The sequence below is a fragment of the Peromyscus leucopus genome, chromosome 12, assembly GCF_004664715.2.
Source record: "Peromyscus leucopus breed LL Stock chromosome 12, UCI_PerLeu_2.1, whole genome shotgun sequence".
NCBI lineage: Eukaryota > Metazoa > Chordata > Mammalia > Rodentia > Cricetidae > Peromyscus > Peromyscus leucopus.
Window position 1 is genome coordinate 47,343,285 of NC_051073.1, and position 288,358 is coordinate 47,631,642.

The window sequence follows — 288,358 nt, forward strand, 5'->3', positions numbered from 1 at the left end:
GATATTGATGATCCCATAAGGGCTTTTAAGAAGGAGAGAGTGGTAGTAGCTTCCTGGTCAAGTACAAGGGCAATCTGTTGCATCTTTTCTTTCTCCAGAGGAGTCAAGTCATGAAGGCAAATCTCAACAGAGACTGGCAAAGAAAGCAGGAAGTTTATAATCTGAGAAGTGAAACAATAACTTAAAATGAAGCTGTGGCTTCGAAGAAGTCAGAATATGAACGTAGGGCAGAAACATAGCATAACAAACTGGAGGATGAAGAATTCAAGAGGATATTTTGGATACCATATTTGTCATGCATCTTTCTGCGAAGTTTCTTCACTATATGTATGTGATTGCCAACAGGTAACTATAAAGGATTAATATTAATGCTAGTGACCAAATCACAGGGCTTCTTGTACACACACACAATTTTAGCCTTCCCTTCTTAGCATCTCCCTGGGCTGCTTCTAAGAGTTGGGGTGCTGAAAAAAAAAATCACTATATGTGCTGAGACAGACAATTACATAAAATCCCTGAGCAATAACCCTGATGAGAGGGTATAGTTAAACAATAGACGGTTATATAATATTTTTATTGGCAATATAATTTTCCTTTTGTGAGCTTTTGAAAATTTCATGCATGCTTAAAATGTTCCAAGTGTTTGATTTGCTAAGTAACTAAAATCAATATATGACCACACATTTCCACAAACCACACACCTAGTTTAATGTTTGCTCACTTACAATGATAATGACCTGGGCACGCACTTACTATGAAATATTTCCTGATGCAAAAAAAAAAGCCTATTTGGAGACTGGAGACATGGCTCAGCTGTAAGGATCATTTGTTGCTCCTGAAGAGGATATGGATTTGGTTCTCAGAACCCACACTGTGGTTCATAGCTATTGGGAACTCCATTTCCAGAGAATTGGACACCCTCTTATGAACTTCACAGACACTGAGGAAGTTCATGGTCATTATCTACACCTGGAGGAAAACAAAAATGCACATAAAATAAAATTTAAAAAAAAACCTAGAAAGCAAGCATAAAATCAAAACCAGAATGAGTATGCCCAGAAATGTACCTGTTCTGAGTGAAGGCTCTGAGACAAAAGCCTGGTGGCTTCAAATTCAGAATCCAGTGAATCAGAATCATAGTCTTTTTCCCATTGGAGAGGATTTATAAATCACCTAACCCAATGTGACTGATTTTAAAGAGAAAGGAAAGGAAATGTGATCAGTCTGAGTGGAGCTGAATAGTGAGTGGCTGTGTAAAAAGTCACAATCGCACTATGCCTCCCCAGGCAAGAAGGAGCCAGAGTGAGCTCCTCTAAGCTTTGGGAACATTCAGAAGGGTAATGTAGGTAATAATAGTGTTCAGGAATAGTTTCTCACCCTGAAAGACTTAATATGTCCTTTCTCCGTGTGGAGGACATGAATTTGAGTCTATTTTTAACTATGAACAAAAGAGACCCAGATTCTCTGTACAGTATCTCACCTTTATCTTCAACAAAAATAGCATCCAATATTAGAGGATTTTTTCTTATTCATTCTAGAAATAGATAATAACTATAGACAGGACTAGTATGCTTGGATGTATCCCTGAGGTGTACATTACATACCGTAGCATAAGTTGGTTTATTGGGCAGAAAACAATAGTGGCTGCCATGTGTCAAACAAATTTCTTCACTTCCATCACATAGTTTCACAACCAAAAGGAAGTATGAATTTATGAATAAATGATCATCACACATTCAGGATAGATTATTATCTTTTATTACTTCCTATTAACTGTAGAGAATCGTGTGTTCCATTATACCTTTTGTTGTGTAATTGTTTCCCTTGGATTTAACTAGTCCAGGCTCATAACACTTAGAAGCCTATGTTAGCAGACTTAGGAACTCATAAAGCTTACAAGACTCACAGGACTCCCTTCTCAAAGTGATGTAAGCAGTGGGCCATTAATGGGAGAAAGGAGTATTCTATGGAGCAGCTGCCTGTAACTCTTGGACTTTTGGAGTCCTCATGCCTGCTGGGTGGACTTTTAGATACTATAGCTGCCTGAGTGACTTATGTTCTGTCTTAGTTAGGGTGACTATTGCTATGATGGAACACCATGACTGAAACAACTTGGGGAGGTTTATTTTACTCACAGTTCTGTATAACAACTCATCATCGAAAGCAGTGAGGACAGGAACCTGGAGGCAGGAGCTGATGCAGAGGACACGGAGGGGTGATGCTTACTGGCTTGTTTCTCGTGGCTTGTTCAGCCTGTTTGATTATAGAACTCAGGACCACCAGCCCAGGGATTGGCCCAACCCACAATGGGCTGAGCCTTCCTCCATCAATCACTAATTAACAAAATGCCTTTCATGCTTGCCTGAAACCCTATCTTATGGAGGTGTTTTCTCAACTGGACTCTTTCCTCTCAGATGACTTTTAGTTTATGTCAAGATGACAAAGAACTATCCAGCGTATGTTCCCACAAGTAACCCCCACCCATGCTCCCCAAAGCAATACCTGTAAACTCACTGATACACCAAGCTAGACTTGGGTGAAATAATTTCCTTGGTCTGTTATCAGCAGCCTAGGTTGAGTAGATAGATGTTTATATATGTCCCCAGGGGAAAGTCATGCAACACCTTATCTCAGACAAGGATATAAGGTACTTTGGTCATCCCCACCCCCTCCTCACTACTTCGTATTTATATGCCTGCTCATGACAGCCCTCTTCCAATCCCCTGATGTCCTCTTTGCTGTCATTTTCTTTTCCTTCAGTTCCGTGTATGAAATAGTTTTATGGCATTGGAGACTGAAACTAGAGCTTTGCCCACAATAAACAACTTCTCTATTACGGACTGTATATCCAGCCCCACACCGTTACAGACAAAAACACATCTAAAAATGTATTTTCAGCATGTTCCCAAATGGTTTATGAAATCCCTACTAACAAACATCAGGATTCTGTTAATGACCCCGTAGGCAAGGTGAAACAATCCATAAATTTTCATTGGAATTTGATGGTAGTAAGCAGCGTGCTGTTAACTAGGAGAGGTAACAGTTAGTTAGTGCAGCTGTTCTCAAACATCAGTGTATGTCCAAATGGCCTCAAGAGCTAATAACAGTCCTAAGGGGCAGTACCAGTTGTGGTCTAGTACTCTTGGGGAGTTCTAGGATACTCAGATAATTCCGACACACGGAGTAGTTTGAGAACAGAGTCTTTGTTCTATTAATCTTTAGCCTTACCTGCCTATTGGGATCAGCCTTACCTGCCTATTGGTCTGCAGCCTTACTTGCCTATTGGGATCAGCCTTACCTGCCTATTGAGCTCAGCCGACAAGTTGTAAAAACGAATACTGATGTCTGTCTCACACCAGCAGGAAAGTGTTTTGTTCAGTCCTGTGAGGTTTGTGCTTCCGGAATTTAAATGTCCACCCAGTGAATCTGGTATGCAGCCAAGTTTATAGACTGCCATTAGGCAATGATAGCTAGGTTTGGTAAGAACATGTATACATTTTCAAGAAGATTGAAAGAACATTGTACAGAATCACCTGAAAGTGGATGACCACAAAGAGAAAAATCATGATTTTTCAACTTTATTTTTTTTTTTTATCCAAATTCAGTCTCATCTATAAATAGCCAGATATGAGAAGGATGAGAGGTGGGCTGGAAAGATGGCCCAATGGTTAAGAGTAGTCACTGCTCTTCTAGAGGACCTGAGTTTGGTTCCTAGCACCTACATAGTGTGCCTCACAGCTGCTTGTAACTCGAATGTCAAGGATCTGATACCTTCCTCTCTGAACTCTGTGAGCATTGCACTCACATGTGCACATCTGCACACACAGTTGCACATATACACATAATGAAAGATAAAAAATAAATCTGAAATGAAGACCAGTATTGTAAACCTACAGTTTAGCTTCTGCAAAGAGGGGCCATGATAATCACATTAAATTAAGTCTGTAACAGAGGGGTATGGTGTTGTCTTGAGCTATTCAGATTTCACTGATACATTGGGCCAAATTTACTGGGTGCTTGAAATGTGAAAATCCTGATACTAGATGCCACAGTAAGAAAATAGATAAGCAATACCAAATCCCCTGACAGTCAGGGGTCCATCATCTTCGAGAGTAAATGATACACAGCTGTAATTCCATGTCAGTAAGACAACAGAGGAAGAGACACAGAAATAGAATAGAATGGAATTTTGTAATAGAGAAAGAACCACTGTGGAAGGAATGACCAGATGAGCTTTCTGAATGAGGCCACATTTACTGTGAGACTGAAGAATGAGAAGAGTTTGAGAGGCAAACATGGGAGAGCCCAAAATTCTGAGAGAGAGCACATCGTGATGTAAAGCTGCACAGGTGGCATCATTCAAGGCATGGTCACAGAAGAGGTTACAAACCGAAAGATTGGAGTGTGAAGTCAGAGAGAAGCCAGTTAATAGACAAGTCAGTCGCTTCTGATTGGCTAAGACCTCTGATGCCACTTTGGGGAATTCATTAAATAACAGGGAACATGCTCAAAGATCGGGGCAGAGTCGTAGTATGATGGAAGTTCCGCTTCAGGACAATTCATTTTCTGGAAGGATAGAAAACAGACGAGTGTGAGAAGAATGCGCAAGTCCAGACACAGTGACCCTGGGATGGGACACTGACAGGAAAAGAGCTGAAGCTGTAAACCAGTAATGGGAAGGAGGGAAAATGCCAAGAGACAGGACTAACACTTTTCCAGTTGAAAGAGCAAAGCGGAGAGCAGTGCGCTGAGCACAAACAAAATGTCAACAGGAAGATGAAACCCAGGGGAGACAATGCCCGGAATTGTAGCCATATAGAAAACATGCAGCAAACATAGGTTTGGAGAGCAAAGAGGAAGCAAGGGCCAGAGTACCACGTCAGGCTTGGGTGCTCTTCCACTGTCTGCCCTCTTCATCATTCACCTAATGCCTCTGACTCGTTCCTAAATGATTAATTGTGAAAAAATATAAAAACATGCTATATTAAAAAGTCCTCAAAGGAAGGTCCAAAATGATTGAAGAGAAATGGCCATGTTCAGACCTTCCAGAGAAGAGCCAGGGCAACAAACTGTATTTCAAGAAAGATGACTAAGGGATGTTGGGTCACAGCAAGGAGATGACAGGCTTGGGATGAGGACACAGACAGGGCACCAAAGGGCAGTGCAACTGTGACTTTCTAGTTTCCCATCAAGAGCACTCTTCACTGCCAGAAACCAGCAAACAGAGAAGTCCCAGGAGTCTCCATCTTCTCGGTAGTGAGTGGCCCTAAGCAGAAGAGGATTCTGCAGTCCTCACAGGTGCAGAAACCAGTTTACATAGCTATTTGTGGCCCAAATGATTGTTTTACCTTGGCAAACAACAACAAAAACTAAAACCTCACATCGCTTACCCCTGGCCTCCAAAGCTCAAGTTGCTCCAGAACAGAACCATCTATATAGTGCCTTTCACTAGAGGGAAAGTGTAGATAACATGACCTGGGTTACTGACCTTGGTCATGGAAACTGATATGCTTACCCCTTGGGACTTATGGACCATTTGTCTCACCTCCTCACCCTAGAACTGTTCCTAGGCTGCAACCTCTAGAGATCCTGAGGCACAGCCCTCTATTGCCATCATCATTAGCATTGTCGGTAATTAGCACTGTAAGTCAGCAGCAGCGCTTATTTTCATGGGATCTATGTTGATATTCTCTGCAAAGTCACACTGTTATCTCCATGCACAAGTACAGTCTAGACCGTTGAGGTAAACACAGTCATCATTTACATTGGCTGTAGCTGAAGAAACCAATGAGAGGCTACACTTCTTTGACTCTCTGGATCTAATGCATCTGAAAAACGAATGCCCAGTGATTTCTTTAAATGAAGTTTTTTCCCCCTCCTGACAACTATGTCATGAAATCAGAGGATTTGACTGCCACACCAGAAAAATCGGTAGCAACATCAGAATAAAAGTGACTGAAAAATACAAGGAAGCATGACACCTCCAAAGGAACATTGTGAAACTCCCAAAAACAGAGCAAAACAGGCAGGAATCCTGCTAAATGCCTGAGGTAGAATTTAATAGAGTAATATTATAGATAGTCAGCAAAACACCAGAGTTTATAAATAAAACTTTAATGAAATGAGGGTAGCAATTCATGGTGTAATTGAGACATAATGAAAGGTTAACTCCTGGTCAGAGAAAGCCCAAAGTGAAAGCTTGGAGTCGAGCAGGAAAGGCAGAGGCTCTAAACCAGATCAGAGCAAGAACAAAAGTCTAAGTTTCAGGAAGGAACTCTTTAAACAGCCCAACTGAAAGAAATGAGAGGAACAGGAAGAGGGAGAGGTAAGGAGAGAGATGTCCTAATGTCCTTGCCTGAGGAGGGAGGTTCTAGATGCCTCGGCCACCACCTCCTGAGTGTGCCTGCCCTGGAGAGGTGGCTCCCCAAATGTGAGTTTTTGAAGATAAGCAATAGTGATAATATTTTAGCTACACTAAAAAAGAAAAAGAGAGAGAACACCAGTTTAGAAATGAAAAAGAAAATGACATTATTAGATACCACAACACTGTAAATAATTATATATTAACAAATTTTAAAAACTAGGGGACATGGATACATTTCTGAGAATCCAAGTAACATTAGCAAGATTATACATTTTCATCTCAGGGATGGAAGAAGGGTGTGTGTGTGTGTGTGTGTGTGTGTGTGTGTGTGTGTGTGTTTGTGTGATAAAATTGGATTAAAATCATCTCAACATCAGAACATACATTGAAGGAATGACAATTTCCTCAATAAATGGTACTGAGAAAAACTGGCTTATACAGAATTCAATCAGCCTTTCACATTTTACCATATATTTAAACTGACTCAAAAATGTATCAGTGATACTGAGACACTGTATGGGTAATTGTTTAACTAATATGCTGAAAGCACAGATAACAAAAGCAGACATAGACAAATGACAATATTATAAACAAAAAAGTGACTGCAAAGTCACTTTTTGAACAACCAACCTAGAATGTGGGAAGATAAACACTCACTAACTATTTACCTAATTAGGGATTGTCCTCTAAATATATAAGCAACTAAAGCCAATTACCAGCAAAATATATAAACACTATAAAACAGGCAATGATTTGAATAGATAATTCTCAAAAGAAGGCATATTTATGGTTTAAAAGTAGATGAAAAAGTACTCCATATCTCCAATCACCAGAGAGATGCAAATGAAAGCCACAGTGAGCTGTCATATTACCTCATTTACAATGTCTAGAATCAAGAAGATAAAACTTATCAAAGAAGTCAGGGGAATGGTGTAGAGAAAGAAGACCGCTCATGTGCTGTTGGAAGGAATGTAAATTAGTACAGACACTATGGTATATGCTATAGAGACTCTTTAACAACCTAGAGAGGGAATGAGAATGTAACTCAGAGACTTTGCTACCGATTGTAAATTCAAAGGAAATGAAGTCATATCCAAGAGATAGCCATTCCTCTATATCTGCTGCTGCAGTATTTACAATAGAAGAGATGTGGAATCAATTAAGGTACCCATTAATAAATGAACATATGAGGAGATACGTTACATATACACAGTACAGAACTATTCAGAAAGAATGAACTTTTGTCATTTTCAATAACATGGTAGGAGCTGTAAGATACCATATAAGTGAAATAAGCCAGGCACAAAAAGACACATTTTCTGTGCTCTCACTCACTCACTTATAGAAAAAGAGAATAGAACAGGGGTAAAGAGAAAATAGAAAGGGTATGAGTGCCAGGAAAGAAAAAGGTTAGATGGTGGGTACCAACTATCCAGTTACAGGAAGAGTTAATTCCAGTGTTCATTATCACAGTAAGATGATTATAGTCAGCTGAGTATAGTGGTGCACACCTTTGATCCCAGCACTCCTGAGGCAGAGGCAGTCAGATCTCTGTGAGTTCAAGGCCAGCCTGGTCTACATAGTGAGTTCTAGGACAGCCAGAGCTACATTATGAAACCCTGTCTCAAAAAAGCAAAATACAAACAAACAAAAATGATTACAGTCTAAAATTGTGTAACATACATAAAAATAACTATAAACAAAGCCAAATTTCTCCTAAAACATAGAAATGATTACTATTTGAGGAGATGAAAATGCTAGTTACCTGGATTTGATTATTATACACTGTATAAATGTACCAAACCATCATACTGCACTCCATAAATATATAAGCACATAAATACTTTGATTTGCAATAAGAGGAAATAAGCTGGGTGGTGGTGACGCATGCCTTTAATCCCAGAACTTGGGAGGCAGGGGCAGGTGGATTCTGTGAGTTCGAGGCCAGCCTGGTCTACAAATCAAGTTTGAGAACAGCCAAGGTTGTTACACAGAGAAACCCTGTCTTGAACAACAAATAAACAAACAAAAACCAGTTGAGATGGCTGGGAAGGTAGCTGGTATTTTCCTTGCAAGTGTAAAGATTGCATTTGACCTTGAAGTCTTTATGAAAAATGTCAGGTATGGGAGGCATATGCTCATAATCCTAGCAGCTGGGGAGACCAGCTTGGTAGCCAGCACTGGACAGCCAGGCTTATCTACTTGATGTGTTACTAGCCAATGTGATACCTTGTCTCTAGAGATTTGAAAATGTCAAGATTGTCCTCTGGCCATGCACTTATGTTTACCTACACACACGTATGTGAGCACACAAACACACCAATTGAAGCATACATTAACATACATTATAAAAACCTTAACTGGTTCCTGATTTAACCTGATGTTTAAAAGTTTGAGGAAATTAAAAATGAGAACAGTGGCTTGATAGTTGATATTAAGTATTCTTCATTTAAATATGAGCTGATGTTACTATGATCATTTTGAAAACATGAGGCTTTCCCCCCAGAAAAGTTGTACTAAAATATTTATGAGTGAAATTGTAAGAAACCTGATTTGCTTCTTATGAATATTTCACAAAGGAGTAAGAAATAAGCAAGCATGTCTGACTTTTGTAGTAAAAGCAGTTCTTCACAAGTGGAAAAGCAATACAACAAAAAATAAAAAAGGCAACAAAATAGTTGCTGTACAGGTATATGGTAAGATGTTGCCATGAGAGATGGCTGCATGGTGTGATGGCTATTCTTATTGTCAACTTAACTACAGCTGGAATGAACAATCCAGAGGCATACCTGTGAGATATCTTTTACTTGGTTTGAAGTAGGTGGATCCATTTCTAGTCTGGATCTTTGAGGCAGGAAAACACACCTTTCATCTGGGCCACATGTTCTGCTGGAAGCCTATATAGAGACACAAAAGAAGGAACCTTTTGTTCTTTGCCTATATGCCCTTGCTTTGATAGCATATCCATTTCTTCACTGGCATTAGAGCCTATTTCTTTAGGATTCCAGGATATGCTGAAGACCAGCTACGATATCCAACTATGTAGACTGAGCAACTACTGGATTCTTGGACTCTCCATTCACAGCCAGACATTGTTGCATTAGCTGGACTGCAGCCTATAAGTCATTCCAATAAATAGCCTTCAGATAGATAGAAAGAAAGATAGATAGATTGATAGATTCATTCAATAACTTCTGTTATTCTAGATAACTATGACTAATACACATGGTCTTCCTGTCATGACCCTCACTTTATTTTGAATTCACATGCCCTTTTCTCTGACATGACATTCCAATTGCACAATCTAGAATGCGTCTCCTATGCTATGACTCTGTTTATTCAGACCGCTTTGTTTTCTGTTCAATATGCTTTCAAACACATCAGCTTGTCTATTGTCTTGGTTCCATACTAAACAAATCAGGGATAGTATCTTATTTTCAGATATGTCCTCTGCATAAGAATGTTCTCTGTCACCAACTGGCAATCACAAAAATTACATGTTCTCCCTTGCTATCCTTCTTCATACAAGCTTCTGCTTTGGGGGGTATCTTAATTAATTTTGTATTGCTATGACAAAACACCAAGACCAAGGTGATACACACACACACACACTTGTGCTTAAGAATTGGAGTTCATGATGGTAGAGCAAAATCATGGTGGCAAAAGAAGAGATGAGAGCTCACATCCTGATCCACAGTCAGAAGGCAGAGTGCACACTGGGAATTGCAGGCTCATCCTAGTGACCCCACCTCCTCTAACAAGGTCACACCTCTTAATCCTTTCCAAAGAGTTCCAGCAACTGGGGACCAGGTATTCAAATGCACAAGCCTATTCAGGGGGTGGGGGTGGGGCTATTCTTATTCAAACTACCACAGAGTTTCTTGTTTTTGGTTTTTAGCTAATGATTATTCTACACTTGTGTGCCTCTCACTGATAGTGCTAACGATTATAAAACCAAAGCCAAAATAAAACAAAAGAGTTGCAATGGAGGTAAAGAACCAGAAGGTGAGTGCTGCTGGAGACAATGGATATCCATGAATAGGAAAAGCAAACAGGGTTCCTCAGTGTAATAAGAATAGCCACTCAATCCAGCAAGAATTGAAATAAGAGACACACATAGGTACGATACACCAAAAGTCACAGCATCCATCTATATCCATCAACCCATGAATGAGTAAGCAAAATGTTGTATTTAATATCCAATATCAGGGAACTCTGATATCAGTAATTATAGAAATAATGACAGACTAGGTGCATGAACTCTCAGGCAAAAGATTTAATTGGAAGAAAAAAGAGGTCAACAAAAGGGGGACAGCACTGGCTGTGGGAAATTAAGGCTACTCATCAGCAGAGCAATAAATAGGCCTTTTACCCTCTTATTACTCCAGGTATGTATGAGTGCTGATAACTCTCTGTTAATCATTTGAACGGTAATTTTAAGCAATCTCCTTCTTGGGTTTTAAAGAGATTTATCTGTGTCAGATACAGCTCAGCGGCCCTTTGCTCTTTGGCAACTTCATGATGGTACGCAGCAAAGGTGGGGCTTTTCTTCTGAGATAGAGTCTCAGTTACCTTCCTTACATTGTTGACAAGGAAGAGGCAGTGAGAATAGGTGATAGATTCAGGGAATGGAAAACTGATAATTTTCTCCCCGCTAAGAAGCCATAGTTCCATTGTGTGTCCATATATTAGAACATTATTCATCTTGAAAATGAGTGAAATTCTGATACATGAACAACATGGATGAACACTGGAGATACTATGCTAAGTGAAATATGCCAGACACAGAAGGATAAACATATGGCTCATGAGGCACCTAGAGCAGACATGATCACAGAATCACAGAATGGAACAGTATTATTTATTACCAGTTGCTGCAGAGAGAGGAGACTTAGAACCTTTTTGTTCAATGGGTTCAGAGTTTCAATTTAGGAAAAGAAGAATGTTCTGGAGGTGGACAGTGGTGATTATTTTATAATAATGTGGTCACACTAAGTCCCATTTTACAATGGGCAAAATTCTAAATTTTACGTTACATATATGTGTGTGTGTATATATACACCACATAGCACACATACATACACACACACACACACACACACACACACACACACACACACACACACATTCACCAAATAACTTGATGAGAGACTCACCCCTGTGGATTTCCACTTCAGTGGTCCCTGTAGACAGACCATTATTGGTAAAATGCCTCCAATCTTTTTGGCATGAAGAGAAGAGTACAGATTTTACAAATGAAAGTGAAAACGCCTGTGATTTCATCCTGTGGAGTTTCTTACTTTGCCTATGAAATTCCAAGGGTCTTGTGTTTGCTCCTCCACTGGGTCACTTATCACACGGAATGGCAATTTGGTCCTGTCTGTTACTGTATCCAATAATCGTTTTAAAGGCAAACTATGATTTAGTCAATCCCATTTCACTCAAGTTTAGCAAATTCACTGGCTGCATCAATTATCATTTAAGGACTGTGTCTTGTTCTGGGATGGGAAGACATTACACCAGAATGACGATTGATTGGGAGAACACTTTCTAGGAACAACACTAGAGGAGGTAAGGTATTATCTTCAACATGGAACAAAACCCAAGAAGTCATGCAAACAGCAAAGAGGAAGAGGCAGACCAGGAAGCAGAGGTTTGAACAGAATTAAGAGCTGTGTCTTTGTAAAGGAAGCCTTACTTTCTGTGCCTTCAGCCTCCAATTGCTCTTCTCTGGGATTCTGTCTAAATTTCAGGTTCCCAATGTGCATGATGGCTCCAGTGATCTTATAGCACCCAAACTTCTCATCAGGAAGAAATCCCAAGATGTCTATGGCTTTCTGTAAGAGGAGAAACAGATGGCTAGCTGTGTTTTCTTTTTTCCTGATGGTTCCAGGAGGCACCTCACCCTGCCTTGTGTCCACTACCCTGCACTAGACTATAGGCCGCAGGAATGAGAGACAGAACACCACAGGCCCAGACACAGCTGGGTTCAAAGCAATGCAAATCACTCCCCTTGGCGCTTGGCCACCAGCAGTCTGCTTAGTCCTTTAAAGGGGAATTAGAGAGGCTTAGGACTTGGCTTATTTAGTGTCCAGTAGTTTCAGAAGTTTCCATCAACACCCAGCTCCTCTCTTCTCCCTTCCAGCAACAGATCACTAACTGGCTAGAGGAGGCTGATCATTTTATCATTCATAGTCATGTCAGTCAGCACGGAATCTGCAGAGCTGATGATCTGTGATTCCACATGTCCTCCTGGTGTTCCTGCAGAGACCAGTGAAGGAATTAGGTTTTCATTCATTAATTGACTAATAATTTTCTAAGGCAGGGTCCTATGTAGCCAAGACTGCCTTCTGATTTATTGTGCAATGGAGGCTGGCTTTGAACTCCTTATCTTCCTCCCAGGTGTTGGGATTATAGTGCTGTGGCATTACACGTGGCTAAAGAAAGGAAGTGTTTAAGAAAATCCTTGTCACCACGGCACTGCTTCCTTAGGAAACCAACGTATGTGGTAAAATGTGATCCTCCACGTGCCAGGAGAAAATAAAATCATTCTGTCGGTTAATGAAGTGGATTAGCTTACTACTATTATTTTGCTAAATGAACATAGTATCAGCCTGCCTTCCAAATTTCTATCTCTGTACACATAGATGAATGCAGCCCTTAGACTATCACAAGAGTTCCTTTGTGCAGTTGACAGCAGTTAACCCAGAAATTCACAACTGATCAAAATGCAGAGAAGTGTCTGGGGCATGCTCAGTCATAGACAGGATGCCTACATCCTTCCCCAAGGCTCAGGAACCTCAGGAGAGAGGAAGCATGTAAGAGCCACATTTGGGGAGGGGTAACAGGGAAACAGTGTTTTATTGGATATGACAGTGTAGCTGCACTCATTAATCTGTAGCAGCTGTGGTTGCCAGCACAAAACCTGCACAAGATTAAGACAGTCACAATTCCAACACAGAGTGGGAGGGGCTCATCGCACACACACACACACACACACACACACACACACACACACACACACCCCACACATGCACAACTTTAACTGGGAGCTACTGGCTTATTTGCGAGGGAGACTCAGTTTTCTTTAAGGATGTAAGTCAACCACACCACACTGAATGATGCTCCCATCCCATGACTTTAGAGGTAGAACAAATTGAACTCAGAGATTAAAGACAAAAATATAAACAACAAAAGAAAACAGAGGATGGTGAAGTTGGAAAGGTGGAGGATAGCTGGGAGGGTTAGGGAGAGGAGTGAGGAGTAAATATGATTTTTTCTTTTTTTATTTAAGAAAATTTTCCACTCATTCTACATGTCAACCACAAATCCCCCTTTTATCCCACTTCCTGCTCCTCCTCAGCTTCTCCCCCCTAACTCAGCCTCCATCCCCTTCTCTAAAAGACTAAGTCCTCCCATGGGGGAGTCAGCAAAGCCTGGAACATTCATTTGAGGCAGGACAAGACCCTCCCCCCTGCATCAAGGCTGAGCATAGTATCCTAGTAAATACGATTTTTAAAAACTCTATATCCATGTATGAAATTCTCAAAGAATTAATAAAATATTATATTAAAAATTTAAATAATATATATCAAAAAACTGCAAAAAATCTCATATTATTTGCCTAGCAATTTCATTTCTGGGTTCCTCACATAAATTGAACCTTATAACAGAAAAAGTTCTTATAAAGATACTTATCAGAGGGAGTGAAGGAGACATTTCTTGATACTAAGAGGAGAATGTCCCAATAAGTGATAAATCAAACACCCAAGACAATATTGAGTGCCCACTTAAATGTTTATGAAGAGTTTGTGATGAAATTTGAAGTGCTTATAAGATAAAATTGAAAATACAAGCCGGGCGGTGGTGGCGCACGCCTTTAATCCAGCACTCGGGAGGCAGAGCCAGGCGGATCTCTGTGAGTTCGAGGCCAGCCTGGGCTACCAAGTGAGTTCCAGGAAAGGCGCAAAGCTACACAGAGAAACCCTGTCTCAAAAAAAAAAAAAATTGAAAATACAAAGTCTGTAAGACAGTATATGCAATATGATGATAAACGAAAGACCACTACCATTGATGATTCTGCAAAATAACATTACATTAACTGAGGTAGAAAGACTCACCCACTGTGTGTGGCACCACTCCCTGGTTGGGGAATCCTGCTTGTATAAAGATGGAAAGAATAAGCTGAGCAGTAGCATTCAGGCATGCATTTCTCTCTTCCTCTGGCCATGGCCATGATACGACCACCTGCTTCAATCTCCTGCCACTGCACCTTTCCTGCCATAATCAACAGGAACCTGGAACTGTGAGCTAAATAAACACCTTCTCCAATAAAAGTATAAATAAATAACTCAAATGGATAAAACCAGAGAAGTCTTTAAAGGCACATACCAAATAAGTGTTTGCCAGTGAGTTGAAATTTCTTTCTACTTTTCCACAGCTCCAACGCCACTCTTCTTGATTTTGTATTTTATATATATAAAATTAAGAATGTGTATAATATATAAATATATATATATATATATGTGTGTGTGTGTGTGTGTGTGTATGCACACACACACACACACACACACACACACACACACACACACGCGCGCGCGCGCGCGCGCGCGCAGTAAGTACTTTGATAGAAGTAGCCGCCCTCAGGGGAGCAAGCCCATGTCTCCAGTTCTCAAGATGAAGCCTGCACTGCACACTTCTGTTTCCGTCATCCTCACCAGGCCTTGCTTTGACAACCAAGCAAGCCTTCTGTTGACAGCAATTCTCCATCCAAGCTTCCCAGAGCAACTGCTCCGCAGAAGCAAACAGGAAAAGTCAAGGGGATTTGCAGACACCAGGAACTTGTCCGTAGTGTAAAACCATCCCTGAAATAGTTTAAAGAAAAGCTTAAGGCTTGAGAAAATTGACTGACTCCTAAAGTTTTCCAGAATGCTTGTGAGAAGCTGATGTAAAATTTATTATCTAGACCCAAAACTCCACAATGTTTTGACATCTACTAACTTGTCAGTCACATGTCAATGTGTCTGTGCTGGCTAGCTTGATGTCAACTTGACACAAGCTAGGGTCACTGGGAGAGGAGGGAGCCTCGACTGAAAAAATGCCTCCATGAGACCTGCTTCAAGGCAAGTCAGTAAGGCATTTTCTTATTTTGTTATCTATGTGGGTGGGCCCAGGCCATTGTGGGTGGGTCCACCACTGGACCAGTGGCACTGGGTCTATAAGACAGCAGGTTGAATAATCCAGGGAGAGTAAACCAGTAAGCAGTACCCCTCTGCACTTTTCTGTGGGCTCTGCATCAGTTCCTGCCTCTAGGTTCCTACCCTGTTTTGAGTTCCTGTCCTGACTTTCTTCGATGATGAGCAGTGATGTGGAAGCATAAGCCAATAAAACCGTTTACCCCAGGACGTTTGGTCACACTGTTTCATCAGAGCAAGAGAAGTTATTACTGTGACCACATCCCAAGAAATCGTTAGTCTGGCCAAATCCAAAAGAAGATTTAACTATGACAGTTTAAATTATTGTGCATTGGGCATAGGGAGTATAAAAAACAGATAATATATATTGGCTGAACTTTGCCATCAGGTAATTCTTGGCCTACATTCATGAGTAGTCTCCTTAACCTCTCATTGCCCAGCACTTGCTTGCTCCCCAAGAAGTTTTCTTGAGCTGGTTTTGCCTTTGTGTTGATCGCTAACTGAACTGGAGATCTGCTCTGTGGAAGACTGAAAGGCAGAAACAAAGATATCAAACTATGGGAATATGCATAGCAGCTGCCTGGAAACAAGCCAAATATCTACAAGGAGTTGAATGGGTTAATAAACTCTGACCACCCCCAACTCCCACCTGTGTATGTCCAAGTGTATGCATGTGTGTGTGTGTGTGTGTGTGTGTGTGTGTGCGCATGTGTGGGTATATACTTTCAACAAATATAGGAAGCAGCACAATAAGCATGATTCTCCAAATAACCAGGCTGACTAAAATCAGCCACACAAAAAGGAATGCAATATACCTGCATCACAAAGTTCTAGAAAATTCAATCCAGTACATAGTAACAGCAAGTATATTAGTGGTTAACTAAGGATTTGGGGTGAGACAGAAGGCTTCTGACAGGTGGGAAGGGGCAGTGGATATGTCTGTAACCAGAGCTGTAAAATGTTTTTACTGATATATAAATTTGCCAACATTTATGAATTTTATACCTCAAATACCTGCAGGTCATTTTAGGTCAACATCACTCAACAAAGTTCTTATATAAAACATAATAAGGAAACTAAGGTAACCCAGAGGAAATTACACAGAAGATAAATGTATTAGTTGTTATAGAAATATAATGCAAAAATTATGAAGTACATAACAGTTGTTTAAATCTCGTTTTTCAAGTTGACAAAATATGTATATATATATGCTCTACAAAATGATGCTTTCACATAAGTTCATATAGTAGAATAGCTCACCCCAGGTAATTAATATATCTACACATTACATTCCATTTTCTGCAGTAAGAAAAAAATCCATCCATTCTTTTAAGCAGTTTTCAAATATTTCAAAATTGTTATTCGCAATAATCATGCTGTGTCACAAATCTCCTGGTTCACAGAAGTGTTTTAGGCACCAAATTAGTGAGACTGATGTGGGGTTTGCCTGTGCCCTGCTTATTTCTCTGAGCATCAATTCCTCCAGGCTGTCCAATATTGTTGGAAATTCTTTTTAAGGGTGAATAGTAATTGTCCATATGCACATGCGCAGGTAGCACACTCTTCTACCACTTCATCCTTCACAAGCACTTGGATAGACTTAGTATCTCGAGCATGATGAATAACACTGCAAAGAACAGGGGGATTCAGTAATATCTTCAAGTTACTCATCTCACTTCCTTTGGATATATCCCCACAAGTCAGATTGCTTGATCATATGAAGTTATTTAGCAATTTCCCTTTGGATTTTGAAGAAACCTCCACAGCATCTTAGTGTCTATGCATCTCTACCAAGAGTGTTTAAATGCTACCTTAGCTCCACATCCTCACCAACAGGAGCTACCATGTTTTTGTTGATTGCCATCCTAACAGGTATGAAGTGATGCCCAAGGCAATTTTGATTTTTCACTTCCAAGAGCCAACAATACTGCTAGCATTTTTTTTATAAACCTATTCTGCATTTTTATGTCTTCTTTTGAGAAATATCTGATTTCTTTGTCCGCATTTTAATCAGTTCATTTTCTTACAATTATTTGAATTCCTTATACATTTTGGATATTAGTGCTTATCAAATGGATGGCTTGTGGTATCTCCTCCCAGCCTGTTGGTTGGTTCTTCATGGTGTAGTTTTGTACACCATAGCAAATTAATACTCAGAGCACTAGGCAAGATGCTGACCATTCCAAATGGCATAGATTTCTTGACCTCTCTCCTCTCCTCCTTGAGTTTTCATACTAATAGCAAAGTGTGTGCATTGAATAGAGAGAAGGGAACAGAGAGGGGAGAGTGAGCTAGAGATGGGGAGATGTAGAAATGTTTGGCAGCAGGAACCAACAGGTTTGAAATTGTTTTGCGATTATAGTTACATAATTTCTCCCTTCCCTTTCTTTCCTCCAGCCTTCCCATGTACACTGCTTGCTTACTGTCTTTCAAATTCATGGGCTATTTTTTAATGTGTTGTTACACATACACACACACTCACACACACTCACTCAAACACACACATACACTCACACACATTCTCTCTATGTGTGTGTCTCGGTGTCTCTCTGTCTCCCTCCCTCCTTCCCTCTCTCCCTTTCCCTTCCCTCCCTCCCTTCCTCCCCCACTTCTCCTAAGAACTAAAGGATTCTGAAGAAGCTATGCCCAAAGGACTGAGGAAGCGTTTCTTAGGTAGACCTGAAATAAACACTGGACTTCACTGAGAGCAAAGGCAGGAAGGGGCCTCCATGACTTTATAGAAGCTAAGTGGGGATGGAACCTGGGTGTCATATCACTTCACCTCATTTAGTGGTAACTAGCCTGTCTGCTGGGATTCTCTATACATTCATAGTAAGTATGTTCATACGTAGTATAGATACATCCTCACAGTTTAGAATATTTGAACATAATTTTCATATTGATAACATATGCTTTCTTATATGATTTTTCAGAATACTCTAACGCTTTTCCCTAGCAAACAGATGATCTTATTTTGAGGACACCCCCCCCCCGACACCCCCAATGATAATCGTGCTGAAAACAGGGAGACTGGTGTATCTATTTTGAACCACCAGATGTCAGACTTTGCAAAGCAATCTATCTGTGTAGCCCAAAGACTGAGATGAAGGGACTCAGGACAGGCACAACTATTCCAGAGTAGTTACATGGGTGTCAATGCTTCTACATATTAATTATCATAGATGCTCCATGAACGTTTCAGGTCATGACTGGTTTCTACATTAGATCCTGTGTGTCTGATGTCCCTGCACAGTGTAGAGATTCTTATCCAGAGTGCTAGGTTTGACAAGGCCTATCCAGGGGAGACCAAAACTCATCTTCCTCGGGTTTAGATGGGGAGAGTGAAGAGACTCATAGTTGCTATTTATATATCACCATTACACAGATGGTGAAAATAACTGTACAATAGTAACATTAACCATCTGATGAATGCACCTTAGAGTTGAGACCAAGCTGCCCAAGTTGTATCATATTAAACTAGCAGTTCCCAATCTGTGGGTTGAGACCCCTTTGGGGTCAAATGACCTTCCCCAGGGATTGCCTAGGACCATTGGAAAACATAGATATTTACATTATGATTCATAACAGTAGCAAAATTACTTTTATGAAGTAACAATAAAAATAATTTTATGGTTGGGGGTCACCACAACATGAGGAACTGTATTAAAAGGTCGCAACATTGGGAAGGTTGAGAAACACTGTATTAAATGTCTTATGATCTAAACACAATGAATGGGAGAGCTCTTCACATCAATTGGATACATGGATCTGCAGCCTCAGCTCACATCCAGGCATGTGCGTGCCTTGCTAGCCTCAGTGGCTTACCTCAAATGCAACCAAGTCCCTCGTCACCTCTTTGCAATAACTTTCCATAGATCTAAAATAAAATTCTGACTCAGTGTGTCATGGCATGTAATTGCCAAAACTTGGCCCCTGTGCACATCTGCCTTTTGTACTATATGACCCAAGGCCATAATTTATCTCAAACAGCTAACATATGGAGCCTTGTGTGCCCAGAATTTCCTCCTCCTGGATTTTCATTCTTGGAAAATTTGCCTATTCACGCATTCAGTCATGCATCTGAAAGAAAATATTGCCTTCTCTGAGAGAAATTTCCTGGCCATTCTAGCCAAAATATAACCATATAACCTCCCACAATCCTACCAAATCCCATTCTCCCTATCCCTTATCCACTCATTTTTCTTTATAGGTTCACCTCTCCCTATTTGCTTGTCTTCTTTTTAACCTGAGGATTTGATACATGAGTATACTGTATTTATATCATTCCTACCCCTTATCGGGCCCCCTCCAATTCCTCCTCCATTTTCACCTGTCTTCCGTGCTATAGTATAACCTCATGAGTGCCAGGACTGTCTGCCTATTCAGACTCTACCTTTCTGTGCTTCAGTAACAGTACCTGTTGTATACATAGCAGTCCTATATTAAATATTTGTTGAATGAATGCATGAAAATCAGATTGTCTTACGTTGTAATTTTTTTCCCTATTCTGCTCATGATACTGTAACTTTCCCCATCAAATCTTACAACTCAGGCCTGTTTGGGGTCATTACCTCTCCCATATGCCTGTTACATTTACTCATTGTCAGTGTTGCATCAGCTGGCTGGGGTGTTCTACTTACTAGAAATCTCAGCAGGCTAGGAGATGCTCTTCTAGTGCTGGTGCTTTGCAGCATTTGTGTTCTCAGTGTCTGACCACAGTGAACAGAAGCACTGGGGAGCAGTAACAAGTGGTACTCTCTAGTACTATAGGCTGTCTGTACGCTGATTCATTAGGTGAGTGGGCTGCTTAGATAGCCCAAGAGGAACAGACCAATCAGAACCTTGCCCCTTTAGCACCAATCACAGCAGTGCCCCTAGTATGCTGCCAAGGGCAGTACTCTGGTTCGGAAACAGTTGCAAGGTCCTTTCGACTATAGCAAGGATGATGATAGCAGAACACCTTGTCCAAATTGTTTCAAAAATCCTGGAAAAACCTGTACCATCAGGAGCAGGGCAATTAGCTTTGATAGTTGCATAGTTTTCCTGAGGCAATTGTGAAGTGTTCCAGATGGCTGGTGGTTTGCTTCAAGGGCAATCTGACTATTTGACTGACAGTCCTTTTTCTTCAAAGAACTGGGGTGGCAGGGGAAGTTGACCAATTGCTAATCAGGAAGTAAAATTGTTCCATTCTCCGAGGTCTTTATTTGTTTACAGGGAAATGAGCATGAGAATATGCTTACAATAGAAATGGAAAGATATTAACAGATTTTTGACAGTGCTCCATCTGTGCCGAATACCTCTCCAGTCCTTCTGGGAGAAGTAACTCCTCTTGTCTCTGTCACCAAGGTGGTCTACCCTTACATAAATTATCCATTTCCCCTCATTGCCACAGACATTAACTGTACAGTCCTTTCATTCTAGGACTTCTTCAGTAATTTCCCTTGAATGTTTCTGCCTCATATCACCTGTCCATTATACCAGATTAATTATCTCAACAGTGCTCTTAAGCACACAGCACCACACACACACATGCACACATACACACACACACCACACAGCACACACACACACATGCACACATCCACACATGCACACATACACACACACACACACAATTTATATTTCTTATCTACCTACTTTTTTGTTCCATATCTTCTGTTTTTTTGTTCTTTCTTCTCCTTCTTCCTTTTCTTTAACTTCTTTTTATTTCCATTTTAAATTTTTTTCTGAAGTGAAGTATAGTAGTGTATTACTGTAATCCCTGTACTTAGGAGGCTACATCAGGAAGAATTTAAGTTTAAGGCTAGTCTGACCTTCATAGCAAAACTGTCTCAAATAAGACCGATAAAACCCCCAAATAAATAAGTATTGATTTATCTCTCTCTTTTCCTCGCCCTACCTTCCTTGTTCACATTTAATGAGAAAATGCTTTAGTATTTTAACAAATACCAAGACTAGCAATTCTTTTATGGGTCAGTATTTTTGCCTCATAGACTAGCCAAATGTCAAAAGCATAGAGCAGGGTTACAGCTTAAGAAGGGAATCAGGCAAGTCAGTGTGTGGGCATTGTATGACTATGCCCGGAGACTCGGGAACCTTCTGGAGATTTCCTTGTAAGTTCTGCAGTGGCTCCCTGCCACTTATCCTTGGCACAAAATGTATTTGTGAAATTGGGTTTTAAAATCCAAATTCTTCCTCTGCCATGGGATTTCTAGTTATGCAAAGCTACTTAAAAAGCACTTTTTCCCAATAAGAAAAATAATCCCCGGTGAGAGAAATATGTGGTGGTAGGGAGGCCGTATGTAGCAGAAGAAGCAATAACCACAGCGAGTAAATTAGGTAGTGCCTGTCGACTTTGTTTGTTATAAACAGAAATACGGGATATTGTGCAGGAGGAAGCATTTTAAATCTGCAAAATGCAATAAAAATATAAAGCATTCCAATGACTCTGGAAGGCAGTCTTCCTATTGGGAAGGGAAAGAAATGAAAGATTATTAAATATTTTTTCTGAAACTGACCAAGTTAGAAACTTTTCAGACGATACACACGGGTAGTTTTAATTAGTGGTAAGGTTGGTTACATTTTTTTTTTTTTGATGATCCAATGATGTTAAGACAGGAAGGATGGCTCAGTGGATAAAGAGCTTGCTCTACAAACCTGAAGAACTGAATTTGAAATCCCAGAACCCACCTGAAGCTGGACACTGGCATGTGCATCTGTATTCTCAGAAATCCTCAAGATACACAGTAACAAACAACAAAAAGATACTGTTTCTCACACAAGGTAGAAGGAAGGACTGATACATGAGGTTGTCCTCTGATAGTCACACAATTCATGTGGCACACCACACACACACACACACACACACACACACACACACACACACCATATATCCACACAATTTTTTTTTAAATAAATAGTATTGTCTTCTTCAGTATAAAAGACTTTCTTTGGTATTCTGGAATTTGCTTCATACCTATGTCCTAAGAAATGAGGTTTTACCCTTGATTAAAAGTTAAATATACTATACCAATAGATGTCTAAATAGACATACCACAGAGATACTTGCATATCCATGTTTACTGAAGCACTATTCACAAGAGCCAAGATATAAACTAGTCCACATACTCACATAAGGTTGAGTAAATCAATAAGATATTATGCATACAATAGAGTTTTATTTAGTCATAAAGAAGAATGGACTTAAATCATTTGAAGGACAATTGGTGGGACTAAAGATAATGTTAAGTGAAATAAGTCATACTCATGAAGACAAATATCATGTTTATTCCTCCCACAAGTAAAAAGTAAATTTACAAATTATGATGGATGACATGAGATAATGATGTGATACAGAAACAGAAAAAAGACTATGTAGAGGGAGGAAGAATTCCAAACAGGTTGGAAAAGGGAGCAAGAGGGGATAATGGGAAAAATTTAAAAAGCCAGGCATATTGGAGCATGCCTATAATCCCAGCACTTGGGAAGCAGAGGCAGGAGGCACTCTGCCAGTTTGAGGCCAGCCTGGTCTATGTAAAGTTGTAGGTCAACCAAGGCTACGTGGTACCAAAAATAAAATAAGGAAAGAAGGAAGGAAGGGAGAGATGAAGAGATGAAGGGAAGGAAGGAGGAAAGGGGGAAGGAGGGAAGGAAGAAAACAAAATGAAGAAAGGAAGAAAGAGAAAAAGAGCTCTTGGACTTTCCCATATGCAGAACCCAGATTTAAAGTGTATAAAAGCAGAAAAGGGTCTGTGTGGAGGAAAACCAGTGGGAAGGTGGAGTAAGAGAGAGTGATGGGACAAATACGAGCAAATTGGAATGATAAACATGTATAAATACCATAAAGAAACCACAGTTTTTATGCTTACTAAAATTAATAAAAATAAAAATATGTAGATACTATGCAAAATTATTTTAATGCAGAATGAGAAGAATTGTCGCTTTTCAGAGATTTGGCTTCTCTCAATGCCTTCATGATTTACCCGAATGACTGCATTTCCCAATACCCTTGAGATGCATGAAAGAGAAGCTTAGTTGATTAGGTTTTTTATCAGGATTTTAATTTGCAAGTTCTCCATCTCCAGATCAGAATTTCCCCCATTCTGGCTTTGATAACCGGTATCCAAGCTTGCTTCCAAATTTGGATATAAAATATTATTTTGGAATGGAATTGCAAAGAAAACAGATGGATCAAAAGAGCTTGGCTTATATATATGATCCTATGAGTAAAACAGGAAAGGCTAGTTATTTGCAATTCTTCTGTTTTGATTGGCATCAGACTGGGTGAAAATAAGATGGCTATTTACCAACATAAATAAAAAGAATAGCACAGTTTAACCAGACTCACTTGATTCCATATCTTTCTCCATTATTAATTTCCTCTCTTCCTATATAATCCAGACCTAGGGATACTTGAAAATTTACTGCCTGATAAATAGCATGTAGACACTTGACAAATGAATTTGATTTATATTTTGTTCATGTTATTTCTAAGGGATCTAGAAGTTCACACCAAACAATGCATCTTTTCTGTGTTTCTCTTAACCTAAATTAAATACAAGCACAACCCAGTAGGCTGAAACAGGTCACCCACACAGAGTGAGCCTGAATGGCCCACTGTGACAACCACACTGCACCACAGTTTTCTTTTCTTTGTCCTCAAAGACCGATGTGGTGGGAATGAGTACATAGTCTATGGAATTCAAGTATATGTGTGTGCGTGTGTCTGTGTATGCACACAAATGCAGTTCTTATGTAATACAGTTCTTTCAGGTAAGCAAAAGGATTATGTAAACAACAATTTCCTCCAAGTGTTATGCATCATGGACTATGTTATCAGAAGACTCAAGGACTAGACCAAAGCTAGGAATATGCAGTAATAAACTCTAATGCATACAAAAGTAATTATGTGTAATGAATAACAGAATTCAATGATGCCAAAAGAAATCAATCAAATTCAAGAATGTGGTGATTGCAAAAGAAATTTTCTATAGCTTAAAACTAAACAATTGACTGTTTTCATATGGTTTTTGATTTGCAAAATAACAGAGAGCATGTAGCATCAAATTGAAAAGACAGAATTACAATGATGAGAGATCTAACAGCTCAATGTATAAAAATTGGTTTTTAATTCCATTCAATGTTACTTTGTTTTGCACACCAACTTCCATGGTGCAGTTATCTGTAAGAAGCCCACTAATCTGTTAGTAGACATAAACAAAGCCAGTTAATTAAAACATTAATGCAAGGGTCTGGAGAGATTGTTCAATGCTTAAGAGAGCTGGCTGCTCTTCCAGAGGATCTGGGTTCAATTCCCAGCACCCACATGACAGTTCACACCTGTCTGTAACTCCAGTTCCAGGGCTTCTTACACACCCACACAGACATATATGCAGGCAAAACAACAATGTTCAACAACAACAAAACATTGTCACTAGGTTAGAGTTGTTGCTCAATGGAGGCATTTGCCTACCATAGGGAGCTTCTAAGTTTGATTACACACACACACACACAGACACACACACACACACACACACACACACACAAAAGAAATAAATAAATGAAACGAGAGAGAGAGAGAGAGAGAGAAAAATGTTTAGCACGTTAAATGTGATTAGAGTTGAGGATGTGTACATCCAGTGTTTAGGATTAGATGTAGGAGTCAAGGCTAATAGAAACAGCCTTCTGTTTCTTCATACTTGGGGAACTCTGACATTGCCCAACCACTAAATAAATTCAGAAATGTCCAAAGTGACTGTGACAGTTAATCCTCATTGTCCATGTTATGGGATTAAGAACCACCACGGTAACAAATCTCTGTCTGTGTTTGTTTGGGATCATCTAGATTAAGTAAATTGAGGTGGGAAGGTTCACTGTAAATACAAACAGCACCATTCCATAAGTTGTGATGATCACCAGAATTCAGTGCTTCCAGACTGTGGCTACCACATCACATGACCAACTGCCTCCTACTCCTGCCTGCCATACCTTTCTTGTGGCAATGGATTATGTCCTTGAAGCTGTGACCCAAACTATTCTGTCCTTCCTTACACTGCTTTTGTTACATATTTTGTTGCAGCAATGACACTAATAACTAATACAATAGCCATTTCCAATACTGACGACTTGATGAGGGCTTGCTTCTAGAGGACAATACAGAGAGCCCAACCAACAGAGACCAGGACAATACAAGCATCTCTGAGAGCATGGCAAACATTTCCTAAATTTGTGTTTATCTGTTATAGGATTAGAGCACTTTGGTGGTCTTTCAAATGAGTAGAGGAAAGATGGAAAACAAGACTTCTCAATATTTTGTTAATTGTTCTGTGCTTCTCCCCGCCTTCTTACACTCTGTAAGTGGTTAGGCCAGAGTCTCCATGTCTCAGTCAATGAAGTCCCCTGACTTCTAGAAACGCACTTATTGGCTTTTTCTGAGCTTGCTCACAGCTGCTATGGTGACAAGATGTTGGATGCTGCTTTTGGTGTGGACAGTCATTGCAACACCAAATTCTCCTCTGTGATTTGAAATTCAGGAACATAGCTGGTTCTGATTGTCCATGTAAAGAAAGTTAAATCATTCTGATCAGACCCAACCCTCTTCTCAGAAGAGGCCCTGTGGATCACTTCCACCAGGAAGCCACGCTTTCACTTCTTCCTCTCCCTTTGATAACCAAGTACATTTGCTCATCCAGAACATGAAGGCCTGCTTTTATCTACGTACATGAAACTTCAGAAACCAGTCCACACTTATGTAACAGACTGCATTCAAACTAGATGCATTGCTCTAAGGTTCTAAAACTGTATGATCTCCTTTGAGCTAGTAGAAGCCAAAGACAAGTCAAATACATGAGGTGGCATCATCAATGCAAAGGCAGGCTGTGGGCTTGAGCACCTCACAGCCCCTTAGGTCTCTGCCTACTGACATTTGCCGGCCCGACTGATGCTCTTTTCATTCAAGTTAGCATCCAATAAAGTATCGCTGAGGTCCTTTCTCCCTTCCTCTCCACCCTCTTTTGATATTCCCCAAAGCCTCATCCTCCATCACTGTACCTATTATGCTGCATCCCCTCCATCTGACTGCCCAGAGCATCATTTTATGTATTCCTTATTATCTGTATTCCCAGGAACTACTACGATTAATTAGCTAGTGCTGTGAACTTTAAAGGTGATAATTGAGGAATATGAGGCCTCCAAGAAAGTGGTTGAGCCTAACATACATACTGTGATTCTAATGGTCTCACTAATGAAGGAGGCAGATTTCCTCCCATCACACCCATAGTTATCTCCCCACATAAAGCATCCCAAGAATTTTCCAAACAGCTTATTCACACTTAGCATTTATCCTGCATCTAGATAGAAAACGATTCTAAAAATGTCAAATTTCTTTAATTCTTGGTGAAATACAGGTAGGTATGTTTTTTGGTTGAAACTTTGTGCAGGAAAAAAAAAAAAGAGAGAAGCATAACACATGATTCCATGAAAGATATAGACCAAATCAATCTATATAAGGACAGATATTAGAATATACACTACTCTGATATTAGAGTCTCATGCATTGCCGTGGGTTTATTCACAATTTCATTGTCTGCAATTGAAATTAGATACACAAAAAAGGATTTGGTTCATTTAGAGTTACTAAAATACCATTGAAGCGCAAAAGATAAAATAGATTTGCCTGCTTGCTGTAATCATAAGATAGTAGTTTCTAGGCCTATTTCCTTGTTTTAAATATAAAGAGTAACTAACTAATTGTTGACATGTTGGGACTTTTAGGAATCATTTCATAATAATAGCTATAAACTAGCTTCTTTGTGTCATGCAGTATAGCATACGCTTGAGTAATAAGAGCAGACACATACAAGAGCCATTATCTGGGCCAGCCTGCAGTTCTGGCACTACAAATGGATTCTTTCACTCTGAAGCACAAACTAATTGTCCCCGTAACCATAGGAGACCTGTACAACATTGCCTGCATTTTATCTGGAAGGAAACAGAGGCATCAAGAGATGAGATAGCTGTGAAGCCATGCTCTCCTCACAATGCCTACGTGTCCTTTCATGACATAGAGAAAACATGGATCAGAAATTTTCCTTTTTTATTTTGTAGGACAGCTACTTACTGCGAAGCATCTCCTGAAGGGCACTATTGGCGACAGCAAAGATGTGAGGGGGAGCCTCGGATCTCTTCTTCCTGTGATAGGCAGCAATGACCTCTTTCTGATACACTGGAAGTCACTTGTAAGGGTTTATAGCCACACAGAAGAGTCCTGAATACGTCTGAGGAGAGATCAGAGTGGATTTCAGAAAATAGACTAGCTGCACTCACAGGTTTGTCAGGGCTTCCCCTGTCAGGTAAGGCTAGTGGAATATTTACTTATAAGAGAACATGGAAGAGGAAAGAATTGAATCCCTGTGAAGAAGGGACTTCTAACTGAAACAGACAGAACAAGGTTAGGCTACCATCAGGATCTGGGGTTACCTCTACAGCCCTAGGGTGTCTGCTAACTGCCAACACATTTGACACACAGCTTTTGAAGACAGTGAGAACACAAAAACCAGCCTGCAGGGATTTAAGTAACCAGCCATTAGGCATTTGAGGCTAGATGGAAACCTTGCCTCAGCAAATTAGGAACCTCATATTTAGGTCATAGAGAAGGAAATATTATTTCACTTGATCAATGGAATCATTTATGTCTTTCAAAAGGATATGTGATATTGTAGTTGATCAACAAATATTAATACTTTGATTAATGTGGGGACATTGCTACTATCAAAAAGTTCCCATCAGGCCAGCTTTTCTCAAAAGTTTTTTAAGGACTGTGTGTGTGTGTGTGTGTGTGTGTGTGTGTGTGTGTGTGTGTGTGTCTGTGTATATGTCTCTGTGTGTGAGATTGTGGTGGTTCTTTGGATAGACTCCAATGCCTTTCAAATGATAGAAAATTGTTCTGCTACTTAGCTACAAGCCCAGTCTCCCCTGGTGTTCTTTCTGGGATCCCTTCTCAGTTTGTAAAGTCCGAGAACAAACTATTGCCCCATTTCACCATGGATAGGGATGACTTCTTTCAAGGGATGACTTCACGTTCTTCATAATATTAATTCATTTCTTGCAGGTAGGACATTTTCATGTTGTCTTCAGTCCCTTCAATTTTCATATTTCAGGTGTCTTCTTATCACTTCAAACTTGAGTAGAGTATGTTTAACATTCTTTTCTTAGTGCCGATTCTACTTCGCCATCATACTTCATGACTGTCTTAGAACTTGCCCGCACATTGGCATTACTGTCTCTGCTAACATTCGCAAGTGTAGCCCCTGTGCCATGGGGGTAGGGAAACCTGTAGACAGGGAGGCACACAGTGAACTGAGAAAGTAAGACCTTTGATGCACAGTGGTAAGACAAACAGACATAAAAAACCCACCTCCAAATCAACCTTCTGCACCCACAATGCTCTGTGTGCTATTCTCCCTGGATTTATTTTTAAATCCATAATTGTAACCACACTGCAATCATAAATCATCGAAATTACTGTGGAAGATCCTGTAGTTTTGGAGAATGAGACAGTAGTTTTGGAAAATTTGTTCAGAATAGCATAACATATCTAGAGGCCTAATCAAATTGTTTTAGACACAATCAAGAAAAGGAAAACACATAGACTGGGAGAAAATATACAATATATCAGATAAAGAAATTGTACCCAGAAGGTAAAAGGAGCCCTTACAAGTCAACAATGAAAAGGCAATAAATAACTCAACTAAAAATGAGCAAAGAGTTTGAGAAATGTCTAACTTCAGAGAGGATATATAGATAGCCAATAAACACATGAGAAAAGATTTTTGACAGCATTAGTTATCAAGGAAATGCAAATATTATACCAATATTCTACTTTATGCACAGGGGAAGTTACTCAGAGGTTAACCCAGAGGTCCTAGGTTTGGGTTCACAGGACCCACACAAAAAGCTGGCCATGGTGGAGGAGTCCTGTGACCCCACCACAAGAAGGGCTCTCTGGACAGCCAGGACAGCAAATCAGCAATCTCCAGGTTCAGTGAGAAACCCTCTCTCAAAGAAATAACGCAGAGAGCAATAAAAGCAAACTCTTAATATTGACTTCAGATATCCAAGTATGTATATACGTACACTTACATACTTACATTTTCATACACATACATACTGTATATGTAATGTATATCTATGCATATATATATATATATACATTCTTTACTTCAACATGCAATAGAATTACTGTGACAAAAAGCTAATAACACTTGTTAGTGTGGATATAAGAAAATTGTAATATTGTACATTGCTTAATGGACAGTGATGCACCCACTTTGAATTTCTGTAGTTCTCAAAATAGTAAACATAGAGTTCCCATAAGACGCAATGACTCTACTCATAGAAACATACACAGACAAAATGAAAACACATGATCACATAAAACTTCCTTGTGCTTGCTATTATTCATAATGGCCAAAAACATGTAACTGATGTAAGTGAGCACTGATTCATGGGACCATAAGCAAGAAAAGTTATATTCATATAGTGGAATAAAAGGTATTTACATGCACCATGGCATCAATAAACTTCAAAATCAATATGCTGAATAAAAGTAGCCAGACACAAAGGAACATTCATTATATTCATATGCAGTGGCCATAAGAGACAAATTGACAGAGGCAGAAAGTAAGCCAATGCCTGAGACAGCAGAAAGGGAGAAGAGAAGTGATATCCAATGGACATGCTCAGGACATGGCAAATTGTCTAAAACTAGGTTCTTGTTGCCAGATTATTTAAATACATCAAAAATCATTACAACAAATGTTATTTTCTGTTTACAATTTTTAAGACAAAGTCCTCACTTTGTAGCCCAGGCTGTCTTTTACCTTCTGGCTCTCCTGCCTTGGCATCCCAAGTGTTTGGATTACAGGTATGTGCCACCATGCTTGGATGAAGTAAATACTGTAAACAATGAAGTATATGACACTTGGATGTTAGCTCAATAAAGCTGTTGTTGTTGTTGTTGTTTTAATGCTGGCATCCAACAGTGATGGGGAAGAGTGGGCATTCAGATCTGGTCTTTTCTTTTCTAATAGGCGCTGTTGCCTAGCTAAATGGCTTTAGTTTTAAGCTTTTGTTTTGAAAGTATTCAAACACAGAAACTGTAATTTGTAAACATCCACACAGTTATGCTGTGGATATCGCTCTGTATGAGTAAACACTGATTGGCCAGTAGCCAGACAGGAAGTATAGGCGGGACTAACAGAGAGGAGAATTGAGGGAACAGGAAGGCAGAGGGAGAGATTGCCTGGAGCCGCTGCCAGGACAAGGAAGATGTAAGGTACCAGTAAGCCATGAGCCACGTGGTAAAGTATAGATTAAATAGAAGAGTAAGAGCTAGACAATGATAGGCCTGAGCTAATGGCCAAGCAGTTTAAATAATGTAAGAGTCTGTGAGTTTATTTTATAAGTGGGCTAAGGGACTGGCGGGACTTGGCAGAAGTTGGAAAGAAATTCTCCAGCTACGTAGTTATGTACTAGATATATTAACTAATGTTTTCAAGATTATTTTCCCTAAGTACCTATCGTGTGTCTATCTACCTATAAAACTGTCATTTATCCATCATTCTATTTATTTAAATTTTTTGCTGAACTGTTTGTTGTAAATTATAATTATTATGGCTCATTTTTGTGGTACTGAAGGTGAGACCCAGGTGAAACTCAGGCATGCTAGACACACATTCTGCCACTAAGCCATATCCCCAATCAACTATCACGATTCCTGATCCTTAAATACCACAAATTCTTCCTAGAATAACAACATCCCTCATATATAGAGGCCATTTATTTTCATAGACTATTTTACCACATATAAAAATTTACAAAAGTTTCTGAATTTTAATACTTTTTAGTATCGACTTCACATTCATGTTTCTTTGGGTGTCATAAAAATGTCTTTTCAGTGATTCTTTTTGAAGGTGGAGTATTTTTATTTTACTTTTACTACTGAACATACAGCAAAGTCATGTAGAAGGGTACAAATTGCCACCTAACAACTGTCACTAATGAAGACCATTTTAAATTTGAATTTGGCCTTTCCTGGTTACTTATGATCCTGTCAATCTGGACCAATTTCCTTCCTTAATTTTTTTTCATTGGCTAAATCTACCTACAAGAATAATTTTTATATACAGCCATTGACTGTTGGGATAGCATATTAAATTATGGTTTTTAAAAGCAGTATCAAGAATTTTACAACCACAGAAGCAATGACTTGCCTTGTAAATTGTTTATATACAAATACAGCACAAGAGAGGCAACTAAATCTATTTTTTATAAGATGAGACGAGGCGGAGCTTTCTGATACAGTGACAGAATACTGTCATACTGAAAATTGGTGGCAAACAGTGGAGTCTGGAAAATGTTGCATTCTACTTACTGTTAACAATTTCATGAACAGAGACCAGTGACTTTTTCTGGCAGTCTTCAGGGGGCCAGAATGCAAATAGAAATGTGAGCACCAAAGGCTATATTGATGCATGGGTCCTTTTTGAGAATTGTACTAGAGGCTACCTACTTCACACTTTAGCAAATGACTTGGCTACGTGTTACCCATGACCTAAGACTTGGTGAATTGAATTTGCAAAGGTGATAAACAGACAAGGTTATCTAACTGATAAAATGTCCAGACAGCATTACGATTATACTATTGTTCTTACTAGTTGCTTTAGGTCAAGATCACTATGAGAACCAAAAAAAAAAAAAAAGAATGGAGTAAAAGACTGATAATTTGAGCTATGGCTGGAAAAGAAATATGTTTGAAGGTACTACCAAGAAGGATGCAGTTTGCTAAAGAGAATAGTGTCATTAGGAAGAATCCAAGTGTTTTCCATAAAAATAATAGAAAAGATACATTCACTGAATCGAGAATATCTGTTAAGACCCTACCAATAGCAGAAAGCAAAAAAAAAAAAAAAAAAAAAAAAAAAAAAAAAAAAAAAAAAAAAAAAAAAAGACACAAAGCAGTAAACCTACAAACCCATTTCAAAGACCATCCTTTGTAAAGAGAGGTCTAGGATACCTTGCTTGCATGACCTGGCTAGTGACTTTTTTTTTTTTTTTTTTTTTTTTTTTTTTTTTTTGTTTTTTGAGACAGGGTTTCTCTGTGTAGTTTTGGTGCCTGTCCTGGATCTCGCTCTGTAGACCAGGCTGGCCTCAAACTCACAGAGATCCACCTGGCTCTGCTTCCCAAGTGCTGGGATTAAAAGCATGCACCAGTGCCGCCCAGCTCTAGTGACTTATTTTAAGGTAATGTGGTTCTACATATACAGTTACCAGGACACTCAGAGATGGCTGCAAGCATTGTCCCACTGGGCCCATAGTTTTAGCTCCCATTAGTTATAGATTTTTATCAGCATCATGCAGAGCTACTTATGCAGCCATACGGAACACAAAATATAGCACTACTGAGGCTCCTGCCAAGATTTCATGGGGTAACCTGGGAAACCATGCAGTATGTGGCACGCTCAGAGTTCCTGGGAGTATTCCATGATGAGGTGGTTAATAATGAAGTTGTGTGAATGAAGTGGAAGCCTTCAGAAAGTTGGGGGTATGGAAGACATAAGGGAATTTATAGAAAATGGGCACAGTCTGCCTGAGAGGGCCAGTGTGAATTAGCCAACCAATCTATATGGGTGGGGCTGCCCAAGTGCTTGGGAATACACATTTTGCAACGAGGTAGCCTGTATGTCAGCTGTGAAGACTTAGGAGTCAATGTTTGCTCAATTAGGTTTCAGTCTTGCTTTGTTCTGATCATTACTTCACATGTCCTTCTTCCTCTCTTTTGGAACAGGAATGAGTACTGAAGTATTCTCATGTGAGAATAGCAATTTGTTGTTTAATCTCTAAAAGACTCCAGCTTCTTCTCTGGAACTCTGAACTTCTGTTTTTCATTTTGGATCCCATGGTAAGGTATTGAGTTTCCTTTTTCATATTTATCTTCTCACTTAGTTATCATGTCATTTGAAGATGATGGACAGCATGAGTGATATTAGCTCCATTTCATAGGTGAGGACACTGATACCTCAGTAAGGTGAAACAGTCTCTGCTCTAATTAGAGAGGGGGCTGTGAATGCAAGGGAACATACTGAAACTATGTCTGACCTCAAAGCTCCAGGGCAAACACTGGTTATCACACGGTTTTCATCTGGCCTGAGTTCAAAGCCATGAACTCTATTGTCTGCTAGCCCTAATGGATAAACAACTTTATGTGACTTTCATCTTTTTTGATGCCAGTTCATTTCTACGAGAAAAGGATTGTAGACAAAAAATAAATAAAAATTATGTGAATTGCAGTATTTAAGCAATTATTTGCAGAGCCAATTCCACTGAGTGAATCATTCATTTATCTCTAATACCTGGCCCTATTTTGCTATTCTCCCTGGCATGGCTATCACCGGTTTGTCTTCGTTACCTAACTACCTGTGACACGCCTCTGCATGTCCACATCTTACCTCAGGGATTGTTCAGTTGTTGTATTTGATTCGATGGATTATAATTAACTACACTGAAATCCAATCACACCAATGAAACCCAGTGACTGGAAACTGGGAACTGATCCAAGGCTGGTTGGTCTGCAATGGAAACACAGTGTCCTACATAACTGGCTTGAATTATAATTGGTCACATTAAAGTCTAATGTTGTCTAATTCTGAATACCAGAACAACATTCAGATTTTATGGTACACTGCTGACTAATTTTGGAATTAAGACCCACAGTAACCTGATGCTAGCTCTCACTGTAAATCTCACTTCCAAATTCCCAATTAGCTGAAGTTGGGCATGCAGCCTGGGTGTGTAAAAGGAGTGAGGAGTAGCATTTATTTAGAGATTTTAAATGGAGAAGTTGTTCTTCTTCTCTAGGCTAAATCACTGTAAGCCTCTAGCCTTCCCTGTAAATACCAAGAAACTAGGAATTTCAAGAACCTTTTCTGAGCATCTTTTCCTTACCATTGGCTGAGAGACCCTGCTGACCTGGAGAGCACCAGGTCTTGTTCCAATGTCAAGTTCCATTGAGAAAATCGGAGAGGCCCAGAGACAAGTTTTCATGCCCTGGTCTTTTCAACATCGTGTCCTTTCTTCTTCTTGATGGCATTAGAGCCTGCACACTGGATAGACTGTGGTCCCCTCTCTCTTCTGTATGTGCACTGGAAACTGAGAGGTTACAGAGGAAGGGGTTATGAGGCTGTTCCTGGGGTTCTATTGAAACAGCAGCTCCTGAAAGAGAACATGAGTGACTTAAGACCCAGCCCTTTGCTGCTGCCTAGCCATCCTAATTTTCCTTAAAGTACTGTTCCTACACAGAACCCTTCGAGCTCCTCGTCTGCTCACGGAGATTCACGGAGGCTGCTTGCACCCTCAGCAGTGAAGTTAGACAGAGAACTGATGGCTCCCTCTGACTTGTTAAATATCTTTATTGCCGCTTTGTGGTAGTGAAAGGGAACGATGGCAGAAGCAGTCACCGATCTCACCACCAAAGGCCATGTCTCGGAGAAGAAGCAGTTCTCAGGAAGACTACGGCTTCTCCAAGCTCTCACAGACCCATCCTGCTCAAATGGAGCCACTAAAAGGGCAGAAATCATGTTGAACTGAAAGAATTCACTGCAAAAATAGGCAAATTTGAACTTCCTACAGATGAGTATCCAGATGCAGGCACAGGATTTGTAAGCGTTTTAAAATTAACAATATTAGGAGATACTGGATTAGATAAAATGGCACATGGTAAAGAGAGCTCTGAAAGTTAGGCAGAGGAATTTAAAAATAGATAATCGAAAATGTCATGCCTCTCTGGGCAAGGGCATGTAGAGTGTTGTGTTGTAGAAAGTGGTTCCGTTGAGATATCTGAGTCCATTAGCACAGTGAGACGCTGCAGTCGGGGAGACAATTATGTGAATGCATTTGTGAGATGAATACGTTGTCCTCTCCTCTCTATGTATAACTTCCTGTGGCTTGCACTGAAGACGAGGAAATGTCTTTTTTTTAACTCATTCATTTTTAAAGACTTACAAAATATTTTTATGTGTATGAGTGTTCTCCTGCATGTGCCCTGTGTATGACTGGTGCCAGGAAAGGCCAGAAGAGGGTGTCAGAACCCCTGAAATTGGAGTTACAGCCAGTTGTGAGTTGCTATGTATGTGCTTGGGACTAAATTCAGGTCTTCTACAAAAGCAGCATCTGTTCCCTAATTGCTGGCCTATTTCTCCAGTCCCAGGACTATCTTTGCACATGTGTGTGCACAACTTAGCTATCTCTCCAGCCCAGGACTAGCTTTGCACATGTGTGTGCACAGCTGAGCTATCTCCCCAGCCTCGGATCTTTGCACATGTGTGTAGTGGGTAGCTGTTCCAGCTTTGACCTCGAAGCACTGTCCCTAGTGTGGCAACGAGTAACTGCCACACCTGCTTATGACTTGCCCCTGGGGCGTGGCCAAGACGAGACACCTTAAGACCCAAGATGCATATGTGCTTGCTCTCTTGGCTCTTGTGATCCTGGATGCTGGATTGCAGACCAAGTCAGAGTTCTCCAGAGAACCACACTGGACTGAACCTCATCTTTCCCAGATCTTGTAACTGACCCCTTATTGGCTGTAAGTTATCCCTGAAATAAACCTCTTTTAATTACCAGATAAACTACATGGAATTGCCTTGTTAATTGCCACTATACGTGTTTGTGTGTGTGTGTGTGTGTGTGTGTGTGTTGGTGCTCACATGTGTGTGCAGGTGCATTCACACATGTGTGCACACACATTTGAACTCTAGGAACTCGGTGTCATTACTTAGAGGCCAATGACCGTGTGTGTGTGTGTGTGTGTGTGTGTGTGTGTGTGTGTGTGACAGGATCTCTCTTTGTCCTGGGGATCATCAAGTAGGCTAGGTTGGCTGGCCAGTGAACTTCAAGTATCCAGTTTTCTCTGACTCCATAGCATTGAGTTTACAAATATATGCACCTTCTTTTCTTTCTTTCTTCCTTTCTTCCTTCCTTCTTTCCTCCCTTTCTTTTATTCTTTTTTTTTTTAACATGGACTGTGGGAATTAACCTCAGGTCCTTATGCTTGCACAGTCCTTAGTTACTGTTCTGTGATAACACGTCCAAGGCAGCTTATAAAAAAAGAATTGAATTTGAGCTTATAGTTTCTGAGGGTTAGAGTCCATGATAACAGAGCAAAGGCAAGAAGCAGCAGGTGGCAGCAGGCAACTGCAAGACAACTGAGAGTTTATGTCTTGATTTGCTAGTAGGAGGCAGAGAGACACAGATAGACAGACAGGCAGATAGGCAGACAGACAATGGGAATGGAGTAAGTCTTTTGACACCGCAAAACCCACCCCCAGTGACACACCTCCTCCAACTAGCACCACACCTCCTAATCATTCTCAAACAGTTTCACCAGCTTGGGACCAAGTATTCAAACATATGACCCCATGGGACCATTCTCATTCAAACCACCACGTACAGAAAGGACTTAATGACTAAGCTATCTCCTTAGCCCTAGATTGACCATTTCTATATTGACAATAAGCTCCCACTTTCTAATAACTACAAAGCCCAGATTCCTCTTGCCCATGATTCACAAGACATTTAGACAAGATCATGACTATGAAAAAGTTGTATGCAGGGAGAGACATTAGATATTCTTGTTTTTATATATCATTTAGCACAGGAATCAGCCAACCAGACCATCCTGTTCTAGAGTTTGAGCTTTCAGGGTCAAAGCTCCACATAAACCACCACTCTGTTTTTCAATAGCATGATTCAATTTCCAGTGTGTTTTAGTTACCTACTCAAGAAGAAAAAGACATGTGGTGGCCAGTCCTCCCATGGGAAAGGTAGTTGAAACATGAGATTTTCATGTCCTCATAGAGGAGAGGATCATGTTGATCAAAACTCAGTTAGTCTTGTTAATAACTTCCATCTGAGATATGGCACCATCCTGACTGACTACACGCCTATTATCCAAAGATAGAGGAGCTTTCCAATTCTTGGGATGTTTACTGCAAAATAAATAAATAAATAAATAATAAAGTTAAGTCTTGGGACAGATTGCACTTTACCACCTACTTTTAGGACTAGACTATGCAGTCATTTTAAGAATACAATATCTAGAGCCAGCAAGATGGTTCAGCCACTAAATTTATCCACAGACAATTCTGATGATTGAGTCTGATTACCAGACCCACACAATAGAAAGAGAAAGATGACTCTTGAAAGTTGTCCTCTGACCTCTACATGTATCAATGTACTACACACACACACACACACACACACACACACGAATAAATGAATATAATAATAAAAAGCAATATAATACCTACATTGAAAACTATTTTTATGCTAGTGTATATTCTGTGGTATCCCCCCTGCCCTCCTGTCAGATCTTATGGAGGCATTTTCTCAATTGAGGTTCCTTTCCTCACAGATGTGTCCAGGAGTTTGTGTAGATCTTGTCTAGTTGACAGTCATATCAACCATCCCAAGTACTATGGACATCGGAGACTGAAAAGGAAAGAGAAAAGGTGAGCATGTGCAGTGACAACTTCCAACTCACAATTCTGTGCAGAAACTTTAGACAGAATTATGATTTTTCCAAATGGGAGGGACTTTTATACATGATGTTCTTTCACAGGTTCACTCTTGCCTTCATCAATTCCTGGCAGTTCAATGGAAATATTCTCTCCCTGAGCTTGCTCACTTTCCTAGATTTAGGTATACTATCAATCTGGGTCTTTATGTAAATTCAATGCAAACCTGAAGGTTCACACTTGTAGTAGGACAGGCTCATAGAGTTGAGGAAATTGGCTCAAACCAGTTGCCAAGACATGCACATGACATATTTCCTTATGAGCCAACCTGAAGTCTGCCTGAGGGCCTAGCAACAGGTGCCGTCAGAGTTCCTGATCATGCCCAGGCAATGAGGGATGACTATGCAGTGCCATCAGATTGGGACACAGCTTGAGTGCTGGGAGGAGGTATATAAGGCCTTCCCCATTATTGAATAAATGAGTTTGCTGTTTGTCTTCAACTGACTCCTAGTATCTATGTCGTTGATGCAGTAGCTTCTCACCCCATCTCCTGGGGGAGCCGTTAGGATCCAGCAACATCTGGCACCTGAACATGGAGCTTCTGTGACTTTCTCTTTCCCAGTGATGATTCTGATCATCTCCCCCGCCTCTTCACTTGTGGTACCTGACAGCACCCCCAATATGGTATGTTTCAGTGTTGTGTTCTTTTGGTCCCTACAACAGGTAAATGTTGGAACTCTTATTTCTCTCCTTCTTTTATGTTGTCTGTCATGTTTGTCTGCCCATCCCATTAGGAAAGCACATTTTTTTTCTGTTTTGGTTCACTTGACATCTCCACAAAATGACTGACCCCCTAGGAAGTGGAACCAAGGCTCAGCGCCCAAAGGCCGCCATTGTCCAAAGACATCACGTGGGCAAACGGTCATGGCCTGAAAAACCACAGAAGTCCCCTACTAAGCACAAGACATAAGGGTCCAATACAAATTCCACTCTTGTTGACTGTCATCTTCTCTCTGATTGTTGTTGGCTTGCTGTTTTCCTCTAAAAGATGGGTAATCTTTTCATCACCCCTACCACTTCCATGACAGATATCTCCACAATATCTGATGAGGAGGAGACAGACAGTTTGGGCCCTGTGAAATCTGCCAAGGAGAACACAGCTGTTGTTTTGGGCCCCACAAAATCTGCCAAGGAGAAGGCAGCTGTCATTAAGTCATGCACTGCTCCCCCCTCTGCTCCACCACTTCAACTGACTCCCAGTGTCTGTGTCATTGATGCCACACCTTCTCACCACCCCCCACCCCCCAGGGAGCTGTTAGGATCCAGCAACACACTGACATTGTAGTATAAACCAAATGGTGTTCCCTGCATGCCAGATTGGTCATTTGTCACTAAGACTAACACATAAAAGAAATGAGAGAAGGATGTATTTTGGCTTGCTGTTTCAGAGATTTCAGTCCATGGTCTTTGCTTCCATTGATTCTGGACCTATGGTTAGGTAGAACATCATGACGTAGAGTACACAACAGAGCAAACTAGCTCACCTAATGACAGGAAGGAAGCAAAGACAGAGAGGACTTGGAAAGGTTTAGATGCAAGATTGACTTCTCAAACACACATCCCCTCCTTCAACTTGCATCCTTTAACCAGTCCTAACCTCTAACCATCTCCTAACAATGCAATCATGTTATGAACACATCAATGGATTAACCCACTAATGAAGGTATAGCCTTATAGTGCAATCAAATCTCAATGATTAGAGCCACAATGAGGACAAAAATGTTCAACGCATGGGTTAAATTTCATATCCGAAACCATAACACAGGTTAATCAGTGAAAATACTAACGGAATCATGAAAATGAGAATTAGTGATCAGACCAAAAAGAGAGAGAGAGAGAAAAGGATTGATTATGTCCTGAATAGTCTTCCTGTTGATAGTATCTACTGAGACTTACAGCCAGTCCCTACTTGTGATTTGTGTACAATTTCTTATAAGTTTCCAACCTTCTCCCCAACTTTAAATAATTTTGAATGCACTTCTGATACTTGCCATTAAAATACCTGTAACTAAAATGATTTGTCCCAGTCTTTGACAGATTATGGTTCTTATTTTCTCTCTTGAGATGGTTTAAAGACTATAAAAGTCAGCATGTTGTGTGGTGCACAGTTAAACCTCAGTCAGTGTTAACAGTGCTTTACTGTTCAGGAAGTGCTTGTGTAGTCTCTGCTCCCTGTGTCAAATTTAAGTGGGAGAATGGTTTTGCTTTGTAAATTGCTCAGGGAATGGGAGACACATAAAACTACACACAGAACATTTTCATGGGGAAGTTTTAGCCTGTTTTCTGTTATTATAATTAAATAATACAGGCTGGGAAAATTATATAATACAAGGGCTTATTTAGTTCATGGTTATGGAGACTGAGGAATCTAAGAGCAAAGTACCAGCCTCTCATAGTATCTCTTGAGGGCTTGCTGGTTCTTAAAATGGCAGAAAAGAGCTTATCAAAAGCCATCCCAAGTGAATCAGAGAGAGTCTACTTTTATAAGAAAGACATGCCTTCAATAAATCATTAATCTATGAATGAAATCTGCTGGTAAGGGCAGTACCCTCATCAGTCCGTCACTTTGGAAATATCTCTTCTCCAAATACCAGTAATGATTTAGGGATTTAGTTTCCAACACATGAACACTAGGGGACACTTTAAATCATAGCAGAAGACAACAAGAGAAAATGGCGAAATAATGGCCATATCTTGGCAGAAATATTTGGGGCAAGAGAACAATCTGTTTGAATAGTTATCTCTCCTGGGAGGTCCTACTCTCCCTAGTTCTCACCCCACTGGCTAGAGTACATCTCTCATTGAGCAATCTTATCTCTTTTAACCAGAAATAAACAATACATTTTTTGATTGGGGAAGGGTGCAGAGCTGTATGTAGCCTTTTTGTTTTAGTATTTAGTATCTTAACAATAAGCAGGAGCTGAATTGAGGGCTATTAAGTAAATTGTTAAGAGTTAAATTATTTTCATATTAGGAACCCCTATGAGTTTTTCAAGATGGCCTCGTTATAGTTGATTAGATTCCCTTGAGTTCTTCATCAAGGTACTTTATTATGTGTGTTTATTTTCAAACCTCCCATTGCTAGGAAACCATGATGCAAGTAATAAGAAAAATATTAATATTCCTCTGAGTAAACAAACACTGAACATCTATTTATTGACAAAGCCTCTTCTGTTATTAAAACTGAAGACAAAGTGCCTGGAAATGAGAATGTATTTCTCCAGATTTCTGCAGAGGAAGGAGAATTACCAAACACTTCAACAATTCTAAATAAGCTGGAGTGTATATTTCAAAGCAGCAAACAGAACATACTTGAATTATGATGCCTGATGAATGTAACAAGTCTAGGACATGCTGCATGATGCTCCTCATTAGGCACACTACACATGCAAGATTGGAGCCTTCCAATCATGCTACTGTATCATCCTGTTACCACCTTCACTCAGAAAGTATTACTGACTCAGAGCTCCTAAGTACTTCATGTTTATGCTCAAATCTACCACCCTTTGAGCAGCTATAAGATCTACATTGTATTTAGTTATAGAAGCTTAGACATCTATAGATGGAACCTACATGCAGGTTTATCTCTTTTTAAGAGGAATGCTAAAATATTGAAATGAATTATAAATCAAGAGCATGGTATGAACTATTGATTTCCTGAAAACCTCTTTTTAGTGGGTGATTATAGTGATATTTTATTTGTACTGAAATGTGATTTGTATGTTAATAAATAAAGTTGCCTGGGGGTCGGAGCTATTAGCAAGCCATAGTGAAAGCTGGGCGGCGGCGGTGGTGCACACCTTTAATCCCAGCGCTTGGTAGGCAGAGCTAGGTAGATCTCTGTGTGTTCAAGGATACAGCCAGCATTGGAGACACACGCCTTTAATCTCAATACCAACCATAGAAGACCTGGAGGTCTGTACAGACAGGTAGTGACCAGGAGGTCATGTGGTTGGGTTTACAACCAATGAGAAGACAGAACAGAAACTCTATAAAAAGGACAGACACAGGAATTAGCTCTCTTTCAGAGAGGTACAGCAACAGTGAAGAGTAAGGTTTTTAGCTCTTAGCAATTGCTCTAATCTCTTGGCTTTCATCTCTGTATTGGCTCTGTGTTTCTTATTTAATAAGATCGTTACTTCTACAGGTGATTAGTATTGGGATCCTAGATCTTCAGGCAATATAGTTGACACTCCCAAATTATGGTCCCCTTCCAAGCCCTCTTCCACTTCCTTACCTACTGTCATTTGGTCTTTTCCTCTGATGACCCATAGAAACTTTGCATCCTGCAGAAGCGTTTCCCAATGGGGACTTCCAGTCTGTACTACCATTCATGGCCCTGGAGCATCTGACTGTCTAGTTTCTGCTCTCTAGTTTCTGGGATTCCTCTACTTTTTCTTTTTCTTTCCCATGGCTCATTTGCTAACTAAAAGCCCACTCCAATTGTGATTGTGGATTATCAGTAACATATAGCTTCTGCATGATGTACTATGTCTTACACTTAGCACACCCTTAGTTAAAAACTCATCAATACCTCATGCTCAAAGTTGTATAAGAAGCAAAAATCTAGATGTGCAGTTCAGAATAAAATCAACTTGATTATATGAAGAAGACTGAACTGGCTAGGCAAAAATTATACAAGTAGTTTAAATTTGATGAAAATACATGTCAAGAAATCTGAACTATTTTATCCCAAGATCTATGAATCCTTGTAGTTTTGTAACTAAAATTTCTTTAAGATTTGAGATTCCAGCATGCTATGCTTTATAGAACATTATATTATGAGACAGTAAATAAATGGTTGGCTTACATTTACTAGGTAACAGCACTGGAGCCATACTTAAGGCATGGAGACTGTAAAGTCAAGTCCAGAAAAAAATTGCTGACAGAAGATATACAAAAGCAAATTGAAGAAAGCTCGAATTTAAGGCTACACTTCTTTTTTACTTTAATATTAAAGGAAAATATATTCTCCCACACAATACCAGATAATATCTCAGTCAGAGACTAAATATTAGCTAGAATAATATTCCTTGGACTTGTTGATGTGTCATCTGAATTAAGAGTAACACCCAATTTGTAACTGCTGATGTTCAGCACAAATATGCACATTAAATATATTTAGTGGCTCTAATGGTCATATAAAATATAAACTTATGCTATCATTTGTATCATTTTCATTGTTTTTGTAGCCTCTGAATTTTAAGATAGTACTCAGGATACTCATGTGAGTTTTAAATAAGTACTGACACCTTCACAGATACTCAGATATATGTCTGAAGTTAAATTAGAGTATTATGTAGTCAATTAAACTCAATGAACATGTATTTATATATTGATTGATTGTTTGATTTAGGTTTTGTGAGACAGTGTTTCTTCTCTATCTTTCTCCATCTTTAATTTTTAAGACAGGACCTCTCAGTGAGTCTGAAGTTATTAATTCACCAGCTGGACAACGAGCTACCACCTGCCTCTGCCCCTCCTGTGTTGAGGTTATTGGCATAGGCCACAGAGCTTAGATGTTTAATGTGGGTTCTGGAGGTCCAAATTCATGTCCTCACTCCTGCATTACAGGCATTTTACCAACTGAGTCATCTCCCTGACCCAACAGAAACAAGTTTTGAAGTTAGAAAGTCGGGCTTGTAACCATTATAACCTACAATTATTCTGGTAATTTTAATTTCTTCGACTTAGGTGTGAAAATTTAAAATGTGTTCTGTATAGCTAAGGGGACACATGGCTAGTCATCTCTCCCAACACCTATCAAATGTTCTGCTTCCTTGGACAAGTGGCTAACAAAGCGTTATCAAAGAAGAAACTATCCAGTCACAGTGTGGACTTCTAATCACTCTTCACAGGTTCAAAACATGAAAATCTCTCTCTGAGGCAAAGGACTTCCTGAAAAAAAGTTAGCAATAAATTTTGGGGATTAATGAAAAAAAGTGAAACTCTTTGAGGTACAGACGTCTGTTCACAGAACCACTTTTCACTGCATTGGGCTGGGTTTTCGTAACTGTTCTCCAATCCAAAACCAATTAATTCACCATTTTCTGCCATGGAAGAAAGGGAAAAAGGAAGGAAGGAAGGAAGGGAGGGAGGGAGGGAGGGAGGGGGGAGGGGGGGGGGGGGGGAGGGAGGAAGGAAAGAGGAAGGAGGAAGGAAGGAAAGAAGGAAGGAAGGAAGAAAGGAAGGAAGGAAGAGAAGAGAAGAGAGAGAAGAGAGAGAGAGAGAAGAAAGAAAGAAAGAAAAAAAAAAAAGAAAGAAAGAAAGAAAGAAAGAAAGAAAGAAAGAAAGAAAGAAAGAAAGAAAGAAAGAAGAAAGAGAAAAAGATAGTGGAGAGGCTCCTATCCTGAATTCTGTTTATTGTATAACTGCTTGGAGGGCAGAAATGGGCTATAAATAAATGCTGAAGCTAACAGTGAGTAGTGACAATTAATTAATCAGTTATACCAAAATGATCCAATATCAACCAAGTCCAACCAAAATGATCTTTGTTGATTGATTCCTACAGGGATGTTATTTAATGGAGTGCTTGAATGGCCAGTCAGCATTCACCTCATGGAAATATCAGACATTATGAGACTGAGAGAGAACCAGCCTCCAGACTGCTGTTGGTTTGTCTGGTGTGAACATAAAAGCCCCTACATTTGGCCACTTTAATGTGTGCTCAGAGCTAAGTAAAAGGGATGTGCTCTTACAAGAAGACATTTTAAAAGTGGCCAACTCAAATAAAGCAAAGACTTTGCCCTGAATTTCAATGAGCTCTAAGGACCCAAAATGTCCAGGTGCAAAGGAAACTAACTATAGTACTGTTCAGATGCCTGAGCGGCAGCTGTGAGGAGTCATGAAAATGTTTCCATTTCGGACTGATCAGGAAGAGAGATCTAGATCCACAAGACTCCAAAGGCAAATGAAAAAGAGAAGGGTATGTATGTATGTATGTATGTATGTATGTATAGAGACAGAGGTATATCTATCTACCTATCTATCTGTCTATCTATCTATCTATCTATCTATCTATCTATCTATCATCTATCTACCTACCTACCTATCTATCATCTATTTGTCTATCTACCTACTTATCTATCTATTTATCTATATATCTATCTAGTGATAGGAGTGGTGGAAATTTTGGTGAAGACATCTAACTAGAAAAACAAATTACAAAGAAAAGACAGGATAAATAAGACTCTGGTATACCTTATTGGCGTTTGGTAGTAGTAGGAGCTAGATGTGGCAGCTGGAGATTCAGATTTGCACTACAGTATCATTATTTCCACCCCTAGGTTGTAAGGTGGGTTAGCTTCTTCCCTGGGCTGAACATGGAATAAGGATTAAAATGGGGACTTGAATATTAAGTGAGTAATATTTTATTTAATCAGGTGAGAATTATATTCTGGGAACAGTTGCAACATCCAAATGATCACCACAAGTCATTTTATAGTTGAGCAAATGCTGTAATACACAGAGCCCAAATTCTGAAATCTTACTATGATAATTACAAAGACATTGTGCAGCCCTGACTCCAGACAGTTACGAAATCCCTTTAGAGCTGCAGAATTTCTGGTTTCCTTTCCAATACAGTTTACAGTCAGCGCCTTTCTTTCTTATTCCTTACCTAGACTAAAGGGTCGTATCATATAGTATGTCAGGATGTATCAGGGAGTTGCAGGAAGGAAAAAATGTTGTGTTCTACATAGAGTTGCCACCAATTTACAGAGAAGACTTTTGAATAATCCCACTTCCATAGGGCTTGTCTTTTCTTCCCATTTTTATTGTTGCCATTTGAGACCATTTATGAAAGATTTGTATGGATATAAACTAACAATTTTGCATTTTAGAGTATGCAATCCTGTCCTTCTTGGAAAAATTGGTTACTGAAGAAGTTTATGGTAATTAAATGAGAATTACTTGTGGAGCTGCATCATATATATCAAATATAAAGTATGTAATATTACTTACTACATTTTTAAGAATTATATACACTAATAAAGTTCACAAGTGCCTATCATTGCATCACAGGATTGTGGATTCTTCTAAGATAATTTTGCATGCCTATGTTTCTTCTTTTCTTTAAGAAATGTGAATTTTTATATGATATGTTATTTTACAATAAATCAGATCTTAATATTTCTCGGTATAAATTAGGATCAGAAATAAGTATATGTTTCTATAAGTAAACATGACATTATCTATATGTTGCCTATATTACTAAATTGCATAAAAATAGGCCAAACGTTCTAAAACATTGGGTTTGGGCCAGCTTTTATTCTCTCTCCACAACCCATAGTAGGTCTTGCATTCTTCCACTGTCTGCCTACTAGATTCCTGATTGTTTCACCCATTCAATGTACATTCCAGATAAATAATATGTAATTTTTTGATGTTTTTACCCATGATTATCTGTTCAGGTAAATATTCATACATTGCCAGGCATTGTTTAACAAAATAGAATCAATTATACATAGGCTTCTACATCTTGCTTTTTCTCACTCAGTAATAAATTAACTGCTACAACTCTAATTTATATTTTAATTGCTATGTGATATCTCATATTATAATATTATGATCATAATTACAAATGAACACAACTTATGGATCATAATTTGTTCAATAATTTTCCTCTGAAGCTTCTAGATTTTGTTGCCATTATGAAAAATGTTGGAATCAAATCCTTATATGTGAGCCATTACTCATGATTTTCTTTACTTGGGAAAATGTCCCAGGAATGTAATGTTAAATCAAAGGAAATAGGCATTTAAAATTTTAGGATACTAGATTACTTTCCAAAGAAGCAATAATAATTAACAACTTCATCAATCATTTCTGAAAGTGTTCTCTTTCTTGAATTAGTAATATTAAAAAAACTTCATTCTTTTCATATTTTATGTAATAATTAAATATGATTTCATACCTGACAGACCCACAGGTATGAAATCATATTTCATTATTACCTTAATTTTATTTCCCTATTAAATAATTTAAGCATCTTTTCAAATACCTATCAGTTATTGCTTCTCAAATGAGTTGGATTTTGTGGTTGTTTATTGAAACTTGCATTTCCTTTTGCAATTTGTAATTTTTCTTTGCACACTTTGCATAGCAATTTTCTTTCATTGTTGTTAGTTTACTCCAATCTACCATTTGCTTTTTGAATTGTTTATGGTAACATTTGTTTTATATTTCTATATAGTTGGCTATCTTTTCAGAAATGTTCATTTTGTTTAGAAAATCATGAAGGGTTGTGCATAGTGGGTATTTTTTTGATAGTTCTAGTATTGGTTCCCAAGCAGGAACAATAATAACAAAATTGTTGTGCAAGTTGATGAGTTGGGAAAAGAAACACCCAAAGTTATAGTAGTCTAAGTAGGATAGGAGTTGGGAGTTGGGGAGAAAGAAAGATAGTAGGCCAAAGATTCTCAGAAAACTTTTCTCCACACAGTACCAAAACGCAGGGAGAAATAATAGCCATCTCACAGGATCATTGAAGCAAAGTATTGGAGTCGTGGGAATGTACAGATATATAGCAGAACACAAAGATACATGGTAGCCTTGTAAAGAAACCGAGCTCATAACATCTACTTTTGACTTCCCTGGATCAGTCTTAAATGAAGAGGTGTTTTAGTGAATTGGTTGGGTGGGCTTCCCATCTCCTTAAAAGGGTCACAGGAAGCTCGTATACTGGACTGGGTTGCTTGACTGTTTCTTGGTGCATCCTTTGAATACTAACAGACGCTCAATATGGCTATTGGTGGGGACAGGACTCTTGATGCACAGAGACACCTTGACATGGTACCTATGTAATTTCCACAAAATATCTAGTGAACTATCCCAAACAATTCCATATTCCCAGTCCTTTGAATAAACCAGGAACCACTGTCCACCATATCTCTACTTATTAAGCATTTTGGAAGCCTACCTTGAGAGATTCAGGCTACATAGACCCCCAGAAAGTAGTACGGTGGCCCTCTCCTCCTCCTGTTGTTCATTAGCTCAGAATAGCTCACACCTCACTCCCTGTTGTACTATCCTCATCCCAGGAAGAAGGCCAGCCATGAACAGATTGTACAAGGAAGCAGATTTATCATTCTTGTCAACCACTTTCATCTCTAAGATATAATTAAGTTGCCCACTTTGAGCAGTTAAACTGACAGAGGTCCAGGAAAGCACAGTACTGACCTTGCCTCCACACTTAACAGCTCTGGGAAGTAACTGAGTAACCTGTCCTAAGTGGTTTGGCCCTCTATGAGAAGCAACTAAGTGCCCCTGCTGATCTTCTTGGAATTCCTAAAAGTTATTCAACAACCCACTCCCAGTAGCTCAGCTTCCTGGAGTCCTGAGAAGCAGGAAAAAGCAGCTGGGCAGCACTTCATATACAGGTTAATCTCCAGAAGCACTGTGTAGTCATCGGCAAAACCCTTTAACACTGACAGATGCCATATGTGGATCTCTTGGCATAACCTAGCTTCCACACCACCCTCCCTTACAGATGCAGCAGACATATACCCAAGTGTTACTATACCCAGCTTAGCCAACCAAGATGGTCCCATCCTCTGTGATCCACAGAAACTGACCTGAGCCCGCAGAAACAGGTGGATGCACCACATAGAATTCCGGTGATCTCACTCTGCCTAGAGAAGCTGTATTTCAGTTGTTGGTGCAATCTGCTATTATCTGTCTCTGTCATCAATAAGGCACTGGCAGACATTGCCAAATAGCTTAATAATTTCTAGGGATAGCCCACTAAATCTCTCATCTGGACCCAAGGCCAACACGGCATATATGATGGCCTAGTCACCTGCAGGGAGTCTTACTCAGAAAGCCACCTTGAAAATGAGGCAAGACCACAACTCACCAGATGCACATGGACCAACAGGGCAACACAGGAAACATAAATAAGAACATGAGTGCTTCAAAGTAATTTTCTATTAACTGACACCAAAAAAAAAAAAAAAAAAAAAAAAAAAAAAAAAAAAAAAAAAAAAAACAAAGGAAGTTGACAAATTTGCTAATGAAGAATTTGAAAGAATGATTTTAAGGAAGCTTAATGAAATACAAGAATGTAAATAAATAATTTCTGGTATGAATGAGAGAATCATTAAAAAAGAGATGGTGAAGTAGAACCAATAAAAATGTTAGGGGCAAAGAACTTAATACGTGTAATTTAAAGTACAGTTGAGAGCTTGTATGGTAAGACTGATCAGATGAAAGAAAGAATTTTGGTGCATGTATGGTGCTAAGGATGAATTCTGAACTTTACGCAGATTAACCAAGCACTTTATTATTGAACTAAACTCCCAGCTCAGAAGAATGGCTTCTTGGCTTTTCAGATTTGAATTAGCCTTTGAAATAATCTAGATGGGTGTTTGCATTTGTGTCTATGCATATACGCAAATGAGTGAGTGAGTGGTGTGTGTGTGTGTGTGTGTGTGTGTGTGTGTGTACATGTGTGTGCAAGTGAGTGCACTCTCCACATTATTCCTTGAGGCAGGGTCTTAACCTAAGCCTGGAATTGGTGGCTGCCAACAAGCCAGTAATCCTCCTATCTCTGCCCCTAACAGCACTGGGTTAAAACTCACATTAAGACCCTACCTGACTTATTACCTGGGTGCTGAGTGAAATTTTTTTTAAGTGAACTAAAAGGTATGCTGCCTATGGGACACCTATTTCACCAGTAAATACATAAATAGACTTTTAGTGAAAGGATGGAGAAAGATGTACCATAAAAATGGAAAGTACGAACAGCAGGTGTAGTGAGACTAGTCCTCTGAATCCTAGCCAGAGTTCCCAGCTTGCTGCAAGTCTCCATTGAACTGGTCTATGTGCCAGATTGTGGCAAAACAGGCTGCCCTTTCCGTGGTTGGGAGGCGTTTGCTGAGATCAGAAACGTCTCAATAAGCATTAGTATGAAACACGATTAACACGCAACTTTCCCAACATCTGGGCTTGTCTATGCCTTATGCTGACTGGGCCTCTACTCACCTCTTCTGCTCTAACACTGAATAGCACCCTGGGCCCACCCAGGTTTGCATCAGTTCTTCTGTAGACTTAAACCCATATAAAACAGGAGCTTGATAACCAGAAGTTGGTGACTATTGCAGTCATTCACCATTTCAAAATTAACCTCTAATAAAATCTTTTTACTCATTAAGAGGAACTTGTGCACATCATTCTTTAAATTGTCTGTGCTGACTCACTTCAAAGGTAGATGTTCGTCTTACATCACTCCTGGAGAGTCATAAACCAGCAGGGGTGGCTTTGATGATATCAGATAAAACAGACTTTATATAAAAACCTAGAAAAGGGACTAAGAATGTCCTGTATGATGACAAAGGGATTGATTTAACACAAGGAAATGACTGTCAGTATATATTCACTTAATGTCGGGGTGTCCGGTTATATAAAGCAAGCATTGTTAGATCTACAAAGACAAACTCTAGTGCAGTAATCGTTTGGGACTTCAATATCTTATTTTTATCAAGACAGAACATCCAGACAAAGATCAACAAAGAAACAATGAGGTTAAACCATGCTAGAAATCGAATGAAAACAGATATTTGTGGAACATTGGATCCACCAACGGCTTAAATACACATTCTTATCACCAGCACTTGGAACAATTGACACAGTTGACATTGGAAGCTGACCCAGCAGGACCATGGGTTCAAGGCCAGTCTAGGCTCCCCAGAAATGCACTGTCTCAAAACAAAAACACTTGAAAGTAACCTTCCATTCACTATCATGAAATAAATTTGGGCAGCATACTCTGTTTATAATCATAAGTTTTTTTTTTAATTCTTATACTTTATCTATATGAAAAGGGCAAATAATATGAAATAAACTATATACTTCTGTCTATAAATCTTTGTACACAACTATACTCAAGGTTATAAACAATGAAATTGCATGTCTAGAATCCCATGGGCTTGGCAGGTACAATCAAGACCCTGTATTATCTTTGTGAAAAAGAACCTCAGCTGGGCAGTACCTTTAATCCCTGCACTTGGGAGGCAAAGGCAGGAGGATCTCTGTGAGTTGGAGACCAGGCTGGTCTACAAAGTGAGTTCCAGGACAGCAAGGACTAAACAGAGAAACCCTCTCTTGAAAAAAAGAAAGAAAGAAAAAAGAACCTCAAAGCCACAAGGCACTGTATTGCCCCTATACTTCCTGGCTTCTTCACTCTTCCCCCTTCTATCACCTTCTAGGGAGCCTTCTCTGGCCACCTCATTTAAAAGTGGCAGCTTTAGAGCATGGAGAGATAGGTCAGTCCATGTAGTGTTTGCTGCACACAAGCATTAGGACCTGAGTTTGGCCCCTAGAACCTATGATAAAGCCAGGTGAGGTAGCATACACTTGTAATCCCAAAGCTGAGGAGATGGAGACAGGGGGATCCCTGGAGTTCATTGGCAAGCCCAATTCCCAGTGAGAGATAGTCACCCTCATTTCAAAAACCAATGTAGTTATTTCTGGTGAACAACACCCAAGGTTGTCTTCTGGTCTCCATATGCAGACACATATACATTGGCACACACATATACATCTGCACACACATGTGCACACGTGCACACGCGCACATATGCACATGCTAAAGTAAAAGAGCAGCCCCATTTCTTTGCTTTTCCCCACAGCTCTAATACCATGAAATGTACTAAACCCTCTTCTGCGATGTGTCTGCTTGTCTCTCCATAACCCCAATAACATTCAAGCTCCTTAAGTTAGGATTTCACCTATTTTGTTTTCCCAATCACCACCCATACTCCCAGGCCCCGGTACATGCTTCAGGTGTTTCTTAGATGAACCTCAGAGGCTACAATGCTTACGTACAAGTGGAATTTATCTGTATCCAAGCGGGAGTTTCTACAAACAGCCCTGCTCAGACAATGCCTAGGAACTCCAGGCATTAGCAAGCTGCAGGCTGAGAAAGGCATTTCGCTGTCTGCCTTCGGGCTTCCTTCCTTCCTTCACCACACTTCTTGCCTTGTAGCCAGTGTCTCCTGCCCTGCCTCGGTTGGTTACAGTTTCTCTGGTGCTTCAAAACCTGCACTTCCCTCTTCCCATCATTATTAAAGCATAGCTCCCTGGCGTCTATTACCCAAAGGCCCGGCACATTCTCTTCTACACTGATAAACGCATTGAAGCCTAGACAGCGGTGACTAACAATCCCTGTACCTACGGGAAAACAATTTGCATTTAAACAACTTTTGGTGTCTGAGTGCAAAAGAGAAAGAGTGGGGGGATCCTACGCAGACTCTAGGCCTGTGGCATTTGTAGAGAGCTCCCCGAGGCCAACTCATATTATAGCCCCCACTATTATCAAAAGACAATAACTAACAGAAGCTGGCAAGGATGTGAAGAAGGAGGAACTCATGCACGATAGACAGCAATATAAATTAGTAATCTCTGTGGAAAGCATTTTGGAATTTCCTTGAGAAACTGCAGATAGATCAACTCCATGATCCAGCAAGGTCACTACTTGGTACATATCCAGAAGAGAAGAAATCTACACTCCTATTTATTATGGTTCTATTATGGTTCACAGTAGTACCACTCAGCAGGATATGAAATCAAACTCAATTTCCACCAATGAATAAATGGATAAAGACTATCTGGCATGATGATGAACATGATGCCTTTTTATTCACCCATAAAGAAAGCATAAATCCTGCCACTGGATGGGCCTGGAGGACATTAAGTGAATTAAGTCAAACACAGAAAGATAAATCACATGTTCTTACCCACAGGTGGAAGCTAGCACTTAATCTCACAGACATTCAAAGTGCAGTTGTGGTGACCCCAAACCGGGGAGAGTGGAGGGAAAAGGGGGAGATGTCAGTCAACAAGAACTAGAGCCTTATCCCTAGATAGAGGGAAGAGTGTGTTCTGCAGCTCTATGGTATAATGAGATGAAGATGTTTAACAACAACTCATAAGTAGAATAAATTAATTTCAATGTACTCATGTAATATAGGAGAAACTTGATGTAGTAAATTGATATTATAAAGGAGTGGTTGTTTTAAGAAAGAATGGCCCCCATAGGTTCATATATTTGGATGGTAAGTCACTAGGGAGTGGCACTATTTGAAAGGATTAGAAGGATTTGGTGTGACTTTGTTGGAGGAAGTGTGTCCTTGGGAGTAGGCTTTGAGGTTTCAAAAGCCCATGCCAAGTCCAGAGTGTATCTGTCTATCTATCTATCTATCTATCTATCTATCTATCTATCTATCTATCTATCTCTCTCTCTCTCTCTCTCTCTCTCTCTCTCTCTCTCTCTCTCTCTCTCTCTCTCTCTCTGCCAATGGATAAGGATGTAACTATCAGCTACTGCTCCAGTGCCTGCCTGCAAACTACTGTGCTCATGACTATGACTCTGTAAGCATGTCCCCAGTTACATGCTCTCTCTGATAATAGCTGCCTTGATCACGGTGTCTTTCACAGCAATAGAACAGTGACTGAGACAAAGGGATTTACCAATAAGCCTTGTTTAGGGACTATTAAGTTAACAAAGAAGAATTTAGCCAAAGGAGCGTTGCCTCTAGTATAACTCGAAAATACTAGTGTAAGTGGGGGTGCAGTAAAGAAGCCACTGAAATGGCCACCTCACAGTTAGGGGGAAAGTTTTTATTGTAGGTAAGAGAGAGAGAGAGAACACCCAGAGGCATCTGGAAGAGTCCAGAGCAGAGAGAAAATGAAGCAGACTGCCTTCATTGTCAGGACTAAAAAAGCAGGATGTAGAAAAATCATGGGGTTTGGAAACATAATACTGGTTATAAGGACAAGAAGCTGAGGGGAAGGAAACCTGTGAACTGGAACAATCTGGGAGTTTAGGGTAGAGGAAGAGGTGAGAAGGACCAAGAGCCTAGTACCTAGGTGCCTGTGGATAGGGGCCTAAGGAGTCTGCAGGTTGCCATGAGCTTTGAAATGTAACCACAGGTACACACCAAGGGAAGTAGCCTTTCTGGCAGACAGAAACCAGTTTCACTGGCCTCTGAGAGCAAGCTTTGATCTATCTGCCAGCAATCCTTTGGGCCCCACTCCCCTCTTAAATGTTCAGCTGGAGCTGAGCCCAGGCTGTCATCATGGACATAGTCAGGGGACCTTCCCTTTTGGGGTGCTTGAAATTTTTATTTGGACCTGACAGATAACATGCAACAAGCTTGTTAGGATATGTGGGAGAAATTTTGTAACTCTAACAAAATTAAACTTTAAGCATGTTGAGACTATTTCTGTTAAGATTTTTTTCACTAAGATTGTTGCCAATTAGGCCCTATTCCCATATCAAAGGGATGGCCCTGAGTAACAGGCTGTAAGCTCATTAAGTCCTAGTCCACTATTAAGTCCTAGTTCTTATTAAGAAAAATCATAATTCTGTCAGGCAGTGTGACCCTGGGTAACAACTACTGGAAAAAAGCAACACTGGCCTACTTCAAACATAACTGTGACAGTATCTTTGCTGTGTAAACCTTCCACTTGACCAAAACAGTCAAACATGCAACTCTCGTCTCCATTTAAACTGTTTCAAGTGTGACTTGGGAGCTAGGACCTAAAAGAGATTTGGGGATGACTGTGTATGCCACATTTAAAGACTAAGGTCTGTATAACACGGTTTAAAACAAAACATATTTTCCTTTGGGGTTAACCAGAACTCAATGCATGCTATTAAAGGGCTTCTTCTTTGTTTCCAAAGTGTTTGGAGTGAATTGTTGGCAGTAGGGTGTGGTAACCTGTTGTACCAACGCACAAAGAAATGATAAAAGTTTGGGGTAATGTCACCCTCTCAGTACCCAATCTATACCCAAACCAAAATGACATTGTACTTCATAAATACGTACAAATGCAATGCACCAACAAAATTATGAATAAACAAATAAATATCACAGTTTACCAGAAGCTGTCCAGTGTGCCTATATTGACCAAATTCAACCACATCTATTATCTACCTACCTACCTATCTATCTATCTACCTATCTATCTATCATCTACCTATCAATCACCTACCTACCTATCTATCTATCTATCTATCTATCTATCTATCTATCTAGCAATCATCTATCTTTCTATCCCTTCACAGCATGGTGCTGTTACAAGTACCTGAGAATACAAACTTGCCACTTGTTTATATATATGCACTTACAATACTATGGATTCCTTTACTTGGTGTTCTAACCATATCTTGCTTAGCTCAGGGTTTCTTTTTTTCCCATCTGATCCCAGATATGTATAATATGCAAACAAATCAAGCATTTACTAATCATAAATCACAAAGAATTTTATTTTGAAACATTCCTTTAGTATACACACTATTTTATGAGATAGTAAAGATAAAGGCAAATTTATATACTAATGTATATGCTTGCTTAATTTTACATGAAAAATTAAGTCTTGGCTGAATATTTAAAACCACAGGATAAAGAACATCTTCAACATTTTTCAGAATGGATTGATATTTTGATTTTATAACTTTCAATGCTGTTTTGCATAAATACATAAAATAATATATTGATGGCCATTTCAGAAATTGTTAGGAATTCTGCCCTAATCCCAGCCAAAATTCATTTAACTTTTTTTCATGAACTCAATTAAGTGTTGCAGACAGAAAATTCTAAATTTAAACATTCTAACACAAGTTTAAGACATATTACTTTGAACTTAAATGATGAGGAAGTATGTCAAAATATTAAAAATCCTTTGCTTTCTGTGATTAAACCACTTCTGTAAGAAAGAAATTATTGTATGTATAATGAAGCACTGAAGTTCATAGCATACAACAGTCTTGAATTGGAGCCAAGGCATGTTGGGCAGTGTTGGTACTGAGTGATGTAACAGTATGGAAAGAGTGGAGAGAACATTTTATGTGTTTTTGTTTGTTTGTTTGTTTTGAGCTGAGGATCAAACCCAGGGCCTTACACTTGCTAGGCAAACACTCTACCACTGAGCTAAATCCCCAACCCATTTTATGTGTTCTTAACCAAGGCTTCAATGAAGTCACCTGATGCCACATAGGTGAGGGCTGCCAGACACACATGGATTCATTACACATTGGATTTTGAACTAAGTTTTGGTTGCTGCATATCAGGAACCTTTTAGTGTTGACTTTTTTTTCTTGTTTTATTTTGTCTTGTTTTGCAACCCCACATTCAACTACATGACCTGCTATGAGATTGTGACCCACAATCTAAGAATCAGGGATTTCGTTCATAATATCTCTGTCTGAAAGCATTGCTTGGGGAAAGAAGGGAAACTGGATAAGCATGAGATGCCGTTCCCCCAGAGGAGCAGACTGTGGGTGAGTAGAAATGTATTGAAATACTAATCACAAGTGAATTCCATGGACTCTAATTTCACACCATTATCCAAGTACCACAAGGATTTTGAGAGTGGAAAGAAGAAAAAGATTTTGAAGTATGAATTTTTTACTTGGAAATTACTTCCCAATATCCCTTGGTCATAGACTCTGTGCTGTAGAAGGAAACAGCCCCATCAAACAATCTCGTACCATCAGCCAAAATTAAGAGACCACTGATGAAGAGCAATTTATCAGCAATTAATCATCAGTAGCCTATTCCATGTGTAAGATGCAGTGCTCAGAATGAATGGGATGCTGCTAGCCTTCTGAGGGCAGATGAGGACAAGGGCTTGATGGTAATAAACTCTAACATGTTCCAGGTGCTCTAGCCCCTGTGGTTGATGATAATGATCAAATATTTTTCTTGAGTTATGTGACACAGTATGAAATATTTCTCCCCTGCTCCATATAGTCCCATGAAGCCTCTCTAAAGCCACCATCTGGAAAAAATGGGCATTATTAACCCTAATAACATCCAGAGAAAGATTCCCTAATGATTAATTAGGTTTATCTGGGAATAGCATAGCATTGCAATTTAAATACACACATTTCAGAATCTGGACATTTTCAAGGAAAGTTGAAGGGGAAATTTTTAAGACAAGATTGGGTTCACACAAATATTTTCAAATTACTTAAGCTATGAGAATCAATAAGGATGGCATCAGCCTAAGAGCAAACTGATAGAGGTTGGTAGACTGCCTCTCTAAGAGCTCCCATGTGCCCAGGCTACCACTGGTCTAGGTGCCATGCTTGAGAACCACCTCTCAAATCAAGTTGCGTCTTAACTTGCTCTTTGTACCACTGTAGTATGGTGATCTGTGGTTGGGGGGCAGAGGAAGAAATTTCAGCTCCTGCATTAGCAGTTGCATGTGAGGTTGTCAAGCCCATGTTGCTATTCAATACAAACAAGAGGGATTAAAGCCAACAACCTTTCTCCTGATTCCAGATATGTAGGAGTGTCATCTGGCAGTGTGGTTATAATTCATCCATGTTACTTATGCAGTGACCGAATGATGAATCGGTGTGCCCTGGCCCACACCCAAAGCCACTGGTCCAGAGTTATTGAGAGGATCGGTAGACATCCAAAGACATCATAGGAGAGTGATCTTCATGAGGTGCAGTTTTCCAATATTTTTGTACAAATGAATACAGCAGGCTAGGAAAGGCACACCCAAAGAACTGTTATGTAGAAAGGGAACAGGGTCCTAGTAGGTTTTATGGTTATGGCTGTTGAGATGAAACATGACTGTCTATTCACGTGTCAGATAATGCATTGTGGAAGACCTCAGAGGCACCAAAATATATCAGTGTCAAATTAAGGGATGAAAGTGAAGTACTTCCTCTTGGAGTAGTTTGACCAAAAGCAAGTGCAAATTTGAGTTCTCCACTTCTCTCCCTAAATCTTCTGTCTGTCTACACTTTGTGGTTTGGGGCCTATCCATGACTGTGTCTGCCTGTCTCTGCTGCTGCCTGTATGAATGTTGTCCCTAGAAAGGGCTTTGCAGTATATTTTTTTGCTGTGGGATGTTCTGTATGTCCTGTGGGAGCCCTTCTTGGGTTCTTTGTGGCGTTACCCAGCAGGTCCGCATAGAGGATGATTAGGACCATGGACCTGAGTGCAGGTGTCTGAGATGGTCTGCACTTGGCTGTGCTGGGGGATGGTCTGTATGTCAAGTTGTTCTGATTGATCAATAAATAAAACCTGATCGGCTGTGGCTAGGCAGGAAGGATAGGCGGGACTAACAGAGAGGAGAAATAAAAGGACAGGAAGGCAGAAGGACTGACTGCCAGATGCCGCCAGCACAAGAAGTATGTGAAGATGCTGGTAAGCCACGAGCCATGTGGCAAGGTATAGATTTCTAGAAATGGGTTACTTTAAGATATAAGAAAAGTTAGCAAGAAGCCTGCCACGGCCATACAGTTTGTATGCAATATAAGTCTCTGTGTTTGCTTGGTTGGGTCTGAGCGGCTGTGGGACTGGCGGGTGACAAGGATTTGTCCTGACTGTGGGCAAGGCAGGAAGACTGTAGCTACATTTTTTGAACAGTGCAGAAGTCGTAGCATGAGAAAAGAATGAGGGATTCTTTACAGAAATCTTTAACAGTTTTACAGGTAAAAAAAAGTTACTTACCTGGCCTCAACTGTCCTGGAATAGCAAACAGACACTATCAAGCTATATCTATCTGTATATTGTTTCCAATACCTATGGTGAATATTTGTTGTAGACAGTTGTTTCCAAACTGTTGGCTGCTTTCAGCAGATTACCACAACACACACATACGCCATAAAAGAGTGCATAATTTATGATTAAAGCTATGCATGAGCTTAAGTTGTAAAATCTGATTGCATGGGAAATCAATGAGGAGTGAAGTTGGTTTTATTCTCTTAAAGGCATAAACAGACTGAGTACACAGTAATAGTTGATTAAGTGCACTGTCTTAAATGATCCCAAGGTATATTACTAACTTGTCTGTGGGCCCAGAAAAAGTTCAGTCTCTTTGAATGAAAAAGATATTTTCATGAAATTGTATCGCTACAAGGTGGAATTGCAGACAGCTACTCTGCAACCAATTCCAAAGAGCACTCATGGTGCTTGTCCTAGAGAGCTTGACCCTCTAAGGATACCAAAAGCGGTCATAAAGATTGGATTCCTTCTGTACCTTAGCCCTGAAGAGGAGCTAGAGTGATCTAAAAAGCTGCCAAGGGTTATGACTGAGAGGAACCTGGACAGTGAAGAGTAGTTTGGAATTGTTTGAAGATGTCGTGTGTGAGAAAGTGGAGTTACATGCAGCCAGGGACCATCTATGAAACGCAAGACTGTGGTTGAACACTGCTCATAGTATCAGGAAAGATAACATGTTTATTTCTTTTCTTATATTTTAGGGTCTTTTTTGTTAATTTTGAGATTGTATTTTAAGTACAATATTTCTCCCTTCCCTTTGCTCCCTCCAAACTCTTCTATATATCTCTCTCTGCCTCAGATTCATGGCTCTGCTCCATCAACTGTTGTTGCACGTGTGCATGCGTGCTCTCTCTCTCTCTCTCTCTCTCTCTCTCTCTCTCTCTCTCTCTCTCTCTCTCTCTCACTCACACACACACACACACACACAAATATGTAAATACAACCTGTTAAGTCCATATAACATTGCTTGTATGTATGTTTTCAGAACTGACCATTTGGCACTGACCAACCAGTTGGGGCAGTTGGAGGCTCCTCCTCTGGAGAGGATTTCCTCTCCCATTCCTCGCTTTATTCTATTTCCTGTAGTGCTATGTATAGGGTTGAGGCCTCGTGAGCTTTTCCCCTTCATTTCTGCATGTTTGATGGTGTCCTCCTTGGTCAGCTCATGTTTGAGCAGTCATGCTGATGAGACTTTACAGGTATAGCTTTGGATGTTACTAGGAGACACCATCTCACGGCAAAGTTCCTGATCCTCTGGCACCTAAAATCATTCTGTCTCCTCTTTCACAAAGTTCCTTGAGCCTTACCTGTGAGAGTGTCTTGTAGATATAGTCATTGGAACTGTAGATATAGTCATTGGAACTGGGTACCACAACTCTGTTTAATAAATCAGCATAATCACTTAACAGTTTATCAATATTTGTCCATAATATGCACAGACAAATGTGGTCTCCAGCCCTCATCAGGGAATCCTCTTCTTCCAACAGACTGAGAGCACTACAGAAAACAACAACCAATCTTGTACTTCTTTCACATGTCAGCGGGGATTTCAACTTTTGCTTCAGCTTCATTTCAGGATCCAGACTGAGTGTTCCTCAAGGTTTGACTGATTGCCATGGCAGAGGGAAAGAGAAGGTGGAACACTGAATGCTCAGTTATGAGCTTCTGTCTGGAAGTAATGTGTATTGATGATGGTACTGAGTTGAATGGAATCCCCAAAAAGTAGAGCCCACCTAGAACCTTAGAATGTGATTGTTATTTAGGAATGGGGCCTTGACAGTTGTATATGGATAGGGGTTATGAGGTGATATCATATTTAGGATGGCACTGAAACCAATGACTGGGATATGATGGAGAGAGTACACAGAGACAAATGGTTAGCACATGCAGACAGGAGCAGAGACAGGAGTGTCCAGCTCAGCTGGACACGGGCACAGCCCCTGCTCCTATGCCTCCCTTACCATCATGGACTGCACCATGGACCGTGCGCTAAAACAAACCCTTCTTTAAGGGGCTTTTCTCAGGGTATTTTATCAGTACAACAGAAAAGTATCTACCACACCTTCCATTTGCCCAGTTCTGTGAAAGATCTTGAAGAAACAATATAGTGTTCCTTCTGATTTTACAAAATGATAATGCTGTAAGGAAGAGGCTCATATATTTTAAAAACCAAATGCAGGACACAATACACTGAGGCAGGGTGCCAGAAAATGATTTTGCTTCTGAATGGTGTTACTGCAGTGAGTATTTGGGAAGACATATCCAAGGTAACTAGTATGGGATTTACTGTGAGAATGAAACTTTTGAAGCAGATGAGAGAAACCAACGTTGGTACGGGGTGGGGAGAGGGGATAGGGAAGTGAGGGGTGCGGGAAGTGGGGGTGTAGGGGTGGCAGCAAGATGTGCACTCCTCAGAGGAGCTCCTAGGGACTGGGTTTTTGGCCAGTTCATTGCTCACTGCAAAAGTTAAACGGAGATGTAGCAGGACCTTTGCTTCAAGATGAAGGGTTTGGCCTTTAGTGGCTCAGCCACACTCTGGCTTGGAGCTACTCTTTAAAACCCACTTTCTAAGCACCTGCAGTCAAGTGCCACATAGAGGGCTGCACCAGGCCCCTGAAACACTGCTGTTAGAGGCTCCCGGATCTTTCTACTCACTGCTAAGGCCTGTCTGCAACAGTACCTGTTCCTTCCTGCAACTTTGCAATTCACTCCATTCTAAACTATTCACCACGCGTGGGACTACTTGTTTGCTTCGCCCTGAGCAGAGGATGAAATCATTTGCCAACTAAGTAAGACGGAAGAAAGAGAATGGACTGGTGGCCTCACAGAAGCCCACGAGGTGCTAACAGTTGGTGCCTGCAGAGTGCGCATGCTCCCTCCGGGTAGGTTCTGCTAGTAACCACCTCCACAATGACAGGCCAGGCCGGGATATGGCCCTTGGTGGCGGTGCTCCTATTGAGTTCTCTGTGCTGCGGTGAGTGACTCTGATCTCACAGTCGTGACTTGTGGGCTGCTCCCTGCCAGTCCCAGATGGCACCTGCCCAGATGCAGACCTGAGAGAGCTCCACCTGGATTGGACACCCTCTGCCTCCTCCCTCATCAAGATGAGAGAAGGGCTAGAGTGCGTCACCCTGTCCACACACCCCAGTGGTAACTGCAGTTCTGCAAACTTGAACTAGGCTGCGGAGGGGGATGGGGGGGGCATGGTTGGAGAAATGTGGGGTGCAAATGCAAAGAACCTCACCCTTACCTTCACATGGCTTAAGGGGTTGAAGAACAAAGGCCGGAGGACCCTGGCCTTTGTAATGAAGTAAATGCAGGTTTTAGTGAATTCTATCAAAAAGGACACTGGAGATAAGAAAGTTTAAGGTCAGACGTTGGGCCATGGCAGCCCTAAAAGGTTGGCTTGCCCGACCTCAGTCAGGAAGCCACTTAAATTAGAGAGTGATTAATAATGAAAAGCAGAGAAAGATTTAGTCTGTGTGGCCACATTTGGAAGAAGGATAAATACTGAGTTCCAAGCCTGTCTTCGCGGTCCTGACAGGAGGGTTAGGTTTATGTACAGGGCAGGAAGTACGCATAACTTAACAATCCCTGTCAAAGTTGAGGTGTGTTCTAGCCCATCCCCTGTCACTGCCAGCTCTGGAGCCGCTCTAGAGCTGCTCAGGCAAGGTGGCAACAAGCGTCAGACTTTTCCTTCTCCCGGTGTGAGACTTTGGAGGCATTTCAGTTTCTTGGGGTCCATTGTTTTGATAGTCTGATAATCAACTTGGGGGGCCGAATTATCCCTTCAAATATTTTCATTTCTGTCAGGCTAGTTATGTTTGATCACTTTTATTTTTGTGGTAATGGCTTAACACTAAAAATAATCTAGAGAACATCTTGTGACCTCAACACCTCAATAGCCACTTTTAATAAATTATGAATTGTTCGTTGAAACTTTCCTAGTTTATCTGGAAGAGGTAGTTTAAGTTGTACACATTTCATCAACTATTAATACATTAGCTTTAGTCAAAACACACATGCAGCATTGGGATTTGATGTCTTTTGACTCCTAATGGGTTTTGCCTCCTGCTGTGGTTTGCATGTGGTTAGTCTTCCAAGGGTTTATGTGAGGGAAGATTGTCCCCCAGTGTGGCCATGTTTTGAGGTGATGATGTGATGGAAGATTGTCCCCCAACGTTTAGAGGTGGTGAAACTTCAAAGATGAGGCCTATTAGGAAGTTGGGTGATGCCAGCACCCCACTTCTATCAAGTAAGGTGTCTTTCTTGAGTTTATGTACACACACACACACACACACACACACACACACACACACACACACTTGAACCACGGTCTGGCTGTGCTGCCAAAGTTGTGGGCCAGGCTCTCATAGCAGTTCTTACATGGAAGTGACTGGGTTTACTTCCTTGTAAGTTTTCTACTGTTATATTTTACTCAGGACTGCATTTTAAAATGAAAACGGGGTTTTGCTATTCATTTATATGTCTTTATGTTCTTTGCATGTTATATGATATATATGATATATATGTTTTCCACAAAAACATGTGAAAGAGTTCTAAAGACCTAAAGAAAATAAAGGATTAGTCACCTAAATCAAGTGGCTGATCACAGAGTGTAATAGTCAGTCCAAATTAGTTTTTAGTTTCATGGGAATCTGGGCTTAAGAATTGTTGATATACCTTTAGTTCAGTTAAAGCATGCACATAGTCAATGTTGCTAGCGTTAAGGGGAACTTGAGTATTTTCACTTACTTCTGTTGGTTTCTGAAGATTATAAGATTGCAAATTTGCTTGAGATGAAAGAACAAAACAGTATCTGCAGCTTTCTCTGTGCCAGGCACATTGATTTCTCTTTTAAGTTTTTTGAAGATAAAGAATGTCTTAAAGTGAACGCCATCTTTGTCTGGTAATAAGTTTGGAAATGGCGATCTTGTGAGAGTGGTTAAAAATAAATAAATTAGGTAAATGTAAATGGGAAAAGCATTTCTAAACAAGCTTTTCGTGTAACTTAGTTTTAAAGTTATGTAAAAGTTAATGAACTTCATACATCTGAGGTTTTTTCTAAGTAAATTAAATTTACATTTGCCCTTGGTGTTTCATAAAGGCCATTTCACACATTTAGATCTCACCTTTTCCCTATTTGAATTACTGTGTCTGCCCACTTCATTTTTTTTTATTTTTTATTATTGTTTTATATACACACACACAACACACAACACAACACAACACAACACAACACACACACACACACACATCCTGCTGAGTCCATTAGTGTTTATCATATGTGTGTGTCATATGGTCAGTTAGGGCTGACCTCGGGACATTGGATAGTCTATCAGGAGGCTTATCCCTGGAGAAGAACAATTCTTCCTCTCTTAGCAGCTGTGAATGCCTGCAGCTCTCTTCATCCAGGATTGGGGCCTTCTGAGATTTCCCTGATTCACCTTGGGATGGCAAGTTGTAGTGTCATTGTGTAGATCTTGTTTAGGTGACCACGTTCTTGCGATTTCTCAGGGGCCACTCCCTGTCATAGACAAAGACCCTCTTTGTTGCTATTCCACGGGCTCGTACAACCCCCGCCCCCATCTTTTGCGATGTTCTTTAAGCCTAAGGTGTAGGGGCTACTTCGCAGATTTTTCAACAGAGATGGGGGCTCCATGATCTGTTGCTCTCTTATATGCTTCTATCTTTTTGGAAAGATAATCTTTTTCTTTCACATTTTTCTATCACCTTGTCAAAATCTAGATCACCAAAACCTCTGATCCATTGAAAATGCAAAGAAACCCACAGTTTACCAAATAACCTATATTACCTTATAAAGTTATGATGGCATAACCTTATAAATAGATCAGTTATTACTTTAATTAATATTATTAATGTAATAACTGATCTACTTATAACTTCAAATGATAGTCTTGAACCTTTGTACAGGGTTAAGCATTGAGACCCATAAATTCAGATTCTCTATTTCACCATAACTACACCTAAAGTCCACAAAAATCAAAATAAAAAAAGACTTTATGGTTAAATTAAGATTTCTATGTGAGATTTGAAAGCTCAAAAACTTACAACCCTGGTCCATAAATTGTTGACAATCTCTAAGAATCTAGTAAACAGTCTAACATTGTTGCAATGTTACTGGCCATATCTCCTTACAAATGCATAAGGTATCATATATGAAATCATCTGCTACATCCCGATAGAATGTTTTTATTTTGAGGAGTGTAGCAGTTGATCACATACTTAGGCAGCATAGTGCCTCAATTAAATAAATAAATAAATAAATAAATAAATAAATAAATAAATAAATAAATAAAGGTCCAATGCAGTTTGTGATATTTCTGGATCCCACCTAAACACTGGCTGGCTCCTCTTACATTGCATTATCATATCCAAAGAAATTGTATCCAGAGTTGTAAATTCATCATTACAGGTACCAGTTGTTAGATTTTTCACTCATGAGTTGTGGTTATTAACTTAATGCATTAGTCAGAGGTATATTCCTAACCATTTGACATATAGATGACTCCATAGCTAACCCACCGTAGCCCAACAAGCTTCCCTAGATCCCCTTGGTAGTGTCAGATTCAGATAGCCTAAGAGCTCCAGAGTACTTATTAGCTAGTCAAAGCAACATTTCTGTAACTGTTAACTCTGTTAGCTGCACATGAAAAATAAATTCTTTCAAGAAAAAAACCAAAATGAATGGAAAACAGAAACCAAGCCCCACAGCACCAAGAGGTCTTACCATGTGTACCTGGAGTTTATGGTGGATATAGCCAAGTGCTTTCAAGATTAGGTTTGTAGCCTAGTCATCACCAGTCTGCATTTTTGGTATTGTTGCAGATTATACTTTACACTATGATCTTCAAACTTTGTCTTGTTGTCTGTCTAATCATTATAAAGCCAACTCACTCTTTCAAAAGAATGTTAGCTCAGTTCCATGAAGTGGGAGTCCCTTCACAGCCTGTGGGAGTAATAAAATAAAATTTTATGTTGACTGCACCACCGACCTGCCCTGAGACAGCCTTTCCTTCTGCCTCTTCATTGCTCAAATGTGGCCTTGCCCATAATATTGGCTGCCATCCTTTTCCTATAATGTGAGGCGAGAACAAACAAGACCAGGTTCAGTTTGACACTAAGGGATAATCAAAACACAACCACAAACTGGTTGGTCAGCAACACTTTTGAAGACAAATCTTGACCTAAGGGGGGAAATGTGAAAATCATTACACCAAATGAAGTCGTTTCAATCAAACACCACTAAAATGCAGCCAAGTAACCATAGTCGGGGAATACTCACAAGGTACTTTTTCCTGTAAGTGATTGCCAAGACCAATGCAATAATATAGATTTCCGTAACTTTAAACCTAATTTTGCCTACCAGCTGGTGGGGGATAGTCAGCTATGATTTTAATGCTGGTTTGATGTAATAACTGTGCCCGCTCACCAAGCAGTGCTTATCAGCACTTATGCATTATCACAAGTGCCACCGAGCTTTCTTACTGATTACCTCACCTAAATGCTCTTTCCCCAATGAAATCTCAATGTCTCCTATGTTCCTTGAACTTACCAGAGGCCACTCTAGCCTGTGCAGGTGAGTCATGGGTTACAATGCTCATCTTTGTTTATTCCCAAATGAGAGTTCCCTTGCTGGAGAATTGTCTTATATCTTTGTTGGATTATGACACCCCATCCATAATGACTGATGACTGCACACTGTCTTTCATGATGCCCCTGTGGTCCTGATGACTGCTTTCTTTCCTCGCTAATATCCTGCAATGATGAAACACAGTAATCAAGATCTCTATTATCTAAGTGCTTAATGTTCAGGTAGCATTTTCTGTTAGCATCCTCAGAGTGTTGGTTGCTGTTGCTATCATTACAGTGAAAATAACTACTTTCTGCTAGCTATCACACAGTCATATTCACATTGAATCAGACTTACACATGAAATAAAAATGTCACAAATGCAGACCATTAGTGTCAAAGCTTTTCTCATGTATAAAAATTATAAACCATGCACTGATTTTAAGATGAGAGTTCTGTCTTCAAGTGTGTTAGAAAGAACCACTGTGATACAACATTGAGGGATACATACTCTAGAAAGCCTTTATCGGTAACTGGTAATCATTTTGTTAGAGCATTAACATGACTAAATTCTTCTGAGTCACATAGTTCAGAATTTGTAGTATTTTATTGTACTTATTGTTAACCTAAAAATACAAACAGCACAGGCAGTTGGGCTCTTCTATGTTCTCTATCGAATATAAAATAAGAAATTATGTTTTTTAAAATATAAGGTGGATTCTGTGTGTATTTAATACATGGCTTCAAAAGAACATGTAGGAAGACATGGTAATAGTCTCAGAACACAAGTAATTACCATTGAGGGATCTGGGGGACTCAGTTTCTAATATAGACAGAGATAGAATGTTGTGGATTTGGACACTCATTTGCGCCAAAGTCTGACCTTGCTTTGGTTTCTCATATAATGAAACTGACGACGAGGAGCCATGTCTTGATAACCTTTACAGTTTCAGTGATCTGTTGTAAAAAAAAGTAACTTCTAATGCCCACTTTAGCCAATTAAAGACAAACTGAAGCCTACTGTAATGGTTTACAGAATACGGAACAAATGGTCATGTTCTTTCCCTGTATGTCCAATTAAACTTGGCTTAAAAGAACAGCAGTTTCTGAACCGGCATGATTAACTAGTAAGTGCAGCCTTAAATAATGTCAGTGCTGCATTTGTTAACTGCCTGTGAGGGTTTCTTTTAGAGACACAGTGTGTTGTGTGACTGGGAACTGTCCCCCACAGTCTCTTGTGTTGAACACTTTCTCCCTAGCTGGAGGAACTATTTAGGAAGCCCAGAGAACCTTTAGAAGATGAAATATTACTGAAGGAAAATATCACAAGGGGAAGGCTTGTGGTTTTGTAACCTGCCTCTACTTCCTGTTTGCATCCTGTTTCCGGGTTGTCAATCCAATGGGATTGGCTGGCCTCGTGCTCCTACTGCTGTGCCTTCCCTGCCGTGAGGGACTGCCCTCCTCCGAAACCGAAACCGAAAGCCAAAATGAACCTTTCCTCCATTAACTTGACTTGCCAGGGTATTTTATCACAGCAACAGAAATGAAACTGACAGTCTTGTTATCTAGCCTAGTCCATTCCTATAAGGACATTTTTAAAATTCTACTGCCAAAAAAAAAAAAAAAAAATGATGAGGCATTAGTATTCCCAGCTGCCCTCCAGACACTGTCAATCCTGACATGATAGATAGCCTTCTTCTCACTCTCCTGCTTCAGCTTGCTCCAGAAGAACCCTGTTCGATTGCTCAAGGGAATAACAGACTCTCTACCCCCTTTTCACATCCATCACTTAGGAGACCTGCTCCAGCGCCTTATTCTTCAGCCTTGTGTCCTAGATCTTGCCCTTGCCATTGACTGCTTCCCCTAAGCTTGCAGCTATTATCAAGTTTTACTTCATAATGAAAGATTAAACAGAAGTCCAAGAAGATTTAAAAACAACCTTGCATTTGTCCCTACTTTAGCACTTACTTGTTGGACTTCTCACTACGCCAGGGTTTCATTTATGTGTCTATGCAAATGCATAATTGTGTCTGCTTATGGCTGTGTGTAGAGGTCAGAGGTTAACCTCACCTTGGCTATTGTTCCTTGGATGCTATCCACTTTTTTTTGTTTGTTTGTTTGTGGGTTTTTCTCCAAAGAAATAACTCACAACTTGAATGTTTTGGAGAATGTAGTTGGATATCTATGCTTTGTCTGGGATTTCCTAATATTTGGGTGGCTGAAAAGTTAGAGAACTGGGAAAGGTGAGCAATGGATATCCCGAAGGCTAATTAGGTTAGCACATTTCCAAGAGCATGAAGAATGTTCCAGCTCATTACAGTAGATGCCACACTGTCCAGATTTCCAATATCACCCTCTGATGTTATTTAAGGAGAATTTCTTAGTTGTTTTCTCCTGTGATTTTCTCCCAGTATTCTAGAAAGGTCAGCCACTGTTTGCTCTAATCCTCCTTATTAAACCATGCCATAGAAAAGCAAATTGCTCAACACTGAACACCAGCAAGTGCCAGGCAGGGGACTTGTGCTTGAGTTTTCTTGAACACAGTCCAGATTGTATTCCAGTGTAGATCCTTACATTCAACTCATCAACATTCATACTCAACTCGATGGGTATCTATTAATAATTATACTCTTAGAGTAACATCTTATGCCCTTGATTTTATTTTTAGTTTATATAGAGGGAGGAAGTATTAAGGGTTAGCAAAGTTAATGTTTTGTGTTTGTTAACACTTTTATGTGTGGTGGGGGAAGTTCAGCAAATTATTTAGATGGAAGCCTTGATCAATGAATCATGTGGAAGACAACTGGCTTCTCCACATCTTTGTCATTTGAGTCAAATCATGAGCCTTATATATGGTAGGGCAGTCAGGAGTGGCTTATGCCACTTATGCCACAATGGCTTATGCCATTGAGAAGGACGAGGGGCAGTCCCTACTCAGCAGCATTGCTCCTGGTTTCTTCTTTCTTGGCCTTTTGAGTAGTTAATGGTCTACTGGAGGAAGAAATACCTGTAATCTACTTTTGCCAATTGTTCTGTAGATTCAGTGAAATGCCAGAGTAGGAAAATGCCAGTCAACTGTGTGTAATCCTTTGTGAGACTTACATACAAAAATGTCTCCTGCTTTCTTTTCTGCAATGGGAAATAGCACAGAGAATGCTTTTCTTTGACATTCTTTAAACTATTTCATCCTAGTGAGAAGACAGGACCTGATTGTTCAGACTCTGCTGTAAAGTACAATAGAACTGGCCACTTGTTACCGAGATGCAGTATCAGAAGTGATACACTTCACATTAGTTTAAGGAGTTCTGTCTAGAAGCATATTGAAGCTGAATGTGGTATTTAGGTAATTTTCAGTTAAAAATTTTCCCATTGAGATGGCAACATATTTATTACTTGACAGAAATAATTACTTCCAACTCTCCAAAGATATTGCCATACCTGTATGTTTCAATATAGTTGTTGCATTTATTACTAAAATGTATGGTGATGTATTCATGATTTCACTTAGAATGAATGAAGAAAACTTGTAGTTTTTTTCTTCCCACCACATTACCTTTGAAAATATTTGGTACTGTTTTTCACCTTTCCTGGTCTCTACCATTGTTATGCTGTTTGCTTCCGTGAATAATTGCAGCACTGTTACTTAAATATTTGTAATAGATCTCAGACTTGGTACTACAGAATTACAGAATTATATGAAATTATTTGTATTATCCCTTCCCAGGTTCAGCGCAGCTACTCTTTAAAAATATTAATTCTGTGACAGTCAGCTCTTGTGACAAGGTTGTTGTCATTCCGTGCTACGTTTCCAATATAGAAACAGAAGACATCAAAGGGTTAAAATTGAATTGGAAATTTGGAAACACGGTCATTCTCATCTTTGAAGGATCTGTAAACAAATACTCCAAAACTGATAACTTTCAAAGTGCGTGGATTTCCCCCTTAGCACTTATAAAAGGAAACGCTTCTTTGAAGCTGAATAAGAACGAGGCGAAAGAGGGAAACTATACATGTACAGTCAGAGAACCAAGAAGAGAAGGTAAACACACCGTGGAACTAAAATACCGCCGCGGTAAGTGACACACTTTAAATATGGTTTGTCTCTTTGTCTGTACATCTGGAATCTCGAATGACCTTGCAGATTAGTTATCCCCAGTGAAGATTACTATAAAGCAGATTTACCCCTGTATGCTTTGTACCTATAGAACATATCATTTCCTCTTTGAGGTAATGTCATGTAATATACGATGGTGCTGTCATCATAATCCACGTGGATGCCCGGCTGGGAAGGCAGCTCAGTCGAATAAGTGTCTCCAGCACATGTGAGGACTTGTGTTCAGATCTCTAGTGCCCCAGTACAGCCAGATACTGTAGCGTGTACCTATATCCCCAGAGCCAGTCCAGGAGTCAGGGTGGAGACAGGCCTAGCTCTAGAGCTTGTAGCCAGGTAGTCCAGCCCATTTGGGGGGCTCTAGGTTTACTGAATGACCTGGTCTCAAAAAAATAAGTTGAAAACTGACTGAGAAAGACACACAACATTATCCCATAGTTTCTACACATGTGCATACACATAAATAAATACTAAAATAAATAAATACACACATGCAGAAAAAAAAAGCAGAGGAGGGAGGGAAGATGATTCAGCAGCCAAGAGGATGCCGATGCCATGCTTGTGGTTGTCTCTATTTCCATAACCATGTACCAAAATAAACTCTCTCCGTTATAAATCCCTTGCCTCAGGTATTTGGTTACAGCAATGGAAAACAGACTAAGAAAATTGGGTTTCTATAAACACTTCCCTTATCTTGTCCTGTCATAACTGATCTTACTGGAAAGATGACAAATGGGCTGAGACACTGCGCTTTCAAAATAGTCACCTGCTACTCCCAACTACTGATATAATATCTGTGGTGGTTCAGTGTGAAACGACCCCTAGAGCTCATGTGTTTGGCCATTTGGCCCCCAGGTGGTAGGACGTTTCAGTTGGTTGCAGAAGTGCAGTCTAACTAATAAGAGAAAGGGAGGTCTCAAAAGCTGTGCCTCCTTTGGTTCTGGCCGCGCACTCTACCTTCTGGTGTGCTGCCTTCTAAGGCCCCACCTCCACCTGCTCTAAGCACCGCTCACTGCAGTCTCCATCACCTCGACTGCCTTTCCCGACACTGAACCAAAAGAAGACCCTCCCATCCCTTGTCATTTCTTCCAGTCAATTTGTCACAGAAGAAAGTAAATAATGCAACATTCTTTTCATCATTAAAACAATTGTTTCTATCTGATTTCCTCTTTTACTTTTTTCACAATGAAATTCACTCTGTGCATTTACTGTGTAGTTGTCAGGATTTTGGTCTAAAGACTCTTCTGTTTGGGCAATGGGTCCTGGGCTCACATACTCTGCATTTTGTTTTACCACCATCAAAACCACTTTCCTTCATATGCTTTCCTTTTGCTCTTCCTTTTTCCCCCAGCTTTTCCTTTTTTTCTCTCTTCTTTTTTATTTTTGTTATACTTTCTGGTATTTAAAACAATTTTTAAATTTAAATAAATTTTGATCATATTCTTCCCTTCCTCTCTTAAGTCCTTTTAGGTCCTCTCTTCCCCACCCACCCACCCACCCAGTCTTAAGTTCCTTCTCAAAAAACAAACAAAAACCCAATACAACAAAACCCCTCAAAACCAAGAAAACAAATAAAACTACACCCCAAAGAAAAAATTTAAATACCAAACTAGCCAAATATAAGCTGGTACACACACACATACACACACACACACACACACACACACACACACACACACACACATACACACCCCAAAACAAACAACTGTGGAGTCCATCATATGTTGGTCAACTACTTCTGAACATGAGACCTGTCCTGGGTTGATATACCCAGTGTCACTCTATTGAAAAAAAATGATTTTTTCTTTCCCAGCAGGTATAAATGACAGCACAGCTATTGACTTTTACCCTAGTGGATAGATTCTCTTTCATTTTTTTGAAAATATCACAAAATAAAATGTAATAAGTTAAAAGCAAATCTAGCATACTGAAGTTGGACAAGACAAAACAAGAGAAGGAAAAGAGCCCAAGAGAAGGCACAAGAGTCAGAGACCCACTAGGTCAGTCAAGAATCACGTAAAAGCACTAGCCTGGAAGCCATAATGTATACACCCAGGACCTGCCGTAGATCTGTGCAGCCTCTGTGAGTTCCTGAGAGCTTTGCTCAGGTTAATTCAGAGGGCCTTGTTTTCTTGGTTTCCTCAATCGTCTCTGGCTCCTACACTCCACCTCTTCCTCTGCAGGGTTCCCTGAGCTCTGAGAGGAGGGGTTTGATGAAGACATTCCACTTAGGGCTGGGTATTCTTAGTGTTTCTCAGTCATTTGAGATACCTATATTGAGAATTCTCTTTAGATATGAATCCTATTTTTGGGTTATTGATATCTTGATGTCTTGTTTCTTGAGTTCTTCATATATTTTGGATCTTAGCCCTCTCTCACATGTATAGTTCATAAAAATCCTTTCCCATTCTGTAGGCTGCTACTTTGTCCAAATGACAGTGTCCTTTGCAATGCAGAAGCTTCTCAGTGTCACAAGGTCCCATTTATTAATTGTTGATCTTAATGCCTGTGCTAATGGTGTTCTGTTCAGAAGCTCTTTTCCTGTAGCAATGAGTTCAAGGCTTTTTTCTAATTGTTTAGCCTTTGGATATTTTGCTTTGTTGTGTTAGCACCCATTTTTACAAAGGCTTGGCAAGTCCTACTCATGCTCCCTGTGCCAAGAGAAGAAAGAGAACCAGGTGATTTTAATTGTGGGCCAATTGGTTTGCATATTCTTGTCAATGTTCTTTCCCTTTGCCAAGATATGGGAAAAGTAGGGATGCAGCTTAACTGAACTGAATTCAGGCTATGTAATAGTGCCCAGATTCTCCACAAATGGGTTGGTGAACTGTGTAAAGCAATTGCCCTAGTTGAATCAGTCTCCTTGTCTTTATTTCTTGTTGTGCCAGCTGATTTCTATAAGCACATAGAAGGGACTTCTGATCTTAATGTCTTTTTTAAGCTTGATTTAGAATCTCCAGTCATGATGCTAATGTGAGAGTTGGCAGGGCTTGGAGAACTTCTGCTCTAGGTGGAAACAGAACAGTTCAATTTTAACAACTAGTTTTTTTTTTCTTTTCTAGCATTTTATTTTTTAATGTTTCAAAATCTCTATTATCACATTGGGATTGGGGGCTTCATTTGACGACGCATTTCTGCTTATAATTGGGAAGCAGATCTTAGTATTTAAACATCCTATACATCAGTATATCCTTCACATTCATGATCTTGGTGAGTTACTTCAAGAGTTCAACTTGCCTCTTCTTTAAAATTGATACTTGCATTTATGTGATCCACAGAATCAAATGAGTATCCAGTGAGATTCTGTGTTTGGAAGTTCTCTGAAAATCCACATGTGTTATAAACAATCCTTATTTTAGTTGAGTGTCTATTGTTTTATTTTGCAAGCATTTTTGACTAGAAATAAAACTCAATGAAGTACTCCTCTGAATAAAAGGTTAAATGGTGCAAGACTTTTGCTGGGCAATACATATTTGTTTCAAGAGCAGTATTTATGCATCCTGAAGCCTTAGGAGATTTTTGGCATTAGAGGCCTGCTGTGGTCAGTCTTATGTCAGTTTGACACAAGCTAGAGTCATTTGGAGGAGAGACTTTCAATTGATAAAATACCTCTGTAGTATTTTTCTGTGGACAAGTCTGCAGTGCATTTTCCTGGTTAATGATTGATGTGGCGAAGGCAAGCTCACTGAGGGCAGTGCCACCCCTGGGCAAGTAGTCCAAAATGGTGTATGAAAGCAAACAGAGCAAGCCAGGAGAAGCAAGCCATTACTAAACAGCATTCCTCCATGGACTCTGCTTCAGTGCCTGCCTCTAGGTTTTGCCCTGACTTCGTTGGTGATAGAGTGTGATATAAGATGTAAGATGAAATATACCCTTTTCTCTCCAAGATGCTTTTTGGTCATGGTGTTTCATAACAGCAATGAAAAACACCAAGACAAAGCCATTTTGACCATGGTGGTTTTTTTTTTTTTTTTTTTTTTTTTTGTCTTTGTTTTAAATGCAAGCATATATGAGCAGTAGAAATCACTCATTAGAAAGCAAATACTAGCAATCTCTCATTGCTTTTGCGTGTCAAGACTGACTGTAGAAACACTGCAAGACAGTTTTGTATGCCTTTCATACCAGTCCATGGTGTAGCACTGTGGAAAGCAGAGGACTTGTATCATAACGCCTTTCTCTATACTTCATCATTTCCTAGCTTGAGAAAAGAATGTCAATATATCAGGCCCCCAGTTTTTGACAGTAAATTGAGAATATCATGTGCACCACAGGAAAAATTGAATTATATGTAGCAGCTCTCTCCCTTGACAAAGCTTTATTGAGTAAAATGTACGAGATGCTAAGATGGACACTCTGGATTCAATGAAGACACAGATGTCACTTTTGATTTTACAGATGTCATTACAGTGAAAATAAGAAAAGTAGAATGACATAAAATTTATTTGAGCAAATGTTTGAGGTATGTTATGTCCCTGGTTCTTCTCAACAACTCTAAGATAAACCAGGCAGCTAGTGCGGACCTCAATGCCAGCACTCTGGAATCTAAGGCAGGGATGGAGTTCATGAGTCTGAAGCCAATCTGGGATAGAGGCTGTGACCTTGGAAAAACAATATGCACACAAACACAAAATCCCTTGAGGACATAGATGCAGATCTTATTATTTCTGTTTAACACACCAGGGAAGCAAAAAAGTTTTAAGATACTTTGACATGGTCAGCATCATAGCCAGATTTTTAACCTAGATTTCTCTTGATACAAAACTACTATGCTACGCTTTTTTTTTTTGTAAAAGAACTTTGTAAGCAACCAAACCAAATCTGAGTATAGCATGATAGCCACTGAATATCCCTGGCTTCATATCCATGGCTTTACTTATGTATATACCGTCAATTCTGACCCAAGTAGCAAATTTCAGAAATAAATAATTCACAAGTTTTAATTGAGCACCATTCTGTGTACTATAATGAAATCTTGTACCATTCAACTCCATCTTACCAAGAACATAATTCATTCATTTTTCTAAGATACTCACACTGCATGTACTTACTACTGGCCAAATAATCACTTCCTAGTCATCAGAAGAACTGACCTGGAATCTCAGTCCTTGTGTTTTGACTGTTCTGTTTTATCATTAGGTGTTATTAGTAATCTCTTACTTTGCATTAAACTGGGGGCTCAGGCTGTAGCCTGTGGTAAAGTGGAAGTTTTCAAGTACCCATGTGTACTCAAAAGTACATGTTGAGTTGATTAGGGTGATCCCCTTGCCTTTTCAAGTTGTTCTTTTTGTTGTTGTTGTTGTTCAAGAAGTAAGGTTCTGGGTGTTAATAATGCGTAAGCTCGGAAGCAAAAATTAAACACTTATTCACAGACCACATTCTCTTAATATTATTTCTTTGCCTTTCCAATAGTAAATAGTTTGCTCTTGCTTACTTAATGAAAAAAAAAGAAATAATAAAGGAAGGACATGACTGCTCCTAGGTATGGTGGAGGAGAAAAAATTAATGTAGACATGAGAGAGAGCATAGTCAGAGGCAAGAATATCTGGGAGACTCTGGAGTGAACATAATCGGGCTGAGCTGGGCCATGTGAGGAGAGAGGGAAGGGGAGAAGGAAGGGGCGCTGCAAACACCCCAGGCTGATGCTAAGACAAAGAGTTGCTGGTGCCTACATGGAGCTTCATCCCTATGTTCTAGTCTCTTTGGTATGGGAAGGTACTCTGCAGGCTATCAAAAGAGAAACATAGACACCAACCCAGCCACAGAACCTATGACCTACCATCTGTCCTGCCTGAAAAATATGCTAGGGCAATGATGGCACAGAATATAAGGAGTAGTAACTAATGTCTGACTTGACTTAAGGCCCACTCCATGAGAAGGAACCCATATTCAACACTGCTTGGGTAACCAAGAACTAGATAGCTCCAAGACCTTGGGTAAAAACCAAACACAACTGTCAAAACAACAACAAAAAAGCAACAAAATGATTCCTAATGATATTCTGCTATACTCATAGATCAGTGCCTTACCCAGTCATTGTCAGAGAGACTTTCTTCAGCAGCAGCAGTAGAGAACTACCACCTGACATTATGTGGAGAGAATCTAAATTGGAGGTCTCCACCAAATCCCTCCCCTCAGGGCTCAGGGAATCCCGTGGGAGAGAAGGCAGGAAAATTGTGAGAGCCAGAGGGGATGGAGGACACCAGGAGAACACAGCCTTCTAAATCAACTACACAGGGCACATATGAGCTCACAGAGACTGAAGCAGCAAGCACAGGGCCAACATAGGTCTGCACCAGGTCTTCTGTGTATATATTGCAATTTTCAGTTTAATATTTTTATTTTGGGACTCCTGACTATGAGAATGAGTGGGTCTCTGACTCTTTTGCCTGATCTTGGGACTCTTTTCCTCCTGTTCGGTTTCCATGTCCAATTTTGATGTGAAAGTTTTTGCTTCATCTTATTATATTTTTTTTGTCATATCTTGTTGCTATCTCTTAGGAGTCTGTTCTTTTCTAATGAGTGACAGAAAAGGTATAGATCTGAAGAGGAGGGGGAGGAGGAACAGGGAAGAGTAGAGGGAGGAGAAACTATACTCAGGATATATTGTATGAGAAAAGAATCTATCTTCAATAGTTAAAAAAAAAGATCCAACCTTTGCCTTCAACCGTTTACACATATTATCCCTAACAGTCAAAGCCATCTGCTAAGGAGTAGGTACAGCCAGTGTCTTTCCTGGCAGCAATTAAGGACAGTGACAAGCAGAGGTGCTCAACTGCTGTCTGTTATCACATGGATTGTGAGTCAGAACAGGTTTTCAGGCCTGGATGTGTGGTGAGAGCATTTTCTCAGCATCTGTACTGTGCTTCCACAGAATGAGGGTCAGGAGACTGAGGAGGTATACTCAAGTAACTAAAGCATTGGACATCCTAAATAAAATTTGTTGTTATATGAGCAAATAATATGTAAAATTTATTTTGTGTATAAATGTATATAAACTGTGGCTACAGCTTTTAATTATTTTAATCTTTCATCTGTATAACAAAAAATATATTTGAGACTGCTAATGCTCTTTAATTACAGTAAATACTAACTATGATTTTTGTTTTCTTTCCTTTCAGCTTCATGGTTTCCTTTAAGTGAAAATATTCTCATTATTATTTCCCCATTTCTGACTGTACTTTTCTTCTGGGCACAGTTTAGCATTTTAAGTAAGTGTTTACTTCCAGTTTTCATTTATACTTTAATGATAAAACTGTTATTTCTATGAGTATTAAAGTGAAATACTGTGTAATTCAGCTGCATTAGGAAGTCATGTTTTGATGAATGAGAATATGTACATGGTTTGAATAGTAATTGTCTTCATGAATTATATACTGTCCCTGACATATCGCTACTATTGGTTTTGTAAGATAATGTTTTGTGGTGTTTTAAAAAGATCTTTTTAAAGAGACTACTGTAAACACTATTTAGACCATCTAAAACTCCTGTATCACTGTCGTATTAACAAATGTAATTTTATTTGGTGAACAGATAGTCAGAGGCTACATTAGTGTGAAGACGGGATCCCATGCTCTGGGGCCCTGTGGTACCCCTCTTCATTTCTCTGGTTTTCTGTTTGTGTCATCATGCAGCCCTGTATCCCCTGCAGCAGCCAGGCGGAACTGTGCTCTGTGATCCTGCTTTGGCATCCATGTAGCCAAGTCTCTGAGGGTCAAACCTGATGCTGTGTCTTGTGTGTGTGTGTGTGTGTGTGTGTGTGTGTGTGTGTGTGTGTGTGTGTGTACAGTTCAGAATTGTCAACACAAGGTGATATAGTTTGAATGTGAAATGTGCTCGGTAGACTCATTCATGTATTTGAACACTTCGTCACCAGTTAAGGTGACGTTTTTTGTAGGTTGTGCACATTTATTTGGGATGTGGGGCTTCCCTGGACAAAGTAGACTGCGGCAGATGGTCATTGAGGTTCACAGGCCAGTCCAACTTGCTGATTAGTCTTTGCTTCCTGATCTGTCTAGACCTGAAGAAGTGGCCTCATGCTCCACTCGCAGCCGCTGAGAGCTGTTCCCACAGCCACCCTTCCCTGACAGGATGGGGTGTCCCCTCCAACCATGAGCCGGAAGGAGCCCTCCCTCCCATGCTTTGTGTCAGCCATCTGGTCACAGCAATAAGAAAAGGACACAAAGTGATTATATGCATTCCAACTGGGGGTGAGGGTTATGCTCAACTGTATTTACCAAATTTGAAATTTGGTAAAGGGAAGTGGCTAAATCACTGAAGTTCTGAGCTGACAGACTAAACTTTCAAACTTGTAAAATGTAAGCTCTGCTCATCCTCTGAGCCCCCTGACACGGCCACTGAAGGCCAGGAAACACCTCTCCAGGTCTCGAGGAAAGCGCGCTCATTAAATTTGCTCCCCAGCCTTTAGAGAGGTGAGCGCTGGTGAATCACTGCAGAGGAGGCCTGCTGGGTAGTGAGTGGATGACATTCTTTCCTAGGAAGGGTGAAGCTGTGTGTGTGACACGAAAACAGTGAGACATAAAAACAGACAGGACATGACTGGCGGTTTATTTGAAGAGCTTATTGATTGATTGATTGATTGATTTTAAAGTTTTTTCTTTCATTTTACATACCATTCCTAGCTACCCTCTCCCCTTCTCCCACCCCCACCACCTCCCTCCATCTCACCCCCCACCCACTCCTCAGAGAGAGAGGCCTCCCTTGAGGAGTCATAAAGTCTGGCATACCAAGTTGAGGCAGGACCAAGCCCCTCTGTCCGTGTCAAGGCTGACCAAGGTATCCTATCATAGGGAATGGGTTCCAAAAAGCCATTTCATGCACCCAGAACAAGTCCTTGTCCCACTGCAAGGGGCTCCCCAAACAGATTTAGCCACATAACTGTCACCCACATTCAGAGGGCCTAGTTGGGTCCCATGCATGTTCCCCAGCTGACAGACAGAGTCCATGAGCTCCCAGCAGCTTGAGTCAGCTGTCTCTGTGGTTTTCCTCCTCATGATCTTGAAGAGCTTTGCCCAGTGCCCGGGGCTCTGGAAATGCTTAGTGATTTCAGAAATGTTCCCAGGCTGTGTCTAAATGGGAAAAGACAGGAAGAAGGGCTGGCAGTGACAACTGTCGAGACACCAGCAATGTTCCTCTGTACATCTTCCCAGCTTCCCCTCTTGCTTTCTTAGTAACAGCCATTCTAACTGGGGTAAAATGGTATCTCCATGTCGATTTCATTTGAATTTCTCTGCTGTCTAAAGATGTTGAAGATTGTGCCGTATGTCTCTGGCCAATGGTATTTCATCTTTTGAGAACTGTTTATTTCATTAGCCCACTTAGTGTTTGGGATGTTTGACTTCTTAGTGTTTCATGACTGAGTTCCTTATACATGTGTATATATCATTTAGCAAAGGCTCTCTCCCACATCGTAGACTGACATCTCACTCGTTCGTTTCATTTGCTAAGCAGCAAGAATTTCTATTTCACACAGTCCTGTATTTTAATTCTTGGTTTTACTGCCTCAGTTAATGGATTTCCATCCAGAAAGCCTTCACTTATGCCTATGTCTTGAAATATTTTCCCTTAAAAGTTCCAGAGTTCCAGATTTTTATATCGTGGTCTCTGATCAAACACTATCGTACTGAATTTTTGTACTGAATGTGAGATACAGACTGTGTTTCATGCTTCTACACGTGGATATCCAGTTTTCCCGGCACCACTGGTTGTCGAGTCCTGTCTCCAATGCATGTTCCTGACACAGCTGTCAAAAATCAGGACGCCGCAGCTGTGTGTTTTTACTTCTGAATCCTGTATTCTATTTCATTCACCTACATGTCAGTTTTATTCAACTACCGCTCTATTTTTATCGCAGTGAATCTGAAGTATAAGTAGAAATCAACAGTGTTCTTTCTGGTCAAGATTTCTTTGACTCTCTGGGGTCTTTTGTGTTTCCTGTGAATTTAAATTGTTTTCTGCTTCTATGGGAAAAAAATCACTGGAATTTTGGTGAGAATTGCATTGAATCTGTAGACTGCCAGTTTTGCAATTAATTAAATTCTCCTGTTTCATGAGCATGAGAGGCCTTTCCATCATGCCATTTCTTTAATTTCTTCCTTCAGCGTTTTATATTTTCATTGGAGGTCTCTTTCATTTCCCTTTTTAGGTTTATTCTCAAATAGTCTTTAGGTTTATTCTCAAGGACTCCGCTATTGGTGGATTTGTTTTCTGATTTCTTTATCAACAAGTTATTTGTTGACATTTATGAAGGCTACTGATTTTTATATGATGGTTTTCCATCTTGTGGCTTTGTTGAAAGTGTTTATTTACTCCAAATACATTCTATAGGGTAGAGTCTATCGTATTTTCAGAATTATGTCATCTGAAAATGAAAATTTTGATTTCTTTCTTTCTTATCTGAATTCTTTTAGTTCCTTTCTCTTGTCCTTCTTCTCTAGCTAAGACTTCAAGACTAAATCTAGCTAATGCATCAACACTAAATAAAGAGTGCAGAAAGTGGCTGCCCCTGTCTTTTTGCTAACTTTAAGGGAAATGCTTTGAGTTCTCCAGTTAGGATGATGTTGGGCATATGTTTGACACGCAATAGCCTTTAGTTGACGAAGTATGCTTCTTCTTTTTTTTTTTGTCTTTTCTGTTTTCATGAAGGATATTGGGTTTTTTGTCATAAGTTTTTCTGAATCTATTGATATGTGCATGTGTTGCAGTCCTTGACACTGTTGATTGACTTGGGTTTGGTAAACCATACTTGCAACCCTGGAGAGCTGGAGATTTGATCATGGTGAAGACTCTATGATGTGTTGTCGAGTTTGTTTTGGTAATATATTATTGAGAAACTTCTGTGGTTTTGTTCATCATTGAGATTGACCTATAAATTTGACTTTATCTGGTTTGGTATCAGGATAAAACTAGCTCTGTAAACTGAGCTCAGCATTCCCCTTCCCTGTCTGCTTAATCAAATAATGTAAGGAGCGCTGATGTTATTTCTTTAAAGATCTGTTAGACTTCAAGAGGGAACTCTGTGTTTCTCTACCTGGCCTGATACTATGTAGAGCAGGTTGTCCTTGAACTCAGAGAACACCAGCCTCTGGCTGCAGAGGTCTGAGTTTAAAGGCTTGCCCCAACATACCCAGTTAGTTATAGGTATGTTTAAGTTGTTTATAACATATTTTTAAAAACCTTTTCCTTGTATCACTAGTTCTCATTTACACGCTGTTGATTTAATCATGATAAGTCATGTGTGTCTAGAAATTTATCCATTTCTTTGAGGTTTTAATTTTTTTGAAATATAGATTTTCATAGTATACTTCTGAATTAATTATTAGCATCTGTTGCAATGTTCCCCTTTCATCTCTAATTTCATCTTCTCTCTTTCTTTTTATTAGTGTGTCCAAGGCTATATCAATTTAATATTTTTTCAAAAGCAGGTCTTTGTTCAAATGATTCTTTGTTTTGTTTTTCATTTTCCATTGCATCAAATTCTTTCCATCTTCTAATTTGGGCTGAGCTTGTTCTTATTTTCCTAAGACCCCCAAGTGATCCATTAGTTATTTATTTACATTTTCCTGACTCTAAGATTTCTATAGTTATATGGCTCCCTCTTAGGATGGCTTTCATTGTATTCTACAGGTTATAATATACTGTGTTTTCATTATCATTCATTTCTAAGAACTTTTTAATTTCTCCCCATTTCCTCAGTAGCCTACTCATTATTCAATTGTGGGTTATTGTCTCCATGAGCTTTTACGTCTTCTGTATTTCTCCTTGCTGATGATTTCTAGTTTTACTACACTGTGATTAGATAGAATATAAGGAATTCAATTTTCTTATATTTGCTAAGAGTTGCTTTGTGTCCTAAAATATGGTCTATTTTATAGAGCATTACCTGAGCTCCTGGGAACAATGAGTATTTTACAGTCTTTGAGTGGGATATTCTGTAGATGTCTGATAAGTCCATTTGACCTATAATGTCATTTAAGTATGATGTTTCTTTGACAATGGCCAGTCTACTGATGAAACTGGGTTACTGCCATCATCCATTATTATCTGTCCTTTCCAGCAGTGTTTGCTTTATGAAACTGAGCATGTGGATATGTAGCTCAAATTTAGAACTGTAGTATTTCCTTGATGTACTTGATGTATTTCCCTTAATCAACACAAAGTGGCCTTCTTTATTTCTTTTGACTAACTTTGGCTTAACATCTAATTGTCAAATGTTAGTATAGATAAATGTGCTTTCATTGGTTTTTCTTGCTGATTGTATTTTTGCATTGGGACTTACATATCTTAGATTAGGCCACTGACTGAATTAAAAAAATAACACATAGTTTTTTGGTATTGAAGTATTTATAGTGTTCAAGTGGAGGTGAGTCCTATTGGAGTTGAGTTTGGTCCCAGGACATAGTTTAGTAGCCAGAATCTTGGGGTACTAAATGCAGTCTCCACAACTACTTTGGAAGTAGAATATTAATTGCAGAATCAACTATAATTTTTAATAAACTCTCTAAGAAAGTACATTAATAGTATTCAAAACAGCCATTCCTTCAACTCCAATAACTTTTAGAGAATATGGAACAGGATTGTAGGAGGAGGAATGCTAGGATATTATTACTAGACACAAGACTAGATAGAAAATAAGTAAGACTGGGAATTACTATAAAAACTCGCAAAAAAATGGATAAGGGAAAAGTTATTAGGAGGAAGTGTGTCCTAGTTTGCTTTTTATTGCTGTGAAAGGCATTCTCACCAAAAGGGACTTGAAAGGAGAGGGTTTATTCCAGCTTATAGCTTACAGTCCATCATGAAAGAAAGTCAGGGCAGGAACTCCAGAGAGGAACCTAGAGGCATAAACTGAAGAAGCGTCCATGTAGGAGTGCTACTGACTGGCTTGCTCCCCATGGCTTGTTCAGACCTCTTTCTTATACAGTCCAGGACCACTCCCTACAGAGAGATAGGCCTTCCCACATTAATCATTAATTTAAAGAATTGCCCCATAGACTTGCCCACAAGCCAATCTGATGGAGGCCCTTTCTTAATTAAAGATCCCTCTTCCTACATGATCCTAGCTTGTATCAGATTGACACAAAAGCAACAAGCAAAGGAGTTGGGATATGATGAGGGGAGATGAGTTTGAAGATTATTAAAACCAATGAAAGTCATAATCAAGAAGTATGTGAAGAGAGTATGTGAAAGAAAAAAAAAGAAAGAGTGAGGCATGAGACACAAAGTATATGGGTTGTAGATAAAAATGTAGTAGAGAGAATATAATAGAATAGGTGCAAAAACAGAATCATCATAAAACCCAACTAAGCAATATTTTAAAAAAAAAAACTAAAGCAAAATGAATATGTATATATGTTAGATAGTTTTGTCAACTCTACATAGCCCAGCATAACCTGGGAAGAGAAAATCTCAGTTGAGAAAGTTCCTCTGTCAGATACAGTGGCTAACAAGTCTGTGGGACATTTTCTTGGCTGTCATTGAAGTGGCACTGAACAGCCCACTGGATGTGGTAGCCCTTTGACAGCTCATCCTGGATTGTCTAGGAAAGCAGGCTGATCAAACCATGAGGAGTAAGCCAGTAAGCAGCGTTCCATCAAGGCCTCTGCTTGAGTTACTGCCTTGAAGTCCTGCCTAACCTTTCTTCATGATGAACCATAAGCTATAACTGAAATAAACCCTTTCCTTTCCAAGTTGCTTGTGGTCATGGGGTTTATTCTAGCAATAGGAAGCAAACGTAAGGCACCTTGCAAGCATGAAGATTTAAAACAAATGCCTACATGAAAAAAGCAAAACTATTATAATATTAGTTAATATCTATTCCCCTCTCTGAGTTGTCTTAGATCTAACACTGGTGGTGTGACAGCTGGCCACCTATGTCTCCGATTCAAACCTGTTTGACCAGATAGAACAGTGCACAGTGTCTCAGTGGTGTTTGGACAAGTTGCCTCTTAGGTTGAATTACTGTCCCATGAGAGTTTTCTATCCCTCTGCATGCACTTTGAACACTTGTCATCCAGCCATCTCCAGACTTCAGCTTGTTCTATGCACTCCAACTTTCTCTACTGTCAATCTCAACACTTGAGCTTCTGATGTGGCCAGACCCAAGTGTGTATTTTCTCATGCAGGTCGAAATTGTCATCTCACTAGGACTTGGGATGCCTGTGTTGGTGGTTTGGGCTTAAGATCACTTGCTCTACTGAGTTCCAGTTCAGGCCAGCACTCCCAGGTGTCCACATGACTCTGTGGTTCTATGGGTCTTGCGCTCCTAGTGCTTTGGATTTTGGAACAGTGGCTATGCAGTTTTCTACTCTTCCCAGCAGAGAAATTTGATATGCTCCCTTCCGTTCCCAGCTTAATTGGCAGTGGCACAGGATGGCACAGAGAGACTGGCTGTTTATCCTGGGTAACTGCTTCATGAAATTTGTGAGTCTGTAGTCCAGGATTTTGTTTTTATTGCCTTCTGGAAATTTTCATTTTTCCTTTTACTTGCAGACTGACTGAGAGCATGGGTGTGTGGGGGGTGGGGGGTGGGGTTCTTCCTCTTCCACAACACCTTTGTTCAATACTCTAAGTTACAATCAGTTATTTCCTCTTTAAATCTATTTTTAAGTTTTTTTTTCACTTAGTGTGTGTGTGTGTGTGTGTGTGTGTGTGTGTGTGTGTGTGTGTGTGTGTCCAAGTCCTGGAAATGACATGGAAGAGAGGTACAGTTATCACTATTCTAGGTCTTCACAAATGGAGACCCACATTTGATCCACAACTATGAAAAGAATAGAAGCTTGACAATGCAAGGGAGGTTCACACTAAGGGAAGGCTGAAAGAGGTCAGAGAACATACAGAAATATTGGCATTTATGACAAAGGATGTGAGAAAAGGCTCAACAGTGAAGAACATTTACAGATCTGTTTCCAGAAGCCACATGCTGGCTCACAACCATCTGCAACTCCAGTTCTAGAAATTGAAATACCCTCTTCTGGCCTTTATGGGTTCCTGCATGCATTTGGTGCATATAAACTCAGGCAAGCAGACAAGCGTGTGTGTGTGTGTGTGTGTGTGTGTGTGTGTGTGTGTGTGTGTGTGTGTGTGATTAATTTCACATTCAGAAAAAAAAAAAAAAAAAAAGTCCAGCAGAGAGTAAAAGAAAGTGCTGTTAATCCTGTTGTCTCAGGGTGGGCAGAGGCACATGAGGATAAGCTGTGTTAGGAGCAGTAATTCTATGATGAATTCTCTTGAACCCTGGCAGTGTGCTTTTATTTCAACATCTTAGTTGTAAATTTTGGGCATTTTTCTCTATCAGAATTTCACCAGGATGTGATTTGCTCAATATTTAGTGTTCTTTTACAAAATAAATTTCCCTAAATTTCTAGGTGCTTTACTAATTTTATACAGAATGGAGCCTGGTTTTCTGTTTCCTATATTGCTAATTAACTAGTTACTGTCCATGAGTCTTGTGTGAATCACTGCTGTGTGGTCGGTCTGGAATGACTAACAATATCTAAAGATACTTTGAGTGCCATATAACCAGGGGATATTACTGTGTGGAATTTAGGGATTCCACTCAAAGTTCTAGTGTAATCATGCACAGTCACCTTCACAGAAAAAGATTAATATAGAAACTTAAAAATGCCCCAGTTAAGAAAGATATTGTGACTTCCTCTATAAAGTAATAAGAACTAAGTTTCACATTCACATTCACATTGCTATACATAAAGCAATATTCACATTGCTATACACATAGCAACATGGCAATACATATGTATTGCCATGACCCTATCTATCAATTCCTTATGAAAAGATGTGAATAATTTGATAAGAGCTTTATTCAAGGGTTATCCAATTTCACTGTATTGTCAATTTGTCTTTGCACCTTATATGTTATAAGGAGTTGGGGATTTAGCTCAGTGGTAGCGTGTAGCAGGAATTTTAAAAGTTCTTATTAATAAAATCAAACCTGAGGCAAGTTATTGGGGTCCATGCTGGTGGATCAGAGAGACAGAACAAGCCACAGCTGTCTCACCTCGCCGGATCCTCAGCTGGTCTTTGTCTCCTCAGACTGGAAGCCTCTGAATCCTCATCCGGAATGGGTCTCAGCTGAATTACTGCTCAAAAGCCTGAATGCTTAACCAGCCAAAATCTTCTAGTTTCTGGTCCTCACGCTAACTTATATATCTTTCTGCTTTCTACCACCACTCCCTGGGATCAAAGGCTGGCTTTCTGGGATTAAAGGCGTGTGTCACCATGCTTGGCTATTTCCAATGTGGCCTTGAACTCACAGAGATCCAGAGGGATTTCTATCTCTGGAATGCTAGGATTAAAGGTGTGTGTGCCACCATTTTCCAGCCTTTGTATCTAGTGGCTGTCTGTTCTCTGACCCCAGATAAATTTATTAGAGTACACAATATTTTGGGGAACACAATACCACCACAGTAGCGTGCTTGCCTAGCAAGCACAAGGCCCTGGGTTCAGTCCTCAGCTCCAGAAGGGAAAAAAAAGTGCACCTTACATGTTATAGAAATGCCTTCATTTCTGATTAAGTTCCTGTAATTATTTTGTCTTTTTTTTTTTTTTTGAGTACGAAAATATAAATCCAACCCTGTGAACAAGAAGATGATTCTTTTATCTACTTCTGGACTACTGCTCACCATAATTGTCATTCTCGGAGCCATTCTTTTTATCCCAGGTAAGATGCACAGCACTGGGCTGTAGTATGTATGGCTGATGTGAGGGACATCAAAGGAGAGCCTATTGATTCCAAGAGCTGTTGGGACAGATTGCGGCAGATGATGTGGCCTCAAAGAACAGAAAGCTTCTCAAGGATCTGGACCTCTTACGCCTGCAATTGCTATGTGCTCAACATGGTGTTCCTTCATGAAGCTCTAGTGGGCGTAGAGGGGGGCGGGGTGTCCCACTTCCTGCCTCTTGTGACTTCAGTGTTTGCAGGCAATGCTCAGCTTCCTTAGCTCATAGTGGAGTAGCTCCGTTCTCTGCTCTTCCATCATCTGCCTCATCCCAGTTCTCTTTGTTCTTTGTGTTCTCTTCCTCCCTCACAAGGGCAGTGCTATTGAAATGGAAGACACTTGTTTAACTCAGTTGAAGAGTCCCCCTTCTAAATCCTCAACTGCATTATATCTTTTGTCATAGTTTTTGGGGACAGGAAGGTAAGGATGTAAATAGGACCACCATTCAAGCCGCTATGGAGGCAGACTTGACTGGCTGGGATGTGGAAATGGGCCCAAACACGGGAGTCGTGTCTATCTGAAGTGGTCCTTGCAGCTGAGAGATGGAAGTATAAATGAAAAATAACAGCAGGGAGCCGATGGGAGTAGAGCAAAGGCTGGGACTCGGTGGCAGACTGTAGAACCCGACTGTTATCCCTTAGGGAGACCGAGGCACAGGCGGAGCTTTAGAACACGGATTGTTTGCATCTAGGGCTGGTGAGGGCCTGGAGAGGTGATGAAATCGGTAGCCAATATGAAAGAGCACTTGATTTGGCTTCGAGACAGGCTGAATACTGAATGAATGGACTGCGAAGGCAAACTTATTATCTGGAACTATGCAAGGCAGCTAGACTAATGCCAAATACAGGTTTTCACGCGAGGAGACTCTGACATTAAAATTTAGATCATCAGTTTGGCCTGAAGTAATTGAAAAATGTTGACTCACTGTAAATTTGGAAGAAAATATTTAAACATTTCATACTTTATGAGTACAATATTCAGGGCAATGCACTTAATAAATTCAGCACATTAACTTCCCAAACAGCAGAAACACACAGAAAAATAAATTTTTGTTTGTTAACAGGTAATTATTCAAAAAAGAAAAGCTATGGGCTTATTTTGTTTGTTACTCCTTCAGTGATACCTATAGTTCTTCAGTACTATAAGTTCAAGCCAGGTAAGCATTTGATGTTTTAGCATGATTTTAACTACCTCTTCATGTAAAAGACAGAACTTTGGGGAAAACCTTCTATCCTGTTTTTAATTAACTTCATATTATGGAGACTTCCATCCACAGGTGCAATGAAGTGTCATTTTAATCCCCATTCCAATTCCTCCTCTCACTGCTCCCAGGTCCCACCAACATGTCCCCATCTCAACTTCATGTCTTTTTATGTTTTTAATTTGATAGAACACCAGGTCCAATTAGTGCTAACCATATGTTCATAAATGTGAGGCCATCCATTGGCATGTAGGAAACCCAACATTGGCCATGTCCTCAAAAGACAATGATTCTCCCTCCCCAGAGCAGTAATCAGTGGCCAATAACCCCTTAGTGAGAGGTGGAGCCTAGGAACAACAACATTTATGCCAGAACTTTGACTGGCTTGATCTTCTGCTGGTCTTGCTGAGGTAACCAGAGTAGCTATGAGTTCATGAAAGCGATAGCAATATCATGTCCAGTAGACAGCAACTCATGGCAGTCCTTCCTATCACCAGGCTCCAACATTGTTTCCAACTCTTCCAAAATGTCCTGTGATCCTAGCTGGTGGTAGTGGTAGGTGATAAAGACACCTGATTCAGATACTCAGTTTCTTGTTTACATCTGACTGTTTTTCACTGCAGAAAGAAGCTTCCTGACAAAGAAAGAGAGCAACACAGGTCTAGTGGGTATAAAAATAAATATCTAGAGGCAATTTGACAATATGATCATTGAGTAAAATAGCAGTAACAGGTTCTACCCTAAGACCAATTAACTCCACAGCAATTTTTGACCAGGATTATAATAAGAGGTATGAAATGTCCCCCTGTTGAGCAAGTTTCAAATCCTATCAGAAAGTGGTTACCCCATAACAGTTGTGTAGCATGTAGGGTCCAACTTGGCAAAACCATTGATGACTTTTGTATCTCAGAAACCTACATAGCACTTTCTGTCGCTATGGAAATTTGCCAGCAGAGAGGATGTTTTCCATTCATTTCAACTGATTTTCATAGCATTTGGTTTATTTAAAATATTTCCCATTCTTTTTTTTTTTTTGGCCCTAGAAATTTTTTTTTTTTTTTTTTTTTGGTTTTTTGAGACAGGGTTTTTCTGTGTAGCTTTGCGCCTTTCCTGGAACTCTCTTTGTAGAGCAGGCTAGCCTTTCACTCACAGAGATCCGCCTGCCTCTGCTTCCCAAGTGCTGGGATTAAAGGCGTGCGCCACCACCGCCCGGTGAAAATAATTTTTTAATGAAAATAAAATATATTCTTTCAAACTGATTTAAAAATCAAGGACTTTAAGGTTCCTCATGGAGACTGTGGAGAGGGAGAGAGGAAGAATAATTTTCAAGTCCAAGAACTGGGCGGTGACATCTTAAACCACACACAGCAGAGGCAGGTGTAAATAACAGAGATGGGAGCGGCTCTGCTACATGAAGGTTAATGATACCGCATTATAAAGCAAGATTTATAAAAGATCATGGGGAACCCATGCTATTCTTAATGACATTTTCATTGAGATTGCGAGCCTGGGCGATCTGAATTTCCAAAAAAAAAAAAGTTCTGTTCTTTGAGCCTCGTCGTGCGAAGGCCAAGAAACATATTTAAAGGCACCCCAATAATCTCTCCGTAACAAAAGTCTTTTATATAATATGCCCTGTGTTCTATATACCGCTCACTATCTAGAATAAGGGGGAAGGAGGACCGTCTTTCCTTTTAAAATAAACCGCAAAAACCCCAGGAGGGCCCACCTTTTTTTTCTTTTTCTGGGGGCCCAGAATTTTCTATTGACTTCTGTAGACCGAGTATTCCCCAAAACCCAGAAAATCGGTTTAGTTTAATATTAACTTTTTTTGCACCCATTTGCGTGTGTTTTTCAGGAAGTTTGAGAATAGTTGCATAAGAATGTGTCTGGTGCTTGCAACAGCTCGCAGCTTAGGAGAGTTTCTCCAACGTGTCCAAGGGATAAATGCTCCAAAAATGAGAAACTAAAGAAAAAAAAGAACAAAAATGTATTTTACTATCAGATTTCAGGAGTTTGTGTTAGGAACACTTGGCCTGCAATACCTCAAGATTATTTTTGCATTTTAAATTTCAGCGGAGTAAAGTTATAAGCAGATTATAAGTACACCATTTCTCCCACTATGCTTTTCATCAAGAAGACTATTTCTATAAGAAGAGGTTACAAATCAAGAACACTAAACACAGGTTTTGTGTGTATATGTAGCTGAAAGTTTTCCTGTGTCTTGCCTGGCCCATGGTCAAGACAAATCTCCCTCACCTGCTGGTCCTGCAGCCGTTCAGACCCAAGTAAACACACAGAGGCGTATATTATTTTTAAACTATGGCCATAGCAGGCTTCTCGCTAGCTAGCTCTTATATCTTAAATTAACCCATTTCCATAAATCTATACTTTGCCACGTGGCTTGTGGCTTACCAGTATCTTTACATCTTCCTTCTCCTGGTGGCGGCTAGCAGTGTCTCCTCTACTCTGTCTCTTTCATCCTCTTTCTCTCTCTTTAGAATGCCCCACCTAACCTTATTCTGCCTCACTATTGGCCAAACAGCTTTATTTATCAACCAGTCAGAGCAACACATATTGACAGCATACAGAATGACATCCCTAGCTCAGTCGGTAGAGCATGAGACTCTTAATCTCATGGGTTCAAGCCCCACATTGGGCACCAAATGTAGTCAGAAGGTTTCTCTGGGTCCCGCTAAGCCCCATGCAATCCCACAGCTTATAAAATAACCACTCAGAAGCTTATATTAATTATAACTTCTAAGCCATTAGCTCAGGATTATTACTGACTAGCTCTTACACTTAAATTAACTCATAATTCTTATCTATGTTTAGCCATGTGGCTTGGTACCTTTTCTTAGTCCTGCCTTGTCATCTTACTTCCTCTGTGTGTGACTGGCAACTCCTGACTCAGCTTTCCTCTTCCCAGAATTCTCCTCATCTGCTTAACCCACCTATATTTCCTGCCTGGCTACTGGCCAATCAGCATTTTATTTATCAACCAATCAGAGCAACACACATTCACAGCATACAGAATGACATTCCACAGCCTCTGTGTGTGTGTGTGTGTGTGTGTGTGTGTGTGTGTGTGTGTGTGTGTGTGTATTGTTTTGAGGGTTTTTTTTTCATTTTGTTTTGAATTGGTTTGATTTGCTTTTGGTTTTGCTGTTGTTATTGGAGAAACTTAACATATCTTAAGATGGTAGTATGTATATACAAAATATAACCAATATTATTTTTTTACAGTTTAAAAGTAAACCTCTAACATATTTTTGTTGTTGTTATTAAAAAGTCACATCTGGGCCAATGAGATAGTTCAGCAGGTAAAAGTGCCTGCCACCAAGCATGTCAACTTGAGTTCAATTCCCAGAACTTACATAGTGGAAAGAAAGGAAGGACTCCAACAAATTGTCCTCTGACCTCCACACATATGCCTGCTTCCCCCAACACAAAATAAGTAAATTATTGTTTTAAAAGTCACTTTTGTGGGTCTTAATGTCTCTTTTGAATTGCTATACACTGAAAAGTTTCCATTTTAAAAGCACACATCCTGGAAAAGCATAATAGAGGCTCTCATGTGTGTAATCACCAAAGAAATTTTTGTGTGCATGCAAAGAAGTCAGGCATAATAGCTGGTCATGATGGAAGATACACAAACCCAGTCAAAGCAGCACCATTGTTAGGTTTGGAGTTAAAACTTTCCATCCTGTTCAGAAGACAATGATGGTGAACATCTACTAAGTAATCTGAAGCCAACACTTATTGGAAAGGGTGAGCTCACTGGAAAAATGTCTGCCATTTGAAACCTTACTGAAGCCAGTCTGGTCATAGTACCTTGTTGTTGACTGTACCAAATACAAGTAAATGTTACTGCTTTAGCATCCTTCTCATCATGCCTCTGCTTTGTCCTTTTCTTTCTCTTAGCTATTGGGAGGACCCTTCATGCTATGATCATATTTACAATCCTTCAGGCATTGGGCTTTGTACTCGCTATGGCAGGACTATATCTTACTGTAAATGGTAAGAGTCACATTTTTCTGGAGTCTTGATTTAGATTTCTTTTGGACAGAAATCTTAATTTTCTTTTTCTTTATACATAAATTCTATCTTTTTAAAGATGCCTTAGGTTCACAATCAAGTTCAATGTACATTACAGGGTTTCTATGAATTACATCGTATACTCTTCATGTACTTTCATATATACTTCATGTCCACCTATTCCACACTATCCGCAACTGGACAGCACATTTGTTCTAATTAATGAACCACTGTTTGAAGACCATCACTCACAAATTACATCATTTTTCCCTCTTCATCTGTGGAAAACACATATGAGATGTATTCCTCACTGTGTTTATCATATAAACTACTCTCACTGGTAAAAATCTCTTGTTCCCTTCTTGTTTATTTCTCTATCCCCACAAATCCCAGCCAATTTTCATTTTTAAGAATGTCTTTTATTTGGAAACATATGATATATAACTTTTTTGGGGAGGTTACAAAGCAGGGTTTCTCCATGTAATTTTGATGCCTGTCTTGGATCTCGCTCTGTAGACCAGGCTGGCCTCAAACTCACAGAGATCTGCCTGGCTCTGCCAGTATATTGATTAAAGGCATGCACCACTGCCACCCAGCCAGTACATAACCTTTTTATATAGACTTCTTTCGCCCATGCTTTTTCATGGTTTCATAGTTCACTATTTTGAGTGCAGAATATTTGTGAAGACACACAATATTTTTTAATGCACTCATCTAATGAAGGATACTCTGGTTGCTTTTAGACTTGTTGTAACTATGAATACAATTTCTATAAACATACATATGCATTTTTCTATGGATATACATTATCAATTCCATTTGAGTAAATACTGGATTGTACACTAAGGGCATATTTAGTTTTGTAATTGTCCATATCAAAATAGCTGCAGCATTTTGCATCACCAGCACCAATGAATGACATTTCTTCACATGCTTAACACTTACTGATTTAAGATATTCTTTCTTTTATCATCATATTCTTCCAATAGGGTTTATGCTTTCAATTCCAGCATAAAAATATTGTCTACATATACTCATGGGTATTTTCTAGCTATCCAAATTATTATGACTAGATTCACATAAGAACTTTAAGAATAACCAGATTCAAATTGTTTGCGGATAGCATTTCACATTAGTCCTGATATATATGTTATGAAAACATGAGCTTTTTTCCTTAAAACTATTTGTAATCATTTTATTGACTGAATTAATAATAATCAGCACATGTAATTAATTTTTAATCTTGAATAATTACTTTCATTAAAACTTGATATTATTTATTTCTTTAAGCAGTTTGTATGCATTTATAATATACAATTTTTTTGTTGTTTTTACAGAGTGTGTGCCAAAACATGGCTCCCTTCTAGTTTCAGGTTTGATCATCATAGCTCTAGTAGAATTATTTGGACTAATTTACATGAAATGGCTGGGTAAGTCAGTCTTGGTTTTGTGATCCTCTGCCAAGAATTTCAGCTATGTAACTTGGAACATGCTTTAGTTGTTTCTTGTAATTTAGGGACAAATGTATTACAGATACCATAACTATGGGAATAGTTACAATGAACATGTGAGTATGTAACTGTTGCAACCTCAGCTCCCTCGGTAGTAGGATTGCTGGGTCAAAGGGCATGCTATTTTTCTTAATTAACTTTTTGAGATGCGTATGTCTGTCAACATACAGGTGGAAGTTGTATGGTGTTGTAACATATTTTTATATGAGTTATCAAGTTGCAGTGTTCCATGTTGCTTGGGCTATTTGAGATATTCTGTGGTTCAATATGAATTTTGGTGACGTTATTTGCTATATCTATGAAGAAACTTTGGAATTTTGATGACAATGTATTAAATCTTTATATCATTTTGTGTAATATGGACCTTTTACAATAATGATTATTTCAATTCATGAACATGGAGTATCTTCCCAATTGTGTATGGGGCCTTCACTGTTTCTTACTAGTGTGTTACAATTTTTATTGAAGAGGTCTTTCACTTCCTGATTTACATTTATTTACAGACATTTTATTTTCTGGAGATATTGTTACTGACATTACTTTCTTTTTTTGTTTGTTTTTTTGTTTTTTGTTTGTTTTTTTTAGCAATGTTGTTGCTGTATAAAAATGGTTATAGGGTTTCATATGTGGGTTTTTCATCATGCAACATTACTGAGTTTGTTTATTCTAGCAAGTTGTAGTGGTATTTGGGTTTTTATGTAGAAAAGCTTATCATTTGTTCTTATGGAAATGATTTGGTAGCGGGAGAGTGAGCATGGTGGTGCTGTGGAGAAGCGATATGGTTGTAGAGACATACTCCTTGAGTTAGAAGAGTGTGGATGCAGACAGCTTTGGATAAGAGCGGCAAAAGAAAAAGGAACAGGAGACACATCTGTTAGTGAGTTGGAAGAACTGGTGGTCAGATAATTAGGGAATATCAAAAACTAGTCTAATCATGACTACAAATGAAATAAGAAACTCAGCTCAACTGGAGATTGAAAAGGAGGATGCCAGAACTTTCCATAGAGGGTACCAAATGTTGGAGTCATTATGAGAGTGGGAAGTTGGTAGTAATGTGTCCCAATTTGAGACAAAGGAAACAGGCTGTCATGATGTCACATTTAAACATCATAAATCTGTTAATTTTTTCCTTGGGGTGCTTAAATTTTAAGGTTTGTTTAGTGACCTACAGAAGCAAAAGTGTTTCATATATTGACCTACTATTAGAGTAAAAACAAGTTTAGAAATTGTCTGCAGTCTTCAGAAATAATTAATGTGGCATCTATCCTTACCTGTTACTTGAAAAGTATATGTATAAATACACATGGGACATTATTTTGAAAATGAGTATTGTTTTACAACATGTTTTCCTTTTACCAAAAATATTAGTGGTTTATCTGGGAAAGAAAGAAGCTATTAGGACAATACCTTTGTCAAACTGTACATATTTTCTCTATTTGTTATATTTTAATATTGGAGGCTTTAAATTATTTCTAGTATTTATATAATTATATCTATAATAGAAAATGTACAGTCATGTTGAGAAGATCCTCTTCTAAGGTTATATATTTGATCATTTCAATAGTTTTTTCTCATATTTAAACTGTAAAAACAAAACAATAAATGATTAACCTATTAAGCTTTATTTTGAAAGAATAAAGTAAAAAATCTGATATTGCTTTTGAGGATAGTGTTAATCATTCTAAACTCTCCTATCCCACCCCAGATATATAATGTATTCTGGTAACAGTACATCTCCAAACTGGATCCCTATAAGTTTTCTTTTTAGAGGATTTAAAACAATTATAAGCATTCCTTTAAAGGAGCTATTTCTGAAAGCATAAGAACTAATCTCAGCCTAAAGGAAACCAGATATATCTTATATACACTCACTATATTGTGTGTGCAGGAATTTTGCTGTCCATAATTTTTCACTTCCATATGTGTTGCAAAGTACTTTGAAAATTGTGGTCTTAATGGTGGCCTTTGTTTTGTACTATCTTGTACACTTAGACTATATTTTATGAGTAGTAGGTATAATTAAAGCCATAATTAATATCATCATCACATGAATTAGCTTTAGTATAATTTACTACAAAAGCAACGTGTGTCATGTGTAGCAAGCATTATAAACAAGAAAGCCATTATTTGGAGAAGCATTATGGAACCAGTGCCAAATGTGTAGTCATGGGCAGCCATTTCCAGCAGCTGCCATACAGTGTGCACTGCTCCAGATGTGAGGCCTGCCCTCAAATTGACATTCTAGTGTCCATGTAGTGATGAACCCATCAAGGGCTTATGTGCAAAAACTGTGTGTGCCTTCAAAGAAAATTGAAAAGCTGTATCATAAGCTAATTTTTATTCCATGACATATTAATAATCCCCATGCTGCTGCACTTTGATAGCATCAGGTTTAATGTTTACAAGAGAAATGATTTGCACAAAAGCAGAATAATTTCATCTCCTGGAGTCAGATGCTATACTAACTCCTAATTCCTTCATGCATTGAAAATCCTCAGCATGCCCTTTTTGCTTCTCTTTGACAGACCCCTGATAGGATTTCTATAGGACATGAAGGCCCGGGCAGTGTTGTCTTTCTTCCTCATTTTCACACTTTGTCTCAGTGGCCCTCAAGGTAATTTGATTGTATATTATTTTTAAATGAAATAGAAAAGATTTCCTTGTATTTATGTGTATGTTTATGTGTCTGTATATGGAAAAAGTCATATGTTCTGATGCCCACGCATCTCTAAGAGAGTGTCAGTACCCCTTAGAGCTGGAGTTACAGATGGCCCATCTGATAAGGGTACTACAGTCTGAACTCTGGGATCCTCTATAAGAACAGATTTCTAAGGTATCTCTCTAGTCCTGACACCCTATTTTAAAAACAAAAATTAGGATGGGTCTAGAGAGATGACTCAGCAGTTCAGAGCCCTTGCTGCTCTTCCAGAGGGCCCAGGTTTAACCCCCAGTGCCCACATGGTGGCTCACAACTATCTATAATTACAATCCCAGGAGTCGGGGGGGGGCCCCCCGCAAAGGGGGGTAGCATGCTTTCTTCTGTCCTTCTTGGGCACTGCACAAATGTGGTGTACATGCACACGTATTCAGGCAAACACTCATATATACAAGAATAAATAAAATGTCATTAAAAAAATCAGTGGAAAACATCAAGGCAGCTCCAAGTACCATGAACTATGCATTGCAATAGCATAGAGGAATAAAATGCCCAGGGTTTACAGTAGAAGGCAGAAGAGGATGCTATTAGAAGGAGATGTTAGCTTGAAGATGCACGGGGAGGTGCAGTTAAGAAACTGCGGACATGACCACTCCATGGTATGGCTAAGGGGAAAGTTTTACTGTAGGTATGAGAAAGAGAACAGCCAGAGGGATCTGGAAGAGTCCAGAACAAAGAGAAAAAAAAAGAGACTGAGCATAGCAAGAATACTGGATGTTGGACATAGCAAGGGATGTCTGTGAGAGACAGGGAAATAGCAGGAGTGGGAGAACAGAAAGAAAAAGCCTAGTAAGAATAGCAATGGCAGGGGGGTTGGAATTCTTGCCTTTATAAAGAGAACAAATGGGTATCTGGGACGAGGGAAGCATGGGAGGTGAGAGGCCAGCACACTAGGGTGGAGACTTTAAGATTTATAATGTGTACTTGTGATACTGAGGAAGTCTAGCTGCTAGGATGGACTTTAATACGTAGTCGGAGGTATACGTCAATGGAGAGCCATATGTCCCCTTCTGCCATAGGTAAGGGAACTGACTCCTTTTGGCAGATAGGAACTGGTTTCACAAGTTCCTGAGGGATTCTGACTTTGATCTAACCACCAGAAATCCTCCTATAGTCCAGGTTGAGCTCATTTCTGGACTGCCTCTTGGAGTTTGGGGAATTGGAGTTTCCTTTGGACTTGACAGAAGGAGGCAAAAATCAGATGGCATCCCACATCTTCCTAAGCAATCCAAGCTAGGAAGAGTGGCACAGAGTTTAGCCCACAGAACATAAAGGGCAGGTGGCCATGTCAGATGAGCAGCAGATGGCAATCAACTTCAGGGCATCGGCCCACCAGGAAACAAAGCCTGATGGGTGACTCTCAGATAGGCAAGGCCCCAAGACCACAGACCCCAGAGTCTTTTACTTCTGCTGTGCCTGCACATGTTTGCCACTGCAGTCTTCCTCAGGTATCTGGCACGGTCTGAATGGGCGTAGGGAGATACCCACTACCCTTAATGCAGTATGATCATCTCTTGGAAATATCCCATTCGACGGGGCATTTTTATCTGTGGACTATTATGAAGATGATTTCCTCCTAAGCTGTACTGTTTAACTGAAGCAATGACTTTATACAATAATAGTATCAGTTTAAATAGGGTTTTGATGATTGAGGCTCTTTAGTAAATATAGGAAGGGATTATGATAGAGGTTAGTTTAGTGCAGAAATTAGCATAGGTAAAGGAAGGATAAAATGTTGCCCCTGCCTCTGATTAAGCAGAGGTTGCAGAGGATAAAAAATAAAACAAGGAATTGTCACACAGCTAGAACACATGAGTTTCTATTGAGGAGCCATATAGACTTTGGCTTAGGTTGATGCTTATGAAAGAAAATTGAGTCACAGGAGCCCATCTAGCTTAAAATCTTTTAATCTTAATGTTGGAGGATGTATTCACAAGTTTTGTAGTGCATCATGGCTGAAACAAAGCTTTGAAAATAACTTAAGGTTAGACTAAGATGTTTTTGTCAAACAACTTTGAGTTGAAAAACCCAAGAAGACAATCTGGAGTTTTAGAAAGGCACATAGTTGAGTGGGGGAATCGCTAAAGTCAGGGAACAAAAACAAAGCAGCCCAGTTATTATTAGCTGATGTGCCTTTCTTGCTAAGATGAGTTGGTGACCAAAGGCAATGATTAATTCCTTGTACCCATTTCTTCTTTTTTTTTTGAAATGTAATTAGAACATAACATTTTAATTCGAAAAATAGTCATAGTTTGTTACCAGAGAATAAAGTGGCACATCGGTTGTCCCTAGGTCAACTTTACTTGAACATCTTTTTGTTTGTTTATTTTTTTTCTGCTATCAGCTTGATACAGTACAAATTCTTATCCTAATAGTGAAATGTTTCACTGAGGCTTGCCCAGTGTTTGAGTAAAACCAAAACTTATTATAAGCCACAGTCATCCTAGGGTCCCCCCTGCTATGTAGCCTCCCTGGTTCTGTGGGTTGCAGTCAGGAATACAAGGAACATTCCTAAGCATAATAAAGGCAATTTACAGCAAGCCAACAGCCACCATCAAATTAAATGGAGAGAAACTCAAAGCAATTCTACTAAAATCAGGAACAAGACAAGGCTGTCCACTCTCTTCAGATTTATTCAATATAGTACTTGAAGGTCTAGATAGAGCAATAAGACAACAAAAGGAGATCAAGGGGATACAAATTGGAAAGGAAGAAGTCAAACTCTCACTATTTGCAGATGATATGATAGTGACCCAAAAAAATTCTACCAGGGAACTCCTACAGCTGATAAACTCCTTGTGCCCATTTCTACCCTCAGCTTCCTGGTATAAAAAACTGTCTAGTGGGTATGCACTCTGAGGATTTAAAGTAGAGCTGACGGGTTCTTTCTCACATATAAAAGTTTAGATTTGTGATTCTTCTAAGCTTTTTTACAAGATTACCTTTTGAAATAAATAATAAAAAGTGAGTCCTTTCTTTGTAACCATAATATGCAGTCTGCCAGCAAAAGAACTGGCTGAGAAAAATACCTTGCTTGTTCACACCCTGTTAACTCTATAATAAGTTACTTAGATGTAAATGTATGTAGGTTCTTGGGATGACTTTGTTTTAATCATATTAGGGAGATGACAAACATGGTTTTACCTGTATTCATTATAATCATTCACTTGAAAAATAGAATGTAACCACATCGTAATTTCTATATTGCCTGAAAGATTTTGTTGGGGTATATAGCAATAGAGGAAAAATAAAGTCAGAGAACAGAGAATACAGAAAGAATAAAGAAAAAAGTCTGAAGGAAATCAAGACAGTGTGTGTCTTTTTCCTTACCCACTCAGATAAAAAAAAATCTTAGTACATGGACTCAGTGGATCCACTTTAAGCCCTGCACTGTTGGAGGCTGCCCCCGACCCCAGGCAGCAATGATGAAGGGCAGGTGGAGGCAGAGAACTGAATGAAAGGAAAATGAGGACGTGACTGCCCCTAGTGTTGGGTTGAAGAGAAAGTTCGTTTTGGATATGAGGCAGAGCACAGCTAGAGGCATATAGAGGAGTCCAGACTGAACATATCCAGCAGAGTAACCAGGCTGTTTGAGGAGGGTGTGGAGAGCAAGAGAGGAGAGAGGAGAGGAGAGAAATGAGGACCAGAGAGGGGACCAGCAGAGATCCAGGAACAGAGCCAGCCAGGAACCAAGAGGACCAAGAAGCCAAGAGAGCAAGAAGACACACAGCAAAAATGGATGAGGTTATATAGGGTTCAGAGAAGTTGGGGGAAGGGATATGTTTCAAGGTAGGGGACAGAGGAGACAGAATTTTGTAAACAGGTATTGGGACAGCCAATATCTGCTTTGATATGTTAAATAGGCACTTCAGGCATAGGTTAATAGAGGAGCCATAGGTTCCTTTTGCTAGAGATAAGGAACTATCTTAAGTCCCCAAGGGAATGCTGGCTTTTGTCTAAATGCCAGAGTTTGGGAAAAGCAATTTCTTAAGGCATAATAAGAACAAGTTGAGAATACCCTACAGAGTCTATCTTGTGATAGACCTAGTCCAAAAGGATTGTCTGCACACAAATGATGTGACTCGCATGCAAGAAAAGAGAATTTGTCTAAGTAGACAGACAAGTAGTTGAGTCCATACAAGAAAGAGATCACTGGAGAGTAGGCTGAATAACAAGAAGGGGATCCATGAGGAACACTGCCATTTGAGGTCAGCTAAAGACCACTGAGCCAAGCACAGTGTGCATTCCTTTAGTTTCAGCACTCAAGAGGCCATAACAGGAGAATCTTTATGAGTTTGAGGCCAGCCTGATCTAAATGGTGAGTTCCAGACCAGCCAGGGCTACATAGTGAGACCCTGTCTCACACACACACACACACACACACACACACACACACACACACACACAGGCCCAGTGAGTTAGAAAGGCTCACATTTGTGACCTAGCACAATAAGTAAAGGCAATTACTACCAAACCTGAGGACCTGAATTCAATTCCTAGGTTCCACAAGGAAAGATCAGCTTTCACAAGTTGTCCTCTGATGTCCACACACATGCTGTGGCATGTACATGCATGCATGAGTGGGTACACACACATGTAAAACAAAGAAATGTAATTTTTTTAAAACTTATAAGAGTTTGTAATAGAGAAAGTATCATGAAGAACTAGTTGAAGGCCATCCTATCTCCTCAACAGAGACCTAAGCCTCCAGCAAAGAAAGGGTTTTTTTTTTTTTACAGCCTCTTCTTCTCAAATAAACCCAGCCAGTGCAGACAAGGAGGGTCTTCCCACACTCTCCAAGAAAAAGCCTGTAGCAGGAGCACCTGAGCAACCAGCCTGCTGCCATCTTAGGCTTGAAAGACATCTTATAGTAAAGACAAACTAGGTTCATTCCTGTTTATGATTAAATCTATTTCTCAAGAATAGGACTATGCCCTACGGGTAACCCCTTCTACAACTGGTTCTATACTGCCTGTTCTAGGAAACCATGCCTTTGTTTCAGAAGGTTATTATGACCACCTGTTGTTATGACTACCTTATGACCATCTTATAATCGTGTCTTTGTTTCAGAAGGTTGTTATGACCACCTGTTATTATGACCACCTGTTGTTATGACTACCTTATGACCACCTTGTAATCATGTCTTTGTTTCAGAAGGTTGTTATGACTACCTGTTGTTATGACCACCTGTTGTCATGAGTACCTTAAGACTACCTGTTGTTATAACTATCTTATGACCACCTTGTTTCAGAAGGTAGTTATGACTAACTTGTTCTGCTTATGCTCTGCTTCTGTAACCCTGCCTGTTTGCCTGCCAAATCTGTCATTTGGAAACCCCCTACCACTGAGGTAATAATACCTCATTCTTCCCCATATCCAATGCTGACCTCTTGAGCCCCACCTTAGGGGGAGGCAGATCATATTATGAATAAAAAAAATCTTGGTTCAATTAATTTGGCCATGATGATTTGGGTCAGTGGTCTTTCTCCCTAAATCTTTGGGATTAACACATCCAGCAGTACAGAGACCAGAGTGAGTAACCTAGAGCCTAGAGATCTGTTGAACCAAAGTGATAGCCCACTAAATGGAATTAAGTAATCCTTCCTCTTTCTTGGGGCTATTTCTTAGTATGAAGGGAAACTGAGAAGCACCTGGAACCTTGTAAGGTTTTTGTTTCCCTAAGGAGATAGGTATGCAAACATTAGAAAGTCAGCATAACAACTCAATTACTCCTTTACAAGAGCATAGAATTTCCGAATGATTCAAAAAGGTAACCAGACCAGTGGTTCATTGCATATGAAATACTATTATATTATTTATTATAAATATAAACAATACTATATGTAAAATACTGCTTTATAAGTAATAGTAGTATGTTCATAAAGCTGATGTCTTTATGCAGATGGAGATACTAGTTTTAAAGAACACCCTGGAAAAAGCTTTTCATCCTGAATTAGCTCTGTGCTCAGTACTTCTTACTAATTGGCAGGACATAGATCACAAGATGAACTAAGATGGTCTTTAGTAACTCAGGATCTCTAAATTTCTACCTTTAGGAATCCTAAGTCCAGCAATTCCAGTCCAGACCAGGATGTCAGACATTTGCACTATTCCAAGTGCCATTGGGTCACCTGTTGCTTTTCTCATCATGGGGATCATCTTACTGTTCTCCAAGGACACTCTTTTCTCCAAGCCAGTGTGGACTTTGGCGTTCCTTCAAGTTCCAACTAGATGCTGGGCCAAGGCTAGTCTGCAGTCTTAATTATTACTTTGTAAAAGATGCTGATTCCTCCACTGTAACAGAGAACAGCAGAAGCTTCAAAATCCACAATAGCCTCATTGCATCTGTTTTCCCTCCTGATCTTCACTGTAACCCAGAATCTAGTTGGTTATTTACAGTGTCTGTAGGTTTCCCATAGCAGTGACACTGAGACATTTGTGTCCACAACAAAGACTCCTGTCTAGCCTGGACTCTTGGCTTTATTTTAGAAGGGCCTTTCCGCTATGGAAAATGGGTGTTATGTTTTGTTTTGATTTACTTTGTTTGGTTGAATTCTGCTGTCCCTCTGGAAAACAAAAATAATTTAAGTTTAAAACGTGATACCCCAACTCCCAACCCACACCTTCCCTTTCTTATGTTTTCTTCCAGTTTACAGATTCTGTTTTTCACAGAACTGAGGCAATGCACTACTTCCTGCTTTGTGGGGGGAGGGGGGCAGGGTTGTTGCTGCTTGTCCTAGCTTTGGTGGCTTTGTTGATTTGACCTTTCTAATTTTAAGGATAAACTTACCCTTGAAATTGAGAAGACACAACAAGGTTCATGAGATTAATACAGAGTTTGGGCTTCATCCCAAGGTGCACCATGTCCTGTGTATTCAAGATGATGTGCGACAACATGCAGGAAGCTGCTGGGTACACAGATAAGCTTGATATCCTGAAAAGTTATCCGTAAACCTTATCAAATCTTTTCAGATGTCCTATATTTCCAGCCAACTGACTTCCAAAAACTGATCATGTGAGAGTAATTAGACTCTCCAAGCCATGTACAAGCACAGTCTTAGAAGCATAAACTCCTATTTATATTTTGCAGACTATAGCCAATGAATACCAGTAATTGATATGTGTTAAAAAAAAATCACATGTGCTTTTATCACAAAAATTATTAAGCATCATAATGAGTAACAGAAAGATCCAATCACTCCAAACTGACAAAAAGCTAGAAAGAAATGAGACTTGAAACAGCTGCTTCTAGACTTTCATAGGCTCACCCTTATCCTCCACACCTACTAGCCCAGAACCTTCTCCAGGCTTAGTCTGTTTGGTGCTGCTTAAAGCTGCAGTGTCTTTGTGAATTATTTTATTTCAACCATCCACAACTTAAAAAAAAATTTCAATTGCTTGTTAGGAATTTTTACTAACATATAAAAAGATGCCTTAAAATGCTATAGTCATGAGACCTCTTTGCTGTAGAATATTATTTTAAGATGTGCTACATTCTTTTATGCTGTATTTCTTTAACTCTGTGAAGCTGTGTTACTTTACCTGCTGCAAACACATAAAGAGGCCAATATCAAGACCAGGCCCATAAGAAAACACACGGATCATTCAAAACTGTGAAGTGAGACCAGAAGGCAGAACAGTCATCTCCCTCAATGGACTAAAGGACCTGAACCAGGGGCAAACTGAAATTTAAAATCACAGGACATCACAAGCAGTTCCCAAAATATAGAATGAGGGTCATATCAAAGTCACTGCTTGGTAGGCCAGTGGCCTTCCATGGTGAGGAATCAGCCCGACCAAGATGACCTTTAAGTGAAAGAGTTAGAAGAATAAACACCCAATGGAACTCCAGGCTGAGGGCAAAGGGAAGAGATGCCTTGACGGGGTCCAATGCAGTGAGCCTCTCTGTCAGGGAGCAGAATGGGTTCTAGTTCTGAGAGAGCAATCTGAAGACATAGGTAAAAACTGTGTAAGAGTATTTCCCAGATAATAATAATAATAAATAATAATAATAATAAATAGAGCAATATTGTATATTTGTGCAGTTAGATGGGCTGAACCTATAGTTGGAGCTGTTTCTTAAATCGCACAGAGTGTAGCCTGCTGGGGACCCGGCTTATAGTTTCCTATGCAATGCTTCATGTTCTTTGTGGTTTTCTTTTCTCTTTTTGTTCCCTTTTCTAATACCCCATTTTTAAAAGCCCCTGACAGAGTGAGTACAAGGAGCCACATCTCAAGGAGAAGAATTAGAGCTTGCCTTGAGAAATGATGTTGAGTTTCAACCAAGAACCCAGAAGAAATATATTGCTAGGAGCTGACTCAAAACCCAACAATTACTGAGAACGAGTGGAAGGCATGCTATGGAAAAGGTCAAGGGCCATAGCCTGAGATGGAATAGTTGATTTAATAGGATATTTTGCTCTTCCTGTATATACACGGTTACTTCAGCTTAACCAATGAGGATGGTTTAGGATGGTTAGTACTGGGGCTCCCAGACAGTATCAATGTCAATTTCTCTACGAATGCTCTTGGAACAGCTTTATCACCTCAGGGCTGACTCGTCTGGAGTTGAGTTATACCTGGAAACACCAGACTGGTAAAGCTGGTGACCCTGGCCATGATAAATGCCTGTCTTACGGACATATTGGTAATTAGTCCTCTTATGGCCTTAGGTTTGCATATACATGTTATGTAGGGGGAAAAGATAGGCTGCTGGCAGTGCTCTATTCCCCTAAATTTTTATATTTCTCTTTCTTTTTCTTTTTGAGATTATAATATGATTATACTGTGTCTTTCTTTCCTTTCATCCCTCAAAATCCTCCCATATAACCCCCTTTCTCTCTCTCAAATTCATGGCCTCTTTTTCATTAATTGATATTGGATGCATGTGTATATATGTGCAAACAATATATAAATACATAAAAAATTATATGAAAGCAAGTGTCTAATGTGAAAGCTTGTTAACTCACCACTGAAACCAGGCTATCTGTGACCTTGTCAAGATTTTAACTCTGTAGTTTGTAAGAAAAAAGCAAACCCTAAAATGTGATGTGATTCCACCTGGTCCAATTTTTGCCAACTGGTCCAATTTTTTTTTTTTCTGTCAACTGACTTGAGTTTTAATCTCATACTTTGTACCAGGTTTGTTCATTCTTAAGTGCTTATACTGCAACGTGTGAAAAGTGTTCATTGACAGTAAAATTAAAAATTAAAAAAATACTAAAGCCCCTGTGTTAAAAAAAAAAAAAAAAAAAAAAAAAAAAAAAAAAAAAAAAAAAAAAACTCCACTGAGATAATGTTTAAGTTTCTTAGTAATCTTGGCTCCTTTTGCTTAAATTTTTCCAAAATGAGAGAAATTTTAATAAATGAATAGTTTTAGCAGTGAATTAAAATTGAATGTCTTTGAGGCTGGAGATGGATCAGCAGTTAAGAGCACTTGCTGCTCTTCTAGAAGACTGGAGTCTGGTTCTCAACACCCTCTTAGACCCAATGACTTCTTCTAGACTTTGCAGGCCCCCACACTCATGTGACATACACTTTCATAAACAAACAAATACGTATAAGAGTAAATCCTTCTTTTAAAAAATGGATGTATCATCTCCAGCTGAAGACTCTAACACTGATTTTCCTGAAAATTTCCTGTAAAGTGTGGAGAAACATTTTTCTGATTGGTGTATAAAGTGTGGAGAAACAGTCATCAGATTTAGGATTGGCAGGGTGAAAACAGAAAAATCTCTACTGTCAGGTTTAAGACAAGAAATGTTTCTGAAATGGGAATATTTGCTTACTCCAATATAATTCAAAATTTATTTTTCCATAAGTGTTTAAAAATTATTCCAGAATATTCCTGTCACATGTTAACTGTTTAGCGTTTTCTGACAGGGTTGTGATCAATAGATCAATAGTGAGGAGCCCACTACTTTAGATTCAGCACAATAGGCTGTCTAGCAACTCCCTCAATGACTCCTCAGAGCCCTCTCCCCCACATCTCCACACTCTAATTTGGTGTACCATGCTTCGAATGACCTTGACATTCAGAAGATCAGCCTCAGATTGTTTAAGCCAACCAGGACTATTGACATCCTGCTGCCTCAAACACAGGGTGAGTCTCAGCAGGAATGAGAAGTCTGATGGATTGGATAAGAGGAAGTGTCCCTGGGGCATTCAGAGAGAATACTGATTTCAAAACGTCATAGGCCAGCACTCATAGAGTGTTGAGATTTTCTCTCAACGAAGAGTCAAATATAAACACCAAAGCCCATATGCAGAGGATCCCACACAATGACCAGCCCTTGCTCCTTTGGCAACACTGGAACCTGGAATTGATGTTAAAGCATCCCATGTGAGTGTGGCTGGGTAAAGAGGAAGAACCATCGAGAATGACAGAGAATAGCATTTATTGTCAGGAGTCAGCTTTACACATGGCTGTGAATGCTGGGTTTGAAGTTGGCTGTAGTGAGCTGTACAGGGTTGAGGGAGAGTGAGAATGAAGCAACTCTGTAAGGGACAAACTATTTCCAAACTGTCCTCATCCCTGGCTACTATCGCACGGCTGGGTGGTCCCCAGGTGAAGCTGGCACTGGTTACCTTAGAACCGCCCACATGCCTGCAAAGTTGAAGGAGACAGGAAGTAAGAGGAAAAAATGGTCCAGGGTAGCTGATTACTAATAGCTTGCCTTGGGACATCGGAAATATTTCTTCAACTGTCATAGGATTTGAGATTGTATGCTGACCTTATGCACATAAAATAGAAACTCCTCCATTTTTACCTGCCAAATCTGCTATGGACTTTTGCTAGTGCCCAACTTTAGTCTAGAGTCACCCAAGGAAAGAAATTCTGGAACATACCCCTCCCTCTTGCTTAGCTCCTTGGCCACAACCCAGAGCCTGTACAACCCTCCCACTGACAGGAAGCAGTAGCTTTGTGGTTATAGTCTACACAGGCATGTAGTCTAATTGTGTTTTGATTAGGAAGGTTTACCTACAGATACAAAGGGCCTAACTTCAACAATGCGTGCCTCACAGTACTAAGGAAAATGTTGTCAGTTGTCATCAAGATACAGGCATGACTCAAGCAAAGTTAGATAACTTCAAAAAAAAATCATTCCCATCATGTACTAATTCCATGGATCATAGTCTAAGGATTTCTTCTATGAGTTCTGTGCATGAAGATACAGAAGAAAGAATAAATGTGCCTTCTTTTCTAACATCAAAATTGATTCTTGAGTAAAATTTTAGAAGAAAAGTCTCTCGACATTGAGAATCAAAAATCCATCCATTAATTCAAGGAGCAATTCCTTGGATCAGTACATTTTGCTCATCGTCTTTTTAAATGGCTTTTCACGCCACATAAATGTTTATTTCTTAAGGGCTTTCTTTCAGCTGTTGTCTTTTTATAAAAAGAAACTTCTTATTCTTCTCGAACCTGGAAAATAGAATGTATGTCAGTGTGTTTTATACAATTCCAGAGACTCTGAGTAGTGGAGCACACCCAGACCCATGTGAACCCCTTCCAGAGGGGAGCTGACCTAAAGCAGCTCTCCATGGGCTTCAAAGGGAGGCAGGGAATTGAGGCAATTAGCTGTCTTGCAGAGCAGGCTTAGTGACTCACCCCAAGTAAATGCTCTGTCACTCTCCATCTCTGCCTCCGCTCCCCACATGGGGAAAAGATTCTTCAACCACTTACCAGTTTGCTCCTGACACACAATTACATCAGGAAACCCTTTCCCTGTGTTTATGACAGTTGAAGGATTTTAGGTTTTTCTTCTGTGAATGGGGAGCAATTAGTCATCACACTGCCCAGCCAGGTTTTCCTGTTCATCTCCCGTCCAGAAGCAATTTCTACTTCGCTTGTTTTTATTCACTCATGGACACAACCATGACAAGGTGAAATGCAGGGGTGTACTGTGGAGACCCTGTGACCTCCTGCAGCCCAGTACAACCGCAGCATGCTGGGCAGACTCTGCACAGGACACCCTCAGTCAGTGGAGTAACCCTTCTCTGACTGAGGCCAGCATTCAAGCCACTCCACTAGAGCTCTCCAATTGGGGCTTAACCTTGAGACAGCTGTTCAGGCAGCAATGAGAACTCTCTGGAGCTGCCAAGGCCTCAAGCTTCTCATTCTTAGATTGCAGCATCTTCTGTGTAGCCAACTTTTAGCCTCCTTCAACAAGGTCGATATTTATTATTGGCAATCCTATCAGCCTACCTCAAGGGACTACTAGTAATTCATTTACCAGAAATGAGAAGGCTCGACGTGCACCAGTTGTTGAAAATGAATGGAGGGTGCCATCTGTGCTGGGCACTGTGCTAACTGCTTTTCAGACATTTTAGAAGAGGTAGCTGCTATATTATCCAATTTCTTTTAATTCCCTTCTCCTAAAGCCAGATGTAATTTAAAAACTGTGTTTCAAGGAAAACTGAGCAAGGAAGCAGAGACTCTTTGGCCCTGCCCAGCATCCATTGCTGAGTTCACTGTCATTCATTCTTCCAGTGACAGTGAAGACTGGCTGCCACTACTATGTTCCAGTGGCCGTTCAACTAACCACAGAGACATGGGGAAATGTTTCTGTGCTTTGGGGAAAACTCAGAAGTTGAATCCTGAGACGTTGAAAGCAGGACTCCACAATTTACTATCATTTCCTGGCTCACTTTTGACCTTCTTCCCCTAGGTCTCCATTTTGACTCTGATGCAAGAGTCATGAGCTTGTCTACTATGAAAAGAATTCACTCCAAATTTCAAGGTCCATTTGTATTCTGCACAAATGAATTAAAGGTCTGAGGCTCAGAGCTTACAAGTTAACCTGGGATGAAACATTTGAAAAATAAAACTAGGATGTTTTTCCAACTCCAATGCTTAGTGGTGTTATCATACCTGGACAACTAGAAATTAGTAAACAGGGAAAGAATTTATTTTAGCTTGTTTGGCTGTTTTTTTAAAAAAGATTTGAAAAGGAAAAACAAGACATTTCTTGCTGTACTAATCCATGCAATGTCATGAGCCCCAAAGCAGCAAGCTGTAAGGCATTTCAGAGTGGACTGTACCTTTTTTTCAAACTCCTTCACCTTGGCTTTGAGCTTATTGACTTGAGATTCTGCTATCTCTGCTCTCTCCTTGACTTCCTTCAGCTCATGCTGCTGCTTCCTGTACTTGGAAAGGTATTGATTAGCTTGAGCCTCCTGTAAATGTGGAAAACACAGAAAGTGAGGACGTTGCCATTCCTACGTAGTATTCTCTGCTCTGAGATGAACACAAAGGGGACACAAACTCAGCCCTGCATGGGATGTGTTGTTTTGGCATAAGACATACAGATAGGACTTCAGAGGAGGAAAGGAGGCTGGAGAGTTGATATGGCAATGCAGAACTCTTCCTGCTCTTCGGAAGACACAGGTTCCTTTGTTTCTTTTCTTTCTTTATTTTTTTTTTTTTTTTTTTTTTTTTTGGTTTTTTGAGACAGGGTTTCTCTGCGAAGCTTTGCACCTTTCCTGGAGCTCACTCTGTAACCCAGGCTGGCCTCGAACTCACAGAGATCCGCCTGGCTCTGCCTCCCAAGTGCTGGGATTAAAGGCGTGCGCCACTACCGCCCAGCTTCTTTCTTTATTTCTTGTTGGTATTTTTTTTTTAATAATTTAATTGATACATACTGCTGTGTTTTAGGTTGCATCGTCACAATATTAGGTGTGGTGATTCTTCTCTGATTGACAATGTCTCTGTTTCCTCCTACAACTCTCAAGCACCACCCTAATCTCACACTGTCAAATGATACTCTTGACTCCTGGTTAAAATTCAGAAGCTTAATAGAGAGCTTAAATGCTACTAAGGTACCAATTCTGTGCAAGTTAGAATGTGAGTGAACTACTTTTGAAATAACGTATGAAAAGCAACCTTTTAGACTACTTTTCAACAATTTTTAAACAATGTAGATTCTTTCAGAGTGTTTGAATTTTCAGTGAATGAAATGTTTTGAAGCGACTTCTGGCAGTAAATACCAATTCATCCCCACAAGTACAGGCATGTGTTTAGATAAAAAGAAAAGGATTTGGGAGAACAAGTCATCTTGGGTTTCGGACCATTCAAATGAAGACATCTCACTGTTCTACCAAAACAATGGTGTTAAATAAAGACAGCGACTGTGAGCCGTTCTGTGTGTCTTTATGTTTGTTACTGCTTTTCGGCCAGGGTGTGTGTGGGAATCCAAGTCAAATGTCTGTTCATTCATTTGTCTCAACCCCCGAATGTCTCAGACTTTCGTGGAGGCATTTAGGCTTTAGGGTTCTTGAGGTTTGAAGTATGACCCCTGTTTTACGTTATATGAAGTGGTCAGCCAGTGAAGCCAGATCTAACCTGATTATCACTTAAGAGAACCCCTGAAGATTTTCATTGTCACTGGTGTCTCAAGAACTAGGAAGCCACCTTAAGGTTGCTGTTACCAAGAATTTCTGGCAGTGGGAAAGGTGAGGGATGCATTTCTGGGCTGGGGATGCTTAGACAGAAGAGCAGCTTGTGCACAAATGAGCAAGTTAACAGGACAGATAACCACAACTGGATATTTCTAAACACACACGTGGTAGCGCACAACCACCTAGAACTCCAGTTTCAGAGGATCTGATGCCCTCTTCTGGACTATGTAGGCACCAGGAAATCGTGTAAAGATTTATCTGAAATCTTTATATACAGATGAATGTAAGCAAAATGCTCACACATAGAAAGAAAAATAAAATCAGAAACTTTCTTTTTTTAAGAGTAGGAACAGAGACCCATTTTACACCTGTTGTCCCCTGGAAATTCAGAATGGGTGTACAGATAGTATAACTTTCACACACTTGTATACTAGAGCAATCAGAATTATTGGCTTAAAGTCACATTCAAATCTAACCTACCCACTGGTATAAGTGGTTGCCCTTTCAAATTATGAACCAATAAGTAATTCTTGGACATAGTACCAAACCAATCAATTGAAAACCTCTCAAAATATCATTAGGTGTAAACTAACACATACATATGGTACCTATTCTTTAATATAGTACTTCAAGGACTCTGTGAGATTTAATACTTTATGGAAAAAGTAAACTGAGGCCAGTAAAAAATAAGCAAAGATGAAGAAGAACATTTCAATGATGGTGATTTTGTTCACATTGTGTCCAGATTCATCAGAAGAATGTATGACAAATTGGGACTGTATTCACCCAAAGTCTAGAGCTGAAGGAAAGCACAATGAAACCCTGCAAAATTTGCCAGCCCTGCCTGCCACCCAGATTTTACTTGGCTCATTTCTGGTCCTGCCTATGTTTGAGTATAGCCACCAGGTCAAGGGACAGAGGTCTGGCTTCTGGTGGGGAAAATTTTCCTTCCTCCTGCCCCCTGCATAAGCCATAGTGCTAACTTACATAAAAGCAGAGAATGGGCAGATGTGATGTCCAGATGGTTGTCTCCGCTGAGCTGTTCCCTGAGCTCTGAGCATTAACCGAAAGCGGTAGCTGGGAAATCCATGATGCTGCAGTTGGCACTTACCGCTGCTTCCATTTGCTGTTTGTAGCTCCGCACTTTCAGCTGAAGTTTATCCGACAGAGCCTGCATCCTGTTCAGATTCTTCTTATCTTCTTCTGCCTGAAATGCACAGGCATGCATGGGAAAGTCATTTGAAGGATCCAGCCATGCACACTGAATACACTCTCATATGAGGAAGGAAAGGTTGGGAACTTTTTGTAAATATTATCTGATAACGGTGCTTTTAAAAATACATTTGACTCTATCCATCCTAAGTTTTGAGAAAGGAATGAATGGCTCTGAGAAATGGCAAAGATATATCTCTTGATCCTCACAGCACCCTATCTGCCTTTACTTAAATGGAAGTCAAGGCCATTAGGTTTGATATATCCTTCAGTCTTTTTATTCCAGATAAGCTACACTTGCCTGAGACGGCTTCCATATGAAATTTATTATTACAAAAGCCATTTTATGCAAAATGGAAAACCAACGCCATCAATCAAAACAATTCAGTGCCCGAACTTCTGAACTGGCCCTCGGCTTCATGTAATAAACTAGACAAGTCAAGTTTCTCAGAATTCTGTCATGGGCATCAATGAAGATGGTGAGGGAAGATCTGCAAGCTGTGTGGATCTCGGTGTGGCTCTCATCCTCACCCCTGCCATTGTCTAGGCTAGGCTTGAAAGGAGGCATGGGAAGGTGGGGTTCCTCAACAGTTCCTCAGGGAGTCTTTGACATTCTAAGAAAGCAGCATGTTGATGTTGGAATCTTCCTGCTCCTGGCCCTCTCCTCACACCCTTGAAAACACTGGAATATCTCTAATTCAAAGCGGTTCAACCTCCAAAGCAATCAAATTCCTCTTCCTTCCAAAGAATGAGAGACTGGTATAATAAAGATCTACTTATATGCTGATCTTTCTACTGGTTCCAGCTTACCTCTTCTATCAACTATCTCCCCCAGAGACATTAAGGTCAAGTGTTAGAGGCTCAGCCGCAGGTTGGCATAAGATTGTGGTAAGACCTTTAAAAGATGGAGCCTACTAGATAGACTGCCTTTAGGTCACTGGAGATGTAATCCCTAAAGGAGCCAGTGAATCTTAGACCCCTCCCCTTCCCTTTCCTGGCCATAAGATCAGCAGTTTTCTTGCCCTATATCCCCTAATGCAGCAGGAATGACATCATGGTCAACACTGTGACCAAAATAACCCTTTTTCGGTTATATGTAGATTAGCTAAGGTCCTTTGTCATGGCGATGGAAAACTGACTTTACAGCAAGACATTGGTCCTTCTACACTTGATAAAAATCCCACTGTAAACAGGATCAATCCCACCTGTAGCCCACAGCATTTTACCTACTCCCTCATGTATTGGTTTAGCTAAGCTACTTCCAACACCTGAAGGCAGTCTCCCCACCAGAGTACCATCTGACACTCTACAATTCGAAACTCATCTTAAGATTCCTTGGCCCTGTATGATGAACACATAGCGCTCAACCTGGTTGGGGAGCTGAGGCTAGCCTGGGTTTTAAAGTCCCTCCTCTGCTTTCATCCACTTATCCTACTTTAGAAGGCTTATGAAATTTAAAATTCTACAACACTATCTGTTTCCAGTGAACTCTAAAACCAACACAGAGCTAATCCCTAATAATTGACTGAGCAGAGAGACATAATAGAAGAGACTAAGCAGAGCAGAACTGAAAAAAAAAAAAAAAAAAAAAAAAAAAGATAGCTACAAGGGGATGCTGATGCTAATGGTGCTCATCCCTGGGAAGGTAAAGCCTTAGATGTGAGGCCTGAGTTCACATCTGAGTCAGACTCAGAAGAAGAGCGGGGCTAAGTGTGACTACTGCACTAGCCCTTTCTGCCTGGCAGGATTCTCCTATCTAGGCAAATTCTATGTGAGAGATTTTCTCAGCATTTACCCAGAGCCTCCCAGAGCTACCCGAGGCTCTTTGTATCCCACCACTCAGTTCACACTTTGCGGGTATCGGCCTGCAGTTGGGGATCCTGTCTGTCACAGTCTGCTTGGAGTCCATCCTGCTTTTCAGAGCTTAAGTGTCAGTGAATCTTTTGTACTTGCAACACCATCCCGACATCTGGGTCCTGAACAAAAGGCCTTACAAGGATGGCTACTTTATCACCTTTTGCTTCCCTGTCCCTCAGATGGTGATGCTACGTTTTCACTAATTGATAAAGTGTGAATAATGTCCGTGCCCAGATTCCTGAATATAGGAGGTCTTCAAAACAAAGAGAAGTATCCGAATGAACAGTAGAAAGCACGGGGACAATCTTCACCTCCTAGACAATGAAAAGCTACTGGATCTTACATCTTGCATTTCTGGAACATTTTTGTAGGCTCTTATGTTTCTAAATTCCAGAGATATAAAGAAGACAAATGGGCAGTGAAGACAATCCATAAATCTATTTAGAGTAAGATCACACTTGATTGCTTTTGCAGTGCATGGGTACAGAGTCTTCCCTGAGGAGTTTACTAGGAAAAGAGAACCATAGTTGTGTTCTTCAAAAAAAAAAAAAAAAATGACATTTTTTTCAAGTAACACCTGTGAATGGTCTATCACAAAAATACTGCCTTATGGTACAAAGTGTATCTTGACGTTAGAGAAAAATGGACTAAATTGACTCAGAATCAACTTTGAATATTACTAAAATAGGCACTAATGTTAATCAATATGAGGAGCTTTTTAGAGCCATTTTCAACTTACAGGGTTCTAACCTAACACATAGAGTACTGCTCAGTGAGTATCTGGCTTGATGGTGGGAAATCGTTTCGTATCTGAATGGGTACACTCAATGTACTGGGGAGGCACTTGGAAAAAAATAAGAAATGCACCCATAGACTTCCTGGGACTCTACCCTTAGCCAAAGGACATGTGTGACCAGCACAGCCTGAAAGCTCTTCATGAGAACATGAGTCAAAAAAAAAAAAAAAGAAAAAGAAAAGAAAAGAAAAAAAAGGGAAAGAAGCACAGCTCTAAATGAGGACATGAGAGATGTCAATATTGTTGAGGAAGAAACAAAATTAAGCCACAACAGATCTGAAATGCAATCTTCACAACAATGAAAATAAAACATTTATAGGTTTGGTGCTTAAATCTATAATGATACTGTTCACAGAAGAAAGCAATAAGAACAACCCATGAACACATAAGAAAACAATATATGATCAACAAATGGTGTCTCATTATAGTCCTGAATGTAGTGTAGGGTCACACAATGCCATTTCTCTAAAGTGGTTGCTTTTTTGTTTTGTTTTGTTTTGTTTTGTTTTATAGCCACATCAAACCTTGGCTTCCAGAGCTCATTGTTTTAAAAAGTGTCAAGCTCATATTAGAAAAAGAACCAAGTATTTAGTCATAAAAACTACTGTCCAAGGGGCTGGAGAGATGGCTCAGCAGTTAAGAGCACTCTTCGCTCTTGCAGAGGACCCAGGTTCGGTTCCTGGGACCTATCCAGTGGGTCACAACGATCCAGAATCCCAGTTCCAGGAGATCCAACACCCTATTCAAAAATCTTCAGGCACCAGGCATGCATGGTGTACAGACATATGTGTAGATACAACACTCAAAACACATAAAATAAAAATAAATATTTTAAACAGGTGTCCAAGTAGATCATTTTAGCTTAATTGGCTCCATTTGGTACAACCATGATGTCCTGCCTTCTTACCAACACCACGTTTCCTGCTGTAGAGAAAAAGGTGTTGACACTCCTAATAACTTCTAGAATTAGAGTCAGGACCCCAGCGCCCTGCATTAGCAGTGTCAAGGGAGCTGTAAAATGAGTTTGCCCTTTCATCAGAGTAAGTTATACTGTGCAATAGGAGAGGGCTAGAAGAAAATTTGGGAAATATGTGTTCACCACGGAAACAGTCAAGCTCTAAAGAACCATTTGGTCACTGACATCCCACAGGTATGGTGGTGGTCAATAAAGTAATAACAGAGCTGAAAAATTATTTCCCACTGAGTGTGTGACTGAAGAAGAGAAAGACAAAAAGCCATCGGCCACTGCAGAAGAACCAGAAGAGAATTCCCAGGGCATTGTGGATTTAGCAAAAAGCTTTCATGACCTCAAGAAGCTTCTTAGAGAGTTTGAAACACTAAAAGGTTTACATGAACAGAGAAGAATGTTCATGAGCATTATCGGCATATAAGCCAATCTATCATGATGAAAAATGCCAAGCAAATCACCATGGACAGATTCCCGAGAAGAGTGGCCCCTCAAGAGGAGAATCAGAAAGTCTTCAGGAGAATATTCCAGAAGGAGTTATTGTCCTATGAGATGAAAATCCATATATGTAGCCTCTAAAGGCATTAGAGTAAGACAAGATATACAGGTGGAAGGCTGAGCTACTTAACAAGCTTGACCCTGACCCTGTAAAGGCCTATGCTAATATGCATGTCCCCTCTCCTCTCCCCCATCTCTCTTATATAATTCATGTTTTTTACTTTATGTGCATTTGTGTTTTGCCTGCATGTGCGTCTGTGTGAGGGTGTCAGAAACCTTGGAACTGGAGTTACAGACAGGTAGGAGCTGCCATGTGGGTGTTGGGAATTGAACCCAGGTCCTCTGGAAGAGCAGCCAATAATCTTAACCTCTGAGACCTCTCTCCAGTTCCTAACGTGTGTATCTTAAACAAAAAAATCATAAAGAAAAAACCTCTATGTACATGTATGAAAATGTCATAATGGGATTTATTACTCTGTATAATTAATATATGTTTCATCAAGAACATTAAAAGTAGAAAAGACTTTTAAAACAAGAACAAAAATAATGGACAATAAAAATGTAGTACATATTCATGGTGGAACTGTATTCAGATATAAAGAAATAAAATCTGCAGGAAGATGAATGGAACTGGCAGTTTTATATGAGTAAGGAAACCAGGCTCAGAAGGACAAACGCCATATGTTCCCTCATGTGCAGAAGCAAGCTTCTAACTGAGATACATATATCATATTTTATCTATGAATCTGTCTGGATTATGTGGAAGGTAAGTATAGGTAAAGACTAGAAAAGTAGGAATGGGAAGAAAGAGGCATCAGGAGAGCGGGTGGGGAGGATAATAGAACATGTGTGATATGAAAGTGAAAGGTGGAATCTGTGGAGTGGAAGGCCTGAGTGGAGCGGCGAGATGGGGTGGGGGAAGGAAGAGGCAGAGAAAGCCAGCCAAAACTGGATGAAAATGCCAAAGGAAACTGATTATTGTGTATGCTAGTTAAAAATAAACTTAAAAAGAATATAAAAGGGAAAATATACGGCTATACAATTGCTTAAAAATTGGGAATTACTGTGAGTCAAAATGAGTTAAACTAAAACAGTGCACTGATTTAAAGGGAAGCTATGGAAAATTAAAAATATTGTTCTATAAATCTATGGTAACCAATATCTACAACACAGTATAACCAATATACTATGGTAACCAACATACTGATAAAGTCTACAGTACCGTGTAGTTATGTCCTGAACCTATACAGTCTCTCACCTAAGTAACTTCCAATTTTTTAAGAGCCATGAATAATAACGCCCTACATATAAGGTATACCATTTTTAAGGTGTACCATTTTTAGGGCATTTTTCTTTACCTTGTCTAGGTTTAGATGTGTTTATAAACAAGCATTTGACCCATGACACACTGTCTACAGATGGTGATCTGCTGCACAGGTTTAGTCTGAGAGCAACTTCACTGTGCATCAGGCTGCAGGAGCTGGCGTGGCAGTGCACTGTTGATCCGCACATCGCCACTGAATTGTCCTGTTTCCTTATGGCACCTCTCAGAATAGATACATGCCCTTAAGCGATGCATCAATATATACATTCCCAACTGTGTTCCAGGAGAATGCTGTGCACTGGAGCGGGGAACAGCCAACAGCCCTGCTATCAGAGACTCTGTGCCATTAAAAAGAAGAAGCAAGAAAAGCTGAATGCGGTGGCACAGTCCCGCAGTCGCCCGCACTCGGGAGGCTGGGGTAGCATGATTGCTGGAGTGCACAAGTTAAAGGCCAGCCTGGTTAGCTTAGCAAGGTTCCGACTCCACCACAGAGGGGGTGGGAGAAAGGAAAGCGAGCGTGTAGATGATGAAATAAGTCATTCATTTAGGTGTGCATTGCTTAGGGGTAGGGAACTTGTCCACCTGCTTTCAGTGATTTGCTTCAAGCCCATATTAATGTTCGTTTACAGGTTAGCTAAGAAAGACCACATTTTACTAATGATGTTCCCATCCGGGTCCAGGAACAAACCTCTCAAAAGAGTGGACCATGTCCATTCCAGTTAGCATTCCGTGCAATCAGCTGGTGAGGTGGCCACCCTAACATCTACCAGTCACTTCACTTGCATGTTGTTCTCACTCTGCCTCTCACACGAAAGCATCTTTCTGAAAGCGCCACTAACACTATGCATGGAAAAAAAACAAAGACGGCATAAATAGTTTTTCACTTCAACTGCACCTTGTCGGTTCTCACTATGAGCTCTGGAAATGGACAGAGCCAAGCCATGGATAGCCCAGACGGGGTGAGAAAATGTCCATTGCTCAGAGATAACTGCAATGTCCCAGAAGGTCATTTCAGGTTGGAAGGTACACACTGCTGCAGGAGGAACCTAACCATGTCCCAGAGAATGTTTTCCTGGAGTACCTGATAGGTCAGCTCTTTGATGCCTCGCTCCAGTCTGCGAGCTTCCCGCTGGGCCTCTGCACTGCGCCTGAGTTCGCCTTCCAGTTCTCCTTCCAGGTCCCGCACCTGTAACAGATCATGGCCTTAGTCCACATGCTGGTAACAAGGCTGCCATTCGTTATCCAGTGGAGAATTTGCTGAAAGAGTGAACTAGTTAAGGGGAGGTATGTCCATTTTCTGTCTGGGAGTGACTAAATAGGAAAATCTTTCTGGTAAAAATCCATCACCCAAACCAAGGCTGTTAACCTATATGAGCTCATATAAGCGTGGTTAAGACTCTTGGCAATGTGAGAGACTAATTCAAAGAGAGGATGTAAGCCTCTTTTCTTATATTGCAACATTGCAAAATCGTGTGTGTGTGTGTGTGTGTGTGTGTGTGTGTGTGTTCTGTGGGTGTATATGTATGTGTGTACGTGTTCTGTGTGTATGTGTGTATATGTGTGTCTGTGTAACACAGCTGTCTGTCAGTACTGACAGCAAGCTGCATGCAGCAGTGTTGAAGATTCTGTCCCACACACCCTGATCCTGAGCTTCTTTCTGCATGTTCCCCTCAGACTCTGGATCTTACCCTGAGCTCTGTCACATACATGTCACATGCAGGCCTACAGCTCTGCTTTGCAAGAGAAGTACAATAGGGAACTCCCTGTGTCGAATCACAAGTAAAATTATCCTAACAGTCACTGAGAGACGTGCCTACTCTTCAGCACACCCCAGTGCCAGAACAATGAAGAAAACATACCCACATCTCTCCCATGAATAAGCATGCTTCCTCATGAAGGGAAGCAAACTAAATAAAGTGGAATACCATGTGTGGGAAGACATAGGCAGGAAAGGGGCCAGAGCCTTGGTGTGGGAGGCTGTGAGCAGCTCCTTCTGCTGATGGGACATTCTCCCAGATATCCATGCATCACTCCCTGCCTTCTTGACCAAAATGCCACCTCTCCGTGAGGTCTGATCATCATTTTAGAACTGAGGCATAGGTGAGCTTCTTCAGGATGATTCCCCCTTCCTGCCATCGCCTCATGCAGCTCCTTAAGCTAAACTATCTTCTTTGTTCCTCCACAGGAAGGTGCAACAGGGCAAGTAGGTGAGCAGATGTACAACTTCCTTGTGGATAAACCATCAGTACATCCTCTGTGGACATCCTGGACATACATCCACTAGGGACCTGCTTAGTTCCAAGTGTAATATACAGGCCAACAGAACTGTTTTTTTAAAGGATGTATTTAAGGTGTTCTGTTTTGTTTTGAAATGTAATTAGTTACCTCATGGTAAAAGGTGCCTTATTGAAGGGAATCCCAGTTGCCATATCTTCGCTTGTAATGACCTTGCAATATAATCCTAAGGAGTAATGATTACTGTGTGAGTATGTCCCTCTAAAAGTCCAACGTGTTTGAAACTTAAACCCCCAATTTTCATGTGTATTTGGAGGGGGAGCCTTTTGAAGGTAACTAAGATTAGATGAAGTCATAAAAGTCAGACCACTCCCCCTTCCGGGGTGACTAATGACTTTAGTAAGAGACCTTGTTTGCTGTGTCTTGTCTCGTGATGGCCCCTACCTGCTGTGACAAGAAGGCCCTGATTAGAAACTAATTAGATGCCAGCACCATGCTATTGGACACTAAGAGTAGAGCCAAATAAAATTTTGTTCTTCATAAATCATCTTATCTCAGGTACTTTGTTATAGGACAGAAACTTCATGAAAACAATGATATTCTAATTACACTTTTAAGTCTATAACTTCTCAGTATCACCTGATACCAACTCACTGCTAGGTGTCATTGGTTCTAGATCATAACAGTGAACAAATGGTAATTATGAATATTGTGGTTTGAATAAAAATGGTCCCCATAGGCTCATAGGAAGTGATACTACTAGGAGGTGTGGCCTTGTTGGAGTGGGTGTGGCCTTGTTGGAGGAAGTGTGTCACTGGGGGTGGACTTGAAGTTTCAGAAGCTCAAACCAGGAGCATTGTCACTCTTCCTGCTGCCTGCTGATCCAGATGTAGAACTCTTTTTTTTTTTTTTTTTTTTTTACTTTCAGATCCACTTTTATTTTTTTCCTCCTCACATACAGAACTTCTCACACATTTCTTGCAGCTAAAGTCACTTGATGTTGGCGAGCTGTGTTCAAAGTCACAGTGCGCCCATAGGAGTAGGGCCTCTCCACAGAATAAATGTTGTGCTATCTCCATTTTGTATCAGCTGGACCTGCCCTTCTAGGAATATGAGGCCACCTTGGAGGAGGTGGTGTGGTATACACACTGGGATGACATCATAACGTGCTTCCAGATCACAGTGTTCAGTGTCCTCTGAAGTAACTGCCTGCTGCCTCTGCTGCCCTTTGAACCAGTGTACAGTCGCCAGATAGGGACCAGTGAGCTCCCAATTCCAAACATGCAGAGTGGGGGGCTCGTCTCCTGTGTGTAATTGCCAAACGTCTAAAGCTTAATGTGCTGTGCTCTGTAAATATTTTATGGATTTAACACTGGTAACTCATATTTTGATGCCAACCAAGTTTTAGGGATAAAATGGATGAACGTGACAAGTTTTGGGGACGAGTTGTGTTCAGATGTAGAACTCTTAATTCCTTCTCCGGCAGCATGTCTGCCTGCATGCTTCCATGCTTCCTGCCATGACAACAGTGAACTAAACCTTTGAACCTATAAGCCAGCCCCAATGAAACGTTTTCCTTTATAAGAGTGGCCCTGGTGGTCATGGCATCTCTTCACAGCAATAAAACCCTAAGACAATGAAATAAAATAATATCCTGTAACACTAAATGGATAATGGAAATACCATTATAGTCCATGTACCTTTTAAAATGATCAACACATTTAAGTGCTTTTCCTCTTGGAATAAAATCATGGTTCCTATATATACTATTGAAATAATATCATATTTATCTTATTACTATTTTAAGTTGTTAATTTGTTTCTTCAGGGATGCAGATCCTGAGAGGCTACCCATGCTCCAAAGGATGGCTCACACTCATATACATTTAAGCAACATTAAATGGATTCAGTGGGGATTTAAAAGAGAGAGAGAGCACATATATAATGTTGATAAGGAAAAGTGGTGGGCAGATAGAGAGGAATTGGAAGGAAGGAGATAGGGTAGATTTGATGAAACACATTATTCTATGTATGAATAAATATTAAATGAAAAAAAAGTATTTTGGAACAAGACATGCAGTTTGCTTTTTTGCCTTGTTTTGGTTTGTGAGCTTCGCTTGTTTGTCTTTAAGACATATTCCATAGGGGTTGTACTAAAAGGTATTATGCTAAAGGTCACTGGGAATAATTCTTTATATTTATTTTATGCTTGATATATATCTAGCTGTTTTTCTATTAGTATTACATTTTAAGGATGGATGGATTGAATTAAACTTGGTTTTTCTTTTATTTGAAACATATAAAAAGCTACATGATTTTTCCATCAAAAGACCTAAAAAGTGCATTTCAAAGATCTAACTTCTGTCTCTTTGTTCTCTACCTTGAGCTAGTAAATTTTTATTAGTGTTTATCCTATTACTATTTTTTGACAAAATAATCTTTCATGAGCAGATTATAAACACTTTGTAACACTGACTTTCATTATCATCACATTATTACTCATAATCTCCAGAACATATTCCTGAGACCTTCCTCATTTCTTTTTAATCAACATAACTGTTTGGATAGAACATGTGTTTTATATTGGTATTTCATGGTATGAATGTTCCAGAAATGTGCTAAAGTGGATATACCACTTTTCAGAGGCCCCTGTGAACCATTAATTCCCAGCAGAACATTTTTTTCAACTTTTGTGAAGTTTACTGTATTCATATACATAGTCATTAAAATTGATCCAGGAATTTTTAAAAATCCCATTTTTAAGGTAGTTTTAGTAAATGCTATATAGTTCCTGTAAGGTAGACTCCACATCATTTGTATCAGACTTTGTTATATCTGCACTGAGTCTTTCTGGGTCATGAATGTGTTTCATCTCTCCTTTCTTTAGCTGTTAGGAAACAGGCATTCTCTTTAAAGAAAATGACAGGAACATTGTCCCAGAAGCAAGAGACTGCAAAGGTGTGTTTGGGAAGAGTGGGCTGTCTGTCCCCTCTGCATAGAGCCTAGAATGGGTATAGTGAGTGGGGAGAAAACGTTTTCTCATCCATCAGTAACAGGGAAGACAACTTTCATCCAGACCCAAGAAAGTCGTATTGGCTGGCCCAAGGTCAAACAATAATGTATTCAGATCAGACCCTTTCAGAATCTGCAAGTGCCATTAAACCAAGTGATGAGGTGTGATGTTCCGGGACATTAGGGACTTGAACAGAGAGTGTTAGGCCCTCACGATTACCCAAGCAAACTCCTACCCTGGATTCCAGTTTCTGGATTTGCTTTTTGCTCCCCAGCACAGCTGTCTGTTCTGCTTCATCCAGTCTTTTCTGCAAGTCTTTAATTGTCTGGTCCATGTTCTTCCTCATCTTCTCCAAGTGAGCACTAGTGTCTTGTTCTTTCTTCAGTTCTTCCGATGTGTTGGCTGCCTAAGAAAGGAGGCAAAAGAGACTGAAGAGATGGCTCAGTGGTTAGGGTACTCGCTGTTCTTGATCTGACCCAGGCTTAGTCCCTAGAACCCGTACTGGAGAGCTTCAGCTTCAGCAGATATATTGCCGTCTTCTGGCCTCTGGAGCACCAGACACACATGTGGTTCACACACATGCATGCAAAGATTCATACACATAAAATAAAGACATATAAATCCTTTAAAAAGAAGAAGAAAGATGGAAGGAAAGTGACTTAGATAATCCTGTAGGCAGCTGATCATATTCCAGTGAGCGTTGGTTCCTGACCTCATGGAGGAAGGGGGTGTATGCTTGACTTCTGTATATTTAATCTCTTTCCACTCTGCTCTCTCTAATCCCTGATTTCCCTTGGGTTTTGATCAAATCAGTCAGTAGACATTGAATCAGCCACATGGGGTGATTATTGATGGGAAAAAGCCTAAAATAAAGTGTCGTGTATACAAGACAGAACACACCTTGAAAGCAAGATGACTGAGTGAATGGCTTTTAACTGAATAAAGTACGGGGAAATATCTGTAACTGAGTAAAATAACTGCTGTCATATAAGGCATCAGGAAAAATGTAGTAAAATACCTATAAAAGTATGTATCTTCTGATTTACTACTGTATACAATTCAGGCTCCAAGAATTTGATAGCATCAGACACGCTCTATACAAATAATCTGACACAAAGAAGGTAAAGCTATGAAACCTACTTTGGGTTTTAACTCTATGTACAATGGCTTGGCTTCTCAGTACAATTCAAGCTGATTCCTCTTTTTGTGTGCTTAGTCCAAGAATAAATCTTTCTGTCTATCTGGTTGCCACTGTGCATGGTTTCCATATGGTGATACTGGGAGCTAAGATCTTTAAGAACAGCCACCTAATGGGATAACCTTAGACAAACCGGGGATGTCTCAAAAGGAATGGTTGGAACCCGTGTTCTCTGATTTCTGACAGCCTTAGAGCTCATTCCCACTTGTGTTCTCTCCAGTGCAATACCATCCACCATGAAGCCCTCACCATAGCATGGTTAGCACTAGGCCTTTTAAACTCACAGGACCACAAGCTACACAAGCCTCTTTGCTCTAGAAAGCTATCCAACTTCAGAAATTTTCTATATAACAGGAAGTCATGACGAAAATAGGAAACCGACATGTCTATCAGTTACTTTCTTGTTGCTGTGAATGTTTGACAGGAACAATTGTTACGGGGTGAAGGATTTTCATGGCTCATGGCTCAGGGGAAACAGATCCACCTGGTGGGAAGACGTGGGGGCAGGAACAGCTTGCAGCTGTGACACTGTTAGACGGTGGGAAAACCCTTCTGGGCAAGCAAGCAGACTCTCTGGCCTGGGTGGAGGTTTAACATTCTATCTAGGTGGAGGCATCAGTCACTTGGCCTAGCGAAGAACCCCTGGGAAAGAGGGTTTACCTTAAACTACAATAAAGAAGAGATGGGCAGGATAATTTTTCCTTTAATGAGATACCACACTTTTTCTTCTCAGACTCCTGGCTCCTCGGCAATAGCTTACCACACCATAGACATGTAACTTCATACACCTGCTCATTTTACTGAATTACCCAGAAAAAAATGTCATTTTCCCTTTTCTTCTTTCTATCCTTTTTTCTAAGCATGCTTTCCTTAACACTTTGGGTTTCCCCAAAATGTTGGACGTTCTTACTCTTTCTTAATGCCTCCCTCCCTGTGGCCTGGCCACTTGTCTGTCACATGTCTGAGCTCCAGGCCAGCTTAAATGGTGTGGCTTTTTCCATCCATCATCCTCCATTCTCCACCCCTGGATGACAGTTGAAGTTTACAGCTAGCCTGTCCTGGGTTTTTTCTCTCAAACTCTGAGATTAAGAACCCCAAAAGGGGATGGAAATATCCCTGCATCAGCAGCAGTAACATGACAAGGCTGGTTACATGACTTTTGCAGTCAGGAAGCATCAAGATTGTCCAGGACACTCATCTCCCAGGGACCCACTTACTCCAGTTAGGCCTTGCTTCCTAAAGGTTCCCAACATCCCAAAATAACAGTGTTGGCTCGAACATTGGTTCAAACCCATTGTTCAAACACATAAGCCAATGGGAGACATTCCATGTTCAAACATTAACTTTCCTAAGAAGTAGGACCATTACTATCACTGTTTATGTAAAATCTAGATGAAAGTCCTGTCTCCTCAGTTCTCACAACGTTATAAACATGAGGACTAGCTTCCTTTCATAAAGCAGGGATGTGATGCTGCATATAGCCACACATTTGACAGACTCCTGAAAAGCCCTCAAAAGATAAGCAGAGGCTGAAATCATGCTCAGGCCTATGTGACAAGTCATGAGACGTCCAGTCCCAGGCCCTGAACACACAACCTTCACTTTTTCTCCATTAATAACTTTTTCTCAATAGTACTGTTCACTTGCTATGCCTTTTTTATATATATTTTTATTTTTATGTGCATTTGTGGTTTTGCCATGGGTGTCGAGGTGCCCTGAAACTGGAGTTACAGACAGGTGTGAGCTGCCATGTGGGTGCTGGGAATTGAACTCGGGTCCTCTGGAAGAAGAGTCAGTGCTCTTAACCCCTAAGCCATCTCTCCAGCCCCCCCCCTTTTTTTTTGCTATGCCTTTTAATAGAAGTGTAGCATCTGCTCATAGTGGGTGAATGAGATTCGCAACTTGTTGAGATTGGCAACTAACCCTGAACTAAGTGCCATCTAGGAAAATGCCACCATCAAAAATTTTAGTTTACCAATAAATCAGGCTCACCAGCCCCAAGCATTGCCTTCCCAGTCTAGTTTTGCTACCCCAGTAATAGTATGGATTGTAAACCATAAGTGGTTTAACTGCTCTTCTCATGATCACTATAAAACCATTACATACCCAAGAAAAATGAAAAGTTTTAAGGAAGTACCGGAAGAATTCTTTCTAGATACCAGTTATACTGATTCACAACTGAAAAAAAAATAGCTAACCTTAAAAAGAAAGACTCTTGTTTTCAGAGGATCTGGCTTTTAGACATTCAGTCACTCTTTCTCATTGTCAAGGTGGGGGTTAGAAGACAACAGCCAGTTGGCCTAAGTGTTCTGGCTAATGGGGAAGCCACAGGTCAGCTAACCTCCTCCTGATTGTGTGGGGATCAATGAAACCCATGTGGGCTGCAGCAGGTCTCGCCTTTGGGCTATAGCGCTAGTGAACTCTGGAGGACTGAAGTGAGCAGACAGTCAACAGGCCCACCTCAGCAGCTGTCTTCCTGGCCTCTTCTTCTGCCCTTTGACACCTCTGCAACAGCTCTCCAGCTTCCTTCTGCATCTGGGCAACATCAGCCTCCAGTTTCTTCTTCTGGCTGAGGAGACCTGTGTTCTAAGGAAGAATAGCATTCCAGTTAGGCAACTAGAGACCAGCAATGCACAGGCAAGTAGCTCTGGGTAGGAGCTATTTATCATCGTCAGCCATATGCAGTTAAGTAAGAATTCCAGCCCCAGGTGGTGGTTTGGGCACAAAAGGCAGATCAAATGAAGGGGTTTCATTTAGAACAGCAATTCTCAACCTGTGGGTCTCGACCCCTTTGTGGATAAACCTTTTTCACAGAGGTTGCCTAAGACCCATCCTGTGTATCAGATATTTACATTATGATTATAACAGTAGCAAAATTACAATTATGAAGCAGCAATGAAAATAATCTTATAGTTGGGGGGTCACCACAAGATGAGGAACTGTATTAAAGGGCCGCAGCATCAGAAAGGTTGAGAACCACTGCCAGGAGAAAAGAGACAGAATCCTGAATCAGAATGGATCATTTCAAATAATCCAAAGCCAGAATATGGGTTTAGTTTTTAACTTATCGAGGAATGCTTTTTCAGTGTGATAGAAAGAAGTGTCCCAGAGCAGAAGTCAGAGTCACCTGCAGCCACCTGGAGGATTCCAGCATGCTGCTGCAGGAGGAAAGTGGATTCCCCTCTGCCCACCTGCCTCCCTGTCTTACTCTGCAGTGAGGAGGAGGAGGAGGTGGTGGGAAACAGAGGACATAAAGCCAGCCCCAGCCCCTAGGACACCATTAAAGGGAGGCCTTTGTGATCTGCAGCCATGCTGCCCCAGTTTCTTCCTGATTGTCGCACCGGAGGCCGAGGCCCCTTTGCTGCATCTGCCCTGTGTTTGAAGCGAGGCTTTTGTGAGCGTGTGAAACCTCAGCACAAAGAGCGTGTGTAGAAAGCACGGGCTTCCCACTTTTCATTCCTCCTTTCATTTCGTCCTTTCTCATCATCCTTTCACTTTTCCTCCAGTTATCGCCTTTCTCGGGCAGATTAAGCCTTGAACAAAGAAGGAAGGTAGCCCAGGCTCACAGGTTCTGCCTGCCTCCCACAGCACCCTCAAGAATGCCTCTCTCCATCCTGTGGAGGGGCAGACCCTGTGCTCTGCAGGATTTCCAGTGCCTTCAGTGTGGTCGGAGAAAATGAAGTGTATTTTCCTGAAGTGTCTTATGGGTGCTCCCTGCACATAACTCCATAGGAGGTCTCTCAGGGTGGAGGATAGTACAAGTCTAAACACTGATTCGATTGTGTAGCAATCGCTTCAACTTTCCTAAGGAGATGACAATTAACCTTTCTGCAGGTTTAATGCCTCCATGTCTCCCTGCTCCCATTTTTAGAAAGAGGAAGGTTAAGGTATTAGGTGCAGAGGATCATTTGTGTGAGTTGTACTCAGATGTCTGTTCAAAGCAAGAGGTCTTTAAGAGGAGTGCATGTCTCCTAGATGAATGCTGGACACAGGGGCAGCACCTGAGAGTCTGTTGAGCCTCCATCTGCTGCAGAGATGAGGGCCTTGTAGGGTAGTGTGAGATCCAAGGATTGGAATGCTCGTGTTAATGACTCTTAAGTTTCAGAAACTGCCCTACAGTCCAAGGCATCACTAACTAAGAGTCCTAGTTTACTTCTCTATTGCTGTGATAAAACACTGACCAACTTGGGGAGGTAAGATTTTATTTCAGCTTATACTGTCAATCACCAAGAAAAGTCCAGGCAACCTAGAGGCAGGATCTGATGCAGAGACAATGCTTGAGTGGTGCTTGCAGGCTATGGCTTGTTGAGTCTGCTTTCTTATACAACCAGGACCACCTGGCCTAGACCCACAATGGGATGGGCCCTGTTATTAATCAAGAAAATGCCCCACAGACTTGCCTACAGGCCAATCAAATGGAGGCAATTTCTTAACTAAGGTTTCCAGCTGACTTCAGTTTGTGTCAAGTTGAAAAAAAAAATGAAGCAGCATACTACAATACACTGTTCTATGTTCCTCCCTCAAAATCATATCCTGCTGTTCTCGCTCTCGCTCTCGCTCTCCCTCCTCCCCTCCCTCTCTTCCCACTTCTCTCTTCACATTAGGACACACAGTACATTCTCAGTTACAGCATGCATGTCAAGTGACTTGTCAGCAGTAGTTAGTATGCATGGCAGACAATGTACTGTGGATTATGCCCATTATTAATAATAATAAAAAAACTGATTGGCCAATAGCAGGACAAGAAGAGAGTGGCGAGACAGCCTGACACAGAAAGAAAGATGGAAGGAAGAAGGGCAGAGTCAGGAGAGTTGGGGAGATGCAATCCAGCTGCCAGACAAGCAAGATGTGTAGAAAATGAGGTAACAAGCCATGAGCCACGTTGCAAAGCATAAAATAAATATAGATTAATATAAGTATAGGAGTTAGCTAGTAACAAGACTGAGCTACTGGCCAAGCATTTATAATTAATATAAGCCTATGTGTGGTAAGTTGGGAAGTGGCTACTGGGTATTTGGGAATGGGCACTCAGGACAGGAAATGTCCAATTAAAACAATGGATAATATATTTTCAAGAAAATGATCCAATATGCCACATTTTATTAAGATAAACCTTAATGGAAAAAGAACTTGTTATGGTTTTGGTTTTGGTTTTCTCTGTTGCAGCTGGGTTGAACTCAAGCTGGGTTGAACACTCAAGACAAGTGTTCTACACTGACCAATACACACAAAGACACGTGTTGAAATGAGTTAACCTGTTAATAATTATGCATACCCTACAGCATAATTGTTCCTGATCCACAGCAACCAGAAAGATGATGTCATTTCAAGAATTTACTGTATGCAAGAGTAATTGTAACACCTTGTGGCAGGTACAGCTCTGATTTACTCATTTCCCAGTGAGGGCACTACTGACATTCTGGGAACAGCAGGAATACTTTTGTGATATGAAATCATAGGGTACTTCAAAGGAGGTCTCTGGACCCTGCCCCAAAAAAATGCTAATGGCACCTCCCAGTCACTATGACAACTAAGATGACCCAAGATATTTTCAACACTCCCAAGAGTGGCAAACTGACTTCAGAGGCTTTAATCTATCCTTCTCAATGGTCACCGGAGTAAACTTTCCAAAGTGTGCATCTAACAACTTCACCCCCAGCTGCTCACAATTCTTCAGTGGCTCCCATTATCTGCTGATCAAATTCAAGCTCCACTAGTCTCACACTCAAGGTCCTGGTACCTTGAGCCTACCTGTCTCTTAACAATATTTTTTTCATCTCTCCTAACTGCACTGTCTTCTACTATATGAGTTTACCTTAAATTCCAAATTCTCCATCTTCATCCACTTCCTTACTTTTCCTTTCCACCACCTTGTCCCACTTCTCCCATGTCTTTCAGGACTAGGAAGAAAACTACTATGTCCCTGCCTGACCTGTGTAGGATTATTTGGGCATCCTGCAGAGTCATATGTCCTCTATGGTACTTCTAACAGTAAAGTATGGTTGTTTACTTGTATCTCCCCTCTTTGGGGACAGTGAGGGCATTATTTGTACATGTATCTAAGCTATTGCATGTGCATGTGCCCTAAAAAATGCTCAGTGCTTGACACACTTGCTATAGGCATTTGTCACTGTCATTGTGGCTTCTTCTGCTTTCAGAAAAATGATCTAGGAATAATCTAAGAATCCTGCTCATCACCATTTACACAACCTTACAGGGGAAGCCAGAAGAGTGAGAGAAGCTAATAAGGATGTGAAAGATTCCCAGAATGCTGGGAATCGAGTCACTGAGAGGGAACAAGGGAACAAGGTAGCAAGCAGATAATTTTAGACCAATAAGAAATGTTTCTCTCTCCTCTGCCACCTTGGCTGTGAATGTCCTGACAGTCCATTCTTGAAGCAGAAAGCTTAGCGCTACAGTTGCACGACACTCCCCACCATGCGCACAGAAGCGTATGTTGAACCCTGAAGCCCTAGTTTTGCAGAATACAAGCTTATTTAGAAATAAAGCTTTAAATGAGGTAATCAAGTTAATGCTGGGTCATTAAGGTGGGCCATAATCCCATATGGTGTATCCTTATATAAAGGAGAAATCTGGACAGAGACACACTCACAGAAGAACAAGACAAAAGCAGAATGCATGTGAGGGCTAGGAACTGAAACGGGGCATCGATAGAAAGCATGTCAGGAAACTGTCAGAAGCACAGAGAAGCTGAGTCTTCTGTGAGTTTCAGCGGGAGCACGACTCTTGCAATACCTAGATGTGGATGGCTAGCACCTAGGACTGTGAAAAAATAAACTTGTTTAAAGACATCTGTTGGTGGCGCTTTGTTACAGCTACTCTGGGAACCTAATGCTTGGGATGAAAGGTGTAACCGTCTTGTGCATCTAGTGCCACACCTGTAACTTGACATGGCCACCATACAGATCCTTAGCCGGTCCTGGGATGTGAACTGCTTCCTTCAACCAACTGACCCAGCTAATAGAAAAGATGAACGTGTCCTACCTGGGTGTGGAAAAGATTGATTCTTTCTGTGGCTTCCAGGAGCTCTTTTTCTGCCAGTTTGCGCCCTCGCTCTGTCTGCTCTTGCAAGGACCTAAGTTCTTCTAGTTCAGACTGAAGAAGAGTGTTGCGCTGCTCAGCCAGAGCCACCTGTTCCTTCAGGTCCTTGTTCTGGTACGTGCTGTCATCCAGCTGCTGTTGGAGCTCCTGCAAGAGAAAACCCGGGCCTAAGGCATGGATCCCTCTAAGTTCTACTGTTAGCAGGGGAAGCCGGGAGCACCATCACACAGAGACAAGTTTCCAAGTTCTTGATCTCATAAGTAAAAGGCTTTCCAAGCAGACCCCGGGAGGTAGCTCAAGGACAGTTTACTGAAGTCAGAGAAAGTGTCTTGAGCAACAGGGCAGGAAGTTGTTGATCTCTGCAGCTGCCAGGAGGAAAGGGACAGAGAGGAAGCCAAAAAGTTAAACCCTCTGCATTAGAAATCAGACAGCAAGCAGGACCAGCTACTGTCCTGAGGGGTATGTAGTGATGGCTCACTCCGGAGTCAGTTATTCCTCCTCTTTCCTTATCTTGTTCTTAATTTCTGTCTTATTTCTTCCAGCCTAGTGGCTTACGTTAGACTTTAGATTATAAAAACACAATTTTCTTTAGAGCAGGAGAGAATTTACCTCCAAGAAAGTTCCTATTTGACAAGAAAATCTCTGCTGTTGCCCTCAAATAATGGTACCCATCCTACCATTTGCACCAAGAGGAGGCTATGAATGAAACTGTCATTCTGACATACTGATGTAAACATGCCCCACATGGTGTTGTGGAAGCAGCTGGCTTCCTAAACTCTGTCTATTCCTTCTTCCTATCTAATATCCCACTCACAGAATGGGATATGTCCTTGAGCATGCATGATCCTGGCAGAGCACCACCTATTTTAAGGTAAGCATGCTCCAGTCTTCTTGAAGAGTGAGATTTGTGGTTTTCTTCTTTACTGCCCAGTGGATTCTGTCACTTGGTTTATGTCCATCTCTGTCCTTTAGTATGGTTGGAAGGTACCTTCATTTGACTCTGAATGTGGCCCAAGGCTCTAGTTGTCTGTGACACCTGCCGGTTGGCAGCACAAAGCTGAATCTCCATCTCCTTGAGGTCCTCTTCCATCTTCTTCCTCAGCCGGGTGGCCTCCATTCTGGTAGAAGTTTCAGAATCCAGACTGGACTGCAGGGAACCCAGAGCCTGCTGATGCTTCTCCCTGATTGCAGAGCAACATTTGGGAAGACCATCACACACCCAAATTAAAACGTCTACCTCTCATTTTTCAAGTTACAGAAAACATATTAAAACAAAAACATTCTCAGAGATTAACAAAAATGAGTCTAAAGAGTTTCCATTTTATAAATGGAGGAAGCTAAGCATTAGATTAATGAATCTACTGTCATTATAACATTATTCTTGTTGTTGTTGTTGTTGTTGATATGAGAAGGCAGAGCTCACTGTTGGTGGTGACTCCCCTGGGCTGATGGTTCTAGGTGGTATAAGAAAGCAGACTAAGCAAGCCATGAGGAGAAAGCCCATAGGTAGTATTCCTTCATGGCTTCTACTCCAATCCCTGCAGCTGGTTCCTGTCTTGAGTTCCTGCCCCGGCTTCCCTCAGCAATGGACTTAGAAGTGGTAAGGTGAAATAAATCCTTCCTCCCCAAGTTGCTTTTGGTCATGGTGTTCTATCACAGCAATGGAAGCCCTAACCAAAAACAAGGCTGATAAACTCTAGATTTCCTAGAGTGTCTACAGATGAAGAATGGATGTTCTATTAGACAAACATAATATTTAAACTACTTCCAAGTGTTTACAAAAATCAAGTCTGAGTATATCAGGGAAGATCTACTGAGGGTGAGATTAAAACAAGCCCTGAGATCTAGCCATATTGTTCTAATGGTTTACAGTCTTCAATAATAACATGAGTTCAGTGGGTTTTTTGTTTATTTGTGTGTGTGTGTGTGTGTGTGTGTGTGTGTGTGTGTGTGTTGCCTTCTTTCTCTAGTAGTTTGTAAGACAATGGCTACTTGAGAAAACTAAATCCTATATAGTATAGAAATACTTTAATATTCTCTTATAAGAACAAAAGTTCTGGACAAAACCATAATTGTAAAGTGCTACCAGCTCAGTTAATATTGTATTCAAGAGTGCAAAGAGGAATTTGAGAAAATCATGGGAATTTTTACTTGCAAATAGTTGGGTACCATGGGAATAACTACTAATTTGTTAATTGGGACTGTGGTGCAATGGGCCATTAAAAGCCTCTCCCATAAGGTGTTGAGTCATACCAATTGTGTGAATCTACACCCTCTCCTCCTTACCTGTGCTATCAAAGGTAGGAAAACTTTGGTTTCTGGAACAACTTTGATTAGTGGCTTACTTTCCATTCTAACCTAGTTCAAACTCTGGTTTCAAGGAGAAAAAACATTAACTTCACCCCTTTTAACTCCTCAGTATTTGGTGGCTATTCACCAAGAAACTTTAACTGCTACCAAAAATATATGTCCTCTTAAACTCCCTGCAACAGAGCCCTAGTCCTAGACAGATGAGTGGAAGGAAGAATTCTTTTATCTTTTTTATCCTGATAGAGGTGATGACAACAAACATCTAAAGTGTATTTGTCATGGGTCAGATTCCACACTGAATTGCCATAGAGTGTGTCCTGACCTCTCGTGCTGATCAGAGAAGCACCACTAACTATTAGTAGGGTTACAGCTGGAGTTTGCTATTGGTTCACAGATAGGGGCCTCCACTTTTCATGACCACATTTATAATGGGTAAAAGGGCCACAGATGTAGTTATAGAAAAATAAGGGAAGTAACTTTTTTTATTTCATAGTAACTTTTACTTCATACTGACTTTTAACCCCGTGTTAAAACTGGTCTTCCGTCTTACATTTAGTGCATATCCCTAGGTACTGTGCATTCATCTCACAGATTAGAATCCCAGAAGCTTGCAGGCATATAAAGATAATGAGGTTGTTATGGGTCAAATTATGTAGCCTCCAAATGCTAGAGCCTTAAGCACCGGAAACACAGTGTTGTGCTTCAAGATGGGACTTCAAAAACCTGTGTAAGTGTGTCTCTAAAGAAGCAATGAAGGTAAAACGAGAGTGTTGAGGAAGGGTCATAATCCAATAGCACAGAGTCTCCAGAAGAAGAAGACAGAAGAAATACATCCTCCCAATAGAAAGATCATGTGGAAATGCAGAGAGAGTAGCCATCTACCTTCAAGATGAGGACAGAGGTCTTAGGGAAAAACTGCTCGTCCACATCATGATCTCAGATCTACAGTGTCCAGGCTGTGAAAATGTGAATTTGTATTGTATAAATCATCCAGTCTGTGGGGTTTGTTTGTTTGTTTGTTTGTTTGTTTGTTTTGTTTGACAGCATCCCTTGCAAACTAGTCAACGAATAGGCATACACTACATCACTTATATTCTGAAGACACTGCCCTGATTTCCAATGGGGAAACTCTTTCTTTTTCCTCAGGTAACTCTCCCTACCAGGGAAACTGAAGCCTGTGTGGCCTGCTGGCCAATTCTCTATCCACAAATAGATTCTGTTTCAGCAAAGTGAGTGTTTCAAATGCCAGCTTTCCTGTAGCTACCTGAGAAAATTCATAAACGTTAAGGAGCACCAAAGACAAGGGCCTAAGTGATGACTGCAATACAGTCAAACACCATTCATACAGGTTCAAAAAGCGTTTAAAGTCGGAGCTCCCTCAAGCATGTCTTTAAAAGAAAAATGAGACACTGTAGGCTGCACAGAGGGCCCAGTGTTTTACAAGCTGTTGCTTCTCATGCAGAGGACACAAGTTTGGTTCCTAGCACCCAATATTGGGCAGCTCACAACTTCCTGTACCTCCAGCACCAAAGGATCCAATACCATCCTCTGTCGATGATGATGATGATGATGGTAGTGATGAAGATGAGGAGAAGGGGGTGGTGGTCATGAATTTAAGAGGGAGTATGGGGTAAATTGGAAGAATTGGAGGGGGAAGAGAAGATAGATGTTATGTAAATACAGTACTTATATATGAAATTCTCAAAAGAATTTTTAACTAAAAATTAAAAAATAAAAAAGCAGTTATCTTTGAAGAAAACCAGTGTTTTTGATATCTTGGCTATTGCTTCTGTGTTCAGATTATCACAGATTTCTTAAAGGCTATCTATTTTGATAATGTGACCAAGCAAATGGAACTTTTTTTAAAAAATGAGTTATCTCTACCTTAAAGAAATAAATAAATAAAGACGGAAAAGATCCAAGCCATCTCTGAACTTAGAAGTCCCGACTACTCCACCACTACACAAAACATCCTGCCAAAGCTGAGAGGTCACATCTTCATCAGGAGGTGAATATCTCACACCAGCTGTTGATCTCTTCCCCACAACTAGGCTCTCTCCCGGCCTCACTCAGCATTCCTCACCAGAATGACAGAATGTTCCACACCCGAAAATACATGGAAGGGTCCCTAGGTGCTGCACTCTAAAAGCTTGACCTTCTCTGCTGTGTCTTGACCCCTTCAACTTTCCGGATACTGTTTTAATAGACAACTTCAGTTTTTGTGGTAATGCACATGGTTGATGTGAACTTGGGGTCTTCAACCTCATCCTGCCCTCAGGTGATAGCTTTTTGAGATCTATACTCTATCTTATGATTCTTGATTGCTTGGAATTCTATGCTTGGGGTATATTTCCCTTGTAGTCTACTCTATTTTATTCTAGCCCCAGATTCAGAACAAACCACTAGATTAGCGCAAGGCATTTGCTACAGTCTGCACCCACACAGAGCAGGGAGGGTCAGGGACAGTGTGTGCCTATGTTTTGTGAGATGCTCATCTGTCCTTGCTGGATGTACTGATTATAGCTACTGTGAGTCATCAGCTAAAGCTGACACTGAGCTTGTGCCCAAGCCTTAGCCGCCCCTTCCTTTTCCAGCCCATCACAGCTCATGTTCCCTTCAGCTCTCTCCTCTTCACCTTAGCTGTTTGCGTCTCTGACTTCCTTTGCACTGATGATTATAATTGGGGGACTGTTCTCCGACATTCAGATGTACCTGACACGACAGAGACTCTCTGAGGACTCATTTTCCTCACTTGGTTTATTTATAGCTGAGGTCTGATGTTACCTGAGATCAAACTTATTTTTTCTTTTAACTACCAAAAGGAGATGTTCATTTTTGTTACTTGTGTACAAAAATAGCACAAATATTAGGGCTTTATATGTTTGCCCTCTATCAAAGAATTATTTCAGATACTCATCAATACACCAAATTTCTTCACTAGAGCCAGTTCCATGAAAATACTTGTGCATGAGGGCTGAGTTAACTCAGAGCACACAGAAGGATAAGATTGGCTTGGAATCCTCACTAAATATTGACCATCTGGAAGTTTGGATAGAAAACAATCTATGGGAAGAAGCCTAGTTCAACAGAATGTGTTAACATGGCATGGGCTTGTTTGGTTTGTTTAACAAAGACATTGAGAACAAGTTGCCAGTTGAACCTCAGACTACTTTATGATCTTCTTTGCAGACTTAGGGCTTTGGTTAAGGCACAGTTCTCAAGCTGTGGGTCAAGATCCCTTTTGGGAGTCAAACAACCCTTTCACAGAGGTCACCTAAGACATCAGAAAAACACAGATATTTACATAATGATTCATAACAGCAGCAAAATTACAGATATGAAGTAGCAACAATAACTTCATGGTTGGGGGTCACTACAACATGAGGAACTGTATTAAAGGGTGGCAGCATTAGGAAAGTGGAGAACCACTAGGTTAAGGGAACAGCAAACAGCCCCAAAGGTAATTTATTCTTTCCTACCTCTAAGTGTTTAATTTGTAATCTGTAGGATGCAAAGCACTTTGCCAGCACCAGCTTCCTGATCACCCTCACCACCTTCTGTGGCATGTAGATATGGCATGTCCCTTCCCTGATAATCTAAGCAGTGAAGTGTCTAGAATCACCAGCTAGTTACAAGGAAGTAAAGAAAGGGTCCAGCAACTGGGAACCCTGTCTCCCACAGTGACCTAGCAGGTAAGACTCCACTATTTCAACAGCCTTGTTCTTGACTCTGCTTTCTCCCAGGGAACAGGCTGGGGCTAAGGAATCCTTCTCTCTGGTCTAACACTAGCTTGAAAGCACCATGCCAAACTTGTCCTTTCTTCCATGTTTCAGCATCTCAGTTTCCAGACTCCACCTGAATGGGACTCCAGAGAAGCAGACCCACACAACACAGGTGATCTTTACCCAATGCAGTCCTCCCCACACTGGAGAGCAGAAAACCATGAGAGTGAGCAATGTCTGTATAGTATTCTTCTCTAAACAGGGATGCACTAAATGGGAAATCCTAGGGTCAAATTAGACCAAGTGTCTTTGGCCATGCTCTGGCAAGGGCCATGAAAGCAGCCCCACAGTGAGTTCTGTTTATTCTGGAACTCTGACATTCATGGCTGTTGTTCAGCAACATAATCCTGAATACCTCAACTTTTCTGTTTCTTCCTCTTTCTCTGATAGCTTCCTTTCCAGTTCTGCCTTAGCTTCCGAGAGTTCAAGCTGGAAATGAAGAATCTTGCTTTCATTCCTCTCCAGGGCTCCCTGTAACAAAAAGCATCCAATGAAGTCTCTTTTTGAACAAAAGTTTTATTTTCTTTCCTTAGAACATGTATCATGAATGAGGTTCTCTTCTGAGTTCCTGGCAAAGAGGTAGATTCAAGACAGGCCCCTGAAGTTAGACAAGGACAAGTGACTGCTTTGATTCATCACTTCATATCTAGCTCTGATATCCTTTGCTCTTTGAATAGTAGCCTAAGGCTGGACCAAAGATACAGCTCAATCATAGAGCTCTTGCCTGGATTGGATGAAAGCCTGCGTTCAATTCTCAGTATCAATAAAGAATATATATGTATGTATCTATATATCAAGAACTAAAATTTTAAAGCATTTTTTTTTTTTTTTGGTTTTTCGAGACAGGGTTTCTCTGTGTAGCTTTGCACCTTTCCTGGGACTCGCTTGGTAGCCCAGGCTGGCCTCGAACTCGCAGAGATCCGCCTGGCTCTGCCTCCCGAGTGTTGGGATTAAAGGCGTGCGCCACCACCGCCCTGCCTAAAGCATTTTTAAATAGAAAACTTAAATCTAGTCTGTTACTGTATTTGATATTTAATTACTTACATCTAGTACTCCTAAATATTTCTAATTCATTCCATCTTTGGGATGAGTCAATAAAAGCATCAAGGCTAGAATATGGAAGGTGCTAATGCCTGTTTGGGGTATTTATTTATTTTGGACCTTTAGGAAGTACTTAGCAGATAACACTCTCAACGTGAGCCTCTTAATCTTAACTATTATTATTACTACAGAGGAGGGGTTTAACCGGCAGGAATATCTCCTGGGACTGAGTATTCAAATAATAAGGGCCAAGGGCTTTATTTCCAGGGATGTTCTTATAGGGTTATTCAATTTTTAAAGTAGAAATTTCCTCTTCCAAGGGGAAATATATATAAATTTCCTTTTCCAAGAATATATATATATACATACATACACACACACACACACACACATATATATATATACATATATATATATATATATCCTTTTCCAAGAAAAATATGTGTAAAAGAAGTCCAATCATGCTGACAACAAAATACTTGAAGAACAGTGATAATATAGCAGCATACATGTGCAGTGCAAGCTGCTGGCCAGCTAACTCTGGACAGTCCCAAGAACGGGGATAATTCCTTATCTTCTCTGAGGAGTGATTTTATCTACCGCAAAGAGTAAAACTGCATAGTAATAGTCAAACATCGAAGACGACAACCAAAAAAATACACTGTTGTGAATTTTAAGAAGGCCCCCTTAGTTCTTGTCTCATTCCTCACAGACATAAATCAAAAGCAAGCCGGGCGGTGGTGGCGCACGCCTTTAATCCCAACACTCGGGAGGCAGAGCCAGGCGGATCTCTGTGAGTTCGAGCAGCTGGCTACCAAGTGAGCTCCAGGAAAGGCGCAAAGCTATGCAGAGAAACCCTGTCTCGAAAAACCAAAAAAAAAAAAAAATCAAAAGCAAATACTCAGATAGCAATCTCCTCAGAGGGAATGGTAGGTTTTTTTTAGGGGAAACTCACCCTCTAAAATGTACTGAGAAAGTGAATGGTTAGAGGTGACCTGAAAGCATTTGAGTTTTATGGATTCAGGGATCTAATTAAATTTTTCATAAAGCCACACCCCAAAAAAGAAATAACCCCAAGTTACAAATACATGTGCAAAGTGATAAAGCATTTGTGAGTCTGAATTTGCAACGCGATGTATGCTGCCATCTTGTGGTAATAAGTGGTATGAGCTTTATGGCCTTAATACATTTTTTGAAATGGTTGCTAGTTCACTTAACACACAACTATCCCAACGACGATACGAAACTAAAACCATATTTTATTGCTATAGTATTTAAATATACAATAAAATTTACTTCTTTTATTTAATGTGGTAGCTGTAGAAAGTCCCCAGTTAGAGTGGCCAGAGACCCAAAGAGAATTAAAGAAAGTTTATCAACTTTGCCCAAACAAACCTTCCTAAGGGGTACTCTACCAATTGAAGGGGTTTTCAATACAATGAAGATATAATCATGAAATGTTTACATAAGAAAGAGCAATAACTGAGCTAAGAGAACTTTACTTCAAAACTGCACCCAGAGTGAGGTGGCACATCCACTTTGCCAGTTTCTTATAGAGCTGTAGTGGTGAGGCAGCTGTAACGGGAAGTGCTTGGACATCTTTCCAAACTCATTTCCTCCACTGGAAGGGTGTGTGGATTCCAATGTGTCCAGACAGATTTTCAGTAGCTGCTTCGAGATGAAACTCGGTTGGGAGCAAAGAGTCTCGGTAGAGCCGATGACTCATCAACCACCTGGTGACTCTGGAAGGATAACTTCCTTTTTGGGACATCATTTTCTTTGGCATCAGATCTCAGTGGTCCTGTCAATTACCTAGTCCACATCCAGGGATGAAGCACGAGTTTTTTTCCAGGACACCCAAAACATCCCCATCAAAGAGTCTGCACACAGATGGCCTTTGAGGGCTGAATGTCTGAGAATTTCACTGAGAATTTCATCTCACCAACAGATTTGGGGATGGGAGTCGTTAACAGGCATAGATACAAATCTATTTATAGTTCCAACTCTGAGTAAATATACACTGAGCACCCTATGGGCCAATAGTGTTCCAGCAAATATGACTCCATGTTAATACTCAAGGAAGCCCCAAAGGACCTAGTTTAAGTACAGATTCTGACTCAACAAAGTTGGGGACAGGGCAGATATTCTGAAAGTCTAACAAAATCCTGGATGTTCATGCATACGGTCTGTGAGGGTCTAGGCTGGAGATAAAGTAAATAAACACGTCCTGGTTGTTTTCATTACAGTCGGGGAACTTGCATTTACTAGTGATTATCTTGCTCTCTGAGCCTCAGTTTCCCTTGTAAATGGAGACAAGAGTTTGCTGGGTTGATTAAAGCATCTGGCATGGTGCAGAGCATATAGCAAAGACCTGCGTGAGTGCCACGGCATGGTGGCTGTCATTCCTAATGATAGCAGACATGCTTTGTCCTCTAAGAATGGCCCCCTCCCGGGTCATCTACCTCTGTTTCCTCCAGCATCACTTGGGCATCAGTCTTCTCTTGTTCAATCAATTTCTTGGCCTTTTCCACATCAGCTAAATTCTTGATCCCTTCTTTCACCTGGTTCGTGAGACTACAAATCTGTTCTGAAAGAGGGAAGATCAGGTATGTTAGTGGAAAAGTAAAGTTTTTCCAGGGACCCTGTAGCTCTCAGCAACTTCACAGAAAGGCTAACCCTTATCCACAGAGAACCTTATTTGGAATTAGGGGAATAAAAGGAATCCCTTCTTCAATGTTTTCCTTGGGCATCTGCCAGAAGATGCGCTCAGCAATTAGGGAGAATGGGACTGCTTGGTGTCTTGTGCATTGGACAGCCTGTGTGACGTCACATGGCAGTTCTGCTGGCTTGGGCCATGGCAGATTCCACCTGGAGACCCTCTCTCACAAACACATCAGGAATTCCTTCAGTCCGTGTCAGCGGACAAGTTTGAGAGTCAACACCACTGGCGGCCATTGTGCCAGCCACCACTCATTACTGGGACACAGACAACTTAAGCATAAGCCAGGTTGTCATCTGCTAGCAGTCAAAGAATGCCTCTAGATAAGCTAGAAAAGCAGAGAGGGCTCTGGAAAGACGACGCCTCTCACTCAAGCATTGTGAGCAGTTCTAGCTAGACTTTTATGAACACAAAGCCTTTGACAGAGTGAGGACAGAAGCGAGCTACACGACCCTCTGTTGTTGTAGTTGTGTTTGACACTTCATGAAGGAGGCTCTAGTACCTAAAAGCTATGCCGTACAGCCAGGAAACTTGGGGAATTACCTAGCACAGATTTAAAAAAGAACGCAACAGCTCGCCTGTTCATTTGGTTCTCAGTCCTGGTCTAAGATAAACAAGGTCAATCTCAGTGCCAGGTGTAGGATATATCCCCATGTGTTGTTGTTGGGGAGACTCTAGGGCACCCCACAAAACACAGCTGACTGACATATGTCTTGGTTAACTACCACAACTGAGTGGCAAGACCCCATTTCTGGAGACACTACAAGCTTTGGTTGCAGGAAATAGAGAAAGCCAACTGGAGCTGAGCTGGAAGCTTCCAGAAGGTGCTACATAGACTGCTGGGGAGGATATTGTATCAATGTTCTCACTGTGGACTCTGCATGGTACAATACTGACTGGACAGGCAAGACACACTCACTGCTACAACAGAGACATGCCTGTTCAATTCACCATCCGCTAGTTTAACTCAAGCCCCACGCCTCAATACAAAATTCAGACCTGATTCTATAAACCTGGTCAAAAGTCCACTGCTGGGGAAATCACAGGCCCCAGTAGGAACCTGTTATTGCTGCTCTGCTAAAAGGACATGCTGTCAAATTGCCTTATTGATATTTATGTTTACACTCGCAGAATAGTGCTGCTCACAGCCTTGGTCCGAGATGCATCTCTTTGCAGCAGGCAGCAGTTAATATGGAGATTCACTGCTCTAAATGCTAGCGTAAGTGATGGGTGAGTGTTCCACCCCGCACTAGATAACTATATTATTACCTCCAAGTCTCAGGGAACGTGGCAAAAGAGGGTTCAGAAATAATATAAGAGTGTGGGAGGGGTGGGTGTTGTAAATACTGCCTCTTGAATATATATAGAAATCACTCATCAAACCACAGTAGCTGTGAGTACTCCCACAAGAATGGACCCATCATGGATGGGGGAGGGTTGAAGAGGCCCCACCCCTCTCTGGCCATCTGTAGGCAGTTAATGGCTACTAAGAGACCAGGAATTATTTTCCTTAGTGATATATCCATTGGTTTCGTGCCCGTGGTTCAGGAAACGTCCAACCCACGCTCATGCAAGCTGCACTAATAAGCTTAGCAGGTTAACAGTAACAATAACAACAAAGACAGGAATGTAAGAGGCAAACCTGTTACAGATAAGAGAGGGCTCAACAGAAGGGGAGAGATAAGAAAAGGGATAATGGTGGATGTATATGGTTAAAATATATCCTATACATGCATGAAATTATGAAAGAATAATAATTTAAAAAGAACTCCAAAGTTCTTACAAAACAAAAAATCAGAAAAGAGGTCATGTGAATTATACTCCTTTTCTTCTGAGAAAAAAAACCTCAACACAGGCTATTCTCAACTCTGGTATACCATAGCATCCAGTCATCCGAAAGAGCTTTAAAACAAAGTCCAATACTTTTATTTTAAAAGTTATTCTAAAGCCCTATCCCAGCCACACATGGGACCTAGACCTGTGGCCTTAGCCTCACCTGGGAGCATATTAAAAAGAAAGAGTCAAAGCTCCACCTCAGATCCACCGAATCAGATGCACTGAATCAGAAACTCTGTGGTGGGCATGGCTGTCTGTTGCCTGGCGGTGCCTAGCTGAGCTTCATGGCCACTGATGTAGGCCATCTCACTGCCCAGTCAGTGAGTTAGTCACGGTCTGAGCAGGGCCCCAGACAGGACTCACCCACACCTCCAATAGTAACAGACTTCTTCCAGGACATTTTGGGGTTTTCGTGCATATCACTGTAGGCTCTGGAATAACTCGGAGGCCTCTTTTAGTTGCTTTTTGGCAGTATACCAAAAATTTTAAGTCTATTTCTTTAACTCAGCAAATTCATTTCTACGATCTATCCTACTGAGATATTTTACATATGCATAAATACATGTGCATGAATGTATAGTATATAATTACTCAGAATTATGTATAATCAGGTTTTAAATTAATGAGATCTAGTTAGATAGGTGTTAGTTATACTTATTATGGAGTATTATGTAGTTTCTCTTTTTAAGAATGTGGCTTGTCTCCATGCTTGGCATACTAAGAACCACAAGGTACATAGGACGAGGATGGTAGCATGGCTTAGTAAAGCATGCCCAGACAGAAGCCCAGATGGTTGGGCTCTAATCCCAGATCTATAACTTTGAACTGTGGATTCAGACAAGTCACCTAACCTTGTATTTTGTAGACAAAGACCTTTACTTGAAGGCTAATCTCAGGGATAAGGCGTGAATGTAGAAGAGTACCTAATATATAGCATGAGTTACTGAAAATTTTATTATATTCAAAATACGTTGATAAATGAAAAATAAATGGTACACAACAATGTATAATTCGGGTAATATAGACCTATGAATATGTATGTGGAAAATCTCAGTAAAGCTGTGGAAATCAAGAAATTCTCCAGAGTAACTTCCTTACAGTATGGGATTAGATCAAAGATGTAGCCCTGATCTTCCCTTTAGAATTCATTGAATACAAATAACATTTGCAGTAAATATTTTCAGAATGAAGTTTTAAAACTTTGAAAGTCAAACATGGATGGGAACTTGAAAATGCTAAGGCTCTCCACGCAGGGAGGGCAGCCTCGCCCAAACCAGCCTCTCCTCAAGCCCTTTGTCTTGCTTTGCTTGCAAGGCCAGCTGACCGTACCCTGAAGGTCTTGATTCTGCCTCCTCAGTGTCTCCTGGGCCTCCATGCTTTCCTCACAGGCATGCCTGAGGGTGAGGACCTCAGTGCTGAGGGCCCGGGCCTTCTTCTGAGAAGCCTGCAGCAGCTCCTGGGCCTCCTCCTGCTTCTGCTTCCAGGCAGCCAGGGCCTGGTCAGAGTGCTGCTGCTTCAGCTCCAGGGCCGCTGCCACGGAGCGGGCCTTCTGCAGGTCAGAAAGGGCATCCCCCAGCTCCAGCTGGAGCCTGTGCCTGGCCCTCTCCAGGGAGGCATTCCTGGCATTGGCCACCTCCATGGCTTCGGCAGCCTCCTGCAATCGAATCGCCAGCTTCTTCCTGAGGAGAAAGCAAAGAGTACAGTGATTGAAACCAGCACCGGGCAGCCAGTGTGACTGGCCTAACCATCGCGAAGGCAGCACCTGGTCCTCAGACTTGACTGCCTGCTGACTCCAGCTTCTGGCACCTGTGGCCACATGGATTTTACCCCCCACCCCCAGCCCCGCCTTTACCAGCCTGGATCTGGAACTCAGGCTCGCTTTGAATTCCTACGAAGAAATATTTGCTTATCCCAGCACTTTCATAACTAATATAGATTTTAATGACACTTCATAGGAAATAGGAGAAACACGTTGGTTCTGAGCATCTTACCAACAGTAAGCTACCTAAAAATACTTAGGCATGTTGGTGTAGTCCCAAAGAGTTCCTTGGATACGGCTTCCCGTCTCTTGCGCTCTCCTGCTCATCCTCTTCCTGTCATCATGTGCCTCCCAACCCTGACAGTTCTCTCTTCTCGGTGTCTTTTCCTCCATCCCAGATCTGCCCACCATGGCGCTCCCTTAGCAGGTCTCACTATTTCAGCCTCTGTGCCGTCCAGCAGCACCTTCTATGTTAAAGAGATGTGCTCAGCCTACTTCTTCTGTCAAGCAGTACAGACCAAACTCTTGGGAATTCTAATACATCAAGTGTGTTTTCTTGCCTACAAGTCCACAGAAATGCACTTGTACTCCTTCACTAAAGTGAACATTGTTTTCTTCCATGAAATGAACTGCATGGTACCGAAGCTTTTGCTCTCCTGTAGCTATCTGAGAAAGGACTTGAGTAATCTGCAAGTACCACACAACTAGCCCCCAGTGCAGTGTGATAAGGCTCCCTGTGTGGAGGGTTCTAAAACAATCCAATCTGTGCTTGTTATCTCGAAGGCTCTGGGCTCTACTCCTTCCTTGTTCGATGGCTTGATAATGTCACCCTTTGAAACATTTCCTTAACAGGAGACTCTTAGACTTACACTAGCTGAGTAGGCTGCTAAAATCACCGGGTGTATTTTGACTACACCTACAGTGATGGACTCCAGAAAATCCGCTCTGGTTTGGATAACTAACTATGCTGGTTTTCCCAGGACTGAGGGTTTTCACTAAGACTGGAGACTTTTAATATATGACTGAGAAATTCCATAGCAAACTGGATGTACTAATTAATCCCTTTCATTTTATTGATAAGTTGCTCTACATTTAATACAACTACTACTGTTTACACCTTAACTTGCCAGCAGCATGTACTTACTCAACTGCCTAGCTTATAAAAAGGGATGTGAGAGATTAAAAAGCTAAAATTATTATCCTCAGAGCAGAACCACTAAATACGATCAGGGGAGAGGATCTCTCACTCTCCAACTGAAAATCACAGGACCTTCCACTTCTCTGCAGCTGCTTGCCTTGCCAGAGTGATTAGGAGAAAAAGTATGATACAATAGAAGCTTATTTATATAATATTCAAATAATATAAAAACAAAACCATTCGACTATTACCATGGTACCCAATATTTTTCTTTGGCTATCACCTACAACAGAACCAGTTACAACAAATATATGTGATCAAAATGTACTCTCTACATTCTTTCCTTCCTTTCTAGCCAACCCCCAAAGAATCAGCTATCAACTAGCATGATCAGTAGAAACTTTCACTTGAAATCTTCAATCATTAAACAGAAAACTAACAAACAAAAAGCCTATTTAGAAGTGAGTGACAGATTTGGATATAAAGAGGCGTTTCTGGTCAATGCGCCACTTTTCTGGAGTCCAGGGTTTTGTAAATACTCACGCTGCAGTTATTTTTAGCAACTGTCATTCTTAAGCCTTCCATGAGCTACTGTGGACAGAGATGGATCACTTGTCCCTTCTGGGACAGAGTACAACAGATGTTCTGCAAGTATAGAGCAACCCCAATCACAATGCAGGTGAGGAACTGAAATAACATTATTTCTGATTGAAGCCAAAAAGAATTGTATTGATCGCTCTTGGGTCTTGGCCAAGCTATCAAATCATATTCTTTTAAGTGAACCCTTAATGGTTGTAAGCTAGAGAATTAGTTTTATGCTTTCTTTCATAAATACACAGTCACTCGATCTATAAACCAATAAGCACTGTAGTTCAACTTTCAGTGCTTCAGTGCTGGGTCTTTAACGAGCTAGTCTTCCAACTCCTAAAGTTGTTTTAGAATTCCTTTGGAAATGATTGTTTGTCATTAGCTATTGACCTGGTAGTCTAACTTTAGGAGTGGCCCAAGGATGGGGTCTTTAAAAGGAGCCATTGTCTCATAAGACATGACAATAAATGTTAACATGTTTCCAACTGTCCCATTCCTACAGAATGCTTGATAGTCTCCAAGTCCTGTACCAAAGACCCAGGGAGTCTAACGATGGACACACATACATATATAAAATCAATTAATTGTTGTACTAAATAAAATGTAGGATTTCAAGGGCCAGTGGTCCAATTCTTAAAACGTCTCATCTTCTAGAAAAAAATTTTATTACATCCCTAGAAAGAGCCTTTTTTCTCTAAGACTGTCTTATAGTCTCAATCACCTATATTATAATATTTTGGCGCCTCTAGAGTATGTGCTTCTTGACAGCAGTGACTATTTCAGATTTTGTCTTTGACTTATTTAAAAACTCAGGGAAGATTTGTTAAGCACACATCATGGGAGACACTGTCATTACACTCATTCTGCATGGGACCGACTCCAGGTTGAGAAGAGCCTGGACCTACTCACTTGGCTTCCTCCACATCCTCAGTTCTCTGGATGGCATCGTGTTCATACTTCACTCTCCACTGAGCTGTTTCCTTGTTGACCTTGGAGAGAGCCCGATGCAGCTCAGTCTTGACCTCTTGCTCTTCCTCATACTGCTCTCGTAGAAGGTGATAGTCATTCTTGGCCGATTGCAGGGCATGGGCCAGGGCACTCTGAGACTGCAAAAGAAATACTTTTCTAAAAACTCAGGCATGTTTTACCATGAGCAATGAGATCCTTGCAAGTGACATACTTTTCAAGTCAATCTAACACCACCTATAAAATTGAAGTTGAAAGCCAGACGGTGGTGGCACACACCTTTAATCCCAACATTCAGGAGGCAGAGGCAGGTGGATCTCTGTGAGTCTGAGGCCAGCCTGGTCTATAGAGTGAGTTCCAGGAAAAGGCACAAAGCTACACAGAGAAACCCTGTCTCAAAAAACCAAAAAAGGAAAAAAAAATTCAAGTTGAACTTAAACTCAGTCAGGTAATACTAAAGAAAGACTTTGGTAAATGGCAAAAGGGACAAAGTATCTAAACTGTCATTAAAGCAGGAATGAAACTTATATTTAAGGAAATGCCAGCCTGACTACATAAATTTTTAATATCAAAAGGACTTGGCATATAGAGATGGTGGGAAACATGAAAGTAGTATTCAATATCATTTAGGTACTATGATTTATATTTAACAATATGTCAGTCAGATTTTGTTTAAACCAGAAAGAGGAAGATTTAATCTATCCACTTTACTCTATTCATCAGAAAAATAAACCCCCTATGTTTATAGTTAGATAACTATAGCATTGGAGTACGTTCTGTATTTGTAGGACAACAGAGCAGATTTTAATGAACATTTCTATCACTTAAATGATGGTCTGGCTAACCAGATGGCATCATCCTCTGGAGATAACCTCCTGAAGAGACTAAGGTTTCTATAAGCCACCATGAGTCTTCTTGACAAAGTTGAAAAACAAAACAAAAAACAAAAAAAGCACCATCTTAGGCAGGCACCCATCTGTGAGCACATGGCTGAGCTAATGGCATCCTTAGCCACATATCCCCTGATGGTGAGTGAGGAGCAGCAACATCCAATGATGTTGAAAGAATGGGCATAGAAGTATGAAGAAAACTCCCAAGACTTATGAACTATCATTAAATGAAAATATTCCAATTGTGGAAATCTCATAAGTGAGGGTGGAATATACAACAAGATTATCCGTGGAATCTCACTCGTCTTGGAAAAGATAACAGGCACTAGATTCTAAGAGTTCTGAGAAGACGCCAAATTGTTTTGACCAATAAAAGTCTGCACCATGATATTATACATACACAACTAAGTTAGAAATCCAAGTCAAAGAGAGAGAGTTATAAAACTAGAAAAGCTGTACTAATTCACATGTGAGGGAACTCCAATTAGACTAACAGCAGACTCCCAGAAGAAACTTTACAAACCAGGAGGAGATGGAATGTCCTAATCAAGTTCTGAGGGGAATGTATTCTTGAACAATGAAGGAGAAATAAAGGCAATCCAGGGTAATGCAAAGGGAAGAGGACTCACCATTGTGAGACTAGTCTCCTAAGAAGGACAGAGAACTAATGAAGAAATGCAACTCCACACGGAAGGGCAAGAAGTACCATTATAAAGGGGCCAGGCGGTGGTGGCACACACCTTTAATCCCAGCACTCAGGAGGCAGAGGCAGGCAGATTTCTAGGAGTTAAAAGCCCGCCTGGCCTACAGAGTGAGATCTAGGAAAGGCTCAAAGCAACACAAAGAAACCTTGTCTCAAAAAACAACAACAAAAAGAAGTACCATTATGAAAGCCCTCATACACTGTCATGCACTGTGTGATCTGGATAGGACATGACTGTTGCCATCTCAGAGCAGAGCAGTTATGATCACTTTCAGGTTCTCCAGAGACTGGGGCTTATTATCATTAGGTTGTAATGGGAGGGGAAAGGCCCATGGGCTCACAACCTTTGGGAACTGACATGGGTCACGAATCTCTTGATGATAGCCCAGAAAGGTTCCTTTCCTTCTCAAGTGTAAAGAAGGTAGAAAGTTGACAGGGACTGTGGAGAGTTTGGGGTAGTCTAGCTGCCAGTATGTCACCTACTAGGACTTTTCAATGGTGAAGCTTTTTTGAGAGCTTCATGATATGGGACTCTTCTGGTATACCTGCCCAGAAGTCTCCCAGGGATCTTCCTGGTGACATCTCCCAGTCACCCATATTCCTATAGGTAACCCCAATAAACTCACTGGTCTACCATGCTGGACCTGGAAGAAATCTTCTCTTTAATACGTTGGTACCTTCTCTATCTGTGGTGAATAGATGTTTCTTTATGTCTCCCCAGGAAAAAAAAATGATGGGGCACAAATGTGTAATAAAACTCAATGGTAATGCAAGTGTATAAATAATACAAAGAATCAAACTTTATCACAACAGAAGACCACCAAACCACAAAAGTAAATCAGAAAAGAAATGGGAAGCAACAACAAAAAAAAAATCAGAAAACAACAAATAGGAGTAAACTCTTACACATCCATATAGTAAAACTCACTGGTAATGGACCACTTCTTGGTAGATGATTAAATGAGTGACCTTCATTGACCTTCAGTCCAATTAAGAAGCATATTGAAAACACACACCTTTCTTGCCCTAAATCTGACAAACTGTAGATGAAATTTTGATGATAAACAAAATTTCTTAGTTATCGGAGTTCTTTATGGTCCAAACAAGGAGCAACACGTGAATTCCTCACTAGGCACTTCCTGTTTTCTCTTTCTCAGGAGATCATACTGAGGCTCACTGCCAAGCATTGTTTTTGGTTGTTGTTTTTTTTTTTTTTAAACACCACGTGACTGGTAAGAGATGATTGACACATTACCCTGGTCTCTTCCTCTAGCTGTCCTCTCAGTTCTTCAATTTGCAGAGTCAAGTTGCTCTTTTCCCTGGAAAGTTGGCTTATCAGAGCCTCCTTTTCTTCCAGTCTTCTTAAGGACTCACCTGGGCAAAGGTTTCAAAGGGTAAGTTAATTATGCTTCTTCTAAGTGATTACCATTCCTGCGCATTGACTTTCAGGACCCTTGCAAGGACTCTCACCCAAATACTGTTCTATATTTAGAGAAGGCCTGAGAGATCCCATACTGGCAAAACCAGAACAATGAGCCTTTCCCAAACATAGAAGGGAACCCTAAAAGAATCAATTTTTAGCAGAAAGCATGAGTTGATAACAGATAGCATCAGCACCTTTATTTAGAGCCTTTTGTGCTCTAGATATGAATAAACTACTAATATAGGTATAGAAGTAGTTTAACTCTCATAGTTCAGTACTGGATCATTATGTCACTCCTTCTGCAAAGGAAAAAACAGCTCAACATATCAGAACTTAGTCCCAGCTGTCCCCAGATGCCAATTGCCTGGATGCCCCATCAACATGTCAATCTTAAACTGTCATACATACATTCTGACCCACCAGCTCTGAGTCAGGATTCCCACAGCACTGTCCTCCGGTTCACCTAAGTGAGCACTGTTTACCTATTTACTGAAAAGGACATTCTAAAGACTAGAACTGAATAGCCAGCCAGAGGAAAGAGACACATAGGACCGAGTGTGGAGAAGGAGCACAGAGCTTCCATGTGCACCCACTCCACTCTGCCACCCTCCAGAAGCCTCCATTTCTTCAGCAATGAAGTCCTGGATTCTAGTCACTGTAGTTTGTGTATTTGGTTCGGATTTTATGTTATTTTGAGGCTTTTTTATACAGATATGTCAAATAAATCACTTCCCACTGCTGATCAATTAAGCCTTTACCCCTTCTCTTCTCCAGAGAGATCAGGTAGATCTAAAAGTACCACATTCTGTGAATGTCTTGGTCTTTCTGGAGACCAGGCCCTTTCTTGAAGTTGTCTAGGAGGCCCTGATACCAGCCTCCTCATTAGCATATCAGCCTACTCATTAGCATAAAAACCACTCATCACACCAGAGATCCTAAGCATAATAAGAGCCATGTACTGAGAATCCCAGGAAGAAGGAATATATCTACATACATACATACATGCATGTGTAATGAATCCTAAAGTCACAAGCAAAACAAAAATCATGTTTGCAGAAATGTCTTTAACAACTGAAAGCTTTAAAGGTTGTGATGCCATATACATATTTTCTAAATTCTCAGTTTGACTAAAAGCTTGAAGTGGCAAGCTTACGTTGCTAATTTTTAGAAAATAACTGCCAAATATATTGATCTGAATAAGCATAGTTTGATTCTCAATTGTCTTTTCAAGTTAAGATGCTGTTCCCTGAAAAAGCCACTGGCAATGGTACACACTGCAATTCCAGGACTCAGGGAGCTGAAGTAGGGGGCTTTCAAATCCAAGGCTAGACTGGATGCACAGCAAAACTATGTGTTTTAAAAAAAAAAAAAAAAAAAAAACTTAAGACAGTAGCTCAGGCCAGAACTTGAGACAATCAATATTTTCAGCCTGAAATAGTTCTTTATACTTATTTCTTGTTTTATCACACAAAATATTAAAGATGCATACTTAGAGTTGAGAGGATGATAAAGCTCAATTCTTTTGCTTCGCTAAGGACATTCTTAAGTGAAACTTTTAAAGTGTGAGTACCTATTAGAGAATGTGGCCACTAGTGCATCATAATGCTACTGTCTGGGCTTGGGGGAGGCTCCAGCTCTTTTCATCATCATTGCTTAGGCACTATCAATGCGAATGGAAACAGATTTCAAAGAGCAAAAACAGGTTTTATGTATCCTACTGAGGTTATTTTAATCTCAGAGACATCCCCCACAAGAGTCTTGAGGCTCACTGGGGATCTGTGATCCAAACGCCAACAATCACTCGGTAAAACACCATTTTCAAGGGATCCCTGAAACTCAAGTCTATTAGTGGGTGGAGGCTAAGAAATCACTTTCATCACAGAAGCCATGCCCACTGGAGGCGAAAGTGACCATGTGCAGTACGGGTCTCATCTGAAAACAGACATGAGAAACTTGGATAGTAGCAGCTATAAAAAAGAAAAAGCAGAAGGTCTGGAGCCTGGGCCCAGAAAGGGTGGGGAGCAAAGGAGAGGTTGAAGTGAAATGCAGGAGAGAAATGGTAACTCCTAAGAAGAATTATTAAACAGCAGAATGCATAACAAAGCCAACAGGTATATGCCCCCATCCGCATAGGGAAAGGATCCTATTTAGTGTCCTTACAAGAACCAGAAATGATTCCCTTTTCTAGATTTCTAGGTTTCCCACTTTTCTAACTCATTTTCTTTTAGCCCTGATCTTTGATAAATAAAGAATAGTGAAATGTTCTAAATTTAGACTCAGGTGGGAGAATAGAAGAGAATAAAAGAGAGGTTTGGTTTAACTGACAGCTTCTGGCTAAGTCTATAAGGGGTGTGTGTGTGTGTGTGTGTGTGTGTGTGTGTGTGTGTGTGTGTGTACAATGAAACACTGTTCCACATTTCTTTTCTATATATGTCGCATTGGTTGTGGAGACAGCACCTCTTTATCCTTGCAGAACTGATCAAGAAGCACAAGAGTTTCCTCTCATAGACTATCCTCACTGCCCAGTACTTTTCTTTCTTCCTTGCTGTTAGCTTGCCCCATTATCCACAGTCAGTGTAAGTAGTAGTAGTTCAGTGTAAGCAATCCATGCCCCTTTCTCCATGGGTTTTCATCATATATAGCCTGCCTTGAGATCTTGCAGACATTTGTCCAAGTATGATCTGGCCATACTGCTGGTAGTGTAACAAATTTATCCCAGGGCCTACATCCTTTTATTTTTGGTTAGTATCCGAAACATCTCAACAAAAACCTTCAGTTCAGACATCTCTTGGTCTATAAAATTTTATTTTAATACTCTAGATCTAGAATAGAAAAAGGAACATATTTACAGAATAGCCCTATAAAGCCTATGACCTTAAGTGTTTAAAACTATCTATCTCTGGAAATTACAAATATATTGTGCATTTTTGTTGACCTAAGAATTCTACCTCTGAAAACATACTACTGAAAGTAAATATAATTATAGACAGATATCTACTCACATGCTAATCATAGTAAACAAATAAAGATAAGGTTAATTAGACTACTATCCATTTTTTTGATGGATTATGAACAGGGATTACAAATGACCGAGCATATAAGGCACAAAAAAAAACTTTGTTAGCCAGGTGGTGGTGGTGCACACCTTTAATCCCAGCACTCAGGAGGCAGAGGCAGGCGGATCTCTGTGAGTTCGAGGCCATCCTGGTCTGGAGAGGGAGTTCCAGGAGAGGCTCCAAAACATCACAGAGAAACCCTGTCTCAAAAAAACCAAAAAAAATTTAAAAAAAAAACCTTGTTTTTTTTTAAATCCCAAATAGATTATTACAATATAAAGACTTATAAATTTTAAATAATCAATAACGATTGGTGGTAATAGCCATGGGACACTTTTCTATATTTAATTTTTAATCAAATATTTATCGAACACCAACTACCAAACAGTGTTCTAAGTGATAGACATATGTCAGTGAACAAAATAGAATCCCTCCCTCTTAGAACTTATATTCTGGCAGATGAAGACAGTCATTATGTCAAGTAGGAAGTCTATGTGAAGGAAAAAGCAGTACAGAAGGACGTTGAGGGGGTGGGTTAACAGCGTCCAAACACCATGGTATCTAAGGAATGTCTTAACTTGCCCACCATAGCCCCTGGGCTAACCGTCATCCCCAAGCCTCGGTGGGATGAATAAAATGCTCCAGGCATTCAGAACAGCTAGTCTATGACTCAAGGTTAGGGATGTTCCTGGAGTTTAAAGTATCTCATAGAGGTCTGTGTTGCTAAAGCAGACTGAGAGAAGCAACAGGTAGAGAACACCAGAGATGGCAGAAGAACAATCATAGTATTGCATCAGTTGTGGATTTTGTTGAGTATAAATATGACATAGGCTCATGATTAAAAATGATTCAGTGAGGTAAAAGTCATACTAAGGATCATGTCTAAAGGCACCATGGACAGTCCAACTATCTTTTGATCTTGGGACTTACTGTGACAATTTCACATTGCTTTTCTGCTTGGCAGGGCCACCCAAAGCAGCAGAGTGCTGACCTTTCCCAACCAAGAAGCATGTTGGACATTCAGACATGTCCAACCTCCCTCAGGATAGCTATGAATATGGCTCGACACAAATGATAAACTTACTTAAACCGTTAAGTAAGATTTTGTGGGATAATAGATTTTGTATCTAGACTGCACAGTTCTTGAACATGACCTTGGAAAAGAAGTCACTATTGTGTCAACAGATTGGGCACATCTGCAAGGTGACCCCCAGGCATTATTCCCACCCCCTAGAAACTTTTTGTGCCCACTGGTCTCTGGGTACTTATCCTCTCAGCTGTGCCTCATGAGTCTCTTGGGTTACTCACAGGGGAGGCAGCACTTGTCTACTCACCGCTCTCACTCTGGAGTTTTGTCTTCTGTGTTGTGAGGTCATTTGCTAACTGAGTCACCTCATTCAGTTTTGTGTTGGCTTCATTCAGGTGCCTTTCGGACACACTGCAGAGTCTCTCAGCATTTACCTGTGCATTGCAAAAAAGGGTTAGTCTTGGCAGAAAAAAATCCACAATAAATTAGCTACATTGGGAGGGTGGTGATGCTTTGCTTTGGAACCTGTATGAGTTCTTCTGCTTCTGGGGTAAAGGCCACTGCCAGCACTAGGAAAATGTATCTTTTAAATTAAGTGAGCACAACAAATTCCAAGGTTAGTACCTTGAAAAGAAAAAGGCAAAGCTTTTCAGACTCAAATTCCATTCCCTGGCTTTTAGGAGTCTCTCTAGAATTCTACAGTCTTCTAGAGAAGGAAGGATGTCAAATAACAATATAGTGCCAGATATAATCATTTCATGATACTATATTAAATATTTAGCTTTCCCTTCCACTGAAATATGTCTCTTGGGAGTAAATGGTCTACTTGATATCAGATACATGGTGCCTAGAATAAAGTTTAAATATAGTAGAGGGGAAAAGATGGCTAGGGAGGGGAAGGGTGTAGAAAGAAATCTAGAGGATGGGCAGGGTTAACAGGAGAAACTAGACGGATCTGAGCTTCACCATCTTAGCACGAAACCTGCCTAAGAAACTGCATCATCTGGTCAAGAGGGTTGAGGCTCAAGACAATCCTACTAACATTTCAGTTTCAAACTTTAGCTTCTCTGAACTGGCTTTTCATGCTTGCTGAAAGAGATAGATTAACCTTCCTACTTCTCCCTGATTTAAGCCACCAGTCTAATCACTAGGTTCTTGTCACACTCTGGAAACTCATGCAAGTAATTTGGCTCTCAAGGTCCTCAGAGAGGGATAAATGCAAGATTGGAGATGGTGACTGCCTAAGAATTAATTGTAGTTTGCCTTCTCACTATTTATGTGAACAAAAATGATAAATTACATTGGTGTGCTCTGTGGTTCTATAGACTCTAAATTGTGGTTTTTGTGAAACTCATCTATAAATAATTTTCGGGTGCCTTCTATCTTCCCTACTGATGACAGTAATAGTAAAAATAACTACAGCAGAAGTTAATTAATACTTTCCTAGGCTCTTTAGAATATGTGTTGAATTTCGATTTCTGAAGAAAAAACATAAATGCATTATATCTCTAAAGAGAGGAGACTGTAAAAATTGAATAAGGAAATGAGAAATCATACACTCTGGTTTTGAGGAAACACTGAGAGCTTGTGAAATGGTGAAAGATGGTGGCGAATCTGATCATTGCAATGCTAGCTTAATTGTTATAAAACGCTAATGGTCACGATCAGGCAAATTTGGAGGCAGTGCAGGGTAAGACCAGTGAGAAACTTCGGGGCCATTTCTAGTTGGAGCGTGTGCTGCATTGGAGATTGTTGTATTGGATCTCTCTTTAAACTTATGCAAGTAAGTGTTCTAAACTTCCCACAATCAGTTACTAACTTGTGCCTTCTTACATCCCAAAATGAATACCTAACATACAATGGGCACTTAAGAAATGCCTACAACGTTCAAATTATTGTAGACTTTAGTAAGAGTTTGGCTGATGTAGAGACTGAAGTCATACTCAAACTTTCCTCATAAAATACAACCCAAGTATTTGTTTTATCACATGGGTAGGATATCACCCTATGATTAGCGAAGAAGAAGGAGAACCAGTTTCAACGCATATCTGTTGGGAGGCTAATACCATGAAGTTCCAGCTTATGGATGCTCTACAGTGCACATAGGCTTTTTGTTAGCTGAGAAGCCAAACCTGGCAGAGAATCAATGACCAGGTTGTCATACAATACCACCAGGATAATGGTGGCCATAGCATTAATGTTAACAGCCAAGTGTGCTTAATTAATTAACAAACACTCTACACACAATGAAAGAAAGATGCAACCATGATCAGTGTAGCCATTTTCAGGTCACCCACAATTGCAAACCGTATCTTCAATGTTGAATATGCTTGGTCACATATCCAAAAATGTTTTTAACAATTACAGTGGGCATGTTTGTTTCTTTCTTCACACTCTTCCTCAGAAGTCTAAGGTGACTTAGTTTTCTAAAACAAAACAGTATCCTAGAGACTGATCCTGATCACATCTAGAGAGACAGTAAATATCAGATTTGGGATTTGAACTGAAATTGCCTGTCTGCCAGTGTAGGGAAAAATATGAAAGAAAACACAAAATATTAAATTGTTAGATATATATGACATGAAGAAGTGATCACAAAGGAGATGTTAAAGATTAAATGATAGATGCACTGGTTGACACACACTTGTCTGAGTCCTGGGTCTGTTAGAAGACTAGATAAATGTATTACTATAATACTATATAAACTACCTTTATTTTAAATTTCTGATGAAAAATGACTCCAACCCATGGGCTTTTTAGATAATGTCTCTGTTTACAAATGAAGAGCCAGGAAAAACTAGGTGCCAGGGACAGAAATGCCAAAGGAAGCACATGCTTCAGGAGGAGGTAGTGGGTTTGGATTTATATGTGCTGATTTGCAGGAAGTAAGATATGACTGAGCTTGCTTTTAAGAAGCTCCTAGAGGGTTGTAAAATGCACTTATGTTCATGTTTGGGTATACTGTGTTACATATACATATCTGTTTGAAAAGAGTGAGAGATGATGGGTACCTATAAGGCTTCTCACTGGTAAAATGCAAGAAAATGAGCCACAGATTGCCAGCATTTTAGCAGACACCCATGTGACGAGGAGCTTGCTGAGCTGTACATACTTACAGGTTATCAACCTACCTGGGGAGACACAAAAGCAATGTTTCCTTTAGGCATAGCTTCACATGGTGTGTATCTACAAGAAGTGCTAACAACTGGCAGAGTATTTTTAATTAATAAAGCACTTTATAATCAGGATTTGTAATAGATCATATGGATATTTATCTACAAGTTGCCTATATAGGAATAGAGCTTGCAAAAGAATTGCAACTTCAAAAGAATTTCAATTTAAGTCTAAAGATGAATAACTAATTTTGATATGAGAGAAGAGGAAGTTAATGGAATGCACATACATCTCAATTCCCCTTCTTAAGAAGACTAAATATGACGTATCCCAGAAAATGAAAAAAAAAAAAAAACAATTATGAGAATTCCTATCACTTCTAAATTGCTCTGGGGCTCTCTATCAGAATACTTTTCATTTAAAAATGCTTTAACTTCCGAGCTGGGCAGTGGTGGTGCACGCCTTTAATCCCAGCACTCGGGAGGCAGAGCCAGGCGGATCTCTGTGAGTTTAAGGCCAGCCTGGGCTACCAAGTGAGCTCCAGAGAAGGCGCAAAGCTACGCAGAGAAACCCTGTCTCGAAAAACCAAAAAAAAAAAAAATGCTTCAACTTCCATCGAGCACTGACAGTCTTACCAATATAACTTGGGAAATGATAAAGTAAATAACTCAGATAAAAGTTCAGCGTAATATTTATGCCTTTAAGAATGAGCACAACTTAATTTTTATTTTGTGTGTGTGTGTGTGTGTACACACAGGCACCCTGAGCACACATAGGCACACACAACTGCCACAGAGCTCATGTGGAAGTCAGAAGATGACTTTTTGGAGTCAGTTTTCTTCTTCCACTAAGTGGGCCCCAGAGATAGAACTTGGATCACCAGGGTTGGCAGCAAGCAACTTTACCTACTGAGCCATTTTTTCAGCCCACAGAATCAATTTATATTATCAAAATTATATGAAGCACAAAAGAATGTGATCATATACACACATGCCTATAATTAGGAGATGAGGCCAATCTCTGCTGTCTAAATGCAGCACTTAGGGCAAAAGGCAGATACTAATGCCAGCCACTACACGGATTGTACAAAGCACTGTAAGTATGAACACAATAAGATATAGTTTCTGCTGTAGAGAAGCTTTTCTCTAAGAAAAGTTAAAAGATGATGAAATGCAACAGTCCAAGAGATATCCCAAAAGTGCTACAAGAACTCTAGAACAGGTAAAATTTTAATACAGAAAAAAACAACTTGAATATTCCAGAAAAGAGAATTAGCATAGAAAAAAACCTGATGTTTGCCAGGGTATAGTGGCACACAACTTTAATCCCAGTAGTTGGGAGGCTGAGGCAGGTGAATCTTTGTGAGTTCAAGGCCAGCCTGATCTACATAGTGAATTAGTGAGTTTTGGGCTAGACAAAGTTACATAATGAGACCCTGTCTCAAATAAACAAACAAAAAATGAATGAACAAATGAAAAAGGACAGGAAAGAAAGGAAGGAAGGCAGGAGGAAAGGAAGGAAGGAAGGAAGGAAGAAGGGAGGGAGAGAAAGAGAGAAAAAGAACGAAAGAGCTGATAGGAAGTGGATATTTAGTGAAAGACAAACATTTTAATTTGAATGGAAATGAAATAAAGTAACAGAATCTAGAACTGGCAGCAACAGAGGCTGAACCTTACAATAGGTCCTAGGTTATCTTGAAAGCAGATGGTTAAAATTCAAAACTCCATAAATTCATACTTTAGAAAAGTATTATATTGGTATTGGATTGGATGGGTTGGAATAATGAAAGGTTAGAAACAAAAACGATAATTTAGGAACCCAAAACAGTCCAGATGCAAAGTGATAATAGACCAACCAGAGAATGAGGGAGAAAGCAGGAAGACAGTGAGGAACTGACCTGCTGGGATAAGGAATTGGAAAGCAAAGAACAGAAGAAGAAGCACATGTTTGAGGCTTAGAGCCTGGCTGGTTGGAAGAACAGGTGCCAGGGGCAGAAATGCACAAAAGGAATATAGCCTGCTGCAGGTGAACGTGGTGGGTTTGCTTTCACATGTGCTGACTTGTGGACAGTGAGGCCACTACTGATCTCTGAGAGAACAACTTAAGGGAACACTTTCAGCAAAGTCTGGGGAAGTAAAGAAAGGTCGCAGGGATGAAAAGAAAGAGCAGAGATGAGCTACATAGAGACCTTGGGGGCGGGGGCTAACATAGATGCTTTGTTGCAGTTTGAGTTTTCAAAACAGTTATTTACTTTTTCAGCAGTTTCCAAAGATGAACAAAAAAATTCTTCTTTTGTTTACATATTTGCCAATTTTCAGTAACCCCCTGTGCTCATGAATTTAAGCATATTTCACTGTTTAACCAATTGAATAGCTATTGTATCAACCACATATCTGCTGCTCCATCTAGCACAAGACCAGAATGTGAAAACCTCATGTGCCAAGACGTTCAAATAAGAGGCCAGTGTTGCTTGGTGGACTTCAAGACTCACTGCCCAGGGATATTCTAAGTGTCTACTGCCTGCATGCCAACACTTTTCTTTCCTGCCAACCCATATGTGGCTCAACCCAACAATATAACAGACACTCTTTGATGATATCCATACACTGTTAACTACATAGGTCCATAACGTACAAGAAGTATGAAGATGTAGTTATATCCACCTTAAATTTAAAATGTGTTTTGAAGAGCGTCAGAGTTCAGACAGAACTACGGAGGGTCTGCTGCAGCTGCAAATTTCAATTCTCCACTATTGTGATGCCCAGGAGAATCACTGGGCAGGGCAACCACCATGACTTCAGACCTGTTGCAGTTTCAAAGCCCTTCTGAGATACAGAGTTTGTTCAGGCTACCCTGGGCAGCTTGATAAGAGCCTGTCTCAAAATTTAGAAAATACCAAGGTGTCTGGGGCTATAACTTAGCAGTGGAGTACTTGCACTGCATGTGAAAGACAAGGTTCAACCCCTGTAATAATGCACAGGAAAATCTTGCCCCTTCCATTAGCCAACATTTCTAGTTATCATTCAGAATTTTCTTTGCCTTCCCCTCCCCTCCTACTTCTGTGTTTAGATGCCTCTAAGAAAGGCTTGGAAATCTCTACCTTTGCTCTGGCCATCTGGTCAACACGGGTCAGGAGGTCATCCACTTGTAACTGCAGCTCACTCTTTTCTTGTTCTAGCACCTGCCTGACCTGCTGTAAATGTTCTACCTGACCTTCAAGCTCAGCCAGGTTCTCTGCATGTCTCTTTTTCAAAGCGACAGAGGTTGCCTCAAAGTGTCTCGTGGTCTCCTCCATGTCGTGGCGAAGCTTCTGAAATCTTGCTTCCTGTTGCTTGGTTACCTCCATCTGAGCCAAACTAGTACCCCCTGCCTCCTCCAGCCTCTCCTTCAAATCTTCTAAGTCTTGGGTGAGGTCAGCTTTCTCTCTTTCCACCTTGGCTCTAGTGGTCCTTTCATTTTCCAGTTCCTCTTTCAAATTTAGTATCTGAGCCTGAAAAAAATAAGTAATTTTGACTTTTAATAATTACTTATGACATATTTCTATATGCAACAAGGTTGCTACATTTATTTTGTCTCAACTTAAAAAGCAAATGTGACATTTTTTTCTTTCCTATTTTATAACTAAAGGAAATTCAACACCGAGAAAATAAGCAATTTTTCTCCAAAGCCATACCAAGAAGCATAATTACAATTTTCAATTCTTCCAGGTCCCTAGCCCTGCATTATAGACAACATCATTAAATTATACAAAGAGGGAGATTCTTAATAAAGAGCACGCCCTTTTTTAAAAAAGGACCTCTTTCATATGCCAAGAACAATTTTCATAGGGAGCTTATAAAAATATGGCATAGTGAATTATATATGCAATATCTTTCTAAATTTTTAACCCTCTTAATAATTATAGACTCTGGAAAACTGACAATAGAATCAATACCCATTCAAGCAACTTGCCCTCAAGAAACAACATCTATCAACCCTACCCACATGGCAAGCCAAGTTGGTTAATTGGTTTCTTAGTCCTCAGATTCCAAGTAGTAGATTTGCAGTGGTGAATTAGAATTGGTGGAGGAATGGGAACTACTGAGGTGAACAGTCATCTGGGATGCCATTACAGGCAGGGGTATTAGCCAAAGTGTTGATAGAACACTTGGAGCTCCAGATGCTCCAGTGCAATGGTAAAAAGTGCTGGAAACCTTCAGAGTCACTGTATTCAGTGCAGCAAGAGTGGCAATATTCACTAACACCTTAAGTAAATAGGCACAGGTTGGGAGAGAAGGGAAGAAAAGCAAAGACTATTTACAAAATGCTTTCCTTTACATTAATAAATTGGCTTAGAGACAGCTATTTCTCTAGATCACGCCAGTTAAGCAGTCCACCAGTTTTATATACAAGATATCCCAGGGCAAGTGCTTCTAAAATGTAATTTCTACCCACAAGTAAATGTGGTCCCTGACAACTAGTTACTGAATCTGAAATATTTATCTCAAATAATACTATCCTTCACTCAAAATCCTCAGAAGCATGTCTTCATAAATAATTTTTAGAGAATCGTTAAGGCACACACAAAATTTTTTTTGGATAAGTTGGGAGTTTTATTTTCTTTTGGGTAAAGTCATCTATCACTTGAAGATGTACCTAGAAAGTATAATGCTTGGTGTTTAATGTTGTTTCTGAAAAGAAAGCATGTTCACAAGAAATGGGACTGGTTTTCTTTCTTTTTTTCTTTTTTCTTTTTTAAGAAATTTTTTATTCATTTTATATACCAACCACAGATTTCCCCTCTCTTCCCTCCTCGTGCCTCACTCCACAGCCTTCCTCTCCCAACCCACCCCTTATTCCCTCCTCTGAAAAGTTAAGGCCTCCCATGGGGAGTCAGCAAAGCCTGGTACATTCGGTTGAGGCAGGTCCAAGCTCCTCCCCCTGCATCAAGGCTGTGCAAGGCATCCTACCATAGGTAGTGGGTGCCAAAAAGCCAGCTCACTAACTAAAGATGGATCCTGATCCTACTGCCAGGGGGTCCCTTAAGCAGATCAATCTACACAACTGTCTCACTTATGCAGAGGGCCTGAGAATGATTTTCTTATTGGGCTTAAAATATCCCAAAAGATAAGCACTAAAAGGAGGTATTATTAAGATGTTAATGTGACATAAAAAATCTATACAAATGTATATGCAACACCATGTATGCATATGTGTATAGCCATAACAGTACTTTTAATTGTCTTATAACATGGTGATATGGTGTAAAATAACCACTTAGTCTGAAATTTCCAAATTGCTATCCATTATCAAATAAAGAATGCTTTGGGTTTATGAATAGCTATAGAATCTACTGAATTTTAAATTAATTGCTTTCTAACCATAAAAGTTAAACACTAAACTAATGACACAGCGGGTCATGTACTGTTCTTCCCACATAAACATATCGTTGAATTTAATCATTTGAGCTCAAAGCTGCCAAGATTAATGTGTTAAAAATTATGTGCTCAAGATTCAGCACAAGGACTAGTCCACAGCAAAAGTTCAAAGAACAAGCTACTTGTTATTATTCTCGTGAGAAAGGAATTTTAAATTAAGAGGTAATTATCCCTCCAGGGTCACACATTTGTGGGAGGCCATTTACCTTCTTAACTGCTGCTCTTTACTTCCTCTGTCTACAGCTGGCTAAGGGTACCAGTTATGGGAGTGCCGACCATTATTCGTGGATCTAAACACTGGCACACAGAATTGTCTGATAATTGGGTACCTGAAGCTCTTTCATCATCTTCTGAAGCTGAGATACCAGGTTCTTCTCACTCTCCACTTTTGAATTCATCTGACTCATTTCAAATTCTTTCCTGTTTAGGAAAATGTGACAAAGGTAATCTGTCCACATAATAACACATATTTAAATACTTTAAAATTATGGAATAGCATATGAATTCTTACTGTAATAAAACCATTACATCTACATCTGATTTGAATATTATATAATCCCTGGTCTCTTTCTTCAAATCATGATCACATGTTTGGTGTGTGTCCTTCTAAACTCTTTTCTAAGTACTCATAAGTGTGTATGTGTGTGTGTGTGTGTGTGTGTGTGTGTGTGTGTGTGTGTGTGCAAAATAGTAGGGATATTTTAATTTTCTTTACTGTAGAATCTATCATATTCCAGGAATTTGTATGTATACATATATAACTTGACTTGACCCATACAATAATATAAGGGACATGCTTATACATGGTCTCACACAGAGCTTACTTTACAATCAGCGTGTAACATGTATTCAATCGAACTCTGGCCTACAGCCTGCAAAAGCAAGGAGTATTATCTTCACTCTGCCAAACTGACGTAATTTTCAACACTGACTGTGAAGGGAACCTGTCAGCATTTTCTAACATACTGTTCCCTTGCATTCTTAAGATGACCACAGACACATGTCAAGTGTAATAAGTTAGGAATATACAATCAACCATCACCAAGAACATGCTTGAGGCCAACACATGCATGCAAGCAAAGCCACTTGACTACTTTATGAACTGTGGACCCCAATTTTGATATGTTCTCAGTTTTGACCTTGTATTTGGATCTTACTTTTGCTCCACTTATTTGGTAGAATCTAAATCTTTAAGTGTTATTTTTAAAAAATCTAATAAACAGAAGACAAAAGATACAAACCATTAAGACATATGTCACCAACCAGCAGAACTAGACAGAAAACCATCTTCCAGTCAGTTCCATAGGGTATAAAAAATCCAAGGGAACCAATAGAAATTTTCCATATTTTTTATCATTTCATATAAGTATGACTTTATTATAGGAATCAATGTTTTCATAGTCTACATAAATACTACTGCAACTGTATCTGACAAGGAAAACAATATTACTTAGTGATCATAGAGTTCTCCAGGCTTCATATCACAGTCAGGTTTTCACTGTGTTTGTATTGCCGTTGGTCTCATCACAAGTCAAAGAAGTAGGCTACTTTTTGTAGACTCGCATTTGCATAATTCACCTCTCTTCTGTGTTACTACTTCCAAAATTTTCACTTTCTAGGTGGATGCTTTCTGCTATATTCTCTAGATTGTATCTTTATTTTTCCAGTTGGTGTTAGAGCCCATTGTATTGAAAATATCCCTTTCCTAAGCTTCTAGTCACCATATTAGGTCTTAAAATATCTGTCTCTGGTCTAGAAACCTGATGCTAAATGAAACAAGAACACTGATCCTCCCAGTGTTAAGATTTTCCCAGAATCCCTTGGCATTGGGAAGGTGCTTACTTCCTCAGCTGTTCTGCCAGCTGCCACTTGCTGCTCTCCAGGTTCTCGGCATCCTCCTGGTTCTTCTTTAACTCACCCTCCAGCTTGAGCTTCTCCCTCTCACACTTCATTCTGGCTTTTCTCTCCCGTTCAAGGGCACCTTCCAACTGAAAAAATAAAAAGGAAGCATACTTATCCAAATAAAAGTCAGAGTTTGTATCTTATTGAAGTTGCTTACATTAACCACTTTCAAGAAAAAGAAAAGTCTGGGAACAAATTCTGTAAATGGTGCATAAAAGCATTTTAGGGTCCACAGCAGGGCTGAGCAGGTAAAGGTCAGGTAAAGACTTGCTGACAAGTTTGTAGGCCTGAGTTTGATCTCCAGGATCCATGTGCTGGAAAGAAAGAATCAACTTCCATTAAGTTACAATCTGAACTCTACATGTGCACCATAAATGAAATGTACACCAGCACCACCACACATAAACCAAATAAATCAAACAGTAAACATTATTTTTAAAATTTGAAGAGTTAAATAAAAAATATATGCATCAGTGGGTTGCCAAAACAAGTCTAGAAATAAATGATGGGTGAAAGTTTTACAGACTATAAATGATAAGATCTGTCTTAGAGTGGCAACCAATAGCAAGTGGCCAATTGTCCATTTCATTACTTCCTGGAAAAAGTAGCTCACTTCTTCACCTGACAGCTCATTTCCTGGGTGGATAAGTCCCATTTACTCATGGGTGTTTCTTTAAAACACAAGTGTTCTGCTCTCTAGAACTACAGTATGTAATCAGTCTGTGTAATCATCCATGAATATCCACAGCCTACCTGGGACTCACATGGCATGATGGTTTGCCCCTGCCCACTGCCCTTTAAACTCCTCACCTTCCTCTAGTCCATAACACTTGTTATATCCTGATATTGTACAATACTACTCAGAGCATTCCAGCTGTCTCTGAGTTCATGTTGATAACAGTGATAGAGAAGTTGGTTTAGTAGGAAGCTGGGAAACAATTAAAATACTACCCTCTGTTTATTGGTAGCCTCGCTTTTTAACAATCTCCCAAGTAAAATATATGAAATTCAAGTTGTTTAAAGGGATATTTCTCAAAGGTATGTATAAAAATTAGAATTAGATGAACTACAGATGTTATAAAAATAGAGGTACATGTCCCCTAGAACATGATGAAATTCCAAAACAATAGCATTAGTAGGTAGGTCCCTTTGGGGTACATAGGTCAAGAGGACAGAGCTCTAATAGAAAAAAAAATCCATGTATAGGTCCTCTTAGCTGCCACCGTGTAAGGACAAGGCAATAAGACGTCACTTCTGAACAACAGTTGTGTCTTTACCAGACACTGTGTCTGCCTGTTTTGATTGAGGAGTTTCTAGTCTCCAGAACTGTGGGAAGTTAATCTCTGTTGTTGAGAAGCCTGAAGTCCATGCAAATTTGCTAGAGCAACCGAAATGGGTGAGGTCACCAAAGAATGTGCACATGCAAACACCTGTAATGTCTTACATTGAGGTTATATGAGATGGGCAAACCATAGAAATAGAAAAGGGAACTAAGTAACACAGAGAGGAAAATAGTAGGAGAAAAAAGTAGATGAACACAAAAACATAAGGAAGAACCAATCAGTCAAAGATGTTACTTTTTATTATTCACCTCAGTGTTGTCTCCCATTTTCCAGAGTTGTGCAAAAGCTGCATATAAGTATTCTTATACTTATTCTTATACTCACACTGTCATGGTCTTTATGAATGTTAAGAATAAAAGACTTCTACTGGTGAAAAATAAAGTGAGTTCGCTATGCTACTGAGTTTTCATGGAACTGTTAGGGTAAATTAACTAAGCAAAACTTAAGAGATAGACTGTCAATGAAGTCAGACCGCCAAGCAGTCACCCGCTGCTGCTCACCGCTTCAACTTGCTGACCCAGCTTCAGGCTTGCTTTGCTCATGTTGCTGAGTTTCTCCTCCTCTATGTGCAGATGCTCCTGGGTCTGCTGCTGGACCTCCTGTGCAGCCCTCACTGCTCTGGTAAGTTTGTTGACCTCCTCATTGAGAGAGTGCACTTCCTCAGTCAGGATCCTGACCTGTGGGCAGACACCATTAGAGCCAGCACTAAAAAGTTGGGTATAACACCAAGAACATTTCCCTTTCATAGTTCAAAATACTCATGAGGCATCTCATGTCATCAAGAGCCATTGACACCTAAATTCAATTTTTTCCCACAAAAAGGGGGTCCTTAATCTACCATGGTCACTAAACCCCAATGTGCAAACTGTTTTCAGAGCTCATTACTGTATAACAATAATATCATCAGTGGTAATTTTAACTTCTGTTGAGGATCTGGGTAACATGTGCTATCACATGATGCCTCAGTGTCCCCGAAATGCAGCAGTTCAAGAAGGGTTCCAGCAGACAGCACATGTGAAGGTGGAGTTGGCCATCTGTCCTCCTGGGAAGCAACACAGAACCTATTGTAGAATCATCTGCCAAGTACAGTTTCATATTGGAGATTAGCTGCTTGTCAAAGGCTTCATTCAGACTCCTCACTAGTCAATCCCCATACAGAAGCACAAATTAAAGCCCACAGCTAAAGCAAAAAGCCCAGGTCTTTACCTGGAATTAAGGAGATGGCTTCAAGGTCAGACTCAGAATCACTGCTAAAGCTGGGGCTTTAGCCATATCCCAAATTACCTTTTGGCAAAGGGCATCATGTTCATTCTCATTCCCAAAGGGATGCTTGGAGGCCCAATGAAACCATTTTGCCCTATTAGATTTTAGGTGCAATAATAGTTTATTTGTTACATTAAAGGGGTCCCATACTTTCAAACTAGAAATCCGTGGAGGAAAAATATAGTTCATCAGACCCTTCACTTTTTGCTGATTCTGGCTTTCATCACTAAATTTGCAGGCCACTGTGTTAATTAACAGAGCAGAGCACTTCTGTTATTCACCCAAGAATTCAGTTTTCCCAACACCACAGAATAAGTACCTTGTGCTCTGCTGCACACTTTTCCTTCTCTGACTTTGCCAAGATTGTTTCCAGGTCATAGATTTCCTTCTTCAACTCAGAACATTCATCTTCCATTTTCCGTCCCCTGGCAGTCAGCTCAGAATTTATCTCCTCTTCTTCCTCCATCCTCCCAGACAGCTCCTTGACTCTGTCCTCCAGCTGCATCTTGGATTTAATCAGCAACTCACACTGTTCCTTGGCATTTTCCAGTGTCTCTTGTTCCTGCCATAAGAACGAGGAGAAGATTGTTGCCAACAATTGGAAGTAATTTATCAGCTGGGTGATGAGCCTGCTTAACACATAGTAAGGAGATAATTACCTGCCCTCTGCCCAGAAGTTTTACCTGCCTTTCATAGGTAGCTAAAATACCATTTCCAGGTTCCTAACCCTGTTGTTGGAAAGTAAAGATGTTGCTTGTGTTTGGAAGAGCCTTCTATATTTTAAGCCCATTTAGTAGATTAAGTGACCTCTTCTAAGGCACTTAATAGAAACTCAGGAGCCTAAGAGAATGAGCACACTTCCAAAAGTGAAAAAGTGTGCCACATATAAATCAAAGCACCTAGAAGAACTGATGTGGGCACATAGACTGACAGCTGTGGATATCGCTATATGTAAATAAACCTGATTGGCCGATAGCCAGACAGGAAGTATAGGCGGGACTAACAGAGAGAACTGAGGAAGGAGGAAGGAGAGGAGACTACCTGGAGCTGCCGCCAGGACAAGCAAGATGTAAGGTACCATTAAGCCAAGCCACGTGGCAAAGTATAGATAAATAGAAATGGACTGAATATAAGAGTGAGAACTAGACAATGGTAGGCCTGAGCTAATGGCCAAGCAGTTTAAATAATGTAAGAGTCTGTGTGTTTATTTTATAAGTGGGCTCTGGGACTGGCAGGACTTGGGAGCTGGAGAGAAATTCTCCAGCTACAGGTGCTTAGAATATTATCTAATGGAGTTCCCTTGTATAATATAATATTTATAATATTGTTATAAATGCCTTGACGTATTTTGTTTAGTATAGATTTCTATAAACTGAGCTAAGCAGTACATTTTTATGCACTGGCTGAATTTAGAACTCACAAATTTATAAGTCATTACTTTCACTATTAATTCCAACTAAAATTTTTGCTTCAATGATTCTGCCAGCAGCAAATTCCTCAAGTAACACACATAAAACTTAAGTCCTGCTTATTTTTTTCTCTCTCAGATGTACTGTCTTCAGACAACACTGTTTCCCATTGTTTCCATGGTGTGTGTCAAGCGAAATGTAGATGAAGAGGCTACTGGAAGTTTCTATGGATGCTACTAGGGGGAGAAAAGTCATCAACAGTCTTGCCCAACTGTGACCACTAAAAGCTACAGTAATGACTGGTCTGGAAAGCGATGCCCAAATTGTACAATAGCGGCGTAAATGGTATGGAAATAGCCAACCTCTAAAACTGTGAGCTGAAGGAAATTGTTTCTGTTCATAAGTTAATTATCTCGGGTACTTGATTACAGTGAAAGCAAACCACTACCATTATCTCCATCTTTCATCTTCAGACCTCACTCTCCGTCCTAACTGAAATGACTGGGGAATTTATTACCTACCCTTTTAAAGTACTCAAGTTGCCGGGCGGTGGTGGCGCACGCCTTTAATCCCAGCACTCGGGAGGCAGAGCCAGGCGAATCTCTGTGAGTTCGAGGCCAGCCTGGGCTACCAAGTGAGTTCCAGGAAAAGGCGCAACGCTACACAGAGAAACCCTGTCTCGAAAAAAAAAACCAAAAAAAAAAAAAAAAAAGTAAATAAAATAAAGTACTCAAGTTGTGTCACTAAAGAAGATGCAAGCAGCATAAAGATAAAACACTAGGTTCATGGGTTCTTTGTAACTCCTGTCTAAACAACTCCAGCTAAACAAACGGGGCTCAAAGGGCACACATGGAGAAAGATTAAATAGTAAACCTAAAACTTGGCTGAAGAATCAAAATATGAGGTCAATTTAGAAAAAAATGATCAGGACACTTAGGAAACGTCAAAGCAAGTCAAAGAAACTTCCTGTATTTGAGAACTATTGAGAACATCTGGTCTTCCGACCTCAGGCTGACATGCGGAACAGCTGTTTTCTAGAGCCCACTTCGCATGTGAACAGGACCTGGACCAGTCACCCAACACCAAAGAAGGAGGTCAACCTTTACTGGCTACTTCATTAAATGTGCCAGTGGAACTGGAGAAGCGTCACATTGGCAACTTCATGGCAGTTTAACACGGTGAGAAGCTTATCTTCTGTGCCTACTCTCTCACACGGAACCATTGTTCACTTAATTCTGCTGTAATGTGAGGAAGCAGTAGATTAAAAAAAGTCCTTGTCCTCTTTTACCTGTTTTGTGCTGATACTTTGTTTGTGGTCTAACGAATAAAGTTTGCCTGAAGATTAGAGGGCAGAGCTAGCCACTAGAGGCCAGGCAGCAGTGGCACACACCTTAAATCTCAGCACTTGGGAGGAGGAAGCAGGAAGATCAGGAGTTCAGGGCCACCCTGGGTTACAGGAGATTGATCCAGTCTAAAAGAGAACAGAGCCAGGTGGTAGAGGCCTACTAAAATCTCACCGGCTGACTTGCTAGTGGATCATTGTCAGATAAGATCCAGAGCTTCAGTCATGTGTGGTGGCTTATATCTGTAATCCCTGGACTCAGGAGTTTGTCATAGGAGGACTGCCACGAGTTCAAGTCCAGCTTATGTTACACAGCAAGTTCCAGGCCAACCTGGGCCACACAAGAAGACTCTGTCTCAGAACAATAGATCTGTATGTTCCTGGTCCCATAATAGCTTGTGATATTATACACTGAATAGCCAATAGTCATTTGACAATTTTTTTTTTCTTCTCTGCCTCTTCCTTCTTGTCTTTCATGTATATGTCTGTGGTAGGTACCTGTGTATGCATGCACATGTATGCACATGTGTGTGGAGGTCAGAAGTTGATATCACATGTCTTCCTGAATGGGTCTCTGCTTTATCAATGAAGGCAGGGTCTCTAAATTGAACCCAGAGATTATTGATCAGCTAAACTGTCTAGCCAGTGTGTGCCAGGGATTTCCCATCTTAGTGCTCTGAATGCTGGGTTGCTCCACTTGCCAGGCTTTTTCGTAGGTTGTGGGTATGTAAACCTCTATCCTCACAGTTTCTGAAGCAAGTGCTTTATCTACTGAGCATCTCCCCAGATCAGATTTATGGCTTTTTCTAAGACAGCCGACCAATGAAATTACTTCATTCTAATGCAAGGGTTTTTTTTATGTGTTTCCACAGGCTCGCTTTAATAAAAATGTACAGTATTTAGAAAGCTAGTGCATGTTTATTTTTCTCAAGTCAGCAATGGTTCTGGAACTAGTTAGTCAAATTTAAAGCAAGCCATAAAGAACAGGTGCTGGGAGCACTCACAGCCTGCAGCTTTAGAAGTAGATCATTCTTTTCTTGGACAAGGGAGACTTGCTTTGTTTTCAGTTCCTCCCTCTGGGATTCTGAATTCGCCAAAGCCTTCCGAAGTTGTGCACACTCTTCCTTCAGTCCCGCTACCTCCTCTCCAACACCCACAGACTTAGCAAGAGGCTTGGTCTTGAAGAAGAGCCCCATCCAGGGCCAGCTCTTCACAGCCATAAAAGCTCTTATGTTCTCTTGGATCAAAACAAGGGCATCCCTAAAGTAGGAGAGAAAAAAGAGAAAGACGTTAAGATATACTATTAAAAAAAAGAAGAATGGCAATACAATTATAAATAAAATAAAACCATCACAAATGACCCCAAAGAAAAATAAAGGGTAATAACAGACTACTACAAGTATTTATAAAGCAAAAAATATGATAGGCTAGAAGAACTGTATTTGTGTCTGGACATATAATCAACAAAGTTAGGTCATTGGAGTACACTACTAACTAGGGATGCTGTGACTCCTGCACCTCCCTCTCTCTCTCTTTCCATCTGTGAGCATCACCTTTTACAATAAACTACTTATCATGATTTATGACCTAGCTTCACGATCTGAGACAACAAAGCTTATTATAGACTGAAGTATCTGGAACTGTGTGCTAAAATAAATCTTTCCTTTCTTTAAGTTAATTAGCTCAAATATTTTGACACATGTCACACATACGGAAAGTCTGTGACATAACCAGAAATGCAATATGAAGGGACCCTATTAAATTCCTAAAGAGAAATTAAAAATAATTATTCCAGGGAAAGTCAGTGAGATACAGGAGAATTTAGTAAAATTAACAAAATAATTCATGATCTGAATGACAATTGCCATAGAGAGAAAGGAGTCACTAAAAAGAAGTCTTGGAACTAGAGAAAATTTTCAGTAAAACAAAACTTATAACTGATTAGCTTCAGCCACACACTAAACCAAAGAGAAGGAAAGCCTTGTAAAATTGAAAGAGGACTTTTGAAGTAAGACCCTCATATATCTCTTTAAAACAATGAGAAAGAATAAAGAAAGCTCAAGAAATCTATGACATGCCACTAAGTGAAGAACACTCAGATCCAGGAAGCTTGAAGGACCAAGAAACCTCAACTAGAGAAGGTCCCCTCATCACTGTTCTAGTAGTACCAGGGATGGAGAGAACCATCAGAGCCATGCAGACTGGAAAAACATGATTTGCAACCAGAAGGTTGTAAACTTTTGCAACCAGATGTTTGCAAACTTTCTTAAAACTCAAGTGTGCAAAGGTTCCTAGAAACAAAGAGTTTCTGCCCTGTATTATTACGGTTTGCAGGGTAAATGTGGATTTTTTTTTTTATCAAGTCTCAAAGGCTTTGCCATCACAATAGGGACAAAGGGCAATAATCACATCTTAGCCCTAACACTGACATTGTCTCTAACAATGCACCCAATAGAATGAGCAGAAGTATTGAAGTCTTTAATTCTACTTCCACTACAAATGAATGCTGCCTCTGACAAAGTGGTTTATCTTCAAAATGTGGACACCATGGGCTGAAAAGTGTTCTTAGAATACAGGCCTTAATTAAGACTAAATTGGAGGTTACTCCACCTTATATATAAAAATAATGAGAGTTTAAATAAACACAATCAGCACAGTTACATAGTTATGTTAATGAAACACAGAAAAGAAAAATTAAGAAAACAATCCCATTTATAATTACATAATAAAATAAACTACCTCACAATAATAAGACTTGGAGGTAAAAATATCTGTATACAGAAAATTAAAATATTAATGAAAGGAACTGAAGAAGATCCAAATACATGGAGAAAAACCCCATGCTTATAAACTGAAAAAACTATTTTAGCATCATTTTTGTTTGGGGATTTACAGTCCATAACAATGGAAGGCATGGAAGCAGAAGTGTGAGGTGGGTGGGTGGTCACGTTGTCTTTGCTGGCAGGAAGCAGAGAGTCTAGGGTTTCGGCACCTATGGTGCAGCTGCCCAGATTCATGCCAATCTTCCCTCCCCGGTTAAACCTCTCTAGAAACAAGCCTGAATAGACCCTTCCCTTCATTAAATTTTTTTTCTCAGGTATTTAATCACAGCAATGAGGAAAGTAACAAATATGCCCACTTCTGAATACACACACACACACACACACACACACACACACACACACACACACACACACACATATATACTGTAATCCAGACAGTTTCAAACTCCTGATCCTCCTGCCTCCATCTTCCAAGTACTGGATTACAGGCATGCAACACCACGCTTAGTTAAATATAGTTGATCTTAAATGCTCTCAACACACCCAAAATATATCTATATGAGGTGATACAGTAATTAGCCTGATTGCAGCAATCATTACACAAAGTGCATAGATATGAAAACATCAGATTGTATACCATAAACATATATTTTTGTCAATTAAACTTCACAAACACTGGGAAAAGGGAAAGAATAAGCCAAAAACAAATTGGAAGAACAAAAACAGGATAACAAATGAATGAAGTTGAGGGGAAAAAGGAAATGGAAAAAAAGTTATCCAGTTAATATATTAAATAAATAGATATACATGTAACATAAAGGAAAGGAGAGAAGACAAAATAAACAATACTGGGAATAATAGCCTAGGAATTAATAAAGATTATTTACTGTGAGTAAAATTGTACACATAGTAAATACTTAACATTTATAATTGAGTAGTACATAATATAAACAGTTTGTAATAGTGCATAAATTTTATTTAGTAAATAATTCATAAAATGACTCAGGAAGAAAAAATGAAATATGTCTAGACACTTTAAGAATTATGAAATCATCAGAAAATACCAAATTTGGATTATTTTATAGGCAAATGCACAAAACAGTCATAATTAAATAAAGTGTTTCATGTATGGAAAGAGAAAACATTCTCTAATTCTTTTACAAGGTTAGAATAATATTTGTCTAAAACTAGATAGCAGACTAGAAATTAAAGAAAATTATAGGCCAGTCAACTGATTTTAAAAATCTCATTGTAACATTATTACAAAATGCATCAGTGCCAATCAAATTAGTTTACATGTTTTAAGATCTATCAAAATTTAACACATTTACAAGTTAATTTTAAAGACCATATATTAACAGATAGATAGAAAATTAATGAGTTCGTGATTTAAAAAAAAAGAAAGCTTTTCAAAAGAAAATGGTAGAAATGGGAATACTCTTTAAACAATACATCAAAAAATTTAAGCTACAGAAAATATCATCTTTTAAATGGAAATGATAGCTTTTGCCAATGTCAGAAATATATCAAAGTCTAAAGTACCACATATTCATGAAAGTATTCAGCAAGAGGAATCTCATGGACCACTGCTGAGTAGTAAAATCAGAAAACAAAATCCTGCAAAGTTAAAATTGTGAGAACAGCCATTTGTGCCTGCACTTTGTCACTAACTTATCAGAAAATGGAACTTTTTAACTTACGTCATCTTCCAGAAACCCTTCCATATAAGAATGGGGGAAATATTAAAATGTCACTAGAAAACTATAACATATTTGAATGGCACATGATATTTTAAATAGCACAGGTTTAATTTATGGGGGAAAGGAATACATGTGGTATGTTTAAGCAAATGGGCTACTATACAGCAATTAAACTCAATAGTCTAGTCCTACACTCATCGACACTGATATACTTTTAAGAAGACTTCTAAGCATTGATGGAAAACTTCATAAAGAATATTATTCACATGAAGTAAGCATGAAAAGCCATGCAAATGTTTAAGGCCATCTATGTATCACCTAAGGCTATGCAGAGAAACCCTGTCTTGAAAAACCAAAAGGAAAAGAAAAATCTTTATTAAGACAGGCACAGTGGTGCACGCCTTTAATCCCAGCACTTGGGAGGCAGAAGCGGGTGGATCTCTGAGTTTGAGGCCAGCCTGGACCACAAAGGAAGTTCTAGGATGGATAGCCTAGGACTACACAGAAAAACCTTGTCTCAAAAACAAACAAACAGAAAAGATTATCTATATTATCTAGTAAAGAATGAGAACATATTTTTATATTAACTATACATTTATACATGTAACAAAAAATAATTAACACTAATTTAGGATCTGGGGAAAATAGATTTGAATCAAAGAGGAAAATAAACAAGGACTTCAGTAGCATCAGTTGATAATTTTTAAATTGTCGGCAATTGTATAAAAAAATTTTAAGAATTAATATTTCTTGATGATGATACCATGAGAATGTACTATATTATTATCTACATTTTTTGAAGTTTATATATTCCACAATAATTTTGATAAATGACTTAGAAACAATACATTTTAATGGCCTCATTTGAGAAATAAAGGAAGTAAATATGAAAAAATTAATACATATAAAAACTTAATACAAGTTATACAACTGGAACCAGGTAGGGTAGCACACATCTGCAATCCCAGCCTTCTCAAGAGGCAGAGATAGATCACTGGAGTTCAAGGCCAGCCTGGTCTACACAATTAAATCTAGGCTAGCCTGGGCGACATAGCCCTCTCTCTCAAACAACAATAGCAAAAAGCAAATAAAAACCCAAAAGACATGTTACTTGCTACCTAAGCTCCAACACTACACTGATTGCTATAAGAGAGTCACTAAAGATCTTCAGGAGTTGTCTCATTAATAATTTTCATAGTCTTGATCATCTTTGGACAAATAGAATTAATGTCAATCAAGAAACTTATATCAAACCTTGTGGGCTTCCCACTGGAAGTTAAACTACACTAAGGAAAAAGTATTGCCAATACAAAGTTTCTTGTTCCTGGTCTGTTTGTTTAAAGATTTTCATTAGCTTGCTTTCCATGGTTTTTCTAAAAGTTTAAAAAAGAAACCCAATACCAAATTGTCCAAACACCGTTATAAATGTTTCCATTGAACTTACCTGAAATGAATTGAGAGGTACAATTATAAGTCATCAAGACCCACAGTTGTTGAGCCAGTAGAAATAACAGTGGCATGCACACACACACACTATGACTATCCCTCTTCAGAGTTAGCTGTGGGATATGTGTGCCAATCTTTTTAAAACATGTTTTTAATTAAAATATAACTACTTTTTTTTGTTTTTCGAAACAGGGTTTCTCTATGTAGCTTTGGAGCCTGTCCTGGAACTCACTCTGAAGCCCAGGCTGGCCTCGAACTCACAGAGATCCACCTGCCTCTGGCTCCCAAGTGCTGGGATTAAAGGCATGCGTCACCACATAATTACATCACTTCTCACCTTTACTTTCCTCCCTCCAACTCTTCTCATATCCCCCCTCACTCTCTCTCAAGTTGGGTGCCCCATTTTCGTTGTTTTTACATATATATGCGCAAATACATAAATGAAGGCTGCTGAGTCCATTTGTGTACATATGATTTCAGAGCTGACCACTTTGTACTGCATACCCAGTTAGGGGGCCTATGCCTGGGAGAGACTAATTCCCCCCCCCTTTCTCTCTCTCTCTTCACTCATTTGTTGTCTGTAGCTCATTATCTAGGGTGGGACCTCAGGAGATTTCCCCTTTCCATGTCAACATGCCTGTCGATATTATCATTGTTCAAGTCTTACTTAGGTGTGGGCCAATCTTTTCAGGTGTGCTACTGCCAAAACTGTGAAACACATCACCTTCCAATGTCTGTAATTCTAAACTATAAACCATCCTTCCCAAAGGGAAGATGAGAAGAAATAAGTAATATCTGGATTATGATACTTCACTGGGGAAGACAGCAAGGTCCTTTATGCTTCCTTTTTTGTATACAGATATTAAAACATTTTCAAGACTCTGACTAAGCAGACTAGTCTTTGTACTACAGTCTATTTATTGCAGGGCAATGACCAAAGTCGCATTGGTTGAGATATGAATTGCTCTATCTATGGGAGAGTGTCATAGAGAGTTAATACCTTTCTTCTAGAATCTTCTGGAATGTGATACGCATCAGCTTTCCCCGTGCTCTGGCTTGGAACAAGGTGAAGACTTTAGATATTTTCTCATCTCTCCTTTCTTCCAACAGGTCCAGAATGCTAGGTTTTAAAAACACCTAAAGGAAGTAAGCCAGGTACAGTTTCACTCATCAGATGAATTCAGCAGTCTTTTGAATGATGCCAAGAACAACAGAAGCAGTCTACAGGACAACTTTATCAATCCTATGTCTTTGCATATGTTTTGTTCATTACATAAAATTTACATCCTAGGGAATCTAAATTTCTAACTGTAAAGGTTATAAAGGACATTTTATATTGGACATATTGGCAGTCTGATCATTTACTCTGTACTTGATTGATTAATTATAACATTTAAAGAACATGATCCAGACTTTAAAATGAGCTCAGGTACACAGCACTCCAAAGGACTTGGCAAGATTCACAACTACCTCTGCAAAGGACAAGGCAAGAAACATTTATTTCTGTGTATGGTGGGTCATAAACAGTTGTGTTGAATATTTGTTTGCTTTTCTAAATAATTTTTAAATATAAAATGATTTTTGCTAGCTGGAAACGGTTTTATTTTTATTTTCAATGTTTTTAATAGAAATAAAATTAAATCACTTCTCCCCTCCAACTATCCTCCTTTGTTTGAATCCTTCCCATGTTTCCCCTCCAAGTTGATAGCATATTTTTCTTTTGTTATTCTCCACCTTCTCCCTCTCTTCTCTCTCCGTATGTGTGTATGCACATTTGCATATGCACGCACATACAAATATATATTAATACAACATACTGAGTTCATTTTTCCTGTTTGTGTGTGTATATATGTACACACACATGAAACTATATATATATAGTTTCAAAGCAGACTACATTGGACTCTACATTGGACAACCAATAAGGGGGCTCATCTCTAAGAGAGGATAATTTTCCTTCTGGCAGTCATGAATTGCCTGTGGTTCTTTGGGTAGAAGTGGAACCCCATGAAATTATCCCTTTCATGTTAACATGTCCATTGATATTGACATTGCCAGGAAATGGAACCCTAACTTCATTCAACAGATGAGGAAATAGTGAAAGTATGGTACCTATACACAATGGAATGCTATTGAAAGTCATGACATGTAGATAAATGGTTGGACCTAGTAAAGATTTTATTGAGTGAGGTAACCCAGACCCAGAAAAACAAAAGCTGCATGTTCTCTCTCATCTGCACTTCCTAGCTCCATATTCTCAGATGTGAATTTACAACATGGCATAATCACAAAAACCTGGAAAACATCAAGGGACCCTTGGAATAGGTGGAAGAGGAATAGTAAGATGCTGGCAGTGATTTTTAAATAGCCCATGGGTTGTTGCATCTTAGTTTACTGAACCATGCTCTAGAAGATGCTTTTGCTCTACATAAGAGAGACTTGGCATTTCTCAAGATTAATCAGTAAGAATCAAAGTGAGGTGATTAGCTACCTAAGACACAAATTTCATGGAGGAACACGTGGCTCTTCTTAAAGGCATTTTGAACAACTCTGCTCAAAATATGCCCAGTCTTGTCAGTGAGTCCCACTCAGTTTCATCCTCCCATCCATGAGTGAAAGCCTCATTAATATATGTGACTTGGGATTCTTACAAGCTCATGTGAGCTTGAGCCCCGATGATTGGCATATGGCAAAAATAATGAGATATAAGGAAAGAAAGCCACAAATGATAAACACTGATTTCTAGTTATTCAAAATATAAGAATCAAATAACATTCATAAAACTGTACTATGGGGTTGCTATAATCCTAGAAACTCAAAAGGCTAAGGCAGAAGAAAGATGAGGCAAGCTCAAGAAGGATGGATAGACAGGAAGCAGGCCGACAGACAGATCTTTACCCTGTATCCTCACACTTTTCTTCAAAAATTTGGTTTTCTGTGGATGTCATTAAGGACAGCATGGTATTGACTACCAGGTAAGAGCAAGCCAGGTAACCAGAAATTTCCAAAAGTATGTGGGTTTTTTGGATAAAGTAGAATTTAAATAGCCATATTTAAGAAAGCTGGTTTTGGCTTATAATTGAATTTTTAAATTACTCAATGATTCAAGCAATAATTATTTTCCAATTCAGCACACTACATAAAACATTTCATGTGCACAAGTAGTCATCTCTGAGAACCTGGTTCACATTCTCTTACTCTGTTGTCTATCACAGAAAGGTCAATTCAGTGTTTTATAGAGTGGCACGAATTTGACTAGACGATTAGTTATAAAAATTTATATGCAAGATGGAGTTCAGTTCAGCAAGGGAGTGCTTGTGTAGAATGTACAAGGCCCTACATTTAGCCCTCAATATTGAAATAATGTGAATAAAATTTAGACTTGTTTAAGTAACAATGTGTGGTGGTATTCTAATTGTACTGAAATGTGATTTTGATTGTATGTTAATAAATAAAGTTGCCCGGGGGTCAGAGCTATTAGAGCCATAGACAGAGTGTGGCGGTGGTGGCACACGCCTTTAATCCCATAGATCTCTGTGTGTTCAGGGATACAGCCAGCATTGGAGACATATGCCTTTAAGACCTAGGGGGCTGTACATTCAGACAGTGACGAGGCAGTCACGTGTTTGGGTTTACAACCAATGAGAAGGCAGAACAATAATACTATAAAAAAGGCGTACAGACAGGAAGTAGCTCTCTTTCGGGAAGCTGGGACACCGCAGGTGGAAGGGTGAGATTTTAGCTCTGAGCTCTGATCTCTCGGCTTTCTCTTTTACATTGTTTCTGTGTTTCTTATTTAATAAGACGGTTAGTTACATAAATAACAATGGATTTTCTTTCTCAAGCAGAATTGAAGTTTCCACTATGAACTGGTCTCTATTTGTATTATTTCTGGTCACAAGAGCTGAAGAACTTATTTAATAATTAAGCATTTACCAATATTTTAAAATGTACACCTTTCCCTCTTCTTCCCCCACAAATGCATTCTTTGACGTTTCTGGGTTACCTTAGTGACTCCACACAGGTACTGGGAATGGTCTATCTCCAAGAAACCAAGTACTTCTTCAGTTGCTTTTCTGCTGCTCACAAAGTCACTCTTTGAAAAGGTCCTTGGGTTTAGAATGCAGTACCTATTTTGAAATGGGACCAGGGGATCATATGACTCAAAGAGAACTCTGAAACAAGTGAGGGAATATGGTGATATTTTATTTGTGCTGAAATGTGATTTTATTTGTATGTTAATAAATAAAGTTGCCTGGGGATCAGAGCTAAAAGCAAGCCATTTAGCAGAAGTCCAGCAGTGGTGGCACACACCCTTAATCCGATCACATGGCAGGCAGAGTCTCTGTATGGTCAAGGAGACAGCCAAGCAGTGACCCAAACCTTTAATCCCAGAACCAACCATAGAGACCTGGAGGTCTGTATAGACAAGCAGTGATGAGGAAATCACATGGTTGGGTTTAAAGCCAATGAGAAGGTAGAACAGAAAGTAAATAAAAAGACAGGTCACACAGGAGAAGCTCTCTCTCTCTCTCTCTCTCTCTCTCTCTCTCTCTCTCTCTCTCTCTCAGGGGAAGGATAGCAGCGAGTGGTAAGCTAAAGGGAATCGTGCCTCTTGCTCTGATCTCTTAGGCTTTAACTCTGTATTTAGCTCTGTGTTTCTTATTTACTAAGACTGTTTAGAATTTCATCTACAGGGGAAAGCTAGTGCAGACACCTATCTTTCCTTCCAATCTGTCAACTCTAACACAACTCCTGGCCAAAATAGTGAAGATGCTATCAGCTATCCGTCCAATGGGTCAGTTTATATTCTCTACAGTGTTGTGGTTATTAACTTAATTTTACTGAGGAAGTGGGGACTGAGAAAAAAAGAAAAGGGGAAAAGTGTAAGTATCTCTATTATGTGGACAGGGAAACAAAGGTTGAATTGACTTTTGCCAAAGCTTTTCACCCTGATGGTGAATTGTAGACACATGCCTTTCAGTTCCTAGACAGGTGTTCTTGCTCTACCACATTTTGCGCAAATTGTCTTGATAAACTAGAATTTTCATTTTCAAAAGGACATGGATATCCAAGATGCCTCTCCTGCCTCTTATCACCTACACACTACTGCATCCTTCTTTGCATGGCTGCTAAAAATGCAACAGCTTGATTGGGTGGCAGCTACCACAAAGCACATAGACTTCAGAGATTCACTTTAGGCTGTTGTTGCTGGAGAGCTTCTCTCTAGGTCTCACCAAGCCCCTGCAGTCCCACAACCCACGTATAAAATAATCACTGAGATGCTTATATTACTTATAAACTATATGGCCGTGGCAGGCTTCTTGTTATCTACTTCTTCTATCTTAAATTAACCCATTTCTATTAATCTATAAGTTGCCATATGGCTCGTGGCTTACCAGTACCTTATTTCTTGCTTGTCATGGTGGCAGCTGGCAGGTCTCTCTGCCTCAGCCTTCCACTTCCCCCAATTCTCTTCTTTGTCCCGCCTATACTTCCTGCCTGGCTACTGGCCAATCAGTGTTTAATTTATTAACCAATCAGAGCAACACATTTGCCATACAGAGCATCCCACAGCAGGCTGTCCATCTTCTTTCTATATATATTTCTTCTATATATGGGTCTAATATCCACTAACAGAGATTTAAGGGCTCTGCAGCTATGTAGATATTGAATTTAAGAACAAATAATGTGGAACTCAGTCAACATTGTGTCTCATCACCACAAAAACATATCAATTTATAGAGTGGAGTACGCCAAGCAAACAAACAGTGCATGCATAAACACTCAACACAGAGGAAACAAAACAGACTGTTCTAGACTTTGGGAACCTCAAATGTATGTCTACCTTTGCTTAAAGTCATCATATAGCATCCGATTTGGAAAGCCTTCACGGCATACTCTAATCCCCTCCAAGACACCATTACATCGCAGCTGCTGGAGAACCAAGAAAGGGTCCAATACACCTGAAAGAGAGGGACACATTGACTCTGCATTCTCAAATATCTATCACATCAGATATTATCTTCATTCCTGCATCTTGTGTTTAGAAGAAAGTTTGAATTCAGTGTAATGTACACGAGTGTTCACAGGAGCTCACTAACTCCCAGCCTGACGATTCCAGTACTTTTCCTAATAGGAAGGATTCTACAGATACGATTTACCTAGAATTCTTTTTAATGTAGAACAAGCTGATAGATAAAACTCTATAGGCATATTCTCCTGGAAAATGAAAAAGATCACATATTTTTCTATGTGCAAATGGCTAACATCATATGCATGCTAACTAGAAGCAGCTAGAGAAAGTGAGCGGAGCCCAAGGTGGGCTACCATTTCCAATAGGAGGCCAGAGAAACTGCAAGGTTTGGGGAGGGGCAGTGCAAAGAGAGGGGAAGGTGGAACAACCACAAAACTCTGTTTGCTTGTATGCCTAGAATGGATTTGCCCACATTCAGGGCGTCTTTTCCCCCTATTCTGTTGCCGATGTCTACATTTATTCTCTAGTACAAGCATTCTTCTATCACCACTTTGTTCAACAAAAGCAGCCCTTCTACAGCTGCCAGCTGGAATCTCTGGTAGAAGCCTTTGAAAGGCCAACCAAGGACCCAGCGTTTCTGACCTTCATCAAGTCTCTGGACAAAGCCAAGGACCATCCCTTTCACAAAGGCCTGCTATGTCTCTAACTATGTCTCAGATCACAGATGTAAGCTAGACCCTATGTCTGTACTCCAGTCCTTCTATGGACAGGACCAGATCTTTTATAACAAGGGAGATTAGAAGCTTCTGACACGTTAAGATGAAACCCGTTCATGCCCTTTATTAAATATGAATGATTGTTTTAAAGCATAAAGCTTTTGTTGAAAACTTGCTGAAATTCGATTGATTCCATAGAAGTCTTCTAATAGTAGCAGTATTGTTCCAAAATTCAGAGGCAACTGATTGTATTCTTTGATGAAACAGGACACTTAGATGTATTCTAAGCCCAGCTAAGGTCTGGGAATGTAGCAAATATGGCATCTTTGCCTAGCTTGTGTGAAGTCTTGTGTTATTCTAGTCCTAATACCATGACGTACATACATACACACACATGCACACACAAACACACTGAACTTATAAGAAAAAAATGAAGCTATATATGTGTATACACACAAACACAAATAAATATGTAATGCTGAAATGTCTCCATTATAAAAATTCCAATAACAACATTACTTGGCATTACAGTCCCTCTAATTAGGTCACAGTCTGTCAAGATTGGATTCTTAATTACAGTAGATTCATAAAAGTACAAAAATAGTACAGACCCACACAGATCATAATCAACTCTGTTAGAGTATGAATTCTAAGAGTGGTTGATGATCTGAAGACATAGTGTTTGTCATATGGGTTCCTTTAAGTCTGAGCACCTCAAACTAAAGCTCTAAGAATACTAATATTTCAAAGAGTTGGCTGGAAAGCTTTGAATTGTGATCTAAGGAACATGATCCAGAGAATGAAATTTGGCTGAGCAGTTTTGAGAATTGCAAATGGGAAAATCACCACGGTCCTATCATCACCATCTTGTCCCCATTAATTCATTGAGAAAGTACCTACCATCCAGAAGTACATAACTAAGGAAATGGGCATGTTAAGGGAAGATGCTAAGTTTGGAGAGATTACTAGATAAATGTTTAACATTTTATGAAATGATCTTCATGGTCAATTTAGGTTATGAAGACCAAATAATAATATTCTTGTGCTAAAATATCATCCCAATTGATTATTCAATCCCTTTAAGAATATTTTCTCCTTCTAATGAGTGGAATAAAAGTGCAGCACCCATGTTTTAAATTAAAATTCAAAGACCAGTTTCCTATGGAAGCTACTCTGGGAAGTCTTTTTTGTATGGCTACCTGAAACCAAATTCAAAGCAGCCTGGAGGAGGCTCCAGAGACCTCAAATTTTACTTCCTTTCATTGTTCAATGCGAAAATCTATCCATATATAAAGGAAATGGTAAATAATTCTTTAAAATACATTCAACAAAGCTGAAATAAAATATATTCCCTACTACAAACTGTAAATACGTCTAGTTCTTACCTGGCATTTTGTTCATATTTGGATTTATACATCTCACAAAATGAGGTGTGGTTGATTGCAAATCTGTCATCAATTTATTTATGTTTTCCTAAAATAAAAGCCATAATAAACACAAAATCACTTTGCAAGTGGCAAAAGAACCCCAGAAAATCTAAATCTGTCAGCTGAATCTGATATCCAACATGAGCACCAATAGGGAGACAATGAATTCAACATTATTACATGCTTACCAAACACATTATTTTCTTTCCTATGGCAAGTCAATACTTACCCAACAGCCATAGTTCCACTGTGAATCATTTCCACCTGCTTTGAATTTGAATTCAGTGGCTTTTGAATCCAAGCAACAAGGTTGCTTATGATTTCTTCCATTCTCTATTTTGGAAGCCTTTATTTTAGGTCAGATTGTACAGAATCATTATCTGAGATTGTTTAAAACATGCATTTTAAGAGTGAAGGAAGCAGGTTGGAGAACAGAAGGAAAGGCAACCATGCTGATTCAACCTCGGGCTTGATTCCACACACCCAGTCACACCACAGTGGTCCTCTCTTGAAGAAGAGAAGAGCCAAAGTTAGGAGAGGTAGACATGAGGTGCCTCTGCTTCCTGTTGCCCAAAAGCAATTCTAACCACTGGGAGCCATTATGAGCCAATAGTCACACCAGCCGGAGGACTAGAACAAGGTTGACAAATGGAACCTAGTCAGGGCACCACTAGTGACTTCTAAAGCCCTTCACAATGACAAGATGGCTTTATCCACCTTACTGTCTTTATGTAAGGCTGATGAAATGGCTCTGTGTGTAAGCATATTTACACTGAAGGCCTGGTTACCTAAATTTATCCCCAAATCCAAAAGGCAGAAAAGAACTGAGTTCATTTCACAAAGCTGTTTTCTGACTTCCACATGTATGCTCTGGAATACATGCTCACACATCATCCACACACAAAATAATAATGATTGATTCATTTAAAAATGTAAATTACTTTATGCAGAGATGAAATCAACTGGAATGATGCTCCTTTCCTGTGTGTCTTCTCACCAAATTGTTTAGCTTAAAAAGCAAAAGAAGAAAATGGTTTAAAAATTCTTTTTTCCATAATACATAGTGTTGTCATAGTTGATAAAAAACAAATTCATCCAAGTTTTTAAACATGGTAGTATGTTCCAAAAAACTTAGAGAGTATGTACATCCTTCACAAAATGCCTATAGTGCTTCTCCCTAAAGAAATAATCAGAAAGCTATATAAAGATACCCACTCAAACATTATCTAGTCACTGTGGGAAAAATCTGAGCAAAAGAGAAATTAAGAAATGTCCATTAAGACACATTAAATTATGAATAAATATGCATACAGTAGAATACTTCAAGCTTTAAAAGGATTATGTAGATCATATAACAAATATGGAAATACTTTGTTTTATTTTAAGAGAAGAAGTTACAGAATGTCTATTTTGAATATCATTATCCTGATTGTGTATGCCTAGTTTTAAGCACAGTTAGGTTATAAGTGACTGCAAATGAAACATCTTGGGAGACCTGGAAACAAAAATATTACTAGTAGTTACCTCCTGTGTGATATAATTGGCCCTTTTACGTTTATCTTTTTAGTTTCCCTACATTAAGTGTTTATGGCAACACCAAAATGCTTTCAAGGTTTATGAAAAAGGCATATCTATTCCCCATTCCTTATTATTGAAGTGAAAGAATTTACACTAAGTCAAAATATCTTGCAAACAGCTGTGTAGTCCTAATTTACTCAGATGTACAACAGTAGAAAGGACAAAAGCCACGGGCAATCTGGAGACTGTGGGACACCTATCAGTACAGAACACTAAACACATATTTTCTGAACCTGAATAGTGACTATATAGAGGCACATGTAATGAAATTTAATCATGAATGTCCTTTTGGGAGGCCCAGGTCCTCTAAGTGGATCACATGATTTCTGTGCACTTTTTCACTTCCCCCATCTTTGAATACAATTACCTGACATTTCATTTTGAAGCTATGACTCTGATCTAAAATACATCAATTTGCAAACAATTTAATGTAAGAGTGAGTTAGAATTTTAGAAGCACTTATTTACAAGAATGCTAGAATAAAATTTTTCAAAGATAATTCTTCCCTTCCATAAGCAAAGAATGCAGTACACCTTGAAGAGAGAGACTCCAAATTCCTTCCCAATGGTCTGGCTATCCCCTGTTCTGATTCTCCTGTGTGTGGTCAGATAACTATCCAATTAAGAACTGTAATGTATATGGCCACTTCCTCACCAACTCAGAGATACCATAGAAGACCCAGACTAAAGGTGGGCACAGTACTCTGTGCCAGTCATCCTGGTTGCTTAGGAGACTGGGGTAGAGGACAAGAAGCTCGAGGCCAGCTACTGTCAAGAAACAGTCTTTTAAAAAAAAAAACAAAAACAAAAAAACTAAGAGTAGAAACAAGCAACTGTACTGCCCCCAAATTATCAAAATCAAACACAAACACTTTTAATTCTCTATCTCCTGTAGTAGAATAATTTAAGGTGTGTTACTTTTGTTTATGTTGCATTTGTTTAACTCTATGAAGCTGTGTTACTGTGCCTGTCTAAAACACCTGATGGTCTAATAAAGAACTGGCCAATAGCAAGGCAGGAGAAAGGATAGATGGGGCTAGAAGGCATATATATATAAAGAAAACTGTGAGGAGAGATTGAGCAGCCAGAGAAGGAGGAGAATTGCAGGGGCCAGCCACCCAGCCACCCAGCTACACACACAGCAAGCCATGGAATAAGAGGAAGATACAGAAGTAAGAGAAAGGGAGAAGCGCAGAGGCAAAAGGTATGTGGGAGAACTTGTTAAGGGAAGCTGGCTAGAAACTAAGCCAAGATAAGGTCGGGCATTCATAATTACGAAAACACTTCCATGTGTGATTTATTTAGGAGCTGGATGGCAGCCCCCCACCAAAAGAGTAAAAAACCAACAACAACAATCTCCTCTTGACATAGGCCAAGAGTATGCCAGGTTTGCTCCTTAATTATGTCATCATATGCTGAAAAATCCAGGAAATGCTAAATTCTTCATCTACTTGACCATGCTATTCAGGAGTCCTAAAACAGGCTAAGAAAGACCAGGAATTAGTGTGAAGCTGGCTCTAAAATAATAGGGAGGTGAGAACATTAGGAAGTGAGAGTGCATACCCTATGGAAAGAATAGCTGGTACATTCCATTCCATGTGTGCTGAGGGAATCTGAACTTGCCATATTTAATATTTACCAAGAGTTCTCATTTTGCAAAGGAAAAGAAAATCTAGTTGCAGAGGAAATATTTTGATTTTTCAACCTGTATGAACCAAAGGAAGATGATAGACAGATGATAGATAGATAGATAGATAGATAGATAGATAGATAGATAGATAGATAGACAAACTGACTTTGTCCCAAAGCTGCCTTAGGACATCTTAAACTTAGCTCAAATGTTTCTCTGTAACCTATAAGTGAATATGAAAACAAATTATAGACAACTCTGAGCAAGGTGCCAGGTCCTAGTCAAACATAGTCTGCCAACTATTCAAACCATGCTCACCTAACGTAAATGTGAGCTATAATCAGCAAGGTTGTCTCATTAACATCCAGTTTTACACATCATTTTCTTGTCTCTAGATAGGAATAGCAGCTCTTATCCGTGTGGTGGTTTGGTGTAATATGAATCAGGTTTTTGTTTTGTTTTGTCATTTCAGACTGCCAATCAATTCAGAATTGCAAATAAAGTCAACTAAGATTTGCAAAACTTAGATTAGTTTCTTGGTATCTATTTGAGGATTATTGTTGTCCCCAAACATTCATCAAACTGTATTATCAGTTCTCTCTTTGTAGGTAAGTCTAGAAGAAAGCATGAGTTGGCCATAAACACTCTAGAACAGGGAAGACATCACAGAAAGAAGTTGTTATCACAGAAAGCAGAAAGGGCTTTGTAAAAGCCAGGTCACCATCAACCCCCATGGGGAGGTAAAACTTCAATGGAGACGGACTCACCACTGCCAGAAATGATGTCCTTGGTAAAGAGACTCGCCAGAACTCTGTTGGAGGACTTCTGAAGGAGAGCCACCGCAGTTTCATTAAGAATGTCTTTGTTCTTTCCAAGCCAACCACTGACGTTATAAGGGACCTTCGGAAAGGCATGCGCTTCAGGTAACAATATGAGAAAAGGTGTACATTCATACATTCAAAAAGGAAAGGTATGCATTGCTTGAAAAAAATGTGCAAGTTGTATCCTTTAGTGTTAATTTAGTAACAATACTGAGTAACATTCCAGAAGGCCATCTCATAGCCCAGTGGGAGTTTTAAATTTTACATTTTTCAAAGGAAAGTAAAATAAAAAGATTTGACAGAGAAAGAAGTGATAGGTGAAAATAAACGTAAAGGAAAGGATAGAAAGGAATGGGAAGGATGGACTGGACCTTCTGTCTCCATTAGAAACATCAGCATCTTTCATAGGCAGCACTAGAAAAAAAATCATCTGTTCTCTTGACACATACTGAGTATTCAGGAGAACGTTAACAAGTACAATAGTATTTTACATGTAGTTATAACTATATTCCATGACATCAAGAAGAGAACTATATCTGGGGACACTTGGGAGGTCATTTTTAGGTTGAGGTATATTGTTATCATTCCTTAGTTATATATCTGCTCTCTTACAATCACTGACTAGAAGAAGGAGAAAAAAAAGATACATATGTCACTTGGGAGGCAATAAGGGTCATTCGAAAAATTTGGGCCAAACTTTAGAGATCATTATGTCATACATGTCTTTAAAAAGGGTGATTTGAAATCACTTACACAACGTCAAGTTTTTTTTAAAAAAAAAAAAAGACAAACAAGGCAAGATGGTCCGTGACATTGAAGATCTTCAGGCAAAGCTTCCTGCAGCTGCCCTGTTTTGAGGCTGGATGACAGAGTTCATTTTGACATTTCTGACCTCTGTGACTAAGCTACTGTAGCATGGACATTTCATTTCCTGAACACCAAATGATGACACCACCTTTCCTCTGGCACTGAAGTGTACTTGTTCACCTCATCATTTAATATAAACAGTACTAAAATATTAGCTGAGGATTTTGTACAAGTTCACTTGATGTAGAAACCAGAAAGTGTGGGCTGGAAGTCTAGGGCTGACTCACCACTCCAGCATAATGAGCAAGTTCAAAGTGAACTTCGGAGTTCTTCCCAGCAGATGCAGGTTTCTGGAAGTAAGGTGACTTCCCAAAATGGTTATCAAAGAGCTTGGTCTCGAAAGTCTTGTCGGTAGCTTTAGAAAACATACATTCCTCTTCAAGGATGGAAAGAATGCCCATGGGCTGTGGGAGAGGGATGAGAGTGAGTTGTAAAAACACCAGAAAAGAGCATTTCCAGTAGTACATCAATAGAAATCTTTTATAAAGAATTTAGTTGATAAAGGGAAGCTCTTTCCAGCACAGAACTAGCCAATCACCTCATGTATCCTGTAAATATTTATTACCTGCACAGTGTCACACTGATACCAGCAGGGGCAGCAGTCAGCCACACACTGTAATGACATTCACGTGGGACAGAGATAACAGGCAAATAAACAAATAACTGGAAAATTAACTTAGTTCCATGTAAGTGCTCTGAAGAAACTAAGTACAAAGACTGGGAATGAAGCAGCAGAAGCGATTTTACCAATGAAAAAAACCCAGAAAGATCTGGTGAAGGTATTCTGGAAGAGGAAGCAGAAAATAAAGATATCAGGGACCCCAAGGCATAAGACTCTTGTGAGTATAACATCCTGTCCAAATGTGACCCAAGCAAAGCCAGTGGGAGGGTGAGGGGGGGGAGATCCCAAAGTTAGATGCAGCTGGATCCCAAAGAACTTACGCGCTGTGGTAAGATGGCTGGCTTTGTAATGTAATGAGAAGCCTTTGGGGGGACATTTAACATGAAGTGATGTGAATTGATTTGTGTTTGGTGGGAAAAACAAATGGTTTAGGGGAGGAGCCAGCCAAGCAGATTGAAAAGTTATGAGCTAACAATGCTTTTTTTTTTTTTTTTTTTTTTTTTTTTTTACATATTAAAGGGCTTTAGGAATATACAAGGAGATGGGACAGAAAATGTTATTACTTCTTTAAGCAAATTTTCTCTAAATGGTCATAGTCCTGGCAACTTGTTTGCTCCCTGCTCATTCACTGTGGCACATGCAAACAAACGAAGGGGTAAAGTCTCAGTAATGCCAGAAAGCAGGCTGGAGTTGGCCATAGCATCAGAGTTGGCTGACCCCTAGTCTGCCTAGAAATGGTGTCAGAGCTTGTGAGAAGTCATTTGAAATGTGATGTAGTTGAAAGTAGAGCTATGTCACAATTTTCTAATAAAGAAAATAAGGGGTGTAAGACAATTTTCAACCTGAGCAGTTTCTAATAGACACTTCCACTAAACAATATGCACAGGGAAAACACATTTGGTGAACAAGGAAAAATCAGGGATGTTTATGATATTTATATATTTCTTTCATATTAACATTATTTACCTATCCACTCTATGAATAACTTTGAAATGCCTTCTAAGATCAACTCACTATTTTAGATAATTAGAGATATGACAACATTACTTAGACATAGGCTCCAGTCCTTAAGCATGTAGCCAAAAAAAAAAAAAAAAAAAAAAAAAACATGTAATGCGTAGTCAGCAAAACAGGCAGCCCAGAGAAACAGGTGAAAGGAGTTCAAGGCAGAGCAATTAAGATAGAACACCATTGCTTGTTACAAGAACGCAGGCCTCCTGATTCTCACCAACCCTTTTCTTTCTTGAGTCTGGAAGGGACATTGAAGATTGTCTTAGTTAGGGTTACTATTGCTGAGAAGAGGAAAACATTTAATTGGGTGGCTTACAGTTCAGAGGTTTAGTCCAATACCATCGTGGTGGGACATGACGGCGTGCAGGCAGACATGGTGCTAGAGAAGGATTTGAGAGTGGAGAAGGAGCTGCATGTTGATCCAGAAGGCAACAGGAAGTGGTCTGAGAAACTAGGCATTGCTTGAGCATCTATGAGGCCTCAAAACCCACCTCCACAGTGACACACTTCCTCCAACAAGGCCACACCTTCTAATAGTGCCACTCTCTATGAACTTATGAGGGCCAAACTACCAAAAATATCACCTCTAACTTTCCTAGTAGATCATTGAGTTCCCATCAAAACTGCTTTCTAAGGGCAGCCACTTATGTTTCCATGCAGAGAGATTATACCAGAGTGAAGGCTCTAGATATATAATGTATTAAAACAAAATTTTTTATACTTAAAGTTCCTTGTTCTAAAGATCTCACTGTAGCCACAGAAATGAGTTTTATTCCACATAATTCATCAGATATTTGAAGATAAAAGTTTCAATTATTTACCATATATATATATAATTATCATTGTGTATGTGTGTGACAGGGAGGTGGACACACACCTGTCACAGTACATCTACAGAGGCCATAGGACAACTTTGTTGCATTCTCTCTTTCCACTTTTATGTGGATTCTGTGGCTCAAACTCAGGTTGTCAGGCTTCTATGACAAGCACTTCTACGCATTGAGCCATCTCACAGATCTCAGGGTTTCTATCTTTTTGAAAAAAATGCTCATGGACCTAGAGCCTGTATTTTATAGAAACTATATTGAACAATATTCCAAAAGTAATTCTTGACACCTCTCTGCATTCCAAGACTTGAGATGAAGCGAGTAAACAAGTATTGTCAGCACAAAGCATTCTGTGTAAAATAGATACCCATCTTGTACATAAAACACTGGCTTTGTAAACGCTTGGCAAAATGAAAAATGGGGACTATCAAGAAGGGGAGTGGAGAAAAGTGGAATGCCATAACTTACAGCTGAAGGACTCCTGCAAACTCTTAAAAGCTTGGATGAATGAACTCCATCTAGTAGCATGTATTTTTCTATATACCAACAGCCAACACTTATAGAGAAAGCTAGAATGAATCATCTTAAAACATAAGCATTTCCTAGGAGGAGGCCTGTTAACAAGAGGACAGTGGCAAATCCCCACAAGGAGAGACAGTGCTCATTCACACAGAGCCATACCCACACCTGAAGAGCCCCTGGTCCCAAGTCCCTGGTCCCCATTGAAGTCAATATCGACTTGGAGATGAATAGAAGTTTGATGTAAACCAAGTAGACATCACACCTTGAAATGTAACAGTTGCAACACCAACAAGGAAAGGTGGCTGCCTTCAAGGTCTCCTTTATTTCTCAATTTCTCTGGAGGTGTAAACTTCCAGTGACTATGGAGCTCTCCAACAAATAACTTCCAAATGCATTGGAAAGGGATAATTATTGCTGTCCCATAACATCTTGCACTATTGTCTTAGAGTCTTTTCCTGTTGCTGTAATAAAATAGCCTGATAAAAGCAACTTAGGGGACAAGGGGTTCCAGGGCCCAGTCCATCATTGTAGAGAAGTTACATTGTAGCAGCGGGAGCTCAAGACAGCTTTTAACATTACTCACAAAGTAAAGACGTAGAGAACATTGAGTGCATGCTAGCTCTCAGCTTACTCTTTCCATTTCAGACAACCCTGAATCCCCAACTCAGAGAATGGTCCCACCCACACTTAAGCTGGATCTTTCCATATCAATTAACCTAGTCAAGAGGATCCCTTACAGACATCCTCAGAGGTTAACCTTAGTCTAGATAATTCCGCACAGTCCGCTTTGAGGCATCAAGTTGACAATAAATACTATTACACCTATATTTCACTGTAAATGGTTTGAATCAGATGCTCTGACCAGATCATTTGTACTATGAATTCTCCCTTTTTAAGAATCATGAATCCTGCCTTCCTTTCTTCACAATCACTGTCTTATTGCCAGCATGTGTGCTGCCCTAGTTCAGGACCTCTTATTTCTCTGGAGCCTTCCTACCAGCCTTGACTTATAGCAGATTAAATCTCAGCTGCTCTGTTTTCCCCACTGCCCATCTCAGAACCCAACTTACACCCATTGCTTAAAATAAGCAATAAATTCATCAAAAAGCCTTTGGCAGCCTGTTCCCTCTTTCTCCTCAGGTATTCTTTCTGAATATTGGAGGTTCCTAGTACGGATATGACATTTCCTGTCTCTGTGTGTTGGTGCTTGCCCGTCCTGCCATCATCTCACTAGCTATCTTTACTTGCAGAAATAACACCCATTTCTAAAGATACAACCTAAACATTACTCCTTTCCTGGCAGGCTGTTATAGATGCATAGAGACACAGTCAACCTCTGGCTTTCTGGCTGCTCTGGACCTTTCTTTGTCTGTGTCTCTTATTTTTAAAAAGACCTTTTACACTTGTTAGACTTACAATTCCTTTGCTTCTGCCCAGTGTTTGAGATTTCTACTGGTTATAGGTTGATCATCTGCACATTGCTGTGTGATCATTGTGTACCTTGGCAGCTGGGGAAAACCAAGAGGGACTTTGGTATGCCAATCCTAAGTTCCTCTTCCACTGGACATTCTGATTAGATCCCCTAGCAAACAACCCCCCACCACATAGGAGATAGGCCTGGGTTTCTATCTTCTGTGAGCAGTGAAATAATTTAGACATGCCCATTCCATTCTCCTGCAAAAATTCAGAGTCACCCTATTGCCTCAGAGCCTGCCACCTTTAGCTCCTACTTACTCATTCTGTTCTGAGAGTAGCCCTCATCTGGCTTCAAGTGGTATGAGGCATCAAATCCCAGAAATAAGAGCAAAATATGCACACCATGACAAATAAGTTGCTGAGCTCCTCTGCTCAGTGTTAGAAGCCACATGTTCATCCTTCCACATAACCTGGGTCAGAGATCCTTGTCTCAGCAACAGGGTGAGGAGGACAGGATCTAGACAAGTCACTGAACTTAGATTTATCTATTTAGTGAAAAACAGCCTTGGTTTAAAGACATCTTTCCAATTATAAGAGGAGTTCCTTGAGTGGCAAGATGATGACTTTTAAGACTGTATTCCCTTAGTCTAAGTCCTCAGGAAATTTCTAGTAAGTAATTAATTGATAGGTTAACATTGATACATATTCCAACATGTAAAAATTTGAATTCTGGAACATAAGCCACATGGCTGGGGAACAATAGACAAACTGTAAAAAAGCATGAAGCTATACATTAACAAAATTGCAGACATATAAGATATAACTACATGCTAATGTCAATTATTTCATACAAAAATAGCAAAATTAGCACAACTAAAGAACTACCCTTGGGAGACTGCAATATTTATTTAATGCTGAGATGTTACTAGGGTTTAAGATATTTTAGAATTTTTTTGGAATATTTGTTAAAATTGTCTTCTGATATGGAAAGCTGTTGTCTGACAGCATATCACTATATAGAAATCACCAAAACTTATCTCACTCCAAAAGTTAATCCATCCCTAGCCATGGTGCTATTGACATTATTAGCTATTGGAAGAGGGAGAGACAGTTTGCTCTAAGGGTGTATAGAGATGGATTTTCCTTTGGGCCACCAGTTCCCAAAAAACAACATGGAGACATATTATTAATTTTGAAAGCTTGGCCTTAGCTTAGGTTTGTCCCACCAGCTCTTATAACTTAAATTAACTCATTTATATTAATCTACATTCCGCCACGTGGCATTACCTCTCTTTCATCTTGCACTTCCTGTTTCCTTTCTGGCTGGCTGGTGACTCTACCTTTCTTTTTCCCAGTCTCTCTATTCCCAGAAGTCCTGCCTAAACTCTTCCTGCTTAGCTATTGGCCATTCAGCACTTTATTAAACCAATCACAGTGACACATCTTCACACAGCGTACAAATATCCCACAACATTCAAGAATAGTTGAGCAGCACATATTGCTCTTGAAAGATTAAAGAAACAAAGAACACAACGTTGAAAGTGGGCTGGATAGAGAAGGAGGGTGGATATGGGAGGAGCTGGGTGAGGGGTGAATATGATCAAAACATATCATATAAAAGTTTCAAAGAACTAATGAAAAGGCAAGTAGGCAAATGTAAGAGAAAATGTAAATTCAGACCAAGTCAGGCATATGAGAGTAATGATGTGATCCACCATGCAACACATTTTACACTCAGCATCTAGTATGATGGTAAGTACTGAAGTGAATTTTCTCTTGAGGCCAATATAATTCTAAAAATTTATTCTAATCCCATGGAATAATGCTAGAGCTTTTAAAAATATACTGAAAAAGTAACAAGTTCTTAAACACAAAATTTTGGCTATTTGTCAAGAAATAACAGGGATAATCTCTTTAACAAAGGTTTAAACATAGCCACAAATATGTAATTGTATGATAATACTTTTGTAAGTAAATTAAGTTCAAACTAGAATATTTCAATAATAAAACAGGAGTGAGTTAATCCTATAATAGATTTATTCACAGCATTTATATGGAAGGAGCTCACTGTGAGCTTGGAGAAAGAAATTAATGGTTAAGCTTGATGTTAAAAATATATTAAAATTCAGTATGATTACATTTTTGTAATCTTAAAAACATAAAACTTTTTGAAAACCACTTTTTCAAGTCCAGCTAATTGCTTGACCTATAATACAAAACACAGGAAAGGGTAAATCAGAAATTTGTATTTTAAAAGATACTTTAAGATAACTATAATATCATCCATTTGTTTAATAAACCAATATTGAGTAACACTCTGTGGATAGCATGGTTGGTTTGTGTTGTGGTGGAAAACACAGAACCCGAAAACCTTCTAGGAGGGGGAGGCCAGACAAGAGTCACAAAGGAATAAGGAAATATCCATTTTGTGCCCAGAATTGGCATAGGGTCCCATGATGGTTCTGAGGAACTAAAGCTGGGCCTGAGGTGGTCATAGACTACCCAGCTGAGGGTGAAGCTAAACTCCCAAAGCAAGGACAAAGAAAGATCCTGTTTGTCTCCACATTGTGTTGCTTAACCCTCACAGCACAGAACTCATTACCTCAGGTTCACAGACGAAAGGCTCAAGTTGGTATAAATGGCGAGCATGTTTACCTGTCTCTGAAAACACAGGGGAATGAAATGGGAAGAAAAAGAAAATTCTTTCCCCCATAAATATGCCAAGTATGACACAATGTGTTTTCTATATATTGAGGTATTGTAGTTACTTTGAATTAAAAACTTCTCATGATTCATTCTGTATAAAGAATTAAGTTTTATCATTAATATAAACAATTTTCTCTATAGAACCCAAATCAATATACTGGATCTTTTCAAAACATTTTATTTTTCAAGAGCATTCTTGCTATTACTCTGACCTGAGTTCTTTGAAGTAGTTAAAGACTTATCTTTGCTTTCTATCACCTGGTCAATATTTTTTTCACATTTTATCAAACCAGTAGAAAATATAACAGGAAATTACATCGGCATTGCTACTGTATAACATGGAAAACTCAAGGCTGGAATAAATGAAGCAATAACCTCAGGTCAAATAAAAGTCAATAGCATTGACCTTCCACAGAGTGAACAATCCCTATATCCCTTCTTTCTATTTGAAAATTGTGTCTCATTATAGGCAGAAGAAGCAAATGTTAGAAGTGACAGTTCCTAAAAGTTAAATCTTACCCTTTGCTGAGCTGAAGCTCTGTTTTATTTCTAATCAGAAAATGGACACACACACACACACACACACACACACAATTTACCACACAACAGTTGGTTTATTACTATCATTTTAACAAGATTATAGTGATATCAGGAATCCATTTTTTTTTTATTCAACCTGCCTTCCCCATCAGGAAGTTCACTGACCAAACTAAAATCAATGTGATGTTTGTTCCTTTTAAGAATAATAGGATTTATTTTTGTCTAAAACCTTAGAAAAATAATCTGCATGAAACAATAAAGGGTCAGTTACCCTACATCCTTCCTGACAGAGTTGGTGAAATCAAATGTTAAGGAAACTAAAGGTCTTTCAAAAAGGCAAAGGCTTTGGCCTGCTCAGACTTGTCTCCAAAATATACCTCAATACCTGATAAAACCAAGAAAATGCTCAGAGTTATTACCATGAGACAATGCTTGTTTTTATAGAAAAAAGCAGCAGAAAATAGAACACAAGACCTTCTACCAAACCCCATTAGTCCATCCCAGAACACAGAGCAGAGTAGGGGGCCTCACAAAATTCAGAAACCATATACTATAGCTGATTTGTTAATAAGCCATGGAATACTTTCACAAATTATTTAAAATAGCTGGTACTGGTTGAATTAAATGAACAAACAATGTTCTGCTACGTACCAGCCCTAAGGATTTAGATCAGTTGTTTATCTGCATGCTAATTTGCCAAATTTTCTTCAACTTCCCCTGGTATGTGTGTGCTCATCGTTAATAAGACAGGTGCTGCAGAGTTCACATTTTCAGCTTTGGTTTTCCCTTGAGAAAGACAGAGCTTGGCCATTTGATTTTCAACAAGTGCCCTTGCATTTTAACAATGGAGATCACACACAAGCTGCGAAATGTGCGGACAGACTGTGTTACACATGATGGAGTAGGGCAGCTAACAGGAGAGTTTAGCTGGGATGCCATGGATCCTGCACACAAAGACCATCAGGAAAAGATAGACAGAGCCTTCCAGATACATTCCCCATCTGCTGGCAGAAGCTACATCCTGAGATGGATCAGCATAGAAAGCTGTGATAGTTCATAAACAAAATGGACAAGGAGAATAAATATATATACCATACCTTCTCAACGAGATCTATGCAGGCTTGCAAATCCAGACCATAGTCAATGGATATCCAGTCAAGACCTTCTTTCTTGTATTCTTCTTGCTTCAGAATAAACATGTGCTGATTGAAAAACTGTTGCAACTTTTCATTGGTAAAATTAATGCAGAGTTGCTCAAGACTATTGTACTATGAATAGGTAGAAAGAGAATTAAAAATAAGATAGAAATCCACTTGCAATAGTACATATTAATAAGAAATCATAATCATCATCACATGATGGCAAATATACCCAAGCAGTAACAGTGCTCAGCTAAGTTCCTGAGTCATCCAGATATATCTATAAGCTAATGATTATTGTAATGAAATAATACTCAATGGAATTATGATTCAAAAAGTCACAAAAGACCTCTATTTACTTTGATTCAAATATGGATTAAGAAATTAAATACAACACTAATTGTAATAATAATAATTATTACTAATTGCAGCTCTTCTAATCAAAGTAGTCCTTAGATTTAGGTATAACGATTGCAATTATTTGTTTGGTTTTGTCTCCTTTTTAAAATTAAAATAGAATTATATCAACCTTCCCCCTCCCTTTCCTCCCTCCAACCTTTTCCCATGCATCCCCACTCTCAAGTTGATAACCTCTTTTTCTTTGATACTGTTACGTGTGTGTGTGTGTGTGTGTGTGTGTGTGTGTGTGTGTGTGTATGCACAAATATATAGATACAGTCTGCTGAGTCTGGTTTTGTTGTGTGGATGTGTGGTTTCAGGGCTGACCACTCTGGATTGGATAACCTATAAGGGTCTCATCGCTGGGAGAGACTAATTCTCCTTCTCTGAGCACTCATTAGTTGCCTGTATTTAATTGTCTAGGAATAGGTCCCTGGAGATTCTCCCCCTGCCACATTCATTGATATTAAGCAAAATGATTCTCAACATGCTTTGATCATGTTTTCCCATGGTTACATTTCACAACTCAAATTTTCTAATCTCCTTGAAATAGTCGTTGATTTTACTCTTACCATGTATACTTACATCAAGTATTTCAAAACCAGTGATGTCAAGAATCAGCTATGAAGAAGTGGCTTGAGAGCTTGGCATCCAGGACCTGGTTCATGCGTGCCACTAGCCACTTAAACAGCCTTTCGTAGATTGACTTAGACAGTGCACCAACAGCATAGGTTACCTAGAAATCATATTTAAATTTTTTCTTCATAAATATGTGGTGAGGTAGCTCAGTGTTGTAAGACTCTTGCTGCTCTTCCAGCCCTCAGGCCAGATAGTTTACAAATTCTTGTAACTCTCAGTTCCAGGGATCCAATACCTTCTTCTAGTCTCACACATGCTCACACCCACATACAGACTCATACGCATAAACAATAAAAGTAAATATTTAAAATATTCCTTTTGTTTTAAAAAATGTTTTAATCCTGAGCATTGTCTATCTGCAAACACCTTCCTCTAGTCAAATCAGTATATGTTTATTAATCTTCTATGGTTTTAAAATTATGCTGAATATAATGAGGAAAAAAGAAAACAAGCAAGAAAGGGTTGGAGAAACAGAGGAAAGTAGAGTAGAAGAAAGTTAGCACAGTGCCTCCTTATCAAAAGTACAGGTGAACGAAATCATATTCCTATTAATATCCCAGGATATGGTTTTATACTGTGCTAGAAAGACTTGTTCATTGTAGTACAAAGACCTGCTATCAGTATCAGCATCATCTGGAACGTTTAGAAGATGTCTGGACTCAGGCCAAACCCTAGATGTACTGATTCTGTATAGTAATACTATTCCCATTCACCCAGGCCTGTTACAAGAAAAATGCTCTTATGTCATCATGAAAACTCTCCTGCCCTTGGTACATGATGATATATCGCATTCCCCATTTCATGTGTAAATTCTTAACTTGTCCTAGCAAGAAGCCTATTAATCCAGGTCACCAGTGGTCCTTTTTTCTTGATGTCTTCTCTTAGAAATGTGCCATCACTCACTTCCCTTCCCTCTTCTTGCCCTATAAATTCCTACTTGCCATGGCTGTATGTAGAGTTGAGTGCAAAGTCTTTTTCCTGTTGCAATATTTCCTATTACAACTGTCCTGAATAAAGTCTTTCTCACCATTTAATAAGTGTCAGGATATACTTTCTTTTAATGCACTGTGTCTAATAAAGTTTTTAAACTATTAATATTAAATATTAAAATCTATAATCCCTATAACATACTTTGCTGTTGCTGATGCTGCTGATTGATAAACTGCATGACCCTTAGCAGCTGACTCACTTTCCCCGGGATACGGTACTTCCATCCCAATAATGTTCTTGGAGGCTCTGTCTAGTCTTGACCTCCAACTCTTCATTATTTTTGTTCTCAGTGTGGTCATCGCCTTCCTGAATGAAGAATGGCCTCAGGGAAAATCATTCTGATACAGATTCACCTGTCAGAGTAAGGCTAAGAAAATTCTTTTTTACTGTTCCCAATTAGATGAGATAGTTTGCTTTTTAATGTTGAAAAATAACACATTAGCTTTCTTAACTAGTTCTGTTGAAGGCTGTAGTTGCAAATTAATCCCCTGTAATGCACAAATTTAAGACTTGGATTATAAATTAAAGTCATCATACAGGCTCGTTGGTTTTATAAGAAGAAAGACCCTATTCTGTAGTCATGGTAAATCACACATCCATGTTACAGTGAGTGTCTAAGAAACAATAACACTGACAAATACTTATAATATGACTCAACTTCCACCACGTTGTACAGTTTTAGTACCTATAAAGCACCTGGTGGTTGCAGAGCACTGTGTTAGATGCTGGTGTACTAGAATGACTCAGGCATAATCCATGACCTTAAAGGTCGCCAAGGGTACTTTAAATGTTTCCTCAAATAAAACACATCATAAATATTCCTGGTGCAATTACTTCCAAATATTGTAAGACAAGAAAGAAATAAGCATTTCTATCGTGTGTGTGTGTGTGTGTGTGTGTGTGTGTGTGTGAGAGAGAGAGAGAGAGAGAGAGAGAGAGAGAGAGAGAGAGAGAGAGAGAGAGAGAGAGAGAGAGAGAACGTGTATGTGTTGGAATTGACAAATCTATGCTAGGCAAGTGTTCTACCACTGAGGTACATCCCCCAGAGGCACAAATTAAACAGACATTTACAGAACCATCATCTTCACTACTAGACTTAAATTAAAGAAGGGATTGGTATGGAGTGGAGAAGTGGCTCAGAGGTTAAGAGCACTGGCTGCTCTTCCAGAGTTCAATCCCCAGCAATCACATGGTGGCTCATAGCTATCTATGAGGAGATCTGGTGTTCTCTTCTGGAACACAGGCATACATGCAGGCAGAACACTGTACATATAATAAATAAATAGATCGGTTTTTTTTAAAAAAAGAAGGCATTGGTAGTTCAAAGTAAATGAGACATTTGCCTCCCTTGTAAACTGTGCCATTGTCCATTGTCCTAATTTTCTCAGTGAGGCTCAAGGTAAATCCGAGATGGTCAAGCCTGTTATGGCTTTCACATATCCAGTCCATCAACTATATGTAGTGGGTTTTTGTTATTGTGTTTGTTTTGCCTTTTGGGGGGGAGGGGAGTATAGACAGAATTTTATATAGCCCAAACTAGCCTCAAACTCACTCATCCAAAGATGACCTTGAATCCTGATTCTTCAGCTCCTGCCACCTGAATGCCTCCCATATGTCACCAAAACCTGGTGTGTGTTTGTGTGTGTGTGTGTGTGTGTGTGTGTGTGTGTGTGTGTATTTGTATTTTATGTGTGGCAGAGACAAAGTTATGACTTCACAGTACCATTTTCTCTTTCTAGAAAGACCATATTCATCACCTTTCCCATCGTGACAAGAAAATATGACAAATTCTCATCAGTGGATATAAATCAAAGTCTTAGCATCACTGTCCCAAGTTGAGGGAGAACTTCCCTTCACAAATGACTTTCTCTCCCTGTCCACAATGTTACAGGCTGTGTGTCCCAGGTAGCATAAGCATACAACATAAGAATGCTGTATAATAAGTACTGGATTTGGTTTGAGTAAGAGAACAAATATTTTGTTACCACTGAAATTTTGGTGTATATGTGTTGCTGCCCTATGGCCTGTATCACACTGATTAATATACATAGCAGACATAAATTATTCTGAAATGTACTAGTAAACGTAAATTATCTTAGTATCCAGCAACCCTGGACATATTTGCTGCATACAGAAAAGTCTGAAGGTCAGGCATCCCAAACATTTGTTATTTATATCAAACTAAATCAACATAGCTTTCTGCATTTTATGTCTGTTTTCAATTTCTTGTTCCTTCAAATCCTATCTTCAACACACATACTGAAACCTATTCTCCACTAATGTAACCCCATGTCAGTTATGCTAAGGAAGCTAGTACATAAAGGGATATCAGTTCTCCAAGATAATTCACTTCAATCCTCTACAGTTCTGAAATTTTCTTAGCTGGACAACCAAGGTATAGATCACAAGTGAAGTGTTACCTAAGGGAGAATTGTCAAAATATTCAGCATAGTCCCTTACTACTATAATGTCTTTCATAATAACATAAGAAATACTCACCTCAGTAGCTCTCTTTACTGCTTTCATAGAAATTATCATTAACATTGTCAGGTGTTGAAAACACATAAATATGACATGTATAAAATAATTGCATGATCACACAATGACAATTCCCCCAAATGTTACCTTACCTGTTGTACATTTTGACTTCTGGTAACATACTCATTACCAACTTTGATTCTAGGATAGATCAGGCCCTTTACCAACTCAGAAGAGTTAATGCCCATGAGAGAAGCAGCTTTGTCAGCATCTGATCACACAAGAAAGGAAGAATGTCAAGAAGCAGGGAAGGAAAAGAGGAAAAGATGGTGGAGACTACTGTGGAAATCATTTCATTGTAGCCAAACACACTGCCTAGAGGATAGAAGGGCTGTAAGTTTCAATCAATGTAAAAATATAGATTGCAGCTTTAAAATAGATGGTTGAATGCTAAATGAAATAACCTACTTCTTACAGATACAAACCAAACCACATTGAAACAACCCTTAATGTTCCCTTAGAGTGGCTCTCATTGAAAGGTAATAACAGGTTTTGGTGCAGATGTTGACATTCATAGTTGGCATGGTCATTACAGAAAACAGTCTGACAATTTCTTAGAGGTTAAACACAGAGTCACTGTAGGACCTACCAATTTCACTCTTGCATATGAATCTAGGAGAAACAAAGACATTTATACAAAAAAAAAGTACATAGTATTTCTAGTAATATTATCATAGTAGTCAAAACATAGAAAAAATGCCCATAACTGATAATAAAAATAACAAGACAGGATATGCTTATATACTGGAAATGAAATGAAAAAGAAATGAAGACTGACAGTCTGTGACAGGGCTTCCCTCACAAAGGCTTGAGGAAGATGATTGGGAGTTGTAAGAACTTCATGAACCTACCATGGACAATGGTGAAATTGGGTTTTTAAAAATAGTACTAATGTTTATAGAATTTTATGAAGATCAGATGGGCACTTATGCATAGAAGTGTACTTCTCATTTTTGTTTAAATTTTTAATACAAGTGAAATAATTCATATTTATGTGTGATAGTATTGTATTTTTTCTTTTTTGCTCTCTGCTCTTCCTTCTCATAAAAAAAGTGAAATGTTAGCCGGGCGGTGGTGGCACATGCCTTTAATCCCAGCACTTGGGAGGCAGAGGCAGGCGGATCTCTGTGAGTTCGAGGCCAGCCTGGGCTACCAAGTGAGTTCCAGGAAAGGCGCAAAGCTACACAGAGAAACCCTGTCTCGAAAAACCAAAAAAAAAAAAAAAAAAAGTGAAGTGTACATGTGATGTATAGTGTAAATCTTTGGAATAAATCCAAGGTGCATCTTTGGATACTCAGTGCTCTCTGAAATGGTTAAAAAGTAACCCTAGAATAATGGGTATTATTTTGTTTTTAACCTTTAAGGTACGATGACATACTGAGAACTTGAATTAATCTTATTTGTGGATAAAATAAATTTAGAGATAGTCTTTAGCATTGGGGAAAACATGCACAAAGCTTATCTTTAGGTAGAAAGTGTTTTTGCAGTCCTGAGACAGGTACAGGTGGGGAAGATGAAGACACCTGGCAAGAACTTAAAAATGCATTACCCGAAAGTGAGGATGGGATTACTTATTTCCAATATCACTGTTTTCTCATCTATTAGTAAATATGCCTGGCTTCTATAACAAAAACAACTCTTCAAAAACATGAAAATGTGATAATAAAACCTAGAATGGTATCAATTAATACATTCAGATAAATAATGATGCTTAAAATAAAACAAAATAGAAGAGACAAAAGCAGCTTTTCCCTTACTAGGCTCTATGGCACACAGTCCCAATTTCTTGGAAGGCTCAAACAGGAGGACACTTGAGCCATGAGTTAAAATTTAACCAGAGTTATGTGGTAAGAATCCAATCTCAGAAACTAATAACCATAACAACAACCACCTCTTTGTCTCAAAGCATAAGGAAAGCAACAGAGCAAAAGAAGTTCACATGAAAGCATATGTGCTATGATATATGAAGATCTATAATCTTCATATCCTTTTACTCTGTTTCATCTATACCTGTGTTCAAAAGCTATCATTTCTGAGGGGACCACCTGATCAGTATATCTACCCCAAACCCATTTGTATTCTCATATACCTTATCTTTTCATGCTGTTGTGTTTTCACTGAATTATCAGTTGATACATATTTGTTTGACATAGATCTCTCAGAGCCAGAATGATCTCTTGTTCCCATGTATCCTTGAGAATAAAAATATACCTGGTACTGGGTTAAACAATAAAAGGACACCCAACCCAGTCACAGAATGAAAAGAGATCCTTAGCAGACATTTCTAAGAAAAAGATATACAAATGTCAAATACACATACAAAATGATGCTCAACATCACTAATCAGGAGGTAAATGCAAACCAAAACTATAGTGAGACTACCACTATATGTCTACCAGAGAATGGTTATTATAAAAACAAAAGCAAGACGAGTGCTGGCCCAGATTTGAATGGGAACTTTCATGTATTGTGTATGGCATTATAAAACGGTGCAGCCACTGTGCAAACCATTTGACTACTCCTCAAAACTACAGCATAGAATTACCATTTAATCCAGTAATTCTGCTTATGGATAGATACACAAAAGAATTAAATGCAGGGAATGAAACTGATACTCTTATACTAGCATTCATTCAGAACAGCTGAATAGTGGAAGCAACCCAGATGTACATCAACTGATGAATGGATAATATAAGATAATATAAATACATACAACTGAATATTAATAAACTTTAGAAGGAATGAAATTCTGATACATATTACAAAACATAGCAAGCTTGAAGATATGGTTCTTAGTGAAATAAACCAGATACAAACATAAATATTAGGTGGTTCCATTTACTTGAAATACCTAGACTAGTCAAATTCGTGGAGCTAGAAAATGCAACTATGGTTTTCAGGGGCTGAGAATAAAGGAAGAAAAGCTTAACATGATTCAGTTTTTCAATAACTAAAAAATTCTGGAGTCAGACAAGAACAATATGAATGTACTTAATTTCAGAGAGATACACACTTCTAGCTAAAGTAAGCAATTTTCACATAAATATTATCACAATTAAAATATAAAACTAAAATTTCTGTCCATTGAAATAATTAAATGGATATAGTTACTCTTTTACATGGAATTTTAAATTAAATGCAATCATTGCAATAGCTATTCTATCTTTTTTTATAATTGTGACTTCCCACTTTTACAGAGAGATGACTGATTGTAATAATGTCTACCATGTTTTTGTAATCAATTAAGAACATTGTTTTCACAGTATTTTTATTTACTCTTTGGAATTTTCATACCTGTATATATTTTGATCTTATTAATCTCCCTCCAAGTCCATTGAGACTCAAAGACCCATTTCCCTCTTTTTTATTTTCATTATTATTAAAATACCCCAAGTCCACTTTACTTACTAGGAGCTGCATCTCCAAAGAAAAGGGAGTCTCCTTCCCTCAGAAACCATCAACTGCCAATGACCATCACTAAGGGCAGGGCCTCAGAAGCCCCTTTCCTGTTCATGCTGGTGTAGTGTCATTCAGCTTGTTTGAAGTTCCCCCTAGACTCTGCACTGCAGCTACGAGGGGGGAGGGGGGGGGGGAGAGCTGATGGGCGGCTTCTGGGCGCCTCGGTGGAAGCTGAGGTGGAGACTGACTGTGAGGTCGGAGCACCGCGCCTACACCTTCCCCTGTATACATTACTTAATTTGTGATTCCTTTATTTTTTAACTAGTGATGCCCCTTTCTTTCATGCTGGAATTCTGACTTTTTATTTTAATGAAAAAAAAATAACAGAACTTGAAACCTCATGGTTTTGACAGGATGGAGTCAGTTTCCCTTTGGAATTTCAAGCATCTTTGTTTAAACCATCCCCACTTATACCATTTGATACATTTTATGGAAATTTGCTCCAGTCATTTTCTTAATAGCCCATTAGCTAAAAGTATATTTCACAAAAGCCCTAAAAATTCCACTGACATTACCAGTAATTAACTGAGAAATGCTTCTTATTCTATGAGAAGAAGATACTATAGAATGGTGATTGAGATAACACTTTCTAGCAACAATAATAAAGGGCTGAGTATAGGGTATAGAAGGCTTGTCTAGTAGGGATGAAGCCCCAAATTCAAGCCTCAGCATGAAAAAAAAAACAAATAAATAACAGTAATTAAGGAAAAATGGTGATGATTATTTTCAACATTCTCTGAAAAATAAAAAACAAAAACAAGACATCCAGTGCATGCAGGGAAAAGAAGGCGGGCCTGGAAGCAGAGGTTTGAGCAGAATTAAGAGCTGTGTCTTTGTAAAGGAAGTCTTACTTTCTGTGCCATCAGCCTCCAGTTGCTCTTCTCTGGGATTCTGTCTAAATTTCAGGTTCCCAATGTGCATGATGGCTCCAATGACCTTATAGCACCCAAACTTCTCATCAGGAAGAAATCCCAAGATGTCTATGGCTTTCTGTAAGAAGAGAAACAGATGGCTAGCTGTGTCTTCTTTGTCCTGATGGCTCCAGTAGGTACCTCACCCTACTGTATGTCACATGTCACATCAGGTTGTGGGCTCCAGCAACATGAGACAGAGCACTGTGGGCCTTGAGTGACAGCTGGGCTCAAAGAAACACAAATAGGTCTTGTTGGCACTTGGCCACTAGCAGTCTGCTCAGTCCTTTAGAAGGGAATTATGGTGACTTGAATTCTTTAGCGTCCAGTGGCTTCAGAAATTTCCATCAGCACCCTTTTTCTCTCTCTTCCCTTCCAGGAACAGGTCTACTAACTGGCTACAGGAAGTTCATTATTTTGTCTTACATGATTATGGAAATTATCCCTGAATCTGCTGGGTGGCATGTCCTAAATGTTCAATTGGTCTTTTTCCAGAGCCTGCTAATTTTAGAAATTGGTGAAAGGGGGTGTTAAGAAAAGACCATCTGTTGCTAAGGAAAACTCCGTTTTGTACTAAGCACCCATTTCAGTAACTGTCTGTGACCTGATTTTGTCAAATGGTTAATTGGACAACCCTGACTCCTCTCCCCCTCCTCAGATGTGTGACTATTGTAAAATGATTAACCACTTGCTCTGGCTTATGTAACCTTGATTATCTCTGTGTATGGGGGAGTGAGGCAGTTCCTCACATATCTGTAAATAATGCAAAAAAATAAAGAAATTGTGAACTTTGCCTTTAAAAGACCTCCTCCCCTTTAAGCTGGGCCTCAGTCCCAAATACAACCATGGGGACTGAGGACAGCTGCAGCTTAATTAAAATTCAGCTAATTACAACTGGATAGAGTTCAGGTGGTCTCTAGGTATTTTCTAACCCTGTAACAATGTCACCACATCACTGCATCCTACAACTACTGTATGTGGTCTCAGAAGAATGCAGTCTTTATAGCAACTAATTTAGAATGATTTTAAAGACAAGGGTGGAAGAGTCTATATCCTTTTTCAATAACTTCATCTATAGGAATGTAAAACTGAGTGAATATAATACACAAAAAGAGTACTAACCTTCTAAGACATTCACAGAGTAAAGAGAGGCAAAGGTCTTGGGATTTCACAACAGGAGAATAGTTTAGTAAGCAATAGGACAAATGCGTGACAAAATTATTTTTGACTTTCCACTTCAAATGCTTATAAAATGAAATTGAAAAATTGAACTCTGGACCACATGATATTGCAGTATAATTATAAATAAACAACAATACCAAAGCAACTCCATATAGATAGAAAACAGAGTAAAGACCTTAGAGATACACAGTAACTAAAAGAGTTTGCTATTAAGTTGAAAATTCTGTCTACTTTTCTATAGCTATAATGCCCCTCTATTGAAAATATGTCCTGTTACTATTGATAAACTTTGGGGAGAAGCAGCCTCCATCATCAAGGGGAGCAAGGCCAGGTCTCCAGACCTCAAGATGAGGTATTAGAGATGTTAGTTTTCATTGCTCATTGCCTTCACAAGTCTTAACTTCTACAACTACCAAGCCTTACTTCTGTGGCCAGAAATTCTCCCGCATCATCCAAGCTCTCCACAGCAACCACTCCACAGGAGCAAATGTGAAAGTCAGAGGGATTTGTGGACACCAGGAGCATGTCTATAATGGAAAGATTCTGGTCAGACGGCTTAGAGAAATGTACAATGCCTGTGGAGGCAATTGGCCAAAATTCAGGTTACTCTTACAGTCCATGGGATACTTGCAAACAAGCCATAATCAATTCTATATTCTAGACCCAAACCTCTGCAATCAATAGTTTCCCCAGTTAACTTGTCAGTCATGTGTCAAGGCTTCCCAAGAGAGCACCAGGCTGGCCAAATCCAAAATCAGGCCCAATAGCAGCAGCACAAAGTGGTGGTGGTTGGCAGGAGATTGTAGATGATGTGCGCACTTGGCCTAGATTCGTGACAGAGTGTCAGAGGGTAAAAATGCTCTGTAAAATTGTAAGGATAACATACCCAACTTTCTTGGCTAGAAAACAACCAGTTCTCTGGGGTCAGCACCCAGAGAACACTAGCCACTTAGTCCTGTCACTTCAAATCCTCACTCACGGGAGGCTGAGTCCTTCATTCAAGGGGTCCATCAATCAGATACAGTGTAACCACCGAATGGCTGATGGGTTTATGAGTCCTGACATGTTTTATTTTGTTGGGAAACATAATGCAAGACAAAGCTAAGACAGCTGTCAACATGGCAGACTGCTGCCTAACACTCGATCTCAGCGAAGTTTTTATTTTTATTTTTTAAGTCTGGTCTTATCTTTCTGTTTATTACCCCTTGAAGAGAAGATCTGCTTTATGGAAATGCAAATCTCCGAGACAAAGAAACTGGCTTACAGGAATGCTCACAGGAACTCTACGTGGAAGCATGCTGAATGTTGAATGTGTTAATAAAACTGTCATTTATCTATAGATTAAGTTATTATTCATCAAATAAAGAAGAAACTGGAACATTAAAGAATCTCAAAATAACTACGCTGGCTGAATTCAGCCAGACCAAAAGAACATGTAGTGTATGATGATTATGTATTATAAAATTATAGAAAATGCAACCTAATTATCATGTTTACAGATGGATGGGGGTAGAAGGGTTTCAACAATGAAAGGGGAAAGGAAAGAGCAACTGTAAAAGACCCTGTGCAGTATTTTTCAAAGGCTGTATGTGGTACTTGTGGAAATGGCTTCTTACATATACATACAAACAAACATAGTTATATATATACCAATATCAACTGTGTATTTCAAACATTCAGTTAACTGTAGATGTATGATTCTCCTTTAAAGCTACTTTTGTTTTAAGCCTAGCCTTTTATGGATGAGCCATCCTTCCAGCCCTCATGAAAGCCATTTTATAAAAATTTAAAAATAAAATGAAAGTTTTATATTTTTAAATTTTTATAAAGTAACTCAAAGCAAATCAACTTCCTCCCTAGGCCACACAACTGCCAGCTTCCCACCAGGCTTTCCTAGGCTGTATGCCTCTGGGTAGACTCTTCTCCTTACTCATCCTAAAGTTACCCAGCTACCAGGCTTTCCTGGGGCTGTATGCCTCTGGGTAGGCTCTCTTCCTTATTCGTTCTAAAGTTACTCATGTGCCAGGCTTTCCTGGGGCTGTATGCCTCTGGGTAGGCTCTCTTCTTTATTGTTCTAAAGTTACCCATGTACCTGGCTTTCCTAGGGCTGTATGCCTCTGGGTATGCTCTTCTCCTTAGTCATTCTAAAGTCACCCAGAGGCCTGCCTACCTTTGACAGAATCTATACAGGCTGCTAGTGCCAGGCAGAACGCTCACTTCATGCTTCCTAAGCTGCCCAACACCTTCCAGATTTTCCCAGGATCCAATTCTGAAGCTGCTGCTAGGTAAGGCTTCTTCTTTGTACCTAGAACATCCCCAAACCCTTCCTACTTTCCCCTGAACTAGCATAGGCACGGATACCACACAGGGCACTCTCCTCCATAGGGTGCCCAAAATCCCACCTGCCTTTACTCAGACTCTCCAGATTCTCCAGGTGGCATGAACTCTGCCTGTGGCTAAACCTCTGTAAGAGACCCAACTCATTTTCAACCTAGGCTTTGCTCCTCCTATCTGGGACCCTCTCAAGGCACCCAGACCATACTTCTGGCCAGACTCAGGAAGAGAACTAGTCCCCTCAATGCCACCCCTCACCATGCTCCCAAGGGTCCACATGGCTCTTCCTCCTCAGGATACTCTCCAATGGCTCACACCACTTAACAAGAGACCAACTACCATTGGATCTACCCCTCAGGACTAGCCTACTGCCACTCCACCGGGAGACTTCAACCTAGTAAATGAAAAACTCATTAAAAGACACAACTAATAATAACCTAACCCAGATGACAAGTTCCCACTGCAAAAACACCACAATAATAATTTTTGAAAAGTCAAAGTGTCTCTCTCCCAAGCTATAAATACAGTAATAATTGTCCCCAATAAGAACAACTGAGAAAAAAACTTAAGACACAAAATACAAAAGAATGATTACCAATGTTTTCAAAGAGTTCAAGGAATTCAAAGAGGACATCAATAAACACCTGAAATAACTTTAAAAAGACATGAATAAACTCCTGACTGAAGTTCAAGAAAATACAAGAGATAGAAATACTAAAGATAGTGAAGAAAATTCAAACTGAAATGAATCTAGAAATTATCATCAATAATATGATCAAAAATCATCAATAAGTCTAAAAATATTCAACTGAAGTGCCATCAACAGAACAAGTGAAATAAAAGATAAAAATATTAGAGCTTGAAAACAAGGGTACAAAACTTATAGCATTTAATAAAGAGCACTGATAAGTTTCTAAAACTTATAAATGGAACATTCAGAATCTTTAGAACACCATGATAAAAAACTAAAGAAATGAATTTGTATACATAAAAGAAAAAAATTCCATTAAACTATATATTTGGCCACAAAGTAAGTATCAATAGATACAAAGAAAATTTGAACTAACCCCCTGTATCTTATTAGACCACCATGGATTAAAGCTGGATTTCAACAACAGAAACAACAGAAAGCCTACAAACTCATGGAAGCTGAACAACTCTCTACTGAGTTACCACTGGTGCTTGTGGCCATGCCAGAGGAGCAGCAGATGGCAACTGACTTCAGGTTATCAGCCCACCAGGACACAAAACCCTGATGGATGAATCTCAGATAGACAAGGGCCTGAGAGCCTCAGCCCCAGAATGTTTCTTGCTACCATTGTGTCTTTGCAGGTTTGGCACAGCCATTTTTTTTTTCTGGTATCTGGCATGGTGTGAGTGGGCATGGGGAAATCCCCACTGCTCTTAATGCTCTTGGAAATATCCCATTGTACTGGGCATTTTTGCCTGTGGACTATTATGAGGATGGTTTCCTCCTAAGCTGTATTGTTTAATCGAAGCAATGATTTTATACAACAAGAGTGTTAGTTTAAATAGAATGTTGATGATTGGGGGTCTTTAATAAATATAATAAGGGATTATGATAGAGGTTAGATTAGTGGGAAAATTAACATAGGTAAAGGAAGGATAAAATGTTGCTCCTGCCTCTGATTAAGCAGAGGCTACAGAGGATAAAAAATAAAATAAAATAAAACAAGGAGATGCCACATAGCTAGAATATATGAGTTTCTATTGAGGAGTCATATAGACTGTGGCTTAGGTTAATGATTAAGAAAAACAATTGAGTCCCAGTAGCCCAGATAGCTTAAATTCTTTTAACCTTAATGTTGGGGAATACGTTCACAGGTTTTGGAGTGCATCATTGCTGCAACAAAGCTTTGAAAATAACTAAGGTTAGACTAAGATGCTTTTGTCAAATAGCTTTGAGGTGAAAAACCCAAGAAGACAATCTGAAGTTTTAGAAAGGCACATAGCTGAATAAGGGATTCATTAAGGTCAGAGAACAAAAACAAAGCATCCCAGTCATTATTAGCTAATGTGCCTTTCTTGCTAAGATGGGTTGGTGACCAAAGGTGATGATTAATTCCTTGTGCCCATTACTACCCTCAACTTCCTGATATTAAAAAAACTGTTGATGAGTGGGTATGCACTCTATTTCAAATCTGAGGATTTGAAATAGAACTGACTGGTTCTTTTTCATATATAAAAGTTTAGATTTGTGATTCTTCAAAGATTTCTTATAAGATCACTTTTCAAGATAAATAATAAAGTGATTGATTCTTTCTATGTAACTGCAAAATGCAGCCTGACAGTAAAAGAACTGGCTAAGAAAAATACCTTGTTTTCTTATACTCTGTTAAGCTATAACAAGTAGCTTGGGTATGAATGTACATGGGTTCTTGGGACAACTTGTTTTTCACCTGTAAAATGTAAAATGTTTAATCATGTAAGGGATATGAAAAATGCTGGTTTCACCTGTATTCATTGTAATCATTCACTTGAAAAATAGAATGTGGCCACATTGTAATTTTTATATTACTTGAAAGATTCTATTGGAGTATACACGATCTAAGGGGAAAAATTAAAGTTAGTTAGGAAAGCATGAAGAATGAGAGAAGGAAAACACAAGGAAAGATGTAGAGGAAAAAATTAAGGAGAAGAATAAAAAAGAAGTCAGAAGGAAATCATCAAGAATGTATGTATCTTTTCCTTACTCCCTCAGAAAAGTCTTCGTTTACTGACTCCATTGGATCCCCATAAAGTACTATAATGCTGGAGGCTGGTCCTCACAGCAGTGGTACACTGTGTCAAGGCAGAAATAAAGAAAAAAGTTAAAGACTTCCTAGAATTCAATGAAAATAAATGTATAACATATCCAAAGTTATGGGACACAATGAAAGTGGTACTAAGGGAAAAGTTCATAGCACTAAGTGCCTTCTTGAAGAATTTGGAGATACCTCATACTAATGACTAAACAGCACACCTAAAAGCTCTAAAACAAGAAGCAGGCATATGTAAGAGGAGTAGATGGCAGGAAATAATCAAACTGAGGGCTGAAATCATTAAAATAGAAACAAAGAGAACAATAGAAAGAATCATATTACAGAGTCGGTTCTTCAAGAAAACCAACAAAATAGATAAACCCTTATAGAAACTAACTAAAAGAGAATATCCAAATTAGTAAAATCAGAAATAAAAGGGGGGACATAACAATAGACTCCGAGGAAATCTAGAGAACCATTAGGTCATACTTCAAAAACCTGTACTCCACAAAATTGGAAAATCTAAGGCAAATGAACCAATTTTTTTGATAGATACCATTTACTAAAGTTAAATTAAGACAAGGTGAATGATTTAAATAGACCTATAACCCCCAAGGAAATAGAAGCTGCCATTAAAAGCCTCCCAACCAAAAACGGCCCAGGGCCAGATAGGTTTAGAACAGAATCGTACCAGACTTTCAAAGAAGAACTAACACCAATACTTCTTAAATTATTCCACAAAATAGAAACAGAAGGAACATTGCCAAATTCTTTCAATGAGGCCACAGTCACCCTGATATGAAAATGCAACGAAGAAAGAGAATTAAAAACCAATCTCTCTTAGGAACATTGATTTAAAAAAATACTCAATAAAATAATGATGAACCAAATCTAAGAACACATCAAAGAGATCATCCACCATGACCAAGTAGACTTTACCCCAGTGATGCAAGGATGATTCAACATATGAAAATCTGTTCATGTAATCCACCATACAAACAAACTGAAAGAAAATGACCCACTTTATCATCTCATTAGATACTGAAAAAGCCTTTGACAAAAATTCAACACAACTTCATGATAAAAGTGTTGGAGAGATCAGGGATAAAAAGGACATACCTAAATGTAATAAAAGCAATATATAGCAAACCAATTGCCAACATCAAATTAAATAGAGAGAAACTCAAAGCAATTCCACTAAAATCAGGAACAAGACCAGGTTGTCCACTCTCTCTGTATCTATTCAATATAGTACTTGAAATTCTAGCTAGAGCAATGAGACAACTAAAGGAAACCAAGTGGAAGAAAATTGGAAAGGAAGAAGTCAAAGTATCATTAGTCACTGTGATATGATAGTACACATAAGTGACCTCTACCAGGGATCTCCTACAGTTGATAAACATCTTTAGGCAAGTAGCTGAATACAAGATTAACACAAAAAATTAGTAGCCCTCCTATATACAAACAATAAATAGCCTGAGCATTGAGGCACAGATGAAAGAAGTTAGAGGGGAATTAACCTCTCCAGTACCTTACAAACTTAAAGATGACTTGCCAAACGCTGTGACTTTACCTGCTATGATTTATCTTGTTACTGTTTGTGAGAAACCATCAAATGCTAATTATGCCAAAGGATATGCAGATTGTAAATGGGAGCCTGTACATATGAGATATTTAAAAGACATTAAGGAAGCAGTAGCTACATATGGTATGCATTCACCATATGTGAGGTAGATGTTAAATACATGGTTCTCAAGGAATAGAATAATTCCGAATGACTGCAATCAATTAATCTCAACAGTATTAGAATATAGTCATCAGTTACAATGGAAAAGCTGATGGAGAGAAGAAGCTAAGGCCCTTAAACAGCAAGGTAAGATGAAAGATTTTGAGATTTCTCAAGATCAGATTCTTGGTGAGGGCTGTTTTGCTGATGTAAATAAACAAACTACCTTTGATGAGCATACCTTGTCCATATACCATATGGCAGCCATAAATGCTTGAGATAAGATTCCAGAACCAGGAAAAGCAACTGAGTCATATACTAAGGTCATACAAGGCTCAAAAGAACCTTTTACTGACTTTTTGCAAAGATTGACTAGAGCTGTAAACAAAAATAAAAATATCAGATCAAGAAATTAGACAAGTACTAATTCAATCTTTGGCTTTTGAAAATGCTAATTTAGAATGCAAAAAGATGATTGCACCTTTAAAGGTTAGATCAGCAGCCATAAAAGAATGGATCTAACACACAATCAATATTGAGTCCTATAGTAGGTACCTGTTCCAGCTTTGACCTGGAAGTACTACCCCCATTGAGGCTTTGGTAACTGTCACGCCTAGAAGGTGGAGCCAAGACAGGATCCCTGAAGACCCAAGATTCAAATATGCCAGCTCTCTTGGTTCCTGGATCCTGGATGCTGGAGGTAGACTGAGCAGAGTTCTCCAGAGAACACTGCTGGACTGTGCTTCACCTTTCCCAGACCCTGTAACTTATCCCTTCACTTGTAAGTTACCCTGCAAAATAAACCTCCCTTTTAACTACGTGGAGTTGCCTTAATAATTCAACCAATATCTGGTGCCCAACATGGAGCATGAACCCACGATCCTGAGATTAAGAGTCTCATGACTACAGAGTCAAGATCTTAACTATAGTGATGAGGCTTGGATAGGAGAGGTGATTTTCAAAGGTATAAAGCAATATCTAAGTGTCAAATACTTTAATTGTGGTAAACCAGGCCATATAAGAAGAAATTGTATACAGGGTGCTCCTAGGAAAATTTTTCTTCTAGGAATGACCCAAACAGAAGGCTCCAGCCTCTGGATTATGCAGAAGATGTGGCAAAGTCCTACATTGGACCAACGATTGCAGATCAATAAGAGACAAGGCAACTTTTACCTCCAGGAAATACCTTGGGGAGCCTCTCACAGGCTCCCAGGTTGAACATGGTCCCGTCATTCCCAGTCACTGTAAAGAAAACTCCTCCCCAGAACAATTAGAAAATCCAGTGCCCAACGTAAAAAACTATACTGCTCTGGATGATAAAACTTTGAAAGATGAATAAAAAATTCTAGGAAAAACCATAAAACAAATAAATTGGCAAATTTCTATATATAAACAAAGACCAAAGCTAAGATTACGAATAAATAATATTATATTTGAAAATTTGCTGGGCACAGGACTGGATATGACTATAATTACAACAAAATCATGGCATCCAAATTGCCCTCTTCAGGAAGTAGATGTTCAATTCCTAGGGATTAAAACCCTATCTCAGGCAAAACAAAGTACAAGATGGGTTGAGTGCATAGGGCCAGAAGGATATAGGGGAAAGCTGAGGCCATATAAAGCTAATATAGCAGTAGTGATCTGTTACAGCAATGGAATACCCAGATTGACATTATTCCAATCTCCGAAATGGACCATAATCCAATTCATGTTTCTTGGAAGAACAGCCTAAGATACTATAGAAAAGTCACCTACCATTCAGGCTGTATAAAAACATAGCACAGCTGCTGTTGAACTCTCAGAGGAACTAAAGGCCCTACCCTTAAAATGATTAACTGACAAACCTATTTGGGTTGGGCAATGGCCTATGACAAAAAAAATTACAGGCCTTAGAACAGCTGGGTCAGGAGCAGCTAAATGCTCAAATATTGAAGAATCAACAAGCTCTTGGAATTCTCCTATATTTGTTTTTAAAAAGAAATCTGGAAAACGGAGAATAGGACAGATCTGAGAGTCATAAATAAAGTGATTCAGCCAATGGACTCTACAATGGCTTTGCCTTCTCTGTTACCTAAAGAATGGGCTATTATAGTTATTGACTTAAAAGGTTGTTTAAGTCAATTGCCTTCATGGTGCCTACTTTAATAATTCTCAGCCAGTTAAGAGATAGCAATGGAAAGTTCTTCCACAGGGAATGTTAAATAGCCCCACTCTTTGCCAATATTTTGTGCAAGAACTATAGGAAATAATTTATGCTTCTACAATCCCTAATTTACCATTATACAGATGATATTTTACTAGTTGATTAAAATGTCGATACTTTGGAAAAAAGTTTGAAGAAGTAAAGAAAGTTTTGCCTTGCTGGGGATTACAAATTGCTCCTGCAAAAATACAAGATTCTATTAATTACTGAGGATATAAATAGGTCTACAAAAAGTTCGACCCCAAAAGGTACAAATAAGGAGAGATCAATTGTGGACTCTTAATGAATTTCAAAAATTGCTAGGAGTTATTTCAAATTTACGGTCCACTATTGGATAAAAAAAAAAAATCATGAACTGAGTAATTTTTTCAAAACCTTGGGTAGTAACAAGAACTTAAATAGTCCAAGACAATTATTAGCTGAAGCTGAGAGAGAATTGGCTCTGATGGAAAAGGAAATCACAGGAGGTACATGTGGATCTTGTGCATCCAGAGCTTAACTACATTCTGCTCATATTACTCTTTATGCATTCCCCTATAGGGATTTTAACTGAGAAGAAAGATATTATATTGGAATAAATATTTCTGCCACATAAACAGAGTAAAAAATTAAAGGCATAGTTGGAAAAGATTTCTGATTTGATTTTCAAATGAAAATTAAGACTTCATCAATTAACAGGAAAGGACCCAGCAGAAATTGTAGTACCTTTAACTAATGAGGAAATTTATTCTTTATGGGCAGAAAATGAATATTGGCAAGGAGCTTTCAGTAATTTTTTGGGGAAATATTAACAACAGTTATACCAAAAGCAAGAAAATCAAATTCATTAAAAAAAAAAAACTAGTTGAGTTCTTTCCCACATTGTATGGAGAATATCAATCTGTGGAGTCCCTCTGTTCTATACTGATGCAAATAAACCAGGAAACTTAAGTAAAGTAGTTCAAAGCCCCTACAATTCTGTACAAAAGGTAGAACTGTATACCATTTTTATGGTACTAATGTACTTTACAGAACCTCTCAATATAGTTACTGACTCTCAATATACAGAAAGAGTTGTTTTAAATATTGAAACTGCTGAATTTATTCCTGATAAAACAGAATTAAGTTCGCTACTTATACAATTACAGGAAATAATCAGAAATAAGAATCATATATATCAGATCCCATATGGGTCTGCCAGATCCTCTCACACAAGGTAATGATGAAACTGACCAATTAATAGAAAGTGTGCTGGAATTTCAAAAAAGTGTCCTCAGAATTTCAAAAAAAAAATACCATGTCAATAGCAATCACTCAGCAACAAGCCAAGGAAATTGTAAAGAAATGTCCTACTTGTTCCTTCTATAACCAAACTCCACTACTGACAGGAAATAGTCCTAAAGATATACATAGAAATGAAATTTGGCAAATGGATGTGTTTCATTTTGCAGAATTTGGAAAATTAAAATGTGTACAACATACAATAGATATGCTTTCAGGATTTCAATGGGCAAATGTTTTGAGTTCTGAAAAGGCTGGTTCTGTAATTACACACCTATTTGAATTCATGGCCATAATGGGTGTATACCTATACAAATCAAGATTGACAATGCTCCAGCATATGACTCCAGTAAAATGAAATGATTTTTTTTATATTATAATATAAAGCATATTACAGATATACCACACAATCCTACAGGACAAGTGGTTGAGAAAGTTCTAATTGCACTTCCAAAAAAATGCTTAATAAACAGAAAGGGGGAACCAAAACCCCCAAAGACAGATTGCATAATGCCTTATTAACTTTGAATTTTCTTAATGCTGATGAGAAAGGAACAACAGCTGCAGAGAGACATTGGATAATAGAAAAATTTACTAAGTTAAATCAGCCTGTGTACTTTAAAGATGTGTTGACCTCAGGATATGTGCTACATTGGGGAAGGGGTTTTGCTTTTGTTTCCACAGGAGAAGAAAAGCTAGAGGATACCATCAAAATTAATAAAGATTTGATTCAAACAGGACAAACCTCTTAATAAGGAGAAATGATGGCTCATCCACCAATGTGACAGTTCTACAAGTTATAAGGAAAACCCACCAAACAAGGGTCAGGGCAGGGTTCTGTATTTGACTTTACAGGAAAACAGAAATACCAATCTTCAAGAAGTCAAAAGACCTTGGACATCTAGACATCTAAAGCAGAAGGGAAGACTATCCAGAAAAAAAATTACAAGCAAAGAAAAACTCAGATCTATTGGTACCAATATTCTCTGCAGGGTAAAAATCTCACTACATAAACATCTATATCTCTTTACTTCTCAGAAAAGTTGTACACTCAACTCAATTAAAATTCAAAGCTAGCTTTGGAGTTAGAGCATGGTTCTCTCCTTCTCTAAATCCAAGCATGTTGTTAAAAGAAAATATTAAGAGTTTCTGTTGAATATCAGAAGAGCCACTGACAGAAAAAAAACAAAAATCTAGGGACTATTGTTGTCAAAATTCTATTTCTCCTCATACTTACTCTTGACTCTTTGGAACTTTCCTTTTTTTTTTTGCTTTTTGTTTTTTGTTTTTTGAGAAAGGGTTTCTTTGTGTAGCTTTGTGCCTTTCCTAGAACTTACTCTGTAGCCCAGGCTGGCCTCGAACACACAGAGATCTGCCTGCCTCTGCCTCCTGAGTGCTGGGATTAAATTCATGCACCACCACCGCCCGGCAGAACCTTTCTTTAGATATAGTGCTATCCTAAAATTTAAACTTTCCATTTTGGTATTAATAATGTTTAAGTTTTCCACAGTGAACAATATATTTTCCTAACAATGATCTCTGAAGTCTCCAGAAGGAAGATGGGGCCCCACAACAATGATTCTACTTGGTTCATAATGATGCCATTGAGCCAGTAAAATAACACACAAAGATCGGCTCTGGACTACAAACTGTTCAGGACAGTTCCAAGGTGGCTAACTAAGATAATCCATCATTTTATACCTCTATCCAGAACTTCAGATAAGCTTTACCCATTACTCTGAGGCTGGCTACAAATGTTACAGCTAGTCCTTATGAGAATTAACCATTGTTTTAGTTTTCTTACAGAATCCCACAGAAATACCATCACCCTCTAGAAAGCAGGAAACAATTTTAAGAAAACTACACCCCTCTCCCAAAAGGTTTTGTTTTCTCGGGGTTATGGATAATTGTCATCTGTCAGGGGTTGGTTATAAGTTGTAATAGGGTTGGGGATGGAACAATAAAGTTTAGACTCAAGATTCTCTTTTGGATAAGAAAAAGGGAGAATAGATATGATAGGATAATAAGGTAGATTATTGTATCTACTTGTAAACTAAATCAGTAACTATCAACTTTGGATAATTGGATTCTTGTATACTGATATAAATACAAAATTATTTTTCTATTCCTATTTAAGATAATTTGTATATTGATACAAATACAAAAACTATATGTGTCGTATTGTACATATTTTCTTACTCCTGTTTGAAATATTTTGTATATTGATTCAAATGTAAAATCATATTTGTCACACTGTATGTATATTCTACCTCTGTGTAGGATATTTTGTATATTGATACATATTAAGGATATTGTCATATTGCACTATACATTTCTACCTCTGATAAAGATATTTTTGTATATTGTCACAACTTCAAGGTTGTTGTCCCTATACTATACATCTGTTTATAGATTGTTTATTTTCATAATGTGAAGCCTTAGTCTTTAAGTTATTTAGGTTGATAAGAATTACAGGTTAATAGTCACCTGTGCTTGTCATATTTATAGTTATGTTAGTTAGGTTTTCTACATATACAGAAATACATGTTGAATGGATAGGTAATCTTCAAACACTTCATAGACCTAGAAAATATGGCCTTTAAATGTTTTAATAACTGAGAATTCTGTTGACACAAGACATGATTGCTCCTGGCAGCACCGATCTACTCCTGAGAGAATGTTGGACATCAAAGACACTCCATATGGAGTTTGTCCTCTTCTTGGCAAAAAATGCCCTGTTGGGCAAAGAATTGCCCTTACATCGACTGCACACACACACACACACACACACACACACACACACACACACACACACACATAACCTTGCCAAGGCATTTTAGTCACTGCAAATTCTCTTCTTGCTTTTAATGCCAAATTAAAAAAAAAAAAAAAACAATGTTGCCATTTATTCTACCCCCATTAATTCTATAAGTGCCTAAGTTTCCTACTGTAGGATGAATAAACTGTGGTCTAAAACTACTAAGAGACCTACTAAAACAGTACTCTCTTTCCCTTGGAATCTGTTTGTCCTTTTCTAGAGTACGTGTGGGCTCCAGTCTAACACTTACCCTGAAGTTCTTGTTTTCCAGACAGAATCTGATAAAAGATATGGTAGTTCCTCTCTCCAGGCTGCTGATAAATCACCCGGGATTTTTCTAGAAAATCTAGAAGGATCAAAAACGAATAAAGATTCATGCTTGAACAGTTTTACAAAACTTAGAAAAAAACAGCCAGATAGTGCAATGGCTACTTACAGATCTTGATATCTGCAGATGACAGCGTGCCTCTTGAACCAAAATGCATCCTGATGAGTTTTTTTTTCCCTAGGATGGTTAGAGAGAAAAAAAAAGAAACAGAACGGCAGTGTCCCACATTTTCTAATACTTTTCTGAAGACAATTGCATAAAAGGCATTCACATTGAAGTTACCACTGATTACCAAGACTACAGCAGTCCTGACTGTGTCCAGGCCCATATTGCCAGTTTCTGCCTGTGTGTTTTCATGTGCACTGTAGAAACTGTGAATCTCAGTGCTCTTATTTGAAAAGGAGGATTGTAGAATCTTCTCAGTGTGCTCACTCACTCATCCAGCATTCAGTGACTATCCACCATGATCTAAGGAACTTCTGAGGAATTAGACACCTAATAACAAGAATAAACATGGTCCTGAGAATTGTGAAATGTTCTAGATGGTACATAGCTACTCAAGAGCTCTAACAAAGGGACATTTGAAGTATTTTGAAATCAAAAGCAAAGCCTCTTTTGCTGTAGTTTAGGAAGTAAGAGAAAAGGGGACATAAACCAAGACTGAGAGATAGACAAAAGGCTAGGGGTTTGTTTCATGTGTGCTCAGTAGACCAAGGGGCTTGTGTCTGGCTTATGTCTCAAAAACACTGTGATTTTCCACTCTCTTCTTTCTTAATTGAAACCTAAAAGGAGAATCCAGCAAGGCATAAAGGCTGCTCAGTGCTGACAGTACCTATGTAAGAATGCCAGATAGAGTGGCAGACAGTTTATGGGATGAGAATGTGGGAGAAAAAAATGGGTTGGTGAGGTCCTCCCGTGCCAGGAAGCACCACAGCAAAACATTATTCCAGCAGCGAAGAAGAGGGGCCACAACAGGGGGACCGAGCTAGTATATTAGAAAGCAGAGTACAATGGCAGCTACACAATCATACACATGCCTATGTGTACATACGCACACACACACACACACACACACATGCCTATAAATACACATGTATATGGGAAACCAGTATAGATGCATGTGTACCTAGTAATAATTTTTAAAAGCTATCTCAATTTTTAAATTTTTATTGGATTTTTGGTGCGTTGTTTTGTCTTGTTCCTTCCATTTATCAAAATCTTTTACTTTTGTCTGCTTCTTCTTGTCTATCCCTCCATCTTTATCCGTCTTCTTCGTCTCTGCTTCTTATTTTTTCTTTAACTTCCTCCCCTCCTCTTCCCTTTTCTTTCTTTCATTTTATTTCCTTTCTTATTCTCCCTCTTTCTGTGTCTCACTCTCTGTCTCTCTCTCCTGGGACTCATCCTGGAATTTCACACATGCCAGGCAATTCACCATTTAGCTATGTCCCCAGACCTTACTCTTTCCTTTACATTTTTTTCTTTTCTTCTCTTTTCTATATTCCTGTCTTTCATATTTCATAAAACATGCACCGATATTTTAACAAATCTTCAAAATAGCAATTGTTCAATGTACAAGTGTATTCAAATCAATATAAACAGGAATGTCGCACCACTAGGCTTTGGTCAGAAACCAGGCAATTAGCCTGAGTCTATTATTTAGTTATGCTTAGATATTCAAACATGAAGCATTCTTCAGTTTTCTTTAACTTTTACAGGGCCTCCCTGCCCCTCATTCTTGGAACAAAATGGACTTATAAAGCTTGATTTCTAAATCCAAATGTTTTCCTCCATCATGGGATTTCTAGTTATCAAAAAACCACATTGAAGTACCTTGTTCAATATATTTTAAAAAAAATTCCCATTAAATATGCAGGAAAAGGAGTTCATAAACAAGAGCAGAGAGAATAATTAAGAGAATTAGGAAAGATCTACTAAATTGACTTCAGTATATAGGAAATTAAGGAGAAACAATTTCAAATCTCTAAAATATAAGAATATAGGAAGCGTTATGATACCTTGCTGGATGAGCTGCCCTACAGTGAAGGTAAAGAGATGTGTGTTAAGATAACTACATCCCTTATGAATGGAATCTTTCAAATAGAAAATACATAAAAATAAGAAGTTTTAATTGTCTCAGCCATATCTGGTAAAACTCTTTTGAGAAATGTCACAACATGATATAATTTGATCAAAAACCTTGTTCTAGAATTCTGTTACCAATGTGCTCGGGCACAAATTTTATGATAGCCTAAAAATGATAGGTTCTGAGATGTTATTGCGCTACTTACAAAACGAGAAGAGTTGTCGTTTCTCAGAGTTTTGGCATTTCCAAACGCTTCTAAGACAGGATTCGTTTGTACAATTTGATCTTCTGAAATCCCCTAAAAGCACAGAAGAGAAGTAAGGCTGAATAAAGTTTAACAGGATTTTACACTGAAGCAAACTCCCCAAAAGCGGCTTCATTGCTACTGCAATAACTAGTGGCCTATAGTTTTCAAATGTGACAAAATACTATTTGGAAACTGAGATTCCAAAAAATGGAAGGATTAAAGGTAACAATTTCATATATTTTCTCCTAATAAAACTTTTAGGCCGTCATTAGTTTGTAATGTTTTTTGTGTGAGTCTGAGTGAATAAAGAAAATGTTTGTTAACAAACAGAAAAGAACTAGAAATTCATCTTAGGATAATACATTAGTTTCTTGCCATTATTAATTTATACTTTCCTTACACTAATTCTAGGTAATCTAGAGGGTTACACTAAGCAGTGACTAGTAATAGTATTGATCTTGAATTTGAATTTTGCCTATTCAAGAATATGGACTGTTTACACAAAGTAATCCTAAAAGACCAGCTGCTTCCTCATCAATTCAGAGCTGCATTGTTTTTATAAATTCATCCACAAAGACCTGTTTCATAGGTTTAATTATATAGTATATGATGTTCAAGAATATACAATGTATACATATTGTTTTGACTTCAATAATATGTATCTATTGTCTTCCAATGAATTATAAAAGGCTATATAAGCAAGGATTTCCATAGACCTGTTGTACAGGTTAAGTTGTGTTGTTATGTTACATTATGTGACATCATAAGACTCAATTAAGATAAAACCAATTAGTCCACACCAAACAACAACAAAACTAAAATGCACACTGAAACAATTGTTATGTAGGAAAAAACAGTTCAAGGATGCTTGCAGCTATCAACCAACTTCAGGGATGAGGTGATGGAAATGCAAACGTTTTATAGTTTAAAATCTGAGCAAAGGGAGTCTATATTTTGGTATAGTTCCTACTTGTTATAGCAGAAGAAGCTGTTGATACCCAGCATTGAATTGAAAATACAAAGTGACAATATCAGACAGGAACTGATGAGAGGTGTTAACAGTTTTGTGTGGTTACAAATGGTTCTGAGTACCACTTAACACTACCTAGTTTTACTTTGCATGGAAAAATGACTTCCAAATTACTATGAATGCTCACTTTACAGCTAAAGCTGAATTAAAAGCTATCAAGTGTGATGGCTGATTTTAACTGTTTACCTAATGTAACCTAAAACTACCTGGAAAGGGAGTTTCAATGAGTGATTGTCTAGATTTGTTTGATTTTTCTAAGCTGCGTTATTGAGATGGGAAGACCCACCTTGCATGTAAGTAGCACCATTTCATGGACTAGATCATGAACTGCATGGAAAGGTAGGAGTGAGAAGAGCATTAGCATACATACATTAATTCACTGTTTTCTTGACAATGAATGTCATGTGACTAGCAAATTCAAGTGCCTGCCACCTTGATTTCTTTGAAATAACTATAACCTAGAATTATGAGCCAAATAAACCCTTTCTCCCTTAAGTTACTTTAGTGAAGGTCTTTTATTACAAAAACAAAGAAATGAAATTAGGAGACCATGGTTAAAAAAATAATAAAGAAGGTAACATTTATAGAAAATGTTGCATGGTTAAAGCTAAGAGTTTTTCTGTTGGGCATGGGATCTGATAAAGGAGTTCAGAGAAAAGGAAGCCATCGTGTGTGTGTGTGTGTGTGTGTGTGTGTGTGTGTGTGTGTGAGAGAGAGAGAGAGAGAGAGAGAGAGAGAGAGAGAGAGAGAGAGAGAGAGAGAGAGAAAGAGAAATATCAGAAGAGGACATTGAAGGTTGTGGTGACTTGGTGCAAAGTTTGGATCCTGAAGGTATGTTGATCAAACATTCTTGGAAGGATATCTAAGAGTATGTGATGCATGCTTTTGGTTTGATTTAGAATGCTCTGATGATCCTCTCAGGCAGTAAAGAAAAGATGGAAAACAAGACATTTCAGTATTTTTGTGGTGGTTTAAAGGTTAAATGTCCCTGTAGGCTCACATGTTTAAAAACTTGATCCAGCCGGGCGTGGTGGCGCACGCCTTTAATCCCAGCACTCGGAGCAAGCAGCGATCTCTGTGAGTTGAGCAGCTGGTACATGACTCCAGAAAGCAAACACAAGAAAAAAAACAAAAAAAAAAAAAAAAAAAAAAAAATGATCCCAAGCTGGTGGCACTCCTGTAGATCCTTTAGGAGGTAGAGCTTTCCTGATCAACCTGAACCACTGGTGACCTTAATGTTTGATAGCCTTAGCTTGGCTCCACTTCCTGTTGGTTTCCTGGTTTCTGAGTATGGCTACAATGATACAATGTGACTAGCCAGCCTCCTGCTCCTGCCTCTGTTGCTTCTGCATGGTGCTGGACTGTATATATCCTCAAATGGAATGCCAGGATAAGCCCTGCCTTTCTTAAATTTCAGTATCTGATATTTTGTCACTAAATGAGAAAAGTAAAAGTAAATGAGAAAAAGTACAGTTTTGCTAATTGTTCTATGGTTCCCTCCTCCTCCTTGTTCCCCATAGCTTGTCAAAGGAAAGTCTCCATGTCTCAGTAGATGAGGCCACCTCACCGTTCAGATGTTATAGACACTCACCGGCTTTTTCTTGATCTCACTTAGAGCTGCCACAGTGGCAAAATACTGAATCGTCAGTTTGGTGTTCACTGTCTTTCCAGCACCAGATTCTCCTCTGTGATTTGAAATGGAGAAAAATGGTTAACTGCTTCTGATGATCAATGTCATGAAAGTTAGCTAAGTCTGATCCTATCCAACCTCTGTCTTAGAAAATGACCTGTCATTTTTTTCACCAGGAAGCTGTGCTTTGGTTTTCTCCTTTCCCTTTGATAGTCAAATACATTCGCTCAAGCCTTGCCTTTAGGTACATGAAATTCAGAAGCCAGTCCATGCTATTTGCAAAGAGCATAGATTTGAATTTGAACTAGCCACTTAGCTCTACAATCTAAAACCTATGATCCCTTTTAAGATAACAGAAACCAACAGAGGGTCAATTACACAACATACCATCATCAGTGCAAAGGAAGACCACAGACTTGAGCACATCATAACCCCTTGGGTCTCAGCTACCTGCTCACAGTAGCATGTCCACCCAGTGCTCTTTCCACCAAAATGAATCTTCAACAAGGCATTCTGAGGTCCTCTTTGCCCTCTTTTGGTATCTTCCAAAGGCACACTATGTATTACTATATGTACTGTGCCATGGCTACTCAAAGCAGCAAGTTATCTGTTTCATGGGCATACTCTACAGATGTTAATAGAGCTTCTCTGCTTAATTAGCCAGCATAGAGAACTTTGAAGTTGATCATTTGCTAGACTGGAAGCTCCCCCTGAGAAGGAACTAAACCTGCTTGCACAAAATAGTTTTAAGGAAGGAGTCTCTTTAAATGATGGAGGCTGATTTCCTTAAACTATATTTACAGAACTCACTGAAGTGTTATGACTACTTGCAGAGTATCTTTTCCTACCTGAAATGCATTTTGTATCTGAAGATTAAACAAGTCAAAGGTAATAAATTTAAGTTCTACTCTCAATGAAATATAGGTGTCTATTTTCCACTGAAACTTCACGGAGGGGAAAAACAAAATGAGACAAACACTTACGTGAAGAGTATGGACTGATTCTCTCCACCTACAAGAAAAAAGAAAGAAAGAAGTAAGTATGAAAGAAAGAAAGAAAGAAAGAAAGAAAGAAAGAAAGAAAGAAAGAAAGAAGGAAGGAAGGAAGGAAGGAAGGAAGGAAGGGAGAGGGAGGGAGGGAGGGAGGCAGGAAGGAAGGAAGGAAGGAAGGAAGGAAGGAAGGAAGGAAGGAAGGAAGGAAGGAAGGAAGGAAGAAAAAGAAATTGCTAGGATATTCTTGTGATTGAAGCTTATGTACTGGAATGAACTTATTCACAATATTTGTACCTATAATTTCAACTTAGAAACAAGGAGAAAGATTTGTTTCATCTACACTTGCAAACCCCTCACTTAAAAGATACAATATAAAACAGATACCTTTATCTTTACCAGTAACATGCACATGTAAATTCTAGGCCTATTTCCTTGCTTTAAATAGAAAGAGTAACTAACTAATGGTTGACATTTTTAGCCTTTTGAGAATCATTGCATAATAATAGTTACAGACTAGCTTCTTTGTGTCATGCAGTATAGCATACGCTTGAGTAATAAGAGCAGACACATACAGGGGGCATTATCTGGGCCAGCCTCCAGCCCTAGCACTACAAATGGATTCTTTCACTCTGAAGCACAAACTAATTGTCTCCGTAACCATAGGAGACCTGTACAACGTTGCCTGCATTTTATCTGGAAGGAAACAGAGGCATCAAGAGATGAGATAGCTGTGAAGCCATGCTCTCCTCACAATGCCTACATGCTCTTTGGTGACTTGGAGAAAAAGTGGATCGGAAATTTTCCTTTCTCATTTTGTAGGGCAGCTACTTACTGCGAAGCATCTCCTGAAGGGCACTATTGGCGACAGCAAAGATGTGAGGGGGAGCCTCGGATGGCCTCTTCCTGTGATAGGCAGCCATGACCTCTTTCTGATACACTGGAAGCCACTTGTAAGGGTTTATAGCCACGCAGAAGAGTCCTGAATACGTCTGAGGAGAGATCAGAAAATAGACTAGCTGCACTCACAGGTTTGTCAGGGCTCCCCTGTCAGGTAAGGCTAGTGGAATATTTACTTATAAGGGAACATGAAAGAGGAGAGATAAATTCCTGTGGAGAAGGGACTTCTAAGAGAAGCCGATATATCTGGGTTAGACCAGCGTTAAGACTTGGGATTACCTCTCTGTCTCTGGGAGATACACTAACTGCTAAAATATCTGACACACGTCTTTTTTTAAAAAAAAAAAAATATTTATTTTTATTTCTATATGTATGAGCATTTGCCTGCCTGCATGCATGCATGCATGTACACGCATATGAGCATGGTGCCAGCAGAGGCCTGAAGAGGACACTGGATCCCTGGAATCTGGAGTTACAGATGGCTGTGAACCTCCATGTTGTTACTGGGTTCCAAACCTGGTTCCTCTGCAAAATCTTCAAGTGTTCTAAAGTGCTGAGCCATTTCTGGAGCCCCCAAATGTAACTCTTGCCAAGAGATCGAGGTGAAACCACCACAAAGAACACCAATAACACTAAGAAGCCAGCAAAGAGGTGGAAGCCTTTTCTTCTAGAGCCTCACAAGAAGTAAGACCCTGCTGGTTTTACTTCATTGAAGACTAATGTTCTTCAGTACTGTATATGAATGAGGGTTCTCTTAAACTACCCTTTCAGTGGCAATTTTGTTGTGAGACAAATCTTTAGAGAAACTAAAACAGTTACCTAGTAAGTCAAAAGTTGAAGACTAGGGTGGTTGCATGTCACAGTCTTGATGATAATGGATCCCTACTGCCACTTTCTGAGCCTGATCTCAGTACTGCTTCTAATGCATAGGTTTAGAAGAAAGTGAAGGAGGAACTACCCATCAGGAGCTTAATGACTGTGGAAAAATCAGTTGGTTTCTCAAATGCTAGTTCGGTGACAGGCACTGAATTATCTGTTCTACTTGTTTTTTAAAATTTATTCCTGTAACTTATATGTAGAGTCAGACATTACTATCCCATTTTATGGAAAGGTAACATCAGGGAGTTCAACAAGACAGGGGACATGTGGGGAAAGGAGAAAGCCATCTTCACCTGGGACTACACAGACTGCTTTCTCAGCAACATGGACTAGGTGTCATAAAAGCAGATAGCCCCATCTTCTCTGTAGCAGGAATCTTAAAAGTTCTTATTAATAAAATCAAACCTGGGGCCAGTTATTGGGGTGAAATTCTGGATGGCCAGAGAGACAGAACAAGCCACAGCTAACCTCACCTGGCTAACTTCTCAGCTGGTCTTGTTTCCTCAGACTGGAAGCCTCTGTGTCCTTATATCAGAATGGCTCTCAGCTGAACTGTGCTGCTCAAAACCTAAAAGCTTAACCAGCCAAATGCTTAACCAGGCCAAATGCTTCTGGTTTCTGGTCCTCACGCCTTACTTCTCCTATGGGGTTACTATGCTGTCCTTCAACAGAAGTGGTTTCACAGTGCCAGGAATAGCCTTAAGCTACTCTTAGACCTCTATGCATAAAGCAGTTGGTATACACACAGGAAATACAAATTCAAGTCCATTTTTAGCAAATTTCTATCTAAATCTGTACTTAGCAGTGTTTCTAGCCCATAAGTGAAATATTTATTGTTTGTTTGTTTGTTTGTTGAGAAAGGGTCTCTCTACATAGCACTAGCTGTCTAGGAATTCACTATGTAGACCAGGGTGGTCTCAAATTCACAGAGATCCACCTACCTTTACCTCCCGAGTGCTAGGATTAAAAACGTGCACCACCATGGCCAGCTTTTTTATCTTTTTCATTAACTGATTCATGACTTAAGTGTTCATTGAGCATTTGGTAGGAAAATTAAGCATTTCTCCAAAGAGCACACAGTCTAGTTCTAAAATGGTACATAAACTATCTGACAATCATGGTGACAGTTATGAGCATAAACATACAGACATGAGAGCCTCAACTCTTCTTTCCTGAAAATGCTGATACAGGTTGCCATGGAAATGGCCAATGACTGCTTATTTCTCTCTACACAGACAGGAATGTGTGCATGGGACTATATGTTTGTCCATTTCTAATGCCAGCCTACTTGTGTTTGTGCACGTTAAGTGTTGCATACACATTAGTACAAGCATGTCCTGGATTTATCTTTACACAAAACTGGGTTGGAAGTGCAACATCTCAAATACATTTTCCTCCAGAAACATTTTTAATGGCATAGATAACCTTAACTAATAAGTAATTGAGCTGGCATTTGGACTCTTCCTATTCGGGTTCTAAGCTTCATACTTAGATATAGTATGGCATTCTGTGAGAAATGACATGCATGCTGACAAGATAAAATTAAAGAAATGTTGGGATAGTTACTTCTCAGTGGATGTTCATATGAGGATATATGAACTAAATGTAAAATATCACCAGAAGAGGTTGGGGCATAGCTAATATGAGTTCCAAATGAGATTTTCCTGGTAAAGTTGATATACACACGTAGATCATCCAGTGGTCATAACGTCTCCTCAGGGTGTGAAGCACAGACGCCTCATTGAGGTGAAGCAGCATTGACAGATCTTCAACCATTTCAAACTCTGCAGGGTTCATCTGTTGGATATTGTCCTCCTTAATTCTCAGACTCTGCCAAGAACAGGAAAATAAAAGATATATTTTAGCCCAGTTTGGTGGCACATGTCTTTAATGCCAGAACTGGGAAGGCAAAGGCAGGAGGATTCTCTGTGAGTTCAAGGCCAGCCAGGTCTACATAGTGAGTTCTAGGACAGTCAGTACGACATAGAGAGATCTTGTCATACACACAGAGAGATATCTATTTCTCTATTTCCCCTATGATATCATCACACTCTTTTGTCTATAGACTTAGTGAATGGACTAGACAGTAACACAGACAACCCCACAAGGACTAAGCCTTCTTTACCTCTCCGTCTCTAGTCTCTACAAGTACTTTTCCATCATCGCCACTCTCTTTAACCTCAGCCTCGATATAAACATTCTTCCCATTGTGAACCCAGCATCTCTTCTTCCCTAGAGAGGAAATATAGGTTATAACTACAGTATTTAAGGGACTCTCCACTGGACATTTTCATTCTGATGCAGTTTTGTTCCTGCTAAGTCTTGGAGTCATCAATATAAGAAGTCAGGAAGTTCTATAAAAACATAAATGCTAACCATGACTGCTTGGCCATGCATATTTGTAAAGGAACAAGAAAATTCTCAGCAAGCAGAGGTGTGCCAATATCATTATATTATAAGAAAACTCTACCTAACTCACCTACACCATCCTATACCGCACAACACTGGACCCTTGGATAGGCTCCTGATCATCTCACTCTTTCCCAGGTCCCCTCAAATAAACTCACTCAAAAATTATCTGGTTACATCTGTGTAAATCTGAGTGTTAATGGACTTCTCCCTTAGGATTTCTATACATCATATTTTAATCTTGGAATGAAAGTCCAATAAGAGAAAGACATGCTAAATCGAAGAAGAGATAGAAGGAGAATATCCATTATTTTGTTATATAATAAAATTGACTCATGTTTACCATCTTATATTAATTTTCCTTCCTCTGTCCCCTCACTCAATGCCTTATCCCTAAGTGAAGAAGTCTTCTACAAAAAGTAATTAACCCATAAAATACTTTCAGGTAAAATAAGTTAGAAGTCCTGTGAATACATGAGAATGCCTCTCTAGGTTCATTTAAATACTTAACAAATTCTCTTCCACCCAAGGTAAGTAACCACTTAAGATGAGTAGGAAATATGCTCTTCAAAGAAAAAGAGTTTTAGCATGCTACAAGAGTTCTCACCATAATAGAAAAAGGGTAAGGAGAGAGCATTGATGAGAACCCCATTCAACTCTGACTGAGGGGAATGACAACTAGGTTACCACCACCATCTCTAATGTATGAGTTACAAAAAGTTTCAGATATTTCATTTCTTCAGATATGTGGCCCTCACCAGATGCTTCCCCTAAAGGTGAGCTGCGGGTCATGGGGATGAATGTGTACAAAAAGAGGCAATTAATTGGGTATCATTCTCTTCTACCACCACGCTTGTCTCTGCATAGAACTTTGTTGCTCACTATTTTCTTGCCATGACAATCTACAATGCACTGCTTTCTTCCTTTCCCTAATTACAAGCAACTTCCCCTGAAAATTGCTTTGTAAGCAGATGTGATAATCCTTTGTAACTCAGTTTTCATTGCCTTTCTACTTGTTTATGCTTTTCAGTGCCGGTTTTGTGTTGTACTTATTATTTTGGTCCCTTTTATGCAAACAACGATGTTTTTATGTTAGTGTATGAAAATACATTTGATTCTGAAAAGTATCTGTTTAGCACATAAAGGCTATGCATTTCAAAATATATTATCAGTTGAAAGAAATTTGATGATTTTCCCTCCCTCTTTTCTCTCTACCTTACCCCCTCTCTCTCTATCTTTCTCTATCTCTCTATCTCTATCTATCTATCTATCTATCTATCTATCTATCTATCTATCTATCTATCTATTATCTATCTATCTATCTATCTATCTATCTATCTATCTATCTATCTCTGTCTCTATCTATCTCTGAAGAAGGATAAGACTTGCCCACAGTGCCAATATTGGCATAGCTAATTATTAGCAGTAATTAGAATAATGACTCTAGAAGTCAAATTACCCTCCTCCTAAATTAGTTTTCCTCCATTATCTCGTGCTTCCTTTAGCAAGTGCTTAGCTACTTTTCTCTCTCTGGAGCTTCCCTCAAGGAGGGCTCACCTCCTGCCCCATGATGAGCTCTTTGTTTTAACATCCCCGGAAACAGGAGGAGTGAAGAATTTTCAGAAGCCTTTCCCTGAGACCCAGTCCATGACAGCAACTTTTCTTTAAAAGATAAAGTAAATGAAATAAGTCAACTTTTAATTCCTTTTAGTCATAAATAATGCAGAGCTGTGAATGCAGATAGCACTGCGTTTGAATTGGGTCATCTAGGATTCAGCACTGTCCTGGTTAGTAAGCTGTCAAGCAATAGTTTCAAGTGTATAAGTGAAAGATATTTTCCCGATATTATTTCTTGCAACTAACCAACCCTAATTAAATATCTCATATGATATGAAGATGGTCAGCATTTTGAGATGTATAAAAATATGTAAAACATTAAAACCAATCACAAACAAGCTTAAAAATGACCAGTGTGTTTCTCTGTACCATTTCTTATGAGGCTCTGTGTTGTGGTATGAGATAAAATTTGGGTTAAACTATATTCAAACTTGTAGTCTTATTAAATAGATGCTTAATCTCTTGTAGTACAAAATTATTCATTTGGTTTTGGAGTGATTTTCTTCTTATATTTACCTCTAAAACTACTGGTTTTCCTCCCTGGCACCCAGCAGTTCTAGGTTTCTTTTCTGGGTATCATTATACTACACTACACTTATTTTCAAACTGATAGCATTATTTGGTCCTAAAAACAATGAAGGAAGGTAGGCAGGGCAAGTGTTTTTTGTTCATCTAACTTTGGCAGGTGAGTGAAAGAAGGCTCAGTAAGGTGAGGTGCTTTAGTCTAATATAAAATAGATGATCAGGAACAGGGAACTGGAAGCAAAAACTGTTGGCTACACTCATAGTCAAGCTGTTTCCATTTGGCCTGAGTTCTATACACAAACTCTACTGTCCCCTAGCCCATCGAGATAGACAACTTTTGGTTATTGTTCATCTTTTTGCTGCCACCGAATATCCATAAAAAAGGGTTGTATGCCTTTGGTTCATAGTTCATGTGTTTCATTTGTTTGGCTATTTTTCCCTGTCTTTATCCAAAGGCTGAGGGGCCCCCAACTGGATCAGGCCTTCTGAATAGGTGAGACAGTTGATTGGCTTGATCTGTTTGGGAGGCATCTAGGCAATGGTACTGGGTCCTGTGCTCATTGCATGAGTTGGCCGTTTGAAACCTGGGGCTTATGCAGGGATGCTTGGCTCAGTCTGGGAGGAGGGGACTGGACCTGCCTGGACTGAGTCTACCAGGTTGATCTCAGTCCTCAGGGGAGGCTTTGCCCTGGAGGAGGTGGGAATGGAGGGTGGGCTGGGAGGAAGGGGAGGGAGGCAGGAGCGGGGAGAACAAGGGAATCCGTGGCTGATATGTAGAACTGAATGGTTTTGTAAAATAAAATAAAAGGGGAAAAAAAGGGTTGTATGTTAATAAAATTAATTAAGATTATGTTGATCACTCTATTTTAAGAAATCATTTATAGTGTTGACTCTATGAAATGAATGATCCAATTATCTCTACTATACTGGTCCAATTTTGATTTTTCTCTCTGGTACCACTATCACCATCTTGTCTTAGTTACCTAACTGCTGGTGATAGGCCTCTTCATGGCCACTCTGCTTTTGGGGATTGTTCTGTTATTGTATCTGATTTGAAGGATTATAATTAGTTACTTTGAAATACAATCACACTAATGAAATACAAGGATGGGAAACTGGGAGCTGATCCAGGACTGGTGAGTCTGTGATAGAAATACAATTTCCTTCATAATTGGCTTGAATTATAATTGGTCACATTGAAGTCTAACGTTGACTAATTCTGGGTGCCAGAACAATGTTCAGTTTTTATTGTGCACTGTTAAGTAATTTTGGAATTAAGGCATGTAGGTGACCTGATGTCAAACCACACTGTGAATCTGATTTCCAAATCTCTAACTAGCTGAAATGTAGAGAATGGTCATGCAGCCCAGATATTTAAAAAAGAATGGGGGCAAAGGTTACATTTACTTGGAAATTTTAATGTAGAACTTGGCCTTTTTTTTTTCTTGAAGCTAAATCCTCATTAACCTTTGGCCTTGCCTGAAGCACAAAGAAATTGTGAATCTCAGTGTCAGTCTCCTAAATGATCTTTCTTTTAGTTTGGCTAAGAAACCCTGCTGACCTGTGCCAGAGGGCCAGGTTCCAACAGCAGGAATGTCTGAAGACAGGCAGAGACCAACTCTCACCTCCAGCCTCTCAGCCTCCATCATTTCCTTCCTTCTTTTTCACAATGTGCAGAGCCAAGTCACAATCCTCTCCCTGCTAAAACATGTGCTTGCTGACAATTCAGAGGTTTCTAAGAAAGTCTTGACCTAAGGCAACTCCTAGAAGAGAATGCTAGTCCGAGAGCTTCATAAATGGGATATGGAACTGGGATTCCTCCCAGTCACCCTCTTTTTCTTGGGAATTTCTATTACTGGCTTGGACACTTGATGTCTTCAATTGTTCAAAGATTCATAGCATCTGCTTGCACACCATTCAAATAAGTTAGTCTCCAGAACCAATGGGTCATTGCAATCAGGTAAATAGTTATGCCACTTAAAGTGATAATATGAACTCAAGCCAGCAATTTCCACTAAGTCTTACCATCAAAGGCTGAGGACTGTAACAAAGGATCATCCTTATTTCTTCTGAGAAAGGCTGCAGCATCTCCAAACTCAGACAGATCCATCATTCTTAAAATATCCACTGGGGGCAGGAAGAAAATGTAAGGCTATATCGATCATGTGAAAGGGTTCGTTCTACAAAAAGACAGAAGTGGGGAGAAAAAGTAGAAATGAGGCACTTGTTCTAAAATGATAAACCATTCATAATAGACAGACCAAAGAATGCTTCTTCTATGTCTGTGTCATGACACAACTGTACTCAAGAAGATACAACTTCAACAAAGCCAGGTTCTCCATAAGCATTGACAGTTCAGTGCCTAGGATCAACAGTGCTTTCAGGAACCTGTGCGAATGTATCAATTCCTTTAAACATCAGAAGAAAATGTAAATAAAATAGTGATGACATATAATAACAATCTTAGCCCAGCTTTTATTTGTCTTTATACTGACTAAATTTTACTAATTTTGTGGAGCAAATATCTCTAAAATGACAAAAAGTCCTTGAGGCTGGTAGAAGTCAAACTACGACCTTGAGCCATAGAGTTCTGACCTTGGCAAATGGCATAAATGGGCGAAACTGACAAATGTCAAGTTGCAAACACTAGGACTCTTGATATGAATGGAGGGTAGAATCTAGTGCCTCTAGATGTACCAAATATCATACACAGAATGAGGTGACAAAAGTAGAGAAGGTATTCAGATACATTTTCAGTTTGAGTATAAAACCATAAAATTGTGAGTGTCCTTTCGGAGATGACTATAGATAGCTTACAGAGGCAGTAAGCAAATGCCAAAGGCAGTAGAGAAAAAGCAAAGGCTGGAAGTAGGAAGCAGGTTGGGGTGATGGCATGAAGCAGGAATGAGTGAAAATGATCACTGGATCAAGAAATTATTGGCAAGACTGAATTGCCAGGCAAATGAGTCAGCCTAAAGATGAATTCCTTCATCTTGAATTATGGTTATACTATAGAGAATTTTTATGAAGAAATCTGTAGTAGGAATCTTAAAAGTTCTTATTAATAAAATCAAACCCGAGGCGAGTTATTGGGGTCCATGCTGGTAGATCAGAGAGACAGAACAAGCCACAGCTATCTCACCTCGCCCGATCTTCATCTGGTCTTGTCTCCTCAGACTGGAGGCCTCTGAGTCCTCATCTGGAATTGGTCTCAGCTGAATTACTGCTCAAAAGCCTGAATCTTAACCAGCCAAATGCTTAACCAGCCAAATGCTTCTAGTTTCTGGTCCTCACACTAACTTATATATCTTTCTGCTTTCTACCACCACTCCCTGGGATTAAATGCTGGCTTTCTGGGGATTAAAGGTGTGTGTCACCATGCTTGGCTATTTCCAATGTGGCCTTGAACTCACAGAGATCCAGAGGGATTTCTATCTCTGGAATGCTAGGATTAAAGGTGTGAGTGCCACCATTTTCTAGCCTTTGTATCTAGTGGCTGTCTGTTCTCTGACCCCAGATAAATTTATTAGAGTACATAATATTTTGGGGAACACAATACCACCACAGAAATCTCCACCCACTATCTAGTGGGGTCCTGGTACAGTAAGGTCAGAATTAGGGAGGCTGGAAGGAGACTAAGTAATGGAAGATGTGGACACACAGAGGAGCCCAAACCCCCAACTCATGTCCTGAGTAGATGCTTTTGACATGAGTGCTTTATACTGGGAAATACTTTCGCTCTAAACTTTCTGACACAGACTCCTTCTCTCCATCATTTCCTCATACTTGAATCCAAGAGTCTTTTCCTTGACCTTGATTTTCTGATTCCCCAAAGATAGAACCCTTGGTATCATCTCTGATTCTTCCTTCCTTGCCATGTCCATATTCAGTGAATCAACATGTTCTACTGTTTCTGTGTTTATCACATCGTTATCCACTTTTATTTGGCACAACTTAGATTGCCAGGAAGCTTACCCTTTCTCCAACAATTGTCTGGCCTCATTCCTAGGCACAAGCCAGACATAGCTATGTCTGTAATGAGGCCTGTGTGTCTAGACACAGATGATTAGATCATACTTGAATACATGTTCCAAATGGGCAATCAAAATGTGTTCTAGAGCGTGGATTTGGAACTTAGGGGCCACTCTCAGTCTGTATTCTGCTTGAATGGAGTGATACAAACTTGAAGGTTGAGATTGGCACTCTAGTGTAACTACCACTTTTACATGTGTCCTAATCAGCAAAGGTATCAGTAACAAAAAAGTCATAAGACTGAGAAGAAGCAATGTATGAGAGCAAGGAAGGAAAGAAAGAGGTAGCTTTCCTAGTAATGGTACCCAGTGAGACTTAGATCCAGCTCTTGGTTTTGGTGCCTGTAAATTCAACAAACTCTTAACCAACTCCTCCTATTTAAGCCCCAATTAAAGTGCTTGAGACCTTGAGTGCATATCTTTTATTTTTCCATCAAATACCTTTAAATAAAACAATTTGTCACACTTATTTGTCCCTATCTTCTGTCCTAGAAAACGTAGGGTGTTTATAAGAGTCGGCACATTGCTTGATACATATAAAATCTTAATCATTATTATTAACAATTCTTTTGCAGCCAGCAAGATTGCTCAGTGTTTGCTAAAGGCACTTGCTGCCAGCCCTGACAAGTGACAGCCTGAGTTTGATCCCTGGGACACACATGGTGGAAGGAGAGACTCGACATCTGCCAAGTTGTTCTCTGACCTCCACATACACCATGGCATGCATGTCTACACACACATTCACACACACACAAATACAAACAAGTAAATGTAATAAACTTTAAAGTATTAATCTTGCTCAGTAGACATTTGTGTATTTTCTAATTGCTCTGCTAAATATGTAGGACAGTATCTTTACTTTCTAAATTATTTTGTGAATCTGAGATAATGTAAAACCATTAACAGAGGCTACTGGCAAAGACTGGTATCTCAGTTTCTGTTCTGTTATTGTAATTGTATACCACAAACTCGTAAAGAATAAATACATATTTATTTAGTTGGTAACTCTAGAGATTTAGAAATTCAAGTGCATGATATCATCATCATTAGTGTCTGGCAAGGACCTTCTTGTTGGGTCCTGAAATGGCAAATCTCATCGTATGATAAAGCAAGCATGACAGAGAGCACCTGCTTTTACGATTAAAAATAAATAAATAAACCTCTCTCTACAATCCATGAAAGGGTTAGTCTATTCATGAGGGCTATCATCATAAGTTTGAGCATCAATTTTCCAATGCATTCAAACCACACCAGGAAGTAAAGAGGGAAATTTTCAAAATGACAGTTGAGTAGATAGATGTAAATACAACAAAGCAAAAACTGCTTGGATTGTAACCTTCCCTGGAAGATTATGTTCCCTTTAATTCTCTCTGTGATGACCACAGTTAGTCTATAGCTCATTGCTTTTATCTATCTAGATTGGGTCTGGGCAGTAAGTTTCTTGGAAAATGGATGCAGAATTGTATGCAATGGTGGTTTTTAGTGCCTAACTGTAAGCGGAAACTTAATTGATACCTCTTAAGAAATTGATAAAATAGTTGAATGATTTTTACATAAGCAGCCTTGAAAAGTTTCCATGTTAGTTTTATCATAATTTATTAGATTCCCTTGAGTTCTTCTGTGTGTTCTTCTGTGTGTGTTTCCCCTTAAAGCTTTCCATTGCCAGAAAACCATGCTGCAAATTATGCAGAAAATACAAATATTTATCCAGTAAATAAGCACTAAGTGTCTTTTAGCAAAGCTGCTCTGATTGTTCACAGTGAAGACAACATGCCAGAAAGAATTAGAATGGATTTCTCCAGATGTCAACAGAGGAAGAAGAGAATTACCAAGCATGTAAATGATCCCAAACAACCTGGGGCATATGTCTCAAGGCAGTAAATGAAACACATTTGAAATACAAGGCCCAGTGAACACTACAAATCCGGGGAGTGCTTGTAATTAGGTACACTACAGTGTAAAACAATAATGCTGATGCCGGCTAATATTCATGCTGCTGGGTAATCCCATTTTTGCCTTCCCTCAGAAAGATTTACTTGGTAGAAAACCCATAATTTCCCAGTCTTTATGAAGAAATCTACCACCCTCCATGCATCTATAGTACCTGCATTGTGTTTACTCATATGCAATTTGGATCTCAATAAGAGCGGGTGCCTCTGCCACATTATCTCCTTAAGGGGAAATGGGAAAATGTTTAATTGAATTATAAATCAAGAACATTGAAAAATAATTGGACTACTAATTAACTGTTATGGTTTGGGTTTAAAAACATCCTTAAAGGCAAGTGCCGAAGGCTTGGCTCCAGTTGGCAGTGTCACTGAGCAGTGATTAGATGTGAAGGATGTAACTTTATCCATTAATGAATCCATTGATAAATTCACTATCGATGATCTGAACAGGCTATCAGGAGGCGGAGCCTATTTCAAGAAGAGATCATTGGGAGCATGCCCTTGCAGAACATGTTTTGTTTCCAGCTCCTCTCTCCTTGCTTCCAGGCTGCCGCCAAGTGAGCAACGTGGCTCTGTCATACTGTTCTGCTGTGCTGTTCTCCCTCACTACAGTCTAAGAAGTGATGGAGCCAGCTGGCAGGGAACCACGAATCATCAAAAGTTCTTCCTTTCTTGTTTTTTTTTTCCTCAGGTATTCTGTCACAGTGACACAAAGTTGTCTAGCACATTCAGGACCTGCCGCAACTGCCCTGTGGCCACTTCTGTTCAGCTCCTTCCTTCCTCTGGGTCCCTCTTCCAGCTTCTGCTGGGTCTACCATCCAGTGCAGTGCCACCCCTCCATACACTCCTTCACTTCTCCATCTTTCATCCGGATCTTGGGTCCCTACATTGTGCTAGTTTACTCTTTATGTAAAGAAAAACTTTGATTAAATTCCATCACAGATTAAATTTAAATTGCCTAGTCTGGCCTGAAGCTAGTGGATTCAATAGTAAGACACGTTCAGAGTGAATTGCAACCTTTTGCGCAGGATAGGACCTTAATAAACATCTAGCGAATTAACCAACTAACAAAGACTAATCCATCTCTCAAGACTACAGAATAATACCATAGTGTCTCCTAGCTGAGGTATGGTTTAGGAGGTGTTGGAGTTTAGATGGTCTGCTGTTCCTTTTTCAGTACAAACCTTGATTGAACTTGACTATATGACAGTAGAAAACTGCAGGCATTAGACATTGTCAAAGGAGGAATGTCTTGGGCCGGGGGACCGAGGGCAAGACTACATGGACAGGGAAGTGCTAAAGAAGGAACTCAGAGAAAGAGTCCAAGAAGACTGTTTGCTCAAGCTCTGCTTGCAGGGCTGTATTTAGTAGCTAGCTAAATGACACATAAACAGCAGAGGAAGAACTAAAAATTGTTCATGCCTGCAGTGAATCCAGTGTCTTTGTGTCTCTGTCTACAATTACCCTCCTCTTCAGGTCCCTATATTGACCACAGCTGCACTGGCAAAGAGGGGTCATGATCTTGGTTCCAAAGGTTTTAGACAATATCTAACCTGTATGTACAGGCAAGATGCCCTTAGTTTAAAAGTGGGGAGGGGCAGGGAGATGACTCACGGGATAAAAGCTTTCATTTCACGCATGTGAGAACCTCAGTTGAGTCCCCAGAACCCATATAAACCAGAACTCTCATAAAAGCCAAACCCATAGCATGAACTTCCGTAATACCGGCACTCCTATGGGGAGCTAGGAAGCAGAAGCAAGAGAATGCTTAGACTCTTCAAGACCAGCTAGCTCCAAGGACACAGCAGAAAAACAAGCAAACAGGCCTTGACTCAAACATGGTAGGAAGCAAAGACCAACACCCAAGAGTGTCTGACTTCCACATCTGTGCCTTGGCAACCAACCCCCGCCCCCAACACACATACACAAATACATACAATTTGAAAACATCACCATCTCCTTTAATAAATTGTGGTTTTAGATCTAGGATTCAATTATTCAAAGTAAGTATAAGGATAAAAATCAAATGTTTGACTGCATCAAGGAAACTGAATTGGAAAGATATATTTAAGGATGTAGCTTCATTTTAAAATAAATACGTTCAGCCCAAGAAATGTGCATTGAATTATCCCAAGATCCCTTTTTTTTTGCCCTTCCAGACAGAGTTTCACTACATATTCAGGCACTCTTGGAGCTCACCATCTTCTCATTTCAGCCTCCAAAGTACAAATATATCAGGAATCTAACTTTAGAGTTGGTTTTATCTCAGAATTTTTCATGGTTCAATTTTAACATCAACTACCTCAGGGTTCTGTAATTTACTAGTGAGTAAATAAAAACTAGCAAATAAATTATGAAATCAAATTCACCATCCAACAGTAGTAGAGCTAGGTTGAAAATATTTATAGTTTCCAGAATTTTTTTTAATATACTAAAAAGGAAAAAAAAAAAAGGAATAGCAAGACTGGTGGGGTTTTTTATGCCTATTGTTCAGAACCAAATATACTCTCCTACAAAATACAAATTAAGTAGATAGTTAATATTAGTTGTAATAGAATGTGATAATATTCATAAAGGGCAGAAACCTATGATCTGCACCGTACAACTGCTGATTTTATTATTTAGCACAAAAAGACACACATTACGTGAATTTAAAGGCTCATGTAAGCCTATGCTATTATTTGTATCATTTTCTTTGTTTTTATGTATTCTGAATGCTATAGCTTCAGCTCAGGATGATTATGGGACTTTTTATTAAGCACGACTGCAATCCACATATTCACAGCCATTCAATGATATGCTTACTTCAAGTAAATTTATCAAACACTTTTTTAAATACCTAGCAAATACTAAGAGTTGAAAAAATGTTTAGGGTACCAGAATTATCAAGACTTGACTTCTGTTTTCCATAATTAAGTCTAGTAGAAGAGAAGACTTGTCAACAGATGGTCTTCAGCATATGTACAATAATGGATGTGCATTTTTCACATTGTAATAACTGAAAATAAATTGTGTTGTTAAAAGTCTTACCTTAGATCAATCATACCATTTTGTAGACAAATTGTATTAACATGTTACTTTGCATATAATGAATAACACCCTGGTTAAAAGACTAGTAAAAATAGCAGCTTTCATACCTACTACTTAATAATGCTGGTGTAGAGAGAGACAAAAACTTACCTTTCAGAGAGCAAAGGAAACACATAGACCTGGGCTAAGCCAGACTTTATACACTCCTGTCAAGGTCAACAGTTAACAACCTCAGTCAATTCTGACATTGTTTCTAAATTTGTCTGCTGGTTTTTGAGAACTTGAACCCGTGGATATGAATTTGGCACCCAAAATGTCTCTAGGAGGAGTCTGTGAGATGCCAGAAAACAATTCCATTTCGAGAACTGAAATCCACAGGCTAATTTGACCCATTCTCCAAATGTTTGCTGCATAATGAGATTAGGCAACATTAATAAGAGAAGCAACAACCGAGTCCCTGGCTCTAGAGTAAGCCCAGCAGTTAGTGGTCTCAGCAATTTTAAATCCTTGCAAGAAAATACTCACTAGCAATCTCTATTACTTATTTAGGTCATATTTGAAATACCAGGACATAAAATTTATTAAGGGCACACTATGTCCCAATCCTTACTCTATGTTACCTACATGTGTGACCTCACTTAAACCTCATAACAACAGTATAAGAAAGGTTTTGTTATTTCTAGTTTACAAATAAAGAAACAGGTAAAAGTGATAAAGTAATAACTCTTTACTCACTTAATTCTTCAGTGTGACAACTGACTGAAACTGGGGACTCACGCATGCTCGGCAAGTGTTCCACCACTGAGACACACACATACTCTTTTTTACTTCTAAATTTTGAGACAAATTGCCAATAAGTTGCACAGCCTGACCTATAACCTGTGATCCTCCTGCCTGAACCTCAATTAGCTCAGATTGCTGGTGGTGCCACCAAGCTCAGCTGAGCCAGTGAGACAAGATTTGAGCCTAAAATGTCAGAAGTCAAATTTGCTCTTTTGTAACCATTATAATATATAATTAGCAACTCAGAGATCAGATAACTTTTTTTTCAATTTCCCTCTCCGCACCCAAAACTGCAGTTTTTAAAAAGCCTTCATCTAGTCAAGGAAATTTATTGCTATTTATCTCCTCCAACATGTACAACACTTTCTTAGTCTTTAGGTGAAGCTCCTAGCTAGTAGTTATGATAATAATAATAAAAATAATAAATTAAACTGTCAAGGGCTTTGACTTTGAGTCACTCTTAGAAGATTTAAAAGCATTTTGTGCAACCTGAAATGACTTCTGGAGCCAAAGATTATCTGAATCATGTTTAAAAGAACTTTGTAGAGCCAGGCAGTGGTGGTGCATGCCTTTAATCCCAGCACTCAGGAGGCAGAGGCAGGCAGATCTCTGTAAGTTCAAGGCCATCCTGGTCTACAGATCGAATTCCAGGACAGGTGCCAAAGCTACACAGAGAAACCTCACCTGGAAAAAACAAAACAAAACTTTGTAGAAATGACATTAAAAAGGGAAACCCCAAGTAATAGACAATAGCTCATGTAATCAGTTCTTATTAATGGTGAGCCATTTCTATAAAACTATTTACTCCTCCGTAGCAGTGAAGTAACCATTTCCCATTGAGGGGAAAAGGAAGTAGTACTGAGCCCTTTGCCTAAAGCCTCCTTAGTATGACAGCTTTGAGGGCAACAGCAAGCTCGTAATAAATGCTGAAGTGCTGAATGATTGTAAATGATCGGTTAGACCAAAAATGAGCCAACACGGCATTCGAGGCATGATGACCTTTGTTGCTGCTAACAAGAATGTGATTTAATTAGAATGAGTGAAGCAGTAGTAACCTCACAGAAACCCAGAGTTGACAGGATAAAGCAAGAGAAAACTCATCCTGGCTGGCTGCTGCTTTAGAAGACACGGACATTAAAACGCTCCAGGTGACCTTCGGGAGATCACAGGCCATTGTGCTGTGTGCTCAAAGGCTGGAAATAAAAACAGGTGTGGTGTGTTTGGATATTTTAAACAAGAATTCATCCAGATAAATCAGACACAACAACTTGACTTACAGCAGTCCTCGGGGAGCTGGGGATTCAAAATGCAGAGGAAACTGACCAGACTGGTTTTCAGAAGGGCTTAAGCTGGAATGGATGAGAGTCAGCTGTTAAAGGTTGTGAGCCTGTTTCCATTTGTGACCAGTCAGGAGAGCTAGCAGCCAGTATTCTGAGGCCACAAGGGGGCAAGTACATAGTGATGGCGGTGTGGGTGGCTTTGGCTAGAAAAAAATATCCCAAGGGCGAAATCCTTGAGATGGGGCTGTGCATAGTTGGAATTTGGTAATTGCTAAATGTATGGGGTAGGTAGTCATGTAATAAAATTGGAGATTCAGATTTGACCTATGAGGTCACTATGGCAACCCCAGCAGGGTGTAGGGATGGTAGCTTTGTCCCTGGGCTGAATAGAGAATAAGAGTTTAAACAGGGACTCGCATATCAGGTATATGTCTTTTTAAAAATCTTATGAGAGCTCAGTTCTCTGGAGAGTTGCCATATTCAAGTGATCAAATCCTCAGAAACAATTTGACAGTAAAATTTAATATCTGTTTCTAATATAGATGCCCCCTTGAAGGCCTTTTAAAATATATCGATGAGCACAAATCATTTCACTTAAAATTTTCAGGGAAATTTTACAATTTTACATGGAAATAAGTCAGACACACTCTAAAGCTCCAGGTTTCTTGGCTTGTCTTTGTTCTCTTTATTATTATTATTACTACTACTACTACTACTACTACTATTATTATTAAGAAATGTTCTTTTCATTTTACATACCAACTAAAGATCCCCTCTCTTCCCTCCTCCCACCCCCAGTCTTCTCTCCCATCCCACCCCCCATTCCCACCTCTTCTAGGGCAAGGTCTCCTATGGGGAGTCAGCAGAGCCTGATACATTCAGTTGAGGCAGGTCCAAGCACCTTCCCCTGCACCAAGACTGTGTAAGGTGTCCCACCATAGGCATTGGACTCCAAAAAGCCCGCTCATGCCCTAGGGATGGGTCTTGATCCCACTGCCAGGGGGCCTCTTAAGCAGATCAAGCTACATAACTGCCTCAGGTCCCAGCAATACCACTCTTGGGCGTATACCCAAGGAATGCTCAATCACAGCACAAGGACACATGCTCAGCTATGTTCATAGCAGCATTGTTTGTAATAGCCAGAACCTGGAAACTACCTAGATGCCCTTCAACCGAAGAATGGATAAAGAAAATGTGGCGCATATACACAATGGAATACTACTCAGCAGTAAAAAAAAAAAAAAAAAAAAAAAAAAAAAAAAAAAAAAAAAAAAAAAAAAAATCATGAAATTTGCAGGCAAATGGATGGAACCAGAAAATATCATCCTGAGTGAGGTAACCCAGACCCAGAAGACAAACATGGTATATACTCACTTATAAGCAGATACTAGATGAAAGGCAAAGGATAACCAAACTACAACCCACAGCTCCAGTGTGGCTAGCTAACAAGGAGAATCCCAAGATGGACGCATGGATTGCCCTGGGAAGGGGAAATAGATGAGATCTCCATGAGTAGTCTGGGGGTGAGGGGAGACAATGGAGGGTAAGAGATGGGGGGTGAGAACATAAGGGAATGGGATGGTCGAACTGGAACAGGGATGGAGTGCGAGCAATGTAAGAGATACCATGAAGAGGGAGAGATCATGGGGAAAGGGAGCAACTGGTGACAGGGAAGTTCCCAGGAATCCACAAGGATGACCCCACCTTCGACTACTAGCAATAGCGGAGAGGGTGCCTGAACTAGCCTACCCCGGTAATCAGATTAATGAACACTCTGACTATCATCATAGAGCCTTTATCCAGTAACTGATAGAAGCAGATGCAGAGACCCACAGCCAAGCACCAGGCTGAGTTCCAGGAGTCCAGTTGAAGAAAGAGAAGAGAGATTCTATGAGCAAAGGGCATCAAGACGATGATGGGGAACGTACAGAGACAACCAAACCAAACCAGTGGGAACTCATGAACTGTGGACCATTATCTGTGGAGCCTCTATGGGGCTGGACTAGGTCTCTGTTCTCTTGATACAATCCAAATCAGACCTTGCATCCTTCTAACTTTCTATGAAGATTATCCTCCATTACTCCTCCCATACAGGAACCCAGTTAAACACTTTATTTTGTGATGAGAATGGAACCTAGGATGTTGCATGTGCCAGGCAAGCATCCTAGTACTTACTGATCTACATTCCTAGCCTCCAGTTACTGATTTTGAGTGAATTCCTCAATATGTTTATCCACACGTCTATGTCTCAGTAACACACTGTATAAAATTATTCTTCCGTTTTTTGACAGTGATAGGCATTCTCATCAATTTTTTTCATTATGTAGTTTATGTGGGAGTTTGCATATATGAGTGGGTAAGTGTGCATACGTGTGTGTGTGTGTGTGTGTGTGTGTGTGTGTGATTGGGGGTACTCATGTGCCATTGCCCTTGTGCGGAAATGAGAGGAAACCTTGTAGGAGTCAGGTCATGCACTCCTTCAGTCACACCACTTCCAGGGACTCCATTCATCATCAGGTAGCCTTGGTAGCAGGTGCCTTTATCCACTGAGGCTCCACTCTAGCCCAATATTATCATAAACAATAACAAAAATTGCACTTGGTCTGGGCCAAAAGGCTAAGCTGTGACATCATTTATTGTTTTGGACACTTAAATAGTAGTATTTCATTGTTACTTTAATTTCAATTTTCCTATTAAAATTTTTGAACATTTTTTCAAATGTTTATCAGTCATGGGGATTGTCTTTTATTTCTGTTTCTTGACTTGTCTGTTTCTTTTATTCATTTTTCTATTGAGGAATTTTTTTTTTCAAATGCAATTCTCCATTGTTTGTTTTGTATTTTTTCCCAAAAATGTTATTGTTTATTTAAGTGCGTGTGTATATATCTGTATGTGCACTTGCTTACAGTGCCTACAGAGGCCAGAACAGGCATCAGAACTCCTGGAATTATATAGGCAGGTGTGATCTGATCAATGTAGGTGATTGGAATCAACTCAGATCCTCTACAAAAGCAGTAAGTGCTCTTAACTGCTGAACCATCTCTCCAGCCTCCATTTTGTATCCTAAACCTATGTCTGTCATTATTATTTTAACTTATCAACTCTATCACCTATCATCTGAATTTATCTATGTTTTGTTTCATACCTTAAGAAAGTTAAGCACATGTATCTTTTCATAACATAATTTTTCTTCTTTAGCTTTGGAGGATTATATATGGTTATATTTAGTCAGTGGTTGTGGATAGCCCCAGTATTAGTTACCAAGGGGAATGGCAACAATAATAGAATTGCTCTTTGCCAGTGCACAAGAACTGAAATCACCAAAATAACAATGACTTAAATGGGACAGAAGTTTATTTCTTTTATGCAATCTGGAAAGAGCTAATCCAGGGCTCTTAAGTGTATAAGGGATCAAGTATCTTCTATCTTGATGATCTATAATCATGGCTTCCATTCCCTGGATAAAGTTACAGTTCAAATTCTGTTGGAGAATTTTCTCTACTTACACTTAGAAAAACAAGAGATTAAAAAGAACCATGACTTCCAAGGCTATTCCCAGCAACTGTCCACCATCTACACCTACATCATAGAAATAAAAAGGATGCTTATATGCCTCTGGCTGCTGGAGGCAGGCTTAATTCCAAGTGACCTTGAACCTATATAAATGTGAGGAAATAGTCTAGAAAATGAGGAAAAGTAATTGGGTCATAGCAAAAGAATTTCAAAGTGATAATTAGCTGAGATATTTTCAGACTAATGATTTGGTGTAAAACATCATTTTACGAGTACTTTGTGGTATTCAAAATACACACACACACACAAACATACACACATACACACATACACACACACACACACACACACACACACGCACGCACGCATACGCGCGCACGATGAATCCTTGAGCTCACTTAGAGTATTCTCCTGAGTTTGTTTACTTCTCCTAGCCTCTCTTTTCTAACACAAGCATTCCCAATTATTGTTTTCTATAGTCAGGTAGGAACCAAAATCTTCATAGATGATGCTTGCTTACTTAAAAAAGTATCAACCAGAAGTAAACCAGTAAGCACCACTATAAACAAAACAAAGCCATTCTGCTACCTACTCCTTAGTAGACAGCAGATATCAATTGTCCACACTGCATACACAGTGATCTCAACAATCGAGAAACTTCTCTTTGAATATGGTAGAATTATCAAAGAATGGGTTTGCTGGGAGAAAACAAAACAATAGCAAAAAAAATCCACTTTCCAGCTAAAAGGTTTGATATTGTTAGATGTTTTTCAATGAGTGGTATAATGTAAGGGAATAATTTCTGTTAAATGTTTTCATACCTATCCTATACATTTACATATTGAAAAATAAAAGGAGTTGGTTTTATCTTTAACAGGTAAAGATACAGGAAACACATGCCATGAGTTATAGTGTTGGCTGTTATCTGTCTGCCTTTGGATCTAAAAGACGGTTTTCAAGATAGATTTTACCAATATCTGCTTCATAGAAAAAAAAGTATACAGAGTTTTTAAAAAAGCAAATCACATCACTAATTTTGAGTTATTAAAAAGATCTATAATTAGAATTAAGGGCATATGATTGCCAAACATGTCTCTTTTCATTTTATCCTTTTATCATGTCTAATAGTGACTTTAAAAAAAGAAGCAGCAGCAGCAAGTATCAGTTACAAACTTCTCATTTACAATTCCAGCATCTCTCAAAAATGTCATTCAGCAAGATGACTGCTCTCATGATGAAGCTGTACACTAGTGGATGAGTTAGGCCATTAAAGCTAGACTCACGCGGCAGTGCTTTGATAAACCAACTCTTCACGAAGCACTTTATTAATCAGCATGTGCCACCAACAAGCACATTTAAATTTTAACACATGCAAATCAGGTACCTGGTATATGTTGTGAGGCATAGAGTACTATGCAGTATTTGCATTTAATACATGCTACATACTAAACAACAAGGTAGCCCTTTCCAGTCTGGAGTTAATTTTCCTCTTCTACAATTTTCTTTTGTTTCCTTTTCCCATTTCTAGTGCCTTGCAAAATTAATATGCTCTGATCTCTCAGCTTAACTCATGATCCATTTATTGAGTAGCTGGCTCTTCTGTTGTCACAGGATGAACATCAGGGAATCAGGCAAGTATCTGTTTGGCTTTAGATCTCTAATACCCCAGAAGCTTATGTGTTGGAGACCTGGTGCTAGTGTCAGCAGCAGTGTTCAGAGGTGGGCCTTAGGGAGGTGACTGGATCATGCAGGCTCTTACTTCAGTAAAGGGGTTAATTCGTGTATGTACTCATAACTGACTGGGTAATGATAGAAAATTTAGGAGGTGGGTCCTTGTTGGAAGAAGATGCTCAATGTGGTATTCCTTTGAAAGGTATATTTTGTCCCCAGCCCCTTCCTTTCTTGCTTTCTGGCTATGAGGTGAGTGCCTTTCTTCTATTACACATTTCTGCCATGATGGACTGCCTGCTTTATCACAGGCCTAAAAGGCAATGAGCTACCTAAGCATGGACTGAATTTTCTGTCACCATGAGTCAAATCCTTGAGTTTCTCAGGTATTTTGTCTCAGTGACAGAAAGCTAACACAGGACTTATCCTTAGGAAAATCACCCTCTAGAGCCAATACACCTAGACTTGTATTGCAACCAGGTTACTTGAAACGGGCCAATAATTGCAATGCTCACATTTTCCAGCTAATTAGAAAAATATTAGAGCAGAGTTTGAATTACTCATGCATCAGCACAGTACTTGCCCTCCTTGCTCAAATGTTTTCTCTAGTGGAAGGAATTTGCTGACACCTAGTCAAAAACTTGAGCCCATCTGATCTATCCCAAAGTGCATTGCTTTGATGTCAATGAACATAATTATGCAGCTGAGGAAAAGGTGAAGACTGAGGTTCTGGTTTCCTTATTTCATCAACAAGATTTAGGAAAGAGATCAAATGCAGTGAATCAAAATTAGTTTACATTTCTTTTCAGTCAATGCATTCTAAACTGGGGCAGAGTAGAGGTATTTCCTGTAATAAGGAAACAAAGAGATCCCATTAAGCCAACAGCGACTGCTACTAAGTTCTCATTAGATTTGTCTATCAAGCCAGCCCCATGAGCAGTCCTGCTTAGCCTTTTACTGGTGACCTAGGCACCAATACTTCCCAGCACTACATCACATCCCAGAAGAGGCAAAGCTTGCCCCTCGTGTGTATCATTTCCCAGGGTAGGTCTTCATGGAAATACCTCTAAAGACTCTCTTTGCAAAAAACCTCATCTGTTGAGTTGCTTTTATTGAGAAAGATTATGATTTTATGTTGCTCTAGATAACATTCATTTATTCCATCCCATACCTATGCAATACATGGGATGTATTTCATCACTACTATTTTGTGTTGAGAATATCTCGAATTTCTCAATATGTACAATATACTATTCGGAGAGGGGTCATGAAACTACATCACTGTAGATAAATCTTATCCTGCCTTATGAGAAAGAACATAGCCTCTGATGTTAGACAGCTTAAGTGTAAATCCCAATTTGTCTTCTTGAACTTGATGGTACTCTTTGCTCTCTCTGTGCTGTAGCTTTCTCATCCATAGGATGTCTCTGCCCTAGCCCCCTTCATACTTCTGTAACACAATAGTCCACATAAGTAATTTATAAAGATCAGAAAATTATTTCTTCCATTTCTGGGAGACTGAGATGTCCAGATCTAGGACTTGGCATCTCAGCCAAAAGGCTCAGAGGTGACATCATTTAAACCTTTTTGGTCCTTCACATAGTAATATCTCATTATTACTTTAATTTCATTTTCCTACTAGTTTTTTTTTTTATCATTTTTTCAAATGCTTATCAGTTTCGTGGATTGCCTTTTATCTGTGTTGTTTGAGTCACCTGCTGATTTTATTCTTTTTTTTCTATTAGGATATCCTTTCTTTCTGAATGCAATTAATTGTTCCTTGCTAACTTGGTATTTTTTATAAAAATGTTATTTATTTAATTGTGTGTGTGTGTGTGTGTGTGTGTGTGTGTGTGTGTAATTTACCATGGTTACAGTGCCCAAAGAGGCCAGAACAGGCATCAGACCTCCTGGAGATGGAGTTATAGGCCGGTATGATCTGCCTGATGTGTACTTGGAATCAGCTCAGGTCCTCAGTAAGAGCAGCAAGTGCTCTTAACTGCTGAACCATCTCTCCAGCCTCCATTTTGTATCCTAAACCTATGTCTGTCATTATTATTTTAACTTATCAGCTCTATTGTTTATCATCTGAATTTAATCCATGTTTGTTTTATACCTTAACAAAGTTAAGCACATGTATCTTTTCATAACATAATTTTTCTTCTTTAGCTTTGGAGGGTTATATATGGTTATATTTAGTCAGTGGTTGTGGATAGCCCCAGCATTAGTTACCAAGGGGAATGGCAACAATAATAGAATTGCTCTTTGCCAGTGCACAAGAACTGAAATCACCAAAATAACAATGACTTAAATGGGACAGAAGTTTATTTCTTTTATGCAATCTGGAAAGAGCTAATCCAGGGCTCTTAAGTGTATAAGGGATCAAGTATCTTCTATCTTGATGATCTATAATCATGGCTTCCATTCCCTGGATAAAATTCCACAGTCAGTGATGATTATTACTGTTTGTTTTCAAGCATGTTCCAACTACCACCAGTTACGATATTGAAGGACAAGAATAAACTAACATAAAGGAGTTAAAGTATCTGCTTCATCAAAGACACCGAGATTAACAAAAATTCAAGAATGACCTTCACTAGATATTACAGAAACTTCCAATGCCCTGGTTTGAAATCAGATACAGAAATGCATCCCTCTCCACATCAGGACACTCATGTTGAAAGGAAAATGTTCATCTGTGATGTTGCATAAAAGGACACAGTTGCAGTGGAGAACTTACTGTTAACTGTAGGTGACTTAAACAATTCAAGTATCATTCACTACATGTTATAAAAGTGAATGGTGAGTCTCTTACATGCTAATATGAATGCAACCAACTTTTAGAAAGTCTAAATTATGTGATTGTGGAGGAAAATTACTTGACAGAGGAAAATCTTCCAAGTAGATAAAACCTCCTCTTTTCCAGAAATGAATACCTGAAAGAATTGATTCTCAGAGGCTGAGTCAGTGCTAGGGTTCAAGGCTTTTGAGGACAGGCAATAGTTTTTCTCAGATACAATGTTGCAGGCTAAAAATAGAAACCCATTTTTTTTTTTCTGGCACAAGGAAAATCCCACTAGCTTCAGATATTCCAGTAAGTAGATATTGCCAGTGTAGTACAGGAGCAACAGGTTGTTATAAATAAGCCCCTCTTTTAATCTCCTGTCCTGAATATCTGTAGTAGCAAAACGGACAAGTATTATTTGAAAAGTAGCATGGCTTTCAAGATTTTTCAAAAAGATCTATTTTTATTTATGTCTGTGGTGGTTTGGAGAGAATGGCCTCTCCATAGGCTCACATTGTTGAATTCTTGTCCACTAGTTGGTGGAACTGTTTTGGGAAGCTGTTGCCTGTAACATGAATCTTTTGTTTGTTTGTTTTTTGAGACAGGGTTTCTCTGTGTAGCTTTGAGCCTTTCCTGGAACTCTCTTTGGAGACCAGGCTGGCCTCTAACTCACAGAGATCCGCCTGCCTCTGCCTCCCGAGCGCTGGGATTAAAGGCATGTGCCACCACCACCCAGCATGTAACATGAATCTTAAAAGGTCTTATTAAAAAAAAAAAAAAAACGAACCCAGGGCCAGGTATTGGGGTGAATACTGGAAGATCAGAGAGACAGAACACAAACCACAGCTGACCTCACTTCACCAACTTCTCAGCTGATCCTGTGTCCTTGAACTGTAAGCCTCTGATTCCTCACCTGAATGAATCTCAGCTGAACTGCTGCTAAAAGCCTAAAAGCTTAACCAGGCTCTAGTTCCTAGGTCTCACATTTTATATACCCTTCTGTTTCCTGTACCATCACTTCCTGGGATTAAAGGCATGTGTCACCATGCCTGGATGTTTCCAGTGTGGCTTTGAACTCACAGAGATTCAGACGGATCTCTGCCTCCAGAATGCTAGGATTAAAGGTGTGTGTGCCACCATTTTCTGGCCTCTATGTCTATGACTGTTCTGTTCTCTGACCCCAGATCAGTTTATTAGGACGCACAATATATTGGGGAACACAATATCACCATAGTGTCCTTGTTGGAGGAGGTATATCACTGGGTGTGGGCTTTGAAGATTCAAAAGCTCATACCAACAAACACACACTCTGTCTTTCTTCTTCTTCTTCTTCTTCTTCTTCTTCTTCTTCTTCTTCTTCTTCTTCTTCTTCTTCTTCTTCTTCTTCTTCTCCTCCTCCTCCTCCTCCTCCTCCTCCTCCTCCTCCTCCTCCTCCTCCTTCTCCTCCTCATCCTTTTCTCCCTCTTCCCCCTACCCCTCCTTTCCTCCCTCCCAGTTTTGGATAAGATGCAAGCTCTCAGCTACTGCTTCGGCATTACCATTCTTGCTGACTTGCTCCCTGCCATAATGGTTATGGACTGACTCCCTGAAGCTATAAGCAAGATCCCAATTAAATGCTTTCTTTTATAAGTTGCTTTGGTTATGGTGACACTTTACTGCAATAGAAAGGTAACTAAGATTCAGACAGTGTCTGTGTAAGTATATGCTCATGAATGTAGATGTCCTCAGAGGCCAGAAAAAGGTGTTGGATCGATCCCCTGGAGCTGGAGTTAAACACAGCTGTGAGCTGCCCAACTAAGGTGATGAGAATCAAAAACCTGGGTCTCTGAAAAAGCAGTGGCCACCCATAACTTACCAAGGTATCTCTCTACCTGGGATGTCTAGATTTGCTTAGTGATAATAATGTTTCTTCACCACCTAGTTAAAAGAAATGCTTTTAATTGAAATATAATTACATCCTTTTCCCTCTTTTTCCTCCCTCCAGTCCCTCCCAGCTACCTTCTCATTACTCTTCTCAAGTTGCTAGCTTCTTTTTATTACTATTGTTATATACATTCATTCATTCATACATACATACATACATACATATTTCTGCACACACACACACACACACACACACACACACTCAACCTGCTGAGTCTGTTTTTGTTGTTTGTGTGCATATGGTTTCAAAGATGACCACTTTTTCAATGGACAACCAGTAAGTGGCTCATCCCTGGGAGCGACTAATTCTCCTCCCAGCAGTCATTAGTTGCCTGTAGCTTTTTTTTTTTTTTTCTTTCGAATTTTGGTGCCTTTCCTGGATCTCGCTCTGTAGACCAGGCTGGCCTCGAACTCACAGAGATCCACCTGCCTCTGCCTCCCGACTGCTGGGATTAAAGGCATGTTCCACTGCTGACCAGCTGCCTGTAGTTCTTGGTATAGGAATTCACAATAGCTAAGGAATGGAAACAACATAAATGTCCTTCAACAGATTCAAAGATAATGAAGATGTAGTATATATACACTATGGAATACAATTCATTACTTTAAAAAAAAAAAGTAATGAAATCTGAAGGTAAAAGGGTAGACCTGGAAAAGAATATATTTATTATGTTGATTATATAAACCAAGACCGAGAAAAAACTATGCTGCATGTTCTCTCTCATCTGTGATTCCTAGTTCCAAATCCTCAGATGTGAATGTACAACATCTGCAGAAAACAGGAAAGAAAGAGACCATGGGCAGGGAGTGCTACAGGATGGGGACAGCAGGATCCAGTTGATGTGGGAAATGAGATACAACTTCCTTCTATAGCCAGTCTTCATCACAATACCAGGGTACTATTTTTCCCTCAAACAGCATCTTTGATTTAGTAACTACATCAAGGAGTTTGAGCAGAGTTTCAGACCTCTGATTGGATAAGAACATTTTTTTCAGGCTATTGCTGCAGCTGAGGAAACTATGAAAAGATACTGCTGCAATTCTGGGAATACTGTCACATCTATGAGTACATGAAGAACCTTGATTGGACCTGGGGTAATGGGGGCACCTGGAAGAAAACACTCAACAGTTTTTTCACTGACTTCAAATTGCATGAAAGCTGCAAAAATCAACAAGGCTGAGGCTGAGAAAAAAAAGTGTTCACCTGGATGAAAATGAGAGTGACACCAGAGAGTTCCTGGAGTGCTGAAACCGGAACAGGAACACAGAGTTGAACAAGCAATGGAAAACAAAGCTTCCAGGGGAAAAGAAGGACACCCCTTGCAAAGAAAACTCACAGTGGAGGGCTCAGCAGAAACTTATTTAGATCTCGACAAACTATGAAATTCAAAACAGGGACCTCAACACTGAAAGACTGTCATTAATGCAGTAATCTTGGTGCAGATCTTATCTGTAATAAAAACAAAAAGCACAAACTGAGGAAACAACCACAGACACACTTCTGAATAGTCACACTTCCTCAAGAGCCTGAGGAGGAGTTTTTGTGAGGTATTCCGGGAAGTCTTATAAAGATGAGAGCTCAGTGTATGTTATTTCCCCTGACGACTTCCCAGAGAGGCAAACCTGAAGGTGGAAGACAGGGTCTTCACCTATTGTATGCATGCACTTCTGTATGTCTTTACCTTCCATGTTTGTTGTTGTTGTTGGTGGTTCTGAGACAAAGTCTCTCCATATATTCCTGTCTGTCTTGGAACTCACTATGTAACCAAGGCTGGCATCAAACTCACAGATATTCATCTGCCTCTGCTCCCTGATTACTGGAATTAAAAGTTTACACCACCACTACTGGCTCTGCCTTAATTTTAAACACAAAAATTTAAAAAGAAGTCTTAAAATAGGATAAAGCTTACATAATAAATATAAAAATATAAAGAAAATAGTTTTGCTTAGGTGTTTTAAGGTAAGCAAGAGATAAATTTTTTTTTTAAAGTTCATAAAATAAAAAAAGCAGTAAATTGGCTGTCGGCTTGCTGTAAATTACCTTTATTATGTTTAGGTATGCACCTTGTATTCCTAATCTCTCCAAGACCTTTATTATGAAGTGGTGTTGGATTTTGTCAAAGGCTTTTTCAGCATCTAATGAGATGATCATGTGGGTTTTTTTCTTTCAGTTTGTTTATATGGTGTATTACATTGACAGACTTTCATATGTTGAAACATCCTTGCAACCCTGGGAGGAAGCCTACTTGGTCATAGTAGATAATTTTTTTGATGTGTTCTTGGATTCAGTTTGCCAATATTTATTGAGTATTTTTACATCAATGTTCATGAGGGAGATTGGCCTGTGATTTTCTTTCTTGGTTGCATCTTTGTGTGGTTTGGATATCAGGGTAACTGTAGCCTCATAAAAAGAGTTTGGTAATGTTCCTTCTGTTTCTATTGTGTGGAACAATTTGAAGAATATTGGTATTAGCTCTTCTTTGAAAGGGTAGAATTCTGCACTGAAAACATCTGGTCCTGGGACTTTTTGGTTGGGAGACTTTTTTTTTTTTTTGGTTTTTCAAGACAGGGTTTCTATGTGTAGCTTTGCGCCTTTCCTGGAACTCACTCTGTAGCCCAAGCTGGCCTTGAACTCACGGAGATCTGCCTGGCTCTGCCTCCCAAGTGCTGAAATTAAAGGCATGCCCCACGACCACCCGTCCTGGTTGGGAGACTTTTAATGACTGTTTCTATTTCCTTAGAGGTTATTGGTCTATTTAAACTGTTTATCTGGTCTTGATTTAACTTTGGTATGTGGTACCTATCCAGAAAATTGTCCATTTCTTTTAGATTTTCCAATTTTGTAGAGTACAGGTTTTTAAAGAATGACCTGATGATTCTCTGGATTTCCTCATTGTCTGTTGTTATGTCTCTTTTTTCATTTCTGATTTTGTTAATTTGGATGCTTTCTCTGTGCCTTTTGGTTAACTTGGAAAAGGGCTTGTCTATCTTGTTGATTTTCTCAAAGAACCAACTCTTTGATTCATTGATTCTTTGTATTATTCTCTTTGTTTCTATTTTATTTATTTCAGCCTGCAATTTGATTATTTCCTCACATTTATTCCTCCTGGTGAGTTTGCTTCTTTTTGTTCTAGAGCTTTCAGGTGTACTGTTAAGTCACTAGTATGAGATTTCTCCAACTTCTGTATGTGGGCATTTATGGCTATGAACTTTCCTCTTGGTACTGCTTTCATAGTGTCCCATAAGTTTGGGTATGTTGTACATTCATTTTCATTGAATTCTAGGAAGTCTTTAATTTCTTTCTTTATCTCTTCCTTGACCAAGTGGCAATTCAGGTGAGCATTGTTCAGTTTTTCATTAGTTTGTAGGCTTTCTGTAATTTGTGGTGGTGGTGTAATCTATTAAGTCCATTTGAGTCATAATGTCTGTTAGTTCCCTTATTTCTCTGTTAAGTTTCTGTCTGGCAGACATGTCCATTGGTGAGAGTGGGGGGATTGAAATCTCCCACTATTAGTGTGTAGGGTTTAATGTGCAATTTAAGCTTTAGTAATGTTTCTTTTACATATGTGTGTGCCCTTGTATTTGGGGCATAAATGCTCAGAATTGAGACTTCATCTTGATGGATTTTTCCTGTGATGAATGTGTAATGTCCTTCTCCATCTCTTTTGATTAATTTTAGTTTAAAATCTATTTTGTCAGATGTAGCTGGAGAGCTTCTCTCCAGGTCCCACCAGGCCCGAGCAATCCAACAGCCCACTTACAAAATAAACACAGAGACACTTATATTATTTAAACTGTTTGGCCTAGTGGCTCAGGCTTTAACTGTCTAGTTCTTACATCTTAAATTAATCCATTTCTATAAATCTATACCTTGCCACGTGGCTCGTGGCTTACCGGCATCTTCACATGCTGCTTGTCATGGCAGCAGCTGGAAGTGACTCCTTCTGCCTTCCTGTTCTCTCAATTCTGTTAGTCCCACCTATACTTCCTGCCTGGCCACTGGCCAATCAGTGTCTTATTTATTGACCAATCAGAGCAATTTGACATACAAACCATTCCACAGCAGTCAGATATTAGGATAGCTATACCATTTTGCTTCTTAAGTCCATTTGGTTGGAAAGACTTTTCCCAACCCTTTACTCTGAGGTAGTGTCTGTGTTTGAAGTTGAGGTGTATTTTTTTGCAGGCAGAAGAATGGATTCTGTTTTCATATTCATTCTATTATCCTGTGTCTTTTTTTATAGGTGAATTGAGTCCATTGATAGTAAGGGATATTAATGACCAGTGATTGTTTTGGTGGTAATGTTGTGTGTTTTCCTTCTTTGGGGTTTGTTGGTGTGGGACTATCTATTGCCTGTGTTTTCATGGGTGCATCTAACTTCCTGGAGTTGTATTTTTCCTTCTAGTGCTTTCTGTAGGGCTGGATTTGTGGATAGATATTGTTTAAATCTGGTTTTATCACAGAATGTTTTGTTTACTCCGTCAATGGCGATTGAGAGTTTTGTTGGGTATAATAGTCTAAGCTGGCATCCATGGTCCCTTAGTGTCTGCATAACATCTGCCCAGAACCTTCTGGCCTTCAGAGTCTCCATTGAGAAGTCAGGTGTTATTCTGATGCGTCTGCCTTTATATGTTACTTGACCTTTTTTCCTTTGCAGCTCTTAATATTTTTCTTTATTCTGTATGATTAGTGGTTTATTATGCAGCAAGGGGCTTCTTTTTGGGGTCCAGTCTATTTGGTGTTCTGTAACCTTCTTGTATCTTCATAGGCATTTCCTTCTTTAGGTTGGGAAAGTTTTCTTCCATAATTTTGTTGAATATTTTCTGTGCCTTTGATTTGGTATTCTCTTCTTGTATCCCTATTATTCTTAGGTTTTGCTTTTTCATGGTGTCCCAGATTTCCTGGATGTTTTGTGTTATGACTTTTTTGGCTTTAGTATTTTCTTTGACTGACAAATCTATTTCCTCTATCCTCCACACCAGAGATTCTCTCTTCTATCTCTTGTCGTCTGTTGGTTATGCTTGTACCTGTAGTTCCTGTTCATTTACTCAGATTTTCTATTTCCAGCATTCCCTCAGTTTGTGTCTTCTTCATTACTTCTATTTCAATTTTCAGGTCTTGAACTGTTTCCTTCACCTGTTTAATTGCTTTTTCTTGGTTTTCTTGGCTTTCTTTAAGGGATTTATTATTCTCCTCCATTTTTTTGCTTATCTTTTCCTCAATTTCTTTAAGGGAATTTTTCATTTTCTCTTTGAAGGACTCTATCATCTTCTTAAAGCTACTTTTAAGGTCGATTTCTTCTGCTTTTTCTACATTGGGATCTTCAGGTCTTGCTGATGTAGAACCACCAGGTTCTGGTGGTGCCATATTGTTCTTTATGTTGTTGAATGTGGTCTTGCACTAGTGTCTACCCATCTGTTCCTGTGATTGGTGCAAATGGTGTCTGCGTCTCAGGGATCCACTCTTCGTCCAATCGGGGCTGGCAGAGTCTGTGTCTCAGGGATCAACTGTGGTCTTGGAGGATGGGTGGATTTGCAGGTGGACTGGGGCTTGTAGGTTACAAGGTCCAGTGGGGGATAGTGGTACTTGGGCCTGCCTGTAGGAGTCCTGCCTGCTGGCCTGCAACTGGTTGTGTTCCTGGATAATTGTTCTTATTATATAGAGTTTTACTGTTAGAGTTAAACCCTTTCCTTTTTATTTAGACAAAAAGGGGGAAATATTGGAGAGTATTTATTTACTTTTGGTGAAAATGTGTTACTGTGACTGATTTAATAAAGAGGTGAATGGCCAATAGCTAGGCAGGACAGAATAAGCAGGACTTCTAGACATACTGAGGGGAACTCAGGATGAATCTAGGCTCACAAGGGGTGTCAGCGAGACACTGACGTCAGACATAGGGTACAGAGGAGAAGTAACCAAGCCATGTAGCAGAATGTATACTAAAAATACAGGTTAATTTAAGTTGGGGTTAAAGTCTAAGCTAAGGTCAAGTTTCATAATTAATAATAAATCTGTGTCATTATCTGTGAGCTGGTGGCCTAAAGGAAAGTCTGAATACAATGAGCACATAAAGAAAATGTACATACTAAAATATTGATGATATTTAAAAACCCTACTTGAAAAAAATATAGAAAGAACAGAAGATCATATAGTTATATAAATTAGCCAGGCATAGAAAAACAAGTACTACATGATGTCACTTGTATGGATGGCAGTTATCAGAGGTTGGAAAGAGTCAAAGGAAGGATAGAAAAAGATTGGCCTATTACTGATAGGAATTAGAAGTTCTGGTGTGCTACTCTGCTGGTTAGTCTTTATTGTTGGAATCTAGAATCACTTGGAAAGAGGGACTTTAACTGAGAAATTACCTAGGTCACATATGCCTGTGGACATGTCTTGATTGTTGATTAATGTGGGAGAGCCCAGCCACATAACAAACCAGTAAACAGCATTCCTGTACAATTTGTTTCAAGCTCTGGTCTTGAGTTCCTGCCTTGACTTCTGTCAATGATGGATTATGACCTCAATGTGGAAGCTGAAATGCACATTTTCCTCTCCCAAGTTACTTTTGGTCAGTGTTATGCCCAGATTGTGGGGACCCTTAAAAGACCACCACAAAGACCAAATCCCATATGTAAAGGCAAAGAGCCTTTATTTCAAGCTCCGAGCTTGGCCTCTCTGTTTGTCCAACACAGTGGTGTGAGCACAAAGCCCCAAGCCCAGGAGGGGTAGGGTTTTTTATCATAGCAAAGGTTGGGGTGAGGGGATTTCTAGGGTTCAGCACCCTGATTGGCTGACATTTGTCTAGGGATATCTGTAAAAGGAGAATCAGTGTGTGCTAGACTCAGAGATATCTGACGATCTTATCTAATCTTGGTTGGAATGTTTGGGATGTCAGGTACTTCCCCTTAGATGCTGGCCCATCCCTGGGTGGATCTCTGGGTGGTGTCAGCTTCTGGCTTTTCCTGGATCCAGGTGTTGCCTGTCAGTAAGCCTGTCACAACAGCTGTATCTGGGCCCCTAAGCCTGTCATGGCAGCTGTGTGGTCAAGCTGTTTTGGGTCCCTCACAATCAGATTTTTTTTTTAAATTTATTTTATTATGTATACATCATGTATGACTGCAGGCCAGAAGAGGGCACCAGATCTCTTTATAGATGGTTGTGGTCCACCATGTGGTTGCTGGGAATTGAACTCAGGACCTCTGGAAGAACAGTCAGTGCTCTTAACCTCTGAGCCATCTCTCCAGCCCCAGATTGTTTTTTATAGCAATGGGAAAGAAACTGGGTTAAATACTTAATAGCAGGATCATTATAGATAATGATAAAATATTGTATATTTCTAAAAACCCAGAAGGACATTAAAAGCATTATCATGAAGAAATAATGCTGAGACATGTATACCCAGATTTAAACATTACAAAGTGTATACATTGATTAAAATGTTGTTACCTAAAAGAGCTCATTTTTTGCTTATATATCACTTAATATTATTTAATGTTAAATTTAAATGACATGATAAAAATCTTATTTAAAGCTTTAAATAACTGAGTCAGGTGAAACAACACACACGTATAATCCCAGTATTAAGATAGATCCACATGAGTTACATGAGGTAATAGAATTTATTAGATATAAATTGAGGAAATACACTCATGAGTGTAGAACAGGGTAGACAGTTGAAGTCATCCTCTGATCTGACTGGGAGCGAATCCACCTCTCAGGCAGGAGCAGGGAGAAGGGGAAGGTGACCCTTCTCCCTTCCCTTATAAGAGGTCATGTACAAAGGCAGGAAGCACCACCTCCTTCAGACCTTATAGACCAAGGTCATGGGCAGAACAAATACCACTCCATCCCAGGAGGGATTTTTTTTTCTAGTTCCAGCTATTTACTTATGAATTCCATGATTTCATTTTTTTAACAGCTGAGTAATACTCCATTGAGTAAATGAACCACATTTTTTTATTCATTCATCTGTTGAGAGACAATTGTTTCAAACTGAATAAAGCAGCAATGAACATGGTTGAGCAAGTTTCTTTGTGGTAGGATGAAGAAGTGTCTTTTTTTGTTGTTGTTTTTTGAGATAGAGTTTCTCTGTGTAGCTTTGTGCCTTTCTGGAACTCACTCTGTAACTCAGGTTGGCCTCGAACTCACAGAGATCCACCTGACTCTGTCTCCTGAGTGCTGGGATTAAAGGCATGCGCCACCACTGCCAGGTGGATAAAGTATCTTTTGAGTATATGCCCAAGAGTGGTATAACTTTATCTTGAGGTAGATCAATTTACATTTTCCTGAAGAACCACCACACTGATTTCCACAGTGGCCATACAAGTCCTACCAGCAATGGATAAGTGTTCCCTTACTCTAAATCCTTGACAGTATGAGCTGTCACTTGTTTCATAGATCTTAGCCATTCTGTCTGGTGTAAGAGGAAATCTCAAAGTAGTTTTGATTTGCATTTCTGCCTGTGTCTAACTCCAACAGGGTTCAGATCCCAAAGAGGAGGTACAGAGTCAGTGAGGGAAGGAGACTAACATGATCTGAGGGTGAATCAGGATGACTGCTGCTTTGCTGAAAAAAAAGTTATACCTTTTATACTCTGTAATTTCACAAAGGATTAAATGGGAGAAAGGGAGCATGTGAGCTATGTGTGGCTTGTGATCAGGGACTCAGGAAGCTAGCATTGACCTTGGCAAGTTAATAGGCCCCACAGTCATATGCTAATGGAAGGGCCACTAGTTCCTCCTGCCAGAGATAAGGAGAATGACTCTCTTTGTAGCAAGCAGGAACTTTCTTCAAGCCCCTGAGGAAATGGGAACTTTGATCTAAATGCCTGACCTTGGGAAAAGGACTGTCTTGAGGAATCAGACACTACATTATAGAATATTAAAGTTTTTGTATGGCTTAGTTTATCCAAATGTCTAAAGTTTAAAGTGAGCAAAGATGAGGCTCGACAAATATTACTGTGTACTCAAGTAGACCGTAGGAATTTATAAATCTTGATTATCAAATATACCTTTTTTTGAAGCATATATTACTTATCTAAGTTTTCTAGCACCTTTGTATTAGCTTGGGTGGGAGTAGGCAGAGTTATCATGCTATATGATTCCATGATTTTGGGGATTTTTTTCCAAAGAATTATTTTGTTTTAAAAAGTCTACCATTTTATATATTTTCATTTTTCAATGCCCACACAAAATTTCCCAAAGGGAAAGGCATAAGGGAACTTCCATAACACATAGTGAGAATCATTAAAAATCAAAGTAAAAGGGTGCTGGAGAATTGTGATCCATGTGGGGGGTCTAAACCAGCTTGACCACACAGCTGCCATGACAGGCTTAGAGGCCCAAGCTACCATGAGAGGCTTACTGGCAGGCAACACCTGGATCCAGGAAAAGTCATAAGCTGATACCATCCAGGGATGGGCCAGCACTCCAGGGGAACCTGACACCCCAAACATTCCAACTGTTAGATAAGATTAAATAAGATCACCAGATGTCCCTGAGCCTAGCACATACCTATTTTCCTTTCACCAAGATACCCCTAGACAAATGTCAGCCAATTAGGGTCTTGAACCCTGGAAATTCCCTCACCCCAACCTCTACTATGATAAAAAAAAAAAAAAAAAAAAAACAAACCCTACCCTGCCAGGGGTCAGTGCTCTCTGCTCTTACCACTGCATTGGACAGAGAGTCCAAGCTCAAGATTAAATAAAGGCTCTTTGCTTTTACATACAGGATTTGGTTTCTGTGGTGGTCTTTTGGGGGTCCCACAATCTGGGCATAACAATCTACATCAAAATGCTAGAACTTTCTTAACCAGCACTGGTTGCCATGTAATCCACACCACATCTCCCCTGATGGCTTAGAATGTTGAACATTTCTTTGACTGTTTCTAAGCCATTTGTATTTGCTCTATTGAGAATTATGTTAAGGGGATTTTTTTAACTGGATTATTTTAATTTAGATTATTTGTTTTCTTAAATTCTTTATATATTTTGGACATTTGTCCTCAATCAGATGGAGTTGGTAAAAAACACCTTTTCCCATTATATAGGCTGTCAATTTGTCCAAATTACGGTGCCCTTTGCTGTGTAGAAGCTTCTCAGAAAGTGGTTGCTTTTTGCCCTTGTCTGAAGAGTCTGCCTGAGGCTAAAGTGAAGAGTTTTGGATTAACTCCACTGGCAGAAGAGATCTCAAAACAGCCTAATTTAGACTTTGTCATGTTGTTATTAGTGTTAATTCTAGTGAAGATTTATGAGGAGCAAGCTAAGAAAGGAAAAATACAAAATGTAAAACTTGAGGAGAAAAGGAGCACCAGGAAATAAAATGGAGCTAAGTCCTCCTTTCAAGGAGATAAATGCGGGTGGGCAAACCAGGTTGACATGGCAGGCTTATTGACAAGTACCACCCAGTACCAGGAAAAGCCCTAAGCTGATCCCACCTAGGGAGAGCCAGCCTCTAAGGGGAAATATCTGACATTCCAAACGTTCTGTTCCAAACATTATAAGGTATCACCAAGTGTCCTTTAGCCCAAGCACACACCCATTTCCCCTTTACCAAGATGCCCCTAGACAATCAGAGTCATGAACCCTGGAAATCCCCTCACCTCTAACCTCTACTATGATAAAAATTCCACCCTGTACTCTCCAATCATACTTGCTGTGTTGAACACAGGAAGGGTCCAAGCTTGAGCTGCTTGAATAAAGGCTTTGCTTTTACATATGGGATTTGGTTTCTGTGATGGTCTTTTGGGGGTCCCCATGATCTGGGCATAATAATAAACAGATTGAGAAATGGAATAAAGAGAGTGGTAACCTCAGGGCAAGATCCTACCTAGCTAAGTTTCCAACTTGTGAGAATTAAAGTCTTTGAACCATGTGTGATGGTGCACTCCTTTAACCCCAACACTGCAGAGGCAGAAGCGGGTGGATCTGAGTTTGAGGCCAGCCTGGTCTACAGGGCAAGTTCCAGAACATCTAAGCTTAGACAGTGAAGGTAGCCACTGAAAACAGAAAACTGGTGAATATGTAGTTAAAAGATCTCTGAGTCCAAGACTAGCTAGTTTACAGATTTGGTTTTAGGAGAGTCAGCTTAGGCACTGAAGGAAACCATTGAAAACAGAAAACTGGTGAAGACCTAATAGAATGAGGGGGGCAATGTTCTAGTCCCAGCAAGCAGCAGAATTTGGCAGCTTCAGTCACATAATTCTGGCTTTAGAGTCAAGGATAGAAGAAAGGGATTATGGAATCTCCCTCCATGATAAGGAAAGCTGTGAGGCCAGGCACGTGTCATAGGTGTTTCTGAATGGAGACCCAGAGAGGCCATTGTTTGAAGCTGGGAAGGTGAAGCCTGGATTGCCTTGGAGAACCCAAGATGTTGAAGATGCCAGGGTTGTGGGACACTTGCTAAGAAGGAATGAAACCAGCCCAAGGGAGAGTGTGTTGCAGTAAATAAATCTGAAAGAAGTTTGAGATTTGAAGAACATTTTGACATCAGACATGAAGATGCAGAGTTCAGGGTCTGTATGGCTGGTTTTTGGTCTTGCTTTGGTCCAGTATTTCCTCACTATGCTCCCTTCCCTACGTTTTATAATGGTACTGTATATCCTATGCCATTATATGTTGGAAATATATGATCTGATTTTTCATTTTGATTTTACAGATTACAGTTAAGAGACTGCATGAATATTAATGGAGACTTTTTAGACTTTGAAACAAGTTTGATACTGTTATAGATTATGGGACTTTTGAAGTTGGACTGAATGCATTTTTTCATTATGATATGGCTATAAGCCTTTGGGGGCCAGCAAATGGAATGTGGTGGTTGAAAGAAAATGGCCCACAGCCGGGCAGTGGTGGCGCACGCAATCCAGCATCGGAGGAGGCAGGCGGATTTGAGTTGAGGCAGCTGGCTACAGTGAGCTCCAGGAAAGGCAAAGCTACACAAAAAAGTCAAAAAAAAAAAAAAAAAAAAAAAAAAAAAGGCCACAAAGGGAGTGGCACCAATAGGAGTTGTGTCCTTGTTGGAGTAGGTGTGATCTTCTTGGAGGAAGTGAATCACTGTAGAGGCAGGCATTGAAGACTAATATATGCTCAAGCCACACCCAGTGTCTCAGACCATTTCCTGTTGCCTGCATTTCAAGATGTAAAACTCTCAGCTCCTTTTCCAGCACCATTTCTACCTGTATGCCACCATGTCCTACTATCATGATAATGAACTGAACCTCTGAATCTGTAAGCTACCCCATTAAATGTTGTTTTTCTTTATTAAGAGTTGCTGTGGTCATGGTGTCTCTTCACAGCAATAGAAACCCTAACTAAGACATTATTTAAAATTTTTGCCATAACAGTGTTGGTATATGAATACTGCTGTGGCTAAATTTTAGTGTCTAAATAATGAATCCCTATAAGTAAAAAAACAAACTAAATAAATATACAGATATAGCTAAATAAAGCCCTGTAAGTAAAAACTATGCATAACATTTTGATCATGTATTTTGACCATGTATTATTTTGTATTTAAGTCATGGGGTACATTTCTTTAAATACAAAATGAGCTTTAACAATATTTAACACAAAGAGATTGGATTCACTATTGTCTTTGAATCATTTCTATGCATTATACAGATTATTACCTAGACTTGGAGATATATTAAAACCTTGCTTAATTGAACATGAACATTATTGTTTTTTCTTAGGGCTTATTCATCAGCTGTCATATTTGAAGATGAAGAAAAGGATAAGGCTAGATATACTAATACATTAGATCATTTTGTATTGTTGAGATTAAGATGAAATATAACTCTTAAAATGTCAGTCTAGAAAGTATAACAGAGTAAACTCATATTGACTAGTAACACATTGTTAAATCCTCTGCTGCTACTGGAAAATTAGTTTTTAATAACAATGAAACTGATCCAATCTTCTCTATTAACTTTGAAAATGTCACTTTCTTATCAGATTCACATTAGAAGGCCTTTGTTATGTATTCTAGGATTATCCATCTTCTTTTGAAATAGCAAAACCCTGTAAAGACTGGGTCATTGGGAAATTACATAACTAAAATATTCAGTTACATTGTTCACATTTAAAAAAGTAATTATTTTGAATACTTGAATTATATTTGAACTCAGTGAAAACTGAAAATGTATGATTATTAATCTATAATTGAGGGAAATACACATTTAATATTTACTGGTAATCATTGAGAAAGCAAAAGAAAGTGATATACCTCATGATTTAATAATACTTAAACTAGAGAATATGGAAGGAAAATAATATACCAAAAATACCATGATTTTTAAAAACAAAATATCTTCAACATTAAAATTTTTCCTTTTATTGAAAACAGATAATTTTCTCATATACCATATCCTGATTATATTTATCCCTCCCAACCTCCCCACCTCCCCTTTCATCTAGATCTTCTCCATGTCTGTCTCTCATTAGAGAACAAATAAGCTTCTAAAAATACAAAATAAGATAGAATAAAACCTAACATATCAGAATAGGGTAAAACAAACAGAAGGAAAAGAGCCCAAGAAAAGGAACAATTAAACTGATGACGATGCAGAGACCCTTGTTTGCACACTCAGGTATGTCACAAAAACATTAAACTTGACTCTACAATATATAGGCAAAATCATGCAAAGAGAAAAAGTAAATCTGATTTCTTCCTAAGATACATTACCTTTCTATCTTTTTATCCTCATATTAAATTAGTGAACAGCTTAGAATAAACTTTAATCAATCAAAAGAACATTATTTATGCAAGCTGTAAGTAGAAATAGTGAAAGGAAATATGATAGTATGTATTTTAGAAAACCTATCCCCCAAGAAATTTAAGCAGATCTGAGTAATAATACTACTGATAAATTTCTAAAGTTTGTTTTTTTCTTGAGACATGGTATACATATACCAATCATCTCTAAATCCTCTACTATGATAAAATAGTGTGAACCTAACTAAAACCTTTTTAGAAAAGAAAAAAAAAACTTAAATATAAACTTTGGCTTTTAAAATCCAAGGTACATAGAACCAGAAACAAAATCACAAGCAGAAAAGTACCCAATATACTAAGTGTTGAAATGAACAATAGGAATGATAAGACATGTGCTACAAGAAACAAAAGAAAGTGATGAAAGATGCTTTTCCTTCAGAGAGGAAAGACGGAAATGACTGCACTTTGCGAAAGGCTACTAGGAATGTAGTGGAGTACAGCTGTCCCTATTCACCTGAAGAAATACTCTAAAACTCTCATAGATGCCCTGAACCAGTGAATTCTATATGTACTATGATTCTTCCTATGATACATATTATAAAATTTAACTAATTCCTGTTCTACCAAACCCTATGGTTTCATCCATATGTAAACTAAGACTTCACCTTGAACTTGGGATCCACCTGTCTCTGCTTTAAAAGCAAGAGTTGAAGGCATACACTACTATACCTAGCTACAAAGCTTAATTTATAAATTAGGTACTTCAAGGAAATAACAATCGACAATAATTAAAAATGGTAATTATAAAAAGGTGCTGTAATGAGTTATTTAATTATAGTATTGATCTCAAAATATAATTATACCTATCCCACTTCCCTTAATTATGATACATAGTAGTTATATCCAAACTGACTGCTTTTGCATGTTTTGGAGCCATTATTAAGTACTACAAAACAAGGGTTAGTTGAATACAGCATTATAATACTTGAAAACATGATTGATAACTGAGTTAAATAGTAAGTAGCCAAATTGCAGGTAGACTATGCAGTAGATACATGATGGATAAAGAGATTATTCTTGATCCAAAATAGAACAGGAAAATACAAGATTTCACCAACTCAGAATTGTGTGCAATTTAAAACTTAAATATTACTATTTCTATTTTTTTCAGATAAGAGTTTGCCATTGTAACTGAAACTACAGTACTGATCTAAAATGTTTTCATAAGCATATCACATTCAACATTTTATTCAAGTGAAAAGTGCTAAAAAAAATCCCTTGTGTGACTGAAATACCTAAATAAGGATACTTAACTTTTGCTTTAAAAGCCAATGGCTCAGGTTGGGTATTTAGCTCAGTGGTAGAGCACTTGCCTAGCAAGCACAAGGCCCTGGGTTTGGTCCTCAGCTCCAGAAAAAAAAAAAAAATGAAAAACTATTTATGTATTAAATGTGTATACTACAGGAAATAACATTTCTGACTGTAGCTAGAATAGAAATCCAATTACCCTTGAAAGCGAGAATGGGTTTGTCAACATACCTAATGTTTTAAAGAGAAAACACAGCTGGATATAGTGGATCACACTTGTAATTCCAGTCCGTTGGAGGCCAACGCAGGAGATCACCATGAATTAAGACCAGCATAGGCTCTATAGTGAGTTCAAGATCAGCCTGGATTAGAGAGAAACTGTATCTTAAAAAGCAAACAAAAAAAACCAAAAACAACAGCAAAAAATAAAACAGAAAGTGAGTGAGTTAAATACATACACCTTAGGTTACTATATGAGATGTCCCAAGGAACAAAAAAATAAAGCAAAATAAAAAAAGCCAAACAAAAGAACTAAAGAAAGCCGCAAATAATTCTACAAATTATTAATTTTAAGCTGACTTTAATACATGGGCACTTCCCAATTTTTAAACATTATTTCTGGTAACTACTGCATTGTTTTCAAATTCAGAATTTAGGCTTTACATTATTTTATTTTAAATGCAGTAATAGAAACTCCTTTCAATCTACTATTTTGTGTTAACTTTAGAGAGAAATTAACTTAGTATCAGACTGTTTCTTTTTTTACCAATTGATCTTAACTGATTCATCTTCAAGACTGTTCTATCAAGAAAGTTTAATTTAACAAATATATCACTTTGTGATGACATTTTAGTCAATGAAAAACCATATTTATTATGACAGTCCCAAAAGATGACATTGTAGCACTCATAATCTATGTGTTCACTCAAACATGTTTACACATTTATGAAAATGTACTCATGGTTGATATGAAATAATCCATGAATATAATCATAAATGAGAATACATAAGACATGTAAGAGCAAACATTAGAGAAACCAAATCACAGAATCTAAAAATTCATATTTCAAAGACCAAATAAAACATGTATCAAATTAGGAATTTTACTAAGTTAATAGATAGTAAGCAAATGATAACTGTTTTGGAGTCACAATTTCCTCCATTTACTGCCACCTCCAATATATAAATACTTCAAAAGTACTCATTTACAAATTCCCCAAAGCCACAATGTTTATATACTGAGATTCACAGTTTCTGGGCTTAGTTTTCCACCACTTAAACTGTGGATCATTGCTATCATGTGAGAATGTTTGTTCAACTCGTCTTGCTGAAGTTTCACCAAAGACTCCTTCTCTTCCAAACGACCTTCTAATTGAGCCTTCTGCACTTCTAGGGAGGAAGCCTAAGAAGTAAGGAAGGAATAAGAAATAGAGAATAAACAGGACAGAATGTTTTTTTCACCTGAGATATTTTAAATGTCTTTTATTCTTTACTTGTAAGAATCACTTTAGGACAAATTACATTTATTGTATTTTAATTAAATTACATAGTGGAATTTAAGATAAATTAATAGAAACTGGAACTTTTAAATTATCTTTTAAAGCCAATGATGATAGCCAGCACTCAGGAGGCAGGTGGATTTCTGTATGTTAAAGGCAAGATTGTTTATATAGTAAGTTTGAGGCCAGCCTGGGCTACAAAGTGAGACCTGTTTCATACACAGACACACACACAGGCACAGACACACAGACACAGACACACACACACACACACACACACAGACACACACACACACAGACACACACACACACAAAGCCAGAATAGCAGCTATAATTTTTTTTTTTTGCAAAAAAAGTACATACTAAATAGTACTTAAAAAATAACCAGATTAATGCAGATATAAATACTCCATCATGTTTAATGCCCCTTATGCTATACTTGTTCTGAATAGCTGGTCTTGAAGTTGGGCTATTCTTATCTTCCTGGCAGTAAATGGGCTAGAAAGCACAATTCACAGCTAACTCACAATCATATATAAAGAATAGATTAAAATTCACAATGTATGCCTATTATTTGAATTATATATAACTTCAGACTCCACTTCCTCATCAGTAAGTTACAAGTGTTAATATTTGATATTTATATTTATCAGAGAAGATAATCAACAAAATAATTTTAGGCGTTCTCTGCAAATTATAAGGCTCTAAACAAATATACATTCCTTACCGCTTGTGTAAGTAAAAACAGAGCCATCAACCTATATAAAGCTACCTGCATGAAGAAAGACCTATGAACCCTTTCTATGTTCTCTACACACTTAAAAGCTATAAATATGCACTTAAGAAATCTTTAATGACTTTAAATTAATAAAGAACCAGAACATTAACCTACTGTGGCGGCTTGAATGAAAATGGCCTGCATAGACTCACAGGAAGAAGTACTACTAGGAGGCGTGGCCTTGTTGGAGTGGGTGTGTCTGTGTTGGAGGAATTGTGTCACTGGAGGGGGCAGGGGCTTGAGGTCTCAAAAGCTCAAACCAGGCCCAGTGTCTCACTCTCTGTATCTCCAGCACCATGTCTGCCTGTGTCTTGCCATGATGATAATGAACTCTGAACTGTAAGTCAGCCCCAATTAAATGCTTTCCTTTATATGAGTTGCCTTGGTCATGAAGTGTATTCACAGCAATAGAAACCCTAACTATGACATCTACACATGTTCATTCCATTAAAAAAAATTTTTTTTTTCCATTTTCCTGCAATGAAAACTGAAGAGTCTTTCTTACCTTAATACTCAACTCTTTTCTTATCTGTTCTGTTCTGCTTAATTCTTTCCTAAGGATATCAATGGTTTCCTGCTTATCTTCCTTTTCTTTTTGTAAAACATTAATCTTTTCTTCTTGGGACTTTGCTTTTTTATGCAAATCTAAAAACAAACACACAAAAAGCCATGCACTTAAATAGATACTATAAAAGAAAAAGAAGATGAGGAAGACGATCAAATAGCTTGTTGGAAATATGTTTATATAAAATTTACTGACTTAAAAAAAATACTTCAAGGGGAGAGATGGCTCAGAAGATAAAAGTGCTTACCATCACCTGAATTAACCTCTGGAACCTACCACATAGGCAACCACTATCCTCCACAAAATAAATGTAAAGAATAATTAAAGCGGGGGGGGGCACGCTTAATACACTCACAACAGCATTTAATTCAGCATGTAAAAGAAAAAAAAAAAAAAAAAAAAAAAAAAAAAAAAAAAGAGAATAATTAAAGCAAAACACTCCCAAATTCCTTTTTACCAGTATTGTATATAAAAGAGCAAGTCTTTATGTCTTTCCCCACTTCCTCTGTTCTAAACAAGCATGGCAAGAAGGGCACGGGTGCAGAATGAGGACAGGATGGGGACGGGACTGGACATGCAGAGCTCAAGGGTTACTGGAAAACAGAGATCACAAAACATGGCAAATAAAGAGGGCTTGGTCTCTGTGTAGTAAGAAGGTGGCTCAGAACAATAATGGTCATTTTACAGATGAAGGCATTTACAGACTTGTAACTCTAAGTTATCCAGTGCTGCCACCTGCTGTTATGATAAAAATTTTATTTTAAAAAGGGCTATTATTTCTTGTAATTCCTAGAGTTGAAGAAAAATACCCACTACATTTTCTACTTGATCAAACAAATGAAATGCTTTAATGAAAGCTCAAAGAAAAGGGAAGTTGTTTAGGAAGTCATTTAAAAAATGAAGTTGGGGCTTAAGAGATGGCTCAGTAGTTTTGAGCAGGTAGCTTTTGCAGAAAATCAGTTATCCAAAACCTCTTCCATGACCACTTGTACTCATGTGCATATATTCTAGCTATCTTTATACACAAAAGTTGAGAATAATAAAAACAATATCCTTAAAATAAATAAGGGAAGTAAATAGTAGTAATAAACTAAAACCAATGCTCTCATTTTCTTGCAAAGCAAAGTATGCTGAAAACAGACAGTGTCTCAAACAAAGCCACTTACGTGATAATTTACATTCTCTGTCTACTAACTGGCTCTGGACTTCTTTTCTCTGTTCTTCTTTCTCCATCAACTGAGCAATAGTTCTAAAATTATAAAAGAAAAATTATTGAATAAAATTATGTATACTACTTTAACCCCCCCAAAAGTATTAAGTAAAAGTTTTAATTACTTATAAATCTGACAAATTTATATTGTAAAAGAAGAAAGGTCTATCTACTAGCTATCAATAAAAAACAATATTCTATGTAGAAAGAGAATCGTTGTCTTTCCAGAATGACAAATAATTAGAATACAGAATTAGAGGATTTTACTTTTCATTTTGTTGCTTGAGTGTTTCATTCAACTTTTTCACTGTCTCAATCTGTTTATTCAGGGACTCGCACGTAGTCTGTAAGTCGGTATTCTTCTTTTCAGTATTCTCATTTCTAAAAAGACAAGGAAGTGTCTCAGCATCAGAGGAAAGCAGCATGGGGACCTGGAAATGCCTATTGAAATTATAAATGCTTATGCTCTTTCACTACACAATTTACCTAAAGAGCTCACTGCATAGCACAGTAAACTATACTCAATGGTAATACAAGGCAGCTGAAGTAGTACCTCAAATTTCTGTGGTGTTAGGTAAAATGACATGAAATTCCCAATATTTAACTAATTTTGACTTGCTGAAATGACCAGTCTGTTCTAATATTAATATTAATTGTGACAATTAAGTTCATTCAATAATTCCTTTACAACTACATTTGGATTATGTGTGTGTGCAGGAGGGGGTGCATGTGTACTGTGGTGTGAGTGTGTGGATGTTTGAGTACATGGGTTCTCTCCTTCCACCATATGTATTCTGGGGGTCACACTTAGGCTTGGTGGCAAGTGCCATTATACACTGAGCCATCTTGCTGGCCCCTCATTCAATAACTGTTAGAGCAGCAGTGCTTCACGATCAAGCACTACTTGTTCCAGGCCATAGAGATCAGTCAGTGATCAAAATGACATAACTTGTCTGTGAGCAGCTTACTTCCCAGATATAACCTGTGACTTTAAAAATACATAGAGACTGTTGGTCTGTGGAATATTAGTTATATACTTGCAGGGCTAACCATTTGGTATCAGAAAACCAACTGGTCTGCCCTTCTCTAGACTAGACTATTTCTCTGGCTACCAGAATTCCTTAGTTGCCTGCAGTTCTTTGTGTAGGACTGAGGCCTCATGGTCTTTTCCCTATGACTTTGACACGTCTATTGTTGTTCTTATTCAGCTCATGTTTAGGCAGTCTTAAATCTCTGAAGAATTACATATTTTACGGTGTCATGACAATTTAAGAAATATTTTTAAAAATTATTTAGGGTTGAGGAAATGTGGCATGTTCACTTAGGTTCTAACTTTACAAAGAAACTTTTACTTAATTTACCTTTGAACAAGTTCCATGTAGGACTTTGTCAATATTTCATGTTCTTCAGCCACAGACTCTAACTTCCTACTATGTTGAAAGAGATGCTCAATATCACTCTGGGCTCTTTCAGATTCCAGCTGTTGTGACTTCAGCAACACACTAAGCTCTTCGTTTTTTCTCTCAACTTCTCTTAACATACCCGCAAGTGTTCGTGCCTCAAAAGAAAATGAAACATGTACTTTTTCACTATCACATATACAAACATCATGCCAGAATGCTTGGATAAAAATGTATCACATAGCTGTTGGTGGTTCCACTGGATTACTGTGCCCAGTTATCTTGGCTTAAGTACACTATGTGATGTTGGCACAACAAAACTGTCTAACATACTTCAAAGAATGTATTAAATAATGCACACATGTAATATGAGCATACATTATTGTTGATAAATTACACAATTTAAAAGAGCTACCAAATATCTAATTTAGCATCTGTTGGACTATAGAAAACTGTATTAGTTGTATATTCTTAACTACTTCCAAATCTGATTCAGGTTGAAAATCAGAATTATTTCAGATTCTTCAGAGTTTTGGAATATTCCACATACACAACATATACATGAAACCCACATCTAAACACAAAATTTATTTATATTCCATATCCCTCATATATATAATGTGAAGGTAGTAATCTTATGCACTGTTTTAAAAATTTGTGCATAAGTTTCATAGTGGAGAATTTTCCACCCATAACATGACAGCATTCATCCAAAAGTTACTTTTAAAAATTGCATTATGCTTATTTATTTATTTATTTATTTATTTTTGTGTGTGTGTGTGTGTGTGTGTGTGTGTGTGTGTGTGTGTATGTGTGTGTGTGTGTGTCTGAGTGCATGTATATCACTGTGCATTTGTGGAGTTCAGAGACTAACTTGTGGAAGTCAGTTTTCTCTTTCCACCATTTGTGATCTGAGGACTGAACTCAATTTATCAGAATTAGTGACAAAGGTCTTTACCTACTGCTCTACCTCATTTTAACATTACAGATTCTGAAGCATTTTGGCTATCAAAAATTTGAATAGTGAAACTATACCATTATAAATTTTAATTTAGTAGATTTTTCTGACAAAAGCAATTTCAGCATGATCAGAATAATAGATATCAATACAAAGACAAAAAAATTAACTTTCCATATAGTATTCAGATGAAAAGATACAGTCCTTAGGGGTAGCCATCAACACTAAACTGCTATGTTTATATACATTAGTTTCTTCATTTCAGGTAAGAATCAAGAATAAGATATTAACATCATTGATACTGATCTAACATTTAAAATTAAGCTGGCATTAACTAATTAACTAGGGAACACAGTCTAAATAAGCAGTAATTAAGGAATGGATACTATCTACCACTTTGTCTTAAAAATGCCCCCAAAGACACACAATGTAAAAGGGTACTATGAGAAGTGAGAGGAATAAACTCTTTCAATATTACTAATTTCCTTTCTTGGCATTTAGAAGTTCAATGTATCAGTCAAAACAAACAAAAGCATGGTAAAATATAGGGGGAAAAGGACATTAAACATTCGTACTTCTTTTTAAAACTTTTTTATATTTTTAAAAATAAACACTAGAATATTAAAAAGGGAGGGTTTATTTTTGCAGAAAATTATGCTTTTATATTATTTTAATACAAGTGCTGGTTAGTGTTGTCACCTTAACAGAATCTGAAATGACCTGGGAGATGGGTCTCTGTGGATTATCTGATTAGGTTAATTGATGTGGAAAGGCCCATCTCAATTTTGGAAGGTACTCTTTATCCTGCAAGGGAGCCAGGAATGCATGAAATGGAGAAACTGAGCAAAGCATTAGAATGCTTGTCACTCTACTCCATGACTGTGTGTGCAACGTAACCTGTCACTTCACTCCTAACACTTTGAACACTTGGATAAATCCTTTCTTCCTTCAGTTGCTTTAGTCAAGGTATTTTACTTCAGCAACAGGAAAAGTAACCCAGACAAGACATGATCCACGGATAGAATACACGCTTATTTCTCCCTCCTTCTTTTCAGTTAGATTTCTTTTAATTTTTAGGATATCTTTATCCTGAAAATATTTTAAGTATTTTACTTATCAGAGATTTTAATCCCTCTTTCAAACTCCTACAATTTTATAATTTATTCATTGAAGTAATGAATACATTCCATGTGAATCTGCTAAGAATTTCATATTATTAAACAAAGTTTTAACCCATAAGGTAATTATCATAAATACATTAATCATCAAACTTATAAAGCACTTACCATATGCCAAGAATTGGGACTTGGAGATTCAGAAATAATCTTTACTATCACAAGTAAGGGTGGGAGGTAATATGATTTTCATATGCTATGGGAAGTACTATGAAGAGGCAAGCACAAGGTGGAGGCACAGGAGGAGAGGCAAACACGAGTAAGAAAACAACCATAGAAGGCTTGTGGATGTGGGCACTTAGACGAAAACTGAAGATGATGAGGTATTAAGCAAGAAAAAAGGTGCTCTAAATAGGGTTAAGGAAATTCAAAGTTAAGAAGAAAATATAAGACCATGGTTAAGTTCTACCAAAATGCAAATCAGTATAAGCAGTTATCTGCAGTTATTGGCAAAATATGGAAGATGTGGAGTGAAGTGATATTTTTTATTTTTTGTCAAATTAAGGAATTTCAGTGACATCTGAGAGCAATGACAACTGCCCTGAAACACTGGAGATAGGATGAGGCACTCCTTGAAATACCCTTGGGAACTGCCATAAAGCAACAGGGACAAAACACAGACACCACTAAAGTGCAGTGTGTCTGAGTAACAAACAGACTTAAGGTAGGAAAACTGTATCAAAGTTAAGTCTAATCAGCCAAACCTGGTGAATAATACCAGAGGGAAATGGTGATTTCCAGGTTTCTAAGTCAGTAAACTCAAGCTGTACACAGACCACTACACTATAAGTTTATTTTAAAGCCAAAGGTAAGTACTTTACCACTGATTATACAGCGTTTCAAGCATTTCCCAAATGACTAAATTTGGCAACATAGTTTATTTAGTGCTGGGGGCGGGGGTGGGGGTTGGGAGTTGGGGAGATCTCTGCTTGCCATTAACTTGGGAACATTGACTTTTAGTAATGGTTGAAACTATACAACAGAAAAATAAGGAAGAAAGGGCTCAGAATATAATAATTCTGAGGATCTCTGACATCAATCAGGTTGGAAAGAAAATTGAGATGATAATGTAGCTAAAAGTAAAGGGAAGAGAGTTACAAAAGGAACTACTTGCATGAAATGCTCAAGGCATTTAACCTCAGTTTCAACATGTGTTAGTCAGTCACATAATTGTAACTAGTACTGTACATGCTTTTTATTTCACTGTGAAAGCATCAGACATGCTTTATTTCTATAGTGTACAGACCTCGGTCTCTGCTTGAGTTCTTTGACAGCGATACTGAGCGATCAGTCTGTCAGCCTGTGCAAGAGCCAGGGCCTTTGCCTCCAGGAGATCTTGTAACCTGCTCTCTTTCGACTAGAAGAAAATACACTGTTAATGTCCATTGTTTAGGAAAACATCTGTGAAATGCATACATTATTACACAGTTAAAATAAGCTTGTACTCACGGCCAATGTGGAAAGTTTCATTTCATAAACATCCATTATGTCAGATATTCTTATATCATTAATCTGATCCTTCACCTGGTTTTAGAGAGTTAAAATTAGAAAATTGTAAATTTGACAAAAGAAAAATGAAACTATTTTGCAACTAAATCATTAAAGCTGAAGAGTAAAAATATATGTTCTTTCAGGTGGATAACAAATATTTCACTAATTTGGCTATCTCAGCAAGATTCAATATTCATATGGTAATGTAAAAGCCATATGTTGGGCAGGCAGGAAGGAGGCTAGAATAAGAATGACAGCTGTTTTTTAAAAAGTGTTTAAACTTTATACTGTTTCTTTTCTTTGAAAAACATTCAGATTTTAGTTTTTATGTCAAGGGATAAAGTTTGCATCTGTAGTTGTTTAAACAAATGCTATAATCAGAGCTGACAGTTGGCCAGTACCAAGCACAAGCCCATTTACAGTGCTACTTCTCACTCACCATCACTCCGGCCTGAAGTTTTTCTATTAGCTCCTCAATGTTCAAAGGAGCATTATCTTTTGAAGGAGGTGGTGTTAAGCACTTTGCTGATGCTGGAAAATAGTGATTTAAGGGCTGCAAAGACATTTTCCTGGGCAGATGCTCGGTTTCTTGCTGTCTGTATATATTGTTTGCTGCTATACTTTCTCCAAGTCTGAATAAGAGTCAGGAAGAAAAAGCAATCACAAAAACAGAGCAAAAGGCCGAGAGTTGTTATAGAACTATGGTAGTATTTGAAATGAGTCTTCTTTGGGGACTATACATCTTGAAATATATTGGAAATCATTTTTGGTAACCATAATAAAGCAGTTTGGAGAAACATTCTCAATTTTCCTGAGGACTCTTTTCTACTTACTATATGTGACGATTCCATATTTGGTTTGGAGGCATTCTAGCACTAGTTAGTGAGGGTAGAGTATTTGCAAAGAGTACAAAGTTACTGTATTACTCAGAAACACCTTCTTATCTTAGATGGTATCACCTGGTCCCATCTATACTCTCCTCTGACCCTTTTTCTCACACAGTATATCCTCATCAATCTTATTTCTATTCTGCTCCACTAAAAGCCAATCCTGTTTATGTCTCAAGGCCTTTGGATGATCTGTTCCTTTGTGTGAAACTATCAGAAGAAGGTTGATTCCTTCTTACCATAAGATCTTGGTTCAAATTCACCTCTCCAAAGAGGTCATCATTAATGCCCTATGTAATATAAATAATTAGCTATTCCTCTCCACAGTGGTGGACATTATACGAACCTTTAATTTTTCTTTTTTTTAGTAATAACAATATAAGATAAAACAAAAACTAACACATCAGAATTGGACAAAACAAACAAACAGAAGGAAAAGAGCCCAAGGAAACACACAAGGATCAGACTCCCAGTTGTTCACATACTCAGGAATCCCATAAAAACACTAAACTGGAAGCTAAAATGTATTAACAGAGGACTTAATGTACACTGTACAGGCTGCCTCAGTCTCTGTGAGTTCATATGAGCTTTGACCATGTTGATTTCGAGGGCTTGGTTTTCATGGTGTTCCTCATCCCTCTAGCTCTTACACTCTTTTTGTGTCCTCTTTTACAGGTTCCCTTACCCCTGAGGGGAGGGATTTGATGGAGACATCCTGGTTAGGGCTGAGTGTTCAAGGTCTCTCACTCCTCACTCTCTGCATACTGTCTGGCTGTGGGTCTCTATATCTGTTCCAATCTGCTACAGGAGGAAGCTTCTCTGATGATGGCTGAACAAGACACTGATCTATGAGTATAGCAGAATGGCATCAGGAATCATTTCACTGCTGCATTTTTATAATTTTTCTGAATGAACAGAAGTATTTGTTTTCACTCTAGGTCTCTGGGTTGTCTACTCTCCCCACTATCTATGTTCTCACCCACTCCAAGATTAGTTCTTTGTGTAGGGCTGAGATCTTGTGGGCCTTTCCTGGTCCACCTTGGCATGTCCATATAAAAACAAATACATATATGCATGCATACACAAACACGACACATATATGCATGCAATGACAATTAATTAAAGAAGAAACCATGAATTGGAGAGTAGGGAGTGGTGTATGAGAGGGCTTTGAGGGAGGAAAGGGAGAAATGTATTTACGTTATAATATCAGAAATAAAAAATATTTTGCTAAACATATTTGTCAAAATTTTAAACTTTTTGGCTTGGGTTTTTTTTTTTTTTATTAAAAATATTTATTAGACCATGTGTGAAGCTGAGTTTGCTTTTTCCCTCCAATCCAATACTACCACATAAACTAAGGAGTAGAATTCTTATTGCATGGATATTTGGCTTAGATATTTGCTGTGGGATAATGCTTTTTGTACACTGGTTTAATAAAACAATGATTGGCCAGTAGCAAGGCAGGAAGTAGAGACAGGATAAGCAGACAAGGAGAATTCTGGGAAGAGAAAGACTGAGTCAGGAGATGCCAGCCCACCATCTAGAGAGCAGAATGGTAAAGCCACAGAAAACATGGCGACATATAGATGAACAGAAATGGGCTGAGTTTAAGTGTAGGAGCTAGTTAGTGGTAGGCCTGAGCTAATGGCCAAGCAGTTTTAAATAATATAAGCCTCTGTGTGTTTCCTTGGGTCTGAGTGGCTGCAGGACAGGCAGGTGGGAGAGATTTGTCTTGACTGTGGGCCAGGCGGTACACAGGAAAACATCAGCTACAGATATTAGCTCAATAGTTCTTTAACTTTTAATTTATGACTATGTACATGAGTAATTCTGCAAAATGCAACTAAAGTCACTTAACAACAGACAGCATGGATTAACAAACTCATCTCTTACATTGAGAGAGTGAAAGTTGCACAGATAACAGATATTAAAATGAATGGTGTGGTTTTGGTGTAATAAACTATTTACAAAGCAAAACCTTGTTCACTGGCCTGCTTATTGACCTCTAGTTTCAATTACTTAAATGACTTTTACAAATTCTATTATATAAACTACTTAAAGTTCTAAAAATTAAATCCTAAGTAGATTGTAGTAACCATTCAATTTACATATTGTCTTCCCCTGACACACAAACTCAATTTAAAACAAAACAAACAAAAAAACTGCACAGCATTTTCAGTATACTATTATCTGAAATGAAAGAATATGGTAAATTTTTTTGGCCTGGCCATCATCTACTCCATCTTATGATAAAACACTTAATATTTCAGTATTCCCCCTCTCCCCCACTGATCTTTCCCAGCTTAGTCTGAGTTCATGTAGTTCTTAGGACTCCTTAGCAAATGAACCAGAAAGGAAAAGTTCTTTCTACAAAAGGAACTAAAGCAATTGGTTCAAACTTCAGTGTCTAGAATCCATGATCAGAAGAAGTGATTAAGAGACAAAAGAGCATGATAAAAAAAACCTGCATCTACGTTTTCTTTGTCCTTTTCCATTACAGGAATCAGAATTTTAATTATTTAAAAGATTACTGGTAGAGCCGGGCGGTGGTGGCGCACGCCTTTAATCCCAGCACTCGGAGCAAGCAGTGGATCTCTGTAGTTCGAGGCCACCTGCTACCAAGTGAGTTCAGAAAGCGCAAGCTAACAGAGAACTGTTCGAAAAAACCAAAAAAAAAAAAAAAAAAAAAGATTTACTGGTAATTAAAATAAAATCTGCAGTTCACCAATTTATTAATAAATATGCATGGAGGATTATGAAGAAACACAGAATGACATTTTAACCGTATTAAGAGATACTGCAAATGAACACAACTCACACTAAGGCAGGGAAATCTGGCAGTGGAGCAGCTTCCAGCAATATTCCCAATCCAGATTGTACTTGTTCTCTATTATCTGATGTTAAAGCAAAAGCCAAAGGAGTAATCAAACGTGGATCCTAGACAAATCAGAAACCAGCAATTAAGAGGCAGCAAGTAAGACTCACATACTGCTGAGTCTTTAGTCAAAGGTAAGCAACGGACAGGGACACTCTTCTTTGATGAATCTTTTTCTGTCTATAAAACTCACTTCCTCCAGCTCAGCTAAGAACACTCATGAATTTTACAAAACTAGATGTCCCCTAATCTTGAAGACCAAATGAGAACTGACAGTGTAGCCCTGTAAAGGAGTACTTACACACCATGTCTCAAGTCCTGGGTTAGTGGTAGAGGAATGGGGAGTAGGAAGTAAAATACAATTAAATCTTTAAACTAAGTCTATTGTAATTTTGCTTTCTGATAACATCTAGATACTAATAACATTCAGCTACTATCACTGAAACTTGTAAGCTAGTGCTATTTTCAGCACACCCGCACAAATCTGATCAGTCCCTTTCAGATGTTTTCTATCTCCTTACTATTTCATGTCACCAACTCTGATCAAAATTAAAAGCTCACCATGGGAAGATGGCCCAGTTAGTAAATTTGAGTTTAATACAGAGAAGCCACAACAAAGTGCTGAGTATGTGTTTATAAACCCCCTGTTGGGGAGGCAGAGGAACAGATTCCTGCAGCTCATTAGCCATCAGCCTACTTTACTTAGTGAGGTCCAGAACAGTGAAGAGACCCCATATCAAAAAAAAAAAAAAAAAAAAAAAAAAAAAAAAAAAAAGTGAACAAAGTCATCCTTAGGCCGTCATACATGTGTTTCTCATAGGTGTATAAACACACACACACACACACACACACACACACACACCACACACACACACGCATGTGCATGCACACATGGAGTCTTTCCCAATGTCAACAAAAATCAAGAAATCTACAAGTACAATGAAAGGAAATGCTGGGAAATTATTTCCTTAGAACCTGGAGGAAGTTAGATTTAGTTTCTAAGATATATAATGATAATATTCTAATTAAAAAAGACAACTATCAAGTTTTTTCTCATGGCCAATTCTAAGAAAAATAACCTCTAAGGATGTAGAATATTAAAGCAGAAATACTTAAGATAGGCATGGTGCAGGGGTTGTAATCCTAGCACTTAGGAGGTCAAGGCAGGAGAAAGGTGAGTTCAAAGTCAAGTTGGCCTACATGGTGATATGCTGTCTCAACAAACAAACAAGAAATCAAGAAAGAAACAAAAGAGCATTATTACAAACCAAGGTAGAGGAGCTAGAAATGCTGCTCAGACAAAGGAGCTGAGTTCAAGCTTCAGTACCTACACAGAATGCACGCATGGTGACACATCTGTAGCCTTATACCTAGGAGTGGAAAGTGGACAGGTGAATCTCTAGAGCTCACTAATCAGCCAGCCTAGCTGAATTGGTGAGCTCCAAGACAGTGAGACTCTAACTCAAAGATAAAAAAGATAACAAGCAATTGAAGAAAACACACGACACTGACCTTCCACATGCATGCCCACACATGTATCTATACATATACGTACCACAAGACTACGTAAATATACATCATATATATACACATGCATACAAAGAATCATATGATAATTAGATGTGTGAAAAGTTTGAAGTTACCTGAAGGATTTTGTAGAAGCTTACTTCCATACCAGGAACCAAATGTTTTAGTTTGTTCATCAAATTAAGAGTCTTCAAAATTACATCAGCAGCAAGTTTGCTTTAAAAATAAGTCACATTTAAATTAGATAACTAAAAAATTAGCATATTTTTGTCTATACTTCTAAAGTAAATGAAAAATCTAACAAATTTGTTTTTAAAACAGGAAGATTACAGTATTACTTCTAAGAGTTAAAATATTTTAAAAATTAGTATTTTTAGTACTAAAAATCCAGAAAGAACTAGTACTGAATATAAGTTTCAGACTGTTATCTACTCTTAAATACCAATATGGTTCAAATTTCTGCTGAATTAAGTACAAGCATTTAGAACATGGCTCATTTCATTCTTAGCAACTGTTTCTAAAATCAACTTTGTCTAAAATTAAAAACAAAAAGAAAAGAAAACCTATTACATAGAGAATGAATTATACAAGACCATGCACTCACTTTACTTTGCATATGAAAGGGAGTGAAATGTTTAAAGGAGGACTAGTGAGATGGTCCAGTGGGTAAGGGTCTTCCCACCAAGCCTGGTGACCCAAGCTCAATCCACAGGACCTACATAGTGGAAGGAGAAAGCCCAACTCCCACAGGTTGTCCTGATATCCACCTATGCTGTGGCCAAGTGACCATATACACACACACACACACACACACACACACACACACACACACACACACACACACCCAAAAAAATTAAAAGTGAAAAGGTAATTCTTGTTCTTCAAGAATACAACTGCTGACAGTTATTTACAGAAATGGGAACAAATGATAGGGTTTGGCACTTATCAGGTTTCAATAAATATTCATTAGGAAAAGTTGCTCACAAGAGGGAGTGGGCATAAATAAACTGCTCATTACTCTGTGAGCATCCACCTTTAACCAAAGCTCTGATGTATGAAGGAGAAGAGAGAAGTTGTCTTTGTTATTAAGAAGCTTTCAGCAGGGATTGGCTTTCTGGTAATGAAACCATCCATTTTGTCATGCTTTTCTCTTTAAAAATGTAAGATTAAATGAAGCAAAAATTAAATTACCAAGGCAATGTCAAAAGGAAGTTTCAGAAGAGAAATGTTCAGAATCTGTAACTTCTCTTTCATATGCATGCAGAGAAAAAAAAAGTCCTAATGAAATATAAACTGCAGATGTCAAAACCTTTCAGAAGTATGCGATCCATAAATTGAATTTTTAATTCAAAATTTAACAATTTCCAGCTATCCTTTGAGTTAATGTAACATAGTTAGGAAGATCCTTGAATAGGATAACTATATTTTATAACTTTTACTGCCTTTAGCCAGTATGCATTTTGGACTTGAAATACTTACCACAATTCAGAATCTGCCACCTTTGTTCCAAATCCCAGGTCAATCTTGCCGTATGTAAACTGTTGTTCTATCAGTGTGGTACACTTTATAGTAGTCAATACTTTTACAATGTGCATTTTCAGAGTGTCATCTCCACACAGAGGTTAAGTTTGGTTAAGGTACACAGAAATCTAAATACTTTGTATACAGTGTGTAGCTATATATAACTTGTAACATTTAGAATAATTTCAAACAACTTAGACATTACTGCAATCCAGTGTAATTATTTTAATTGCACTAAGACATGTTAGAAAAGCAGAACTTAAAAAGTATTAAGTAAATAGTAAGAGATAGACTCACAGAAGTATTTGACGCATGGTAAAACCAGAAAAAGGATATTTCTTCACTGGATATTTATTTATTTAATTAGTTAGCAGTGATGAAAATGTTTCAATAAACACTGGATGAATTATGGGGGAGTTATATTCTCATACTTAATAAATTACTATGCGTATCAGAAAAAAGGGCCAAGTTATGAAACACCTTTAAGGTTAAACAGAGCAATTGCATGCCTCTACAGCAGTGATTTTTGACCTTGGCTACATGTAAGAAACACAGGAGTAGATAAAACAATCACAAACACAGAAAATGGGGGCTAAAATCAAGAAAACTATATCAGTATTTGCTTATGGACCAATACAGCAACCAAAGACTCATAGGAGCAGCAACAGGCATTAAAATTGCAGGAGAGTTATGAGGAGCCAACTCAGCATACACCTTCAAAGCTCAAACTGTAATTTAAAAATGGCCATGTCTTAAGGACATGGGTTCTTATCAGGTTGGGAATGTAGCTCAATAGTAGAAGGGCTGACCTACTACTGAGGTGCTTGGTTTGATCCTCTGTAGTGGACCCATGCATACATATACTCAAAGATGTATCTAGAAGAAAATAATGAGTTCTTAAAGTACTTAAACATAAATTAAATACAGAAAAAGCAAACTGGAAAAAATTTTTCAGGTGTCCTTGAAACTTTAATTTTCAGTTCAATATCCTTTCTCTGGCTATGTAAGTGCATATTCCTACATGCTTGTGTGCAGGTGTGCATACACATGTGTGCATACGCATATGGAGGCCAAAGCACAACCTAGGGTGTCATTCTCAGAACCACAGTCTGTCTACTTTGAGCAGGGTTTCTCATGGACAGTAGGTCACCCATTAGGTAGATGGCTGGCCAGCAAACCCTAGGCTTGTTTCTGCTTATCCAGGCCTATGATTACAAGCCCACACAATCACACTTGCCTGACATTTTCATATGGTTGCTGGGGACTGAAATCAAGTCTGCATGCTCTCAAGGGAATCATTTTACTGGCTAAGCTATCTCCCCAGTCCCTTGGTACAATATTTCTGATACTACATGAGAAATTATATTACAAATAGAGACAAAATTGGAGGTTTTATACTTTTCATTTACATTATGGTAAAGGATATTTAATAAAATTTCAATGGCTTTGACCATCCTTTCACATTTTTTTCTTATTAGGGCCTCATCAAGATTTTGTTCAGTGAACTGAAGCTGATCAAGGATTGTAGGCAGCAGAAGGGTCACAAAACGGTCAGTTGAGGAACAGTTACCAGTATCAATGACATCCTAGAAAATTTACCATCAAGAATAATTGAAAATAAAGATGGAACACATAACATAAAACAGTCTTTACTAAACTATAACATATTCTTTAAATTTTTAACATTTATTTCAATATTCCATTTATTCAAGTCTTCTATTTTAAAACAACAATTTACAATTTTAGCCAGTTTTCAGACTTAGTCTGGCTTCATTCCACAAATGAAGACATAACATTATAAAAAATGCATTTTAAGGATTCCATGATTTAAATAATATTCTAAGTATGTTTAATATTTAATGACAATACCTGAATTTGCTAAATGTAATTAAATAATAAGAGACCAACTTTAATAGTGTAAAACCACAAATAATTTCAATTGTTTTATACATGCTAAAATCAGTCAGGACCAAGAAAAAAAATGCAGTTTATACATAAATTTTAATGAATAGACTTGATCACTCATATACATATTTGTGCATAGGATCCAATTATGAGATTAAAAAATAATTTTGCAGACTGGACAGGCTGAATGAGTATTAAAGCAGGTGAACAGCAGATAATGCTAAATTGCCTAGTAGCATAATCTACAGATCAAGATTATTTGTCTTCATTCTACTAAGTGCATTGTATCTGCATGCTGCCTTATTTCACTAATTAGGACCAATATTTTACAGAATTAATAAAAGGCAGCAGACGAAATGTGACATAGAGAAAACAACCAAAGCACACAATAAGAAACCATATAAATACTGTGTAATAAATTACATAGTTTAAGAAACTGTATGTAGGACTTGTCCTGGAGGAGGTGGGAATGGAGGGTGGGCTGGGGGTAAGGGGAGGGCGTGGGAGGGGGGAGAATAGGGGAACCCATGACGGATATGTAGAACTGAATGATATTGTAAAATAAAAAATATATATCACACACACACACACACACACAAAAAAGAAACTGTATGTATGTATGTATGTATGTATGTAAGAAACTACATACAAAGCATTCAGTATAAACAAAGGAAATAATAACACATGTAACTTTGCAGGAAAAACCCTCAGTAGTTGTATTATAGACAGTCTGGTTTGTAACTGTCAATTTTATCCCATGTGT

At 39.1% G+C, this 288,358-nt stretch overlaps 3 protein-coding genes across 4 annotated transcripts in view; 1 reads left to right on the forward strand and 2 right to left on the reverse strand.

The window, feature by feature from the left end:
- The first annotated feature begins 61,606 nt into the window (after window positions 1-61,606).
- Window positions 61,607-103,444, forward strand: LOC119088785 (leukocyte surface antigen CD47-like). 2 transcript variants are annotated; one of them, XM_037209724.1, is made up of 9 exons: window positions 61,607-61,685; window positions 70,029-70,376; window positions 77,534-77,623; window positions 87,004-87,111; window positions 88,233-88,325; window positions 92,295-92,390; window positions 93,746-93,838; window positions 96,445-96,533; window positions 102,692-103,444. In XM_037209724.1, exons 1-8 carry the CDS (start codon window positions 61,622-61,624, stop codon window positions 96,450-96,452), a joined length of 900 nt encoding a protein of 299 aa, XP_037065619.1. In that variant the 5' UTR covers window positions 61,607-61,621; the 3' UTR covers window positions 96,453-96,533; window positions 102,692-103,444. The 2 variants fall into 2 exon arrangements, with proteins under 2 accessions (XP_037065619.1, XP_037065620.1); XM_037209725.1 differs by lacking the exon at window positions 88,233-88,325.
- A 3,571-nt stretch (window positions 103,445-107,015) lies between these two features.
- On the reverse strand, window positions 107,016-235,951 carry LOC114691906 (myosin-15). The gene is given in 42 exon segments (XM_028867466.2): window positions 107,016-108,060; window positions 109,680-109,814; window positions 112,147-112,242; window positions 118,771-118,875; window positions 123,172-123,342; window positions 126,595-126,720; window positions 131,140-131,343; window positions 132,185-132,377; window positions 137,644-137,759; window positions 140,792-140,916; window positions 144,214-144,563; window positions 147,279-147,475; window positions 150,184-150,302; window positions 154,742-154,868; window positions 160,649-161,038; window positions 163,295-163,385; window positions 164,808-164,953; window positions 166,711-166,887; window positions 167,793-168,035; window positions 171,229-171,484; window positions 177,154-177,290; window positions 180,160-180,283; window positions 182,002-182,119; window positions 184,232-184,319; window positions 185,215-185,282; window positions 188,248-188,380; window positions 189,396-189,572; window positions 197,910-198,080; window positions 198,936-198,968; window positions 198,970-199,086; window positions 202,610-202,728; window positions 206,828-206,966; window positions 208,493-208,596; window positions 221,426-221,521; window positions 221,612-221,680; window positions 223,797-223,884; window positions 226,455-226,548; window positions 227,477-227,504; window positions 228,318-228,474; window positions 230,948-231,091; window positions 231,387-231,493; window positions 235,838-235,951. Coding segments are annotated over 42 exon segments (5,781 nt in total). The 5' UTR covers window positions 235,926-235,951; the 3' UTR covers window positions 107,016-108,045.
- Window positions 235,952-268,085: 32,134 nt separating this feature from the next.
- Cip2a (cellular inhibitor of PP2A) overlaps window positions 268,086-288,358 on the reverse strand; it is a 30,233-nt gene continuing 9,960 nt past the window's right edge. Inside the window, exons 10-21 of the mRNA XM_028867463.2 lie at window positions 287,117-287,276; window positions 285,649-285,790; window positions 284,286-284,385; window positions 282,586-282,704; window positions 279,317-279,509; window positions 278,836-278,910; window positions 278,633-278,743; window positions 275,215-275,411; window positions 274,121-274,234; window positions 273,810-273,892; window positions 272,584-272,723; window positions 268,086-271,203 (exon numbers count right to left, since the gene is read on the reverse strand). Of these exons, the coding sequence (XP_028723296.1) occupies window positions 271,033-271,203; window positions 272,584-272,723; window positions 273,810-273,892; window positions 274,121-274,234; window positions 275,215-275,411; window positions 278,633-278,743; window positions 278,836-278,910; window positions 279,317-279,509; window positions 282,586-282,704; window positions 284,286-284,385; window positions 285,649-285,790; window positions 287,117-287,276 (1,605 nt within the window). The 3' untranslated portion in view covers window positions 268,086-271,032. The remainder of the gene's footprint in view (window positions 271,204-272,583; window positions 272,724-273,809; window positions 273,893-274,120; window positions 274,235-275,214; window positions 275,412-278,632; window positions 278,744-278,835; window positions 278,911-279,316; window positions 279,510-282,585; window positions 282,705-284,285; window positions 284,386-285,648; window positions 285,791-287,116; window positions 287,277-288,358) is intronic.

Bases quoted from the DNA above. Each gene is read 5' to 3' on its own strand.
- LOC119088785 (XM_037209724.1), top strand. From the start codon at position 61,622: ATGACAGGCCAGGCCGGGATATGGCCCTTGGTGGCGGTGCTCCTATTG. The intron at 70,377-77,533 runs GTAAGTGACACA...CTTTCCTTTCAG, and splicing joins GGAACTAAAATACCGCCGCG to CTTCATGGTTTCCTTTAAGT. The intron at 77,624-87,003 runs GTAAGTGTTTAC...TTTTTTTTTGAG, and splicing joins GGCACAGTTTAGCATTTTAA to TACGAAAATATAAATCCAAC.